Source organism: Hydractinia symbiolongicarpus, chromosome 14 (genome assembly GCF_029227915.1).
Source record: "Hydractinia symbiolongicarpus strain clone_291-10 chromosome 14, HSymV2.1, whole genome shotgun sequence".
Taxonomy (NCBI): Eukaryota; Metazoa; Cnidaria; class Hydrozoa; order Anthoathecata; family Hydractiniidae; genus Hydractinia; species Hydractinia symbiolongicarpus.
Window position 1 is genome coordinate 2,740,780 of NC_079888.1, and position 242,196 is coordinate 2,982,975.

The window sequence follows — 242,196 nt, forward strand, 5'->3', positions numbered from 1 at the left end:
TGGTCAAAGGCATATACTGGTTGGCAAATTGGGCAATGTACGTCTGATATCTGACTAACTGCTGAGCTAAGTGTGGTGAGTACTGGAGCATACAACTAAGATAATAGCTCCAAGCCAAACTCCACGAAGCATAATTCCTAATACGAGACTTAGTTACGTTTTTTCTACACATAGCTAATGTGGGTGTGCCATCCACGGTGCGCACCCTCATCTCGTACTCACCTCCATCGTCCATGGGCAAGGACGACAAGGACGTTGTTGAGGCATTGAGCGATGGAGGCAATAAATAGTCGAAATTTACATACTCAGCGCCCTTAATCTTATCCAAAATTCGCTTAGGAACTGGAGAGAGAGAAATTGATAAAGTTGACCCTACCACCCCCGCAGACAAACCCGAAGTAGCTAAAGTTGAAGCATTAGTAGTGAGGCCAGCAACTGAACGATCTGCGACTGACACGCCATCTTTAAGATTGGCGTGTTCCACAAAACCGGCTGTCGGAGATCGCTGGAAGGAAACACGAAAAGATGGCTGACGTGACTGTGGACGGTAAGTCGGAGCTTCCTGCTGTGACATTTTTTTTTGTTTTCTAAATTTGAAATAAGGAATGCGATATCTTGCAATGTTTTGCCTTCAGTTAAAATTTGAAATGATTTCGCAATCATGGTTAGAGTTTCAAAGCCTAACTCTGACCACTCGCCAACAGTTCTAAGATGAGGCTCAGCCATCATTTCGTCGTATGTTAAAAGAGATTTTACCTTTGCTTTTTGCTTTTTCTTTGCCATTAAGTATTATTTGAATTGAGCATTTTCAGACCAATGTTAAAAAGCAGCCACTTTCTGAATGTGTTCTGCAAAACGTCTGAACTGTTCAAGAGCAAGAGGCTTACTGTGTTCTACTCCATATTTATACCCCCCTGCTTGTGGTATGGATATATGGCCTTAAATAACAAGCTTAAGGCAGTCTATTGTTTTGGTTAAATTAATATAGTGTTGACTATTAGTCATAGGTCACCAACACATTTGTAAAATTAATAATGCAGAATGACAAAACACTAGTGAACCAGGTTAGCCTTATACTAGGAGTCAATGGAGACACACCTTTCCTTCTGTAACCCCAATTAACATGTGCTAAACTTTTAGTTTAGCACCATATAATTGCATATGGTCCTCCCTCACAACAGTTAAATTTTTGCACTAAATTTGCAACACAAAATACAAATTTTAAATAATTCTTATGGTTTTCCTCAAAAGTTTAATCAAAATATAAAAGATGAGAGGTGAACGACAAAATCAAAGTTTGCAGAATTTAATTATTTTGGTATATATATGTCTATTGATATATGCCCTTTATAACAATATTTCAATCCAAAATGTGAAAAAGAAAAACAATTTGCAACAAAATCAGTTATTCTGATGATATTGCATACACTTTTTCTCCACAAAAGTGTAAAAAAAGAATGGTTGTAGGAAATACTTCTGATTCAACAAAAATCAGTATTTGCATCTTGTACTCATTAAATATTAACCAAAATTTCAAAAAACTGTGATTTGGAACGCATCAAATTTATAAATAGAGAGGGATCAGTCATTTCGGTATGTTGTACAGAGTCCTGCCCGGTAAGAATTTATACAAAATATAAAAAAACACAAGTTTTTTCGGAGTTGTACTCCGTCAAAAAAGTTGAAACTTTTCTTAATTGAGACAAAATGCCATAAACAAAAACATTTTAGTCAGAACATCTAGAACAACAAAAATCACTACACTTAAGGTACCAGAATTACTACATGTTAAATAAAAATTGTTTCGTCATATTGCATGTAACCGATGTATATAAGTTTAGTTACACAAAATGTGAAAAATACATTTTTTGCATACACAAATTGTGAAAAATACATTATTTGCTTAAAAACAGTCCTTAAACTCTTCTTAAATATTATGTAATACTTTTTTAAAAGTTGTTGTGGCTTGTTAATTTAAGCTTAAAATGTCAATTAAAATAAGTTACAGTCACATTCTTAGCAAAGACCACTAAGATTAGCTTACATGTAAAAAGCAACATAAAACTGAAGCTAACATAAGGTAGCTACAGCAGCTAATAGCTGGTCACTTAAATATAAACTGGAGACTTAGCTACGTATAAAGAACATGGCTACATATTTATAAATTCCTAGCTACCTAGCTAGTTGTTGTTGGTGTGGTTGATGCTAGCTAACAAACATGTCTCGCATCAATAATATCATCAAAACTTTAAAAAACATAAACAAACCTTACAGAAACCTTTCTATACTTCATTTATATACCATGCCCCTTTTTAAATGCTTTTGTAAAGATTTATTTTGAAGGCAAGAGAAGACAAATGCTTAAAAAGGACAGCCATCTTTTTTGCAAACACAATTTCCGTTACTTTGTGCTAGAACTTCATTTAACAAACCACACAAAACTCGCGGCTTTTCACGACAAAGAAGACATATTTTTCGGCAACATCAAAGATTTTTTCGGTAACATCAAAGCAAAATAAGTATATCAACTTTGCCTGTCACAGAGACACGGAACTGGCGTATTATTATATAGACTAGTCGATAAAGACCCGTGGAGAAATCCACTTAGGCAATAGGACATTGAAAATGTTGGTTTGCTGTCGTCAGCATTGCAAATCCAAAAAAAAAAAAAATTGGCGAAATTAAGTTTATTCGTTGCCTGTAACGTGTAGAGGTTGAAACGCTGATCAAAATAATATAGGATCATAACTTTTCTACGAACAACAAAAGACATAAAAGGGTTTTAAAATTTTGCTGACGTCAGCAATGGCCTGTTAAAACGCAAAAAAAATTTTTCAGAAATTTATATCCCTGTTACCTTCATCGTATAGACCTTGAAACGATGATCAAGAAAATGTATAGGATCATATATCTCTGACAAACGGTTGCAGAAATATTAGGGTTTAAAGATTTTTTGATGACGTCATCAACCCGTCTATTCCAAAACGGATTCGGGGACCCAGGTTTGGGAAACTTACCCAAATTGGTCCAAGGTGGTCCCTAGTTACCCACGCGGTGAAAAATCATTGACGTCACCAACTCGTTTCCAAGTTATTTAGCCTCAAAATTTTAGGTGCACTGTAATGGCTTCATTAATTTAATATAGGATATTGACGTTAAAGTGGTGTTATTGACGTCGCGCCGTAATGTCTGAATATTTACCATATTAGACATGCATTTTTCGGCAATATCAAAGGAAAATGAAGATATCCACTTTGCCTGTCACAGAGACACGGAACTGGCGTATTATTATATAGACTAGTCGATAAAGCCCGTGGAAAAATCCACTTAGGCAGGATAACAGAGAAAAACAACCGTCATTTAAATTTTGATGATGTCAGCAGAGACATGTCAGAACACAAAATTTTTTTTTTCAGAAATGTGTATGCCTGTTGCCTTCATCGTATAGATCTTGAAACGCTGATCAAGAAAATGTATAGGATCGTGTACCTGTGACAAACGGATGCAGAGATATTAGGGTTTAAAAGTTTTTTTATGACGTTATTAACCCGTCCATTCCGAAACGGATTTGGTGACCCAGGTTTGGACAACTTACCCAAATTGGTCCCAGGTAGTCCCTAGTTAACCACGCAGGAGATGACGTCAGTTATTTCCACCCGTTTCCAAGTTATTTAGCCTTAGATTTAAAAGTGCAATGTAATGGCTTCACTAATCTTAATTAACTTTCCTTTGACGTCAATACTATTTTATCGGTAAAGTTTGGTAAATTACAGAACAATTTTATAGGCGATGTTTTATAGAATTTGTTAAAGAAAATTTTGAAGAATGTAATCCACTTTGCAAAAGTGACAGACAGACACACGGAACTGGCGTATTATTATATAGATGTACAAAGATATTTTAATTTTCTATAAAATTCGACGCGTTATCACATGAAAATATTTTTTAGTCGCAATAACGCTCTAAAATGAATATTATTACTGTATGTACAAAGATATTTTAATTTTCTATAAAATTTGACGCGTTATCACATGAAAATATATTTTAGTCGCAATAACGCTCTAAAATGAATATTTTTACTGTATGTACAAATATATTTTAATTTTCTATAAAATTCGACGCGTATCACATCAAATTTCCAACAATGTAGGCGTGTATTAGACGACCAAGGCTTTGTTTTGTTTTTTCTAAAGCATATGACAAAAAATAGTAGTTTTAAACATTTTAATATATATAAATTTGCCATAAACAACTTCATCATTTAAATAAAAATTTGGTCATACAAATTTTATCAAGCACAAACCATTGTCCAGTGAAGTTTAAATCATTAGAAATAGAACTCCAAATTTGTTGCACACATTTGCAATTTACATTTTGCATAATACTTGTGTGTTTGTTTCTTTCAACACTTTTTTCGTTTAATCCTTTTTAATTTTAAAAAAAACAAGAGATCTATCTGTTTGGGACTTGTGGCTTAATAAAAATGACAGGCAGCCAGCTACAACATTGGGAATAATATTTGAAAGATTGTTCGTTTTTCATGTCTTTCGCAAAATAGGCAAACATCCCCAATTGGCGAGTCTACTTTGGCAGAGGTGTAGGTAGAGTAAACACAGTTCAAATGCGCTAGCTGCTTCACCACCCGAAAAGATATTCAGTTATTCGCCCGGTAAAATATTGTTCTATATAGCGGTGCGTCCCTTAATCAAACACTTAACACATAGACTAGTTCATATTGAAGGCTAGCTTTATTTGCAACAAATTAGGCGGTTTGATGATAAATTCCTGCTGTGGTCTCTCGAACTTTTTTCAACGCAAGCCCAAGCTCTCTTCTGCCACAGAAGTACACTGGACAACAATTCTAGATAAGATATTTGGCTACCGACTTCTTCTATTCGCGAAAGTTGATGCCTTGAATTTCTAAATATCTAGCCAACACTGGACCACCCTATTATTGTTGTGAAAATTGAAAGGATTTCAGCTCGGTGTGACTTATTAAAAAAGCGTGTACTCTCTTTCCTGTTCGTACAATCTGTATATTAGTGTCGGTATTATGTCTTATCAAAAGGGTTGCGCGTAGCTTCATTTCGGAATTCCCGCATAACCCGATTTTACCACTTTTGTTGTGGTCTGTAGTGAACTAATCACGAACCGTGATTATTATAATTAGCCAATCAAGACGTTTTTTCGAACTTAGACATGCAGATGAGTGTTGCGTTGAGGTCTTATTCATTGCTATCCTAAGTAGCCAAGTTAGCTGTAACAAGATTTTTAAATAATCTTACTTATGCTAAATGCATTTAGGCAGCTACATCTTTTACTGATATACAAACTTTCACAAAATTCGGAAGTTTATTGATTTAATGAGGCAAGAATCTCAATTAACCTTTCCACAATTAAATTTTTAACGACAGGCTTTAGGATTTGTTTTGTTTAAACAAACATTGAATTTTTCAAATTTCAAGAAAATTTATTACGCAAAATTAAATTGCTGACTGTTGTTTGAGCTGGTCGACAGGCTGTCAGTGTCATGATTAATTTTTAAACATTCACAGAAACTTGCTTCTTAAATTCAAAAATGCTGGTCAAATAATTTTTGATATGTCGAGGTCATTTTTTGAAAAACATCTTACACCCGAAATGCTGTCCCGCTGTGAACGTTTCATTGGATGTGTGACATGCTGTATACCTGTTCTGAAGGTATACAGTATGCCACACATCCGCCTGGATGTGTGGCATGGTTTACCTGCACTTAAGCACACAACGCTCACGCTGGGTCACAGTGTTACTTTTCGCTAACCCAGCGCTTTGGCGTCGGGTTTTCTGGTTAGTTTATGTCACATTGTTCCAAAATTTGCTGCCACAAAGTCATAGCATTCTGGACAGGTGAAAAGATTTGGGCCAATAACTTAGTTACCTTATTTTTATTTCAAACTCATTTTTAAAATAAAACGATGAATATCAACGTTATATATAAATATAATGACTAGAAATGTAATATAATAAATATATGCATAGTATAATAATTATTTGTTTATTTTAAGGTCTTGTCATCCTTTCACACTGCAATCTACTTTTCCGTTCTTGAGACAAAATAATCTCGATGCTTTTCTGGAATAAGCTACCATGTGTCGGTGTCCGAAGTAGTTTTGTCATTTGCTTTTCTGACAGGTAGGTGTGTTCATATACTTTGAAAAATAGCACTGGGAACTTCTTTAGCAAATCTTGCGGAGTTATTGAACCTCGCTGTATAGAGATTTTCACATATCAGTGTCCGAAGTGGTTTTGTCATTTGCTTTTCTGACAGGTAGGTGTGTTCATATACTTTGAAAAATAGCAATGAGAATTTCTTTAGCAAATCTTGCGAAGTTATTGAGCCCAGCTCTGTATAAAAATTTCCATGTATCAGTGTCACAAAGGTGATTTCGCCAATCACTTTAAGAACTTAAGGACTTTTGCTTCACCTAAAGAAACAGTGTTGACAATTAGCAATATAGAACAAAAAATTTTGTGAGGCTACTAATTTTTCAGTGATAGAGCAAATTTCGTTGTTTCTTACTTTATGAAACTCTTTTGTTAACTCCTGGTTAACTCGAACATATTTTCCAATCCCTTACATTTTAGAATTAATGAATAATGATTTTTAGACAATGCATAATGTGCAAGTTTTAAAGTACTCTTCCGTAAAAACGATTACAGTTATTTTTTAAAAAGTCTTATAGTTCTTAGGAAATTGAAATTTAAAGAAGGGGTGAAATACAGAAAGGGTACAGTCGCTAAATAAAAACTCATGATACCAGTGTTGACTTCCAGTTTAAAGCAAATTATTCTGAATTTTCCTTCCGGAACTTCTTTTGATGATCAACCATCAAAAAAGTTAGAGTAAAACCAGCTTTCGTCCTACACGTGGATAGCGGTCCAAAACTTACATCATACGTCTCATATTATTCCTGTGCCTGGCAACGATGTTTAAACATTGGTAGGTCCTGCCAAACATTATCAAATATTTGCTTGTACGTGTAAAGTTTTTAAGTTTTAAAAACTAGTCATTAGCCCGTGGAAAAATCCACGGGTTCGCCCGTCGCAGCTAAGCTACCATTTTGCGTGACAGACAGACGGACGGACGGACAAACGTATACGGGCATTATAATATAGATTTGCCTATGACTTACATTGTAATTTTCAATCATTTTTCTAATCTTGCTCCGATTGTGTTGGTTATGCTTCAATCCAGCAACATCATATGCATTTCTTCTATTTTCATCTTCGATACTCGTTGAAATAAGACAACATCGTAGCAACACATCAACACACTCGACGTGACCATACATTGCAGCATAATGTAACGCTGTTCTACTCCTACCATCTTGTGCGTTAGTACATGTCTCATTGTGTTGACAAAGCGCATATAAGGCATTACTGTTACCTGCCATAGCAGCCATATGGTAACTATTTAAACCGAATGTGTCCATAGCCAAGCTGTTACTTCCATTTCTGATGAGAAGATGAACCATCGGCGGGTTGTTATTGTAGATAGCAGATAACATTAATGGTGTGTTACCGTCTTCATCTGTCATATATACAACTTGCGGATACAATGCAACCAAGGTTTCCATTTCGACTACTCTATTATCTTGAATCACTTCCTCGATATCTAAAAAGAACTGTTTTCTGAGAACTTCTATAACACATAACTTTTAGAAAACAATTTAAATCAGTAAGAACGCTCGCCGATTTTTGTTTTTAACTGGAACATTTCTTGTAATGTATGTTAAAACACTATTATTTTTGACGTAACTACGAAACGCGTAAATAGCAACTGTGATGGTGATGGTGATACGAAAATGCATCTAGAAAATCACTCACATGAATAAATACTCGACGTCTTCATGCTAAAACAAAAAAGGATGCAATGAAAAACTCTTTTCCATAACCTGTTTATATGTTATGCTGTCGGCAAGGAATTGTAAAGTTATCAAAAGTTTCGACCTGCCATAAGGTTTTACACAGATTACTTAGAGTATTTTATTCTTTTTTTTATTAAAATATTTCAAATAACTGACAATCATCACCAGAGGAAGTTAAATGTTTACAAATGAGGTTATATATACAATTTACAAGTTCAAAGTAAGATAAGACCACTGTATATATTTTTGTGAATTAATACTTTTACTTTGAACTTCTAAATTGCATATATAACCTCGAATGTAAACATTTAAGTAACTCTGATGATGATTATCAGTCGAAACATTTTGATAATTAAATAAAAAATGAAACATGTCATTTTTTAAAATAAGTTGCCAAGTGAAGCTACATACTGAATATAATCAATTTCACAATCAGAAGAGTCCACGTTGCTAACAGCGGTGACAGAGAATTTGTACTTGCTGTCATGGATTAAGGATTTGAAAATGCAGTAACATTGACGTGTTCTTCCTACTTCTATCCAGACACCACCATCATCACTCCATTTTCGAACAATGTACACGAAACCTTCAGATTTCCAAGTAAGTAAACATTCTCTCTGCCCCGTACCGACGCATCTCAGATCTGTAACTGGAGATGTATTTTCAAGCCTATTAAAGAATAATTTTTGTCAATTATAGAAGTGGAAATTACTATTCAATAAATGAGTGAAAAAGTATAAAATAAAGTCAGATTCATTAGCTTTCGCTAACACTTAGAGTGCATAATAATATTAATAAATTACCAGTTATCCCTAATGATAAATAAAAGTAATAATTAAAAAAAAATATACAAAAATTTTCGTAAAATATCTGTGCATACTGGCTAATGACCATTCATTGACCGTTTGTAAGTCGACTTACGCATAATAAATAATATAAAAAAAATTACTCACATTTTAAAAGCAGTAGCATCGTGTTCATCACTGCCCGTGTCCTCAAAAATAACATTGCGTTGCTTTAGAGTTTTCATACATTCCTTGTATTTCTTACTGGCTACATTGATTCTAAAGTCGCGGTTGTCTTTAGTCAAACATATGGTTTCATCTTTATGTGAAAACGTAACACAATAATTCATTTGCAGAAGGCCTTTTTGTGCGACTTGGCTCAAGAATATGCCCATTGAACGATGTTTTTGCCATTTTTTCTGTACCCAAATTGGTAAACTTCGTTCAATAGCCGTTGGAGCTTCTTCATAAGATATTCCAATTAAAATTAGATCACAATGGCTTCTGTTCATGCATTCAAGCGTTAAATGTTTCAGTCTACAAGCAGATGGTTCGATACAAACTACAACTTGATCAGCTTCATCCCCACGGGAGCCGGTATAATCTGTCAGCCTTAACATGCAACGTTTTTGCAAAGGAGAGATTACAACATTCTCGTCTGCATCTTTTAATTGCCATCCTGAATATTCAATGTAGTCGATAAAATTAATGTCCATCAACTTGAGGGCGTTCTTCATAACAAAATAATGAAGAGGCGTGTTGCAAATAACTAATTTGCTCATGTTTTCCTTGAAGAAAGATTCACCAATGATGATCGATAATTTTGTTATCATTTCGTGGAAATGTGATGGTGAATGGACAGAGAATGTAAGGCATGTTGGCATATTTCCAATTATATTGTGTCCAACGGAAATTGTTTCGGGGTATGCATATTGCGTGACAGTTTTTGTACTTTTATCAACGGGCATTGATGATACGCTTGCTGAAACTACATCTATATCTTTTGGGATATGAAAATTAAATCTATTGATGTTGCTTGAACTCTTTTTAAGCACATTTTTATGCAAGTTGGTCATACCAGACATTGTATCTGAACCAACAAAATCTAATCTTGCAGGCACAATAACTTCTCTTCTTCCTTGAGTAGCATTTAAAGGAGATTTTGAAGCATTAACAGAATAATCATCATAGTCATTCACTGCAATTTTTGGTTGATAAAACACAGTCTTTTCTTCTCCTATCATTTTTTCAACGGCATTTGTCAGTTGAAATATCCTCTGCGTAGTTCTCATGCATCTTGTAAGTTCAAATATTTCCATACCAGTTGCTTTAAATTGATAATTACCGTGAGGCTTCTCGGTCCTTTTCGAAACATATGTTCGATTCTTACTTAATGAATGCGGCAGTATGGTAATACAGGCCTCCTCCAATTTAGCCATTTTGAGTACACTATTTAGTTTCCTTGCTTCAAAGAGATTAAGCTGCTCTGCATCATATTCATCCACAAAGACATGTATAACCGTTCCAGGATAGTTATGAAGTAATTCCAAGATGAGTTGCGCCAGAGATGGTATCGCTGTCAATTTCAGGTGTTCCGACAAGTCTTTTACGTTAAAAACATAGATCACTGATAATTCATTTTTTGGAAGTGTCTCCACAAACTTTCTCACATCATGAACCATCAAACTATTGGCGTCCCAATACACATAGAAAATGCTTGTTTTCTTTTCAGCAGATTCGTTGAGGTGTTCCATTTGATATAAAGCGATCAAAGATTTCCCACTACCAAACCCTCCCAATATGATCTTCTTTCTTTTATCACTATGCAGCACTTTGAGTTGCTCAACGTTAAGCATAAGTGAGCGTACTTGTTCAGCTGGTTGTGCTTTGAATGCAGGAACGTAGCGTCGAATGGATGTCCTTGTAGCCATAAAACCAAATATGTTTCCCAATACTTTCAGAAATGTCACCTTCTCAGCGTTCCACTTATTTCCATTGTAATTAAGATTTTCTAAAATCATTTTAAACCGTTTGATTAAGCTATTCACATTCCGCAATACTTCTCCATCCAATAGATGACATTTATTACACATTAAAAGTGAAGTAGACTTTTCCAAATTTGGCGCTGCGATAACGTTCACAAAAGCCGTGTTTTCATCTTTAATTATCTTTTTATTAATAAAAATTAAGGATTTGATGTCGTTTTCCCCACGCTCAATCTCGCTGATAACGTCGTCATATTTAGTAGCATCAGTGTATCTAACATTGAAGAAAACAAGTGGCGTCGGGTAAACGATTAATATTCTTTTCTCGTGATTTTCGAGCTTGCCAATGGACTGTCTTAAATTTTCATCACAGTTTAAGAACATCAAGTGTTCCTTAGTATTGTAACCAGTCAAGATTCCAACCTTTTCCAGAAACGCTTTCTTGAATAAAAATGCCAGCTCTGATATTTTGCATCCTCTTCTATATGGGGGAATCTGTATCGTTTCTCTTATATGACTCATGCTCCCTAGACCAAAGTATGTAATTATGTATTTCCAGCAAAGCTGATGCCATTCCTCAAGTGACCGGCTCATAATATGATTTCCGCCATTAACAATATACTTCACCATACATTCTATTTCTTTGAGCTGTTTCAATGTTTCCATAAAATCTATCATGCTGTCATATCCGTGTGTTAAAACTGTTACTTCTCCGCCGCTATCATTTGATGAGGTATGCAAATGAGGAACGTCTAAAATGAAGTACACTGTGATTAAAGTATGCTTCTGAAACACTGCTCTAATTAATCTTGCCAGAGAGATTATTAGTCTTGTTTTCTTTCCTGGAACTAAAATTAGTCGAATTACCCAAACTGAGCCAACCCACCTTTTTCGAAACGAATGGCTTGATAATATTATCAAAATAATTCACACCCTAGTATTTTCTTAGGTGTTTGTCCATAACACACAATCTTATACATATTATTTTAATCAAGTTGACCAAACCTTTGGTAAGGACGAATCATTGATTATGATATGAAAAGTTTTTAAAATTAACGTTTTTTGTCATTTTATTGTAGGTCTAAGTTGGGTTTTCCACTGCGCTTGAGGCTAGTTCGTCAATGATTAACACTAGCCAGGTGACTTGACATCGCACGCTGGATACAAAAAGGGTGCAATTTTGTCTACATATTAAGTTGCTAAAATGTGTATAAGTCAAACACTTAGCGTACTTATCTAAAAGATTGATAAAAAGATCTATTTAGCCACACTGCTAATATAGTCTTGATTGATCGCACCTAATTTGTGAAAACCAAAAGACCAATAACTGGAGTAGAATTACAGTTATCGACTTGCCTGTTATTGCCTGCTTTTACGCCAATGTGAAGGAAGTTAACGCACAAAAAAAATTGGTGTTAGCTATGCTTCCTAAGTTTCATAACTTAAGCATTCCAAAGGCGGTGATAAGACTTGCAAAAGAACATAATAGATTTTGACGAAATAACAAGTAAATAGGTACAATTAACCTAAAGTTAACTTTAATTAAAATGTGCAAATGTGTGTATGCTAAGAATATTTTAGTCCAAATAAGCTTTAATTACCTTTTTAGATCGTCCACAAAACGATATGAATAAAGTTAATGCCCTACATTATAAACAAACCAAACTCAATTCATTGTGTCTATTGTTTTGTAAAAAATATCAGAGCTGAGGAACTTTGTGTGTCCATGGGGATGTCAATAACACAGTAAATAATGCAGACAGCATCAGAAAAGAATATAGCAGTAGGAAACGACATAATGGAGCACGCAACGAATAAAAAAATACCGGAGTAAAATTTCTAAAGTATACGATTTCTAAGCACATTCGAAACGAAACCTGTCTTATCTTCCAAAAGGAGCTGTTGGTAAACTATTCATTGTCGAACTTAACAAACTGTTTAATAAATTTTCAAAATCACTTAATTGGGTTGCCTGTTAACAAGAGTGATGATCCTCCCATCCCTCTTGTTCCAGAAGACATCAAAGAAATGTCTAATATCATCTTTATTTTGGACAGTAGCTATTTTTTTTATTCTCCAAGATAGCGTTTTTGTTTTGAACAATTTCTTCATGTTGTGATTGTATTCTGGCCTTGTTTATTGATACTTGAAAGTGTTTCAAATCTTCCAAACTACCGGAGTTCAATCCTTAACAATATTAATATCATATCCAAGAAATGTAAGTCATCAGAAATGAAAAAAAGATTTATAACAAAGAATTAAATTATAAGAGAAGAGAGACATTGATGCATTGCTTGATGACGCCAAGAATTATAAAAAACCTAAAAATTCAAATAAGGAAACGAACACTGAAGAATTAGCTAGAACGTTTGTTTAAGTAATGCTAGATGGAACAATAAATTCTGCTATCCATTTTTTAATGAGGACGAAAATTAAGGACTGTTCCAATTGTCAGACGCTGTCATAAAAAAATCTGAAACTAAAACACCCCGACGCTAGTTCTGTTAATGATATCTTCATATCTTACGGTTCAAACCGCCATTAACATTGTTTTGAAAGGCATAAGGGCAGAGCTTATCAGAAAATGTGGTTTGAAAAAAGAGCTGCCATGGCCCAATATCTGGAGAAAAATAACAAATAATACAACTATGGAATGCAGCTACGCACACATACTTTAGAAAATCCAGAAATCATGAAAACACTATTTAACTGTCAGCTAATCCCTATAGACAAATGTCATGGTGTACAACCAATTAGCGTAGCCTTCGCAGAATCATCACCAGTTGTTAAGCGAACTCGATTCCAGTTCTCAATTAGCACTTTATGTTCGATGAGCGTTATCACTTCGCGTTACTATGTTGTACTTTGTTTACTTAATGCGATCTATTAAGCAAACTCGATGCCAGTTGTTAACTAGCACTTTATGTTCGATCAGAGTTATTAAGTCGCACTAGGAGTTATTGTTTTGCAATTTATTTGCTTGAGGCGAGTTATTAAAATAACTCGATGCCAGTTGTTAAGTAGCACTTTATTTTCAATGCGCGTTATTATGTCGCACTTCAAGTTATTATGTTGCACTTTGTTTACTTGATGCGAGTTATTAGGCGAACTCATTGTCAGTTGTTAACTAGCACTTCATGTTCGATGTCAGTTATCACTTCGAGTTATTATGTTGCACTTTGTTTACTTGAGGCGAGTTATTAAGTGAACTCATTGTCAGTTGTTAACTAGCACTTTATGTTCGATGTCAGTTATCACTTCGAGTTATTATGTTGCACTTTGTTTACTTGAGGCGAGTTATTAAGTGAACTCATTGTCAGTTGTTAACTAGCACTTCATGTTCGATGTCAGTTATCATTTCGAGTTATTATGTTGCACTTTGTTCACTTGATGTGAGTTATTAAGTGAACTCATTGTCAGTTGTTAACTAGCACTTTATGTTCGATGTCAGTTATCACTTCGAGTTATTATGTTGCACTTTGTTTACTTGAGGCGAGTTATTAAGTGAACTCATTGTCAGTTGTTAACTAGCACTTTATGTTTGATGTGCGTTATCACTTCGAGTTATTATGTTGCACTTTGTTTATTTGATGCGAGTTATTAAGTGAACTCATTGTCAGTTGTTAACTAGCACTTTATGTTTGATGTCAGTTATCACATCGAGTTATTATGTTGCACTTTGTTTATTTGAAGCGAGTTATTAAGTGAACTCATTGTCAGTTGTTAACTAGCACTTTTTGTTCGATGTCAGTTATCACTTCGAGTTATTATGTTGCACTTTGTTTACTTGAGGCGAGTTATTAAGTGAACTCATTGTCAGTTGTTAACTAGCACTTTATGTTTGATGTGCGTTATCACATCGAGTTATTATGTTGCACTTTGTTTACTCGATGTGAGTTATTAAGTGAACTCATTGTCAGTTGTTAACTAGCACTTCATGTTCGATGTCAGTTATCACTTCGAGTTATTATGTTGCACTTTGTTCACTTGATGTGAGTTATTAAGCGAACTCATTGTCAGTTGTTAACTAGCACTTTATGTTTGATGTGTGTTATCACTTCGAGTTTGTTGCACTTTGTTCACTTGATGTGAGTTATTAAGTGAACTCATTGTCAGTTGTTAACTAGCACTTCATGTTCGATGTCAGTTATCACTTCGAGTTATTATGTTGCACTTTGTTTACTTGATGCCAGTTATTAAGTGAACTCATTGTTAGTTGTTAGCTAGCACTTTATGTTTGATGTACGTTATCACTTCGAGTTTGTTGCACTTTGTTCACTTGATGTGAGTTATTAAGTGAACTCATTGTCAGTTGTTAACTAGCACTTCATGTTCGATGTAAGTTATCATTTCAAGTTATTATGTTGCACTTTGTTCACTTGATGTGAGTTATTAAGCGAACTCATTGTTAGTTGTTAATTAGCACTTTATGTTTGATGTGAGTTATCATTTCGAGTTATTATGTTGCACTTTGTTCACTCGATGTGAGTTATTAAGTGAACTCATTGTTAGTTGTTAATTAGCACTTTATGTTTGATGTGCGTTATCACTTCGAGTTATTATGTTGCACTTTGTTTACTTGATGCGAGTTATTAAGTGAACTCATTGTCAGTTGTTAACTAGCACTTCATGTTTGATGTGCGTTATCATTTCGAGTTATTATGTTGCACTTTGTTCACTTGATGCGAGGTATTAAGCGAACTCATTGTTAGTTGTTAACTAGCACTTTATGTTTGATGTGCGTTATCACTTCGAGTTATTATGTTGCACTTTGTTCACTTGATGCGAGGTATTAAGCGAACTCATTGTTAGTTGTTAACTAGCACTTTATGTTTGATGTGCGTTATTACTTCGACGCGTATCACATCAAATTTCCAACAATGTAGGTGTGTATTAGACGATCAAGGCTTTGTTTTGTTTTTTCTAAAGCATATGACAAAAAATAGTAGTTTTAAACATTTTAATATATATAAATTTGTCATAAACAACTTTATCATTTAAATAAAAATTTCGTCATACATATTTTATCAAGCACAAACCATTGTCCAGTGAAGTTTAAATCATTAAAAATAGAACTCCAAATTTGTTGCACACATTTGCAATTTACATTTTGCATAATACTTGTGTGTTTGTTTTTTTCAACACTTTTTTTCGTTTAATCCTTTTTAATTTTGAAAAAAACAAGAGATCTATCTGTTGGGGACTTGTGGCTTAATAAAAATGACAGGCAGCCAGCTACAACATTGGGAATAATATTTGAAAGATTGTTCGTTTTTCAGGTCTTTCTCAAAATAGGCAAACATCCCCAATTGGCGAGTCTACTTTGGCAGAGGTGTAGGTAGAGTAAACACAGCTCAAATGCGCTAGCTGCTCCACCACCCGAAAAGATATTCAGTTATTCGCCCGGTAAAATATTGTTCTATATAGCGGTGCGTCCCTTAATCAAACACTTAACACATAGACTAGTTCATATTGAAGGCTAGCTTTATTTGCAACAAATTAGGCGGTTTGATGATAAATTCGTGCTGTGGTCTCTCGAACTTTTTTCAACGCAAGCCCAAGCTCTCTTCTGCCACAGAAGTACACTGGACAACAATTCTAGATTAGATATTTGGCTACCGACTTCTTCTATTCGCGAAAGTTGATGCCTTGAATTTCTAAATATCTAGCCAACACTGGACCACCCTATTATTGCCGTGAAAATTGAAAGGATTTCAGCTCGGTGTGACTTATTAAAAAAGCGTGTACACTCTTTCCTGTTCGTACAATCTCTATATATAGTGTCGGTATTATGTCTTATCAAAAGGGTTGCGCGTAGCTTCATTTCGGAATTCCCGCATAACCCGATTTTACCACTTTTGTTGTGGTCTGTAGTGAACTAATCACGAACCGTGATTATTATAATTAGCCAATCAAGACGTTTTTTCGAACTTAGACATGCAGATGAGTGTTGCGTTGAGGTCTTATTTATTGCTATCCTAAGTAGCCAAGTTAGCTGTAACAAGATTTTTAAATAATCTTACTTATGCTAAATGCATTTAGGCAGCTACATCTTTTACTGATATACAAACTTTCACAAAATTCGGAAGTTTATTGATTTAATGAGGCAAGAGTCTCGATTAACCTTTCCACAATTAAATTTTTAACGACAGGCTTTAGGATTTGTTTTGTTTAAGCAAACATTGAATTTTTCAAATTTCAAGAAAACTTATTACGCAAAATTAAATTGCTGACTGTTGTTTGAGCTGGTCGACAGGCTGTTTTCTGTGCTTTTACAAACCAGAAGATGCAAGATAGTCATTATTTTGTATAACGGTTATAGATAAAGCGCACTGATGTAACCACTCCACACAGTGAGGTGCGACATGATTCGCTTGTACTAAGCGCTCTCAGTGTCATGATTAATTTTTGAACATTCACGGAAACTTGCTTCTTAAATTCAAAAATGCTGGCCAAATAATTTTTAATATATCGAGGTCATTTTTTGAAAAACATCTTACACCCGAAATGCTGTCCCACTGTGAACGTTTCATTGGATGTGTGACATGCTGTATACCTGTTCTGAAGGTACACAGCATGCCACACATCCACCTGGATGTGTGGCATGGTTTACCCGCACTTAAGCACTCAACGCTCAACGCTGGGTCACAGTGTTACTTTTCGCTAACCCATCGCTTTGGCGTCGGGTTCTCTAATTAGTTTATGTCATATTGTTCCAAGATTTGCCGCCACAAAGTCATAGCATTCTGGACAGGTGAAAAGATTTGGGCCAATAACTTAGTTACCTTATTTTTATTTCAAACTCATTTTTAAAATAAATCGACGAATATTAACGTTACATATAAATATAATGACTAGAAATGAAATATAATAAATATATGCATAGTATAATAATTATTTGTTTATTTTAAGATCTTGTCATCCTTTCACACTGCAATCTACTTTTCCGTTCTTGAGACAAAATAATCTCGATGCTTTTCTGGAATAAGCTACCATGTATCGGTGTCCGAAGTGGTTTTGTCATTCGCCTTCCTGACAGGTAGGTGTGTTCATATACTTTGAAAAATAGCAATGAGAATTTCTTTAGCAAATCTTTCGGAGTTATTGAGCCCAGCTCTGTATAAAGATTTCCATGTATCAGTGTCACAAAGGTGATTTCGCCAATCACTTTAAGAACTTAAGGACTTTTGCTTCACCTAAAGAAACAGTGTTGACAATTAGCAATATAGAAGAAAAAATTATGTGAGGCTACTAATTCTTCAGTGATAGAGCAAATTTCGTTGTTCCTTACTTTATGAAACTCTTTTGTTAACTCCTGGTTAACTCGAACATATTTTCCAATCCCTTACATTTTAGAATTAATGAATAACGATTTTTAAACAATGCATAGTGCGCAAGTTTTAAAGTACTCTTCCGTAAAAACGATTACAGTTATTTTTTAAAAAGGAAGCGTTTTTTTGGTTGAAGTCTTATAGTTCTTAGGAAATTGACACTTTAAAAAAAGGGTAAAATACAAAAAGGGTACAGTCGCTAAATAAAAACTCATGATACCAGTGTTGACTTCCAGTTTAAAGCAAATTATTCTGAATTTTCCTTACGGAACTTTTGTTGATGATCAACCATCAAAAAAGTTAGAGTAAAACCAGCTGTCGTCCTATACGTGGATAGCGGTCCAAAACATACGTCTCATATTATTCCTGCGCCTGGCAACGATGTTTAAACATTGCTAGGTCCTGCCAAACATTATCAAATATTTGCTTGTACGTATAAAGTTTTTAAGTTTTAAAAAATTGCCTATGACTTACATTGTAATTTTCAATCATTTTTCTAATCTTGCTCCGATTGTGTTGATTGTGCTTAAATCCAGCAACATCATATGCATTTCTGCTATTTTCATCTTTGATACTCGTTGAAATAAGCCAACATCGTAGCAACACATCAACACACTCGACATGACCATACATTGCAGCATAATGTAACGCCGTTCTATACCTACCATCTTGTGCGTTAATCCATTCCTTATTGTGTTGACAAAGCGCATATAAGGCATTACTGTTACCTGCCATAGCAGCCATATGGTAACTGTTTAAACCGAATTTGTCCGTAGCCAAGCTGTTACTTCCATTTATGATGAGAAGATGAACCATCGGCGGGTTGTTATTGTAGATAGCAGATAGCATTAATGGTGTGTTACCGTCTTTATCTCTCATATATACAACTTGCGGATACAATGCAACCAAGGTTTCCATTTCGACTACTCTATTATCTTGAATCAGTTCCTCGATATCTAAAAAGAACTGTTTTTTGAGAACTTCTATAACACATAACTTTTAGAAAACAATTTAAATCAGTAAGAACACTCGCAGATTTTTGTTTTTAACTGGAACATTTCTTGTAATGTATGTTAAAACACTATTATTTTTGACGTAACTACGAAACGCGTAAATAGCAACTGTGATGGTGATGGTGATACGAAAATGCATCTAGAAAATCACTCACATGAATAAATACTCGACGTCTTCATGCTAAAACAAAAAAGGATGCAATGAAAAACTCTTTTCCATAACCTGTTTATATGTTATGCTGTCGGCAAGGAATTGTAAAGTTATCAATGTTTCGACCTGCCATAAGGTTTTACACAGATTATTAGAGTATTTTATTCTTTTTTTTATTAAAATATTTCAATTAACTGACAATCATCACCAGAGGAAATTAAATGTTTACAAACGAGGTTATGTATGCAATTTACAAGTTCAAAGTAAGATAAGACCACTCTATTATATTTTTGTGAATTGATACATTTACTTTTAACTTCTAATTGCATATATAACCTCGAATATAAACATTCACTCTGATGATGATTGTCAGTCAATCGAAACATTTTTATAATTAAATAAAAAATGAAACATGTCATTTTTTAAAATAAGTTGCCAAGTGAAGCTACATACTGAATATAATCAATTTCACAATCAGAAGAGTCCACGTTGCTAACAGCGGTGACAGAGAATTTGTACTTGCTGTCATGGATTAAGGATTTGAAAATGCAGTAACATTGACGTGTTCTTCCTACTTCTATCCAGACACCACCATCATCACTCCATTTTCGAACAATGTACACGAAACCTTCAGATTTCCAAGTAAGTAAACATTCTCTCTGCCCCGTACCGACGCATCTCAGATCTGTAACTGGAGATGTATTTTCAAGCCTATTAAAGAATAATTTTTGTCAATTATAGAAGTGGAAATTACTATTCAATAAATGAGTGAAAAAGTATAAAATAAAGTCAGATTCATTAGCTTTCGCTAACACTTAGAAAGCATAATAATATTAATAAATAACCAGTTATCCCTAATGATAAATAAAAGTAATAATTAAAAAAAAATATACAAAAATTTTCGTAAAATATCTGTGCATACTGGCTAATGACCATTCATTGACCGTTTGTAAGTCGACTTACGCATAATAAATAATATAAAAAAAATTACTCACATTTTAAAAGCAGTAGCATCGTGTTCATCACTGCCCGTGTCCTCAAAAATAACATTGCGTTGCTTTAGAGTTTTCATACATTCCTTGTATTTCTTACTGGCTACATTGATTCTAAAGTCGCGGTTGTCTTTAGTCAAACATATGGTTTCATCTTTATGTGAAAACGTAACACAATAATTCATTTGCAGAAGGCCTTTTTGTGCGACTTGGCTCAAGAATATGCCCATTGAACGATGTTTTTGCCATTTTTTCTGTACCCAAATTGGTAAACTTCGTTCAATAGCCGTTGGAGCTTCTTCATAAGATATTCCAATTAAAATTAGATCACAATGGCTTCTGTTCATGCATTCAAGCGTTAAATGTTTCAGTCTACAAGCAGATGGTTCGATACAAACTACAACTTGATCAGCTTCATCCCCACGGGAGCCGGTATAATCTGTCAGCCTTAACATGCAACGTTTTTGCAAAGGAGAGATTACAACATTCTCGTCTGCATCTTTTAATTGCCATCCTGAATATTCAATGTAGTCGATAAAATTAATGTCCATCAACTTGAGGGCGTTCTTCATAACAAAATAATGAAGAGGCGTGTTGCAAATAACTAATTTGCTCATGTTTTCCTTGAAGAAAGATTCACCAATGATGATCGATAATTTTGTTATCATTTCGTGGAAATGTGATGGTGAATGGACAGAGAATGTAAGGCATGTTGGCATATTTCCAATTATATTGTGTCCAACGGAAATTGTTTCGGGGTATGCATATTGCGTGACAGTTTTTGTACTTTTATCAACGGGCATTGATGATACGCTTGCTGAAACTACATCTATATCTTTTGGGATATGAAAATTAAATCTATTGATGTTGCTTGAACTCTTTTTAAGCACATTTTTATGCAAGTTGGTCATACCAGACATTGTATCTGAACCAACAAAATCTAATCTTGCAGGCACAATAACTTCTCTTCTTCCTTTAGTAGCATTTAAAGGAGATTTTGAAGCATTAACAGAATAATCATCATAGTCATTCACTGCAATTTTTGGTTGATAAAACACAGTCTTTTCTTCTCCTATCATTTTTTCAACGGCATTTGTCAGTTGAAATATCCTCTGCGTAGTTCTCATGCATCTTGTAAGTTCAAATATTTCCATACCAGTTGCTTTAAATTGATAATTACCGTGAGGCTTCTCGGTCCTTTTCGAAACATATGTTCGATTCTTACTTAATGAATGCGGCAGTATGGTAATACAGGCCTCCTCCAATTTAGCCATTTTGAGTACACTATTTAGTTTCCTTGCTTCAAAGAGATTAAGCTGCTCTGCATCATATTCATCCACAAAGACATGTATAACCGTTCCAGGATAGTTATGAAGTAATTCCAAGATGAGTTGCGCCAGAGATGGTATCGCTGTCAATTTCAGGTGTTCCGACAAGTCTTTTACGTTAAAAACATAGATCACTGATAATTCATTTTTTGGAAGTGTCTCCACAAACTTTCTCACATCATGAACCATCAAACTATTGGCGTCCCAATACACATAGAAAATGCTTGTTTTCTTTTCAGCAGATTCGTTGAGGTGTTCCATTTGATATAAAGCGATCAAAGATTTCCCACTACCAAACCCTCCCAATATGATCTTCTTTCTTTTATCACTATGCAGCACTTTGAGTTGCTCAACGTTAAGCATAAGTGAGCGTACTTGTTCAGCTGGTTGTGCTTTGAATGCAGGAACGTAGCGTCGAATGGATTTCCTTGTAGCCATAAAACCAAATATGTTTCCCAATACTTTCAGAAATGTCACCTTCTCAGCGTTCCACTTATTTCCATTGTAATTAAGATTTTCTAAAATCATTTTAAACCGTTTGATTAAGCTATTCACATTCCGCAATACTTCTCCATCCAATAGATGACATTTATTACACATTAAAAGTGAAGTAGACTTTTCCAAATTTGGCGCTGCGATAACGTTCACAAAAGCCGTGTTTTCATCTTTAATTATCTTTTTATTAATAAAAATTAAGGATTTGATGTCGTTTTCCCCACGCTCAATCTCGCTGATAACGTCGTCATATTTAGTAGCATCAGTGTATCTAACATTGAAGAAAACAAGTGGCGTCGGGTAAACGATTAATATTCTTTTCTCGTGATTTTCGAGCTTGCCAATGGACTGTCTTAAATTTTCATCACAGTTTAAGAACATCAAGTGTTCCTTAGTATTGTAACCAGTCAAGATTCCAACCTTTTCCAGAAACGCTTTCTTGAATAAATATGCCAGCTCTGATATTTTGCATCCTCTTCTATATGGGGGAAACTGTATCGTTTCTCTTATATGACTCATGCTCCCTAGACCAAAGTATGTAATTATGTATTTCCAGCAAAGCTGATGCCATTCCTCAAGTGACCGGCTCATAATATGATTTCCGCCATTAACAATATACTTCACCATACATTCTATTTCTTTGAGCTGTTTCAATGTTTCCATAAAATCTATCATGCTGTCATATCCGTGTGTTAAAACTGTTACTTCTCCGCCGCTATCATTTGATGAGGTATGCAAATGAGGAACGTCTAAAATGAAGTACACTGTGATTAAAGTATGCTTCTGAAACACTGCTCTAATTAATCTTGCCAGAGAGATTATTAGTCTCGTTTTCTTTCCTGGAACTAAAATTAGTCGAATTACCCAAACTGAGCCAACCCACCTTTTTCGAAACGAATGGCTTGATAATACTATCAAAATAATTCACACCCTAGTATTTTCTTAGGTGTTTGTCCATAACACACAATCTTTTACATATTATTTTAATCAAGTTGACTAAACCTTTGGTAAGGACGAATCATTGATTATGATATGAAAAGTTTTTAAAATTAACGTTTTTTGTCATTTTATTGTAGGTCTAAGTTGGGTTTTTTACTGCACTTGAGGCTAGTTCGTCAATGATTAACACTAGCCAGGTGACTTGACATCGCACGCTGGATACAAAAAGGGTGCAATTTTGTCTACATATTAAGTTGCTAAAATGTGTATAAGTCAAGCACTTAGCGTACATATCTAAAAGATTGATAAAAAGATCTATTTAGCCACACTGCTAATATATTCTTGATTGGTCGCACCTAATTTGTGAAAACCAAAAGACCAATAACTTGAGTAGAATTACAGTTATCGACTTGCCTGCCATTTTTTCTACGCCAATTAAAAAAAGAAAAATCAGAAAAAAAATTGGTGTTAGCTTAAGTTTCATAACTTAAGCATTCTAAAGGCGGTGATAAGACTTGCGAAAGAACATAATAGATTTTGACGAAATAACAAGTAAATAGGTACAATTAACCTAAAGTTAACTTTAATTAAAATGTGCAAATGTGTGTATGCTAAGAATATTTTAGTCCAAATAAGCTTTAATTACCTTTTTAGATCATCCACAAAACGATATGAATAAAGTTAATGCCCTACATTATAAACAAACAAAACTCAATTCATTGGAGGAACTTTGTGTGTCCATGGGGATGTCAATAACACAGTAAATAATGCAGACAGCATCAGAAAAGAATATAGTAGTAGGAAACGACATAATGAAACACGCAACGAATAAAAAAATACCGGAGTAAAATTTCTAAAGTATACGATTTCTAAGCACATTCGAAACGAAACCTGTCTTATCTTCCAAAAGGAGCTGTTGGTAAACCATTCATTGTCGAACTTAACAAACTGTTTAATAAATTTTCAAAATCACTTAATTGGGTTGCCTGTTAACAAGAGTGATGATCCTCCCATCCCTCTTGTTCCAGAAGACATCAAAGAAATGTCTAATATCATCTTTATTTTGGACAGTAGCTATTTTTTTTATTCTCCAAGATAGCGTTTTTGTTTTGAACAATTTCTTCATGTTGTGATTGTATTCTGGCCTTGTTTATTGATACTTGAAAGTGTTTCAAATCTTCCAAACTACCGGAGTTCAATCCTTAACAATATTAATATCATATCCAAGAAATGTAAGTCATCAGAAATGAAAAAAAGATTTATAACAAAGAATTAAATTATAAGAGAAGAGAGACATTGATGCATTGCTTGATGACGCCAAGAATTATAAAAAACCTAAAAACTCAAATAAGCAAACGAACACTGAAGAATTAGCTAGAACGTTTGTTTAAGTAATGCTAGATGGAACAATAAATTCTGCTATCCATTTTTTAATAAGGACGAAAATTAAGGACTGTTCCAATTGTCAGACGATGTCATAATAAAATCTGAAACTAAAACACCCCGACGCTAGTTCTGTTAATGATATCGTCATATCTCACGGTTCAAACCGCCATTAACATTGTTTTGAAAGGCATAAGGGCAGAGCTTATCAGAAAATGTGGTTTGAAAAAAGAGCTGCCATGGCCCAATATCTGGAGAAAAATAACAAATAATGCAACAATGGAATGCAGCTACGCACACATACTTTAGAAAATCCAGAAATCATAAAAACACTATTTAACTGTCAGCTAATCTCTATAGACAAATATCATGGTGTACAACCAATTAGCGTAGCCTTCGCAGAATCATCACCAGTTGTTAAGCGAACTCGATTCCAGTTCTCAATTAGCACTTTATGTTCGAGTTATTAAGTCGCACTACGAGTTATTGTTTTGCAATTTATTTGCTTGAGGCGAGTTATTAAAATAACTCGATGCAGTTTCAACTAGTACTTTGTGTCCGATGCGCGTTGTTGTGTCGCACTTCGAGTTATTATGTTGCACTTTGTTTACTCGATGCGAGTTATTAAGCGAACTCATTGTCAGTTGTTAAATAGCATTTTATGTTCGATACGAGTTATTAAGTCGAACTTTATGTGAATTAATGTGTAAAATTCAACGTGTGTTTCTTTTGAATTGTTGAGTTTTGTTTGTAGATAACACTACTTTCCTTGTTAACACTGCATTTCAATAATGTCACATATGGGCCGCGGTACAGTTTTTAGCGAAAAACTACTTGGTTTCTTTATATGATTTATACATGGCTAAAAAAAGTGATATACAAAAGAATAAAAATACAAATTTACAATAAAAAAAACTTTCAGAAGATAAAGAAAGTTCAACAAAAAAGATGCAAATTTCAACACCGCAACATCCAAAGTGGCTGTTGTAACTCTAGCCGATCGTGTTATCTTCCTTCGTCAACATGTGAGACAGCGAAAATTAGTCTTTCATAAAAATCAAAGTTAGTTATTGGTTAATCGCGAGAAAGATCACAAAAAAGTTGGGAAAATAATATATAGCATTTGTTATTTGTAGCTTCAAGATTTCGTGCGCGGTTAACACGACCCACGCGTGAATAAGATCAAAATTATAATTGCTGGACATTTCCGAAACAATCATTAACGAAAAAGTCATCATTAAACTGTTATTTTATCTTATTACTAATATTCACATACGATCAAAGAAGTTACTTGCTGTTATTGCTATGCATGGGCGGCGCTCTTGGGCGTAGAAAATTGTTGGCGGAAATAAACAGGCGTGTAATTTTGGATATAAGTAATCACATATGAGAGTTTAAAGATGAGCATATACGGAAAATATATCAGAATCTGAAGATGAAAAACTATATTGATGATTGAAGTTTTACGCGATCAAATGCAAACAAAGTTTCCTTTTTAAAATTCCACTCCATTGCACTTTGAATGTTGCTTCGTTGACCTATATGGAGCCATTGACTGCGCAGCGGATAAGAAAATAGGAACAACGCTAACCCCTGTTTTTTTTGCTGCAATATAAAAAATAATCCCGATCAAATGGGAGGAAGATCCGGGCGTTAAGATAAAATCGCTATGTACATAAGAGTTCTTGTTGACTAATGTACTAAAATTGCAGAGATTTAACCAAAATCAGAGCATTTTAAAAAATAATGATAAAGTAGGAAAGTCAGCCTAACAAAAAAATGAACGAGAATAGAATAGTCACCTTCAACTTGTACACAGATATTAAAAGTTGGATCGTGAATTGTTGATATCTCCAACTTATTAATAAATGTATCACCAGCTTTGATTTGAATCAACGTTTTCTCTCCATTGACAATTTCCATGTATTCAGTACCACTGCTTAGCTCCTTGATTTCTTTTTCTGTATGCTTTTTAATCTTTATATTTGACAAACATTTTGGAAGCGTGACAATAATATTTTGATCACAATCTGTATGAACACGGTAGCTAGATTAAGAAATAATCAGAAATGAGAAAAAAAATAAGATTTGGTGCAATAACATTGCCAGGGAATCGGTTTATAAAGTAAAGGATAGTAAAGGCGCATTGAAAAAATTGAAGCATTTTACCCTGTGTACTGTGTTTTTTTCCATAGATCTGCTAAACGACTTAAAATAAACAATTAGGGAAAATACTGTCCCCTGTGTGTCTATCATCCATAGATCTGCCACACGACTCAACATAAACAATTAAGTGAAATACTGTCCCCTGTGTGTCTATAATCCATAGATCTGCTACACGACTCAACATAAACAATTAAGTGAAATACTGTCCCCTGTGTGTCTATCATCCATAGATCTGCTACACGACTCAACATAAACGATTAAGTGAAATACTGTCCCCTGTGTGTCTATCATCCATAGATCTGCTACACGACTCAACATAAACAATTAAGTGAAATACTGTCCCTTGTGTGTCTATCATCCATAGATCTGCCACACGACTCAACATAAACAATTAAGTGAAATACTGTCCCCTGTGTGTCTATCATCCATAGATCTGCTACACGACTCAACATAAACTATTAAGTGAAATACTGTCTGTCAATACTGTCCACTGTGTGTCTATCATCCATAGATCTGCCACACGACTCAACATAAACAATTAAGTAAAATACTGTCCCCTGTGTGGCTATAATCCATAGATGTGCCACACGACTCAACATAAACAATTAAGTGAAATACTGTCAACTGTGTGTCTATCATCCATAGATCTGCTGAACGACTCAACATAAACAATTAAGTGAAATACTGTCCCCTGTGTGTCTATCATCCATAGATCTGCCACACGACTTAACATAAACAATTAAGTGAAATACTGTCCCCTGTGTGTCTATCATCCATAGATGTGCCACACGACTCAACATAAACAATTAAGTGAAATACTGTCCCCTGTGTGTCTATCATCCATAGATGTGCCACACGACTCAACATAAACAATTAAGTGAAATACTGTCCCCTGTGTGTCTATCATCCATAGATCTGCTACACGACTCAACATAAACTATTAAGTGAAATACTGTCTGTCAATACTGTCCACTGTGTGTCTATCATCCATAGATCTGCCACACGACTCAACATAAACAATTAAGTAAAATACTGTCCCCTGTGTGGCTATAATCCATAGATGTGCCACACGACTCAACATAAACAATTAAGTGAAATACTGTCAACTGTGTGTCTATCATCCATAGATCTGCTGAACGACTCAACATAAACAATTAAGTGAAATACTGTCCCCTGTGTGTCTATCATCCATAAATCTGCCACACGACTTAACATAAACAATTAAGTGAAATACTGTCCCCTGTGTGTCTATCATCCATAGATGTGCCACACGACTCAACATAAACAATTAAGTGAAATACTGTCCCCTGTGTGTCTATCATCCATAGATGTGCCACACGACTCAACATAAACAATTAAGTGAAATACTGTCCCCTGTGTGTCTATCATCCATAGATCTGCCACACGACTCAACATAAACGATTAAGTGAAATACTGTCCCCTGTGTGTCTATTACTACAAAACATATGCCTACATTCTGAATTACAAGCATACCGTACTCTCTCTATTTAACGCCCAATCTCTATTTAACGCCCCTCTCCAATAACCGCCCACCCTGAAACGTCGAAAACCGTATTAAAAGCCCCCTCTCTATTTAACGGCCCTTTCCAATTAACGCCCACCCTAAAATCTCGAAAATTAAATAAAACGCCCAGGGCGTCAAATAGAGAGAATACGGTACGCCATATATCATATGTGCTGTTATTTGCCATAAGCATATTTTCAGTTCAAAACAGATTATGCACAATGTTTACAGTGTGATGTGTTTTACTACTCTAAATTTCTTCAGTGAGGGGATATGGATAAGGGGGGAGAGGGTATATAGCGTAATCAAAAAGTACTGAAAGATGTAAGTCTAATATACCTGTGTTCATCGTCATGCGAGGGTTTGTTTTCATTTAAGTCGCTCGCAACTTCTTTAGTCATTGCCAGATTCACTGACGTCCTAAGCACTTCATATTCCAGTTCATTCAATCTAAGCCCATGAGTTTTTAAAACTTCCTCGTTGTTTTTAACACCATTTTGAAGTTTGTTTATTTCATCATCATTGACGTGAATATTCTCTCTATTTTTTCTGATATCATCTTTATTTTGGGCAGTATTTTCTTTATTCTCAAAGATAGCGTCTTTGTTTTGAACAATTTCTTCATCTTGTGATTCTATTCTGGCCTTGTTTATTGATACTTGAAAGTGTTCCAAATCATCCAAACTACCCGACTTCAAATCTGTAACAATATTAATATCATATCCAAGACTTTGAAGACATTTTTCTATGTGGGTCCACCTGGATAGAAATTCAGAATATGCGATATTTGGATTATGTATTATCCCATTTCTTTCATCTCTTATTCCCTCGATATTTTCACGCACATTTTGGGGTAACTTTGCACAGTTCAGAAGAAAATAACTCAACAGAGATACATCAAATGATTTGGAATCTGTTTTTCTGTTTTTTGGTAGAATAAGCGGTCGTTGATGTGACAGAAGATAATTTAATTTGCCTCCGTTATCCAACTTGACCATGACTTTATACAATTGCCCCTCATCGTTTGGAAAATTACCATACTTAGGATGGTGAAACAAATATCGCAAATATTTTTCACCTTCGTTCAAAAATGTGATCAAACGAACTTTATATTCACTGTCAGCAAGAAGAGTTTGGTGAGATGCAGCCATTTTTAATTTTGTCTTCCGGCACTCATTTTCGAGATTTCGTGTATATCAGTCTTGACCTGTCTGCTTTAACAATGTGCTCATCGAGTTTCAAATGCTATTTCCTACACAAAACTCTGGTAACATTTTCATGTTATGTTAATCGTTTACGTGTTCTTATAGTTAGATATGTTTTCTTACCATTATGACCACAAATGTGTTTACTGTGTGGGTAGAAATAATTACTACGGTATGTTGCTACATTGTATCATGTCTAATTAAGGGAGCTGGGGAAATTTTATCGAGAACATCTGGAAATTCCCTTAAAGTGGTAAATTCACAACCTCATTTCCATTCCTCTTCCACCTGTTTATGTTGGTACAGAAAGGCTCTGAAAGTCTTATCACCGGAGGATGGTATAAAATGACAGTGGTCTATTTGATTAGACCTAACCTTTATTATAGATGTTGCTTGCTGAAATTTTGTGACTTTTTCTAAATTGTGAAATTTCGGGAAACTATTTATACATTCCAGGTAGCATTTTTGAATCGAACTGTAAAATGTTGTTGTTTATTTACATATTTATCGTTGGCACAGAAAATATCTCGAACGTGATTGGCTGTTTAAAGATCTGTGTGGCAAAAGATAAAAAAATATTTACCACGCTTTGCTTTAGTAAAACGAATGAGCATAATCTGTCAAGCAATTTTTATTGTTATATCGTCGATGAAGGAACATAAGGTCAAACATTTCTATTACATTAACACGCTTAGTACAAACGAGAAAATATGTCTCTATTGCTCAACAACAAATTAATTACTTTGACATTACGTCATGACGTTGATAAATTAGATTGACGCCAATGTTTTTTAAATAAATTACTGAAGCTATTGCATTGAAGTTTTAAGTTTGAGGCCAAATAACTTAAAACAAGATGTTGGTTATTTTTTACCGCATGGATAACTGGGAACTACCCGGTATCAAGTTGGGTAAGTTTTCTAAACCTGGGTTTCTAAATCCGTTTCGGAATGGACGGGTTGATAAGTCAACCAAAAAAAATTAAATCCCAATATCTCTGCAACCGAAATTACATGATCCTATACATTATCTTGATCAGCGTTTTAAGTTCTATACAAAGAAGGCAACGGATGTACAAATTTCTAAAAAAATAATTTAAGTACTTTGGCGGGTCTTTGCTGACGTCAGCAAAATTTTATAACCCTTATATCTCCTTAAACGTTAATCAAAGAGCGCATGACCGTATACATTTTCTTAATCAGCATTTCAAGGTCTACATATAACAGGCAACGTGTAGAAAAATTTCAACATAAAATGTGTTTGTATATGCACTGCCGACGACAGCAAAACTCCTAAAACAATCTATATTTTTCCATTGTGCATTGCGTGTTGCCTTGTGGTTATGGAGTTCGTGATTCGGTCCACAGCGCGGGCATCTTTAACAAGTATCTTCATTACAGCTAGGTCAACCCATGCCATGTGAGGGACATTGGGTAGGCAATGCTGGTGTATACTTGATGTATACATTTAGAACATAGGACCCACGTTGATAACAGTGTTTCAAACACTGAAGTGACTATGTTCTGTATAAGTATTCGGAATAATAATAATAATAATAAGTGGATTTTTCCACGGAAGTAGTTGATGCCACTAACTGGAACGTTGCCTTGGTGAGCATAAAGAAAGACATGAATGGAAACAACTTGCATAGATCAATGCAGGATAACAAATATGCTGCCCATGTAGAAATCAATTCTTGTCTTGACCCTGTCTTTTCAGACACAGGCCCCAATTTGTTTGTTCTCGTGTTTCCGCGCGCAATTCGATGAGCAATTAATACCAATAAAATGATCATATGGCTGTAACATTCACACAATACCAGTTGGTATAACGGTAGATAGGATCGATCATACGTGACTATTTTTTGCTGGCTAGCGACCATATACAGAACAGCATAGTATCATTGGGTTCCCGCCGTATTGACGTGTGTTATGAGCTGAAACGTCATTCAACCATTGATAGCATTTTATGGCGCTTGAGAACACTATGTAAGACTATACAAGACTTTATAAGACAATACAGAGAATATAAGAATATATTCTAAAAAATATTTAAGACAAAAATTAAAAGTGTGTTGAGAATATGCCTATCTTGAGATGTTGCTTGTATTCTATATGAAATATAAGCAAAAATAATATAAGCGAAAAACAAAGCTTTATTTGAAGTGTTTTGTGTCAGTTAAATTAGCCTGCTTAAACCACAGAACTTTAGGGGAGATCTTTACACCAGTTTGCGTTCTTAGATGTTTGGATGGAAACTATGTTAAGAATATGCTAATTATATAATCAGGATGATATTTGCCTTAACCCTATTCGGTCCGGGGTTTTTCGAACATACTATGACCCCCCCTCAATAACTTTTCATAGGATTGCTCAAATTGAATCAAACTTGGCACACTTATAGTACGTCATAAAAGGAACAAAATGGTGGCAATAAATTTTTGCTTGCGTCAGCACATTTTCTGTGACGTCATCAGAAGCTTGAACATTGTTAAAAATGCCACTATCTGCTTAAAATATAATTACTTTTGTTCTAGAGCGAATTTTTACATTCTGTTTGAAGTTTCTGAAAGCTAAATAAATTTTGTTTAACATATCTTCCGGTTTTTACATGGATCGGATAAAAAATTGCCAAAAATTGCCCGAGAATCCGGTTTTTTTTATTTTCGGGTAAAATCCGACAAAATCGGGAAATCGGATTAGTCACGTGTCAAAATTATTCAAAATGATTCTTCTTGATAAAACAAAGTTGTGTTGCAAGTTTCAAGTTCTAAGGATAATCCTAACAGGAGTTATTATATTTTCCCCATTATAAGGATTTCATAGAGATTTTAGGGGTAGTTTCGAGTAATGGCCAATATCAAAGCTTCTGAAAGGAATGGGACCTACAAATTTAGCGTGCAGGTGTCTAATAGATAAATGTTGAAACTCAGTAAGTATCATAGCCATATAAGAAAGCAATCAGGAGTTATTAAAACAAAACTGTCAGGGGGGCGGAATCCGCCCCCCCCCCGGACCGAATAGGGTTAAACCGAAGAATATTCGTTATGAAAACGAAGAAACAATGTTCTTTAAGAAAAGCATGTAATACAAAATGAAAACAAATGAAATCAAAGAAAAGGCGACACTTCCACTAAAACACCTTTCTAACTTGCTTAGCTAATCAAAAAAGGATGCTTGCATCAACAAAATTTAGCTGGTGCTCATATAAAACTCCTAGAATGACGTCAGGAAATTGAGCAGGGTTTTGAACTCTCAATACTCGTTGTAAAAAAACTTTTTTATGAACTATCACCAAAGCAAAGCAAGCAGAAGTAAAGCACTTGGCAAAAACATCTTCAAGTTGGATTTTCTGACCGAGAGGAGGAAATGAACAAAATCCTCTTCATAGTCGGCTCCAAATCTAACAACATCTATACGTATAAATTTTTCATTACACCGGAAACAGGGGAAATAAATACGACATCATATTTCACTTTCACCAACAGCAGAAAAGCAACACTTTTTTTCTTATCAAATAATGCAAATCCAATAAAACTTCTGCTAACGTAAGAAATACATAATGTTTCATCCCCTCAATAGTATTTGACATTTTTTGGCATAAATTATCATAAATTACCAAAATAGCTGACACCAGTAAAAAATTCACAAAAGTACTAGATGGTTATGAAGGATATAGCTTCTGGTATTCCGTCTTTATTCGACAAAGATCTTGATGGTGATTTCCTTAAAACCAACATTATTGTTCGTATATAACTTATCAATCAGGGCGAGCTCCAGCTTGTCAATCAACCCCTTCAGAAGGAGATATAAAGGGGTTTCAAAATTCCGGGAAAGTGTACTTCCTCAGGTTGCTTCTCTAGTCGGGAATATGATTAGAACCTTGGTTTTCCTTGTCATCAACTGAGGGCAGACAATTCGTAATCAATGTATTTATCGGTTTCGTACACACCATTGCAATCTTCTTCAGTAAAAAGCTTTCCACCAAACAGCTCCCTTAGCTCACGGTCGATGACTACTGTGAAAACCTTTGGTTATTCCAACTCTGCAGATGCCGTCGTCAAGAAAAACACAGGATGACTTTTCTATTTGTTTCCTTGTTGTTGACGTGTGCCTGAATATATCTTGAATCTTATATAACTGTTTGTGAACCCAATGCAGATCACTTTTTTGTTCGAATTGGTCCCTACCTTCTTGAATGTGAAATCATTGTTGCGGAACAGGTTTAACTATTTAGGTCTAATGCTGATCTGCTTTAAGGCGATCTTCAAACACTGAAGGAAGATGGAAGATATCTCGAGCATCTTAGAAATAAGGAATTTGCTAGCACGAAATAGTGTTTAGTATCGCAAAAGGTGTGTTAAGGATTTTCTTTATCAGTGAGATACCAAATTTTACAAATAAGTTTCTAATTGGAAGGAACATCTTCAGCTCGATTTAAATGCGATGATAAATGATTCTGCGTAGCATGTGAAAGGTATTTCTCAAACAGGGTCGTAGACTGCGCTAGCATATACAGCAACGCCCGCAAAAGAGGTACCTGCCTCATATTAAAAGTATGAGGGACACCGACCATTCCATCACATATAGCATGTCTCGCAGCATAGGTTCCCACACACGACACAAGGCAGGTAGAGTAGCACAAATATGACAAAGCTGTATTAATCACTATAGGAGTTGGCATAATCTTCGTTTATCTCTGCTTATCGCCTTTTCCATCTTCGTAAGCGTCTCTTTAATCGCTGTGCCCTGAGTTTGGTTGTACAGTAATGAGCTTTACGTACTGCAATCTCGTGCGAACGCAAGAATGATGTTAATTTGACTTTGAAGTCTTTGGCTTCACTTTCATATAAAACTGACCGAAACCAACACGAAGAGAACGATTGCATCAAACATCGGCAAGAGTGTAATGTGGTATGTAACTATGCATCACTCTGGATAGTAACGAAGTTTAGAGTATCACCTACCACAAATCCCCGCTGTATACAGAAACCTGTGATTTCCCAAGTTTGAGCTAGAGAATAACCTTACTCGGCACGGTGTCAACCCCAAATGGTACAATAGCAGCCCTTCAGGTCAAAGCTAGTGAACATATAGGTACAGACGAGGAAAATGCGATAGCCGAAGCATATGGTAACACTTTTTGTAACTCTCTGGGAAAGATATTTCAGCTTACTAGAGACTATCCGTTCTACGAACTAGGGATAAATGATTGACTAAAGGATGGAACGGTTGCTTTAGATTCTACAGGTGCCACGCCTATTGAATCTATGTATAAGATCCCAACATCTCTCTTGAGTTTAACAAAGTAAGTCACGAAGACCTTGCAAGTGCCATGATGTCAAGATATAAAGTACTGCATAGCATTGTGATGTCTATTAAAAAAGAAAACACTTATAAACTACAAATAGATACTATTGCAATGAATTATAAAATGAATTCTTTTGCTGTTCATAGATCCTACAAAGCGAAAGCATAGAGCGGTGTTCACAAGTAGTTCCAGGACCGTAAGATTAAAAATTGCTATAATCGTGAAGGATGAGGTTAGCAAACCTTTATTCGCACGCAGTTCTCTTGAAGAATCACTTTGAGCAAATAGTATTGTGAAACTCTTATTCCAGGGTCACGATTGGGAACCCATGAGAGAGAATTATTCCTTTTTTGTCGATTATCATGTACAACAACAGCTTTTAATAAAGCGAGAAACCTCTACAGCAACTCAGCGAAGGAGAAACCTCTACAGCAACTCAGCGATCGAGAAACCTCTACAGCAACTCAGCGGTAGTGCCACGGTAGATTCTTAATTAGGGCGCTAGCCTCGCAAAGTAAATGGTAGGAATTGTAAGGTACTTACATAAAGTTATCCTTTCAAGACCCACAAGCTACAGGAAAACTAAGCTTCTCGAAAGTAAGTATGGGCGAAATTTTTACAGCATTATTGCGCTGTGTCCCACGATACGAAGGAATGTCACATATATTCTGATAAGCCCAAAAGATTGCGATAATTTTACCTCTACCTTCGTCAATGCCGCAGCTGAATCTATATGACTTAATTTTATGATTACACCTGTGAGCAGTTAGTAAGCGTTCTTAATAAATCGCCATGGCTATACACGGGGTCCATCCTCCAAGAGCGCGTGTCGTTTTCGTCTAATATGTGCTGGATGCCCTTGATATCTTTCTTTCTTGGTTTTCTTTTCTAGTGAGAACATATGCTTATTATGGTCTATGGGGCTGTTTATTATCATGCATGTCTTCAGCATCATAGTAGTTATTTTGCGCTTCTTGATCTGTGTCGTTGTTCAGTGTCGTCCCAAAGCGAAGTTTTTCCTTTGATCTGTTGTAATAACGTGTAACAGTATCTCGCACATTCTGAAGTTGATCATCAAAAGCGTCACGGGTGGTTAATACTGACGCAGATACACTTTATTATAGTCTAGTCATTGCATTCCTCAACCAACTCAAACTTATTTGTCATAAGTAGGATCCAACTAGAAAAGTCTAGCCCTGTGTGTGGAATTTTCCTTCTTTCTACTTGAGGTGTGCGAAGCCTTTTGCGCATTTTGCTGTAAAAAAGTTACGTGACTTTCTTACGCATGTATGATATTTTTTGCTGATGTCAATTTTGATTATTGATTATTGATGTCATCCCTAGAAAAAGTGGTTTGTTGCATCATCTGCGATTCCACTTCTGTCATGAAATAAAACAGTGGTCAAAAGTTGTTGCAGCTGCTGCGACTTTAATGACAATAAAACATCAAAACCATTCTCCTCCACACAGCTTTTTCAGGTTTAAGCCTATATCTCAAAGAGCTCTGGGCTCGAGAATGCATGAAAACCAAAAAAATGGCACAAAACTTGAGAAACATGCTGAGAAGACGACTCCGGAAACCTCTTTAGACCTCCTTCCTGCTAAAAGCATCTTGTCGTTTTGAAGGTCTTAAATCAAGCAAGATACGCAGTGACAACTGTGCAACTACTGAAGAAGACAACGTTATATTAGTTGTAGTAAATACAGAGGACTGTTTTGGTCAAAGTGATTACGTCATGATCTGATTTCTGAAAACAATCCTATGTTTCTATCAACCTTTTTTTAGATTTCTTTTTTCATTTCGCGGGAAAATTTTTTTGCGAATTAGGTGTTTATAATTTCATCTTATAAGGATAAATTTTGCCCATTTTCCTTGACTTTAACGCACACTTGAAGAAACTCGCCACGAAAACTTTCTCACATTCTTCTTTCTCACATTATTCTCACAAAATTTTATTTATTAATTTAACTTATTAAGCTGCTTTTCGCGCGCGTTTGAAACGATTTAAAAGCCACGATTAAAAAAGTTACAAAATATCAAACCAACCTTGTTCCCAGGTTCTTCTGAAAGAAAAAAGCCTTTGGGGCAAAGTTAAGCTCGCGCATGTTTGATATCAAAAAATAAGTTCTGGAACTTCCTGCCAGCCGAACTGACTTAGACGGGATCAATAAGAAATCTTTTTAAACATTATGTTCACATGAAAAGCGGGTCTGCTCATCAAATGGTCTCTCACTTGACCGGAATCCTACTTATAATCCAATATGTAGAGACATGAAGTTCGCCGCCACAAGTAATCAGATAAGCAAATTCTATATTAAATTCATAATGGTGGCGCGTGGTCTCGTGGTTATGGCGTTCGCTTCGGAATCACAATGTCTGCGGTTCGGTCCACAGCACGTGCATGTTTAGCAAATGTCTTTACCACAGCTGCGGGTCAACCCATGCCATGTGAGGGAAATTGGGTAGGTATTGCCAGTGTATACTTAATGAATACATTCCATACAGGACCCACATTGATAACAGTGTTTCCAACACTGTATAAATATTCGGATTAATAATAATAATAATAATAATAATTTTATCAGTAAATGTTGAGGCACAATGAGGCCTGGCTATTTTTGGGCCAGTCTTTTCAATATTATTATTTGAAATGATACGAATATATTGTTTAAAAAACATTGTTTATCGGATAAAAGAGAAGAAATGTTCTCGAAGCGTCATATTTTCTACGGAAAAGTTTCAATTATGCCGAAAAAAAAACACGCCGCAGAATTTTCCATAGAAATACGTTTTTCATCAAGATTAGTACTGCTATTATTAGTGCATATAGAAGAATAAGTTATTCAACCCGTTGTTCAGTTTTTCCCTTTATAGATAATGTATACATTCAGAACACAGGACCCACATTAATAACAGTGTTTCCAACACTGAATAATATTCGGAATAATAATAATAATTACGATCTTAGGTTATTTGATTAAATCCAAACCATTGCAACACACTTCTTTCCAAATTCTGAAACCTTTAGGCGTGCTTTGGAGTGGATCGCTGATGCGCTGTTTGGGCGTGCTAGAGAACGCGACGCGCGCTGAAGTAGTCAATTTACAGCCTACCTGCTATAGAGTATTGACCATTTGAAGTTTTTGTTTATGTTTCATATTTCATAGAGAGAAAAAACTCCCTTTGTTCCAACAATTCTGTAGAATATCACTATTGCGATTTAAAAGTTTTTTCAAACTCGCCAGTCAGTCTGTTTACACAAAACACGCATGCGTAAAATCATCACGTGATAACATTACAACAAAAGCGCATGCGTAAACTATCACGTTAGGGTATATATATGTATATGAACCCTGGGGTAATTGAATCGAGGTCTGTAACCATAGATTGAATAGTGATTTTTTACTAAAAATCAAAACACATTTTGTGCGATTCTCGGTAGGTTTAACATAAAAATAATATCCATAATACAATATTTACACTTATCTATATATATACACACGTATGTCGAAGTCTATTTTTAAATAAATAAAATATGACGAAAAACGGGCGTTGTAAGGGCGTTAGAGGGCGAAGCTTAGAAGAGACAAGTTAAGAAGAGACAAGTTAAGAAGAGGCAACTCAAATTCCACAACTTCAATGTTACCTTTAATTACGGAAACAAGAATGCAAACCGAGCCTTCCACGTCAACAGAAGAATGTAAACCGAGCCTCCCATGTTAACAAAATAAGGAAGAAAATAAAAAAGAAACAAAATTCAAGCGTTTGTGTAAAAGAAAACAAAATCACAGATACGTCGAACAATATTTTCTATTGCAGATTAACGAATGTCATTCTCAAAACAAATTTATGGTCCCAGGTTCGTTGGTCTTCATTTTAGAAAAGGAACAATATAAAACAGAATAGAATGGAATAGAACAGAACAATAAATTTTAGATTCCCCTGTCCCGTGATACACAAGTGTATCAATAAACTATTCGTGTTGAGAAAAACTAAACTCAGGTTTACTAGTCCTCAGTTTGAACGAAATTAAAGGTTCGTTGGTCCTTAATTTAATCAAAACAGCGCAGGCTCACAAATGTGTTTTACTTAAAAAATAAATTGCCACACATTATTTCTCGTCTTAAAAATAAATCACAGTCGTTTTAAAATACCTATGTTTGCAACAAACCACTTGCATCTGTTTCATCGTGTTTCACATTCTCTCTATCTTTCTTGTCATCAATATTTCTCTCCATATCCATGAGTCCTGTTTTTTGAACGTTATCAAGCCCACTGGCTTTTGTTTTCGCGACATCGCTCTTGTTATCTAGTTCAGTAGATGCGTCATTCGAGTGATCATATGTGTTATTGAGCATGACGCCGAGGACGTTGTTTCTGTTCGAAATTTCCAGTCGCAACTGACGCTCTTGTTCATAGGATTCTTCTAACTTCCACCACTGTGAAGAAGTAGAAATATTTATTTACGTTAACTGCGATTTAAATTTCAAGATGGTAGACAAAGATACGGTGAGAACTCATCACAAAAAATGAAAAAATCTGTAACGACATATAATCGACAATATGCTTTGCATCAACTTAGAAAAGAACAATTTACCTAAATAAATATCTTCACACTGTTTTGTTTGTTATTGTCTTTATTTTGCAATCAAGTCAAGCATTTAACATATATAAAAATGGACAAAAATTCAATCATAGAACCGTAGCAGTCATATCGTCATGAATATCAAAAATGCAATTACTTGAAAATAAAGATGGTTATTGACTTGAAAGTGATGCTTTCAGACCAATGTAAAGGAATGTAGCATGAAAAACAGTTTCGTATTAGCTATACTATTCGAGTTTTAGAATTTAAGCATTTTAAGGGCGAGGAAAGAAAATAATAGATTTTTAACAAATAGCAAAGAAATTATGTATCTAAATGATTTTGTTCAAAGCTTGTGCATATGTTAAAAATTACGACGAGTAACATTCTTATAGTGAACGACACTGTATAAAGAAGGTTAATGCTCAGCATTATAGACCACCATTTAACCGATTGTGACTGAATGACTAATGAACGACAACTGCTGTCGGCTTTCATTGGAATACAAATAGAGGCTGTCATGCTAAACATGTTTCCATTTTCAAAACTTTTCACCGAACCCATAAATTGCAGGCTATGTCAAGTTTACAATACACTCACAAATTTGCATAGCCATATTCCGTAAAAAGCACTAGAATCACACAAAACCAACCGAGAATTCTGTGGCTTGTCTTCAACTAGTTAGCTATACTTTCACCATTTACTACAGATAAAACTAATGTGGTAACACATTATAAAGTTATAATATGTTTTAGCTATGTATTTAACGTTATCGAACTGACGGATAATTCAGGAAAATAAAACGAAAACACCTCTTTGTTCCCTATAGGTAGCTAAAATCCTCAAAAGTAATATATTTAAGATTTGCATGTACCAAAGTGATAAAGGTACGAATTCTCAAAATGTATGAAAATATAAAGAAAATAACCCCCAAAAAAATAAAAATAAAGAAGTATAAGAAAAGCAGAAAGAGCTATGGGGAAACAAAAATTTGTAGCCACTCTCGTTAAAGTTAGCTAATAACTGTTCTTCATTTCTAATGGCCAACTTCAAACTTGCTTTTTCATCAAATATTATTTCTAGATCACAGCACTCGACAATTGGAAAAAGAGACTGAGACAGTAATTACTGTTAATGACGAATTAAGTGCCCCGCGCCCAATAAGCGCCCATCTAATTTTTGTCACATAAAACTAACAAAAACCCATTTTTTAAAAAAAATTAACATCATTATTATCACTTTTAGGACCTTTTTCGAGGAAGAATCAATATTTTAGATCATTTACGAATTTTTAGGTGTGGCCACTCTACACAAAAGCATCTATGATGCCATCACAACCCACCTGGTGAACTCTTTTTAGGTCGATCTCTCCACGTCTCAGTCTTTCCCATGCTACATGTCTGGTACACTTCTTTCTTGGAATACGACAATATTTTGAAGTTTCTTTTAAATGTTCATCCACTAAGGGACAACCGCACACGTCGCTTGGTTCAACCTACGTCAAAAAAAACCAATATTGATATGACAAACCTATCTTGGTACATATTAAACAAGATGTTTCACGTACTTACGTTGGATATAAGAGTTAACATAAACGCGTTAAGAAAAAGTTTAGCGTATTATTCTAATATGAGCGCTTAAATAAAAATTTGTGGAGTGCCGCCTAAGGGATGGCGGCGATGTCGATGATGACGATAATCACAAATATCTAAAATTGGTGCGTATGTTACCCCAAGTATCAATTTTCACGCCACTACTCTCGAGTTAATAAAATCATAACTAAAAGGATAGAGTACCATGGTTAGTCAAATGAGCGCTCGGGTGTTTATCGAGTGTACAAGGCGCTCATTTAAGAAAGGCGCTCTTTCGAGGAATATTTTAAAAAGAAATTAAAGAATTTGCATAAGACAGTTATAAATAAAAATTACAAATGAAAATTCTCTTAAAAAAGCAACTAATGTGGTTGTATTTTTAATTATTCCTACATGACCCCCACTCTTTGGAGACATTATTAAGCGCCTTTTCGGAAAAATTGCTTATTTGCTAAATATTCTCTAAATTAGTTGATACATTAATTTCAGGCTTGCAGTATGACATGACGCAGACTGGCATCTCAAACACAAACACACACAAAAAAAGTAATGTTTGCAGGCCACAATATTGTTGTGCTTCAAAATAAATAATAAAAAAAATTGCATATATAAAAAATAACCAAATATCAAAAAAATTTTAAGGAGATTTGAGAAAACCTAAATTTCAAAAAAAATTGAGGACATTATTAAGGAGAAATGAGGACCCCTTTGGAATTTGAGGAGATTTGAGGAGTTATAAGGAGGCATGGGAAGTCTGTTTCACCGTTCAATATGAAGCTTAGTGAAAGGCGCGAACAAGACACAGAAAGGCATAACCACAGACGCGATAGTTAAATTCATGCAAAAGCTGAATATTAAGCGACAAAGAGCAACAACAAATTGTGAGCCGTATTAGAAAACGTTTCACAAACTTCTTCCCATAAGCTTTTGCGTGAATTGAACACAGGCTATCGATATTATTTACGTGCACCAAGATTCTTACTTTCTTTTCTTTGTAGTGTTCTGGACACATGACCTTTAGTCTCTTGCAGTATGTACCTTGTTGGTTCATGTATGTGTCACAAAATAAGTTTCTAAATGGAAAAGAACATGAAAGTAGAAAAACGGTAGATTCTTATATTACTTGACCATATTATTACAAGGAACAAACAAGTTGGGAAAAAAAAGTGTTGTACCCTGCACTTTTCATCAATGCACCAAATGACATGAGACATTCCAACTGAAAAATAAACACGAATTGAATAAACTAAAAAACAAACGATCTATTAATGAAAAATATAATTAACGAATAAACAAACAATAACAGTGACGATAAAACATGAAAAAAGAAAAAAAAATCTTTTAAATTATTTACAAGCCCTCCGACCAACGCCTTTGCCCTGTTTTCAAAAAACCTTCGCAAATAGCGTAAGCAACATCGTATTTCAGCATATGGCTTTAAACAAAATTCAAGGGTCTGCTTGTATGGAGATACCCCTCTGAAAAGAGAGAGAGAGAAATATTTCATAAGAATGACTTATACCTTTGAAAGTTCGACTTATTTACGCATAATAAATATTCGTGCATACGGTAATTGACTGTTTCAGGTTTAGTTTGCCTTGGTATTCCAAGATTTTACTTAGTTTAACAGCAACCCGTCTTTGCAGGACAAATTCCAAAAATTCAAAGACTTTTCAGATCACAAACATTTAGACTGTCACAACAGAATTACACAAAGTTTCAAACTATACCTTTGACCAGCATTTCTCCATGTGTCTGAACGCAATCCTTGGTGCGAGAGGGACACCACATGAAACACAATATGTTGTCAGATCTAAATCGCTGTCTCTTTCCTCTTCCTCGTTTTCCTGAATTATGAGAAGACGAAGTTTAAAAAAAACACCAAAGCATACCTAATGTCATAAATTGTTCCTAACATTATATTTACTCAGAAAATACTATAGACACTAAAAACTGAAACAAAGACTACAACTTAAGAATAACATTTAGATTTCAGATAACTACATAACCACGTATGAAAATTTTCAGCACAATATGACTTCAGGAAGCAGTATTGTGGTGTATTGTCGGTCAAAACCTTTTCACAGGGTGTCTCCTCCTTCAAAACCCCCTTCCTTCCTATTTTTAGCTGTTTTTCAAGGGTTTTTGCCAAAATATTTATCATGCTTTCAGCAACAAAAGGCACAAGAAAATTTCCTAGCGACAACTAAGTTGAATAGAAAACGACCCAAAAATGATATCTCAAAACAAACATGCGTAAATAAGGAGTTTCTGCCAGGCAAAATGTGAAAATGTGACAGTTATCTCTGCAACTACATTTTGGCAACGAACGGATGAAAAGACTATTGTCCAAGAACAGTACTTTTTATGACATGACTTGCGCAAGACTAAAAAATGGGGAAACAGGACATAATAGACAATATGAATATGAATTCTGGAATAAACACAGCCCAGTTTCGTTTTTTTTTTCGTTTTTCTTTTTAATGCTATAAACATAAAAATTTCGGATGATCCCAAATTCCTTCTGACTGAAAGTTTTATTGCAGCACAACTTTTTGGGATGAATGTATTCATTAATGAATAGATATTGAAGGCTTTCAGTTTTATTTTATTGTTTTCAAGGTCTGACTTCTAATTGGATCAGAAACATCGCTGTAGCAGAAGTTATTTATTTGAAGCTTGAATGTAAAAAGTCTTTTGCAAGAATTTGGGATCTCATATTCACTTGTGTAAAACCATCAAAACAAAAATTCTGCGGCACATCAAAGAAAATCTTCTCAGGAAGAGTCAAAAACAGATTGACGTAAAAATAATGATTGGCCTTACAGTTTTACACACCCTATAACCCCACTCCCCTGAAAAAAATGGGATCAAAATGAGAACTCATCAATTAGGAGTGCACAATTAACATCATGAGGCTTTGAAACCCTATACCTCTTCTTCCAGTGGCGAAAGTGCTTGTGATTCTTCCAACATCTCTTCTAATCTCTTACATTCATTATCAAGTTCCAGTAATGTGTCTTGACATTTCTAAAAATAAAACAAAATATAATAAAAATATAAAAAACAGGGTTCACAGTAAATCTTTTTTTTTTGTTTTCCTGACATTCCTTAAAAAAGTCATCATTTTTCCCTGATTTACATCCAAAAATATACTTTCTAAAGGGTTTTTGAGTAATCCTTATAAAAATAGTCGACTCTAAGGGAGCTTACGGACTTCTAAAGGACTATGAAAACTCTGTATTCAACAGACGTTTTAACTGCCACGAAAACAGAACAGACATAATTACCTTTTGTGTGTCTCTAAGAGTCTTTATTTTATCTTCACAAAGCTTGTTGGCATAGTAACTACTTTCTTTACCAGTCTTTTTTCTTTCAGGGAGAATAACTTGTAATCGCCTACAAAAGATTAAAAATATTTTAAAGATCAACCCATGAATAGCCTCTGAAATGACTTTTAAAATCACAACTGCTCTTGTGTTGCGTAAGGTTCAACTGATAGAACACATCAATAGCGTGATAGAATTTATTGCGCAGCAACAAGTTGATGTTGACATCTGCGAACATGCAAGTTTCACACAAATACTGCAACAAAAGAAAAACATTAAAGTTTCCACATCATTAAAATCGAGCAAGAAAAACAATGTAAAAGAACTAAACTTATACAGAATCATAATAAAAAATACTAAAACGTTTTCAGAAAGCATTGTTCACCTTATTTTTAACGAATCAGTTTCTACCACAATTTCATTTGGTAAAAAGGGTAGAATTACAGGTGAAAATGATAGAAATACACTCCAACACAATGAGAATATCTGCTTTTGAAAACGGTGATTTATGAATAATCCTGGGTAAAAACCCCACAAATATCACTATGGCAGGTCCAATTTAAAATATAAATCACCTTGAAGTTATGGTCGCAAATCATATGTCTTACCTTATTTGTAGTTGGACACCACATTCATTGCTGCAATACTTTGACGCTTGTCGTGCCGCATTAACACATCCTGGGCCCAGACATTGTCGAGGTGGACTTCCCTTTTCTTTTTCTTTTCTAGAAGATCTTGTTGTTCTGTTTGTACTAAACCTTTCTAATGGTTGCAGTTTATTTGTAAAGTTTCTACGGTTCTCTTTTTCTTTTTCCCTTTTCGGAGCAAATGCTGGTTTTGACACAGTGCTAGGATGGTTTTTGCTTTTACTTTTAGGCAAGCTCTAGAAAAAAATTAATTTTGGACTTTGTTTGTGGTATTTCACATATTTTGTGGTATTGTGCTTTGGGTTGGCTGCATTGTCACTTATCCTTTGTATCAACACGCAAACTGTGTCTTTCTGTCTGTGATTATATTTTCTACAATGTTCTTTCAAAGCAGCTACAAAACATCCTCTATTTAAATTTTCGGTAAATGTTTTACGATTTTATTTAGCCAAAACAAATCATGTGATAAAATAACGTTATCTCATTAGCTGGGAATTTATTATTATTATTTAGTTATTAATTAAAGTAGGAAAAAGCCAATAGGAAAAATCAATTAATCAGTGTTATTGTTGTTTTATAGATTTCGTTTAAAACAATTTTTTTTGCAGTCTTTCAAATCAAATTATTAAACCTTTTGTAATAAAGAAGCTTTAAACTTAAAAAAAGAATGAAGTACATTCTTCCATGGGTTTCACATAACAAGTAATCAAATTAATACCCAATATGTTGTCATTCTCTGATAGTTAAAGAAAATGGAGCACAGAGAAGAAGCTGTTCAGAAATAGTTGAATTAAAATTTTTTGAACACTTTACACTTGAGCTTTTCAAATAATATAACATGCATTTTTATTTATTTCACTTGAAAAAAATCATCTTGTTCATTTTCTTTTTCTAAGTAGTATTTTGTTTGATTAGACATGTCATATTTAATTTTTAAATTAATATATATGTATCCCAAATTTGTATCAGACAGAGACCAATGCAAACAAGATGCAGGCGCTGCATAAACTATCTCGCTATTAAAAATGCACAACTATGAAACATCCACAATGCGACCCAATTCTACAATTTCTGCTAACAAAAATACAGCCTATCATCCGTGGTTAAAAGTCGCGCGATTGAAACGTTTATGGTCTTAAACGGCATTTAGGTGACAAAGAATCAAAATTTTGATGTCACCATCATGTTAGCATACTTTTTTTGTTATCTGTGCCAAATTTTGTCGAAAATAAAGTAGTTTTAATTTCGGACCAATTTTGGCCTAAAATGACATTTAGGTGACAAAAATCGAAATTTTAATGTCACCATCATGTTCAGCATACGTTTTTTGTTAACTTTGCCAAATTTTGTCTAAAATAAAGTAGTTTTAATTTTTGGACCAATTTTGGCCTAAAATGACATTTAGGTGACAAAAATCAAAATTATGATGTCACTATTATGTTCAGCATACCTTTTTGCAATTGACCATTTGGGACATTTAGTTAGTTACGAGTTGGAAACCTATCCTCGGGGGCGAGATAGTAAAAAAAAAAAAAAAAAAGTAAAAATAGTTACCAAGATGAGATTTGAACACACGACTACTCCCGTGTTGGTGCTCAGAGAGCCAAAAATTTCCATTTTGGGACGGACAGCTGTATTTGAATACTCCTTGCAGGCGAGATAGTAATAAGATTATTCTTATATCATAAGTTAATGTAATTCGCATTGGTGTGAACCTAGCTGAACCTAGTATGGTCTTGAGAGCAACCACTTTTTAATAATTGTATTCATCTAAATATCCAGGAATCTCATTGTATCCAAAATGTTAAACGTACCCTGCTGCCACTTGCTCTTTTTACTTTTAAAGCCTTCTTTTTCACAACTTCTGTTGTTGAATTATCACTAGACTGACTGTTTGGTAGTTGTGGAGGTGCTCCATACATGGAATAACAATGATCAGACATGTACTGTTGTTGTGTGGCCTACAAAATAACAATATTTATTAGACTATTAAATGTTTGAGTTACTACTGAAGAAAATATTGGCAGAGATAGAAAATATCACAGCCTTAAGATGTGTAATAAAAAATATTAACAAAAAACACTGTATCTCAAACATGGGTTTCACAAAACTGCATCAGAAGACGTTCATAGAGTTATGCAATGTTGCCACCAACAGACGTAAAAACATTTCAAACTGTTGCTCTAAAAGTATACATACCTGCTGAGAATGTGATTCTTCCTCACTGATAGCTTCAAGCAAACTGCTTATGCTTGGTTTGACAGATGTTGTGAATTTGCTTGTTGTATCTTGTGCGTCCTGAAATTTGTATTTTCATTTATTTTTGTGTGTTATTTCAATTACATAAATTATTATATACATGATTTTTACTACATGAGTTATAATAGGTGAGTTACAAGATCTTCTGGATTCTGTGCGTGCATTCTAGTAGGTGAACAAGTAGAACCACATAGAAGGAAATGTGTTTCGTCTTATGTAAAGTTGTCTGTACTTTACACTTATTTAAACAAAAAAATGCTCTTACACCTATTGTTGATCTTGTGTACTGATGCTCTGTTTTGATGGAAGTAACAATATCTTCTTGTGTTCGTTTTACTTTTTCAGGAAAATTTTTCATCATTGCAATCTCAGATTCCTGCAAATATAAAAATTAGCATGCCTATAAACTCATCTTAAAGCTGCTTTGCATTAAAGCGTTCATGGAATCAGCTTCTGGCATCATACATAATATTACAATAAAGATGGCAGCATTTTCTCATTATTTGTTGTTTGTTACAAGAAATTGTCTGTCCATAAACGGATGGAACTTGAATTTAAAAAGCTGCTAAAAACGTCTAATATAAAGTGGCCTTTGAGTTAACAGACTGAATAAAAGATTAAACTACAAAGTTTGCATATCTTAAACTCTTTCTTTTCTAAGCATACGGTTTAATTTTTTGAGCTTCCATATAAGGGAAACTAAAACAGTTCAGATCAGACTGGAAAATTATTTATATACACCAAAAATGGACAAAAATTATGATGACCTGAACTCTTAAAATGTGATAATTGTTCCTGATGTCACAACCTTTTCTTGTGTTTATGTCTACATTTAAATTTTGCAACACATTTGAAACACTATCAATGTTTGCCATTATTGTTGTGTTACTGAAGAAATGACATCATCAAATTGATATTTGCCCCTTCGAAATGCCACTCCTGTTCAAACATTAGGCTTAAATTTAATGAAGCAAGTTTTAGAGATTCTTAAGTCTTGGCATGCAGGGAAAAAATAATACATTATAACAATGAACTCATGGATTCCAACTCAAAGTTTAAAATGATTGTTATATAAGTTGCTTGGAAATATTTTTTATTTTTAGCAAAACTCAGCAATACAAAAATTCATGCAAGATGTGGTAGTTACATGAATATTTTAAGTTTTTTAACTTAATTTTTCTACTTTCTTTCCACTTGTGAAAGTATAAAAGCATGTTTTTGCCTTATTCAGTATTGATTTGATTAGTTCAACCTTTGCAACAACAATAAAATAAAAATCAACCTCTACACTACAAGTCATAATTTTTTTAACAAGAAAGTATCATATGCAAGCAAAACACGAGAAAAATATCACTGGCAAAATCCTAAATGCCCTTGATGATCAATAATCTATATAGATGATCTAACAGGTAACATTTCATGTGCACATCTTTTTAGCATTGAAATCAGGCTGGACAGGCAAGGAAAAGCTATTCACATTACACTAATCTAAAACAGAATCAATAAAAAACTTACTCTTTTTCTCACACGCGATAACAAATGACACTGTCGCTTCCTGCACTTTTGACGTAATTTCCCAGGTCCACCAAACTTTTTCATATCCTTATACACAGAAGTCAAATATTAGATAATGACAGGTAACAACAAAAGGAATACCTTATATAACCGATGAGATACTTGCATACCTTACAGAAATCACATCTACTACAGTCCTCTTTTCGAACACATGCTGGACATTCACCACACTGTCTTGATTTTCTTTTCTGAAAGAAGATTTATATTTGACATTTATTATTTTTATTTGATTTTTTTTGTTGGGCCTACATTATGTATATAATCCTTGAAACATACATCTATCTGAATCAAGTTTTTGCAGTCTTAAAAAGTTGCAAAATGTTTATTTTTCACTTTTTCTAGGTGGCTGGAAAACACATTTACAAAAATTTACATTTACAAAAAATAAACAAACTATTAAGAACCCTTTAACATAAATTGAAATTTATGTTCTATTTTATTTTTTAGCAATGTAAACAATAGAAGTTTGGCTTGAAAAGACATCAGTTTGTGATATGTCAGAAAACTTGAGAGACGAAAGAATGTCAGATCAGATTTTAAAATATATGACTGACCATTGTTCTGTTTTAGTTGAATTATTAAAAAAGATTTCAAAGGCTATGTTAATTGACCCCACTTGAGTGAGTACAACAACCTGAGATGCACAACTTTAGAGGACCTTTTCAATTGGAAATTCTAAATTGAGCCAAGACCCATATCAATTTTTCAGAGAATGGCAGTGAAGCAGGAAGATCTTGACCTTTAAAAAAGGAATGATATGAGAATGGTTAGTTGGATGTGTTATGCCAGTCTGAGGGACAGAAAGAGTTCAGATGAGCTAAGAAGCAGGCTAAGTATCCGTAGAATTAAAGATGTTATCCAGATAAAAAGATTGAATTGGCTGGGGCACTTGGAAAGAATGGAGGAGATTAATTGGGTAAGAAAGTGTAGAGACTTGATAAGTTCCTGGAGAAAAGCCCAGAGGCAGACTGAGAAAGACTTGGCAGGATGTTATAAGGACAGACTTGATACAGAGGAAGTTGAGTTTATATCTAACAGTCTAGATCAGATTGGAAGAGGGTCATTAATATCCCCGTCCAACCCATGCAAACATTGAAAACGGGCGTTAAGCCGAGAATGATGATGATGTGGTATGGGTGAGAAACGTTAAAAATGTGCTAGTCACAGTCTTTGTAATACCTGTTTAGGGTGTTGAACCTAACCAAATAACCTACGATTCTAAGTCTGTTGTGTCAAAAATTTACTGTTACTTAAAGATGACATCATATAAATGATATGATATGATATGACATCATAAAAATTTTAAAAAAAGACTTGTTAAGCTCCATCATTTTATACCTCAGGTTTTCCTTTAATAAGATCAGGTTTTTACATAAAACGAAATATGGCGTGTGGCCTTGTGGTTATGGAGTTCGCTTCGTAATCACAAGGTCCGTGGTTCGGTCCACAGCGCGGGCATGTTTAGCAATTGCCTTTACCACAGCTACGGGTCAACCCATGGCATGTGAGGGAAATTGGGTAGGTATTGCCGGTGTATACTTAATTTATACATTCAGAACACAGGACCCACATTGATAACAGTGTTTCCAACACTGAAGTGGCTATCCTTTATAAATATTCGGAATAATAATAATAATAATAATAATAATAATAAGACATGTTCATTTTTTTACAACATGGAAAAATTAAATTACAGCATAGAAATTTCTTATTATATGGATTTTTTGACATGCTATATAAAAAATCTATAGCACATTAAGAAATGTTTAATTACAGCATAGAATTATTGCTTCAAGCTTCAATAATATACACTAATATGTAGCGTATTTAGGACAATTTTTTATCAGTATCTTAACTCCCAAAACATATCACATTTCTTTCTATTGTGTTATCAAACGTGTTTCTCCAGCCCAACATTTAAAAATACTTACCTGCTGTTGCTTATCCTTGTCTTCATCATCCATGTTTCGTTCTTTCTTTTTCTTGTAAACGATCTGTAAATCACTTTTTTCGTCTAAAAATTATAGAGGATCATAAAAGGCATACATTAGACAAGAATTAGCGTAATTAAAATTAGAAGTCTATATACTGGTTGTAAGTCTGTGGTAGTCCACAACAATCCACCTTTTGAGAAATTCCACAAAATTCACCCGTCACTTACCCGCATCTACCATCTTTGACTCACAGATAAAAAGTTGGGTATCATAATATAGATATATCCAAAAAAAATTTATCAACATAAAACATCTTTGTTTAAACATACCTAAACATCTTTGACAATACCACTCCTTAATTTTTTTTGCAGCTCGTTTGTTTTCAACACCCACACAGTCGCCATGAAACCACTCCATACAGTTATCACATGCACTAAAAGGATGCATAAGATTCTGCTAAGAAGTATATAGCTTTAGTATCCCAAATTATGTCTAAACAATTTTGCAAGAATTTGTTTTTTTCTAATTAAGTGCATAAAAAACAATATAAGGGCATGAAATTTCCTAAACACAAAAATGTAAAAAATTGTGAAAAAAATTCTCCTACATATTTGCAGAAATTAACACAAACACAATATTATTTTTGCTAAATCAGAATTCCTATTCCTAACATTCGAAACAGTATATTTCCTTTTATAGTAACATTATTGTATTTACTTCCAAAGATAACTTCTTAAGATAATTTCTTCCTAAAAACTAGAAATGAAATTTTAAAAAACTTTTTATTGCATCAGGCAAAACTATATTTACTGCACGTTGTTTGAAGTGTTCTTTAAAAATTGTAACAACAAATTTGATAGGACCTGGCCATATTTATTTCAGTGAAAAAAAATTATAATAGAATTTCAATAAATTTTCCATTAATTTACTGATGAAAGAAAATAATTAATTTGGCATACAATGCTTGAAGAGTTTCAAGAAAGGTCAGTTTGCAGAATATAGGTAAATTTTGCACAATAATGTGATTATATGAAATAAATAGGAATTATTGTTTCCACTTACATCATAAACCTATCAATGTCAGGTGTTCTGCATATACAAAAAATTTCTTCCTCGTCCTCGTCCTCATCTTCCTCTTTTTTACAATCATCTTTTTGGTTGTTGTTTCTACTTTCTTCTTTCGGCTGAGCAGAATTATCATTTGCTTTTGCACCAATCAAGATGTCAACTGTATCTCCTTTGGTTTCTAGGCTTGATGTTGTAGTCATGCTAATTTGATCAGACTGTTCTGCTGAGTCATTTCCATCCAAGGAACTTTCATTTGCTGCATGCACACTCTGACCTTTTTCAACAGAATTACTTAGGGATACTTGTCCTCCAGCAATGCCTTCCAAACACTGGCTAAGTTTTTCTTGATGAAAAGATCCATCCATATTTTTATAATCTATTAAACAAATATAGATCTTGATTTACATAGTTTTCCTTGCATAAGATATTTCTACAATAATCTACTGGTATAATACATCTTAGCATTTTAAATGTCAGGCCTACATAATTGGCATCTGGTACACTCACGTGGAGACCATCACATTTATCTGACCTGACCATCAGCTTTTAACGTTTTAAAAATTACATTCAGAATAAATTTATTAATTGTATATAATTAGAAAAAAAAAAGAATATTTACCGAATACATTTTTTCTGTTAAGACAACCCTCACTTAATTAGTTCTACGAACAGACAGACCAACTGAAAACAAAACAAAAAAAAAATAACATCAAGCAAAAAGCTTTAAATAAAAAAATTGAAAAAAACAACACGTTTTTTTCATCCCATCTCGTGAAAATATGAGCATAGAAGATAATCAACGATGTAATTTTTTTCAGTTGAATGTCAATCTACAATTATACTAAACAGGGTGAATAAGTAAAGTTACTTTAGGACCACCATTGGTAAGGCCAATGGAAGTTGATTCTTTGTTCATGGTAATTTGTTTTGATGAAGCTACAATGCGCAATGCGCTAATTTTGTAATTACCAAAAATAACTATAGATGGATAAAGATTAGCTACTTTTGCTACAATATAATACAAGTGAGAAACAAGACAGATTATTGTCGTAACACCCTCCTTCATTATGTTTAACGTAATGTTAAACGTTATGTTTAGTGTAATGTCAATTTTTGAGCATGCAATGTTTTTATTTTTTCATTTTGACAGCTAGTCATTTTAATAATTCAAAACAAGAAAAAAATTTATCTAAACATTTTTTCAGTTAGACAAATTATTATTTTTTTCTTCGCAACAAAAACTATTAACTGCGTGCACGATGTGAAAATAAATAGAAAAATATGCTTGTTGTAACACCCTTCTCCGTTGTTTTTTATTATTTTGTTGTTGTTGTTGTTCCGACCATACATTCTCAATAAAATTATTTTTATTTCCCTGACCAATCGACAGTACCATCGACTTCATCCGTAGAACAACTAATTAAGTTGAAGTGGCCTATAACTTTGCAGCATAGAAGTCTTCTTTTATCATAATTACAAAAATATTTTTCTACTGGGGTGCTTCATTTTATAATGATAAGATCTTATGGTTCCTTTTTGTTACTTAAAGACGTCAGATAATTTTGGAAACAAAAGCTTTTATATATAGTATCACAATTTGATGCTTTTACCTTTTATCTAAATCTTCTAAATCTTTTACTGCACTAATTTGTTACAATCACAGATGTTATTATAATTTCATTATAGCAAAAACCAAAAAATGAATTATCTAAAATTTAAAAATACACTAGAATAAAATAGACATGTGTCACTTTTACTATATGAATTTATACCAAACACAAAAAACCAATTAACATTTGAAAATTTTTGAATTTCTGAGAAGAAATTTTCACAAGTTGAAACTGAAAACCACAATTTGCTGAACAAATTTTTGCAAATCAGGAACTATTGGTAACATTTGCAAAATTAGGGCAAAATTTCAAGTCACAAAAATTTCTTTCCTTCAGGTAGTATGGAAACAATAGTAATTTATTAGGATACAAAAAACTGACAATCTAAATTACGTAATTCAATATATCATAATTTAATTTCTAGATATCATCGGTAAAACAACATTCTTCCAATTTTCATGCCATCTTACATTTTGAAATGTAATCAGATTATTTCGAAAATGCTGTAACTTTTCAGTATGATCTGGGAAACCACACAAAATTTCGACAAGTTGATCGGCTAACTCATTTGATGATTGGAAAGTTAATCCATTGACACCATGCTCTACTAACTCATGAAGGCAGCTAAAATTTACGGCACAAACTGGAAGCCTACATCCAAACATATCAACAACTTTCATTGGTAGGTCCAGACCAGACGAAGATGTATGCAGACAAATGCCAAGATCTCCACTACCAATAATTTTAGGATAATCTTCGGGAGACAGCCATGGCGTTAAAATAGTAATATTAGCAAAATCCATCTGTTGTATGAGTTCTTGGTAAAAGCTTTTCAAAGGACCTTTTCCAGTTATAATGCAAATAAGTTTCGGCAAATTAGGCTGTGTTTTCTTTTTTCTTTCGTAAATTTCAAGTGCATTTAACAGAATCCCAAAATCTTCATCTTCAGTCCAGCTGGTACTACTTATTAAAATAGCAGGCCGATCTTGTTTAAGCCCCGTTCCATTTTTTTCTGTGATAACGGTACATTGGTCACTATCTTGAAATTCCTTGTACCCTTCCGTAACAAGTTTTAAAAAAAGTTTATGTTTTTCTTTGGTACTAGTTTCATTAAAATGTTCAGGAGGTCTGTCATACAAAACTTCTGCACCAATATGCCATTTTAATTTCAAATCAGCTTTCATTGACTTAGTGACGCAAATATTTTTGTCAGCAAGAAATCCAAAGAATCCTTCATACCATTTTGCAAAACGTACCAACATATGTTTTTCTTGCTTTATATTGAGATTCAAAATAGAATAGGCATAATTATGCCAGTCAATAACTAAATCACTGCCTTTTATACAAGTCATTAACCATACAATACTTAATGTTGGAATGGATGGAGGATTTTGTACCAGAAAATGTCCAGGTTTTTCAACAATAAAGAGAAGTGTAAAAAATAATTGGAAACTCTGATACAATGCTTTCAAAACATAGTTAACCACACCTGGCATCCACATAAATTTCTCCCATGGTCTGTTTAGTTGGACAAATGAAACTTTGTCGTTGTCACGAAGAGATTTGATCGGAGTTGATCCGTAAAACCCAAGAATCTTGACCTTAAAATTTTCTTTCAAATAAGACACAGCATGGTACTGCATTCTAGGACTTCTTCCAATATCCCCTAAGACCACTATGCAGACAGTATCTTTCTTCTTATTTATACGGTAAAGCAAACCAACAATAAATAGTAAAGACAAGAAGGTCTGTATTAACGCTATTGCGCTTATTAGTCCAAACAAAAACATCGCCATCTTGACGTTAAGAACTAAATGTACGACTTTAGGTGACTTTTCGTTAAGTACGGAACAAAACGAGATCAAATTAGATATTTTGTACTAAAATTAAGTAAACCTATGACTACTTTGGTTTAAGGCTTTTTTCCATATTCTGAAATACAAACCCTGGGTTTGTAAGGACGTGTCATTTATCGAAGAAAATCTGCAAAGAGCGAAAGGTTACGACTATTTCCCTGATAAAGTTAGACATTGTGTGCTATTATACGCTATGAATATCCTTAAGAAGGACAAGAAAGATGAGGAAGGAGGTAGCTATTCTTTCTTTGTAATAATATTTGTTTCGAAATTCTTGCTGGTGAAAAAAGGCCTTTTTTCCTTGTAGCTATCTAGCTTCCAGCACAGTCAGGGCCAGCAAAAGGCAGCTATTTCCAAATATATTAACTTCCTATTCTATTATCAAACATACTAAACATAAGGTTACTGTTTGCTGTGTTAAGAGACCGATCGGTCGAGCGACGACCAATGTTTCCTGGTCAAAAAGTTCTTTAATGATGGAGAAGTTGCTAAAGCAACAAATGCCTTTTTTTAAGGCAAGTTTGGCAACTTTGCAAATAAAATTCTGGGCTTTCTTCTGATGGCTACTGCACTTTCCTAAGTTTCCTGAATACACCTTTAGGATGATTCAATTGTACATGCGTTCCTGGCTCTCCATTGTTTTACAATATTGGAAGGAGGTAAAAAACATGTTTTTATAAGAGTTTGTTTAAGATGAAAGCATGTTTGCTCCAGTTTTCTAACTTCCTTCGTATCAATTTCTTTCAAATTATCAATAAATGTTAATGATAATAAGATACAACTTATGTGTACTTTTCATTAAAAACAAAATGCGGCAAGAAAAGTTATTACAAAAGAATGTGTTTTCTCCTTAATAAACTCTTACAAAAGTGTGATGTTTACCTCCTCCGATCGCAAAGGCTGTGATGTTTCTATAGTTGACCAATATGCCATGAAAAAAAGGACAAGGGAAAAGTATTTTTTAGGGACCTGTCTGAAATTGGACAATTTGGACTAAAAACTAAAAGATATCTGCAAAATCAATAATTAGATAAATGTCTTCCACAATATCTCCAGCAAGCACGATAGGTTAGGTAAATATCTGGGGTGGAAAAAAATGATTTTGGTTGCTTAAAATTGTTCAAATTGCTTTTTTTAGGCCAAATAAAGCATATATGTTCTGCCCAGATTGCAGATTATCTATGCATGATTATGAACGTTGATATAATGGTTAGCCAGGCAGGCTGTGATTGGCATTTTCTTCAAACTTTTGTGAATGATCTGCAAAATAAAAACCATTGAAAACTAGGCATGGCGAAAGAAAAAGTTGTAATTCTCAGTATAAACTCTCTTGTGAGTATATTTCAAAATAATATACTTTGAAGTAACTAAATTTCACATTGTGTTTTTTCTATAAGTGGGGAAATCATAAAAGTGTTGCACACAGCCAGCCTGCCCAGATTATGTTCATTCTATAACTGAGAAATAATATAAAAGTGTTATACATAAACCAGCTCGCCCTTATTATGTTTGTTTTATAAGTGCCAAATAATATTTTTTAACTGTCGTAACAGCCGGCCAGTCCTGATTATGTATTTTCTGCAAGACGCAGTAAACAATCTGGGCAGCGTTCATAATCAGGGCAGAACATATAAACTTACAATTACAAACATGTACACTTTAGTTAATTAAACTTTTCCACCACTTAGCCTTGTATTTTTACAACTTCATTTCACAATGTCTTGCCTCTCCTACTCAAAGCAACTATGTTTCATAGGTTTCCTATGATTTGTCTTGCTATTTCATACTGAAACAAAACATTAAAAAACTTGCTTCTTTTTGCTGATTTTCGGTTGCATGCGAAGAACTTATTCTAACAAATCGTTTTACCTGGGGTGTGTTTTTTGATCTCTGGAAAAAAGCAAAATGTTATGGTAAAATCACACTTTTTCTGATAGTTGTATATAATGCACAATATGATTAAACTTAAAATATAGTGTTATTTTTGACCTCCTTTTTGTACATCATTTCTTTTTATGATTTTATGTTAAAAAATCTCTTTTTCTTCAATACCGTGTAATTTGCATTATTCTTAGCAATTAGGCTTTGGTAAAATGGGCCTGAAACAAAAATACAAAAAATTGATCTGATAAAAATTTAAGTAACACCCTAGCAGCAGTTAAGGATGGCATGTCATTAGATATGGTGCAAAAAGAATTTGGCATTCCGAAACAGACCTTATCCGACCAAATTCGGGGAAAGTATAAAATGTCTAAGGCAGAAAGGAAAACAGAAATGACACCGGTGGAGGAGACAATGTTAATCTGTTATTTTCAATACATGGCTTCTATTGCCCATCCTTTGAGTATTTTGAAAATGAAAGCCTTTACATGGAACATCATTAGACAAAGCAAGCATACCAGCTCATTTAGCTATGGCAGTGGTCCTGACCATACTTTCTTTACATTTAAAGGATCAATGGGGATCACCATTATTAAAAATGGATTTTGTAAAACATGGATCTGTCCACTCAACCCTGACGGCATCAGGAAATTGCAATTTATATCAGGCAACAGCAATGAGTGGAATAATTCTACAACATCCACAACACCAGCAGTACCAGGTTCTTCAACAGGAGCATCTTTTACTTCATTCCTGGTGGTTCCTTTTTTACACCAGCAGTAGCTTCAGAAAATGCTGCCACTCCATCCCTCTTTTCAATTGCAACAACACTAACCAATATTCTCACTGCAGCAAGCCATTTCCACCTCCACTCCAACAACACCTGTGAATCCTCTCGTTGCGGCAGATATTATCCCAGCGTCTTTGGTTGAAGCCTTTATCCCTGCACCAAAGCCTAATAAACAAAAGAACAGGATTATTACTAAGGCGAGCACAGGATTATTAATAAGGCGAGAGTTATCACAAGTGACAAGCATTTCAAGAGAAGGTGAAGTAAAAAGAGTTGAAGAGAAGGCAAAAGAGGAAAGGAAAAAGGAGAGAGAACAAAAAACAACAAAGTAAAGACGCTTCTTTTGTAGTCCGAAGAAAATAGGAAAAAATGGAAAAACCGTCCTGTGCAACAGAAAATAACAATAATATCGTACAAAAGTGATGACAGTGAGATTGATTATTGCTAAGAGAATGAAGAGACCGAGAGTGAGTATGAGAGTGGCAGTGAGGAAGAATTTAAGCTTGTGACGCACTGTGCTATATGTAAAAGGTCAAACCCACCAATCCCTTGCAATAGAATCATCTGGATTGGTTGCGAGAAGTGGTTATTTTTGGTGAAAGCTAAGGCGGAATTGTTAGTAATTGGTTTGTAACGACTAAAAATATTCTGTTGGGTCAATCTTTCCGTGTAATTACGGACACTCTTAAATTAGACCAAAACTTTTTTGCGAGTCAAAGTTTAAACATTCACTTCCAGTAGGAATAAATACATAATAGCTGCTGCTTACCCTCTAAAATACAAAAAACAGTGTGTCCGTAATTGGACCCAGCCAGTGCTTGGCTAAAAACAGCAATTGTGGTGAGGCAGGTCCAACAAGGTTAGGAAAAATGGTTCCAACGTATAGCCACTAGATAAATCTCCAATTTTAAGCCATGGGTTCATTAGTTTTATAAATTTTGTAGTTGTAATTGTGTTGTAAATGTATGTTTATAAACATCTATTAAAAAGCACTATAACTTAGTTTATTAACTGAGCATAAAACATTCTTTCTTAATCCTTAGTCCAAAAAAACAACATAGTAAAAATACTTATCTGTTTGAAAATTTCTAAAAGCGTTTAAGAGGCACATATGGGTAATTGTAGTTAATAGCATCATAGTGTAGTGGTTATAATTCACACTTTGTGTGGAAAACCAATGTTTGATTTCCCTTGGCGGTGCTTTAAAATAGACAAATGGAATGTTACCTTAGCACCTAGTTAACCCCAACCATGTGAGGAAAATATAAGCCCCCCTATTTCAATCACATGTTTCTGCTGCTGTAGTTATGCATTTTGGATTTTGAAATTTATTTTAGTTAAAATTACTGTCTGCAACTTGGTTTTAATGTAACAATATATATATATATTTAGGTCTTGGTAATCCTTTTCAAGGTTTAGATAAAAGTACTGTCTTGCAAGAGGTATATGGATATTTAATTTTTTTGCTAAATTCTGTCATCACTTTTGTTATCCTACAGGTTTTGACATTTGTAAGCACAAAACCCTTTTTGTGTAAAGGAAAATGAACTATCTAACATTTTTAAATTCTAGTCAAGAAGTTTTAATGACACTCCTATCAACACAAGGAAATGTATTCATATTTTGGCAAAAGTATTGTACTTGATGAACCAGGTTAGATGAATTTGTTTACATTTTATTTAATATTTTAAAAAATTTTTTATCACAATTTTATCTCCCCAAATAGAAATAGAAAATGTGTGATGGATCCGTGGATATTTTCCTTTCTTGGTCAATTACTTTCACTGCTGCAAGTTTTTTCCTATGCAAACAATTGTTGAGTGCCAACATGACATATTTTACAAAAAAATTCTCGTTTTGACCCTTATAAAGGTTGTATTGGCCTTGAAAACTGTTTTTTGACTTGATTGCCTTCTTCTTTGATGTTCAAAAAGAGTAGTATTTTTTTAAAGAAAGTATTTTAATACAAGCAAAATGTGGCATATCACTTGAGGATGAACTTTAAAATATAGATGGCCTTTTGCACCCTTACAAGAGTTTACAACTTTTGTATGTTTTCCTGTTGCATTTGTAGTTATTCAATCTAACTTATTATTTTGGTTATAGGGAACCTATTTTGGCACTACAGAAGCGACAGAAACATTCTTTGCTATGACAAAATTATTTCAATCAAAAGATGTAAGTTGCATATTTATTTCAAAAAAGAATTGGGTTTTAAGAGCAATTAGGATCATACAAGGTGTCTTCCGGATGTTGCACACCTTCAGATCACACAGTATTTGTGCTACATTTAAATTTTTAGCAATTCTGTCTTCTGTTTTTTCACCTTTGATTGTATCTAGGTATTTTTTTACTTCAGAAACATTATCAATCAATAGGAACATAATAAAAACGATGTTTAATCTGATTTTTAGGTGACCCTTCGGCGCATGTGTTATCTTGCCATAAAGGAATTGGCAAACGTAGCAGAGGATGTAATTATTGTCACTAGTAGTTTGACAAAAGATATGACAGGAAAGGAGGACATGTTCCGTGCTAGTGCCATCCGTGCATTGTGCAAAATCACCGACTCCCAGATGTTGGCTGGTATCGAGAGATATTTAAAACAAGCAATTGTTGACAAAAATCCAAATGTGTCAAGTGCTGCTCTCGTATCTTCCTTGGTAGGTGTTTTAACATGCTATGTTTGACCCAACAAAAACAATACTTTAAATGCCTCCAAACATTTGCGAGTTTGTCTTATGGTGTAATATTATTATTGTCTTTTGGACAAATTTTTTTTTTACTTTTGCGAAGACAATTTAATTAGCAGTGAAGATAACCTTTTTTAGTCAGTTGGTTGACAAAATATTAATTAGTGTAAAGAAAATATAGAATTTTTTCTGTGCTATCCTAAAACATTAAAATTTGTTAAACTGAATGGTGCAAGCTGACAAAATTACTTTACTTTGTATTCTGCACAGCGGATCTTTTTTTCATAAGGAACATGCATAGTACAAGTTTAATGTTCAAGTGAGAAAAAAAACGTGTATTATTATTTTATAGTTTTTTAGAGAAATAGTCTGTTGCATTGATGAACTACTAAACCAATTGCCTTTACGTAGCTTCTATAATGACCCAAAATATGATTTACCCGGAATTTTATTTCAAACTTTAATGAAATAGTATTTTGTTAAAATAAAGTTGGGATGCCTGCCCATACTTTAAGAAACCCTAAAAAGCTAAATATATTTTTTTTAGCATCTTCTCAAACCTAACTTCGATGTTGTGAAAAGATGGGTAAATGAGGCACAAGAAGCTGCTAGCAGTGAAAATGTCATGGTGCAGGTACTACAAGCAATTTTTTACATAGCCATTCAGTGCGAGTTTAACAAGTCAATATTTACAAGCTTTTTATACTTAAGCGACCTGGCAGTGGCTACTCTACGCATTATTATTGATCAGTTAGTCGAGCCTAGCACACTATCATCCTGAATTTAGGGGATGTTGTGTATACTTTATCATGTAACTAACAAACTAAGCAGCCTTAGAGATATATAATGCCTTAGGATGGCCTAGGCTTGTCAAGACGTTTACCATTTTTAACAGTTTTAAATTGCATTGTTATCAACATGTGAAATGCCTAACCAAGCAAGGAAATGCCAGATTAAAAAAAAACAGTAGAAATAACAGAAAAATTCTGTACAAACCATAAAGTAGAATCCCCAATTATCAAGTTTAGAATAACTCTTATAATTTTGTTACACAAAAAAACATCTTGTTACTTTGTGCATTTTCTTCTTCTAATACTGAAGATTTATAGAAACTACTCTTTAGTATCACGGTCTTGGTTTATTGTATCATATCAAGCAAAACGATCGACTTGCTGTCTCGAAGCTCATAACAAAACAAGCAAGACAAGCATTAAGATCTCCATATGCTTATTGTTTGTTGGTAAGAATTGCTGCTAAATTCTTAGATGAAGATCCAGAAAGGTGTGTAACAATTATTTTCTTTATGTTTTTGTTTATAGCAGAGAATTTTGTTTAGTAAGTTGGAGGCAGTTTATATGAGGCCTGAGGTGAACTTAACTGGTTAAAGTCCCTTCAGCTCATAAATGTTCTCTTAGGATTGTCTGCACAGGTGGAATGTCAATTTAAATAAAAGTACTATAGTTGACTAAAGTACATTTTCAACCACTGTAGGCATGTTACACTTCACCTTGAAGTGAAATGCAGTTTTCCATCAGTGTGCATGCTTGGGATGTCACAAAAGATTCAACCCTTTATGGACCACCCCCGAAATGAAATTCAACTGTGGCACTCTTCGGTGTGGTGTTAAAGTTCATTTTGCCGGAATTTCACTTCAGTTAAAATGCTGCCTAAACCTAAACATGTTTTATGAAAATAAAAATATTGTTTTTTGTATTTTTATTATAGTCCAGAGAATGCACCATTACAAGAGTTTTTGGAAAGTTGTCTGCGCCACAAAAGTGAATTGGTTATTTATGAAGCTGCACGTGCATTGGTGAACCTGAAGAATGTTAAGACTAAGGATTTGCAACCAGCTGTTTCAGGTACTTTGTTGTTTTTGTTCGTTGTAAGTTTATGCCAACTTTATCATTAAAAATTGCAATTATGGCTGCACACAATTTTTCTTTTACTTTTCATTTAGTGCCAAGTGAAAAAATAAGACGTCTGTTTTACTGTTTTAATGAAAAAAATCTATAAAAAATGCGCAGTGGGTATTTTCCAGCACATAATATAGACTGCTTTGACCATTGTGTTGCACAAAAGAAACTAAAAGGTCTCAGAAACATGTACCTTATTTATTTTTCTAGCTGTTATAATCTATTTGCTTGTGAAAGTGACCATGATGCAGCATATTGTTTTTTAGAATTTAACTCTTCTTTGTTTTCTCTTTTTTTCAATGGCTATTTTTTTTCAGTTCTTCAATTATTTCTGAGTTCACCAAGACCAACGTTAAGATTTGCAGCTGTGCGAACTTTAAATAAAGTTGCGATCATGCAGCCCCAATCAGTCATGACTTGTAATTTGGATTTGGAGAATTTAATTACTGATGTTAACAGAAGTATTGCGACTCTAGCTATTACAACACTTTTAAAGGTAATGTAGTGTCTAGGCTTCAAATATTTTACAATTTTCTTGTGTCTTACTTTATGAAATGTTTCCTATAAACCTCAATTACATCTTTTATATTTGTGTATTATTTCAGACTGGAAGTGAAAATAGTGTTGATCGGTTGATGAAGCAGATTTCAACATTTATGTCTGAAATTTCTGACGAGTTTAAAATTGTTGTTGTTGATGCCATTAGGTGAGTTACTGTGTTGACATGTCACAACATATTGTATGTTACGCTTAAATGTATTGATGTCATGTTATGGATAAAAACATTTAGAATTGTTATTTTTAACTTTTCAGAGCATTATGTTTAAAGTTTCCTCGCAAGCATATGGTTATGATGAACTTCTTGTCGTCCATGTTACGAGAAGAGGTAACGACTTTATCTATTCTCGATGCAGTGCTGTGTTTGGAAATACATCAGTAACAGCTTTTTCTTTCTTCAATTTAAATCATAATAGGGAGGGTTTGACTACAAGAAGGCTATTGTTGAAGCTGTAGTGACGATAATTGAGGAAAACAATGACGCAAAGGAAACCGGTCTCGCTCACCTATGTGAATTCATTGAAGATTGTGAGCATACATCACTGGCAACCAAGATACTTCATCTCCTGGGACAGGAAGGTCCTCGAACTCAGTCACCATCAAAATACATTAGGTTTATCTATAATCGTGTTATTTTGGAAAATGCAGAAGTCAGAGCTGGTATGTATAATTTTTGGAATCGAATTCTGACCATCCCAGATTTCCTCAAACAATGCTAATTTATTAACCAGCAAAGTTTTATTTCATATTTTTTTACTTTGGTATGCTGTGAAGCTGATAAACTTGAAAAACACTGGATGATATAAGTCAAGCAACATAGCCAAGCTTGGCGTTAGATAATGAAAACATAAAAATAAATAAACAAATATATTGCATTTAGAAGTTGTAGGAGAATTATATGCCAAGATCTTGCTTCAGCATTACCATTAGTTCTTCAATGTCTATACTTTACCGGTGCAAACTAACTAACATTGGTCTGTATTTGGTTCTTAAAAACTTTTATATACAGACTTTAAGCTATATTTGAAGCTATATTTATTTGAACCATCTACGTACGTTTTATTTTAGCTGCTGTGACTTCCCTTGCGAAATTTGGTGCTCACTGTGATTCCCTCTTGCCAAGTATCTTAGTGTTGTTATCAAGGTAGGTGTGTTACAGTTCAGTTGTAATAAAAAAATCTAATTAGCCATGCATTTAAAGTCTTGGATAAAAGCCCCACCCATTGTGTAAACTACTACTATGTTTAATCATTTCAAATTGAAAAACCCCTCTAGATTTTACGGCCAACATCGAAATCTGTGGGTTATTAGGGGAATTTAAACCTAGTGCATATTTTTGTGTGGAACTTTACGTACACGAACAAAAAAAAGAAATGTCAATAAAATAAAAAATGTCCAGCCACACACAATCTGGCCGTAAAACTCAACAAACCGTACCAACTTTTGTAAACAGAAAAAGACAAATATAGTAAAGAATGCACACCAACAAGACAGTTGCGTCATTTCTACGTGCCGGTTGTTTTCCTGTATGTAAATACATCAAAAAACTTGTTTCTATTAAACCATTTTTGACCACATCTTTCAATGTTTGGACGTTGCTGTGTCCATGATGCTATTTCGACAGGGTTTTTTTAATTTTACTTGGTTGGTACTGATAGGTCTTGCTTTAAAGCTGCAAAAATACAGTAACGTGTGTAGTATGGATAACCAAGCGCAGCCAATAACCCCTTTATGGAGTCTAGTTTCCACCTTATCACCACAGACCATGAATCTAACCCTTCTTTTTTTGCCTCAGGTGCATGATGGATAGTGATGATGAAGTGCGTGATCGAGCCACATTTTACTATCATGTTTTGAATAAACAAGACAAACAACTTTCATCTGGTTACATTTTAAACAGTAAGGTGACTTTTTTTATCTAGAAAAGCAAAAAATTCAATGACCCATCATTTTTTATGTTTACATTAAGACAATTTGGTACTGGATATGACACTGTGTACATTTCAAATCCTTTCTGGTATAAAATTACTCCTCGTGACTTATACTTTGTTAATCATATTTAGCTCTTAACGTATCTGTTGTTGGTCTGGAGCGAGCTTTGGCTGCATATCTAAAGGAACCTGCTGATGCTCCATTTGACATGAAGACAGTACCTGTTGCCACTGTACCCATCCATGAGCAACAGAAACCTGTTAAGACATGTGAGTATATTTGATATGCTACAAGTATTGCACAGAGTTGCTTCATTTTCTGTTCTATTAAAGCACTGTGTGAATTTTTTCACTCACTCACCTGTTTAAATAACTTTCCAGAGTATGCCTAAAATACTTAAATTTGTCGCTATTTTCTTATTTAGACATGCAAAACATATGCTAAAAAAGCGAATAATAAGTGAACATGTTCATCGAAAGTATAAAAAACTGTCAACCAAATTATGTATAATTCATCCCTTTGGGGGTACAATGCAGTAGTGACAATAACTGCCTCAAGGCCTTTTCTATTTGCACAATTTTAAAGCTGGCGGAGTATTTACTCTTAAAGTATTTAATTGGAAAGCAAAAACATTAACAAGTTGCTTTTACAGGAAAATAATAAGTAGTGACCAGCTAATGCAATTTGTTTGCATGGTTAAAATTTCACAAAAACATTACAAATATTATATAAATTTGTGGTCAAGACTTTGCTGCTACTTCCATGTAAAGTGGTTAAATTTGCTGTTGCTGCTGTTACTCCTGCTGCTGCCAGAGGTTTAAAAAATACTGTAGCAATTATGGCTACGTTATCACTTCTAATTCTAGCACTTAGCTCACTTTTATCGGCCACCATGTTTTGGCATTTATCCGCAAAAAAAAGTTACAGGAGAATAATACGGCCGTCAGTTGTAATACTTTTTTGTTATACTTTTTTTGTTTTTTTAGCTGGTGAAGTTACGAGCAGTAGCCAGAAATCTGCAGCGCCAGCCGCCACAAGACAAGATGTGTATGCAGGTTTGTGAAAAAAACATTTAGTTCGAAGGCGGTTTTAGTTAAAAAGTTCTCTAAAACGTGTCTTCTGTTGCTATTATTCGAATGCTTATTGAATAGAACGCTTTGTCATTCTATTTCTTGTTCGAAAGAAAGAAATACTAATGCAAGTACAAAGGTGGTAAATATTTCTTCTTGTTAGGTAATATATTATTTTGTGTGTTATTTTTGAATGCTTATGTTATTATTCTTATATATTATTATTATTTTTTTTTTTATAGAACAACTGGCTGCAGTACCAGAGTTTGCATCTCTTGGACCGTTATTTAAGTCGTCTTCTAAACCAATTCAACTAACAGAGTCGGAGACTGAATATGTTGTCAACTGTGTGAAACATACCTTTGCGAATCATATGGTGTTTCAGGTGAGTTTAATTGCTAACTTGGATAATTGTTTAACCTTAGTGTGATTGCCCACCCGATTGATGTGGCTTTAACCCTAGATTCCTGCAGAATCGATATATTTTTTTGAATCGAATGTTGTGGATAGATATCATTCCTGAGAGAAATTATTCCGAAATATAATACGTGCAGTCAAACTAGAAGAACTTACTCTAGTAATTTTGTTTTACCCACAGCTTGAGAATCTGTAAAACATACACTGACCGCCATCCAAAAAAACTTCCTCATTTTTTTCAGTTTAATTGTACCAACACGTTGAACGACCAACTGCTTGAGAATGTGGTTGTTCAAATGGAGACTGGTGATGAGGTTGACGTACAGAGCAACGTACCATGTGCAAAACTTGTGTATGGCACTCCAGGAACAACTTACACGTGTGTGGGATTTTCCGAAGATACCACGCAAGGTATGGTTTCCTTCGAAACCTTTGCAAATTCGCCCCTCTTTTACATGGCAGTTACGCTGGTCATTTGCCTTTGGTCAAATATCTGTGGGACAAATATATGTGGGACAAATATCAGTGGGGAAAATTTTTGTGGGACAAATATCTGTAGACAAATATCTGTGGGGCAAATATCCGTAGGACAAATATCTGTGGGACAAATATCTGTGGGGCAAATATCTGTAGGGAAAGTGGGACAAATATCTGTATGTCAAATATGTGTCAAATATGGGCAATCATCTGCGGGATGTGAGGATAACATGCAAGTAGCATAGTGTTTATTTTTATACTTTGACGTCGTATTTAAAAATTTAAATTGATGCCCCTTTTTATCTGGTATCCGACATCTGTTTTACTTAAGGGATAATACCTGTGGAGCAGCAACTGTGGGAGAAATATATCGGGGACATGTTATATAGGAAAATGTATAACTGCATGTTTTGTAATTTTTATTTATAGTGACCGCATCGTTCTCTTGTACGTTGAAGTTTATTGTGAAAGATTGCGACCCTAACACAGGAGAACCCGATGATGATGAAGGTTACGAGGATGAGTATGTGGTAAGTGTGGCCGAGGATTTCTGCAGATTTATAGGAGGAGAATCGGTGCTAGTTAATGTCTTGTGTGATTTTGATTTACCTATTTCACTCTATTGATCTCAGTTCTCATTTTGTGTACAATGTTGTCTCAATTTGCTTGTTCTCTTGCGATCAGCGGCTGATTTGACATGGTGTTTTGTTTAGCTTGAAGATGTTGAAATGGTGGTAGCAGATCACGTGCAGGGTGTGGTTCGAACAAATTTCTTGGCGTCATGGGATGAAGTTGGTGATGAGCATGAAATGGAGGACACGTTTGCGTTAAGTTCAATGGAAAGCTTAGAAGGTTAGCACTTGTGCGAGTCTGCACATATGAATAATGTTTTGATTTAGTCAGTTTATTGCTGCATGTAAATGATGAGCATAGGCAATAATAAAAAATAACGGTACATAAGAATCGCAAACCGATAAAGGTTACTTTGTCCAACACACTGCCTGGTATACTTGCCGCATGTACTGAGACGAACCCAGTACACTACATGCAGAAATAACAAATAACTTTCTCTCAAGGGGAATGGACACACGGGTGTGCCATGATACACGTTTATCTACATCGGAATCTGGTTGTCTAAATTACACAATAACACGTGTATGATCTAACGAAGTATTTTCTTTTAACTTTGTTAACTTTGATTTTGTAGAAGCGGTAACGAAGATCACTCACTTTATGGGATTGCAACCTTGTGAACGTACAGACCGTGTACCTACCGACAAAAGTGCTCATACGTTACTTCTTGCCGGTGTTTATCGTGGCGGCATCGACGTCATGGTGCGAGCGAAGCTTGCTTTAAAAGACGGCGTGACAATGCACTTGACTGTTCGTAGCACAGATCCGATTGTGAGTGAAGTCGTGATGTCAGCTGTCGGCTAATTTTACGCATATTTCCATAATAGACAAATGATTATTTTGTTGTTGATGAAATTACCTAGATTTTCCTTTTAATACCTTTTGAACCTTTTCAAACTGAGCCTTCAATACCTCTTTAACTGAGCTGTCAATATTTTAGTTGAATAACCATATTATAAAGCGTAGCATCAGAATTTTTCTCCCTCTAACTTTTTCGGGATATAAAGATTTAGAATTGTGTACCCTTTTTGAATATATAAAATAAAATTGAATGTTTGTTTTGCTTTATTTTGTGCCTTTTATTTGGGAGTCCTGGTTTATTCTTGGACTTAATGTTTAGTCATACATATATTTAGTTACGTATATCACCATAACATTTTTCTTCTCTGAAAAATGTTATGGTTCTAAGAACATCCTCAAAAAACTCCAAAGTGGAAGGTTGTCTCTAACGAAAAAATATTGTTTTGGGAAAACTAATTATTTCTTGCAAAATTACAAGTCCTTGAATATATTCACTTCTGTATACGCCTGTAGAACCTCTAAAAATGTTGTTTTTCTGGCTACACTTCCAGTTGTTTCATATTTCTAAAGCATTTTATCCTTATGTTACTTTTAAAACATTTTGCGAAAAAGCATCAAGTTACTTCCCCATTGTTCAATTTGGATTTTATTCAAGAATAAAATCCACATATGATTCATTTTTTTGCTACATGAGATTGATAAAGTTTTACGTCAGCAAAATTGATGAGGTGGAGATTATATGGCATTTTAATTTCGCTAATCTGCATCATTTGGAACTAAGCAAATAGTGTGAAAAATGCGATTTTAAACTGGAAACAAATGATGACATTTTTTAATGATTATTACAAGAAGAACTTTTCGAAGAAAAATACAAAGTAGACCTTTTCATTAATAGCCACAACATTTCGTTGAGGTAAGCTTTCATCGGTCTTATTTATTTTTCTTTCTCGCAATAACACTGCCTACATGTTACACTTTTTGTCTAATAAATTTAGAAAATTGGAATCATTAACACAGTATTTACATAAGGTGCGTTTAGAAATTAAATATTAAAGAATTTGTGAGTAAAAGTGGCCTGACTTATAGCCCATTATCTTGCTTCACTCAAGCAGCATTGTGCAGGGTGAGGGCAAGAACTGTCGCGAGACAGTTTTTAATAATAGTAAACGCAACGTCAGAGGAAATGAATCATTTTCCATCCTAGATGTTGTTCTGTCTCCCTCGTCCGCGTGTGAAGGACAAGATTTTTTTTTGAAGGCATTGATATGAATTTTTAAGAAATTGCAAATTTTTTTGTGACGTTAGAAGAAAGTGCTCCGCTTCACCCACACACGCACCGCGCAGAATTCGCATTGCCACTGACGTCATCAAAATACTTATGCATAATGGCACTCCAGTGTTGATCAATATTGACCTTTTCTATTCTGGGCAGCTTTCGTTTATCACTCAGATTTAGTCAATTCTGCATCTACTTTTCAAATTATCTCTGAGTGAGTAAAGGATTCTTCATTACAGCTAGCCCCAGCTAGCTATACATCTCTCTCATTCCATTCAGTAATGGCAGTTTCATTGTGAGTTCCTCATTAAATTTTTTAATAGCAAGCTAGCTCTATAGCTATAGCTAAAGAAATCATTAAAACTGCTATTACTGAAGAGTAGGTTCAGTTCACCGAACCTTCATTGCCCCGTGTTCTTTTCGCATTTAACTACCTATTATTTGCCACTAATGTGATTTTAATTTAATGACAGGAAATGTAGCTAGCTCTAGCTAGTTATAGCCCAACAGAGCTCCAGTTACTTCCCAAATTTTAACATCCTTTTGAAATTGATTTAAATTAAATTTAGGTAATTCGTAGGCCTTCATGAATTAAGTGCACGACAGTGACGACGAGAGCGTGGACATAACATGCTCATGGCACTCTACTTTAACAAACTGTGTCATAAGATGGGACAGGCTTTAACTGTTGACACTTGACACTTATTAGAGACAGCCAAGACATGGGTCAGGCTAAGACTAAAGTTAAACATTATAAGATGAGCCAGACCCAACAACTGACACACACTGTTTTGAATTTGAAAAATTTGAAGACAGGCCAAGCTCAACTGTGGACTAAGGCCACCATCAACAATGTATGTTCGTGTCCTGAAGACCCTTCAAAAACGAGTTGGTCGGTTGTTTGTACTTTTTCCCGAGATTTTCAGATCGGAGCAGGAAAATTTGTTCCCGTGAAAAAAACAGTATACTCGCCACAGGAGTACCCTAAAGGAATTAATTTTCACAGGAATTAATTCAAGTTTTTGTCAATTTTGTGAAAAATTTTGTTTTTTTATGACCTTATATATTGCGTTTAAAACAGAAAAAAAAATTTCTCAGTTTTTCCCGACTTATATATATACCGACTCTGGTTTTTATTTCCAAAAGTGAGTCGGTCCGAGGACGTGAACATAACATAGTTTTGATGGTGGCCAATGCAGTGTCTATAGGAGACGACTAAAGAAGAAAATGTCTAGAGGAGAAGAATCAATTTAAAATAATCATCAATTCTCAAAATAATCTATTACAAATAGAGATAACTAAACTAATGATCAATACAAATAATATTCATGCCATTAATTCTGCTTTCTCGAAAATTGAAAACATGAGCACATAAATTGACAAATTAATGTAATAAATGAGAATTAGTAGCTCAGTTGACAGAGCATTTGTCTCATGTCCAAGTGGCTGTCCTCTAGTTGGGCGAAACCTTTGTGGTCTTCCTTGAAAATAATTAAAAGAATTTTTGATAGAAATTGATGAGACTAATCACATAAAAATTAATTTAAACATAATATTCAAAATATATGTATTACAAAATATTTCAATCATGGCTGTCCCCAAAGACCAGTCAAAGCGATCCTGCGTCTCAAATAGGACAAGTTGCAATAATTCACCAGATTATTTTGAAATGTAAACAAAAATAACTTGAAAAAATAGCACTGAGCTGAATGTTACAATGTATATATAAATGAATGTATATATATAATCTTGACATCTAAGTCCTAATTATTCAGCTAGTCAATATGCACATAACAATCCAGTTAAAAACATCTCCAATCATGTAACAAGCGAATCTCTTCTACTTTGAAAATGCATTTGCCATGTGTCAGCTGTGTTATGAATGAAAATCAATGATCTGGTCCTGCTGCAAGAGTTGCTAAATGTTTTGTTTGATACCCATAACAAACTTAAAATGCATGACTCGATTTATACCCTACTAGCTATATACAAGAATACACCATAGAAAGTTGCATCAGTTCAGTTTTTCCAATTTAATGGAGTTAGTTTGCTTATAATACTCTTGATGTATGCAAATGCATTTTAACACTGTCACAAGTTGATCCTGGCCTGTCAATTTACAATAACAACGATGAGCCAGATGGATTTGTTGAGAAACTTGATTGTAAGTATTTTAACTGTGATGAATTGAAATCTTCTTTTTCTAACTGCAAAAGTATGTCTTTCATTTGAATATTAGTTCTCTATTAAAACATCTTGATAATTTCAGTGCCATGCTAGACTAAAACATCTTGATAATTTCAGTGCCATGCTAGACTCGCTCCACCATAACTTCACAGTTCTTGGAATCTCAGAAACCGGAATTTGTCATTCATCTCTGTCTAGTCATAATGTCAATCTACCAGGATAGTCTTTTGTCCACTCCAACCGAATCATGTGCTGGTGGCATGGCACTATATTTTGCCAATTCCATAAAATCCGTGACGATCTATCCTCCTCCTTATATCTAGCAAACTTTATGAAATCTACTTTTGCTGATTTGGACCCAAGAATCAAACCATTGTTATTGTAGACTGCATATATAAACACCCACCCTATATGCAACACCTTTATTGAACAAAATAAGCAAAGAGGGTAAAAATATTACACTAATGGGTGATTTTAACATCAATCTACTCAATGAAAATACTGATAAATCAATCTCTGAATTTCTGGACCTTATGGGTACTCATTTACTCCTCCCTAGTATCTCTCTTCCCACCAGAGTGACCATAACATCTCAAACATTAATTGATAACATCTTTATATCTCCATCGTACTGTGAAGCCTCTTCAGGAAACCTAATTACTAATTACTATATATAAAACGTTCTTTGACCAGAATATTAATTCAGTATGGAAAGGAATAAGGGAACTCGTCAATATCAAATGTAGAAGTGAATCTCCTAAAGTCTCTTTAAACATTAATAATCAGCTTCAGACTGATTCTAACATATTAAGTAACACATTCAATAATTATTTCACTACCATAGCAGACAAAATAGGACAACATATCCCACGCTCTAATAAAAATTTTTAACATTTTCTTAACAACCATTCTGCTAAATCCTTTTTCTTTTCTCCAATAAAGAAACATGAGGTAATAAAAATTATAAAATCTTTGGATCCAAACAAGGCAACTGGACCAAATAGTAGTCCAAAAAAAATATTGAATATTCTCCTAATAGACATATCTAAAATCTTAATAGATATATTTAATCTCTCTTTGGAAACAGATATTTTTCCTAATGCACTAAAATTAGTTAGAATAGTCCCCATCTTCAAAAACAAAGGTTCCCCTTTTGAAGTCACGAACTACAGGCTGATATCTCTTCTTTCCAACATAGATAAAATTTTTGAGAAATTTGTACATTCTAGATTAACATCCTTCCTAAATAAACATAACATAATTACTAACAAACAGTTCGGATTTCGAAGTAAGCATTTCACCTCTCATGCACTTATCAGTCTCACTGAACAGATTCGCTCAGCCCTAGACATCCCTAGACTCAGCTCTTTATTGATCTGCAAAAGGTGTTTGATACTGTAGACCATGCAATTCTTTTATCCAAATTGAAACTCTTAACAACTTATCTCCTTCGTATATACAAAATTCTCTCACTCTGACTTGTCTGCCAGATTCTCATGTAACTAGAGGATGCTCCTACAAACTTCTCTCTACACCATCTATTAGGACTTTAACATATGGTACAGATTCTATTCACTATCAAGCAATAAAAAACTGGAACTCTCTCCAAAAGCATTTCAATTCTGTTGATCTTACCTCACTTAGTCTTTCTAGACTTAAATTATTTACCTGTACATTTCTCCAAAAAAATCACAACTCTTAAAATTAATTTATTTTTTTTGCTTATTGCACATAAACAAAAATAGTTTTGAAACTATACCTAAGGGTGGCCCCCTTAGATTAGCTTTTGCTAGTGGTCGGTCTCCTGACTGCTATAGCTTGTATTGTATTATTTTTATTTTTTCAACATACAACTTTATATACATTTATACATTTATATATTATATACTGTACAATCTATATATCAGCAAATAAATACTACTAAAAAAACACTTTGAAAAGATTTTCTATGAAACGGTTCCATATTCTAATAAATATTTTTTTGCATTTTTGATTGTTTGATTTTGATTTTAAGCAAGTCATGGGAGTGAAGTAATTTAAAAGTGAGAATACTTTTTGGTTTTTTACTTTTGGGGACATTGTATGCCAATGGTCATGAATTTCACACTACAGGGTTTATTTACTTTGTATAGGCATAGTCGAATTTATAAGTAATTTCGATTGTTGTTTATTTTATTTAAAAAATTCCAATTATTCCTCCTTTTATAATGAAATTATAACCAAACTAGTATTTGCAAGTTGAATGTAACTTAAAATAACTATTAGTGGTTTTTTTACAGGTCTACATCAGTAAATAATAATAAAGCATTCGATATTTATAACCATACTTGATTCAAGTATTTATTTGCCTGGTGGGTGACCTGGAAATAAAATAAAGCAATTATATTACAGTGAACGAAACTTCAGTTGTTATATTGGTAAGTTTACACATAATTATGAAAATATGTGAAAAACAAAGTTGCCCTTTTCTCAGTTAATATTGAAAGTTTGTTTTGTTATCATATAGTACACTCACCAAAATCTTGTTAATGAGAAAATTAAAACTATATACATAAAAACAAAAAAAAGGAACTGATAAAATATTTCTGAACAACAATGTAAAAGTTGCATTAATTAAAGTAAAATTGTCTGGTGTTTTTGAAAGTACTACTTACTTTTATTATTTAAATTTGTTTTAGTTTTTTAGTGATCTTTAAAAAAGTTGTCTTTATTTAAAAATCTGTTGTACTGGTTGAAACTATTGGGTTATGGAATAAATTTTCCTCTTTTTAACACCTTAATTTCTTTCTCTCTGTTTTATCTCCTAGGTTTTTGTTGCAAATGATTTCGAAAAGAAATAAAATTTTGTATTTATTTTATTTTAGCGTAATCACAATAACACTAGCTGTGATGGCTGACAAGGAACCAATTGCTCGCACAATATCTTCTTGCGAGAAAGAATTAGATGTAAGAATTTTAAACTTGATTTATATGTATGAACAAGATGTTTGTGGTGTTCAACAAAATGAATGCATGTGTTTATGAAGAATTTAAGTGTATCTCCATCTAGTGCTATATGATAGTTCTATGTCTGAATGTTTGGAATTTAAAATGTATATTACAGCCAAACCCAGGGTGAAAGAAACAAAAATAACAAGATATAAAACAACGAAAGTACTCCATAATACTTGATAACGAGGAACCAATGGTTTACGGTGGAAACGCATCAGGTAAAAGTTCCTGCACAATCCCCCTCAATTGTGCAGATGGTCTTGTTATTATAGAATTTTCTGTAACAACCAGAGTTCAAATATTGCATCATTGGCTACCTGAAGCCATTAGGAAAAGGATCTACTGAATTCCATTGGGATAGATCAACATTAATATCTAACTTTAGATGTATCAATGTTGGAAATTCAACTTTATAAGTACTGCTAGCATTTAAAGTTGTTTGTGGCTGCATTTTAATAGCATTTATACTAAAAAATGCCTGAGGGGTCAATCGTGATTGCGGTAAAGAGGTGGCTATCTTACAGACGTCGCAGATCAGGCCAGTTTCACTGTATACAACATATTTTGTTATCAAAAATTTCTCTTTTTTCAGGATATTCAAGGTTTATTGGAAGGGTTGTCTACTGATATTAACAACAGGATGTCACAAAAAGGAACAGCAACTCTAAAACGAGGTATATACGTGTGAAATTTTAAAAATGTGTGCTGGCAGGTTATTTTAACATAGCGTTTTATTTTATTAGCTAATTTTTAAACACCTTTTCTCCTAAAATTATATATCGTTAAACAATGCAGTGTTCAAAAAACAACAACATCTGAATGGTAATGTGTCCACCCAACGAAAATGGATTTATATTTAAAAAATAAATTTCACATAAAAAATTAGGTGAATTGACTTATTTCCATATTGCAGTGGAGGATGATAAGCTGATAGTGAAGGTATTGGAAACGGATTATTATGACTACTTAAATATTTACAAAACGATTCAGTCTCGTCAATTGGAAAAATTCTACTCTTAGATTGCATTTTTTTGTTTTACTAAATAAAAAAGAGAATGAATGATGATGATGACGAAGTAAGTTAAAAAAGGTTGAATCACTGAATAAAAGGGTTAAAGTCATTACCAACTATGGGTGCATTATATTAGAATGCAAGGGTAGTTTGTCTAGTTTATTTGACCCATGAATCTTTAATTCAATTAGTGATGCACGTCTATTTTTAATTTTTAATTTTGCTTGACTGACTTGACTTATTTAAAACTGAATACCACTGTAGAAGCTAGTATTGTTATTTTTAAAAGCACCTACATTAAAATCATTTTGTTTCTTATTTCTACAACGTTTGTTGTGCAACATCTCTTGTGTCACCAAATACAAAATGCGTTTCCATTGAAGCGGTAACTGTTGCTCAGGTGCATAATTTTTTTATTTTTCCTCACATCTTATATAATAAATAGCCTGTGGAAATATCTACTTGATTAGGCGTCAAATATTGAAACAAAGAAATTTTCATGATATCACCAAGAACCTGCTCATATCTCATATCATAAATGTTTGCAGCTTTAAATATTGATCAAGAAAATGTATAGCATCATATGTTTCATACAAACTATACAGAAATATTGAGGTTTTTGATGATTTCATCAACCCGTCCGTTCTAAAACAGCTAACCTGCCACTGTAAAATTGACCCAATTTTAGTCTTAAGTGGTCCCTAGTTACCTACGCTGCAAGAGATGTCAGTTATTTTCACTCATTTTTAGGTAATTTAGCTTTTAACATAAGTGCAATGTAATGCCTTTACTAACTTTATTTATTAGACTAATTTTGTTGACTAACAAATGAGGCTTATGCCACTTTTGCCACAAGGAAAATGAACACATCCACATGTCTGTCACGGACAGTCAGGCAGGCAGACTGTGTTATGATCAGTATTAAGTTAGATAAAATAATTAGAATTAATATCATTGTTTGAAAATGTAGGAAAAGTTAGTTGAAGTTTTGTTTTTTTATTTTGAAATATACTTTGCAAGTTGTATTTTTGAGTCATAACCACTATTGCATTTAGAAAAGGAGCAACGGAAGGTCACAAATACAGATTCCTTGCATTTTTTCCTAACATGCAGTAACAAAGATTTTGAGCTGAAGACAAATCGAATGTCTGTAACAGATCTTGACCTGACTCAAATGACGCTACAAGCAGAACTAAAAACATTACAAAGCTATTTGAAACAGTCAAATGGTGTTGATGAGAAAGAGTAAGATGTAACTTCTGTATTTTGTTTTCTGTTTGTTTTTGTTGTTGTTATTTTGTTATTGTGTTGTCATTGTTTTCTTTTATGTTCTTAATAAATAACTTTTTTATGATCTCTCCTTCATTTATTTTTATTATTTTTTTTAAACAAAAACATTTAATTTTTTTTTGGACAATTTGGTCGAAAATAGTTTATAAGGAGACAAAAACAAAGTCGTCATCATCGGTCTGTGAGTCAGATTCAGAAACTATCCAGGGCGCATGAAAGGGAGACATAATTCTGAAAGGCAAAATTATATCACGTGGCTGAAGAAACATAAGATCAGGCTAAGATTTTTTCCTAAACATAATAATAGTTTGATATTTAACAATTTACAGAGATGGTCCTAATTTAAAATATTTTGTTTATACAATTTTTGCTGATGGTGCGTAGATTTATTTCTGTATGATATTGAATTCATATTTCAATATTTTTAGAATTACACTTTTACATAAAAAGATATCTTTTGTCCAAGACCGTGTATATAGATGTATTACAAAGGTATGGATCCCTCCATTTTAGACATTATATATTTTTCACAATTTGCTGTTTAAAAATTCCTAATTTATTTTGAATTTGAATATTTCAGAAATGGAATTTTTTACCAATGTTTATGTTCTCAATTTTGTGCTGATGTATTCAGAAATGACAGTTGCTTTTGTTTTTATTAAAATTTATTAAACTTATGTGATAAGAAATTACTCTTGAGGTGTCTTGGTTTACAACTTAGAGAGGTCAAGTATTGGTAGATCGAAACATAAAAGACTTTGAAAGAAGGCGGTCACAAGAATTCCTAGAAGAGTCTGTTGAAGCTCCGCCCAAGCCAGAAAGATTTATCACGAGACAGAGTGTGCATTCCAAAGAAATTGAAGATTTGTCAGTTAATCAGCTAGAAGTGAGTTTTTGCGTTATCATCAAGAAATGCAATGCAGTAGTAATTCTTTTGCATTTATTTGATTAGTTTTATTATTAGTTAAAATTTACATCTGTAAGACAATCACCCTGGGAAAAGGACGTGTGACAGTCTTATAAAGAATTGGCCATCTTAAAATAGTGTTTTTCCATTCCATAATACAAAAAATGCAGTTGCCTTGAATACTTATTTGTGATCTTGTAATTCTTTTATTCATATTAAGGTCATAAAAGGTTGATTTTAAGTAAAAGTTAATAAATGTAAATAAGTTACCATATTTTCCGGTATATAACACGCAGGTTATAATTTTTACAACTTCCACTGTTGGTGCGGGTTATAATGTGGTGCGAGTGATGTGATAAGTTTTATATTTTCTCTCATTTATTGTGAAAGTTTATACATTAAATGAAGAAAATACTACCAACGGGATAAAATGCGTATATTAATATAACTGCATGCGGGATCCTATATCTACGTAATCTTACTTCAACTACGTGATTTAATTTTTTTTACACAGTGAAATTGCTTTAACTTTCTATTGCTTGCCAGTGGTAATATTACGAGCTCTCTCTGAAACACAATTCTGGAGTTCATTTTTCTTTTCTGTTGAATAATTCTAATCTATTTATAACTTTATAAAATATTGAAAAGTGTTTAAATTAAAGTATAGATAATAATTTTCTTTTTTTATCTTCACTACCTTCGAGCAACAGGTGGCCACTAAAAATATCAAAAATAAATATAAAATACAATTAATAAGACAAGTGCAACTATCTCCTCCTCATTGCCGCCATTCATTTTATCATGCACACTGTGATTGCTGAGATATAAATAGATAAAAAAATTCTATAAACATTAGAAAAGAACGTTCCGTACATCGCTGTTACAGACAATTTTTATGCCAAAAAAACTTTAATATACACAAAAAACAGAGATTTTATTTTAGGTTTATAACCTGATAGAATGTTTTTTTTTGTTTGTTTGTTTAATCGCAGGGAGCAAGAGTTATTAATGGCTGAAACTAATGTCTACAAATAAAAAGAAAACAGCGTTGTCTGATTTAGTACTGTCCGCATTAGCAAAAGATCGACTTGTCAAATTAATTTTAATTCATTATTATTTCGACAATCGGAGACAAGGAAGTTAAGATTGAGAGAGTCACTAGTTCAGACACTCGGTTCTCGTGTTTGGGGTTCACAAGTTTAAATGTCCCCCACTTGTCTCCAGCATGAAAAAACAGAACACATGCACATGTTTATAAAATGATTAGGGTAAGTAAAAATACGCTAAATTTTTTTTCTTAATACGGTGCGGGTTATGCAAAGGTGCGAGTAAGTAAAACACATCAGTTGAAATTTTATGCAGGTTATACGAAGGTGCGGCTATCTGATAGCATCTAGTTTATAACTTACTAAAAAAGCTGAGCTGTGGGTTATACGATGTGCGGGTTGTATACCAGAAAATACGGTACCTATAAAACTAAAGAGAAAAGCATCATGTATAACTAACTTATAGTTTGTTTTACTTCATTTTTTAGCAAACACAAAAAAATGTGCAATTAACTCATTGACTTTGTAAAGTTTTTATAGTTTAAGTTTAAATTTATAATAGGGTGTAAACAATAAAAAATACTTTCATGTAATTATCAAAAGTATAGATAAGATACTGCATCTGGGTCGGTTAATAAAGCAAATGTATCACTGTTGGTAACTCCTTATTATAGAAAGTTTGTCCTTAACAACATTAAAAGTACAACCTGCAAACTGAACAACACTTCTTTGATTAAACATTGAAGAATGTTTTTACAAGTGTGTTAAAATGGCCTTCAAGAAAATATATTTGATATCCTGGAATCTTTCCATAATTTTATTATCCTTTTTATTTGTCCTAAAATTATCATACATCATGGCTCTCCTGTCATTTATAATAGCTTTCGCTTTAGGTACTACTACGTCACAACAGCATTGACTTTCCTGAAAACTCCGACCAAGAAATGTTACTACGATTGGTAACAGAGAAGCTATTACCAGAAGAGTGGGACCCTCCTGATACAGACTCTATAGCTTGGACAAATGCAGTAAGTTCATCAGTTTGTTTTTACGTGTCCTGCTTGTAGAGACAAGGTAACATGAAAGACTATTGGTCACCTATACACTTTTTTAATCACTTGAATATTATTTGTAAAACAACTTATTATCTTTAACTCATAATTTCATAACAGTTGGCTTTTTAATAAATAGAACTTTAAGATTCTCTATATTTTTGTGTTTTGCCATTTGCAATACTCCTTAAAATTTATGTTTACAATATGACGTAAATATGCTGCATATTTAAGCTTAAAGCATTTCTTAATATGCCATACAAATTATGATTTTTATACCTAATTCTCCAATTACACAGTGTGTGCACTATCAGGATTATTGTTTTAAACTGCATTAGTGAACTAACATCCATGCATTTGTGCATCGGTATCAAACCGGTACACATCCTCCATTGTCTCTTGGCCCGTTGATATATCAGAAATTTTTACTGACTATAATTGTTTCTACCCCATATCAATATTTTGTGTATTGATATTTTTCTGAATCAAATAAAATTATTTTTTACATAATAACTTTTGTGAATGCAGTGCATATGTGAAAAAGTTAATTGATCTGTGGACCAATGCCCGGCAAACAACGAGGTTGTGAGTTTAAGTCCCACTCGATCCATCATCTTTGCAGCACTTGGGAAGATAATGTGCGGTGTTACTTACAAAAAAATTAGTTTTTGAATTAGGAAAAATGGAATGTGCGTTCAAACTAAAGTAATTATTATTGAACTACAGTCAATAAATTAATACAACTTAAGGGGGAGGTAACCATTTTGTAGCTGCACCTTAGTGTTTTTGTACATAAATATATATTCTCTTATGGAGCTTAAGATGTATAAAAATGATTTTTTTTTAAACTTTTTCTGTTAGAAGTATGAAATAAAACTAAGAAAAATGAAGTTGTTGACATTTGTTCTATGAAACACCAAAACAATAATTTTTTGATATAACATTTCCTTTAAGGTAAATTAACCCTTTTTAAACGTAAAATATCTGCATTATTCACTCAGTATATATATATTTTAATTTACTTTACTATTTTTTTAAAAATAACTTTTTACTATCTATGATTTTCTTCTATATTGATTTATTCATAGGCTTTTGTTTTTTTAAAAGATTCATGGGTACCATACTCTGCTGCATCTAACTCTGTTAAAACAAAAGTATACAGACTTTTCTGCAACCTTCTGTTAGACATATGTCATAAATCTTGCCCTGCCGGTGGTTATATATGACTACTAAGGGGAGAGGGGGTGGAGAACTAAGGGGATAATGGGCTCAAGATAACAGAAGTTATAGAATGAATATATTCATTATATTATTTCATACATTTTATCATTTACATTTTCATTTTGAGTATTCATACATTTAGTCTAGATGGTCAAAATATATTTACCAAAGTGAAATGCTTTTAAAAATAAAAATAAAACCTAACAATTTTTTCTTAACTAACAGATCTGTTGCTTGGAGATTTTAATCTGTTTGTTTATTGTGCAGTTTCAGTTATCCTTATCTGTTATTTACTAGATATATTAAATAACTTTAAAAAATCTTTCAATAAGTTTTGTTTTTTTATATCAGAGTAATTAAAAGGTTTCCAAAGTATTTTTTTTAACCTGAAAGGCTTTTTATTATGCACAAACTCTGAGACTATTTACTATGAGACTATACCTAAAAGATTTCTTTCAGTTATGATTTTAAGAAGTAATATTAAATTCCAAGCTATGTATTCATTTACAATCAATATAATGACATTCAATTAATTAATATTTGCTTTAAATTTCAAAAAGTACAAGTTGTAATAAGCTCATTGCAAAAGTATCTTAGCTGCTCAAGTGTGATTTTTCAATGTATTTTTATAAACTCTTATAAAAGTAAATTATGTGTTAATTATTTCTTTGAATCATCTTTAAGTACTGTCTAGCTGATCAACTAAGGGGAGACCTAAGACTCTTCAAACAAACATGCCTGAAAATTTTAAAGAAAAACAAAATTTCTATCGAAAGTTTAAGCTCCCATAGTGCAGTCCTATAAAGATTATAATTCTGCGTTAAGTACCATCCATGTTGTTAATGTTTCTCTTTATTAATTACATCATAAGGGCGTTATTATAGAGAGAATATTGACACATATATTTAGTCTGAGAACAACCTTTAACAACTAATATCTGGATTTGTGTGCTGTTGCTTGCTTCTTCTTCCTTTGTGGTTTTGCAACTTTTTCAGTTTAATTTAGCATGAAATTGTACAGAATTGTATGCTTGACATTTCCCTGTTTATAACTTTTAACTTTTTAGACTGACATGGGATGCTCTAAAACTGGCACACTTCCTACTTCGGCCAGCATGGATTACACAGGTTCAACATCGCCTGTAGATGGTGACTTCTTTTTACTGAGTCCAAATGACCTACAAGACTATATGAAGTTTAAAGCTTTAAATGAAAACAAACTGATAGACTGGGATCCAGTAAGTCAATTTCCCTTACTCAAATGACACAATCAATAGTTCTGCTCAGAATTTAGCTAAGTGACCAAAAATGGAATTATTTGTAACATTAATTTTTACCTTTAATGTGATCTGGGTAGTTTCGTAATGAGAATAAAGTGAAATTTTGAATGTCAAAGTATTAGATTTTAATACCACACCATACACATTTACATTTTTGTGTTTTCTTGATAAATAGTTCTATTACTGGCTAATTTTATTTTGAGGCCATATTTTGTTGCAAAACCTTATACAGTGTTGCTTGCCTAACTCCTCAAATTTCCTCTGAAGATAGGTTTTTTGACAACTCTTTCCTTAAATTTCCTCAATTTTCCTTTTCCAACCTGGCATATACGCAGGCAATGCAATATAATTTGTTCTTTACTCATGGCACTCCATACCTACATACATTAGCTATAAAACCTTAAAGTTTCTCAATTTTTTGGAATGTATGAAAATTCCCTCAAATCTCTTCAACTGTTTATTAAAAATTTCAAAAACAGTAAGGAATTCTCATCAAGAATCTTCAAATTCTCTGAAAAAATAGTTTGTTCTGTGCGTTTTAAAGAATGAAACTAGGGAGTGTAGTTAGAATAAATTGGGATTTGAGTTTATAGTGTAACCAATTTTAATTTTTAAAACAAGCAAGTTTTTGTTTGGTTTCTTCATGTGATGTTCGTATTTTATTTAGACTGACTTACTAAGAGAATTATATGGCAAGATAACTGTTGGAGCAAGAAAACTGAGAAAAGCAGCCACTATCAAAGTGGGTAACATTTTTTGCAACAGTTTATGTACCAGGGTTAAACATCTGTAACTCTGGTATCTGGTATTCATTCTGTCAGAAAAAATTAGAGAATGTCAGCAATTTCTTTAATATGTCGGGAATTTTAGGCTAAAATGGAACTATTTTTATTAATCAAAATATTGACAAGGATTGAATTTCAGATGTTTTTAAAGAAGAAGCACAATTTACAGTTTTTTTATTCATATGTTTGTAATTATATTTAAATTTTCAGGGTAATTCAAGGTTCCAAAAAGTTTGAAATTTTTGCCCAAAATAGATTAGAGTTTATTTTAAGTGGGCACCCTGAATTTAAACAAAACAGGTTACCAAAATTATTTTTTTTCAGCATATGTCAATGTAAACTTTTGGGGCATGACGTTTATTAATTTCTCATTTTTATTTAGAACAAGAAGGTGAACTGCATGCAGGGATATTTAGAAAAATTACCCATGAACCAAACCAAGGTAGGCAGTGTGTTTTTGGAATAATTTAGATGGATTATTAGGTACCTGCTGTAAAAATGTTGTCATCTTTATGACAAAAATTATGACAAATATGCTGTATGTAGTACTTTATATGAAAAAAAAATAGATAAAAAAATAAACAAACAAATTGTGTTACTTCCTATGAATGTTTTTTGCACAGAGATTTGAAAATCTGTTAATTAAATTTTTTTGGGATATGGAATTTAGTAAATTTAGTTTTAGCAAACAAAAATTGCTTTTTCCCCACAGAAATTTTTCTCTAAAAATTAGGAATACAAGAAATTGGTTCTGATTAGATACAAGAAATTTCATAATGATAATGGTCAGAAATGGTCCATATTGCCTTTTGTTTATTTGTATTATACAATGCGATGAATGTATTTAATTACTTAAATTTAGTTATGCTGTTTTGTTTTTTTCTATTTTTAGGTTACCCTCTTCAAGGGATATAAAAAACGCTTTTTCCAAGTGTCTCGTGGAAAACTTTTTTATTACGAGGTAATTATTTGTAACTTATTATTCATTATATTTATATTTCACAGCTTTTTAAAGTTCTATTATGATGTAAACTTTGAATTATCAGTCAATGTTGTTATTTATGCTTGCCATCTCTCGAATCAGGTCTCAGTAATAATTCTTGATCAAAAGTTTTTTTAATCTTCTTTAAATCTCTGTAAAACGTTGCTGCTAAAAAGTCCTTTTAAAGCTATAATAATGGTAGCTTACCTAACTTAAACAGGGCTATTTTTCTTTTCTTTTGTAAAATTTTGTTCACACGGTATTTTTTGCATCAATAATGTTGTTGCCTATGAACTATATTTTTGTGTACAGCCATTGTTATATTCGGAGAGTAGGAAGCTTTTCATTAAAACACACTTTTGATTTTGTTTAATATTCTTGCAAAAAAAATTATGTTGTTCAGAAGTGTCATGTGTTTTTTTAAAAATTTCATAGTTCTTAATCAATTTTCCCAAAACGACCTTTAACATAACTTTTAGAACCCATTTTGAATTTTCTGAAGATCGTGTATTTTGAAACATTTTATGTTGTTTATTTTTTGCAAGTAGAGGATTTTCATGAGTTAGTACAATGTTCATAAAAATGTGTTTTCAATTTTTTTGAATATTTTTTTAAAATATTTGAGCTGACTTGGGCAGTATATTTTTCAGAATAGAATTTTTGCAATAACTTGAATATTTTAGGACCATAAATCAGAAGCTCCATTTGGCAGCATTGATATTTTAGGATCAGAGGTTACGTATTTTTGTTTTATATTTTTAATTATTTTACAGACTTACTTTGGAAACCAACTTTAGAAATAAAATGACGCAACATATCACTGTTATAATCATTAACCAAGCTGTCAAAAACACTGCTAAAGTTTCTAGCAATTTTCTTTCCTTTTTTAGATTGAGCCGGGTGAGAATAAGACGATTCTCATTACTGCTAGGGTAAGTATTAACTATGCATATTCATGTTGTTGTTTTTTGTTGATTCTTATTTTTGTTGTTGCTGTCTCTTTATTGTTACTGTTGTTGTTGTTCTTTTTGTTGCTGTCGTTGTTTTTATCTTCTCGTTCTCATTGTTGTTGTGGTTTCTCTTTGTCAGTGACATTGTTCTTATTGTTGTCCTTCTTGTTGCTGTTAATTAAAACAATTCATACTTAAAGGTCTTATTTAAATACAGTCAACATTTACTAACTAAAACTGCCATAGGACTGCAAAACTTCATAAGACAGCATCAAACATAGGTGCTTTTCTATGTTTTTACCAAGGGCACACTCTAGCTACCACTTTATTAGACATGCACCTATCCAACTCTATATGCAGCATTTCTTACCAAATCTTCTAGTTAAGTCATGCTTGACCAACACTTACAACTGCTCAAAACGAAAATTTAATATGACTGTTTTTGTAGAAAAATCCGTATTTTGAAAATAACATTTAGAATTTTCTCATTCAAAAAAGTGTGAGAACAAAAAGCTGTGAAGACTGAAGGAACATAAGAAAAAGATTTAGGTTTGTGAAATTTCAATAGCAGTTGGGGACTGTATTGATAAGGTGCTAATTTGAAGTCTCCAGTATAACTTTAAATGGTGAATGGTTTAATTAATTTGATTTAATTTTCTTTGTTTAAGTGACCTCAAAAACAAAATTCTAGTCAATGATGTGTATATGTTGTTTATTTTGTTATTTTATTGTAACATTTTCTTTTAGTTAAAATTTGGTGCTAATAAAATCGTGAGTACTAACCATTACTAACATCACATTTTATTTTTAATTTTAATTTTCACATATAATTTTTTTTTTTTTTCATTTTCTAATGTACAGTAATATCAGTGTTTCAACTACTTAATAGTGTAGATAGGGATTCGGTATTGTCATTCACAGTGTGGAAGAAGCAGTATAAATTCTCAATTTTGATTTAACATTTAGCATTGCATAAACAAGAAAATCTCTTTGTTTTAAGCATTGGTATAATTGCTGGTTTACATGTTCTCAAAAGCCAAGTTTGCCTTCTAATATACAATCAAAACAGTGAAAAAATGTTTCATACACTTTTATTGTGAAAAATGCTGAGAAGATGAACTTTTTTCTGCATTTATGCTTGTAGTTCTTGCTGTCGTTGGTGACAACCTTTTTTTTAATTTAGGGTTTGTTTAATTATTTGAGTGGTAGATTTTTTTTTAACTTTTTCTTGTCCCAGTTACTATAATCTTTTGCAAGAGAAACTTTTACATATTTCTTGGTCTCTGACCTTTTTCGCGAAGTTTCGTCTTGCGAAACTTTGAAAAAAATCATCTGTAAAATTTTATTCAGTACAAACTTTCTAAATTGTTAATTCACAAAAGTTTATCCATTATTTTTTTATATAAGAAGTCTAATAGATAAATATAAAAGGAACAGCTGTAAATCAATTTTTAGGTTTTATGAATTGACCCTGTAAATATGTTTAAAAAATATTGTTGCTGTGATGTGTAATTGGCATTGACAAGTGAGATAGTTTACGCAGCCCCTGCATCTTGTTAAAATCTTACCAAGCTACTATGCACCAAACTACTGTTATTTTTTTAGTTGCAAGGAAACAAGTTGGTACTGCGTTGCAGTTCAGACTCAGAACTGAGTGATTGGCTTGCTTCTTTGAAAGCAATGTCAGTGATCGAACCTGTTCCAGATACATTTGTACGAGAGGGAAGCTTGAAGAAAAAAGAGGTAGATTATTGTTTACTATCAGTAACTCTTAGTTTCATAAACGTGCAGTATCCAGAATTGGAATAACTTAGAGTTATTGCAATAATGCACTGTGGTGCTCTTAAAGTTATTGCACATCCCAATTTGCAATTTTTACCTTTTCAGAAGTTTCTTGCATTTAAGGCATGTAATTTCACTTGCTAAGGTATGCAAATCTGTATACAACCACAACTTAGCACCGAAATGCTATTAAAAGTACTGTAAATGCCCTAGAAAATGCAGCTCTCACACCAAAGATAATTTTTTTCATATAGGTGAATATTTCTCATAGCACATCCGTATTTCATTCTCAACAGAGAATGCTTCAACCCGATCAGACCTCTGATCATGACGGGCGAGTATAATGCGTGTAAGTCATATTGAAGAAGAACTACTTTGTTCATCACTAACATACTGCCAAGCAGTGAGCGGGATTCGATCCGCGGTCCCCAGAGTAGTGGGTTCGTCTGCGGCTCCCAGTTCTGGGGACCGCGGATCGAATCCCGCTCACTGCTTGGCAGTATGTTAGTGATGAACAAAGTAGTTCTTCAATATGACTTACACGCATTATACTCGCCCGTCATGATCAGAGGTATGATCGGGGTGAAGCATTCTCTGTTGAGAATGAAATACGGATGTGCTATGATAAATATTCACCTATATATATACACACCATCTGGATAAACTATCTGAGTTCATCACTAACATATAGCCGCACGTGGTGTAGTGGGTTCGTCTGCGGCTCCCAGTTCTGGGGACCACGGATCGAATCCCGCTCACTGCTTGGCAGTATGTTAATGATGAACAAAGTAGTTCTTCTTCAATATATATAATGTTTTTCTTTTATCAAAAGTTACAACTGACTGTGTTGCAAAATGGAAGTGAATAGAAGCTTTATACTTTAAACAAAAGTTTTACAAATGATACCATGATAACGTTCACATAATATTCAATTTATATTTTCATTCAAATCTTGTTTAATCGCTAAAATATTAGCGGGAAGAAAATTTGGTGGAAAGTTAATTTGGCAAAATCAGCCGAATTTAATTTTGCGGATGACAGAAAGTATTAAATTTGGCGGAAAAGAAAAAAATTCGTCCTCAAAGAAAAATTAGATTTTTTTTTAATTGAAGAGGGTTAAAAATACTTAATTTTAGCAGGAAGTTATTTTGGTGGAATGTAATAATGTTAATTTTGGTGGGAATTTAATTAAATTCCCACCATAATTTTATTTTTTTATCCACCAAGATTTCTCGTTTTATTGTTATTTGCTTTTGCAATATACAGTGACAGCCTTGATAAACAATCCATATTAAACTTTCCCTACGAACAGATCTTTTAAGTGTGATTAAACCTCTTTATGCTTTTGTTTAGGGTAATAACAGTGTCATTGTTATTGATCTTGGTTCGACTACAATCCGAGCTGGACTTACAACTGATGGTATGATTATTAATGATTTTTTAACTGATAATATTTGAACGTATCTAAATACGTATGATATTTGAGTACCTGTCCAGGTTTTCATGTTTCTCGAAAATTTCCTTTTTATTCCACTTAAAAAAACAATTTCCATTGCTTTTCAAGTACATGAATTTTGCTTACTGTTTACTTACTATTTACTATCTAGAAGTTAGCCTGGTTGCTCAGTTAGCCTAGTGTGCAAAATAATAAACATTTAATCACATTTGTCGTTATTAAAACTTATTTCATGACTTTAAATTCTCAGAAACTAATTTTTCTGTTTGTTAATTTCACATAAACAATACATCGCATTTGTTTTGGGTATCTACAAATGTTTAAAATTAAACAATCTGGAATTCCATACAAATTGAAAATTTTTTTATTCCATGGTAGGAACTAAAAAAACTGCCTTAGGATTTTTTGTTAACATAAGAAAAGAGATGAGATGCAAGCTCATTCTGTATCTTTGACCTCCGGTTTTGTATTTTAAATAAATAGATAGATGAGCATATTTTACGTGGCTAGCGTCACAAATATCAAAAGAAATACCCTGGCCTAGGTTGGGTCATGATTATTAGTGCCCATTTTGAGCTGCTCAGACCCAATTAGGATCTGCACTATACCAGGAAAATCCCTGCAACATTGAACGGCCCACACTGTGTGCCATCTCCCCCATTTACTTCACGTGGCTTGTGTTAACCCATGGCCGCTTTTTTCTACCACCCTTATCTTCTTCTCTTTTCTTCTTTTTTCTTCTCTTTTTCCTTAAATCCTTTTGGAAAACACAAAATTTTGAGATTTTTCCTTTTTTTATAGAAAATATCATATCTCCAATTTTAAAAATAGTTAAATATATATTCAAAGATATGAAAAATGTATAGTAGTAATTTATATTATGCAAGAAAGTTAAGGACTTATTTAAGTGTGAATAAAAATCTTATTGTGAAAAAAAATTACAACTTTAAAATAAACCCTGCCTAAATTCACGTAAATCACCTGTGGTTTCAATTTAAAAATAAAAAGTTTTTTTTTGCAGGATTTGCGTGAAAAATCTTAAGGCTTTGAGTTTAAATCGTTTAAAAATGTGTAGGCAAATGCTAAGAAAATGCTCTGTATAACATTGCTGCATTTGTTTTTCTAGCATTACCAGTTATAGCATTTCCAGCAGCTTTTGCTGTCAAGAAAAGTGAAGTCAGGTGCGTTAAGTTTGTTTTTCAGTGAGTTTTTTGTTGTGCTGTGATAAAATATTGTTAACTTTCCATGTGTAAACGCAATTTGACTTTTGTATACAAATAATACATTTTAGTGAAGGTAGGAGGTTTACTGATGCTGGGCTACCTGACCCACATTCATGTCGTTGTGGTTTCGAGGCGTATTTCCCAGCTAATAGAAAAGATGCAAAGATAGTGTACCCACTGCGAGCTTCAATAAAAGTTGATAAGGTATGGTTTACACTTGAATTTCCGTGACAAGTAAATTTACAACCTCGATTTTTGGGATAAAACCAGTTTATACCAGTTTTTTGATAAGAAATATGGTTGGTTTCAGCATGACTATTCCTAACTTTTGAGCAAACATCATGCAGATATGTTCTTAGCATATTTAAAACAGTTAAGATTGACAGATCTGAGAATGTAAACTGGTGTAAAAATCTCCCCCAAGGTGCTTTTATTTATTCAGCCTAATTAAATTGACAGAAATACAATTAGATTTTGTTGAAAAAACATCTGAATGAAAAGATAGAAGTTTATATTAGTTACCAAAGAATAGAAAAACGAGCAAAGATTCCACATAAGCATATAGGATATTCTAAACTTTTTCACTCATTTCATCTTGATATTTATATAGACTCTATTCGTATGAAAAAGTGTGTATGACTTGTTCTTATTAAAAACAAACAAAAAAACAAAAATATTAAACAAACACTAAAACATAGTCAATTAAATCAAAACTTGAAATATTTCTGATTCAAACTATTTCACCACCATAATCTTTAACTGTGTTTAACTCTTAATTTTATCTTATTCTATTTATAGTATTCGGTTAAAGTTCGGTACATACCCGGTTTACTAGAAAAAGTGTTTCACGAATTGGGGGTCGAAACAACTAACAAAGTGGTATGTATAAATATCTGTCAATATAAAACTGAAACACTGCATTGTCACTCGCATCTGGAGATTTGTAGGGATCCGCCTTTGCCCTGTTCTTAAAAGATCGAGATTGTGGTGCTTTTCAGCAAAGGATTAACGCATTACCCGTAAAGTTAGTAAGAAAATTTGAGTGTAATTTTCAGAAAAAAGTGCAGTAAGGAGCTAAACATTAGATGGGATAGTCTTAAGGATGGTTTCCATTAACATAAAGTATTAAGCAACCGTTGCGCAAAACAATTATCGGAGATTTTTTTCCATCCGTAGAACAGTTATACAGCAACTAAAGGAAAGTGAACTTCAAATATTACAATACCTCAATTTCATGAAGAAACAATTCTCTCTCTTCACGCCACCACTTACTGGAAACTACAGTTGACTGCTATCTTGAACAAAACTCTAATTTCATCAGCATTTACAGCATTTAAAGCCTCGCTAACTAAAATTTTGTTCCGCATTCTCGAACTTCCCTTTCCTACCCTATTTCGTACTAATTTTTACTCCTTAGCGACGAATTACAGTCGTTATCTCAGACTTTTCAGAAAGCCATTTGTAGAAACCAGTCCATCATTTTTGCTTGCATGTTTAAACTTTATCTCAATTTTTTGAATTTTCGTTTTTAATCTTTCGAAAGTAGAGTTGTGTTGTTTTTGCATGCTTTTTTCTGAGTTAATATCGCTACTTGTCAAAAAAAAAAATAAAAATAAAACCCCACTCTCTCGAATTTTCTCCTGATGTAGTCTCGTTATCTCGAAGTTGCATTATCTTGAACAACACGCTATCTCGAACTTTTTTGTCTATTGAGAGTTTAAGTTAGCAGGATTCGGCTGTACTCTTTCCATCATAATTACATTTGAGAACTTTCCAAAAGAATTTTCTACATTAAGAATATATTTTTCATCTCTTACAAAGCTACAAAACCTCAAGGCGGATACTTTTGCATTTTGATTGGAATAAGGAGTGGCAACTTGCCCTATTGCTTAGGCTAGGATTATGTTTTCGTTTCGCCTAACATTCCTATTCTAAGGTTATGCATTTGCTGTGCTTATCAAAAATATATAGACAAAGGAATGTGGTTGACGATTGGTTAAAAAAATTGACTGCTGATAACTTAAGCAACTTTATAATGCTCTTGCATTATAAAGTTGCTTAAAAGCTTCTTCTTTTTCTTCAGGTTGTGTTAAGCTGTCCGAGGTATTTAAGCGACAAAGACAGAGAATATATATTAGACTACATGTTTGGGCAGATGTGTGTTGATGCTGTTTACATGCAAGAACAAGCTTTATTAGCTCTTTATTCTTACAACGTAACCACAGGCGTAATAGGTGAGTTTCTGTTAATCAGTGTTTTTTTAAAAGCTTAGGAAATAAGAGCTGCCTTGTGACGAATATCTGGAAATTTCTAAGATTTGGTCAGACTAAGGTAATTGAGGGAAAAACCAGGATATTTTTGTCTGTCGGGCGCGGGCCATTATCAGGTCAATATAAATGTAGTTACCTACCCGAGACATTATTTTAAAAACATTTTTATGCTGCCATCTCTATATGTGTTTAAAATGGCAAGGAAAGTAAGCACAAGCACAGTTTAGGAGTTGCCAGCTTTAAAAGGTTATGTCTATCTAGACAGCATGATTTTGTTATGGTGTAGCTTGGAAGGTCTGGTAACTTTGTTTTTACTCAGTATTTTTCTCTCCATAATTTAGTTGACATTGGTGATCATTTAGACGTTCTTCCTGTTGTTGAAGGTAACTGATTTTTTTCTAGTCCACTTGCTAACTTTGGACTATTTTTTACAGTATACTTGCCAACTTTTTATTCTTTTTACTAGTGTGTTCACCAACTTTACACTGTCATTTTTTCACCATGCGTGCCAACTTTGTAATGCTTTTCTTTATAATAACTGTAAAGTTGGCAATCGCACTTATATAGAAAACGTGACTGTTTCTTGTTAATGTACCATCTTTAGACTGCTTTTTATAAGCATGCTTGCCAACTGTACGGAGTTACACGTATTTTTGAACAGTTTTTTAAGATTATATTTTTGTAACAATAAAATGCAAAACCTAATTCTCTCAAACCTTGAATTTAAATGTTAAAAAAATTGCATCAACCTTTATATTTCCCTCTCAATCCAAATGTGTATAATAAAGTTGGACTAATTTGAACCAGGTTAACTAATTTTAACTGAATTAACTAATTTTACCTGGGATTAACCTATTCTAACAGGGATTTTTACTGGATTAACTAATTTTAACCAGATTAACTAATCTTAACTGAATTAACTAATTTTAACCGGATGAACTAATTTTAACCGGATGAACTAATTTTACCCTGGATTAACCAATTTTAACCGCAATTAATTAATTTTAACCGGTATTAACTAATTTTAACTAATTTTGCCTGGAATTAACCTATTTTAACAGGGATTTTATCCTGGATTAATTAATTTTAACTTGGATTAATTAATTTTAACTGGGATTAACTAATCTTAACCGGGATTAATTTATTTTAACCAGGATTAACAATTATAACCAGGATTGACTAATTTTAACCAAGATTGACTAACTTTAACCGGGATTAACTAATTTTAACCAAGATTAACTAATTTTAACCAGGATTGACTAATATTAAGCAGGATTGATTAATTTTAACCAGGATTGACTAATTTTACCTGGTTTTGACTAATTTTAACCGGGATTAATTAATTTTAACCGGGATTAACTAATTTTGACTAATTTCAACCATGTATGTTGAAAGTAATGATTGTATGTGTACTTTTTAGGCTCAGTTATAGAGAGGGGTGTGACCAGCCTACCATATGCTGGTCAGCAAATTACTGAATACTTAGGAAAACTACTCACTGAAAATGGTTACAGGTAAGATGTACATGTAAGACTAAATGAATTACGGAAGTATTAGATGGTTTATCGAGGGCCAAAATTATGTGTGCAATCTAGGGTGCAAAATATTCCATACCAATTACGGTGTTTGAGAAATCATTACGTAAAATTGTTGTAAATTCTTGAGTAGTTCCTGAAAATTTTGGAAAACAACACCAGTACTAAGCAATGTCATTATAATTCCTATCAAATAAATTAAAACAAGATAAGAACGCCATTCATTCAATTGCTTTTGGCGTCAAGTAATATAAAATTTAAAATAATAAATATTTTTGATTTGAATTTATTTAAAAATAACATTCATCTTTTTTATACAGATACGAAAACTATTTGTTCAAATACTTGTTTATTTCAAGAGGACTCTAAGATAAGAATAGTTCGGAAATGATGTAATTTAATTTTGTCCGCCATCTTTCTCGCAGTTTATTTAGTGCAATTTGCTAAGCCGATGTTTTTTCAAAAATAATATTATCCATTTTAAAAATGACAAAGAACTCGAATATTTTGCTTACTTATCCAGTACCAGTTTGTTTATTCTGAATGTGGAATAACGTCTACTCATTTTTTAAGTATGGCCTTGGTTTATTGAAAGACACGCCCAATATGCTGTCTTTAGATACGAGAACAAAATGTACATAGAGAGTGATGTTACAAAATAAAGCATGTATATTTTGATTTAGTCATGTTTTTTTTTTTAGATTGTTCTCTGATATTGAAAGTTTTATTGTTCGTTATGTGAAAGAGGAGGTACAATTGTTTTTTTAACTACGTGTATTTGTTTGTTTCTATTGTGTGTTTGTTTTCGTTTGTACTACTTTGCCCCTAAATATGAAATCTTCCTTTTGGAAGGATACTATAATGTTTCAGACACATTATTTGCTTTTATATCCAATAAATAATTTTGTGAAAAAAACTGTTTATAAATTTTGTTTTAAGACTGTTGATAAATACTGAATATACTGAATATGTGTCTCATACATTACAGTAACCTTAACACAATACCATACCTTTCCTCCAACATTAATAACGATAACTGCCCCGGGTAGTTGTCGTTATCATATCAAAATTAGTCTTTGTTAGCAAGCCAGCACAAAACTAACTCTGCATTCATTTTACCGTTTTACTTACTGTCAAGGGAACGTAGGATGAATTGTTGGATTATAAGATTTGCTGGGAATACCGTTATTTTTTATGGCTGATATGAATGTAAAAAGTGTTAAACCTTTATGTTGTAAACAGAATTTTATTTTTCTCTTTGAAATGGTTGCTAGGTAGCAGAGGCGTCTGTCGATTTCCAGGAAGACATGACGTCATCGCCGAATTTAGTGGATATAAACATTGAGAGATTTCACATACCAGATAGTCGAAAGTGAGTGGTTGTTGTTGTTGTTGTTGTTGTTGTTGTTGTTGTTGTTATGTTTGAAAAACAGCTTTTTTTCTTCATTATAGTTTAAACTTTCCAGCAATTACAAATCAAATCAATAAATCAATCAATAAAAAATAAGAAAATTTTACCTGAACCCATCTTTTCAATATTTCAATGCAGGCTCCTTTTTATTAACCCTTTTACCCTTCCTGTGATTCTCGTCGAAATTTACACCGACATTCTGATCCTCGAATCCGTTTATAAGGAACATGTTTATAAGAAACTCAAGGCTAACAACTGGTAAAGTTAAGAAACCACTGATAAGCAATTTTAGCAATGTGGGATTTTTACTGAACTTATCGAAATTAGAATTTTTCATAAGATGGAGCGTTTCAAACTTATATTACGGCTCTCCATCACTTCGAAGGAGGTGAAAACAGGTAAGACGTTTTCTAAAAAAAACGTCTTCCGGTTTTAACTCTGGAAAGAATAGATAGAAAACATAAAAAGGTTCAGTTTCTTAATTTTAACAAGATATCAAACGAAGAGGACAGTATTGTATTTCTTCATGTTTTTCCTGTTTTGGAATAATATCTCGTGTCAGCAATTTCGAAAAAACTTAGTTAGAAATCGGGCTAAACTGCTTGTTCTATATTAGAGAAATTCAAGTTGGAAATATGAAATATCGATGCGTTGAAGGACTGTTCAACCCTGGGTTGTATGGGAAGGACGACGTATCGTTACACCACATCGTGGAGCGTTCAATTAAAGCGTGTGATATCGATCAACGAAGGGAGTTGTGTAGGAACATTTATCTTTCTGGTGGATCGTCTTGTATTAGTGGTAAGAGGAAATTCGTGTTCTTCACGCGCGCTACGTGCTTTTTACGTGTGCGTCACGTGTTCTTTACGTGTGCGTTTCAGAGTCAGTTACAGCTCTAGAATGTAACAAACTCTTGCATGGAATTCCAACCATCAACTGTTAGAAGAGATGCGCTACTGTGCTTTGATTGAACTAACACCAGAATTTGTTCTATCTTTGCTACTAATTCGCAGCGGGAATGTCTTGAATTTATACTTCTTAACCCTTCCGCAGCAGAAAAAATTGTAAATTAAAAAAAAAAAATTCAAACGTTTCGCTCCAAAAATCACAAAAATTTTAAGATATAGCCTTTTCAAAATGATAACCCAAATGGTACGCCCTGTGTGTCACCAGTACTAAATATTTAATGCGCTGCTTATACGTATAGTTTTCTAGGAGCGAATAAAATGACCTTCAACTCTTCACAAAACCTCTTTGTAAGCATGATGCAACAGACACTAGTAGGAAACCTGTCTATAGCTAATGCCATTTCAAGATATATTTACAATAACTTCATAGAATTTACCTCTCTATAGCGAACATGCCGGACAATGGGTCATACAAAACAATTGTACTAACTTTGTGTACATTGTACCTAACAGCTAGTTTTGCATTTTGGTTGGTTTCTGTTCGATCTTCAAGTTTTTGAATCTGTTTTGCTTTTTTCAATAATGTTTATAATATATGTCTTCCAGCACTTTCTCCTAGAATCAACCTATTGGCACCTCTTGGGGTTTATTTTACTATACCCTTGTACCTTGTACCCATAGAGGTATATTGTACCACAGAACAGGTTTTTGAAGCAATATAACCTAATTCGGGAAGAACCTTTAAGTAGAGAACGCTTTTTTGAGGTCCTGATGGTCCCCTCTAAACAGAGGTTTCGTTAAATAAATTTAAGTAACAAAAGTTGTTTCAAGCCACAAGTAGAGACTGAGTTACAGAAAGGGTTGCTCGCAAATGGCTTGTATTTATTCGTTCAGTTGGTATGCAGTTTATTTTTAAAGAAGATCTTTATCCCAAAGTTTCATCATCTCGTTGATATTGTTTTTCTGTGTCCATCTTTTTTTTGTAGGTTTGAAAGAACGCCTACAGCAAGAGTTAAAAGCATGTTTGCCAGAAAATGTAAACATCGAGGTAAATCACGTGATTAACTTTTGTCTCTACGCCTGCAGCTTTACATGAAGGAATCAATAAGCACAAGCGTAAAGTTAACAAAGGGAGAGTTAGACAACATATGCAAAATGTGTATTTGGGCTTTGAGTCTAAATAATTTTTTTAATGAAAAACTGATGCAGTCTAATAAGTAAAACATTAGTCCTGGAGAACGCTTTATATGAAGTACACTAAAACATTAAAATTACAGATTAATGGTTAAATTACAGAAACTGGAGTTGGGAAAATATTCCCAACCCTATAATAATTGATGAGGAGGGGGATGGGGAGGGGGTTGGAGAGGGACAAAATACATGCAGCCTGTTTTCCTTAAGCATAACTTTTGTTGGTGACGTGATTGAGTGCAGATATTTTGTGAATTTTCCTAACTTACAATTGTAAAATATATCATGTCATTGTTTTCCTTACCTCGAACATCTTTAGATGTTCGATATATACTAAGTGACTTGGGCTTCAATATTTCTGCAAAAACAGATCTTTTTATCTGTATCGTTAAAAAACAAACCTTCTGGGAGATATGACGTCATTTTTGATCCCAATGACGTCATTAAAACTCGTTTTTTTTAATGCTAAATCATTTTTTGGTACACAGTCTACATGTTGTAACATCCATGTTGTAACATCAGTAACACGTGAAAAACTAATGTATATTGCAAAATGGAGAATATGGCCTAATTTAGGTATGTGTGACGTCATTTCCGGTCCCTGTGAGGTCATTAAAATAATTTTTACTTGAAGTAAGTTGGTATTAGAACATTACAACTGTACCAAGTTTTATCATTTAAGCGTTAGTAGTTTGGCAGACACTTATAAGTACAAGCATAAATTTTCGTTTCCGGTACATAGAATAAAATAGCAGTTGTGGCCCTTCCCTCAGGGTTACAGAGACCAAAAAAGACTTGATGGTAAAGGAAAAAGTTAAATTTTCTAGATTTTTTGTTGTAATGTTGTTTTCTTCTTGTTGCGCTACCATTATGAAAAATATGTCCCTGCAAGCCCTTTACTAGTGCCCAGACTGCACTGTATCTAAGCCGATAATAGGGCTAAGTGACGTTTTGAAAAGTGTGCGCAGGACACAAAAAAATCGCAAAATCTTCTGAGAATAAAGGTCTTTTACGGATCTGTTGGTCATATCTATTTTTTTTAGGTAACGGCATCAGCGCAGTCTTTAAACGCAGCTTTCAAAGGTGCCACCATTGTGGCTGGATTAGAACATTTTGAAGACATGGTAATTTCACGTAATGAATGGCACATGAGTGATGCCGCTATTTTGTTATCAAAATGGCACCCAAAGTAATGTGGCAGGCATATTTGTTTATCCCGGTGTCATTTTGTCAAGCTGTTATCCTATCGAAATAGCTGCTAGGATATTAACGAGAAAAGATCTTTCGTCTAACTAACCAATGTATAAGAACAATCCATAATGGCATCCTAACTGTGAGAATGCACTAACGTTAGCCAGAAGAATGACTAAAAAATTATTTTAGAAGTGAATATTTTTTTTTCTGTTTTGTAAAGAAATAATTTAATTTTATGTTCGTATTTTTTATATATTAAATACATGCACAAACTTGAAGAAGTAAATAATTTTATAATGATTGTATGTGAATATTAATAATTGTTATCCATTAAAACCTCTACGGTGGAGATTGTTTCAGTTGTTTTTAAAGTTGTTCCAAAAATGTCATTAAAGGCTGTGGTATGGTTGGAATGCGCAATTTTGAATCACGTGACTAGTGAATTACATCATGAAAAGTTGGAGGAGAATAACAACGTTCAAATACTTCCCTAATTTTTTTTTTTAATGTTGAATTAAAAATCAGGAATAAGAAATCGGAAGAACGGATTTGTGTAAATTTTCCTCAATATATTTTCTCCGATTTTTTTTTACCAATTTATTTGACCGAGTCTTTTTTTTTGTTAGCGTTCCCTATGCTGATTATGCTACGTACGTTTACATATAGAATAGAGCATCACAAACCTCAACAAATTCTAATTTTTCATAGTTCTTTATTTAGTTAAAGGAAAATTTTATTGTTGGTTCAATTTTATAACAGGCTTGAATTTTAGTCAAATGAGAGTGATAATGTGACTAAAATTTTCTTGCGGCTGTATTTGACCAATTATACAAACCTTATATGTTTTTCATATACGTAAATTTCCTTACGGCTTTTTAAGGTATATTTTTTTAATTGAATATTTTTGATTTTAAAGCTTATGTTACACTGACATTATGTTTGCACCTTTGTTCAGATTTTATTTTGGAGGACTCTTTCTATAATACTGCTTGGAAAATATCGAGGTAACCAAAATAAATATTCTATTGAGAATACACGAGTTTTAAACTTTTCGCAACCTTGACCCTAGACCTATTTGGCTTTTACTATTCCTTACCGTAAAAAAAGTTAAGCTTGTGTAAGCTACTATTTCTAATTGGAGAAAAATGTTTAATACGTTTTTTACGTAAAAGGTAATTCAATTTTTTAAAAAAACAAGGTAAAGACTAATATTATCCCCTTCCTAGAAAGCACAGGGGTTCTCAGAAATGCTTACACTTCAGAAATTAAAAGATTTTAAGCACTATTGACGGTCTTAAAAACCAACCTCGTGACAATTCCCCTTGAATTTGTCACTATTTAGGCCGAAAATACTCAGCAATTTTTAGTAAATCAATATCTGTTGTGGGGCAACCTGGTTACCGCGGCTGTCGTCTCCTTTTTTGTCCGAGTTAGGATGTATCAGTATCATTTTCGTATTTTTAGCGGATATTAATTTTCGCAGTGGGACCACAAATACATTCATGGGACTTGTTTTCAGGAATTTTCAGAAAATCTGCAATTTTTTCCCCAACTTGACTCTTACGTCAATATAAACATTTTTAATTACTACAACAAAATTTTTACGGCGCCTTTTCCAGCCTTTTTTCTGTAGTTGTTACGCTGTTAATAGCCTTCGTTTCTCACCTGGTGGCCTTGCGGTAGAGCGTGGTAGGTCGTGGGTTGAATACCCGGCCGAGTCATACCAGAGACTATGAAGTATGAATCTATTCTTTCTGCTTATCGTTCAAAAATGGAATTGATATCTCACGCAGTGTCTTGTTGAGCGGTTGCTATTCTTGCACGGCCTCAGTAGTTCAAATGAGAGCTTCTAATACACTTCGTAGGACCCTCATTGTTAACAGTACCAAAAGGAACTGAAGAGGCTGTCCTGAGTAAGTAATAATTATAACCTAGTATTTTGAGTTTGTTAAAAAAACCTGTTTTAACTTTATTTTTCCATTACAAAGGCAGTTCTACCTTCTGGAAATTTTCTCAGGAATGAGCGAAAAAGGAAAAACATTTGACCGGCACGAAGGAAGGAACGTTAAAGCGTGGAGCGTTTCAGTCATTATTTTGCTTTAAAAAACAGCATGTACTTAAAAGAAACATGTAACTTCAAATGCAGGGCCTGTAGCGTTTTTCGATATGAAGATGATCTTCTCATATCAAAAGTCGCTACAGGCCCTGGGTTCAAGGTTCGGAAACATGTTGTAGCAGAGAATTTAGATCGAATTGGACAAACAATAATAGTTACCAATAATAAGTTTTTTGTGTGTAATCTATCTACATTATCAGTATATAATTTAAAATATATCCACATTAGACAAACTTCCACTTGCCTAAAACTTTTTGCCCGCACTTACTAGCGTCAAAGCCCTTTACCGGCTCAAAAGCACATGTTGAAAATAAGCACAGTGGAGAAGAACATGGTTGGTGCTTCGTTAGTCGTAAAAAGTAATATTGACCCTTTTTAAATATTAGCCTCGGGAAATAATCATTTTACTGCTTTCTCTCGGTTTTGTCTTTTTCTGCTTTTCGGCGTGACAAATACACTGGTACCATCGCGGCGATAAATATACTCGCCGCAAGCAACGGGCGATAACGCAACCAACCAACAGCGATAGTTACCAATGCTAGCGATGAAGCCAGTGTAAACGCGATAATGGAGGTCGCCAATCCAACAATCTCGCGAATGATTGGGATAAACGAGACTAGAATAAACCAAAATCAGTTAATGAAGCTTATATGCATGTCTACTGTCACTAGATGAGCCTTATTTTTCAATAATATTGTCTCATCCCCGGGTGTAGGGTGGCCTGGGAACTGCGGTGGACTACGATACCCTCCGTCTTAAACATCTCCCTTTTGTCACTTTCTTTTTTCGGTCCCTTGTGAATTCAAATCCACTGCAAGGTTGCCACTCCTTTTCAGAGTCACATTGGGGACTTTTAATAAGAATTTTCAAGCTTTTTTGACATGACAGTATTTTTATAAAAAGATTCAAGGATATTAAGACATTTTTATATTTTTCCAAAAAAATTGAGAATATTTGAGGAGATTTTAAAGATAATGCCATAAGTTTAGAAATGAGTTTTAAAAAAATATTTTTACACATTTTGAATATAAAAACATGCGACAAAACCATATAACATTATAAAAGGAAAATCGAGAGATTTTTTTCTCTTTTTGATATGACAGTGAAAAAGAATGATATATCAAGAAACGAATCTCCCTGTGTTAAAAAAGAGTGGTGTAAAATGCTCACCAATTTGCCGAAGAATGTCCATCATAATTTGAAATCCGATAAACATCATTAACCAGCCCATAAATCGTAAAACCCACGTCAACGCAGTATTAGCTGAATGTTCAGCGTCGAAAATTTCCTAAAGTAGAAAAAAATTGAATCTCAATACAGGATAAAGATAGACTCGATTATTCAATCTTTTTTTCTAATTTAGGGTTGTTGTTTTGATTCTTCAAAAATACATATATAGAACCACGTCATAAATATATCTAAGCCAAGTTTATGTCCATACTATGTGTGATATTTTTTCCGCCCTTTTACCATTCGCGATCTGTAAAGCAACCTCCGTATGCAATCATCCAAATTAGACACGATCAACTAAAATGCTTGACGTTTGACGGAGGAGTCATTTAAAAATATTTTAGGAAGCCCAGGTTCAATTATCAGGACCAAATTCTTTTGCTTAAAATTATTTTAAGAATCTAAAACATCCCACAATTTTCTTGAAGAGATTTATGGTACAAAAGTAGAAATATAAATAGAAGTTTGGTCCATTTTTAAACAATTTTTTATGAATAGTATACTAGCAAACATTTTTTTATGAGAATACTTATAAAAAGTGTTCAAGATCTAGCCTTCATTTTTAATTTAAGAATCACCGTTTGACTCGCCTTGCCAGATGGATTGCAAAAAAGCGTTGTTGGTTTTGACACGTGCATTAAGTTTTCACTTTGAGAGAGTGCATGGGAAAAGCCATTAAACACTTCACTAAGTAAATTTATTACATGCTAACTTGAAGCCATCAGTAGCCGCACACGTGTGAGAATGAGGTCTAAAAACGTTACAGGTTAAAAATAAACGCAGTTCGTCAAACTCTCTTATCGTTACTTGTGAATGTTTATACTCTCCGGTGACTAATACACGTTCCATAGGATATCAAAAAAGTCTTTCCTCTTTATTCCAACCTCCCCGCTTATTTAGTTTAAGGGAATTTTCCAACCCCCGTCTCCCCTCCTTTTTATTAGGCACGGAAAAGTAACTAGGCTGGATGCCCTCTGCTTCTTTTAGTCCAGCAGTTTTTTCATACCCTAACAAATGTAAAAATACGTGTACAGGCTAGTTCTGTTATCATTTATTTTTAAAATATTTTTTTTCGATGGTGTTAAACAACAAGGGCTTTTGCTAAGAAATTTTTACCTGAAAGTTTGTAAAGAAGGGAGGTAGGGGGTGGGGTCGCAATGAAACACTGCGACATTTTAACACTTGGTGGCCGGAGTCGAAGTATGCTAGCTCTTAGCGGTAATTTAAATCTAGTGGGAAAAAATATATCCGGTAAAAAAATTGGCGTGAAACGAAACCACAATTGAATTTCCAGCTAAATGGCGGATATTATTTTAACGTCCGGGTTAGGATTTAAAAGCCTACTTGATCCGGTGCGACTGACGTCAATCAAGTAATGGGACATTTAAAGTATCTACAAAAAAAACGGTATGTCTTTTTTTACATGTAAAACAAAAGATATTCTACTATGCAGATATAATACCATTACACGTTAATACTCGTTGCAAAAACGATGGTACTCGTTAAAGTACGGTGCGGAAAAAGTAAGAACAAAACAATACCTTTGCAGATTTCACACCGTGATACAAAAGTTCGAGCGCATCGCCTGCTTCTGTTTGATAAGCTGAAAGTTGAGATCCACTCTGACGGGCGATAATACTAACCTAAACATAAATATCATTTGATTACATAGATACAATTTTCGTGGATTGATCTTAAAATACAGTTAGGATAATCGTGAAATAATTCTAGCTAGCTTACTTCGCTTAGGCTCCTTTTATAACGATTATATAACGGTTTTATCGATAAAACTTTAGTTTTAGGTTTCAGGGAAAGGGAAGGAGTAGCTAGCAAAAATTTCCTTCCTGGAATTTTTTTCTCCATAAAACCATTAGGTAGTAATATTAGGTTCGTTAAAAATGAACACGTCAAAAAAATGTCTACGTGCAAAAATGTCTTAAGTGCCATTACTTAAAGCCGATGATACACCTCCAATTTCGCTTCACTTTTAAATGTTACCTGGCATGTTATCCCAGCATAAGAAACCCCTGTGTAAATCGACAATAAATGCATAATATTTAGCATTAGAAAAGGGTTTTGAGTTATGACCTTTTCGAGGCATAATTTTTATTAGAAATCATTAGTAGTCCTTAACAAATTCAATATTTTATCCCACGGTCACAAAAAATACTTTAGTGTAAACTGACCCTAATTAAAACCTACGACACACTTATATTCAGGATAATTACTCGTAATTAGCTGAGCTTAAGCATCCTAATGAGGAGAGAAATTTTTAAATTAGTTTGGTAATTGCTCGCTTACAACCGCTCATCAGTGAACAATAGCAACTCATCACTCGTTAGAACACAATAGGAAGTGATAGAAAACCAATATGTACACCGCTTAACAAAAATTCTTCAAATTACGCTTTGTTTCAACGAAGAACAGTTCACATGAAGGATTGAAGCAGAAGATAGCAGAAACAACAAAGAGCAAATAAACAAACACAGGACACCATCTTGAATTTTTACTGAGCATGTAACATAGCAACAGGTGGTTAGAATAAAGATAAGCGAGAGATGAGTTTACACCTATTTACCAGTTTTATTATTCTGACAGTTGGGTTTTGTCTCGCTGTCCCAATTATAGAGGAAGGACAAGAAGCACTAAAGGAATTAGAACGTTCGATTAAAGAGGAAAACGTTTTCAAACAGTTCACTCTGGATATTCTTGGACATGATGGTAAAAAACATCCCAATAAATTCAATATTGTATCTGGAGCAAGCGAGACAGCTGTCTATTTCATGTACCAGCTATACCACAACGTTGTTACTGGGCAACAAAGCAGTAGAAACAGCACTGACATTGAAGCTCGACTTCTAAGCGATGAACCAGACGCTGACGAGGATGAGGAGGATAGCGACCGTGATAATCGAGTAAAAAGGAACATCGAGACACGTAGAGCAGACACAGCGATAAGTTTTATAACGCAAGGTAGGTAAATTTTTCTACATGCACACGGCTATTTTTTTATTTTGCAAGCGTGCCGTGTAAGTACTGTTCATGCCGATCAAATTATATTCGCACATAAGTAGGCCAGAGATAAAAACAAAACAAAAAAAACTTAAAAAACTGGCTACTTTGGGCCGCGCTTGAGCAGTGAAGCTTTTTTGAATGCTTCACTGCTTTGGCCTTTAAACTAAAATTTCTTGGGTTGGCTTTTAAACTACAACTTGTAAATACGACAGTACTGTTTGTGCAAAAAAGAGAGAAATTTAGCATTGGGTAGGAGCTTCTAAATTGTTCCTATTAAAACGACAATAGATATTGCATGAGGTTGATGACGTAAGCAGGCTGATAATATTTTGGTTTCGTTTTTATGGTAACCCATGACTTAATTTGAAATAGAAATAATTAACAGGCATGATATTTGTGTAATAAATTTTAGAAATAAAATTAACGAAGGAAATATGTGGGTATTATTATCCATTTATTTGAAGAAATTTCACTTGCGGAGAATAGTTAACGATCGTTAGCATAATTACAAAAAAAAGGTTAAAGGTTATATCGAGGGAATTAAGCATGGCAAAAATTCTCATTCGCTGTAATTTTTTCAATCATTAAAAAAATAATGTTCTTCTCTTTCTTAGGTTTGTCAGCGCGTCCGAACGCCACCGACTCTGATAACGCGTTTTACTTCGATTTACGCACCGATTACGACACTTCCATCAGTATGTTCTCAGAACTTCGAATAAATTACGACAAAAACCAAAACAAACATGGTGCTGTAGCTATGTCTCTATATCGCATCAACAAAATCAAAAAAACAGGACAAGAGGTTGAAGATAAAAACGTACAGCTTCTTAACGAGAAAATGTTGGAGGGAAAACAAGACACCGGTTGGATCGTCTTCAACACAACAGAAACGGTAGCCGCTTGGAAATACACACCAGAAGAAAACCACGGCTTCCTCTTGAAAATAAAAACAAAGCACGGTAAGGAATTGACCCTCAAAGAAGTGGGCATAACAGGAAGCACAGGGGATACCAAAAAGCGTCCGTTTTTAGTCAGTTTCTTCCAATCCGCAAATAAATTACTTTCTGACGTCATTGAGGAGCTGAATAGCACAGCAATCCACAAGAAGAGAAGCAGAAGATCTCTTAATTTCAGGAACCTTATAAATTCCGACCAAACGAAAAAGTTTTTAAAAGACAGCAAATTCAACATGCAAACGGAACAATCTTTCTGTGCACGATCAAACCTGTATGTAACCTTCGAAGCATTAAAATGGGATAAATGGGTTATAGCGCCAGAGGGGTTCCCTGCAGGGATGTGCACTGGCACATGCTCCTATCCACTACACAAGCATGCCAACGCCACAAATCACGCGATCATACAAAGTCTGCAGAACGTGATCACGGGAGGGAAGTTTCCGAACCCTTGTTGTGCGCCACACCATATGTCGCCTTTGACCATGTTTTTGTTTGACTCGTATGGTAATCCAGTTTTAAAAAAATACACCAACATGGTTGTTGACTCATGTGGATGTTTTTGAAGAGACGAAATTGTTGTATATACAGACGTCACGTGATTAGAAGCCTTGATGAGACAGGTCTGAACTAATAAACACACGATGAGAAAGGAGCAAAGATGAAGGCTGGGTGAGGAAACGCAGAATAAATTAATAAGACAAAAGACAATATAAAAACCCGATGTCGTTAATGCAAAGTCCTCAAAAGGACTAAATGAAAAAAAAAAGAAAAATAGATTTAATGGAACAAAGAACAAAAGAACTGAATTAAAGGGTTTGTGGGATTGATCTCACTTTAAAAAAAAAACATTGCAGTAATTTCCATGTACATACTATCATCAGAATTGAAATTATTTCCTAAGAAATATTCTTTTTTTTACCTAATCTTCACTATCAATGTTTGTCAATTATGATGATATTGTGTTTATTTAGCATACTTTCCTGAAACAACTAAATTACCCATTTTGTTTTGTTTTTTGTTAAAAACAGAAATCTCTCTTTCGACCTATCACAACATTATCATAACATTTCCTTAAAAATCTTAATATAGGACTATGTCAAACATATTAGAACTTACTTCGTCTGGCTGACCAAATTCCAAATTCTCCCCACTACTTACACCTGCATACGTAAAGGATATACGAATGTCCCCAACCTGCAAAAAAATATTAACAATTGAAATTGGAATGCAACCGTATGCATAAAACACATATTCATGGAAGCTTTCCTACAGAAATAAGGAAAGCTAGTGAGTTGAGCATTGTTTTTCTTTTGTCCCTTTCCCATGCCTGTGATCTTTGTAAAAAGTACATAGAGAGATAGGGAGCTGCAACCGGCGCTTCCCACCACTGCATGTGTACTATTTCACACGTCCAAGTGTTATGTTTTTAGTTGTTCAATGTTTGTACCGGGTTCGTGTTGTTAAGGAGAGTCAAGGATCTTAAAATTTGTAATTTTTACCCTATATTTTATAATCTTGAAGTAGCACCGGTTTTATTTTCGATCAAGTTCTTTTAAATAAAGAACTGATTTGATTTCAAATGATTACAAAACTTTAAATATGCGTATTTAGATTTTTTGTCAGCTTGCCAATAATTGACATTAATGAGCAGTAACCCGACACACGATCCTTTTAATGTAAGAGTAGCTGATAGGTAGGTAAAATATAAGAGAACATCATACCTTAGGACTGTACGGATCATGACTTCGATAAAAATATTTATCCAATATTACCAAGTCACTTCTTCCCGACGGCGTTACTTGGGGTTGCAGGGTCTTGAAATTATCTACTTTCGAGGTTAGTCCTATAAAATGTAGAGTTTAGAAGACAAAGTAATTTCGAGGGTTACAAAACTACTAAATGGAAATTGCATAATATTAGGGCTTTTAGGGAATTTTTCTTTTTGGCCTGTTGTAGTGACGCTTTAACAGTTTGTATACGCCCATTTCTTATGAGCCACATGAGGCTGAAGTTTTTCAAGATACAAAAAGTAACTGGTAAGCAACATCTCAGCTTGAAGTAAGTAACAAAAACAAAGAAAAACGAAAAATGAAAACAACAATCATGAAAACAGCAATAATGCACCAGATAACTCATTAAAAATTAAATAACAAAATTCACTCCCTAGTTAAAGGTTTTCTTTGTAAGAAGGACTTATCAAAATTATCACATTCTACCCTGATTGACGTACCAGCCAATCAGAGCTTTAAAGCTTAAGCAATTATATTGCCAATAAATGACAAGTTAGCATCAGTTCAGGCAAAAGTTTCGTTACACAAATATAACATCGGACAAAATTTTTCGTCAGATAAAATATTCGACACATCATCATCATCATTCTCGGCTTAACGTCCGTTTTCCATATTAGCATGGGTTGGACGGGGTATATTAATGATCCTCTTCCAATCTGATCTAGACTGTGTTAGATCTAAACTCAACTTCCTCTGTATCAAGTCTTTCCTTATAACCTCCTGCCAAGTCTTTCTCGGTGTGCCTCTAGGCTTTGCCCCAGGAACTATCAAGTCTCTACACTTTCTTACCCAATTATCCTCCTCCATTCTTTCCAAGTGCCGCAGCCAATTCAATCTTCTTATCTGCATAACATCTTTAATTCTACGGAGACTTAGCCTGCTTTTTAGCTCATCTGAACTCTTTCTGTCTCTCAGACTGGCGTTACACATCCACCTAACCATTCTCATATAATTCCTTTCTAAACGGTCAAGATCTTCCTGCTTCACTGCCCATGTCTCACTACCGTACAACATAACACTTATTACACAGGCCTCATACAACCTACCTTTTACCTCAATTGACAGGACTCTGCTACTCAACAAAGGAAGTAACTCTCTGAACTTTTTCCAAGCAGAACCTATCCTGCAAGTAACACTTCTTCCAACACCCCCTTCACTGCCCAACATATCACCTAAGTAACAGAAGTTCTCAACTATGGAAATACTTCATTCTCTATAATCTCACCTTTGCAACGCTTGCATACAAACTGAATGTCAGCCCTTAACCTTCCACTAATACTACTGCACTTCTTATGTACCCAATGCTTGCAAGTCTGACAAAAAATTGAGTTACTACCAACCCCTTTCCTGCAAACTCCACAAGGCCACTTCCAGCTACAAGGTCACACTTGGCTGCAATGCTACTAATCATGACTTTAGACTTGCTGTGTTTACCTTTAGCCCTTTCTCTTCTAGTCCTTTTTTCCACTTCTCAAACTTTTCCACTAATTCTTCCATCGACTCTGCTATGAGAACCATATCATCTGCATACAATAACTCCCATGGACAACCTGTTCTGAACTCCATCGACAGCGCTTCTAAGACTAGAACAAACAACAAAGGACTAAGTACAGAACCCTGATGTACACCAACATTTGCACTAAATTCATCACTAAGTGAGTCGTTAATCCTGACAAGACTTCTAGCATTGCTGTACATAGACTGTACCATCGTAACTAGCCACTCATCCACACCTAATTTTCTCATAGCCCACCAAATAACTTTACGTGGTACTCTATCAAAAGCTTTCTCTGAATCTACCAAGGCAAAATAGAGATTCTTTCTCTTTCCTAAATACTTTTCCTGAAGCTGTCTGAGTAAAAATATTGCATCTGTAGTAACACGCCCTGGAACAAAACCAAATTGCATCTTATCCATATCAATTCTTTCTCTAAGTAACTTATCAATCACTCTTTCAATAACTTTCATTACTTGATCAACAAACTTCGAACCTGTATAGTTACCCCTTTCTAATGCATCACCCTTGCCCTTGAAACACTTCACTATTACACTCGACTGCCACTCACTCGGAATAGCACCATCCTTTATAATCTGGTTAGAAAGACTTGTAATAAGCTCAACTCCAATATATCCAGATGCTTTTACCATCTCTGAAACAATACCTGATACTCCTGATACTCCAATATTCAATTTCCTAATAGCCTCCACTACCCATTCTGTCTTGATCTGCATAGCTGGCCCTTCTACAACGTCATCATCAGACAAATTATCCTCGTCCCAATCAAACTCAGTGTTAATCAACCCCTGATAATGATTCTTTCAAGCTACCCTTTTCTCCTCCTCTGTGCTAGCCAAAACACCTTCATCATTACGTATACACTTCTCACCTACAACATCTTGATTAGTCTTCTTCATTTGCTTTGCTATCTTGAATACCTCATTGCGCTGGTCTTCCCTTCTTAACACATCTGCAAATCTGTTTCTCTCTGCTTCTGATTTTGCCTTATACACTGCTGTACAAGCGCGACGCTTAGCTTCTAAGTAAATATTTTTACTACCACCTGACTTCCACTCTTTCAAAAGTTTCCTCTTTTCCTTTATATACTGGTCAACCGCATTATTCCACCACCAGATCTGTCTATGTCTAGCTGGTCCTTTCTTCCACCCACAGGTATCATCAGAAGCTTCTAGAAGACAATTCTTCAAAGTAGTCCAAGTACTTTCAACATTGTCACTATCACATTGACCATTGTGGGCTAACTGCTGCACTTTTGCACTAAATTGTCTTGCTACAATCTCTTTCTTCAGCTTCCAGACTTTTCGACGGGGCCTGTACTTTCCCTTGGCTTCTTTAACACTCTTCAAGATAATATCACAAACCAGCAACCTATGCTGGGAAACACACTCTTCCCACGATATAACTTTCACCACTTTCTTGTCTGACTTTCTAACCAGGAAGTAATCTATCTGTGTTTTACAACCACCTGACTCATATGTTATATCATATGTTAATCGACACCCAAAGAAAATTTTGTCACTTTTGTCTTTTTTAAACTCAAGCTTAGCTTTTGAACATGTTTTGCGTAAGTATTCTAATACATAATTTTACGAAACAGTGTGAAAAAAACCCAGTTGGTAAAGTAGTCTCAGTATAAAAACGGCTATATCCTTTATCATTTTCAAAGAACTAAAGCAGTTAGATTAAATGATAAACGAAACTTTGAAAGCACCAACCTTCACTTAACTGGAACTGTCCAACAAAAACAGGACTTGCAGTTTTTGTAATCGAATTGACCGGAAATGAACTAAAGAATTAAAAAAACATGACTAAGATGTACCCCTACAACATTTGATACGATACAGTACGATACAATACAAAAGAAAAGAAAACAATACAACATAATACAATATAATACTTTTTTTCTTTTATACTTTCTCGCTAGGTGAGGGGGCATACTAACAAAAAGTAACGTTTATAGCTGGCTCATAAAATCCATCTCTAATAAAATCAACAATGGTAAGACATTTTATAACTCGTTCATTTTTTTCGACCATATGATTTACAAAGTCTATTTTATACAAATTCACACATATATATATAATACAAATCATAAATATTTATCATTAAATCTGGGCTTTATCTTTCAACAATGGCGCTAGTAAATTCAAGTTTATATTGAAACTAACCAACTTACTTTGGATTTCTATGTGCAGTAGGATTGCTAAAACTCCCACTGTTGACAACTTCCGACTTCCATTCTGTACCTGAATACATGAAAATAACGAATAGCTACATGTGAAACATAATTATAACAGAGCGAAGCTAATCCAAAAATATTTAGTTATCACCTAGCATAACAACAGAAATTTTCTACCTAATCTTAAAGGAACCCTAACACGAAAAATATATTGAATAATATAAATATCATGTCATGAACAAGTGAGTTTATTCTAGGCTACGTTTCGACAGCTACAGATGTCATCAACGAGCAATGATCGTAATCATCTTTGGAAAAATATATTTATAATGTTACAGTCTTTTTCAAAAAAATTTTTGTTCTTAAGATATTATAATTAATTGAAACATAGGAAGTTGTAATATCATACGATGACTTTGAAATATGCTGACATTAAACTTCTACGGAAAATTAATGATAAAATCATTATTATACTTTCACACTTCATGTCTAGACAACATCAATAGTAATAAACCACACTGCAAAAGAGTGAGTAATAATTACAAAAGTAATAATTTCGAGTAAAGGTTAAACAACAAGTTTTATGCTGGCCAACTTACTGATACAAACAAAAAAAATAAAATTTCCAAAAGATCAATTAAGCAACTTCTTATGCTCTATAGCACATAACAAAAATTTTCGTGTTAGAGTTAACAGAAAAATAGCATTCTTTGTAAACATTTAATTAGCATTTTGGTTTCTAAGAGATTCCTAGATGTTTCTTAGTCATCTTTATTCATCAAACTGTGTATCTTTTCTAACTTACTGTAAGAATATGTAGTTTCCACTCTTGTTCTGTCTCCCTCGTCGTACTCTCTTAAATGATAAATAGTTCCATATTGTCAATTAAGTGTGAAAAAAAGAACACAAAGATTATTATTTAGTTTAGTCAAAGCTGTTAGCCTAAGATCACATTTAAATTCAGAGTACACGTACACCAATTTAGAATTTAAACTTATTTAAAAACATACCTCTTATGTTCATGCTCAATCCATTGGTACATTTCAACATGACGCCGAAGCTTCACAGCACTTACACGTATGCCAAACGCATCATCAGTCACAGGCTAAAAATTATTTTCATTTTAGTTAGTTTTATAAAAAAACATATCAAAAAACAGAGTAGTGTGTAGTAATAGCATTTAGTTTTTGTTTATTTCTAAGATTAGGTGGAGTGAAGCAGGTGCAAAAAATGATACCCATCTTGGTTAGATGTTGAAGAGCTTTTTTGAGTTTTTTCAGGATTTTCTGTTAAAATATTCCTTTTCTAATAAATATGGACCCTTGTGACATGGTGTAATGCAAATTTTCAGTTAGCTTGTTTGTAAGTCATCTAACAATATGTCACCAACATTACTCAGAAAACAAAATGGCGAAAAACTTTGTCAAAAAGAAATAAGTACATGTTAAACACAAAGTGTGAACAGATAAGCAAGAGACAAAATACTTACTAAATTTGTTTTTAATTTACCAGATAAGTGAACCAAACGATTATCATTAGAATCAAAAATGGTTTCATGAGAAATTTTTACAACAGCTCGAAGACCTTCATCCAGAGATTTTGCAGTCTGTACAGCACGACCCTGAAAATTAAAGTTGACCTAACATTAAGTAAAACTTCCAATTCACCAAGACATTTACACATGGCACTTGTTATGGCTCAATTTACCTGTGGAATTTCCGAAAAAAATTTCGATTGTCTACATTTTCAAGTTGCTGGTGGTATTACTAGATGAAACTACAACCCTGTTCTTTAAGTTTTAGCAAATGACTGTTTTAAGGTCAATTCTAAAAATTATCAAACAGCATGCCTGACAAATGTCCTGCAGACAGTTGTCTGCAATAGTTTTGCTTAAGTAGATGTGTATGTAGGTGAAAAACGATGAAAATGCACTAGGTGAAAGCCCATAAAAGTCGGGGGGAAAGAGATAAAAGGCCTAAATTAGTACAGGTTAAGATTGAATATTTTACTAAAAATTTTTTAAAGTTCTAAACTTTAAAAAAAAAAGATTTCAAGTCCTAAGTCCGTTTGCACACATTAATAATTAAATTTTAACAAATCACCTCATTTAAAAACAAAAGCGGGAACGAAGCAAATACAATTAAAATTCCAATAAATATCCCACATGCACTGCTTCCGACTCTTTCGAAATAGCCAGGATTTCTTCTGTAAGTCACATTTGTGTAACCGTCAGACACATTGCCATAACTACTCCCAAAATTATTCATGTTGTTAAAACTAGGTGCAGTAGGATTCTAGTATATAAAATATAAAGGATCAAACATGAAAAAAAAAAAAACACATAATACAATGGTTAGCTAAGAATTTCAAAACATATTTTAAACATAAAATATAAAACACACTCACATTTGCACGATACATTCCTTTAATCTAAAAAAGTAAAGAAGTGAAAAAAATCCATCAAAATGAAATAAAGTTAAGGCAAAATATAACTTTCCCAATTGAAAAATAAACATGAACACGAATCAATAAACAATGATATTAAATTATAAAGTTGAATTGATAATCATAAATTCTTTTGCCAAAATGACACTCATTTGCTCACCCCAGGCCTCCTAATTTTTGCTGACAACCTCCTAACTTGGGATGTGCATGTCAGTTTGCAATCAAATTTTGTAAGTAAACATTATAGGGCCTATACAAGCTTACCCAGAAAATGTTATTGCAAACCAAGTTGCAGATTCCGAGTTATTGGGTCATTGGAAAAAAATTAACAGGCCTGGGACGAGCAAACAAGTGTCACTTTGGCAAATAATTTTATTTGCCAAACTACAATACAATTGATTTTGTTGTCACATGTAACATGCATGCTATTTTGAATATTAAAAAACTTGAATAATTGAAGAACAAAAAAGATTAAAAAAAATTAAACAAAAAAATCATTTTTAAGGCAGAAATCCTTAGAAAATGATGAATGATGATGAAATCCCTTTCAGCAAAATCTCTTCAACTTGATGCTAAGCTATTCAGTACAAAGTTTTTTACTCATTGAGAAATTGTTAGAGCCCCTGCTGGTGTTCTTGTTATATATATATGGTTAAAGTTTTGCAGAAATCTGTAATTTTATTCACTCATGATGTACAAAATTGAAAAAAAATATAATTTGGGTTACTTGAAAGCAATTTTATTTTGGTCAACTGAAAATGGAAAAATTGAGACATTTGACTCATCCAAGAAAAGCTTGAAACCTAGGTTTAGGCAAGTTCAATTAGCGTAAGTCTGGTAGCTACAAATAGTTTGAGGTCTAAGTTTGCACAAAAAGACTTAAAAAGGAACAGGAACTAACTAGTCTAACACCTGCGATAGAGGTAACAAAGTGAAAACGAAACCAGGAAGGTTTTTTTTAAAAAAAAATGCAAGAGGTAACGTGGCAAAATGAAACAGCAAGATAAAAAATTGTACCTGATAGCTTCTAACTTTTGATTTTACTTGTTACAAATGAAAATCAGTTCTATAATAACCAACTGGTTCGCTTTATGTGCAACTAGTTTTCACAGCAAAATCACTTTGTTTAGCTACGTGGAGCAATGTTTTGCTGAGCCGGCACATTTTTGACTTCTCAGAACTTTTGTTTATAAAATAGATAAAAATGCAGACCTACTTTCTAACCCCTTACAATAATTCAACGTCTTTATATCACATTATCCTAATCTTAAAATGCTTTAGACAACCTTTTTAATAAATAGAAAAAGAATTAATAATCAAATATTCTTTATACACTCAATCATTTAAAAAAATATAATGTTACAGGCAGTCATTAGAATTTATTTTTTCCGGCGGGAATAAATCAAAATTTAAAGGGAACTTTTGATATGGAAAGACGGTGAAGTGCGGAAGACAAGACCAGACCGCATGCAACTTTTGAGTCCTGTTGCACATATCAGGTTTATCCTTGCTTACTTGCTGGTTTAACCATCGAACTTAAAAAGAGTTCTGGAGTCAAACTGTTACTAAATTTTAACCCTTTACTACTTCTCATGATGGGTAACTAGCAACCACCTTGGACCAAAATAGGACTAATTTCCTAAAGTTAGGTCATTCCTTTTAGCCTCAATATCTCTGTAACCGTTGTCAAAATTACATGATCATATACATTTTTATGAGAATTTCACGCTCTGCATATTAAAAAGGTATTGACTAAACAATTTTTTTTAAATTAATTTTTTGTTTATGCACTCCTAAACAACCCATATTTTTCCATTGTTCTACATGGATTTTTTCACGCACTTATCGATTAATATATATCTAATTAGTTTTGTTTGTTTTGCTGAAATTTCTTTGAAGCAGGCTTGTAAACTTTTTTGTGCTTTTAGAAAAATCTTTAAATTTTTTATTTTTTTTAGTTAATTCAAAATTGTAATAAAGCTTGAGTTGTAACCGTTGGTGTCAATACTCGATTCATCGATTTCCTTTGCAGGTTGTTCTTTAATAGGATGTTTAATTATCGGAGAGTCGTCTATCAGGCTTCCATCAGTCTTCCATCTATGTGCTGGAATGTTACATCAGATTTAGATAGATATTTTTAATAACAACATAAAGTATTTCCATTTCTGGAATTAATGTTAAATGACCAGAGGAGGTCATGCTTTGATAATTCTTTCCCCTTTGCAACCAGGTTTTGCTATCATGGATGCATACATTATTGCCTGTATATAGATATGACAGTCAAAGTGAGACAATTAGATTTAATACAAATGGGCAATATATTTCTTAAAATACTCAGAATTTTTTTAAAAGGTATGTATTATATATAATCTAATATGGCAGTTGTTAATGTTTTTTGTGATAGTTGTCTAGTAGAGTCATCTAGGGTCTAGTAGAGAGGAATCTGGTTGGTAAGTTGGTAGGTTTTTTCCAGGCTGCTGATAAAAAATATTGGTGGCTGGTGATTACTGGTTGCGAGTGGAGTGGTCTTTAAAGCAAGCAATGTTAGTTGTTACATCCTTTCTTTAGTTTTTTTAACGGTTTCAATAGTGTGCTTCACCAAACCAATACTTTCATGATATTCTGGACTGTTGGTATTGTGTTCAATGTCTCTGAGTCTCAGAATGTCTCAGAATTATTAAATAGTCCTGGTCCTTTTAACCCTTGAGCAAGCCTATTCATAGCCAACCTGACCATCCTAGCTAATCCACCGACTCCTCACTTAGTTGAAAAACTACGTAGACATTAATCTCTTTTGCCTGGCCCCTTCGTCGTTGGTAACCAGCTCTTATACATGAAATTCACTTATGAGGTTCTTCTATAATGCAGAGGTGAATGCTGATGGAGCACGGATGATGCAAGTCTGCAAAACTACACTTACAGTTTGGTGGAACAGACAATTTATCATGGATTTAATTGCAGTTAATTTCTTTATTTGATGAAACAATTGGAAACTATAGCAGGTCCACCTTTAATGGATAATTTTTTTTATGGCGCAACTGTAATTTAAATAATTTTAAAAACGAAACCCACATGGTATAATTTTTTTTTTGTATAAATTTTATTTACCAGACGTGTACCTGAACTTTCCGAATGAATTTTGAAGTTTTATTTAAACCACGCAGATAAAGATTTTTTAATTTAAAAACGAAGCATATTTTTTCTATTTGCTTTTGATGATCTGAAAAATAAACATTAAATTTATGAAAACGACAGTATAGTCATGCATACTATTTTAGACATAAAAGAAAGTTAAGATTGAGAGAGTCGCTATACCAATAGACGCTTGATTATCATGTTTGGGGTTCACGGTTCAAAACGTCCCCCACTTTTCTACTGCAAAATGAATGCGCAAAAAAGATTACCTTAATGCCCATATCGCACGCGTTTTACAAAATGGCGAATGAACTGTTTCATGATAGGTGGAAAATAATTACACCAAATATCTTTTAAGTTTCAGGTTGAGCGTTCGTGCAGGAATTTAACTTAAAGGACCAATCGATTCTTGAGAAAAACGTTTACACTTATCTTAAAATGTTAATATTTACGCGAGCAATAGAATGCTCAGGTAACGAGCATTTACGGGAGCACTACGCAAGCAATTGCTCAAACTCATGGCAAGGCGTGAAAATGATTTGCTTTGGTTTGCCATATTTGGCAAAGATTGCTATGATGTACTTTACAAAAGTGGTTCTTGTAATGTCAGGAATAGTACATTGAAAAAGTGCGTTGAGTAGTTCACAGTGATGAGGCAGCTTTTCTTATGAAAAGGTCAGTGCCAATGTTAATCAAATATCACGGCAGATTCATGGCTCTAGTGGTTGTTTGTTGTTTCTAATGGACAGTAACTTTGTTTTGCTGAATTCAGAGAACAAGAGGATAAGTGTTTGGGTGTTATTCATTACTGTGTTGCTGTTCTAAAACAGCTCCTAGTCCTTCAATAAATGCGATCTAAAAAAACATTTCTATCACCGTTTTTCGTTTTTAAACTTTTAAAATGCAATCTAAAAAAACTTTTCTATTGTCGTTTTTTGTTTTTAAAGTTTTAAAATGCAATCTAAAAAAACATTTCTATTAAAATTAAAGCGCAACCAACAATGCTTTCTTGCTAGTATATTTAGTTTCCACGCAAAACATTTGTTTAATAAAAATATTAAACAATGGCTCTTCGTGTCACATTGATAGAGTTGATAACATTTGCAATTATGCTATTGGGAATAGTTATGTTAACACTATTTAACAATAAGCGCAGTTATAATAAGCTATTTTTTCTTCAATAATCTTTTGTTTATTACGCGCAAGTTAATGACTTACAAGACTCGCAAGATAATTAATAAGGACAAAAGACAAACAACTACCGCCTCCGAGAAAAAGGTGTGAAACTTGAGCGTACGCGTACGCTTACGTCTGGACTGTACTGTAGATACACCAGATGATATTCTGCTTGGCTTGTCAACGCCAAAGTATTTCAATACTGGACTTGTGGTAATTAGATGTTTGAGCTTGGCATCTTGTTGCAGTTTGTCAAAGTCCCACACAATGTCCTTGTCTAAAGTGAACTCTTAGTCAAGCAGTTTTGCCTGACAGGTATGGTATGAACTTTCCAAGACAGGTTTACCATGCCAAAGAAATGTTGGAGTTTTTTTATGGTTGGTAGGATTGGGCATATTTGTGATTGCTTTAATTTTGTGAAGATCCGGTTTTACTTTTTCGAGATAACATGTCCAAAAAAGGTAAGTTCTGCTGTTGACATTGTTACATCGGAGTTTGAGTGCATTCTCTCTAATGGCTTGTAGATATGCTCTGGTTCAATGTTAAAGTTCGCTTTTTGAATTGCCTTGGCAATTCTAACTTCGCATATTTTGCTAGCAAAGTGTATACCAAATGACATTCGTAGAAATCAGTATCTACCATGAGTGTTAAAATAAAAAGCTTTTTTAATCAAGTGGAATTTGCCAGAAGGCATTTAAGGTGTCCAGTTTCATAAATAATTTTGCATGGCCATCTAAGGTATTATTTTTTTAGTTATTAATTTGTGATGGTGTCTCTTTATGGCTTTGTTAAGATTAGATAACATTACTCTCAAGGAACCATGCAGTTTTTCAACAACTACAAGTAAGCTTAGCCTTGCGTTTAATAGTCGATTTTCCATGCATTCTAGTTTTGCTTGTAAGTAGAGAGGAAGTGGAATCAGCACTAAGCAACAAGCATCAATAACTGGTAGTATGTTTGGATTTGTAATGATGTAGTATGACTTCGGAACTAAGTTCTCCGAAATAGTTGTTAAATTCTTTTAAGAATAATGGTGTTCTTTAGATTTTATTGATGCATTTAATCAGGTTGAGTTGAGAACTGGCCCTTCACCATCACAGGAGATGTCTGCAGCACCTTGAGAACCAAATACGCTAAAATCTAAAGTAAAATGCAGATGTCAAAAGTGCAGCGTTTTTGTCTTTGGTTACTCGCCCATCTTTTAAAGCCTACTTGCTGAAGAACATTGGCCAAGTGATACTGTTTACCAATTTTTAGAAAGAGATAAAAAAACCCACAGTTTCCCAACTATTATTTTCATGGTTGTAGCTTTTGAGCAAGTATAAAGGCAAATAATTGATTTCCAATATTTAAGACTATTTTTGGGTTCAAGGGTACTGCATTTCTAGAGTAGTTCCATATAGTTGATAGGCTTTACACAATGTTAATATTAGCTTGCAAGTTATTTTGTAATTAGAATTCATTTATATGTTTTAATTTGTCTGTATTAGTCGATCTGCAAGTGAGTTAAAATTTTGCAACTTTCTTTGCATAACCATTACATTTGTGGTAAAACATGCTCTAAATTAGGCGACCCTAATTTAATTAGTTGTTCTACGGGCCCGACCGACCCTAATTTTCACGAAAACAAAAAAATAATAATATCAAGCAAAAAAATTTTAAAGAAAAAAAAAAGGAAAAAAAAAACAATTTCTTATCCCATCACGTGAAAATATAATGAGCATAGAAGATAATCAATGATGATATTTTTTGTAGGTTGAATGTCACCAAGGTGAATCAATAACGTTACTTTACTTAGGACCACTGTTGTTAAGTGTTCATGGTAATTTGTTGCGATAAAACTATAATGTGCGAGGCGCTAATTTTGTAATCACAAAAATAGTTACGTGGTTAAACAGAAATTTTAAATTTTTATGTGATTTATAACAAAAATTAGCTACCTTCGCTAAAATGTTATAATACAAGCGAAAAACAAGATAGAATCAGTTTTCATAACACCCTTCTCCATTATGAATTTTAAAAAAATGATTTTACCACTGCAAAAGACTTTAAATATTCTTAACTAAACAACCATAGTCCAAAAAAGAATTTGCACTTTAATTTAGATTTCCTATAAAAGTGTGCAAAAAACATTAAAAGAACACTAAAATTGTTTGTTTTGTTATTTTAAGTAGGAGAGGAATAAGTTGCTGTATAAGTTTCGAAACAGCGCAAGTATAACCTGCTGTAAAACTTTCAAAACAATACAAGTATATACATACACCATACATTCTCAATAAAATTATTTTTATTTTGCTGACCATAAGCTATAGTAACTTCGCACGTAGAACAACTAATTAAATTGGAGTGGCCTTATAATAAAAAATTAGACAACTTAAAAATGTTATTTTATGTTGTGTGAAATGGTCTGACACCGGTCTGCATATTTTAAAAATGCCTCTTTGATTTATTAAATGAAATCAGTCCTGGTCATAAGGCTTTCAGTAGGTGGGTGATACCCCACTTGCTGTGATAAACGTATGATAAACGTATGTACATTATGAATAGCATGCAACTTGATTGGCTTTAGAGAGAGTGATTCTTAATTTTCGTAATTTGAGGGGCAAGTGTTAACACATCTCTCATATGTGGTATTTTAATAGGGCTAAAACAACAGATTTGTCGCTGTCTTTGTTGCACATGATTTTATTGTTGTTCCAATAATAAAAGTGCTACGCCAAACAGTCTGTTGTCTCATAAGTGCACAAAATATTTGACAGTTCCCAGTCTTCCTGCTGTTTAATTAGTTCTTGGTGATGCTTGCTTGGTTTTTAAAATGAATTTAAAAAAGTAAAGTTGGCTCGCAAAAATTTCGGCACTTTGTAATGTAGTAAACCACCATCTAGATGTGGCCCGGGAACACCGTAGATCAATTACCATGGGCTTGTTCATTAGTTGCTACTTGTTTTTTAAAGAGAATTTGTATTTTTTTGTGACCTGCAAGCTTCAATTTTTCTTGCATTATTTTTATGTTGGAGACAAGTGGGGGACTAAATCTTTTCTACATTGTTTAGTTGAAAACCAAAGTGAGACAATTAACTTGATGCAATTGGACAATATGTTTTCTCAAAATACTCAAAATGTTTTTAAAAGGTATGTATTATATAATATAATAGAATTGTCATATTTTGCTTGTTTTTATTTCCAATGGTAATTTCACAGCTACTTAAGAAATAAGTTTTACAATAAAAAAGTTTCTTGATTTAGCAAAATTTTGCGATTTTTAATCTAATTTGTGCAAAAAAATTTTTTACAAAATACTATTATAACAACCACTAAATAATTAAATAAACAAATAAACATTCATCATTAATAATAATTGATGGTGGCCATCACTAATTTTGTGGCCAAAATTAGTGATGGCCACCATCACTAATTTTGGCCACATAAAACAGGTTTTTGATGTTAAATGTGAAATGTTTTATGTTGAAATCTAGGGTGATTTGTTTCTTCTCATTGGCAATCTCAGAAAACTGGCATTTTTTCTACCCATATTGTTTTCCTTTTGCCAGCAGACAATTACAAGTGTAAAAGCTTGTAGTGGAAACATAGGTGAGGTCACTCAATTTCAAAAAATAAATATTACCTATGTATTAGGTTCACTCGCCCTTATATAACATGTGTTATCTGATTTTCCCAACTTTGAATTTGTTTGCTGAATCTCAGGTTTAGCAGTGAAATATTTGTACTGTGGGAAACATGCCCACCTTTATTTTAACAATATGGAGATTACAGGGATCCCTGAAGACATTCCTGATGATCTATTAGAGGCGAAAGTCATAGAGATAGGACATGCGATGGATATTACAATTAACGAAACCGATTTTGAGGCATGCCACCGTTTACCTAAAGGTAAACATGCGAAAGCATCTGACCCGCGGAGAACAATAGTAAGGTTTGTAAATAGAAAGGTGGTGGAAAAAATGCACAGAAATAAAAAAATCCTTAGAACTGAGAAACATTGACTGGAAAATATTGGACTCGACCCGCGCAAGATTTATTTAAACAATAACCTGTGTCCCTACTATCGGATGCTATGGGGCGAATGTAATTCCCTCTACAAGGATGGTAAAATTTCCAGTTTCTGGATCTACAACGGAACGGTTCGGATAAAAAAAGGAGAAAACTCAGCCGCAGAAAAAATCTTGCATTATGATGACCTTGAATATTTAAAAGTTGATGTTGATAAATAATTCTATATTATTTTTTTTATACTTTGAAGAATTAGTTTTTTTCCTCGGGGCCGTTTTCGGACCCCGTTACTTTCGCGTTAATTTCTGTGTAACAGGCCAGCCCCAGTTTTTTAAAACAATCTTATTAAAAATGGCTACTCTTAAACAGCGAGCAAATGAAGTGAAATGAAGTATGTTATTTTTCTTATTTATCTACTGCCCTCTGGTTTCTGACAAAAACCGAATAAGCTCCCCGTTTCCCTTGTTACGTGTCATTATATGTTTTGTCTGTTTTTTTTTGTATATCACTATGATTAGTCATCCCTGCAGGATCTGTCTGAAATCTGTTGCTTCAAACCATCGAGCAATTATGTGTGATGTGTGCGGTTTCTGGGTGCATATTAAATGTAATGGGCTTAATGCCACTGATTATGAAATGTTACAAAACTCCAACGATAATTGGTTCTGTCTTAAATGTATAAACGATTCACTTCCTTTTAATGACAAATCTACCCCTCTTGTTTTCAACTCTGCTTTATCTTCCACTGAGAAAAGAAAATTCCTATCCAATCTTAATACTCTTAACAACAGTCCTTCTGAAAATGATAACACCAATTGTAAATACTATGACTCTGTTGAATTTGTCTCTCAAAACTTTAATTCTTCCTACTTTTCCTTGTTCCATCTAAACATATCTTCCTTATCTAAACATTTTAATGATTTAACCTATCTCCTCTCTGACCTTAATTTTAATTTCGGTGCTATTGGTATAACAGAAACGGGTTTTCAAAGTAAATCTCCTTCTCTGAACTGTAATCTAAATGGATATACCTTTATACATACTCCTTCAGAAAGCATTAAAGGTGGCGCTTTGTTATACATTTCTGATAAGCTCTCCTGTTCTAGTCGCCCTGACCTTGATCAACTATGTTATATAAGTCACCAACTTGAATCAGTATTTGTTGAAGTTATTCATCCTAAAGGTAAAAATTATTTCATAGGTTGCATCTACAAACATCCTCATATGGACCTACATGACTTTAATATGAACCATCTTACTCCTATATTAAGCAAAACCACCTCTGAGAACAAAAACATTTTTTTAATGGGAGACTTTAATGCAAATCTATTACTCTCTGATTCCAACCCTGATATTTCTGATTTTTTAGACTCTATATTTTCGTTTTCTTTAGCTCCTTCTATACTTCTTCCAACAAGAATTACAGAAAATACTAGTACTTTAATTGACAATATTTTTCATGACCCTTTTGAACTAAACTGCAAGTCTGGTAACATCATATCGTCAATATCTGACCATTTTCCACAGTTTCTTATAATAAACAAACAACACGTCTTGCCGCCTCCTCCCACAAAAAGATCTCCTATTCCAGACTGGAATAAATTTAACCAAGAATTATTTTCTCAAAAAATATCTGCCATTGACTGGAATGAACTTCTTTGCTTAAATGAACTTGACCCATCTAAATCTTTTGATATTTTTCATACTTTTGTCAATAACTGTATAAATGAATGTGTTCCTCTCAAAAAATCTTTTACTAGAAATAACACAAACTCTCATAAAGAATGGATCACTACTGGCATACTCACCTCTATACGCAAACGTGACGCTTTACATAAACAATTCATTAAAGAAAAAGATCCATTCATAAAATCTCTACTGCACACATCCTTTAAAAAATACAGAAACAAACTTGTCACTCTATGTAGAATAAGTAAAAGTAACTTCTACAAACAATTTTTCATCAAAAATAAAAATAATTCAAAAGCTATCTGGGAAGGTGTTCGTTCCATCATTTCACTCCGGTCTGCCAAATCTCCTACTCCTTCTTGTTTAAACATTAACAATAATCTCACTACAGACCCATTAACCATATCTAATTCATTCAACAGTTACTTCAGCTCAATTGCAGATAATTTAAGGAAATCGATTCCACCAAGCTTTAAACACTTTTCTTCGTATCTAAAAAACCCAACAGCTAATTCAATATTTTTTCGCCCAACTAATGATTTAGAAGTCCTTGATTGTATTTCTCTCTTTGATAAAAAAAAAATCAACAGGTCCTTTCAGCATTCCGTACCAAGTCCTTCTTCCTACTAAAAAACTCCTCGCAGTTCCAATTGCTAAATTAATCAATCTTTCCTTTTCAACTGGTATTTATCCATCTTCTCTTAAAATTGCAAAAGTTATCCCTGTTTACAAAAAAGGCTCAAATGTCGAACTTTGCAACTATCGGCCCATATCTTTACTTTCAAACATTGACAAAATTTTCGACAAGCTTATTTTCAATCGTTTATATAATTTTTTTTCTATGAACAATACTATCTTTCCAGATCAGTTTGGCTTCAGGAAAAAATTTTCTACCTCACACGCCTTACTAAACATTACTCAAAAGATTATGGAAGCTATTGACAATGGTCTTCTTGTTTGTGGTGTCTTCATTGACCTACAAAAAGCTTTCGACACTGTTGACCATGAAATTTTAATTAAAAAACTTTATCACTATGGTATCCGTGGGGTTCCTTTATCTTTGCTGCGCTCTTTCCTAACCAACAGAGAACAATTTGTGTTTATCAATAATTCGTCATCTTCACATAAACCTATTCGTCATGGTGTTCCTCAGGGCTCTGTTCTTGGTCCACTTTTATTTCTACTCTATATTAATGATCTTCATACTGCAATTAAACATTCCATGGTCCACCTCTTTGCAGATGATACCAACCTGCTAAATATTAGTAAGTCCGCTAAACAACTAAATAAACATCTTAACTTGGATCTCAAATTCCTTTGTCAATGGCTCAATGCAAATAAAATCTCATTAAATAAATCTAAAACTGAACTTGTTATTTTTAAAACTCCGTTAAAACCAATTTTATTTAATTTTAAATTTCTAATCAATGGAACTAAAATCGTTCCTAGTGATACTGTCAAATACCTTGGTATAACTCTTGACTCAAACCTCTCCTGGAAATCTCAAATTAACATCACCATCTCCAACCTCAAAAAATCTAATGGAGCACTTGCCAAAGCTCGTCATTTTGTTCCAAAATGTGTTCTTCGTCAAATTTATTTTGCTATTTTCTACTCCCAAATACAATATTGCTCCTTGGTATGGGGCCAAAAATCTTCTCTTACCCGTCGAATAGAAATTTTACAAAACCATGCTATCCGTATCATCTCTTTTAGTACTTTCAATGCTTCTCCTACCCCACTATACGGGAACCTTAACTTAATTAAATTCTCTGACATGATCTGTATACATAATATAATTTTCCTACTGAACCTTTATTATAAAACTCTTCCTATTAGCCTCATCAATACTTTCGCAATCGACTTCGCCCATTCCCACCACACCCGTGCTGCTGACAAAGGCTTTTTGAATCTACCTCTTGTTCATTCAACTGCGTTTGGTAAAAAGTCTGTTAAGTTCTTTGCAATAAACTCATGGAACCGTCTTCAAAATTCCTTACCCTTTAAAATCTTGAGTAAAAATACCTCTGAGCTAAAAATTTTTTTACATAGTCACTTTATTAACACATATAAAATCTAATTACAATTTTATTTTATTTCACCCAGTCCAAATTCCTTTTTCCTGCTTGAAGGTTTGTTTTAAGCAGCTTCCAGACATTTCATGCTATTTTTGACTTTGACTCTGTGATATCCTCGTCTGAATGTTCGTCTTGTCCCTGTGTTGTCCTGTGGCTTCGTCCTACCTGTTGTTCTCCCAGGTAGCTAGCACGTTATTTAAGCACATAAAGTGCTTTGTGCTAGTTATCCTTTTATTAGGTAAATGTTCAATATATTTTTCATATTATATATTTTCATTGTAAACTCCTAATAAAAAAATAAATCTCTCTCTCTCTTTAGAAGCATATCAATCTATTTGTTTAATTTACCCCCTATAGAATTATTTAAAAATTCTTGTATCTATCAGAATATATAATTTGTGGGTATTTTAAAATGTATTTAAAATTTTGGTAAATACGAAAGGTGCAAAGAAAATATGCTGCGCCACTTTCTAATATTCTGTTTAATTTGAAGGAGTTTGTATTACCCTGCAAAACATTACAATAACATTTCAGAAGAACTCAAAACATGCAGATAATCAGTAAACAATCAAAGGTAAAAAAAATGATGAATATGAGAACAATACACCTGTTTTTTACAACTTTATTCAAACAGTGAATATTCTGAAATTTTAGGGTTCTCAAATTATATAGGACCTCTGTAAAATATTTTAGGAGCAGAATTTTAATAGCAGAATAGTTTTAATAATAATAATAAAATAATACTACAAGGGGGTATTATTCTTAACGTTTTCATTCTCATGGTATTATTGACACCACTGTTCCTGATATATGTCACTTCTAAAAGGTAGAGACTTTTGTTAAATATTTTAGAAAGTAAATTATTTATGTTATTATACCTTAATGCAGGTGGATTTTTTATATGTTAACTGATTTTTAAAAAAACTTAGAGAGAACACTTGATGTTTTAACAAACGAGAACCTTTTAAAATAATTAACTACGAGACCTGTAGCAGTGAGCATTGACTGTTAAATGTCTTTTTCTGTATATTAATTATTTGAATTTCTTCACTATCTGTTACTTACATTGCCAATATGTCTTGCAGGTGCTCACCCTCATATAAAATCATACAATCTCATACAAAATGACAAATCTCCTATTAACTCCACATACAAAACTACCTGAAAATATAATTTCTCATACAAACTCCTACTTTTTTAGATTCCAATGTCTTGACTCTTCATGTTTTGTTGTAAATCCGATATTTTAATGTCAGGGAAATTCTTGGGGAAATCAAGGAAATTAGTCTCTAGCACTTAGCAGAAACCCTCATATTTATTTAATGTAATTCGAAATACTTTTCATCCATTCTTTCCTTTTTTCATGAATTATGTATATTATACAAAATTAGCAACTTTTAAAGTGAAATTGAAAAAAGTTTCCTACACTCTTCTACTTTTTTGTTACTTTTTTATAAATTTGACTGCATAATCTCACACAAATGAACGAAAAGTTTACCTACAATTATGGTGGGCACCCTGTCTTGGATAATTTAATTGGACAGGTTAAGTATTTTTCTCTTAAAACTTCCTCTGAACATTTTTGTCTGTTTTTGCACTGTTATTTTAATTCCACAGGTGCTTATGTTATGATTTTAAAAAATTTACAGATGTTATGGATATTTTAGTTTTTTTGCGAGGCAAGCATAAGCAATAATAAACTAATACAAGCAAATCAAAGGTCTGTGTCAAAATTAGAACATCTAAAAAACCTATGGATTGATAATCTTTATAATAATAAGCCAGTTCTGTGTGGAACAGGCATAGTACACGCATGTGCTTGTTGATTTCAGCCAGCGAAGGCGGAATCTTTAAAATTGCCTGAGGAGATAGATAGATGGATAGATAGGGAGATAGATTTTTTTCTGAAAACGAGGCTAAAATGGGTTTTAAGCCAAGAAGAATCCTAACAGTGCAACAAATTGTTTTATTATCCAATGAACAATACTTTATTTTAAAGTTTATATGCTATCAGGAGTTAAAGCCTGTGCAGTGAAGCATGATGGAGATTGTCTCAATGCGCCATCTTTAATGTTATTAACGTTTCCCTTTAATAATTACATCATTTCCTTCTGTATTATTGTTGTTGTTATTTTGTTTAGTGTTCATCAATTTTCAGGTTTATTATTTTTCTTTTAAAATTGTTCTTCGAAAGTTAAGTTAGCTATGATTTACAGTTTCGATAAGAATCAAAAATTGAATTTTAAAATTTTAGAATATTCAATGATTTTTTCCCCCATATTACTTAGTCCTCTTCAAAGTTCAGCACTTTTTTTTGAAATTGCTGAAAAATACTATCTCAAATGTTAATCAACAAATTCAACGTCACAATGCAATAAAATTAACTTCAATAGCTTGATTTAAATTGTAAACCACTTGTAACTAACAGGCCAAATAACTTAGTTGAAATAACTCGTTTCCTTATAGGTAAATGAGGAGCACCTGGGACCAAAATGGAACTAATTTCCTAGATCAACCAACCTATTTTGAAACAGACAGCTTAATGATGTCATCAAAAAACCTTACTGTTTATCAAAACCACATGATCCAATACATTTTCTTGATGAGTGTTTAAGCTCTATACTATAGAGACAATAGATAAAAAAATTGTTTTAACAGGTCATTGCTGACGTCATCAAAATTCAAATAACAGATCTATTTAATTATGCTTCTGCCTAAGGTAATTTTCCCACAGGCTTATCAACAAAAAGTAGTTATTTTTTTATAATTATTTAGAAAACAAACCTCTTCTCATTATGATGAAATACCTGATGCACCATCTCAAATATCGAGTCAATTTTTCTCTCAAAGACCATCATTTATGGGTTACACACAGAACATTGAAGTGTGCAATGATATCTTCTCAGTCCCTAGTTCTGCAATTTCACAGTTGCATCAGGAGCCATTTACATTTGCTGATGATGATACTGGTACAAACAGTTCACCAAAACATTTTAGGTCGTCACAGCAAGATTTGTTTACATCGCCACAACATCAACAACAATTACTGAATAAGCAACATGAACGATACAAAAAGCATTATGAAATAAATCCACAACTACTTGGAATTCCTTCACAGCCTTCATATGAATCTATACAGTTTAGAAACAAGGGAAACAAATCCATGCTGAAAAGTAATATGAAATATGCACCTACTTCTATGATCATGAAGACACCAAAATGCAGTAACCTCTTAAATACTGGTTAGCATTCAGTTTTTCACAGTTTCATTTGTTAAATGTATTAATGGTATAGGCCTTTAAACAACTATCTTCAGTTCAGGCAAGACTAACTGGACTCTTACTATTTAGCTTGGTCTTTAGTTTAATTGAGTCTAAAAGCATTTTCACAGAGAAAACATAATGCTTGCTACAAACTGCAAGTGTGAAACCATATTAAAGAATATGCGCATGCGATTTTTTAATTCACTTTATAGAGCCCCTAAGTGGTGTGACAGTGTTAAATATATTAAACGCATTTCTTTGTCGTATGAAGTAACCTATAGCAAATATATACTGCAGGATTACATTATAACACTGACCGAAGAGAGTGACTGTGTTAGCTTGTGGCAAAAAATTAAACTGCAAATGAGCAATGCCAAAACATTTTTTGCACATGATTATTGTGTAACATTTTTTTTCGAGAAAGGAAAAAAAGGATTTCAAATAATTTTCATGCGAACATTTTTTATGCAGTTAAGAAGTTGAAAATAATATGATTTCTATGAATACATGTTAACAAAAATAATATTAAAATTATACTAAGGAATAATATTGGAAAGTAGTTGTTGCCCGTGGAAAAATCCACAGGTTTGCCCGTTCTTTATATTTACTCGTCGCAACAAAGTGGATAAAAATATATCGCATTTAATACACTTGGTGAAGGGTATCTTTAAGAGACAAGAGAGGAGTTGAACGTCCTCCGCCATACCTTAGTTTAAAGGGGCGATTGTGGAAGTCCCATGAAATGCCACATAGTGATGGTGTCATTTTAAAAAACACCCAGTCCGGTCTGTGAACGGTTGGCGCTAGGAAGGGCATCCAGCTGTAAAACAATGCTAAAACTCTTTATTAATGGCCGCAAGAATAGTTGATCAGACAAACTGCGTAAACGGGGCTGGAACTCTAAGGAGTGAAGGTGTCGCACACGGTAGGACAGAGGTCAGGTGTGAGCATCGTCAGACCGTTATCCAGCTATCACATCACAAGGTACCCAGCTATCACATCACAAGGTAGATAACACTAGGTTGAGGATGGCTAGTGTAAATGTTGGTACTCTGAGAGGTAGAGCAGGTGAAGTAGTTGAAATGTTAGAACGTAGATCTGTTGATATGTGTTGTGTTCAGGAAGTCAGGTGGAGAGGAGCTTCAGTGAGATTTGTGGAAGGTAGGAGGGCAAGGTATAAGCTTTTTTGGATCAGTAATAGTGATGGATATGGAGGAGTTGGTATATTCGTTGCAGAGAAGTGGGTAGAAAAAGTAATAGATGTTATGCGTGTTAATAGTCGTATTATAGTGATAAAGTTTTTGATAGGTAATAGGATTGTCACTTTTCTGTCAGTTTATGCTCCACAGTGCGGACTCAGTGAGGAAGATAAAGATAAGTTTTATGATGAGTTAATAGCAGTCACATCAAAGTTTGGAGACACTGAACTTGTCATGGTGGGCGGCGACTTTAATGGTCACGTTGGGAAGTCATCTGAAGGTTATAGAGGTGTGCATGGAGGCTATGGATTTGGGAGCAGAAATAAGGAAGGGGAGAGATTGCTTGAGTTTGGAATGGCAACAGACATGGTGGTTTGCAACACATCATTCAGTAAGAGACAGAGTAGGCTGATAACATATGAGTCAGGTGGTTGTAAGACACAGATAGATTACTTCCTGATTAGAAAGTCAGACAAGAAAGTGGTGAAGGACGTGAAAGTTATATCGGGGGAAGAGTGTGTTTTCCAGCATAGGTTGCTGGTTTGTGATATTATCTTGAAGAGTGTTAAAGAAGCCAAGGGAAAGTACAGGCCCCGTCGAAACGTCTGGAAGCTGAAGGAAGAGATTGTAGCAAGACAATTTAGTGCAAAAGTTCAGCAGTAAGCCCACAATGGTCAATGTGATAGTGACAATGTTAAAAGTACTTGAACTACTTTGAAAATTGTCTTCTAGAAGCTTCTGATGATACCTGTGGGTGGACGAAAGGACCAGCTAGACATGGACAGACCTGGTGGTGGAATAATGAGGTTGACCAGTGTATAAAGGAAAAGAGGAAACTTTGGAAAGAGTGGAAGTCAGGTGGTAGTAAAAATATTTACTTAGAAGCTAAGCGTCGCGCTTGTACAGCAGTGTATAAGGCAAAATCAGAAGCAGAGAGAAACAGATTTGCAGATGTGTTAAAAAGGGAAGACCAGCGCAATGAGGTATTCAAGATAGCAAAGCAAGAAGACTAATCAAGATGTTGTAGGTGAGAAGTGTATACGTAATGATGAAGGTGTTTTGGCTAGCACAGAGGAGGAGAAAAGGGTAGCTTGGAAGAATTATTATCAGAGGTTGCTTAACACTGAGTTTGATTGGGACAAGGATAATTTGTCTGATGATGATGTTGTAGAAGGGCCAGCTATGCAGTTCAAGTCAGAATGGGTAGTGGAGGCTATTAGGAAATTGAAGATTGACAAGGCTGCAGGAGTATCAGGTATTGTTTCAGAGATGGTAAAAGCATCTGTATATATTGGAGTTGAGCTTATTACAAGTCTTGCTAACCAGATTATAAAGGATGGTGCTATTTCGAGTGAGTGGCAGTCGAGTGTAATAGTGAATTGTTTCAAGGGCAAGGGTGATGCATTAGAAAGGAGTAACTATAGAGGTTTGAAGTTGGTTGATCAAGTAATGAAAGTTATTGAAAGAGTGATTGATAAGTTACTTAGAGAAAGAATTGATATAGATAAGATACAATTTGGTTTTGTTCCAGGCGTGGCACTACAGATGCAATATTTTTACTCAGACAGCTTCAGGAAAAGTATTTAGAAAAGAGAAAGAATCTCTATTTTGCCTTTGTAGATTTAGAGAAAGCTTTTGATAGAGTGCCATGTAAAGTTATTTGGTGGGCTATGAAAAAATTAGGTGTGGATGAGTGGCTAGTTACGATGGTACAGTCTATGTACAGCAATGCTAGAAGTCGTGTCAGGATTAACGATTCACTTAGAGATGAATTTAGTGTAAATGTTGGTGTACATCAGGGTTCTGTACTTAGTCCTTTGTTGTTTATTCTAGTCTTAGAAGCGCTGTCGATGGAGTTCAGAACAGGTTGTCCATGGGAGTTATTGTATGCAGATGATTTGGTTCTCATTTGAGAAGTGGAAGAAAGGACTAGAAGAGAAAGGGCTAAAGGTAAACACAGCAAAGTCTAAAGTCATGATTAGTAGCATCGCAGCCAAGTGTGACCTTGTAGTCGGAAAGTGGCCTTGTGGAGTTTGCAGGAAAGGGGTTGGTAGTAACTCAATTTTTTGTCAGACTTGCAAGCATTGGGTACATAAGAAGTGCAGTAGTATTAGTGGAAGGTTAAGAGCTGACATTCAGTTTGTATGCAAGCGTTGCAAAGGTGAGATTATAGAGAATGAAATATTTCCAGCTTTAATGATGTACAACAGTGGCTCGTTAGAGATAGTTGAGAACTTCTGTTACTTAGGTGATATGTTGGGCAGTGAAGGGGGTGTTGGAAGAAGTGTTACTTGCAGGATAGGTTCTGCTTGGAAAAAGTTCAGAGAGTTACTTCCTTTGTTGACTAGCAGAGCCCTGTAACTTGAGGTAAAAGGTAGGTTGTATGAGGCCTGTGTAAGAAGTGTTATGTTGTACGGTAGTGAGACATGGGCAGTGTAGCAGGAAGATCTTGACCGTTTAGAAAGGAATGATATGAGAATGGTTAGGTGGATGTGTAACGCCAGTCTGAGAGACAGAAAGAGTTCAGATGAGCTAAGAAGCAGGCTAAGTCTCTGTAGAATTAAAGATGTTATCCAGATAAGAAGATTGAATTGGCTGGGGCACTTGGAAAAAATGGAGGAGGATAATGGGGTAAGAAAGTTCAGAGACTTGATAGTTCCTGGGGCAAAGCCCAGAGGCAGACCAAGAAAGACTTGGCAGGAGGTTATAAGGACAGACTTGATACAGAGGAAGTTGAGTTTAGATCTAACACAGTCTAGATCAGATTGGAAGAGGGTCATTAATATACCCAGTCCAACCCATGCTAGCATGGAAAACGGACGTTAAGCCGAGAATGATGATGATATTCGTGTTTCCGTAACATCATTTTCTAACTCAATGGGTGTCCACATAGAGTCCACATTGATGATAATGTTTAAATCATTCAGTAAAGAAGGAGATAAATGTTCTAAAATAGGTTTGCAGGTGAACATCGCAATTTTTAAAGAGCGATGGTTAATTTTTGCGTGTGAGATAGTTTGCACGCCTGGATAGCATTTGCGTGTGTATGGGCGCATGCGTCTCATGGAATTTTTTTATTTCACTAAAAATTTGAGAAAGTGCAGCTAAACGTTGATATCACATTGGTTGACTAATACATTAGAGTTATCTATTGTTATTAAAAGTTTTAGTCTGGTAGATAATCAATGCAAATAATTTTCTGTTCTGTTCTATTCTGATTCCATTCCGCTGATACATTAAATTTAAAATTTTTAGTTTATTTTTTAACATTAAAATTGGGCTTTCGGTCCCAAGACCAATTAAAAAAGCAGTTTTTTGACCATAGCAGCTTATATTTTTAGCAAAAAAGATCAAATTTCAAGTCCATTCCATATAAGGCTTGGAAGTATTTGAAGAGAACATGGGAAAAATTTGTTTAGTAATTTGATTTATTCGTTATTAGAATTGAACAACACTCAACCAATCATTCAGTTAGAAACACCAAGAAATGCTGCTGTAAATGGTATGTCTACGTGTCTCCCTTATTCTAAATTTTAGTAAAAAATTGCAAACGTCTGTTGTGCTCATTTATGTCAAAAAATTTGTTAAGATTGACTTGGCCATGACAGCTGATATGGTGGCTATCTTAATGTCCAATTGCTGAAATGTTTGCCTCTTTTAAATTGTCTAAAAACTTTGTTTATGAAAATAAACAAAAAGATCTTAACATTAACCTAAAACTGTCAAATCAAAGTGGCATTCACATTTCAATGCTATCATGAATTAGAAACGATTTTACATTAACTTATATTACGATTGTGCTGAGAATAAATCTGTGTGTAAATAGTTCAAAGTTTTTTCTACCATGACGCAAAGTGTAAATTATGTAATGTAAATGTATCCTACTAATTTTTCCTTATCAGTTCAAAACAATGATGGCACAACTGGTGAGCTTAAATCAGTGAGAGAAATACGTATCCTTCAATATTCCATGTTTTAAAAAATGTTTATGCTTTTACAATGATATTTATTTCCACCCCTGGTTATTAGATTTATACTTAACAAAAAATATTAGCTGAAAAATTTAGATCCATCTTTCCATTTGCGTACTTCAACACATTGCAATCAAAGGTTTTTGAAGAGGTAAGTTTATTTTCAGGCAATTTAATTTAATACTATCTGTATCATTATTAATTATACTATGATATGTAAAAATATGTAATGATACGTCATTACCCCTATGCTGCTGACGTCGACAAAACACCTAAAACAACTTATTTTTTTATTGTTTTTCTGCTTAAGTGAATTTTTTATGGGACTAAATCGACTATTATATCTATTATTTTTTAGTATAATAAAACTATAGACTGTACCCACTGTACCCAGCATAATTAAAAACAGCAAATGATGGACAGCCAGATGTGATTAAGGGTGCAAAAAGAGTTGTTAAGTCTAATTGTTATCAAACTAATGGTTTACCTGTGTGCAATTTTTCATATGTTATCCACTGTACTGCTGTATTTTTACATTTCGATTGTATTTTTTTAATATATAATCCCAATATATAATCCCAAAATAACAGACATTTCTAAATTCATATATTGTTTTAAGCTTTTATGTGTCAACAATTATTTTCCGTATTCTTTCTTTTAACAATCTAAACCTTTTTAATTTAAACACTACAGCAATTTCAGTCGAACACTTCACGTTTTTATAGATAGTGTAAAATGTGTATAATATATCTAAAAGGAGAAAAGAAAATAAATTGAAATTATCAGTTTCATAAAGAGAAAAACATAACAATTGAAACTTGTGTTGTAGTATATGTAACTTCCCCTTGATTTCAGGTGTTATACTCTGACAATCCCGTTGTAGTTTGTGCTCCAACTGGTTCTGGAAAGACTGTGTTATTTGAGCTGTGTGTTGTACGGCTTCTTTTGCGAGCACCAAACAAGAAGTTTTCCTATAAAATTATTTACAGTAAGTTTAAACTTGTGTTGTTTTAGCTTTTGTTTTTGGAATCGGTGTTAACACAAAATAAGGGATACAAAATGCTGATTTACCCTATTTATATCTCACCTTCACTTCACCATCCTTTTCAATTGCTAGTTACTATGAAAGTAATAATAATATAAACCTAAAATGAAGTGAACTAACTGAACTCAATGTATAGAATAATTCAAACCCAACAAGTTTAAATTGCATCCGGAAATAAATTCTTTGAGACAGCAAAACACAAAGCCTTGCAAAAGCCAACGAAAAATTTGAAAATGTATCAGCCAGCCAATTTATATTTGCATTGAAGTATTCAAAGGTTTAATACATCAAACAATTTACTTGAAGATGCCTCACATTTTTTCATAAAATCCATAAAAGTTAATTTTCTCGATTCACCTATTTGACTAAAATTTTATTTTCTTTAACCATTTGGTTTAAGCAAGCTATGCCTACTCTCAGCCTGATACTTTTGGTAAAATTATTTGTTTTCAATGTTTCAAACAGACATTTTTTATCAGTAAAACAGGTTATTTTAGGTCTTACTGAGAGGAGAAACATTTTCTGCATTGTTGATGTCAACAGATATGCCATATATGTTTCATCAGCTAATGCTATTGTTTCTGAAGCTTGTATAGTTTCTTAGACTGCCACTCATAGGAATAACTTTCTTACCATCTCTTAGGAATATGATAGGTGCTCACTGAGAGGAGCTACATTTGAAACTTGCATTTGCGAAACATATAATATTGGCAATATCTATGTCAAAAACAGTGGAATTTTCAGTGACACTCCTTTTTTTTTACTTCTTAACAGCTGTATTTGCCACTCTTTAAGATGTTGGGTTGTTGGATATTTGCAAGCATTGGCCAAATTACAAAACTTAGTGACATGTCATTCAACTTTGGCCAGTAATCAAGATAGCTGACCAATTATTGACTTCAAATTTGACTTTTTAACAGCATTAAGAGTCATTAAGAATCAGACTGCTTCTTACTATCAACTTTTACAGTATCTAAACTCTGAATATACTGATCTTGATTTATTGTATATATATTCAGACCCAAATATTTAAAACCAGAACTTCCTTCAGAACTGATTTTTAAATTTTTCTACTTTAACTTTTTAACCACTTGGCCATGAAACTGTTTTGTTTCACATAGTAATATATAACTAACTAGTTTTGCGGATACCACATGAACACACTGAATTATTTGTACTCGTTTTAGCAGCTAAATACAGTAAAGTTCTTTTGAGTTTAGTACACCATACCCTTGGAGCATCATTTAGGTCATACAAATATCTCTTCAGTGTCCTTACCACTTTTTTAAAAACAATATCAGCAGGAGGTCTAACAAATATATCTCTTGTCATTATGTTGCCTTGCAAAAATGCTGATGATATGTCTAACTCTTCATCTTAATCGACTATCAATTCTCGTGATGCTTCCGTTTTTTTGGCAGATTTTTTTCCTTTATTACTTTATTACTTATTTGTTCTACTAACATTTTAATTTTGTTCTTTAAAACAATGAATATCTTTATCATCACTTCTATCAATGGCTGAAGTAGGCACATGCCAGATTAACAGACAATGGTACTATTGAATGTGTTACAACAAGACAACAAGATTTGTTCTGTAATAGAAACTATAAAAGATTTTCATAGCATTGTACAATCCAGTCTAAAATAATGCAAATGTGATTTCAACTTGTCACACTTTCTGAATTATTCTGCTAAAACTCACTGTTATAAGTATATTCCTTAGAGACATTCAAAGTCTGATATGTTTTCAAAACAAAAATTGTTTTAAATCTATAAAACCCTGTATTTAACAAGATATTATTTACAAAAAAAAAAGAACGTAAATGTAATCTTTATTCCCACCTATTTGTGCACCAGCACAACATTAAATGGTTATACTTGAAATTATTGCATACACAACATCAGGGCTCAGTGAATGAAGTTTTTTTGCAAACAAAGTTTCGTGCACTCTTCAATTAATGTGAATGTTCGTTTTATGCAAACTTATGCACACAAATTGTGTGTGTAATTTTGTTATGTCATGCAGATCACTCATGCTATTGTCTTAACCCTCTAACAATGTTTTATTACGCAACCCTTATCACAAAATAGTCAAAAGAGAAGAAATGTAATGGCACCATATTTTTGACATTTATTAATGAAATGTCAAAATTTTTGTGATAAAATAGTTTTATCACTTTGTTAACGCTATTAGATTGCTACGCACACAGTCATCACTGTGCCCGTATTTATTGAGTACTCTATTTTTATTTAGTGTTAAAGTATAATAAACTTACAATAGTTTAAAAGAACTTGTGTGTTTTTAGTGGCACCGATTAAAGCCCTTTGCAGTGAGCGTTATCAAGACTGGAATGCTAAATTTTCACCATTTGGTTTGAAATGCACAGAATTGACAGGCGACACAGAATTGGATGATTTTCATGAGTTGCAGTATTCACATATTGTCTTCACCACACCAGTAAGCTACATTTAAATATTGTTGCATATATTAAATATAGTAAAATGCGGGCTGTGACTAGCGAATTACAAATCAACAGAAAAGTAGAGCCCTGTTAAGTGGGGCACAGAGAAAATCACCCCTAGCAGGTATTCGACTGAAACAAACTCAAAATATGTTAGAATTTTGTGAAAACATCCCACTTCTACAAGAACAATATTTTCATTTTTGGTAAAAACGGTTTTAACAAAACATTATCACACAATATAATCCAGTGCGTCCTGTAAATTAGGATCCTTGATCATAGAAATTGTATTTTGAAGTGAGACCTTAAAACAAAAAAACACAACAGTAGATTGGATATGAACAGTAAATGTTAATGTTAACGTATATCCAAGGCCACACTGTGCACAGACAAACAAAAGACAAATTAATTATAGATTTCTATTTTAAAGCAGAAACATGTGGATTTTTTTGCTCTCTGGGATATTTTACTTTATTCAAAACTTTACACAAAAAATTAGAAAACTTGTCAACCACTTTTTTCAGGAAAAATGGGATAGTATGACACGGAAATGGAAAGACAACAAAAGTTTGGTACACTCAGTGCGATTATTTCTTATTGATGAGGTATGTGCCTTCTCTGTCTTGGACAGATTTTTATTTTATAATAGTAAATAGTATAGTATTTGAATAGTGTTTTATTATGATAAGTGTGTATCCTATATAATAATACGCTATGTCTGTAACAGGCTTAGTTGATGTGTTTATTTATATTTTTGTCCAAGGTAGTAGACCTTGGGTTAATGACTTCTATACTTCTGTCCTTTCCTGAAACAATCAATTAGGCAGAAAAACAAAAAATATTAATGATTTTAGTAATGGCTCGTCAATATTCATTTTTTTTTTTAAAAAGAGAAGATTATTAACCTGTTCCAATGCGTAGAGCTTAAAACACTGTTTAATGTGTAGCATCATGTGTTTTCCCCAAAAAGATAGGGAGGTATTAGTTTAAAGAGTTTTTGATGACACCACAAATCCATCCATTGGAATAGATTGGTTGACCAAGGATTACGTAAGTATTTACCCAGGCTGGAGTTGACACTCCACCCCTTTTTGGCCTCAAACTTAAAATAAATAACCCCATTCTAACAAAAACAGTCACACAATATTTTCTGTTGCAGAATAAGCTTTTGTGATAGCTCTGAAATTGAACCGTTTTAATAAAAATGGTTTGTTGCAATCTTAATAGTTAATTAAATAATGTCCACTTGAAATTAAAACAAAAGCTATTGTTAGGCTGTCATATCAAAAACATAAACAAGTTACTAAAACCTACTTATTATATACAGACACATGCTTTTTTCACAAATAAATTATTTTTGTTTTGATATTTTAAATTAAGTTGTTTTTGGCAATACCATCTTTGACCAAAATTACTGATATTTATATCCCGTGTCAACTATTTGTGGATCTAAAGTTTTTAGGAGCTAGATTTTTATTTGTTTGAAAGTGGTTTTAACTAACCAAAATTCGTTTTAAGAAACAAGCTAAATATTTGTTATATTGTTTTTTTTCGTTGCTTGTTTCACAAGTGCAGGCTTTGTTAGCCATTCCTGCCATAACTTCGTAACAATGGTTTTTTTGTTGATCTGCGTGAATTTGTGTACTTCATTCATGTCACAAGATCAATTTTATTTTATGCTGTAAATCAACAGAGTATAATAAAGCAGCTTTATTCTGAAACACTAAACAGTTTTTTCCTAATTTTAACTGTTATTATTTCCACTTTAAAAAATATTTCAAATATCTCCATTTTTTGGCACATACATAGTAGATATGTATTAAACATGTTTTACGTTTTCCCACATCCGAAAGAATTAATCGGTAATTAGTATACACTTAAAAAATCTTTAAATTTTTAGAAAATTGTGTGGGTAAATCTCATCAAAAAACCACAGCAACAAAAATAGTCCCTGAAAGAAACAGGGACAGTGTCTCTGAAACTGTAGGGAGTTAGGAGCTTTGTCTCTGAAACTGTAGCGAGTTAGAAGCTTTGTCTCTGAAACTGTAGGGAGTTAGAAGCTTTGTCTCTGGAACTGTAGGGAGTTAGAAGCTTTGTCTCTGAAACTGTAGGGAGTTAGAATCTTTGTCTCTGAAACTGTAGGGAGTTAGTCGCTTAGGCTGTAAGCTTTTGTGCCATTTAACCTAAATCATATTTTGTTACTCTTTCTTTTCAAGGTGCATTTGCTAAATGATAACACTCGTGGTGCAACCATGGAAGCTGTGGTCAGTCGTATGAAGACTGTTCAAGTTTCTATAAACAATGACACAAAAGAAACTGATACACCTATTATAAGATTTGTGGCGATATCTGCTACAATACCAAATGTTAAAGATGTAAGTGCTTTTTTAAATCCTTGTTAAGAAAACATGAAACACCCATTATAAGATTTGTGGCAATATCAGCTACAATACCCTAAATCCTCATTAAGAAAGCATGAAACACCTAAATCGTTATTTTTGTCAAATTTTAAGTTTCATGTTATTGCAGGGCTTATAAATTCAGAAAATATTAATTAAAAATATCAATTTTTGTTTAAAAAAAGAGGGAAAAATATAAGATTTTTAACAGCTAATTTTGCTCTCTACATCTCTCGTTTAAGGCTAAATATACAAGTATTTTTAAATTAGGAGACAAAACAAAAATTAATGCCCAGGGCATAATAAAGCTTTCAAATGTTGACTGTTTTGTTTTCTTGAAAATAAATTATTAAGATTTTAATCACAGTGTGAAGATAAGATAGTGCAATGGATAAGTAAGAAAATCCACTAAAAATATGGAACTATACTTTAAAAAGTAAAACCAATACACGGTTTTAGTATTTTAGTATTTAAATAGTGTGATTTTTATGCGATAAGCTTGTTCCTTTTAGGCTTGGGAGTCAGCGACTCAAAAGTAGTTTTCGTGTCTTTTTGACAAAATTAATACTACTTAGTCGAAAATTTATCTGGCTTTCAGAAAATATATACTTTTACGTTCTTTTGATTCACTTTTTAGGGAATATAGATAGTGTTTTGTGTATCCTTAACCCTATTATACCTGGGCTTTTTTGGCCCTTGTAACCCTGGGGGGAAAGTGCCTGCGGGGCATAAATCCTGAACCACTTGTGCTTAAGTGATGAGAGTTGGCTCAATTGGAGAATGTGTTAGTACAAACTCAATCCAGGTAAAAAAAAACTAATTTGATGACGTCATAGGGATTAGAAATGACGTCACACATGTGAAAAATGGTCATTTATCCAATTTTTGGTATGTTTTAATTTCTCGTGTGTTACTAATGATATGGCCTTGATTCTTGGTAGATTTGTGTAATGAATACCAAAATATGTGTTTCACATGAAAAAAGTAATTTTAATGACGTCATTGGGATAAAAAATGACGTCATTTTTGCAAAAAAATTCTTATTTTAACGATAAAGATTAAAAGACCTGTTCTACCAGAAATATTGATGCTCGTGTCATTAAACTTGGCGCATATGTAGAACATGACATTTAAAGATAATCGAGGTAAGGAAAACAAATAATGACATCATTGGGATCCGAAATGTCGTCAAATTGCTGGATTGATATTTTCTTCAAATCTGGTCTGCTTTTTGTCCTTAGTAACCTTAGAAGCACCTTGGTTACCACTTAGTACCCAACATACATTTAATAAATAATTATATACCCAATACAACATCTTATAACATTCTTACTTGAATGTCAACGGTTTTCAAAATTTCAAACAATTTACCCCCGTCCAAAAAAAGAAATACCCTGAGCAAAGTACAAATTTTTCCAAAAAAGTTTTTTTTATCAGAAGCAATAATAAAAGTTAGGAAAAGTCACAAAATTTAGCACTTAATCACATGTGTATCTAAAGTTATGCCTAGTCAAATAGGGACACTTTGTGCCCCCCACTCCCCCCCAGGTATAATAGGGTTAAGTCACACAATAATAATTCTTATTGATGTTGTTCTGAAGAAAAAAATTTGATAGTGAATCATAGAAATGATAAAAAAGACTTTTTTCTTTCTAATATATAATAAATACCAAAGAAGAATAAGGGCTGTAAACAACAGCACCTTTTCATGTGAGTATTAAATTGCCAAAAATTGATTGTGTTAAAGGTAAACAAAATTAAAAGTAAGTTGAAGCAAATATTTTCGTACAGCAAAGAAAAAAATGAAACTGAACTGAAACTTAATAAAAATCTTAGCAACACAGCAAATTATCTTTTAAAATCCATTAAAAAGTACAAAATTTTTATTTAACAGCTAAGGGTTATTTATTTATACTTGTTTTTACATCATAGATAGCTGTTTGGTTGGACACTGGTGTGTTGCCTGCTTTATCATTTAGGTAAGATAAAACTCAGTTTTTGTTGATATTTTGAAGTATGTTTTGAAGGATTAAGGTCTGTGGAAAACTCACTTCAGTTATCTAAAAAGCAAGGAGTGATGATATCATCAAACAATGAAATTGGAAACAGCAGTTGTTTTACTCTGCTTTACACTGATTCACACCTGACAAGAGTTTTCTGCTAAGTCTAAATGGATTGAAAGGTTGATCTTATCACTTCACAGTTCTTAAATTGTGCTAAAGGGACTACAAAACTACAGTTGGTTTTTTGAGTTTAGTAGTGGGAACACGAATGTCGAGCTTAAGTTATTTATGTAATATTTCTTATTTATTTAAAATTGACATTTTTAAGTGGGAATGTAATAAAACACATTTAAGATACAATGTATTTAAGATTGTAATGTTTTAAAAATTAATGCAATATAATGATAAACAAAACTAATGACATTTCCACTTTTTTAGTCTGGGAGATGAGTATAGACCAGTAGCATTAAGAAAAATAGTGCTTGGATATCCATACACGGAGAAGCAATCAGACTTCAAGTTTGATCTTGCTTTGAATTACAAACTCAGCAATATTATACAAACATATTCTGAAAATAAACCAACCTTGGTGGTAAGTGTATTTCCATTCTGACTTGGTTACATTATTGCCAGAGAAACATGCAAGTTTATTGCTGAGCTTGTTTTCAGTTAGTTGATGGAGTGGCAACGCTACATAGTAACCATGTCATGCTTCCGTTTCATTTAAAAAAAACCTTAGCACTACTTGCCAGATATACTTTTTACTCACTTTCTTAGAATCATACATAAAACTAGTCATTAGACCAGGCAAAATTCCACTAAGGATCATCTTGCGTACGTATTTTTTGCGTTGCTATATTGTGCATTTTTGACTGCCTGTTATTTGATCGGAGGTTATTCCTATTATTGTAGGTACGATTATAGTGGCGTAATTTATTTATTTTTAGTTTTGTTGTACAAGAAAAGGTGTCACACAAGCTGCCAGTGTGTTAGTGAAAGATGCACGATTTATTTTAAACTATCAGCACAAGCAAAGGTGATCAGAGTCGCAATTTTTGTTATTAAAATTTGTTAAAATCAATTTTTTTAAAAGAAGAATTTTTTTTATTCAATAGTTAACTATACAAAACTTGCCATTATTTTTCTTTTTTTTATCAATATGATATATATAATAAAAAATCTTATTGTTGTTAAGCTTTTGACACCAAAAATTGTTCTGATATATAGTTCAACGAAATCATCTAGAACTTCATATAGAAACTTGTATGGCGAACAAGAACGATCTAAAATGATTGTGATTTTTTACGGGAAAATTTAATTGATAAAACAAAAATAACGAATATAATATTTTTTCCTAGGTTGACACAACATGCCAATATAATACACGATTCAAAATTACAAGGTAATAACAGTTTTTATTGATGCTTATCTTTAAACAGATCTAACAGAATGTTGCAAAACATTTTGAAAAAATCTCATATTGCTAGTATTATTAAAGCCTTTCATTTTAGAATTTGTATTACACGGTGTGGGTTTCCATCATGCTGGTTTGGACATGAGTGATCGGAAACATATTGAAGAAATGTTCACTACTGGTGATTTACCTGTTTTATGTAAGTTCTGTGAAGTTAAAGGGAACCCGAAGTATAAAATAATGTTGGGCTTATATTATAGAGCCTAAAAAGTAAAAAGCAACAATTTAAGAGGCCTAGGACGAGCAAACAAGTGTAATTTTGGCCAAAAAGGTTATGTTAATTTATTCAACTTTATAATGTATCTGTACATTGATAAAGTTTGAATGCACATCCCTTACAGGTCTAAAATTACTGATGACAGAAAATGTCAAAATTTGTTATTGCTTAACTATGACATTTATCCAGCATAATAAAATCTTTCATTTTATAGCTCCGGTTCCCTTTAATGTATTCTAACAAGTGCTTAGAATGCAAAGTAGTATGCTTAAAGAGATGCACGTGGTTGGAAATAGCATTTTCAAAAATGCCGCTAAATGTAACCATTTAGCTAGATGTATCATTCAAGCGTGTTTAATTTGCAACGCCAATCAGATTTTTTTTATAGTTTAAGATTTTTGTAAATTTAAATTTTTTGCAGATGTATTTTTGCAAATTTTAAAAAAGGCAATTAAAAGGGAAAGTGATAAACAAAATAGTGCAAAACAAAGGGTGTGTAATTTCTGTTGTTGTTATATGTCCTTCCTAATTTAAAATTTGTAAATAAATAAATAAATAAAAAGTAATGAACAGGAGCATAACAAAAATCAGTTTTTCTTGTTATGTAATTTTGAAATTTTCTACATTTATTACAATAATAAGTTTGCCAAAAGAAAGCATGAAAATTTTTACCTTTAACGCAACTTCCATTTGTTCAGAATGTCAAATTAGATTTTAATGCATCGAGCTTGCTGTAGAGTAATCAATTATTTTTTGATGCTTCTCTTATGAAACCTTGACAATAAAAATTGAAGTTCAGTGTTTGATAAATTGGGTACGTTAGTATGTACTATGCGGTTGCATTCTCAGTCTTTTATGAACAAAATTAGTGTACCAACATAAATGTCTTTGTAAATCAAATAACATCATGGAGGAAAAGTTACAATGTTTTTACGAAGTTTTGATTATAACCTAAATATAATTGAAAGTATACAAACACACTGGTGGAAAAGTGATAGTTAACCTCTGAGGACCATGCCTAGATCATGTGGTGATTTTCAAATGACTATTTTTTTTTAAAAAATTATATCCACATTTTATATACCCCTGTTGTAGAAGTTTAAAGGTTTAAAACTGGCTAAGATTTTGCTGACATAGGTTTGACAATATTTGATTTTTTATTGTGAAATTAAGATCATAGTGGTTTGATATTATTTATTTATTTGTGTTACAGAAGGATGATATTATTGTAAGGTAGAAATCATACATTATGGTCTAGGCTAAGCAGACGTCAAACTGGTGGAAGGCGAACTCTCTGTTTGTACCATATTTTTATTTTGTTTTAGTTTGTACAAGTACACTGGCCATGGGTGTAAGTTAGTTTCGCTAATTAAAAACAACAACAAGTAACAAAAAGAAGGAACTGTTAATTTATTGTAATACAGCATGACATTATGAAAAGATCTGACCTATAGCTATTTCTGTTGTTTTGTTATCTTTGTCATTGTTGTGATTGTTGTTGTTGTTGTGTTGTTGTTGTTGTTATTGTTGTCATTTTGTCATTGTTGTTTTTGTTGTTGATGTTGTTGTTGTTGTGTTGATGTTGCTGTGTTGTTGTTATTATTGTTGTTGTTGTTATTGTTGTTGTTGTTTTTGTTGTTGTTGTTGTTGTTGTGGTTGTTGTGTTGTTTTTGTGGTTGTGATCATCGTCCAGGCTTTTAACTTGCATCTTATGTAACTGGTGTACTTTATTAACAGGTAAATCTTCCTGCTCATCTTGTTGTTGTCAAAGGCACCATGCATTATGTTATGGGTGGTTATGAAGAGTATAGTGAGGCACAAGTTTTGCAAATGATGGGTAGAGCTGGGAGGCCACAGGTGAGTTTAGTCTTTTTAAACAATAAGTTTCCCTACTACATTTTCTTAACAGGAGATCTGTAGTGTGTTGATAAGTTTAAATGCATTTATGATTGTGGACATATAAATGTCTGCATATATGATAAACATCAATATCTGCTTTTTTGATAAAAAACATTGATCATAAAAAGGAAACAGCAACTGAACTAGATACGAGTTTAATTACAAACTCATATCGAACATTTCTTTTTTAGCAAAGCCTGGTTTTTACACAAGAGAATCTTTTAAAAAATAATCCTGGTTTTCACATATATCAGGCAAACTAGGAAAATACTAACTGTCAAATATTAAAAGCAATTATGAATTATTTTATTTATCTGTGTCATATTTTTCTCGATGAGGGTGTCCACCTTTCAAGCTCAGCCTGTGCTTTTGATGTCGTATCAGTTTATATTGTTTTAGTTGTGTAAATGGTGGTAACCTTTTCTAATTAAAGCAAATGATATAAAACATTGGAATGAGTAACAGTACCAGTAACAATATGTTACTGGTACTGTTATGACGTAGGTATAATGTGACTTTAAGGTTCTAATCTTTTTTTCTGTACCCGAAAACATCAAGGCGTAGTATTTTGATCACTAGATTTGACACATTTTTAGTCTTGACATATTCATCTCATCATCTATAAATATCAACATGTCTAAACGGTTGTTGTTTGATATACTTTTTAGTTTGACACATCAGCCACTGCCGTGATAATGACAAAGCAACAGACAAAGGTATGTATTAAACTGCAACGTGGAATACCTGGAAATTCTCCTTTTTGGAAAAAGTTAGTAAAAATATAGAGAATCTGAAGAAAATGTTTAAAAAAAATCGGTAAGGGAAGAATGTTAAATCAGCAAACTTTTGATTTAGTGGTTTATTTATTTATTGAGTTAAATGTAATTATTAGCGGGCGTATTATATTTAATCATAGACGGCTATTGTGTTGTTTTGTGTGATCTCTTACGCTATTACTTAAAACAAAGTTATCCAAAAGAAATTTGAAATGGTTGAGAATTCAGGTGATTGGGCCTGGAAAAGTCAGAGAATACTTTATTTTTTTCTGGCAACCTTAGAATAGCTTCAAATCATACTTGTACACCGTGTGTACTACAATATAATTTTACGCCTAATAAGAAAACCTTCTGATGTCCACTTGTTAGGGATGAAAATCAAAAAGTTTGTATACCTTTGGCCTGTTAAAGTCATTAATTTTACCCCGTATACAAATGTGTTTATAACATTCAGTATAACTCTGTTAAGGCAGTATGAATGTTTTAGAAACAGTTAAATTAGCCTGGAAATTTTTCTATATTTCCACGCCTTTGAAATAGAGCATTTAGCATAAAAACGCATCAATAAAATTATTAGCTTGATGTTAACAGTCAACGATGTGATTATATAAAATAATTTTTCTACAAGTTTTATTACTTGTCTTATGATTTTTTCTTGTTGCTAGGCAAAATATCAAGCTATGATAACTGGTACGCACAGCATTGAGAGCAGGTAGGATTATCATTGCAGTAATATGTGTAGTAATCTGCAAAATCTGAGCAAAAATGTTGAATATATTATTGTTACTTATTGAGACTAATGTTTTGTTATCCATTCTCTTGCATTCATAGGTGATAGCTTTTTACCCCGTGAATGTTAACCAATAACTATTTTCAACTTCCTCAAAACAATTTACGTTTTTATATGGTTAAATTAAGTTCTTCTTACAACTTTATATAAGTGTGTTGGGGACTGAATAAATACTGTAGATAGTCTGTTATGACCAAAGCAAGCATTCCTAAACTTAGGATTTTGTAACAAAGGTTAGAGTTCATGGCCAGCTTGGGATGTTCAAAATAGGCGCTTTTAAAGTTTGGTTCTCACCTGGCACCAAAGAGCACTAAATAGCACTAACGAGCGATATCTTGTGGTTTTTTCATAAGTGAGAATCCGTTTCAACGCTCCTTAGTGCTCATTGTCGCTCATTAGTGCTGTTTTTCGAGCACTAACGCTTAGTGCTGTTATAAAAAAAAATTGATAACTGTACTAAGATTCTAGTGCTCGTTTCATTGTTTTCTGAGATCAAAGGTGCTGACATTTGTGCAGAAGTATTTTGTACAGAACATGATATCCAAATGACGAATTAGAGTTCTTTTTCTACGTTCCATGCTCAAAAGAGATCTTATATTAAGTATTTTTCTCTTATAGTGTGAATCACTTTAAAACAGACGCTCATTTTCCAGTGCTCTTTAGTGCTCAATTTCTATCGCTCTTTAGTGCTCTTTAGTGCCAGGTGTGAACCAAGCCTAAGAGAGTAAAAACGCTTATTATAAACTTAAGAAGGATGAAAGGAAAAGCGGGCTAATTTATTTACCGATAACGTAACTTTCTCTTTGTGAAGTAATATTTAGGTACTTATTACACAGTAAAACAGCATTGAATCTCTAAATTGGCCATTTAACATTAGGTGTCAGAACCTGTTTTGCATAAGACAAACTAGAAAATATCATCGGCGAAGCTAAAATATAAATTCCTGAAACAAGAAGTTTCAATGTAGCTAATTTATCAATCAATGAAAATCAACGTATAATTAAGAAATTTTCTTTCGTGTTTTGGCTAGAGTCCAGATGTGACGTTTCTTCTCCATGTTAGCAGCCTTCTTTTTTCATTTTTCTGTAAGGCAGGCTAATTTTGTGCAAAATATGTCGAAATATGATGTATTATTGGTTAAAATCTAATCTCTAGATAGGTATGATTTTTTCATTGGCTTATGACTAGCGTGCTTATATTTCTCTGTGTTTAGTCTGCATCACCACTTGACAGAACATATAAATGCTGAGATTGTTCTGGGAACTATAACTGACATTGATGTTGCTCAGGATTGGCTTAAATCGACTTTTCTTTACAAACGGATGCAGGAAAATCCAAAACACTATGGTATGTGTTTTAACTTTGTTGTTTTTTTATTCCTGTTGCTGTAAAGTTTAAAAATGTCTTAATTCTCAAAAAACGGAAAATCTATTCTTTTTACTTTTAAACAGGTGCGCCTGACAGCCTTGATAAGAAGGCTCTTGGACAGAAATTGCAAGGTGAATCAATTTTTGTTTGTTTGCTATTTTTTTATGTCTTTATCCAGTCTTTTTCAGGTGAGGCCTGCGCACACCCTCACCCGCAAAGGGATTAAGGCACGTCATTAGCGCATGCAAAATGTCAAATTTTATGAAGTTGATCAATGTAGCACACCTGAAAGCACACGTAAAACACTTGGCGGGTGCTTTTAGCTGCTTCTGTGACAAAATCTTTTTGAAAAACCTGGCATATCTAGAGAAAAAAATTGCAATTTTATAAATAGCAATACCTAAAAAGATTGTGTTTTATGTCACATCATTACAAAGTTTCAAATAATAACAAGATTTTATTTTTATATGTTTAATAGATATGTGTTTGAGTTCATTGAAGTCTTTACAATCTTACAACCTCTTGGAACTACATAACAATCACGCACTTTCCTCAACAGGTACCTCCTCATTTTATTGCTACTGTTTTGTGCCACTCAAAAAATACTTCAAGTTTAAATTTTGGTCTTTTCACTATTGTCTGAATTGGCTTGTTTTTGGTATTTCTTTTCTATGTATCTTTAAATATTATGAAACATGTCGGTATGGGGTCAATACAAATAACATTATTTATGACTCTTGATATACACAAAAAAAGAAAAAGGAGATCTCCAGTACTTAGTTAGGCCATTATTTGTTTTAAACCTAACCTTTTTAGACTTAGTTAATGTTTACATTGGTTTTATAATCACTTTTATTTTATTTTTACCTGTTTTATGGCATTTCTTTTTTTTCGTGTTTCTTTTTTTTGTATTTTACTATTTTCTCTTAATTTCCAGAAATTGGGAAGTTAATGGCAAGATATTGCATTGCATTTGATACTGTGAAAATATTATCATCTAGCTCCGGTAATGAAAGCTTGGAAGAATTGGTACAAATTATTTTTTGTCTTTTTGATGTCATCATATGCAATATTTGTAGCTAATGCCAACATTTTGAATCAGAATTACAGTGTTGATTTAGAATTGCTGAGTATTTACACAATGAATATAGGATGCTGTGGTAAAAATACGTTCAAAAACCTGTTTTTATGCTTATAACCTCTTCAGTTCCTATTGGCCCTGTTACAAATGAAGATCCTCCTCCAAAGAGCATTCATTTTACGAAACTTGTTAAATACAGCAAAGAGGGCATAGAGCATTTGAGCTGCGGAAGTTGCTAAATCAGCCAACTCAACAACTGCCCAAAACTTCAAGTGCGAATCGAAAGTACAAATCGATGGTAGAAAAATTCGATTCACACTTTCATAGTCTGCATGATTTTGAACCCATAAACTTCATCTAATGTTATAGCAGATATTCTAAAAAGCCAGAAAAGCTAGATTTCTGATTTATAACTAAAATTAGGGAGAACATTTCAGCTTGTAAAATTTTTTTTTAAAAAAATATCACTTGAATAAACTTTAAGGTCTGTTTATAATGCTATAGAAAAGTTGTACTTAGGTTTATTGGAATCAGAGTTTAGTACAGTGAAAGAAAGATCGATAAACAAAAGTGTTGCAGTCTTACGGTTAAAAATATCTTTATAATTTGAATTCTGCCTGGAGAAAGATAAATAGCCTATGTAAGCCAGATGTTGGAACAAAAGATTTTGTTTCATTTTGTTATCGTAAAGGTTATTTACATGAGGCTGAAATCAAATTCAGCCGAACTAATTTTTTATGCTGCAGTGAAAGTGCAGTGCTGTTTATTATGTTGTTTCATTTCAGATTGAATTTAATTGAGGGGGAGGAGGAGGTGTTTGCATTGTGAATTAACAGAATATAATATGTTATTATGGCAATGTTTCACTGTATGTCTTCCACAATGTTTATTGTTGTGAATAACTTACTTAGAATTAACTTTGCAATGTGAATTAACAGAATGTAATATGTTATTCTGACAATGTTTCACTGTATGTCTTCCACAATGTTTCTTCTTGTGAATAACTTACTTAAAATTAACTTTGCATGGTGAATTAACAGAATGTAATATGTTATTCTGACAATGTTTCACTGCATGTCTTCACAATGTTTATTCTTGTGAATAACTTACTTAAAATTAACTTTGCAATGCGAATTAGCAGAATATAATATGTTATTATGACAATGTTTCACTGTATGTCTTCCACAATGTTTATTGTTGTGGCGGCATGTTAAGTGTCAAATCTTTTGTGACTTTTAAGCATTCAAGAGTGTTTACGGCAGTTTAAAATTTCACTTCAGTCAATTTTACGAACTGAAATGCCACCGGAAGTAAGACTCTCCTCAACTGAAGTGATAAAAACTCATGTATTCACCCCTGAGAAATATATCATGGCCCAAAGTGACTCAAACCGATTAGAGTCCTTTAATTTCATCATTTTATTAATATGCTACATTAATTTTATGTATATTACATTGTATAAGTCTCAACAAGGGATATCTCACACAGGTTGGACTGTTATCAAAAGCTAAGGAATTTGATGACATCACCATCAGGCAAAATGAAAAGAAAGTCTTAAATACGTTAAATAAAGACAAAAACAGAATTACTATCAGGTATGTTTTATAAATTTATGCAAAATCACTTGTGTTGGTAGAAAAGCTGGAATAATTAGCAAAGGATATAATTTTTGTATACTAGTCCCTAAGCTGTAAAAATTGCATGTTAGCATGAAATAATAAAATTTACTTGGACAGGGGTTATTACTATGAATAATGGAGCAGTTTTAATAGCATTTTCGACCACAAACCCCTTGTTCTTAATTATACATTTTTTGACAGACAGATAGCTACTATTATAACATAGATAGCAGTGTATGATAAGTTTGCAAATTGATAAATTACTTAAATAATTTTCATGCTACTAAATGCTTCCTAAAAACGCTTGTAACTTCTTTGTTTGGAATTTCAGATTCCCATTGAACTCGAGAATCAAATCAACTGAAATGAAGATTAACTGGTAAGATAGTAAGAGAGATTTAAAAATAGGGTCGATGTTTTTAAAATTCAATAAAAACAATAACAAAGTGAGGATATAGCAAAATTTAAATCATGTTGTGTGCTATATGCTCAGTCTCAGCATTGTATTTTGATTGATGTCTGCTGTAAACTCCCTTAACAGTAATTTATAAATAGACTCCTAATGTGCATAGCCAGTTAGTAAATTTTGGAAACAGCAGTTAAAATGCTTAGATAGAAAACTTTTAGCAATATATTATAATACAATATCTCTTTCATAATAGCCATCGTCTGTCTGTGTGTCCGCGAAAGACGCGCCCTGTTACGGAAAAACGAGGACGGGAGACCCCGTGGATTTTTCCACGAGTTAACGACTAGTACTATATATAAAATATACTATATATAATAGGAGAACTAAAATGGGGTCATATTTTTACCTTTAATTCCTACTGCGCAAGATTGTAATACAATAATTTGGGAACATGGTACAACCACGATTTTTTTAAAATGCGCACGAATATCAATGCGATGTATTTTTATCCACTTTGTTGCGACAGGTAAAATTAAAGGACGAGCGAACGCGACGGGCGACCCCGTGGATTTTTCCACGGGTTAACGACTAGTGATATATAATGCTGAAACATTTTATGTGATTGTGTTTTAGTTTGCTTCAATCTACACTTGGGTGTTTAACTGTGAATGAATTCTCTTTAACACAAGATATAACTGTGAGTACATTACAATGTTCCATCTCATAAAACATTTGCTTAATGTTTTTCAGGTTTGCGTTCATCATTTCCTTTCAAAAATTGCATTGCTTTTTGGAAATTGGAGTTGCATGATTAAATAATTCTCGAAAACCACTTAAGGTAACATCAAAATAAAACACATTTGAAACACTGTGATAATTTCACAGTTGAAAATTATCACAGAATCCAGCTTGTGCAACCTCCCTCTAAAGCGTCATTATTGCAGATGGCAGTAAAATTTTCCCTCTAGCATAAAATGAAACGAAAAATTGTACTTTTTGAAATTTAATTGGTTAATTAGCTTTTCCTTTTTGGTTCCAAAAAACTCTAATAGTCCCATGATGTTTAGGGGAGAGGTTAAAAAAAATATAAAAAATTTCACAGAAGGAATGCATAAAGAATACAAACAAATAGGTTTTACTAAAAAAATAAAATTGACAATTTCACAACAAAGGAAGTACTAGCAGAATAATCGATACAAGTGCTTTGTTCCAATTTGTTTTGAAGTCAAAATAGGGCTTAATGAATGTATTACAGAATGTTGATGGAAGCCTACATTCTTTTATTTTTAAAATTTGTAGAAAATATTACGCATTGGACAAAGAGTTACAAAATGTAAGTACATACCGCAGTCTTTCTATGTTATTCGTTAGCCAGCTTTCTTAACACGTCGACTTTCTTCGTTGGCGCAATTGCAGTGTTCCAATGTGAATTAGAAACATTGTACTTCTCATTTAAGTATTCATATACAATATTCCACCGCATGATTTAAGCATGTAAATTCTTCTGAATAACTTACTTGAAATTAACTTTGCAACGCGAATTAACAGAATGTAATATGTTATTATGGCAATGTTTCACTGTATGCCTTCCACAATGGTTATTCTTGTGAATAACTTACTTAAAATTAACTTTGCATTGTGAATTAACAGAATGTAATATGTTATTATGGCACTGTATTCTGTTTCACTGTATGTTTTATAGTTATGATGGAATTCCTCGTCCAGCAAAGTGGATTTCAAACTGCATTAAATGCTATTTTGCTGTGCAAATGTGTAAAGGCCAGGTTAGGGATAATTTTAAAATGAATTTTAAAATGGTAAATAAATGTAGCGATGTTTTGTTTTGCTACATTTTACCAGTTCCTCCCCTTAAATTTCTAGTTTCATAGCATATATCTTTTGTTAAATTTTATTTTCAGATTATGGGAGAATTCAAAGTTTGTATCAAAACAACTGGAGAGAATAGGTTTTGAAATTGTTTGTGTTTTTATAACCAATTTTTTGTTTTTGCATCAATAAACTTTTGTTCGCCATGTTTTAAAAACATTTATTCAGTAAAAATTCTACGAAGCTTTTTGAAGAACAGTTACATCTTCAGTTACATCTGTAACTTTTAATGCAGACAATTATTACAAAAAGCTTCGTAAAATGAACACAATCCTAGACATTTTCTTCATCAGCGTTTCAAGCTCTATACCATAGAGGCAACATGTGTACAAATTTTCTTTAAAAAATTTGTTAATGCACTGCTGATGTCATTAAAACTTCTAAACAAATCTATATTTTTTCCATTGTTTCTCTGCCTAAATGGATTATTCCACGGGCTTATTGGCTAGTCTATTATATTAATACGGAAGTTACATCCTCAGTAACATCTGTGAGATGTTACAAAAAGCTTCGCTTTAGTGAATCAATGTTTTTTTCAATTAAAAATTTACTTTCAGCTTTAATCATTTATTTCACGATGATGTAAGTAAACTTACAAACAGCTTCGCTTAAATCAATTTTAGAACCTGTGGCAGTTCAAATGAAAACATTTTTTTTGAAAATGTGTAAATAGTTTTATTTGGATTTTCAGTACCTCCCACTCATCTTTTATAGGCCCGTCACTTTCATCAGCTCTTGTCAACGCTGGTATAACAACATTTCAGAAAATGGAGAACACCAATCCTCGAGAGTTGGAAATGGTAATTATTCAATTCCTATCTTAAGAACCATAAATAAAAAAAAAAATATAATACCAAACCCCCAATACTGACCTAGTAACACTAGTCACACTTAATAATTTGTAGTAGTAATTATATGGTGCAGGGGATAGTTTTTTCACGTTGCTGCAGTTTTTCCTTTCGACAAAAATCATCATCATCAGCAGCAGCAGCAGCAGCAGCTTAACGTTTGTTTTCCACAGGTATATTAATGGACCTCTTCCAATGTAATCTAGGCTGTGTTGGATCTAAACTTCAATTCCTTTCCATCAAGGCTGTCCTTATTACCTCCTGCTAAGTCTTTCTTGGTCTACCTCTGGGATTTGCCCCAGGAACTATCAAGTCTCTACACTTTTTTATCTAATTATCCTTTCCAAGTGTCCCAACCAACTTAATCTTCTTATCTGAATAACATCCTTAATTTTACGGGTACATAGCCTGCTTTTTAGCTCATATGAACTCTTTCCGTCTCTCAGACTGGCACTACACATGCGCCTACCCATTCTCATATCATTCTTGTCTAAACAGTAAAGATCTTTATTCACAGCTCATGTCTCACTACCGTGTACCGTAACACTTCTTACACAGGCCTCATACGCCCTATCTTTTACCTCAATTGACAAGAATCTTCTAATCACAAAGGAAGTAACTCTGAACATTTTTTCCAAGCAGAATCTATCCTACAAGTAACACTTCTTTCAACACCCTTCACTACCCAACATATCACCTAACTAACAGAAGTTTTCAACTATTTCTAACGAGCCACTGCTGTACATTAGAAAAGCTAGAAATGCTTCATTGTCTATTATGTCACTTTTGCAACGCTTGCATACAGACTGAATGTCAGCTCTTAACCTTCCTCCAATACCACTACACTTTTCATATACCCAATGCTTACAAGTCTGACAAAAACTTTTAAACTACAAGGTCACACTTGGCTTCAATGCTACCAGTCATATCTTTAGACTTTGCTGCATTCACTCTTAACCATTTCTTTTCTAGTCCTTTCTTCCACTTCTTAACCTTTTAAACTGATTTTTCCATCGACTCCGCTATGAGAACTAAATCATTTGCATACAATACCTTCCATGGAAAACCTGTTCTGAACTCCATTGACACCACTTCCAGGATTTAAACAAGCAACAAAAAGTTAAGTACATAACCCTGATGTACACCAACATTTACACTAAATTCATCAGTAAGTGAATCGTTAATCCTGACACAACTTCTAGCGTTTCTGTACACTGACTGTAGAACAAAAAAAAAAAAAAAAAAGAAGGAGGGAAATTTGAGATTAAAAGTAGTCGAGGTAAAGAGAACTTCGAGATAAAAAGTAGTTTAGAAAGAGAGTAGTCGAGGTAGTGAGGGCATTGTATTTGATTTGGTTTTAAAGCGCACCACCTTGTGAGAATTTCAAACTTTTTTTTTTAGATTATGAACAGACACCCGCCCTTCGGATCACAGGTACACATGATCATGATAAAATGACATAAAAACATGATAGGGTCACCTTGCAATGTATACAATCTCAATCGAGTAGGAACTAAAGCCAGCAATACAAAATATCAAAGTATTTTAAATACCTTAAAAGTATCATGGCTGGTAAGATTGAAGTAAATGCCACACAGTCCAGCGTGATGTACTTTGTTATGGTATATGCCATAAAATGATATACTAAATTATTACGTCACTTTTTTAAAAAAAATTAAGGATCCAAACAATTGAAAACTGAGTAATTTAAAAACTCGTATAACATCCGAACAAAGTTTTTCTTCGTCTGCCAACATGTAGTTCTACTGTGTATCAAAGACTTGTTTAATTTTATAGATCAAAGAAGTGGTTTCCTCATTACCAAAGATGGATGTTATTGTGGAACAGGTTTGTATAATATATATTGTATAAGGTGGGACATTGCAACCTGAAATGTAAAAGGTGCAGGTAGACTAGTATTAAAGCAAAAAAATCATTGATGATCAGGTTTTATGTCTTGTTTGTTCCTTTGTTTGTTTGTGTTTTTGGTTTATTTGTTTACTCTGTACTTGTGCACCAACGTCAGTCTTAATTTCCATTTTTTTGATAAATAATTATATCATGGATCACAGAGATAAAGTGTGGAAATGGTACGTAATACGAAACATTCTTTAAACTTTCGAAAAAATAGTTGGGTAACTAGTTCCAGGCCTTTTTTCAAAATGGACAACATTCAAGAAGGAATTTACGTGAGCTAGTTATAGCTAGATATTATTGTTCAAAACTAACTTAAATTATAAAAATGTAGCAAAAATATGCCATGAGTTTGGCATATAAAGGCTTATAAAAAAAAATATCTGGAATTATAGTTGATACTTCTGTATCACGTTTCTAGCCCCTCGTTTCTTTTAAAAAGGAAAAACCCATTTTATTTGAAGTTAGAAGGAAGGCTATTGCTTAAAACCACCCTAAATTTATAATAGATTTTAAAATTCAGACAAACGATAACTATATTTTAAACAAAGGTTATTTCTCTAGTCTGTAAAAGTTGAGCATCCAAAGGTCCGAAGATAGCTACACTGTTAATTATGTATCTCTTTACTATAGGACAATAATTACCGCACTTCTGTAGCAGAGTTAGTGTTGATAGTGAAGTTACTGAACAGTGAAGTGAGATCAAAGTATTTAAAAGCAAAGAAGACATACACGCAAGGATATTATTTCATTATCGGTGATAGTGAGAATCAGATTGTATTCAAACAAAAGATTTTGTAAGTTTGTCTCGATAAGTAAAGTGTTTTTTGTAAAGCCCTTTACTGCTAATATTTACAGGGCGAGCCTAATTTTCGAGCAGAGAGAAATTTACGTCTTATTGATTTTGGGAAATGTTTTTGTACTAAACCCAACGGATGATGTAGGTGGTAGATTATTTTTATCATTTCACTCAGTAATAGAATCGTCGCTCAGTAATAGAATTGTCACTCAGTAATAGAATTTTCACTCAGTAATAGAATTGTCACTCAGTAATAGAATTGTCACTTAGTAATAGAATCGTCGCTCAGTAATAGAATTGTCATTCAGTAATAGAATTGTCACTCAGTAATAGAATCGTCGCTCAGTAATAGAATTGTCACCTAGTAATAGAATTGTCACTCAGTAATAGAATTGTCACTCAGTAATAGAATTATCACTTAGTAATAGAATTGTCACTCAGTAATAGAATTATCACTCAGTAATAGAATTGTCACTCAGTGATAAAATTGTAATAAATCCAGTAATGTAATATTTTCTGAGAGTTGGGATAGTAGTGTAGAATAAATCGTACAGTTCGAGATAACAAGTGGTGCAGAAATGGCTTGGTCTCTAAGACGCCTAAAATGGTTATGCCATATTAAATTGGAAAATTAGAAATATTTTCTATCAAACAAAGTAATTCCACAAAGCATGACAAGACATTTTGTTTCTGTTTTTGTTTTTCAAGAATATTTTATCATAACGTATTTAAAACCGGTGATTACAATCTCTGTACACTCTACTTATTTAGTGATTCATCTTTATTGCACAGTGGACAATGGTCACGTAGAATTACTATCCAGCGAGCGTCGAAATCCCAAGAACTAAGCATCAAACTTATATGTCTGGATTATGGTAAAAAAAATGATGTTCTTCAAGATATTTTTCTTTTGTTATACTTATTTGAAGTAGCATTTCCTGATGCTCTTTAAAATGTAACTAAACATTAAAAAACAATTGAAAAAGTCCCATGTACTCTTTTTCGAATCCACCAGAAAGGGATTTTTAGAATCCACCAGAAAGGGAGAGGGGGTTCACCAAAGGGGGGATTCAAGAAAATCCGTCATATCTTTGTCATATCTTCGTCATATGTTCGTAGTATGTACGCCATATTCTGTTTATAAGATCCAACTTGAATTGAACCGCAGAAAAAATATATCTCTAAGAACTTTATAAAATTGCCCACACTACGCTTAAATCTTCCTGTAAAATATTCACCCTTTTTTCATTCTTATTTTTACAAAAAGGACAATGGGAAAAATATTTCAAAAACTTTTTTTTACTTTCTTCATAGTTGGCTTAGATGTGCAAAGTTCTTTTACGCCAGTGTATGCAGGACCTCCATCAAGACCTGTCATGGTGAGATTTTTTCTGTATTGTTCATTTTACCAGTCAGAATTATATATTTTATAATTCACGATTTGGTAAAAATCTTCAAACACTACGTTCGTAACCATTGTTGTAATGTAGAGATTTACCAAGGATTCTCTATTTCCTTCAAATTCTCCTAAATAAATCCTGCAGATTTTTTTTTATTTATTTCTCCCCAAAAGCGGTCAAAATAATATTTATAGTTATCTTAAGGTATTTATATTTGGTTGTATATAAGTCAAAATTACAGTCTGGTTAGTGTAGCTCCATTCAAAGCTGTGTTAATATAAGTCGTACACCAATCAAATCATAGGAGTTTTTCATACCTTTTTTTATGTATCAGTCAGGTAATAAGAGTCGATAAATAGTTATGCTATCAAGGAATTTCATCGAATTTATTAGGGAAATCGGAGAAGTATCAGGCATTTTATTTCCAAAGTTTTACAGGGAAAACCAGTGATTTTTTTTTTTTTTTTTTGAAAAGCATAGCAAGATCTGAATACTGTATATACGTTGTCATGTTTTTTGTTATAGACAAACAGATACGATGAAATAGATTATCAAAGAAAACCTTCTATAGGTAACTTGTATTAAGTTTAAAACAGTTCCCAAAGAACAATCTCGCAGTGCATTTACCACAGTAAACTCTTTTCAAATGCCAGGGATTTTGCAAAGAAAGTTGATAAGAAGGAGATATAAAAGGAGATATTTTTCTACTATTAAAAAATAACCCCATCTTCCAACTGCTTCCAACTCTTTCAGCGGAAATACTGGAGAACTAGATAAATATCTAGTTATCCAGTATTTCCGCTGAATAGCAGTGTTAATTAGCATTTTACAACAATTACAGATGCATACGAACTTCGTCTTTTATTACACGGAATAGATTTGTGTTTTTATGCTTTTTTCACATCATACCGACTGTTCGCCTTGTGGTAGAGCGTTCGCTTTAAGCCCCGGTCGAGTCATGCCGGAGACTATGAAAGTGTAAATCTATTTTTTCTGCTTACCGTTCCCGAGAATAGAATTGATATCTTAAGCAGTTGTCCAGTTAAGCGACTGTTTGTTTTTACACGACCTTCGTACCTCAAATGGCTTGGATTTAGCAGAAACCTCGTCGATAGCAGTAAGACCAATAAGAACTGAAAAGGCTTTCCTGGATAAATAATTTTTAATAATAATGATAATAATTCTGTTACTTTTTAAAAAATTAAATTTATTTTGTTAAAAACAATACTAACCCAATTCCAATGGTTTGAATTTCTTCTCTCTATTATTCCATGTTTCAACCCTTTTCTGCATTTTATGTCTTTATATAAATCTGTATTAATATGTTTTTGTTCTTGTATTTCTTCACAGGAAACAAACCTATCGCATGCAGCCACAAATGCATCAACAAGTTATGATATCTTTTCATTGTTATCTTGAACTGTTTTTTCCTTTTTTTTTATTTTTGGATTGCGCATTTTTATGCTGTAACTAGAAAACTGATTTGGTGTTGATACTCAGCCTTGAAGTTAACACTTTGCGTAACCGACCTTTGTCAACTCTTAATAAAAAATCTGACCCAATTTGTTAATAAAATGGTGCTACAGCAGCGTTGCTGCGCCTCCTCAAAACTCCTCAATTCTCCTCAATTTTGAAAAGTCTCTTGATATTTGCTATGCTCCTTAACTTTTTTGTTTCTACGTGCGGTCATCAATGTTGTAAGAGCGGCTTACCAGTCTCCTCATCTTATACTCCTAAGACAAAGAAGAAAAATGTTGAGGTTAGTTGTGAAGGACGCCTTGCTGTAATTTTAAGGAATTATCGTTACTTTTGTTGTGTCAATGATTATTGTCCATGTTCAAATTTCCATGCAGCTATCAGAGGAGGGGTGAGGGTGGGGAATTGTGGACATATCTATAAAGGGAAAAACTGAACAACGGGTTGAATAACTTATTCTTATATATGCACTAATAATAGCAGTACTAATCTTGATGAAAAACGTATTTCTATGGAAAATTCTGCGGCGTGTTTTTTTTTCGCCATAATTAAAACTTTTCCGTAGAAAATATGACGCTTCGAGAACATTTTTTCTCTTTTATTCGATAAACAATGTTTTTTAAACAATATATTCGTATCATTTCAAATAATAATATTGAAAAGACTGGTCCAAAAATAGCCAGGCCTCATTGTGCCTCAACATTTACTGATGAAATTATTATTATTATTATTATTAATCCGAATATTTATACAGGATATAGCCACTTCAGTGTTGGAAACACTGTTATCAATGTGGGTCCTGTGTTCGGAATGTATACATTAAGTATCCACCGGCGATACCTACCCAATTTCCCTCACATGGCATGGGTTGACCCGTAACTGTGGTAAATGCATTTGCTAAACATGCCCGCGCTGTGGACCAAACCACGGACCTTGTGATTACGAAGCGAACTCCATAACCACAAGGCCACGCGCCATCAAAGCACAATAAATCTTAAAGTAACGATATGTTTTTCAAATTTTGATAATATTGCCCTTGAAACAACTGTATGAATTAGTCTAATTTGAATGCATTGATTTTACTAGGTGAAGTCATCCGGGTACAACATGCAAGCAGCAGAAACACCGCCGATGTATAAAGGTTAGAAAAAAATTAAATTGTAAAGGTGCTCTCGATATTCTAACTACTAACTCACAGTGGTGTTACACTCTTCTTAAAGCGCTGCTACATGTGTTTAGTGGCACATGTCTTCCTTAACCAAAATTCAATTGCCTTCAAGAAGCACTGTATTTACATCCCTGGCGTAGTATTGCAGTAAATGATATTCCATTGTAGTAGTAGCCACTAATGTGGACAATAAAACACAACTTATCGTGTGCATAGCTAAACTTGATGCAGACAAAATCATAAGTGTCCGAAGGAAGTTTTCCAGCGTTTTTTGCCTCAGTTTCCAGCGTTTAATATCTGGGGGAAAAATAGTAGTATTTTCTTCTGGCGACAAAGCCTGTATTTTACGCACATTGAAAGTTGAGACGAACCAAAATCCCCGCCTTTACAGACGAGCATCTTCAAATACCAATAAGTATTCCAAAGAAGCTACCCTCTTTAGAGTATCCACTCAGTCAAGATTGTCAAGAAAGAAATTTATTTCATATATAAGGAAGATGTGAGAAATTTTAGTTGATGATCAATCTTCTATTTTCTATTTTTGATTAAGGATGTAAACAAGAATTAAATGACAGATCTGTTTGTGAAGAACTAGTATTAATTGTTAACACCCACTGTATAAATATGTTTTGAATTAAATTTATGTTATAAGCGTTCAAATGAGCATAAAAGTCAAGCCGAAAAAAGTCAACTAAAACAAAGATAATGTCAAGGAGGAATGTATGGAAAATAAGAAGTTAGTATTGCGTACACACTCTGTGAGTGTGATGAAGATTAGCATGCTGATAATACGTCTAATCGTCTGGGATCTGCAGTTATGAACGCTGTAGTGGTAGCTTCAATCTAGACGTTTTGACAAGTGTCATAAGACATTCACTGTTCTTTGACATCAAAATGGTTTTAAAAATCATAAATTATGCGACCATGCTTCTTATCTTCACGATGATGGATTTTGGAATAAAATAAAAATTTGTCGCTATAGCCCAGCATGTGTTGTTGCAAGAAATATAGTTGAAATTCTAATTTGCCAACCTCAAGCATACTTTTTCTTTTGTAATAGTCTTTTTTAACTTTGAAATTTTTGCTTGAAAAAATTTGTCTAATATTTTTGTGGTCATAAACCTGCTGTATTCATTCTCTTAATACTGTTGACAAAATAAACTATGTATACGAGAAGAAGCAGTTTTTAGTTTATAATTAAAATGAAGGAATACTTATTGAGATATGTCGTAGATTTATCCTACTTTAAGCCTTTAAGCCTTTTTATTTCCTACTTCTATTACGTTTTTCTGTGTGCCTGTATTTATTTATTTATTTATTTTTTGGAGGGTTAGAGTAGTATATTCACTATCCTCCCTGGCATTTTTTTGTCTCTTGTCGTGTTTACTTGTAAATGCTAAATTATAATATTCCGTGAATGGTCCAGTACTAATGTTCCTATTAATAATATTTACAGGCTCGTCCATGGTTCGATTCTGTGATGAAATGCAAAGAAGAAAAGTTGTTCTACCGAATGTTCAACCGTTGAAAAAAATTAAGGTCGTGTATAATGCGTGTGCCCTTAGGGCCATTTGATTTTCAATTTAAAAAAAAATTGAAAATCGAAAATTAAAAATCAAAAATCAATTTCCTTCCTACTATTCTTTCGCAATTAAATATGATGCAATATGATGCAGATATGATGCAATTATGATGCAATGAACCAACAGGTTCTTTTTAACCAACCCACTGTACTCCTTCACAGAGTTCTTTTTTTTAGCAGCGTTTCATAAGGAGCTGAGATTGGTGTCCAATAAAAAGTCCTGAGACTGCCAGGCAGATATATTCTTTTTGTTACCAATATCGTGTTAAATGACTTTTGTTTGATATGCGTCTGTCCTATTCTCTTGGATTTCTTTTGTTTAAAAAGATCTGAAAATAAAAGTTTATGCTGATCTTAAAGGTGTTTGAGATCAACTATTTACAGAGCCCCTTAATTTTATAAGAGAAATTTAAGAAATGTAACTACACGAATAGAAGCAAAATTAATATTCATTCAAATCTTCAACATTTGTTGACATTCAGTTTATTTTAGAACACATTAAGTGGCGTTTATTATTGGTATAATATTGTAAATTTCCGATTAACACTCGGCTGTAATAAAAAGTCTGACCTAGAAGGACAGGTTTGATATGAAACTTGCCCTAGGTATTCTTAGTTTCTTTATATTGACTATGTCTCGATATAAGAACATAATACGCCCGGGAGGAGACTGGTTTGGCGTTTAACCCATACGTCTTTGATCTTTCTTGTGTTTTAAATTTTAAATTGAAAATCGAAATCATCCACTAATTTTAATTTTTGACTTTCAGATTGAATTGAAATTCAAAATTCATTAAATAATTGTGATTTTCAATTTGAGTTAAAAATCAAAATTAGCAACTATTTCTGATTTTTAATTTTCAATATTTTTCCTTTAAAATATTTGAATTTTAGTTTATAAATTTTGAATTTCAAAATCAAAAAGTTTTTTAAAAAATAATTGGTACCAAAATTTTGAATTTCAATTAAATTGAAAATCAAAGGGTACACGCATTGTGTATATATAATGCGTGTACCCTTAGGGCCATTTGATTTTCAATTAAATTGAAAATCAAAAATCAAAATTTGTGAATAATTTTGATTTTCAATTCGATTTGAAAATCAAAATTCAAAATTCAGTTTAAAATTTCAAAATTCAAAATTCAAAATTCAAATTACGTGCAAAAGATCAAAAAAACAGAATTCAAATTATAATTTCGCAATTTCAATTTTTGCTGGGTCAACCAATTTTTTTCATCTTCACAAAAAGAAGCTGGCCACCTGTAACCTTTGTCATATTGTGAAATATCATGGACACAAACACCCGGCTATGATGCAGGACCTTTGGAAAGAGGTCACAGAACAATTTATACTTGACCCCCTGTTAGGTTTGCGCAACTGTCCCGGACTTTCAACATCTTTCCTCGGGTGGCCAATCAAACTGAATCTTAAGGGCGAACAATTGATTTCTGTTCTGATTGATGCAATCGTTTACTCAAGGTTTTTACGCGCGCTTAGCCCTCAGATGTCTTAACGCGCCAAAATAATGGATAACATTGACCGAGATTACATTGTAAATGTGGCTAAACAACATAAAAACTTCAAGGAAATTAGCGAGTTTTTGAAAGCGACAAATCCTGGTGTTCGTGGATTTTCTGAACGTTCGGTTAAACGTTACTGTTCGAAACATGACATCCGTCTACGTATAAACCAACAAAAAATAGAGAACATCGTGGCTTCGGCTGTTAAAGAGGTAAGCAAATTCACCTGTGCTTAGCGTATGAGTGCATGATTGAAACTGTACAAGTTATTGCTTATTTAGGTTGGTCCTACATACGGTCGCAAAATGATGACTGGTTACATTAAGCAAAAACACGGTTTCAATGTCAGTCAAAAAAGAATTGGAAAGGCCCTGTCAACTGTTTCGCCAGCATATCACGCAAGACGTCAAACAGATACCGCAAGGTCTGTTAATCCTATCCCTTACAGGGCTGACTATTTTGGTCACAAACTTCATATAGACCAAAACGAAAAATTAGTAATGTACGGTACAACGCATGTCGTAGCATTGGACGGTCACAGTCGCTTTGTTGTTGCTGCTGCTACAATGCCAGTCAAAAGCAACCCCGTGATATATTCGCATATATACAGGTTAGAACATGCGCAATCAATTTCGCTTGATTCTAATTTAGATATAGCTACGCACGTAAAAATGCGCAGCAAATTCCAATTATTTGTTTTTATTTAGAAAGGTATTGACCACATATTGCATGTTTGACCAAGTTCGGGTGGACCACGGGAGAGAATTTTTTCTCATGCTGGGGATGCAGGAGTATCTGGAAAATATTCGTGGTGACCAATTAAGTTTACCTTATCAACAAACAGAATCGAAAAGGGTAAATTACTTTATTATTTCCAATATATTTTAAAAACATTTCGTTCTTTCATCACAAAAAAATACGAAAAATACGACTATCATCTTCTGCACAGGTTAACTTTTCATAAGTTTCATATATTTTCTAGAATCTACCAATTGAAAGATTTTGGGTTGAAGTTAATGGTCGAGTTAATTATCCAATCAAATCAATACTAGTCGACATGGACAATTCATTGATTATAGACATGGATAACAATATTCATAAGTTCTGCGTTTCTTTTGTCACCTGCAAAGTTGCAAACTTTGGGCTGCAAACATTGGTAAGAGCCTGGAACTGTCACCCAATACCTGGTAGGTAGATTATACAAGTCCTGGCATCCTGTTAACAACAACTATTCAGCTTCTTTGCACCTTTAAATTTTGTTTCAGGTGGAGGAGTTCCATTGAATATTAAAGAGATGACAACTCGATATCCTCCAGTGCAGCAGAGTAATGTCCCAGACACCGCAACAGCTATGCAAATATACAACCAAACATATCAAGGACGGATTTCTGAGCCTAACCAATTCAGTGACGATCCTTTAAAAGACCATCCACAGTTTTTAGCTAATCGAAACAGAGAGTTTAATGAAATCTGTAATATTGAACAAATTTATAACGATGTTGTGAACGAAAATGATAGATCGTTTCGACATGCCGTACATTGTTTTATTGATATCACTGAAAGATACAACGCTCTTTTGTAAAATTGTCTTGTTGCTTTCGCGCTCACTTCTGCATTGTTATCAGGAAAAAATTTGAGTGGGAGAAAAAGTTTTAGTCTTCCTAGTAGGGATTAACTTTCCAAAAAAATATTCAAACGAAACATAAGAATTTTTTTGTAAAAAGCATTTGAATTAATTTTTATCTCCTTTGACGTTTGTTACCCTGTTGTTGGTTGGGCGCACAGAAAGATCTTACTTATGTACCCCCGGATTCTGTTGCGCGAACTCGCAAGATCAAGAGTGTTTTTAATCTTCGCTAAAGGTCAAGAGTGTTTTTAATCTTCGCTGAAAAACACTTGCGAAAGACCTGGTTTCTATTAACTTGAAATCAAAATGCTCCTTAACGATGTTTTGGACGTAAATATGAAAACGATTGCAAAAAAACCGTCGTCAGCCTGGAGTGTTTTTTAACATTGGTTAGCCTGAAATTTTCTTTATTTCGTTCTCATGCGTAAAGCATCTTTTTTATGGCAAATATATTCGCTTCCAGACTTTAAAGTTCATGCAAAATGCAAAAGACTGAAAAAAAGGATCTTTTTTCAGAGAATGTGTAATGTACCTAAGTATTGCCGCCACTTTAAAACATAAGTAAAACATATTGTGAAGAATAAAATATATTTTGAAACATAAAAAATACAAGTTTTTACAAAATTAAAAATATTTACACTGTGACAGATAAAAACCGGGTCATAAAAAACAGTGGTAAGAAGATTTTTGCCTTCCTCTCTCCGTTTTAAGTATATAGTACATAAAATAAAATAAAAGCTAAAATAAATAAGAAATAATTTTTTGACATCGAACCGCCTTAAAACTATGTAAAGATAGTTTGAGTGATCGATCATCGTCAAATCAATAATGTAGAAAAAGGTAATTTTTGAGGCTCTATGAAGAAGGGTGCGCAAAGTCAGTAACGCTATCAATGTTAGTTTTGAAAAAGTATTCAGAAAGATTTTCAAAAGAACGATGGTGTTTTATAAAATTTAATTCGGAAAGACAGAACGTATTTCTGCAAGCACTCCATCAAAATTATTAGTTTCAAAAATTGCGTCGAGTTCGTTGGACCTGCAATGTGGGCAATTTTGATTTTCTAAAAACCAGCGATCTACACATTCGCCACAACCAATTATTCTTCTGCAGCAGGAACCCATTTTCACCGGACTCCGGCTCAACCCACGACATATCAAGCACTCGAAGCTTTGTTTTGCCTTCTCACAGATCTTTACAGATGATAATGCTCGTTGTGCTGCCTCTCGTGTATCTTGGTCCACACAAGTTAAAATCACGCCAGATTGGACGAGGCTGGTGAGGTCAGCAAGTTTTTCCTTTATTTCTTCTAAAATAAATTAAAATTAAATATTTTGGAAGGGATGGATGTATTTTTAACGTGGAGAAAAAGTTACCTCTTTGAAAAATGATTAAAACATTAATTTTATTTAACTGTTTAGTAAGATTTTTATTTTTTTACATTTAGAAAAGTTGGCGACATTAAAATTACTCACCAAAATTAATGGACTGTGTGCTTGTTCTTCGTGGCGTAAAATAATCAAATGTTTCGAGATCATTGGCTTTTACTGCATAAACCTTCCGAGCCGCGGCTTTCCAGAAGCTTATTCCTGTAAGAAGAAAGTGTTCTCTTTAAAACTGTGAAGAGGGAAAAGAATTTTCAGTCCATATTCAAATATATATATACACACCTCTTGTGGCTGCGGAGTCCTCGTATCGTAAACCACCTCCTTGCACTAACACCAACGTTCGATCTTCGAATCGTGTTTTTGCCATCTCCGTGATTGCGTCGACGTTTGCTTCTGCTTCCGTTATTGTTATAAACGAAATTCGTTTCTGATTAACTGTAAAAAAGAAGAGTATTTATAATTTATGAATGTGTAAAATTAGAACGTTTAGTATAGAACAATATCAACTTACCGATTTTTTTGTTCTCTATATCCGCCAGAACAACTTTTAAAACATAGTTCTCCGCAGCCGCACCTACACGTTTACGCGACATCGTGGACGAAGATGTATGCAACATTGTTGGCCTTCGAAACGCGCCGATGTCATTGACCGTTGATGTCGGTAGGTTTCTAACCTGAGTCATGCCTTGATGTGGTTCTCCCTCCACTTGGTAATACGTGCCAGAAGGCGACTCCCGAAGGCAATCAAACGTCCCATCCGGATTCGGAAATTCTGAGGAACCGAACTCCTCTGTTATGTACACCGATGTAACGTCAAGCTATAATAAACAAGAATGAAATTATCATAGTTCTTTGAAACTCTGCTAGTCTACAATGGTGTGAATAACGCATACCTTGTAAATCATTGCCAGTCTTTGGACTGATACTTGGCTTCTCCGCAGTGTTCTTTCTGTGCGATCCCCGTCACGGCCATTGTAAAAAATAAATGAAGAATCCATATTTTATATCGCTTTCTATCGTGTGCAAATTAATCCTGCAACTGACTTATCCCCCCTCACTGGAGGGATTATATAGGCATGTACCAGGACACACCAAAAAGGGGGTTAATGCAAGGGCTAGGCCCTTTTGAACCCACACGAAAAACAGTTTATACGACCCCCTAATTATGCCGCAGTTCAGGGGGTCGGCTAAAAAATGCGGGAAACCTAAATCTTATTGCATCATAAATATTGTTACAAAATAGTGGTATGCAAGAATTGAACCACCTGTCAATTGTACCACCTGTCATTTTAAGTTTTGAAATTTTGAATTTTGATTTTTAATTTTTGAATTTTGAATTTTGAATTTTGAATTTTGATTTTTGATTTTTGATTTTTGAATTTTCAAATTTTAAACTGAATTTTGAATTTTGATTTTCAAATCGAATTGAAAATCAAAATTATTCACAAATTTTGATTTTTGATTTTCAATTTAATTGAAAATCAAATGGCCCTAAGGGTACACGCATTATATATATTGTCTGCATATCTTTTTTCTTTTTAATTAATCGTTTATTTTGTAAGCATTCTGTTATTCACGATACAGGTCTGTAGTTGTGTTTGTTTAAGGCCCAAAAGTTGGTGAGAATTTTTTGAGGGGGTGGAACTCGACCTCAAAACGGTCACTAAATTATTTTAGATTGTCAAAAATTTTTTGCATTTATGATTATTAATTGCATTAAATTTTTAAGTCGTTTTATGTAATCTATTTTAATCTACTTCCTGACTTAAAAATTTGTTTTTCTCCAGGTCGAGTTAACTTTAAACCAGAATTACTCGCCAGCGCCACCTTCAAGAACACCAATTTTAACAGATTACAAATATATGCCAAAAAAATTAGAATTTGGCACCAAGGTATTTAACCATTGTAACTTGCTTGTTGTACCTGACTATTCTCTATAACTGTAATTACCGTTTGGTTAACCGAGCCTTGTGCATTTATTGTTAAGCTGGTTGACTGATATCTTGTTGGTTGGTAGCTAATAATATCTGATACACTCTGTATCCATCTAAATAAGCCATTATGAATTGATTTCGATATTGATTTGATTTGATAACAATATGAATATCCCTTACAACAAAAGGACCTAACCCAAGAAAGGTGTACCCCATAACACAAATAGTATCTCTAACCTACCCCTCTTCCCTGGACCATCTAATCAAAGTGTTACTGTTATCTTCAGGAAGCAAGTTTGAATCAAAATGGCGGATTACTTTCTCAAGTGTCAAACTTCCACAACATTCGGAAAGGAAACTGCACAAGTTCTTATGATCCTCAAAGCCCATGGAGAGATGCAGCCTCGTTTTCAGGTTTCAGGTTTCAACTTTTAGATCCCTACTGTTATAGATGATATTGGAAAATATCGGAAAAGAGAATCCAAGAGTATTTGATATTCAAGGGTTACACAAAATTAAATTTGGAGAAACTTTTTTATAACACTTTGTTAGAATCTCCTTTATTTATAGAACTTTTCGCTATCCCGTTGTTGTTACATGGAAGTACTATTTATTGTTTTGTGCTTTCTCGTATTTATTTATTTATCGATTTATTACTACCTTCTCTATAATAATAGCGGTATTCCGTCCGTCTGTCTCTGCGCGGACCCCCGCTGAGTTAGGAAATCATGTTACGGAAACACGAATATCAAATGCGATATATTTTTATCCACTTTGTTGCGACGGTATAAAGGACGGGCGAACCCGTGGATTTTTCCACGGGCAACGACTAGTAAGTTTTATAATAAATAAAACTGGCTTTCTTTAAAAAATTGAACTACGTTCCCTGGTTGGACAAAGTCGTCATTGTCGGAACACATTTTCTTTTTAGAAGATTGCGGGAAATTTCTGCAATTAATTTTCGCGAGTATAAAAAAATTATCCTAGATGGTTAACAAAGTTTGTCAATATTCGGGAAATGGTATATCAGATTTATTTTTGTAGCGATTTATCAGAGTAAAATTCCTTAGTTGACGGCTGTCAAATTTTAAAATTTCGCAGAATTGTAATATGTGGTTAACACAAAAAACCGATATTTCGCGGAAATTTATTTCGCAATTTTTCGTAAAACACGCGAAACCACGAAATTAATTTTCTAACAAAATAATTCCCTGGAAAACTAATAGCATTATTTTTGTGTTGTTTTTAAGGAGGCTTCACTTGTCATGATAACGAAGATGAAATTTATGAATTTGACGACGACTTTTACAAATCTGAAGGTTGTCCTTTACCTCTTCTATCAACGAATGACGATGATTCTCATAAAACCCAACTTTATTCTGCACCACAACCGAACAAAACGCTTAACATGGGTGAGTGTAAAACGTACAGTGCAATGCGTTCTTCGACATTCCATAATGGTGGCGTAGCTGTCAAATCTAATAATCAGTTCATTCGACCGAACCGTTCCTTTCGTATTGATAACAACAGTATTATAACGAAGCATAATTCGAATATCTATTCTCATCAAAATCATTTAAACCGGAGCAGCATTGGCGGAGTCGGTCCGTCAGACGATATAGACGATGAAATTATCGACGTTGGTCCGTCAGATGATATATACGACGATGAAATTGAAGAATATGTTGACGATGACGTGCGTGTTCCCGAGCCACGACGTTACTCTTGTAAAACTTCGCAAAAGAAATTGAGAGAGTTTGCAAGCAAGAAGAACTTTTTGTTTGGTCACTCTATAGATGTTTCTAGTGATGAAGATGACTTACCAAAAGCACCGATATATTCAGAAAGCAACAACGATGGGAAGCATGAAATAACGTATATTACGGGGACGAAATCCCAACATCAACCGGACAATATGCAGGTAAAGAATGACATGTTGCAAAGTAAATACTCACCAACCTGTAAAAATAACCAAGATGAAGATGGCAGGTATCAAACGGAAAACAGTGTGAGAGAAAAACAGAAAGATGTTTTAAGAAATTCTTTCATGGCAAAACATTTGAGGCGTAATTTTGACGAACTGGAACACCGGCCCGATATAACGTCATATAGCAAGAGAACTCCGCTCAAGGAGCTTGCAAATGTTGAACTACGCAATGACGTTGGTAATAATCAACCTAGTGACCAGTACCCGTCAATGTTTACTGTATCACAAAAACGTACTTGGCAGAGCTCTATATTTTCTGATCAAGCTGATATTGAAAGTTATGATTTTTTTAATACTGGAGATGCTGGTGTTAGTATGTGGTGAGTGTTTTGGTTACTTCTCTTTTATCTACAATTATGAGCAGAATAAAATTATCGTGTCTTCTGTAGTTTTGAAAGGAGCTTCTAGGACCGCAGAATTCTCATTTACAGTTCTCAGGGTAAACCTCGTCCCTAGGGCTTCTTTCCTCGCCGTCCGACATTGTCAAAAAGAGAAAAGGAGCCCTGGGGAAGAGGTTGTGCTCAAGGCCTGTGTGTTTGTAAGCGTAATATATGCGTATCATTAAAATTGTCCATATCGAACTCCGGCTGACTGATGTTGGGTTCACTCGTTCCAAGTGTGAATAATTTCGTTGTGGCGTGGGAACGGGATCTTAGCAGGTGTTTTAACTTGTCCACAATCGTAATAGATTGCAGCATCATAAAAAGTTTACTAATAAAACCATCTTAAAAAGTTATTGCATCTTTTTCAGTGTAAACAAAATGGATTTTCCTTAAATCCTGATGCTAGAGAATATTTTCGCATGTTAATAATTTTGACCGTAAACTCGCTCTGTAATCAAAATTAGGACTATCATCTTCATGTTTTGCATATCAACTAATTTTTTTTTTTTTTTTTTTAACAGCCAAAATCTCATAGTGAATTTGTAATTATGTGCGGAAAAACTTTTGCGGTTCACAATTAACCTTACTTTTGATGAGAATAAACTAAACCGCAAAAGTCGCCTTCGTGAACAGTTTCTTCCCTTGAACTAGTCTAAAAATCTGTTAAAAACCTTTTGATGTAAATAACTTATATTTGATAATGATTTCTTTCAGGGACAAGGAATATTGAGAAAATTGACAGCTTGGATTTTCTTGTGATGTCGTTGGCTCATTATGTTTCGACGTGACGTCTTGATAATGTTGGGTTTCAGCCACCGTGAAGAAGTGTGCGTGCTCTTGTATTGGCGCTAATATAAATGTTGACATGTCTTCAGTTTTTCAATATTTATCGTTTGTTGATATAAAAGTTTATTAGAGGGAGGGAGGGAGATTGTTCTACAATTGTCAGGAACCAGGCTACATCGTCTCCAGGATGAGTTTTTCATATGCAGCTGACCAGGCTGGCTTACTTTACGAGAATCTTACAATTGTTAAGAAAGTGCTCTAAAAACAGAATGTGTTCGTCGGGAAACTTTCATCTCGTCTTTAAATTTCATGTCATCTTCAAATTTCATATTATCTTTAAGCAGACTTAGGTGCCAGGTTAGGTGGGTTAAATTCTCACATCAATGGAGTTAATGCAAAAAAATTGTTACGGTAAATGCTATTACCGTAATGATCCGAACAAGCGCCCTGGGCGCTTATTAAATTTTTGAATTTTTGGCATGGGCGCTTAATCAAGGGGGCGTTTAAAGTGCTGGGCGCTTATAAATTTTTCCTAATTTTGTGCAAAACTGAACAAAAGATGTAATAACATGAAGTTTAGTCTTTCTAGGGTTCTATCTCAACATAAAAAAGTAAAATTTTTAAATAACCTCCCAAGGTAGTTTTCGATTAAGCGCTCCTTTTATCAAGTGGGCACTTATTGAATTTTGAGGAAATTACCTGGGCGCTTATTTAAGAGGGGCGCTTAAAAAATGCTGGGCGCTTAATCGGATCATTACGGTATTATTAAACGCAAAATATGTTTACGAAAATCTAAGTTATATACCAATCGTATCGTTTTTAAGTAATTTTATTGTTGTTATGAATTATTTGAACGGATTCGTCAAACTTGTAAAGTTAAAGGATTTTAAACATCGCAAAGAAGAAAAAGTTGTTAATACTGTGTCTGGAGTTTTGTCCTGCTCGTGTCTAAGTGCGAACCTTTTTCGCGAATGAAGCTGTCGTCACGAATCGGTCCGTCCCTGTACTATTGTTAAAGGTGAAGCAACTCGGTGTCTCGAATAGTTTTCTGACCAACTACGAGCCGAACTCGAATTTAATTCAGAAAAATTAACAAGAAGCTTCTGTGTGAAACATACTATGAGAATACGAAAAAGAAGGAATATTTTTTTTACAAAAAAGTATAGTTCAGTAGTTTTTTGTAATCTTGAAATTCTTCAGAAATTTAGCACTTCCCCTTCTGTGATCGAGGTTTAGGAATTATTATATAATTACTATTTTTTAAGAACTGTGAGGCTGCTTAAAAATGGTGTAACCTTGTCTTCAGGGCTTGCTTTTGTATTGGGTGGAGTTCCAAACAAAACCTGACAAGCCCTGGACATGAGGTTGAAGGTGGTGTTCCTTTTAAAAAAACAAGTGTTACTTTTGATTAAAATAATCGGGTCTTTATTTTAGTCTTGGCGGTAACATCAAGTATAAAAAGGCAGTATATATTTACAATTGTTAAGAACAGTCATTTCCAACTTGCTTTGACCTATAATTGCCTTGTATTGGCATAATTTCTAAACGTATTTTAAACACACTGCAGGTGTTGCTTTTTTATATAGTAACGATACAGGCCCTGGGATCGAGGTTGTTGTTGCTCATTCGAATGTTATAGATACAGGTAGCCTAGACGCCCGTTCGAATGAAGATTCGAAACATTGGCAATTTTTTTTCGGAAAGAAATTTTTGTTTTGAAAAGTTTTCTCAGGCAGGACGTACATTTTTCTACGAACATTTTAAAGTCAACCAGCATGTCAGAAACAAGTTCAGAAAACCAATCCAAACCGGAATGCTATGTACCAAAAATGAAGCCAGGAGATGTAGAAATTCCAAATCGAGTCTTCGTGAAAGGTTTTGCCAAAGATGCAACTGTCGATGACTTGTTTACGTTTTTTGAGCAATATGGAAAAGTGCTCGAATGTCGAATAGTTTCAGACAGATATGGTTGCAGTAAAGGTGAGATCATGTGATTTGATTCGTGAAATTTAAATGCTGTGCAGAGGTTATGAATATTTGGAAACACATGGCTGAATTTCTTTATCAGCAGTCGTCTGTGCAGTACTCTTGTTTTTTGTTTGTTTGTGTGAGTTTCATATTGACTAACTAATTTTTTTTCATTAATAGAAAATATTTTTCCGTTCAGTTTTAATTCCTTGTATTCCTTTTTATGTATGGCTAGCTGCTTTAAAGGTATAGCTAGCAGTTCATAAAATCATCACAAATTGGTAGCTAGGTAAAATATTTTTTTTATTTAATCTCTATAACATAACAGGCTTACACTTTTTCACGTTGATTTTTCTGGTATCTGTTTAAAATTCGACACTTCTATTTTATCAACTGTAAACCAAAAAAACTAGAAAAACCCTGACGTTAAGTTTGTAAATTTTTATGCATAAGCATTGTCTTTTGGGAATGTTTTGGAATTCGAATGTGTTTTTAATTACATCGTGTTTCGTGCAAGTTTTTTTAGACAAGTTTCCAAATACGTGAAGAAGGGAGTTTTTGAATAAATAATATTTTGCATGTAACCTTACTTTCTGTGAGCTATAAGATCATTTACAGATTTTCGAAAAAAAATGTATTTGTAGGCTATAAAATATCAGATATTCCTAAATGGATTATCGGATATTTTGTATCAGGCACATTATTCCGCGTAGAAAACGTCGAAGATAACTTAATGTGAAACGGTGTACCCTTTTTTGGGGTGGGCCTTTGTTTTTAGTCGAAATGATTCTTTTTTAGGATAGGTCTATATTTTTAGGCGAAATGATTCTTTGTTAGAACATAAAATCAAGCGATTTTTTTGACATCAAAACATCTTATTTTCCAGAAACCTCAAACAATAAAATACAATCAAATCAAATTAAATGTCTTCTGGTTCCTCTTCATCATTGAATGACTTGAAACTTGGAACTCTCCCTATGCTTTCCCTGCAGACGATATTTTGTACTCTTCCAGCTCCCTAATATTCAGATCTCAATTTTCACTGCACTTTCATCTAATGCAGAGTAATACCACAGTTTTTAAAGCTACGGCTTATTTTTTAACAATACATTCAGGTGTGCTAAGAAACAATATGGATTTTGCATTGTAACCAGTGTGATGGGTCTATATTAGGGTGGTCCAATTTACTTCTGATTGGTTGAGAATTAATTTGCTTCACACAGTTGAAGTCTGATCTAACTTTTTATAAAATTATGTTTTTTGGACTCTAAGTTTCCGTTGACCAACGAATTTAGGATAGCTTTGGCGCAAGGCTAATGTAAATCTTTCTTTAATAAGACGGCTATTTTTGTTTAGACTTTTAAAATGGGAGTCTAAGAAGAAATTGTTTAAAACAACTGTGCACTCTGTCATAGAGGCATTATGCTCGTTTACTTTTCATAGATTATAATCTCTCATCAGTCTTGTTTTTCTTTTACGGCAGGATTTGGGTTCATCACATTCGATAGCCAGAACGTTGCTGAAACTGTCAAATCACTAGAACGGATTCAATACAACGGTGATATTGAACTAGTGATCGGTCCAGCAAGAATCCGCAAGAAAAGGTTCTACTTGCTACCAGCGCAACAGTGGAATAACCAGCCTCAACCATTCTATGCACCAGATGGAAGTATTGTATGGGCTACACCTGTGCCTCCATCACCCATACAACAACAACCACAAATGGTCTCTGCTGTTCAGATGCCTCCGCACCAACAAGCTTATGCTTCGCCTGTAATTCTCTCCGTTGTGAACGAACCACCGCAGTACAAGCAGCAGCAAACATGCATAACTTATCAGCCAGGTGAAAATTTCATTCGACTTTTAAAGGTGAAATCGATACTAAAAATGTACTATTTGCAAAAGCCACATGTACCTTATCAGTAAAAAAATAAGTGACCAAATTTTCGCTTAGTGACTTAATTTATGCCAATCAAATATTTACCGACTGTGCGAAGTTTTTTGCTGGTTATTGTTTTGTTTTTTGTTTTGCATTAGGACCTCCAAATTGCCTTAAAACCGAAGATACAAACGTTGGATATCTTCAACTTTTTTAGTTAAAATAAATTTCATAAACATTCAACTAGTATTTCTAAAACTTTATCCACAAAAAGTGACTCAACCTCGTTCCCAGGGTATTTTGTATCTTTCTGACATCCGGGGCGGCGATACGATGGTTGTATCGCCGTCCCCGTGTCAAAAAGATACAAGATACCTGGGAGTCAAAGTTTAAAGTTACTATGTTCATAAATTTTAGTCCGTAAAAATGACTAAACTTTGTATAGGAAACTAATTCTTTTACCAACTAAAAATTTTTGCTGATTTTGTATCGCTGGCATCGTTGTGGCTAAAAAGTCAAGAAATTTAGTCCGGAAAAAGTGCTACCAATAGAACACCAACTGGGGGCAGGGGCCCAACAAATAGGTCTAACCCAAATGTTTAACCAATTAAAAATATGCATATACTTTTCATATTACAGCTTCACCTCAAGGAGTCATAGAGAAGATTGCTATTCCAACAACTATGTCTTCATCACCTGTCTGCATGGATGATACCCAACAGGTACCATGTATGAGTCCTCTACAAACTGGTTACGTGGACATGCAACAGCCCATAAACGTAAGGAACTGTCGTATGTAACCTACACATTTTAGTTCAAGTATAACCTGAAAAAATCCCTAAAGAAAAGAAAAAATATTTCATTTCCTCTAATTCTTTTGTGAGTGTCTGAGAGGTTTGTCACAATTAGGAGCATGGCATTATTAAGGCCAGTACTTTTGGGTGTTCCTTAAGTCTGGGGAGCCCCCTCACCCTTCGCGCCATCTATCTCCAAAACCGGAAGAGCTTTGATTTTTTGGTCCAATATCACCCTAAAATTTTCTGTTGCTACCCCAGCCTGAATATAAAAATTAACACTTTGATTTTAACATTTTTTTCCAGTTTTGTAGCTGCACTTGTTGCTGAATTCGAAGAAAATACACTATTTAATTCTCCATTAAGTACTTTACCTCGTAATTCATTCTCGAAGTTCTTACTAAGTTCTCAATGTAGGGTTGGGCGCTAAAACAAGAGTTAAAAACAGTGATGACATTACGGTACTAACATTTCTATATTTAATTTTCCAGGTATCCTCGGACACTGTCGTTTATGGCCAGATGGTTCCTTTGATACAAAAGATGCATAACATGCACGTGCAGTAGAATATGCTGAGTCATCATTACACTTGCATTTTTCCAAAAAATATTATCGAATGGCAATTTTTAAATTTAACTCAACAAGTTACAAAATTTCATTTTTTCAGTCAACTATTTTTTATCATTCTATCTGTACTTGCACAATATATTTTTTAATTTGAGACGGGGGTTTGTAATTCACCTTGTGTGCAACCCCTCTGAGTATTACCTCGAAGTGACAACGTGGTAAATACCCCCCCCGCCAAAGAAAAAACAACAGTAAAATTAATTTAAATATATTTATTTGCTTTTTTTAAACATGGAATATTTTTTCACGAATTTTTCATAAATTATCCTGAATAAAATAAATTTTCCAACCTATATTTACTAATTTATTTTACACGGCAAACTCGTTTCCAGGACTCGCACTAGCAAGCAGGGGATTGGAAACGAGCTTACAAATATAACGATATTTAATTTATTAATTTAAGTATACGTACCAAAGCAATTACTTACATAATACTGAAAAAAAGTTTATTTTTCCGAAGAGACTGGAAACAAAGCTGGCGTAATTAATGCTTCTATTGTTTCTTATTTATTTGATTATTTATTTATTTGTGTAAAATGTTTAAAGTAAATTAAATTGAATTTTAACTTGTTTATAATGAATTAATAAAAGAATTATGACATTGCGTACCATTGGCGACAATGACCCAAACCTTCAGGAATCTCGTAGCAACGTTTGATGTGCTAATGCTATAGGGATTAAGATTTAAAGAAAGAATAATCTCACTCCTTTGTAATGTAAACAGAGCTTTATAATTAATTGTGCTACCTCCTTGGGATTTTTTTAGTCCGCATATACCTGTAAATATTTAAATTATTATATTGTTGATATTGTATATAATATATAATTATCGTTTTTTGAAGTTAAAATATATTGTTTAAGTTATGCATGAATATATTATATCTTTTATTTTTCTTTGAAAGACAATAGGAGGGAAAATAATAAATCCAAGACTCACGCTGTTGCCCAACATCCAGACTTCCATGCTGGAGTCTTAGGGCTAAACATGTCAGATATGCACGGTTTTTCTTTTATAAGAATAATTTTTATAAGAATGTCAGACGGGGAATTAAGAAAAAAAGATTAATGACCAGTCCATTTAGAATTTTGATTTTCTTATAAAAAAAAGCGTGTATTCGCCACACCTAAAATCTCCCGAATAAACTAATATTTCGATTTCTCCTAAAGTCTCCTGAAATCATTTGCTGTCATCCATTTTTGCACAGCACAACTACTATGTTCTATTTGAGCACTCATTGATCACTCACCTTGCAACAGGACTGACAAGTTGTATTTACATAATTACTGCAAGTCAGAATAGACAGCGTCTCTGGCATTCAAAAAAGAGGTGTTAGTAACTCTTCATTCCATTCTATAATTCTAACAAAATCTCCAAAAATATGGAATGGTTTTGATACGTTTTTTGTGTCTCCCCAAAACTCTCTTAAAATCTGGAATTTTAAGATTTTAGACCTATGCCGACCTTGCTGGATAGAATTATTTGACTATTTCAATAAGGCGCTTTGCCACAATAAAGTATTTAGTAAAGTCACTAGGATTAACGATATTGACCCACTTGGACTAAATTTAACTTTAAAATCTTGAGTACCCACAGGATAAGAGAACTAGGTACATGTAAAGTCCGCCCACTGCTGTTATCCAGAAAATTCTGGAAATGGAATATGCTTGTAGAAAAAATACTGAAAAGTTACAAGCTAGGAAAAACTCGTTGAATTAATTTATCTTCTGTATCAGTTTTTTTCTTGTTGAAAATTTGTATTTTATCGCATAAAATTACTCCTTGAAAAAAGGTCATAAAACTCCTAGAACCCTCTTGGAAAAGTCTTGCAATTCACTTTTTGATTGGCTGATGATTGTGGCAAACATCTCAAACCTTTCAACAAGTACCAGTGCTTTTGAGGGCAGAAGGTGCCCTCACATGTCCGAAAAAGAAAACAAAGTGACTTTAACAGAGGGAGGCTGAAAGTTTATTGGAGTTAAAAAAGGGAGCAATGAAATTCATCACAGTTATATGTGTCTGGAGTTCGGAAACCGTTCAGATAGCATGAAAATGGCGGGAATTCCACAGGACTAAAGAGGTTATAAATACACGTTGCGGAATATATAAAGTATTTATTTTATCTACACTATTCACAACCCAAATATTACATGGGATACATAATTTACAAATTATAAAAGTTTACGAGAGCCGGGGTAAAAAGTGACCGTTATCATAACGATTATTGAAATCGTAAAACCTTGGAGGGTTCTCCTGGGTAAAACATATAATTTAAAACGGTAAACATAGATTATAAAAAGTCGTAGAGGAAATAAATATATTGTATGAGTATTACATGAAATGAGACAATTGTGGGTGACAGTCACTAACCAACGAACTTTGGTAAAGGGTTTCTCTTGTTAGCTAGCTTTAGTTGGTGGTATCTGCTATTCCATGAAGATAATAACTTAGCTAGTTCAGCTTTGTATTTTTCCTTCTTCTTCTTCAGTTCTCCTAATTTGTCTGTTCCAATTCGTTCTCGTATTAGAGAGTGATTCTTCTGTAAGTAAGTAAGGAATTTTTTTATACCCGGCTTATGCAAAAGTTGCATAGCATGAGAATTTGAAATTGTTGGGTAAGTTAGGCCATGCTTCTTAGCAGCGGACTCACGTTCTGCAAGCTTCGTTAATTTCAATAATTCTCTTATATCTGCCACGCTCAGGACGAATTTGTCTTCGCCTAAATCTCCGGATAATTTATTATCCGTTGACCCAGGAATTTCAGGTTGTTCAGACGGAGTATCGGATATCGGTTTACTTTGGAAACTATCGGATTTTAATTTAGCCATATCTTGCTTTAGCGTTTCTTCAATGTTGTTTTTCTCCTTCATACTAAGGCTGTCAATGTAACCCTCCTTCGCATTGTTCTTTGTGTTCCCTCTTCCCCCTTGGAGTCCCATGATGTCATTATGGTATTCATCTTCATCCTTGGCCTTTTGAAGTATAGCTTTTAGTCTTTCTGTTCTTTCTTTATCGTTGCCGTTTGTTTGGACAACTGCATTCGATTGAGCGAAGTTTTGTTGGTCTTCTTCTTTTTGGAGATATCGGTCCGCGGCTTCGATGTCTTTTCCGGCTGCCGTGTCATCTGGAGCTTTGTTATGAAGGTCGTTATTTAGCTCTTGCTCTAAGTCTGGTTTTGGTGGTATAAGCCGAGATACTAGTAATCTAGAAAGAGGTTTTTTTTTACTTTTAACATTCTTGTAAGGTTTTTTTTAAATTGACAAGAGCGTTTGCTTTCAAGCTGGACTAAAAAAAACTAAATTAATCTTAAAATCAACTTTATAAGTAATATTGGATATAAGCAACACTATATGTATTCAACTAAGGTTTTAAAAATCGCTCTGCCAAATCAAATGCCAACAAAGCTCAGAGATTTCGTTTCTTCTTAGAAAATCGTTTATATACATTCATGTAAAGAAAACTTTTTCCTTTTCTTGCTTCTAAACCAATTAGCTGTTTGCTGCGTGAAAATTATATAAAAATTTGTTGTTTTTGTCACACTACCACTACCAATACCCTCTTTATAACTAACAACGATTTTGTTAAACTGCCAGTTAAAAGCTGTGAAAGTCAACATTTTGTTAATACATTCTTTAAACTTGAATGTAAACAACCAGCATCCCAAAATTTGCTCATAACTAATCATTTTCGCATGCGTATTTCGCCGAACTAAATGGATAGGTTCGATTTTCTTCCAAGCAACTGTTAAGCAATTTAAAGCTTTTTTTAAACAACTCTAAGTGGCATCAGGTCAAATTTCTTCTGTTTGTTTTTCAAATCGTACACTACAGCAGACGATCTGGGGGTGGGGTGGTATTTGTACAGCCCAAAAAATTCAGGGAAAGTCAAATGTTATCACTTGAAACTTGGCACAGTAACTAAGCAAAATAAAAGAAGTCATTTGACATAAGAAATTAATGCTGACATCATTATATTTTGATGACCTTGTGATTTTTCCGATGAATGTATGTTTTAAGTTTTAACATTTTTTTAAATTTAGACTCGCCTAATTATTATAAATCTGCGTATATAAAATAAAAGATTTTTTTTTTCGACCCAGCCCTCACAGAACGAAAAAAATATACTTTTTTGTTTTATATCGAAAACTTTTAAGAAGTGTTTGTATTTTCGAAAAAAACTTCTAAAGTCTATGCCCTATCTAAAACAAATATTTTTGGTAATAAACATCTCTTTTTACAATCCCTTCGCCCCCAAAAAATAAACAAATAAATAAATGGAGTTAAAGAACAATTTCACCTTGTTGTCAATACTGTTTACATTTTAAGAACAGAAAAAAATAAGAACGAATACAAAAACATTTTACTTATGTTTCGTTGTGATGATGTTGTTAGGCTTGGTTAGCAAATACTTATGAAATGAATAAATAAAAGTCTTGTTCATAACGCACGTGATTGTGTGTTTACCAAAGACTACTTCGTTTCCAGACCTCTTTAAAAAAATTATTCCGCCATGCTTAATTTAATCTTTTTTCGCGATAAATTTTTTATCAGAACATCAGCAATAAAATGCATACATTCAGAATTTCGTGTACAACCCACGTGTTTTACACTGCACTAGTATTATTTTAAACAAGGAGCTGAGGTCTAGCGCGTATCAATTCGCACGCCAAGATATATGTTGAACTGAAGTGGCAGAAATTGCGCCTAATTTAGGCTTATTACTTTACTTCATTTCTTAACTAAATGGCAGAAGAAAAGGTAAACTGGATTGGGTTCTCAAACTTTTGTCATAACTTAAATTTTCACGCCCATTAACTTTTCCCCATATGTGTTCTTGCGCGTTATGACTATATACATTTCCAACTTCTCTCCCATGTTAATATGCCTTTTCGATGGATTTGACAACAGGTGCTTTTAGCGTTTAATTGGACGCTCCGTGATAACGGCGCGGGGACAAAGATACCCCGGGAACGAGAATGTATAATTTTCAACATTCTAAGATCTCTATGGAGGTAGCAGTAACTCCTGTAAAACCACCTTAACGTTTGAAAATCTAATCATTTATTTGACGCCACTCAGTCAGAATGAAAAAAAAAAAAAAAACGGGGGACGAGATTGACATATAAAACGTTTTCAAAGCACGAGTCATGCTGAAAGTGAATACAAATGATGCTCACCTGTTATTTGCATTCTCAGCTTGTTGCTTGAAAGCTGCTGGAACATCAACCAGTGTATCAGCAGAAGAGTGTTCATAAAGTTGCGACAACGATTCAATTTCTCGCTTGATGTTTAAATCATTTTCAATCACAGCTTGCAAATCTTCAGCGTCCTCCCGAAACGGATTTGCTGGATTCGGGTTGACTTTGGGCAAATCTTTAATATAATTTGATTTTTCAGGGTCTTTTATATAAGTTTTTATTCTTTCAGCATGGGATAATTTTGGATCGATAAAGGTAACATGATTTTGATTAGTCACTTGAACACTAACTGTGCTCGGATTGGCAGCATATGGATTTGGAGGCGGGAGCAGAATTCCTGCCGGTTCAGCTTTAATCGCTTGTGTCGGTTTGTTTTCTATTGCAGTTTTTGAAGTAGGAAGTTTGGGTAAATCAATAGAAGACTGAGTAACAGGTTGTGTTGTTGACATAATACTTGTGTTATCCTTGATAACGTCATATGAATTTGTCTCGCTTACTCCTTTAGTCGGAAAGTCTATATTCGCTTTAAACAGATCTGAGGATTGTATTTGGTTTACACGTGATGCTGCAGCTTTGGCTGTTTCTCCTGCCACAACTTGATCAATAGATTCACTAGGTGGTGGTGGCGGAGGCGGAGGTGGCGGTGGAGGCGGTAGTGAAGGTGGTGGTGGTGGTGGCGGTGGTGGTGGTGGTGGAGGTGGCGGTGGTGGAGGTGGGTAATGGGCTTGCAAGATGTTCTCAATATTGTTATCCATTTTTGCTGGTGTGGTTTTTTTTTCATATTCACTCAAAGTGTTTGATTGATCACTTTTATACTGCGCATGTACGTACTGCGAAGTTGAAGACTCTGGACTTTGAGTCTGAGGCTGCAACACGGCACCTGTCCAATCGTAGGAAGGATACGTAACCGTCGTTGTCACCGTCGGAAAATTATTGTACGTTGCTGGAGTACTAGTAGGCTTGTTCTCTGTTGTCGTAATAGAAGGTGTAACAAACTGGTCATATGGTATTTGACCTATTGGATTGTAATTTTGACCATCAAATTTGTACTTGATGGTGCCTTCTGCAAGGTTACTCGTTGCAGTTAAACGTTCATATTTTTCTCCATCCCAGTAATAAAGTTTCTCCGGTCGTTTAGTTGTTGGCGGTGAAGGGGTGTTTGCTAATTGTTGACTATTAATCTGAGCTGGCGTGTTCACGGATCCCTGATTTCCCCCTGTTTCTGCGTTACCTGAGTTACCCGAATTATTTGGATTAAAATCCGATTTTTCATTTGCAGGAAGGGAATTTGATTCTGGTATTGAAATCGAATTCTTTGATGCATAACCGTTCCACATATCTAGTATTCCCTGTATCTCCTTATTTGTAATATCATCAGGAAAAACCTTTTTCTTTGCACTATCGGAACCGGAAGGGTCGGAATTTGAATCAGATTCTTCTCTCGGTACAAAAGTAGCTCCATTCCAGCGGTAATTACTTTTTGGTGATAAACCACCGCCACTTTCACTATTTAAGTAAGAGAAGAAGCTCCCTGCTTCAGCTGCCGGTACATATGTAGCTCCATTCCAAACAAACTGACGTGCAAAAGGATTTGATTCTGCTGTTTTTGAACGTGATAACGCTCCGTGTTTTAGTCCGTATAAAAACGGATTAATAGTATCATGAAATTTATATTCTCCATTTTTATTCACTTTCGACATGATTAACCGAGCAATGGGCGAGTCTCTGTTAGCCAAATCTTTACGCGTAGGCATACGAGGTTTTCGAAACGATTTATTATCGATATTGGCAGTTAAACCCAACATTTTGGACCAAAGGCTTGATGAAACATGTCGAAGTTCTGAACGTTTCGAGTTAGACATCCCACCAGACACCATATGACGCAATAAATTTAAATCTCTTTTGGTAAAAACAGGTTTTAAAGTTTTTTTAAGAGCATCTGAAGAGATATTACTTTGTAGCCCGTTACTATCACTACGCTTTGTGCCATTTTCGAGATTGTTTAACATGAAATCAGGTTTTTCTTCATCATTTGATACGTTCTTATGAATTGACTGTATTTTTTCAGTGTCTAGTGATTTATTACGATTGTTGTTCCATATTTTTTGCTTTTCTTCTGCATCCTTTTTATGGTCAGTTTCCCTCTCTCTTTTTTCACTAGAGTCTATACTCTGTGAATCTCGATGAGTCTGTCCATGTTCTCCGTTGTTACTTATATTTTTTCTGTGGTCATACTTCTCATCTTCGCCTGAGATAAGATTAGTGTTATTAGCATTTTTACTTGCTCTGTGGACAGTCTTACCATCTTTGGAAGGTTGAATTAAATGCGCATTTTTCAGCATTAGGTCATTATCGGTAGAAATATTTGCAGGATGCATGGATTCTCTGTTGATGCTGGAGCTATTATGATTATCTTTTGTATTACTTGAAGACGCTTGAGTATTGTTTACCGTTTTATTAAAGGACGTGTGGCCATTATTTTGATTATCTTCTACTGTTCCGAACAATGTGACATTGTCGTGAACAGCAGTGATTGCAGAACTAGTCTTATTAGAAAGAGGCGACATGGTATAATTTCCAGCAGAGACAGTGCTATTTTGTGGCATATTAATTGTCCTTGTAGTACTGTTAGACGTACTTGTGTCAGTATTATTGACAACAGTGTCATTGCGCGTGAAGTTAATACTAGGAAGTGTATTATTAAGTAATGAAATATTCTTGTAAGTTTCAGACATAGTTGGCATTCCACTGAAGTTCGCAGAAATCGTCTTAAAAGTGGTACTATTTTGGTGTTCTGACATGGACGCATTAATGTTGGCGATACTACTCGTAATATTATGTTGAATTTCATTTGTAGTATGATTCGCACCTGGTGTGTTATCTTCTCCAGCTATGACGTCTCTGACAGCTGGCACGATACTTATATGATTTTTGTTATCAGATTTAATAATTAGTGTAGTCCTGGTGACTATCTCAACATTATCCTTCTTTTCTTTTATTCCGCCATTTATCTCCGTATTTGTCATGGTTACAATCGATTTATGCGGTGGTATTCGTTTATGCGTGGTAGATGTTAACCCTCTATGGAAAGGCATTGGCTCAGTCTGATCTTTTTGTTTTGAATTTCCCTTTTTCTTCTTCCTCTTTTTATCTTTTCCTTCTTGTCGAATTTTACTTTGATTTAATTTTTGTTTTACCTCAGTTACATTAACGGACAATGGAACTTGGGCTCTGGTTGCTGTTATCGAAACATTACCAATATCCACCATGTTCTGGTTCACGCCATGACTATACGTCACATTAGTCAAATCCACTTTGTTTATCATTGTTCGGTTATTTTGACGGTGTTCAACAACTTGATACGAAAGGGCTTGCGAGGAGTTTTCAAAAAGTGTGGAGGAAACAGATTTCAAGTCGGAATTCGATGGTGTTGTCTTGTTTTGTTGTTGAACGTTCTCCTTCGTTGAGTTGAATTTATTTTCAGCAAGTTTTTCGCGCTTTGTTGCCAAACCAACCGATAATTTGGTTTCACTAACACCGAAAGGATTATATATCTTTGTTTGCGCAAAGCTGAAGTTCTGTGGAACAAAAGATTTGCCGGCAGTTTTTATATTTCTAAATAAATAAAGAAATGAAATATAATACTTAACATCGCTCACAGCGCCTGTTGTCTCCTTTTTATCTGGACGGCGAGACGACTCTGTCCTGATGTCAAAAAAGATACTAGATGTGCTGGAGACAAGGCTATGAAGTACATCTGCGTTATAAAGAGGCGATTATGTAAATTTAAAACAACGTTCGCTATAGAGTTATCCTAGCCACTAAGCTGGGATAAACGCACGCATGAAAAAAAATAGGTGTAACTTACTAACCTTTGTCCTTTAACTACACAGTCTGGCCATGGCAGTGGGTAAAACTCTGGGTAGGTCATCCACCTTTTTGTTGTGGGATTACAGACGTACGCCCAGGCGGGAAGAGATGCAGGTACATAGCCTTCGTCGCATGAGGGCGTACAGTACTTCCCCAAGAGATGATCACATATCATACGCCCATTCTTTGGCGGTAAGTAATCTGGACAACACTTGACGTAGCCTACAGATAGATGTTGATACTTTTGTCAAGGAATGACTTGCTTAAAGTTTTTATGAGTGTGCCTTTAACATATTTATACCGCATGAGTAAATATGCCTGCCTTACATTACCAATGAAGATAAATTCTTCCATTGAGTGCCCCTTTCTTAAAATTTTTCTCTTAATGGCAACTTTCTGTTCTAATAACCACTGTAAAAGGTAGTCATCATTTCATTTGAAAACAGTCCAAATTATTTTAAAGCGAATAAAGCAGGCCATGCGGAATTTTAACCAGGGAGCCTTAGCTGTCCTACCACTAATCCACTACTGTCTTCCGTCAATCTCATCCCCAGGTGTGTCGTTCTCTCTTTCTCTTCGACAGATTATCAGAAAGAGAAAAAGAAAACGCTGGGGCGAGGCTGGCCTCTCCTGGAACCATAATTATACGAAAACACAAACTTTGCGATGAACTCGCAAGGGTCATGTAAACTAACATTCTTACCATTTTTAAGAAAGAAAATGACTAAGTATGCAACAAAATATGTCAAATTCTTCATGTGTTTCCCTTTTGGATGTTACCTTGACAACCATTTGGTGTGTGTTTATGTCATCATTAACTAAAATCAGAAGGACGTAAAAATAACATGACTGTCCAATCTTTTAAGACATAAATATGCACTAGCAGCTCATTCAGAAGAACTGAGATTTCTCCATTATTTTTATGATGGTTAAATTAAAACTTGAAGTCAAGGACTATCATTTGGTAGGAACAAAATTGAACAACATTATCTTGAAAGAAGTCGAAGATTCGATCTCATCCCCAGGCCTTTTTTAATTTTCAATGCCGCCGCAATTTCTAATAATTCTTGTTTGAATAGCGCTGCAATGAAAGAGATCAAGCTTGCTGAGGAAGGAGAAAAAGCTTAGGTATATTCTCTAACTTCTGTTTTCTTGAGAGAAAAAGAAACTCGAAACAAAAAGAGAAAATGATATTATTATAACATCTTAACCTTGTTCCTAGGGCATCTTTTACGTGTATGTTGTGCTAGCGGGACGACCATTACCTACAGCTCCTAAGAAGGAGCAGGAGGAAGCTGACGTTTGTGTGATAAACAAGGACCTTGCTCAATAATAATAAACTTAAACACACACGCACATAAAAACTTATCCGATAGACAAAGTGAACATAACATTTATGCAGTGCACCAGAGCGACAAAAGAGATATTTTATTTGTATTAAGTTATGTTCAACCTTGTTTCTAGGGTTTCGTGTTTTTCCCGCCGAGGCTGCACTTATTGCCAGATCTGCCCGAGTGAAACACCGGTGTGAGGCAATAAGCCCTGGGAATGAAGTTGGGGTTTAGTTCGACTTTTCTTGTAAACAGGAATTTTAAAACTCTGATTTCAAAAAGACGTTTTTACAAATACGTGTGTTCATCAATAGATTACAAAATACCTACAAACAAACGGTAGAACGTCCTATTTTTTCTTGACACATTCGTTGAACTTATTGACACTTACGAAATTTTGCTATTTGAAAAAAAACATCGTCCTGCATAATGTGTCAAAATAAATGATTAATTCGATAAATCCGCTGACTCGCATTAACAAAATATTCAAATTAAGCAGCCGAAAAGTTCGAATTGGCGAAGTTTGAATTAACCTTATATCGAAATACTGGTTTGTGTGTAGTATGTTTTGTTCTACGGAAAAATGAGGAGGTAAAAGGAAAACATAACCTTATTACAAGTCATTATTTTACATTCCAAATGATTCAACAAAAATAATAAGTTACCCACCTATAACGCAAAAAGCTTACAAGATTCATAAAAATATTCCAGTCAAATACTTTGCAGAAACACTTCAAACGCACTTCACCTCAGGCGTTTAAGACTGTTAGCGAGGTCTTTAACGAGTGCTCAATTGAGAGTTAACGAAGCGTAACAAACAAATATTTTATAGCGTTTATTAAATTCGTGCAAATTCGAAAAATTTAGTGCGATGTTTACATGACTTTAGGTTCGATATTTTTATCGTCTGTATCTCTGACTCAGTCAAAAAGATACAAGGCAAAAATTGTCAACTTTGTCATAAATAAAGGGCCCTGAAAACGAGGTTGTAGTTAAATCTATGAAATTTTTGGAAAAATATTTAGCCCATGCTCGTGTTTGAAGAAAAGGGTTATTTTTCTGGGCAAAATAAGATACCCTTGTTCTTCCCCGTGTATTATTTACAATAGGTACAAATGTGTAGTTTTTATTATAAACCTGTGATTAAAACATCCGCGAGGGAAACCCGTATTTCTCGTGACCCAAATCTTCGCAAAACATACACAATAGCAGTAGTTCGAAGGGATAATGAAAAAAAGGAGTGTATATAATGGAGATAAAAGAATGTAACATGAAGTAATTAATTATCTCCCTTATACCTAGCGTAGGGCACATGATATGGCAGCCATATTCTGTTCGTTTTGCAATAACACAACGAGAAGCAACGTAACATCAGTTTAAATGCTGAAGTAGAGTCGATCCGTTCCAGGTTTCGTTATCTGGATTTATTCATTTAAGTTATAGGTAAGAATTACAACGCGTGACATTTTGGATGTTGGGCGTCAACCTTTCGATTGCTTGGTTGTTACCTTTCGCCAGAACATTAATTTTGTGTGGTCTGTCAAAAAAAGCAAAATGGTTATTATCAACAATTTGTTTATTGAAAGTAAACTATTGGCCTTGCTTAAAAAATATTTGATTAGATGTATTTAATGATTACTAAAGAAACATAAATCTTACAGGCTACTTGCTTAGGAAAGGGAAATGATTAACAGTTTGGTCACATCAAAAATATGTCATATATTCGCATCCTGAAACCTGGATTTTTCAATTGACAAAAAAAATTCTTTTCTCGGACCATATAACAACATAGCAACATACCCAATCCTTTTTTTATCGACCCAATTTTTTTTATAACTAAATTTTTCATAGTGCTCTTGGCTAGCTAGGCTCAAACATATAATAAAATATAATTTAACATAAAATCCATGGTGAGGAAGCACATATGGTAATAAATTTCCTTGCTTCAAAATCTGATGCCTGGATCGGGAATCTGTTTCTTGAATCACTGAACCTGCAGGCATCTAATGCCTACATAATGGGGTCCCTGGATTGTAGAGCCTAACTGATCAAAAGAAATACCTAGCCATATGCATGTCTGTAAAACGCAAAAGTGATTAGCAAACAAATTTAAGGTGTAAAGGAGAGGAAGTCAACTTTGGCTGTTAGGTTATGAACTGTAGCTAGTACCTATACACATATCCTATTAGCCTATTCCTCATTATTCTGTTCTGATTTACTTTTGTAACTTTAGCTACTTACTTAGATCAAAATTTTCGTTGTAAATTGTTGTTTTCTAGTTTTAAATAGTTAACTGCTATATACATCCATATATATTTAAGTAATTTAAACACAGTAAGAGACAGTCAAAAAATATTATGGCAATCTTAACGTAACATTCTTTATAGCTCTTTAAAAGGGTGGATAATTACTATAATGGGCAGAGGGAAGATAAGTTGTAGTAATCAAAGTAGGAATAAAATTGTAATAAATAATTATATAGCTAATAATTACAACATTCATGCATGCATGTCAATATACCCCAATTTAAAAAGATGTATTACCCTGCGCGCAACATATAAATTTTTTTCCCAAAATTTTTTTTTTCATTATAAGCTGTAATAGAAGTTACAAAAAAAGTCACAAAACTAAATTTACTAAGTCTATTAACTATCTAATTAACTAAATCTATTAACTTTTGTTTTACAAAACAAAAGTTATGCAGTGTCAAAGCGCCCACAAGCACCTTTTGCTAACCCCCAGTGCTAATAAGTAGGAATTAATTCATTATTTGGACACATATTTATTTCTCGTCACAATCGTTTCAATCATCGGGCAATAACGTATAGAATATCTGTTGTTGCAGTTTTTAAAAAGCATGAAACAAACACCCCTGTTGAACTTATTACCTAAGCTGTGGTTTTATATATATTATATATATTATTATTATATATATATTATATATTTATATATATATTTATTTCATCGGAGCATTGTAATTTTTATTTTCCTTGCCTATGAAAAAGCTAACGCTTGCTTTTTTCCTGTGTCTAGTCTGTGGGTCAGTTTTTTTCAGGTGCAAAGTACATACAAAATAGAATACAGGGCACCATTGATAAATTTTGGTGCATGCAATACCTGAAAAGATGTTGATTGTGGCCCTTAACTGGTGCATTTAATGAAAAAGCTTGTGCTTATTAAGGATCTTTATCTTGGTAATCTTGCATATGCTGAATATTAGAGAAAGAACACTCACACTGCAGCTAAGAAACATTTCCTCAATGAAATGAAATTAAACCAGTGTTAATTTTACACCCTCACATTTAATACTCAATATGATTACTCTTGAGGTCTGACATAAATACTATTGTCACTGCCTTCTTTTAACTAAAACCTCAGCCCTTAGCAACTCAGTTCCAAATGTGTAACAAAAACTGCACATATGAATAATTAAAACACAAGTAGCTATTACAAATACAAATGAAAAGTTATATTTCCATTGTAAACAAAGCAAGTAAGGTTAAACGAAAAGCTTAAAAAAGTTGAAGATTTTTATGCGGTCAAATTTCAACTTGTAGACAGCATGTCACGTTTTTTAGCATGTCAAGCAGAAATATTTTGCAATAACAAAATAACACACAGACATTTTGCAAACGCAAGGCAGTGATTATCAAAGTGTGATTATAGAAGGCTTGATTACCATCACAACTATAAGAGCAGGCTTTACATATTTATTTGTTATACATATTGCAGTTTTTGTTCTTGCGTTATTGGTAAAATAGTTGTTAGCCCGTGTAAAATTCCATAGTGAACGCCCATAATACATTTTTTGTGCATGCTTTCCCGCCTGTTAACATAAAGTTATGAATTTTACTTAGACAGGGATTATTAATTATGTGCGATTATAATGGGATTTTTTATTACACCCCCCCCCCCCCCACCCTGGTTTTTAAATTAGCAGATTTTTTTAGACAGAACCAAGTATTATAATATAAATGATCTTTTATAGTCACCTAATATTAACAAAAATGTCTTCACGGAAAAAGGTGCTGTTAAAAGTCATTATTCTTGGAGATAGTGGGTAAGCCTTTTTTGGTAAATTTAGCAGATTAAACAGCCTAGTCATTTCTCTATGTCATTTCAGTTCAGAACAAAGTTATTGCTGGTTAAACTTAATATCATATTAAACATATGATACTTTCTGAAAATATTTTCATATTTTTTGGCTTCTAGAGTTGGTAAAACATCACTTATGAACCAATATGTGAACAAAAAATTCAGTAATCAATATAAAGCAACCATAGGTGCTGATTTTTTAACGAAAGAAGTTATGGTAGATGATAGACTTGTAACCATGCAGGTAAGAAGATATTAGTAGTCTTCACACCTATTGAAGAGCTGGCTTCTTAAAGAAGATGATAAGAAGTCTCCGTGTAAAATTTGATGTATTCTTTGTTTTATTTATTAAAGTCAACAAGGTCTGTCAAAATGTTTTGCTACTTTATTAATGTACCTTAAGGAAATAAATTTTTGCTAGAAATAAATTTAGCGTATTTTCAGGTTTTTCGCAAAATGCTTTGTTTATTGTTGCATTCACAAAAATTTGTTTTTGCAAATTTTTTGACCCTGCATGCACCATGTTTATATATTTTGATAACAAAAATTTTTTATGATAAAAGCATGTTGGTGACAATCTTTCATCAAAGTGAAACCATGGATTCCAGTAAAATTGACTATTTTGCAAATGATTTTTATACTACATTTGTTGGAAAATACAGTAATTAAAAAAAAATGATATCTTACTTCTGCTGCATTGTTTCTGGTTGGAAGGTTGATTTTAGATTGATTGTAGATTTGGGTGTTTTCTTGTTTCTATATTTTTATGTTTGACACAAGTTTTCTTTGATTTAAAGTCAATTTTTTAATGGACGTCTTTCTATTTCCTCTTCTACATTCAAGCAACTCCAGCAATTAAGCGTATAAATCGTTCGAATACAAGTCAGACATTCTAAAAATTCTTGGTGTAACTTTTTTAAAGTATTTTGACCATTTTTACAAAGTGTTTCCATTACCCTTCTTATCAATGCACTTCTTCAAATCGTAGTAATTGACAATTTGCAAAAAATATTCTTGTAAAATTTATTAAAACTATCCCTTCGTGAAATATATATTCTTAAAAAATCTAAAAAAAATGAAAAATTTTGAAGAAAGTTTTTTTGAGTGTTAGTGCCATTCTTAAACTCTATTAATAGAAATATGGATTGTGTAATTACACGTTCCATATTTGTTCTTTAGAACTTTAAAGTAGTCTCTTTAATATTGGCGTTTATTTAACATAATAGGGTTGCCATCTCTTCTCACTCTACCCCCCTCCCCCAAAGGTAGTTTTTTTAATAACTTTCTTTCGGAATGTATGGAAATGCTACATGAATACAGCACTAATTTGTTCTTCACTTGTGGCGTCTTATTCCGAATCTCCTCAAATATTCTTGACTCTATAAAAAAAGTGATATTTTTGATTGACACCTTTTTTTTAAGTTAAGGATGTCAGTCAATGCCTCAGAACAAAACATTGTTCTTCAATTTTTTTTTGTTACTGGAAATGTCCTGACAAAAACAATACCTTTTTATTGCTCTGGAATTGTACTTGAGTTCACAATTTTTGACATGGGACTTTGTATGTTACTCAAGCATAGCTGAGAAACACACGAAAACGAACTTTGATATTTCCCAGTCTTCCTGTTTTTTTGACCATTTCTTGCAAAAAAATGAAAATATTCCTGACTATAAGAAAAATGCTGTTAACCACTGTCCAAAGACTTTTCCCTTACTCATACTCATTTTTATATAATTGTGCACTTTTATTTCAGATTTGGGACACAGCCGGCCAAGAGCGTTTCCAGAGTTTAGGTGTAGCATTTTACCGAGGAGCGGACTGTTGTGTTTTAGTATTTGACGTCACTGCTCCAAACTCATTCAAAACATTGGATAGTTGGAGGGATGAATTTCTAATCCAGGCCAGCCCACGTGATCCGGAAAATTTTCCCTTTGTCGTTCTCGGAAATAAAGTCGATTTAGAAAATAGGGCGGTGAGTGTACTCTGGAAGTTGTTTAGCTAAAATGTGTAGTCTTTTAAAGTTGACACAAAGCCAAATAGTTTGTTTTAAACACAAAAATACAAGTAGGTATGATTCTATGCAATGAATTGAATTAATAATTTGATATGGTGTACTTTTTATAAGAACAGTGTTTTATTTTTTATTTTAAGCGTTATAGTCAGCGTTTTTTTGTTTCGCAACTGCAGTATCATTTTATTTTGTTTGCAGGTATCAGCGAAACGAGCACAGCAATGGTGTCATAGCAAAAACGAGATTCCGTATTTTGAAACGAGCGCAAAGGAGGGTATCAACGTTGAGCACGCGTTTCAAACAATTGCCCGAAAAGCTCTGGCACAGGAAACCGAAGTCGAACTTTATAACGATTTTCCAGACCAAATTAAGCTGTCCAATGACAGCAAACCGAGATCAAGCGATTGTGGCTGTTAAAGCGGAAAACATTTTTTTTACAATTCGACAATATAAAAACTGGCATTCATATCGATTATTCAGTTGCTTTTAGTTTAGACCAGGTTAACTATTTTTACAACAAAAAAATCACCATCTTTGTTACAATTTACTATTAGCAGCTGATTTGCTTACCTCGGGGAAATTTTTGATAGTTTTCTTTGTCGACACTGAGTATGAGCAAGAAAATCTTGTGATTTTTATGTACTCGCATATTAACTGTTGTTCTTTGTTAGTTTTTTATACACGTTTCAATCTAAAGCACACTTTGTCAACATATTTTTTTGTTTATAATTTGTTTAATTAATAAATGAATGAAAATTTACCGGAAAAAAGTGGAAATATACGAATATATATGGAAAATGTCTTGACAAACATTTTTTATGTTCACCAGAAGTTTTAACATGACTCGTCTAACCAGACATGCCTCGTCCATCCGACAAGATATAGCCCGTCAACCTTGACCCCAGGGCTTTTTTTTGTCTTTTTGATTCCGAGAAGGCGGTACAGAAAATAATACAAAATTATTTTTGTTCTTATGTAGAACTACTTCAAAGCGAAAGCCAACTCTTTATATATCAGTTTTTTATTAGTAAAATCCCTTGTTATGTCGTGAGTGCCATTGCCATATATATTAAATAGCTGAGCAATTTTTATCCAATCAAATAGTGCCGCATAACACGTTGTTAATTTGACCCACAAGTTTAAGAAATATATATATATATCTGCTTTTCTGACAGCATTTGTACTTTTTCGCACTTTTCAAAATTTTTATTACTGAATCAGACAAATTTAATTCCTTTTTTGCAGATTTACAAAGTATCTGTTTTTTTTTTGTGCGCTTTAGAGTGGACAAATTTGTTTAAAATGAAAACTTACAAGTGTAGGAGCATAAATTATGCGTAAACCCCGTAAATATTTGAGAAACAAGGGTTATAATTGGGTAATGCTTAGTTTATTCCAAGGGTTAGGGCGTCTATTTGAGGGAAAATTTATTTAAAATAATCAAAAAATGGGACGTGTTTATTCAAAGGAGGCGTTTAGGAATCCGGTATAACTTGGAGAATCTCCCAGTTCTTTTGTTAAAAACGTGCGCCCAATATTTCTGCTAAGATTAATTTGCTGGCGCAATTAAATTCGTATGTTTTATTTAAAAGTTTTTTAAGTAGCAAAAAATGAAAGAGAAAGAAATAAATATGCATTTTGAACATTGCTTGCGGGATAAATTTTTTAAACTGGAGTTTTCTGAAGTATATAATGAGAATATGTGCGCGGTTTTTCTTTGTGGGGGAAACGCTGGGGCAAGCGCAGTTAACCTGGGGGTGTCCGTGCGACCCCCGCGCACTATCATTACTTTGCGCATGCCTTGTTTTATCAAAACATAGCATTTAATCAGGGGGTCATGAACTTGTCGAAAAGTTGATCATAAGAAATTAAAGTTAAAAAAATGTAAAAAAAACTTTAAGATTGTGTAATTTTTTTTGTTGTTTTCTGATATAAGCACGGCTATGATGTACATTTTGTTTCTACAAGAGTAGAAAAATGTATTATTATCTTCACATTTCCCCCCTGTGTTAACAATTACTGAGAAAATAGTTTGATTGACAGGGCAGCTGATATTATGCACTCGGTTGGCCATCGTGATAAAAATATGCACGGCGCGAAAATAATTTGTTCACGCATTCCAACAATCCTTTGTTGGTAATATAGTGTGAGGGCTAAGATTGAACGAACTCGTAAGGCGCTAGTGACTTGTAATAGAAGATGGAAGACATTCATAGCCAGGGAGATTCTGCAATATATACCTTTGAAATAACTATTATATGCAGCTTTCTTGGTCGTACATTGCTGTATTACATCTTTTTAAAGATATAGACACAATCAATAACTTGAACAACAACAGTTGTGTTAATGGAGTAGTGTTTTAAGTGTAATGCGAGAGAGCTTTTTAAAATCATATCTGGTTCAAATTAATAAAGTTGAAGCTAACTAGCTAGTCATAGCTAGCCAGCTAAATTTGTATATATATGTTTATACTCCTATGATACTCAAAAGTGAATGTTATTTTAATGCTAGTAGCAGAAATTTAAGTGTTTGTTAACCCTTTCGATTCAAGTAAATTTGTTTTATAGAAGAGATTAGAGAGGAAGCTATTTTTGAGAGCCTTAGTTGTAACAAAGTGTATAAACGTTTTTGACTGGGCTAAATAGATAGATGCACATATTCACAAAACTAGCCCCACAAATATTGAGGGATATACCCTGTCTATTATTTCCAGGAGGGGCCATGGCTTCGATTGGGAATCATAGAGTATTTAATATTCATTTTGAGCTACGCAGACCCAATTAGGGTCCGTGCTCTATCAGACAACTTCCTGCAACATCCAACGGCCCACACATTGTGCTGTCTCTCCAATACTACTACTGGCGCAATATCTTTTTTGACTGGGCTAAATAGATAGATGCACATATTCACAAAACTAGCCCCACAAATACTGAGGGATATACCCTGTCTATTATTTCCAGGAGGGGCCATGGCTTCGATTGGGAATTTCCCTCACATGGCTTGGGTTAACCCGGGGCTATTGTAACATTCATTCGCCTATATTGAATCGCCATAAAGGGGAATTCAACCCTGCACTCCTGCACAAAGTAGGAGAGTTTAACCACCAAGCTACGTTGCCATTAAAAATCAGATTGCTTTACGCAAATATATGTGACACAGAAGTCCTTACCGTGGGACTTCTGTGTCGCATATATTTGCGTAAAGTAGCTAACAACTAGGAACAAGTGATCATCTGCAGTTTGTCCTACAAATTGCAATTGGCTTCCATTGCAGATTACTATGTTCAGGCACACTTGTAGCTCTAAATAAAAAACACATTTTTAAAAGCCCATTTTTAGCCCCTATAGTTTGGTGACTGACAGTTTTTATTTTTGGTGAATGGATAAATATGTTGAAGTATATTTTAAACTATATAAGTGATATTTTCTATTTGAATTAGATTATACAGAGAAGCAAAGTATAAATGTTTGATTTAGGCAGCAAAATTTCATTGCCTATCATTCCTGATTACTTGTGATGATTGGCCAAACGCACAATATTTAAGATAATTTAAGGAAATGTGACCATGACAAGGCAGGTAATCAAGGCACAAATGTTAAAAATAGCAGTGTGTTAGCGTAACTATAACCAAAGCATTTTTTTTAAAAAGTACAAAGAATAACATGTATTTTATCGTAACCTATGCAAAAAACAGGCACTTCAAATTGTTTTTAATTTTGTTTATGAAACTATTTGTAGTTCAGTTACATGAAAGAATAGGAAAAGTAAAATATTCAAACGACTAACGAAAGTTCAAAGTTTTAAGTATGTAATGTTTTTTTATGAATATCAAAAAATTATTCTTGTAATTAGTTTTAAATTTTTTTTTTTGCTCATCACATTGAGGAGCTCTATTCCTATTGAATTTTAATAGTGTGTTAAGCAAGTTATAAAAACAGTATGACTGTTGCGCATCAATAAATTTCTTCCCTATATCTCTTTAACAGATTGCAGCCAGTCTCATTTTTATTATTTTACTTAATGGAAATATAGCAGAAAGTCTTAAAGATCAGTCATTATCTTTATTCCACTGTAACCGGCTTAAATGAGGAAAACTTTAAGCAAGTGTCCCTTTTTGACATTCCCTATGTTTATTGGAGATGGGTACTTATTGGAGAGATGTATTTAATATTGACCAAGTGTTTGTCACAACATGTAAAGAATCTCTATTATGCTTTCAAGCAGGTGTTAAGTCCCGAAACGTTTTAAAAAAGATGTACAATAGATTTCTTAAAGTCAAAAAAAAGAAAGGGTAATAAGCATGGAAAATTTTAAACTAAACGTGTACAATGAGGAAGGGTCACATTTTATGACTCCAAGCCATTCAACAAGAAAACAACACCCGACCAATAAATTGCTCACCTAAGGTTACAATAATTTAGAATGGGCGAGCAACCTGAATAATTAGAATAAGTTTATAAATGCATATTTTATTACAAATTCTTTTTATCTATTTTATCTTATCTTTTGTTATCTTTTGGTTATTTTTTACTGCAAATAATAGAAAGATAACATGGGTTTCCATGTGAAATGAATTAATATTGCTCAGGCAGACAATTTTTTTGTGGAATTGGGGAAACAATTATTGACTAACGAATTAGCATTTCTAATTTATCATTTCTCAGAATTGGATTAGTCTTTGCGTGAGCAAGAGTAATTTATAAAGTTTCTATTTCGTAGAAATTTTACAGTACATTGTAACTTTTTTGGATATTTACGTTGACTTTAATGCAGGGCATTTAATTAACGCAAATTCATGAAATTTACAAATTTTATGCATCAAGATATTCTCTTTTTTGAACAACTTAGGGTTGTACAGGGTTTGAACTAGAAATATAAGTTATTCGTGCCTTGTTCGTAGTAACTTTAGTGTGACAGTCATTATAAGAAAAAGGTGATTAAATGATTGATGCAAAAATAAAATTAGGAATTTTACTATTTTTTTCCTGCAATGACTTGTGAAGATGGCATTTTAAATCACAAAGATAGCATTTTTAATTGCAAATTGTCACCTGTATGTTTAAAAATGGAATATTAATTTTGACTATTTTTTAGAACTTAGAGTTTTTGTAACCGTTCATGCATTTGAGGGTCAACAAACTATTACAGCCTAAACTGAATTACCTTCTAAATTTGTTATTTTTAATTTTAGATATGACAAATATTTAGCTTCGTGATGATTATAAGAAGAAGAAAAAATCGTTTTATTGAAACCAGTAACTCCAATGCCGATCTCAAATTACAAGTATCGAAATATGAGAATGAATGTTTCTTCACAACAACTTCTACATGAATTAGCATTGAAAGCAAATTGTAATTATAACCCTGAAAAGGAGTAAGTGTGTATTTTGTTTCTTCTTTTTATCGTTGTGCTATTGTTGTTTTGTCAGGTAAGTCTCGAAATGGTTTGAATTGCGTGTTCTGTGTGTATCTTTGTTTTACAAGAAATGTACTTTGTGCGTACTTTTCATTATCTGCAAAGGCTAATTTCTAAAAATTTCTGAAGCCTGGCCCCTGTTTTATACTCTTTGAACGATTTTCCCTGTCAATTTAGAAATTTTCTTCTTCATGTATATTTCATATTTCTTAAAATCTTAGACTGTAAATAAACAATGAAATTTAATGAGATTATAGAGAATGAAGTATTTCCAGCTAAGTGTGAAAGATAAGTTTTTTATGATTCTAGCTGATTACATACTGCAACCAGGTAAAGGAAGGTGTTATTACTAATCTTCAGCCACACATAATTTTCCTTTAAAGCATGCCTTTGAAAGTACAATCTACATCATTATCATCATTCTCGGCTTAACATCCGTTTTCCATGCCAGCATGGGTTGAACGGAGTATATTAATGACCCTCTTCCAATCTGATCTAGACTGTGTTTGATCTAAACTCAACTTCCTTTGTATCAAGTTTGTTCTTATAACCTCCTGCCAAGTCTTTCTCGGTCTGCCTCTGGGCTTTGCCCCATGAACTATCAAATCTCTACACTTTCTTACCCAATTACACCCTCCATTCTTTCCAAGTGCCCCAGCCAATTCAATCTTCTTATGTGGATAACATCTTTAATTCTACAGATACTTAGCCTGCTTCTTAGCTCATCTGAACTCTCTTTGTCTCTCAGACAGGCGTTACACATCCACCTAACCATTCTCATACAATTCCTTTCTAAATGGTCAAGATCTTCCTGCTTCACTGCCCATGTCTTACTACCGAACAACATAACACTTCTTACACAGGCCTCATACAACCTACCTTTTAACTCAATTGACAAGACTCTGCTAGTCCTCAAAGGAAGTAACTCTCTGAACTTTTTCCAAGCAGAACCTATCCTGCCAGTAACACTTCTTCCAACACCCCCTTTACTGCCCAACATATCACCTAAGTAACAGAAGTTCTCAACTATCTCTAACGAGCCACTGTTGTACATCTTCCATTGACTTTGCTATGAGAACCAAATCATCTGCATACAATAACTCCCATGGGCAACCTGTTCTGAACTCCGTTGACAGCGCTTCTAAGACTAGAACAAACAACAAAGCACTATGGTATATTTATCACTAAGTGAATTGTAACATCACTAAGTAACTTTACTTATAATTGAAATAATGTATAATCTAGAAATGCAAGATGTTATCATGAAAAGAGGTACTTCTACAGTTTTCCTGAATTACTTTGCACTGTTGTGTAAAAATTTGAATTAAAAAAGCTTCTCTGTGTAAAAGGAGTTGAAAGGAAATGCTCAACTAAAACGACATCTTTCAGATCAATTTTAATTATGCCTGACCATGGTTTCTTTATGATTAAGTTTAAAATAAATTTGTAAAAGGTCATTTTAAGATCATTACTGTGGCCATGGCAACGATTACTTCCTTTAGATATTAGATAATCCCCATTTCTAGCTAGGTTTGTAAAAAAAATAAATGCACATTTTTTTCCATTAAACTGACTGTTTGTTGTTAATATTCTTGTTTTCTTTTACTTTTTTTAAACTTTGTTTGCTTTATATCAATATTTATTCTGGTACCCGCCTGGTTGTTATAATCTTGTTATAATTTTGTTAATATTAAAAAGAAGACAAGCTCCATGATATTGTTTATTTTTTTCCTTCTGTTTTACTATAAGTCTTTACCATATTGTTGTTATGCATTCTAATTACATAAACTTTTTTGTGTCTTTAGAGAAATCAAAGAATTATCTACTGAGAATAGTATGCAATGTCTGAAACACAATGTAACGGAGAAAGACTTAGAAAAGACTGTCATTAATGGTCAAGCTCCTCTTGAGCAACAAGTTTTAAATAAAATTGTATCTTCCCCAAAAGTCAGACGAAATTTTATACCCTACCCAGTAAGTTATTTTGCACAACAGTGCCATTTATTTTAGTTCAGTTAGGAATAGAATTCCTAAGTTATTTTTTCTAACTGTTTAAAATAAACACAGTGATAATATTATTTTATAGGATCATAACTACGGCCAGCAACCGCCTTTAACCCCTCCTGCTGAAGATGGGAAGGTTATTTCAATAAAAACTGAGTCTATAGTAGATAAAAATTACAAGAATGCAACTTCTACAGAAGAGGAACAGGAAGGAGTAACTAAATGCATATGGTAAGACAATCTATGGAGAACAATCTGTAATATGAATGTTTACTGTTACCCAACAGATTCTCAAAAAGAGATTTTTTTAACCTCATAAATAAAAATTACTTTAACAATAGCAAATAAATTCATAGAGGTTTCTAAAAAGTCTTCAGACAGTTATGAAACACAAAAAGGGACATATTTAACACAAATTCTTTCAATAAACGTCTCTCTTATGGTGAATGCATTATACGCATAAATAATCTGTCAACAGACCACTGACTTTTAATTGACCTTTTCACATTCTGTCGATCAACATATTATGATAAGTTTTTTTTTCTTGATCATCTCTGTTGGGTTAATTAAAAAGCTATCATAGTTTAATAACTTTAAAAAGTTTTGTGGTTTGTTTCATATGGATCGATTTAAAAGCAGTTAAGTTCCTCATTAGTTTTTGTGACAAAGAAAGAAAGAAATCCTGTCAACGGAAAGAAATTGTTTTCTATTAATATGGTAACAGAGATTACTGTGCTTTCAATCAAAATGTTATATAAAACTATAGCGATATTGTTGTAATCGATTTTTATTTTTCTGTCACTAACAAATTATAATTGTACCTAAAATTTGAGAATATTTTTTCGGCATGTGATTGGATATGGTGGTAAAACTACGTGCGCTTATTATTAAAAGGTTTGTTTATTGTGATCAAGTCAAAAGTTTACACCATTTGTAAAGCTACCTGCTAATATAGTATGATATTTTTCTGAATTTATTCCACTATTGTTGTTCATTTTCAATGTGGATAAATATCTTTGTTTATATGAATATATGATATACTTGAATTAAATAATATTAATGTACACACCAGCCTCACACAATGAATCGTTGTAGATATAATATGGTTTTTTCTTTTACTTTAGTGAGTTTGAGCACGATGATGGATTTATGATTTGTTGTGATGACTGCAGGTACATTAAGCTTTCACAAAAATGAATTATTATTATTATTATTATTAAAAGAATATTTATACAGGCAAAAAAACTTTAGCTACGCATAAAATATATACACACAACTGTTATCAATGTTTCTCCTATACAAAAAATCTCTATAATAATAGCCATATTTCTGCCAGCTATGTACAAAATCTTTAAACTATGCCACAGGCAGATTCACATGGTTTTGCCTATATATCTTTACAATTCTGTGACAATTTATTTTTTTCAGTACTTGGCAACATGTTGAATGCATGGGTTTTAAATCCAGTAAAGTTCCTGAAAAATATTCCTGCCATAAATGCAACCCACGGTGAGTTTGTAAATTTTTCATTAATTTCACCTTTTTTTTTACTAATTCTAAATTTGAGAATAATGTTTTACCCCTTTTCCTTGAAGAATGTTTTATTATTACTGGAAGGTGTTAATATTTTTAAGAAATTTTTAAATGCGACGTTTGTTGATGAATTAATTTTAGATAACCTAAATATTCCTAGGACTAGAATATCTAAAATTGGTTAAAAAATTCTGTTGATATTTTATGCATTAACCCATATAAATAAAAAACAAAACAAACAGTTTTCTTCCGTTTATAAGATTTTTTGATTGTTTTTATCTTTATGTTTAATTTGTGTTGGATGCAATTATATTCTTTTTGATTAGAAAAGCATAAATTACTAATGTCAAGTCATTTGCAGAATTAACGGAAATATTCATTTCAGAAATATGTCTTCTTTGATATTTTAGGATTTTATTATTTAATGTATCAGAAGTTTGTTGATATTTTGACATAAGAGTCTAATATCACTGTCATTACTACCATTTCTTTTATTATTATTATTATTATTATTATTATTATTATTATTATTATTATTATTATTATTATTATTATTATTATTATTATTATTATTATTATTATTATTATTATTATTATTATTATTATTATTATTATTATTATTATTATTATTATTATTATTATTATTATTATTATTATTATTATTATTATTATTATTATCTTCCATTTTCAATATATCTTGCAGGGAATTGGATATTGAAAGAGCAAGAGCTATCCAAACGAAAAAAAGAGAGACCATGTCAGGTAATAAAATGTGTGAGGATTTTCAGGAAAAAGTGATATCAGCAGAAGATTGTGCAAATTTTATTTACTTGTGAGAGAGAGCAGGTTTTGTTGAGAAAGATGTGTGTGCACGCATACACACGCTGACACATCAGAAGTGTTGAAATCTGTTGTTGATGACACTGCGTTGTCACATTCATAACAATATAGCAAGTTTGCAAGCCTAAACTGAATATATAGAATGTAGAATGGTCTTGCACCGGTAAACCATTCTGCATAAAACTATTTGAGCAGGCAATTCTAACATAAATTTAATAATGTTTCGTAAAATAGGGACCAAAGTTTCTGTGGCTGAGGAATTGTCTAGTATTTGTTGTGTGAATATCTGATATTATGTAAAACCAAAAAGTAGTTTATAGAACAAAAAATAATTTTTTGGTTTAAAAATAAACTTTCATTGCACAATGTTGTGATGTTGAGGTTGTCAAGAGTTTTTAAATTTAATATCACTATCATTTTCAGTCCCCCGCTTACTTTTTTTTCTTACACCATAAAAATCCATCTATTTTTTTATCTTCTATATAAATTTATTATATACAGTTTGTAATTGCTTGTTTTTTTATTATAATTTTTATTTCCGTTTTTGTTGTGTTTCTCTTAAAATTATGCACAAACTGAATATTGTTTTCTTTTGATTATGAATTCCATATGAATAAAAATTTTTTCTTAAAACAGAAGGTGATGATGAAGGTGAAGAAGATGACACAGGATCTGAAGATGAAGCAGGTAAAACTATGTACACTGCAATCTCAAATACACCAACTAGAATAACACTGCTTTCCAATGGCAATAATCCTGCCGTACCAGCTGGTGTTGTGAAAGGTAGAAGTAAGAAAGGAACTCGTGTGCAAAAGAGAAAGGTGAGAAAAGTAAACGATTTTTTTTAAAAAAAATATTTTTTATAAAAAACTTCTAGCTTGTACTGGGACAAGGGTTATAATAGAGATAATGTCAGAGTGGTTATTGATATGATTCATAAGTTCTCATAACGTCTGTAATCTAAGATTTTTACCAGTATTTTGCAAAATATATAATGTTGGATGATTGGACAATGTTTCGACTCCTGCTGGATGTTCATCTTTTGTATTACTATTAATTTACATAATGTTAATCTACGGGGTAATTATAATCTTTTTTAAAAAGCCATATGATTTAATAATATCTATACTATTGTGTGTAAAGAAAAGATTGGATATGGTAAATATAAAGTAAATGTAATAACACTAAAGCTGGATTAGTACTCTTTGTTGATTAGCTTATATTTCTAGTTGGCATGCAACTTCAGTGTTTTTCACTTGCTTTTGATCATCAAGTTTGATTAATTATTAACACATGCACTGAAAACTCATTTCATGTTTCTCTATACACTCATGTGACTTGCTATGAAAAGAAGAACAAGTGCTTCATCAATAATTAATAAATATTGAATACTTAATTTCATCTCCATAGAGAAAAAGAATTTGTCTTTTTTATATTGGTGTAGAGTGTTACTACAGAAAGAACAACTGCCTGACAAGTCTTAACAAAAATTGTGACAACTCTTTATATATTTAATGTTTGTCTGTGGTTTGGGAGAATTGCCTTAACAATTATTAAAAGTGTGCATTGGAACCCTCAGTTTTATTTTGTAGTAAATATTTGAACATTTACCAGTTAAGAAAAAATTTAAAAAATCCTTTGGCTATGTATAGGTAAAAATGTTTTACTAAGATTATGAAGAAAGACTTTAAATTCTCCAGAAAAGAAAGCTATTTATGTCATGTTCTTATTGAAGAGGTTTGTCACTTTCGTGTTAAATTTTACATGATGTCAACATGTTTGAATCTGAAGCTGATGTTTTGTGAACTATTTAGGGAGCAGAATGTCAGCAAGGACATGCTCTGTAGTGAAGTGACTTCACTGGTTTCATATTTTATTTTGAGTTTGTGACATTAGTTTTTCTTCTATAGCTTTCAGATCAGCGTAATACGCGAAGGAAAACAAGACGACGAGAGAAAAACGATGGTGATGCAAATGGTAAAAAATACTAGACTTAGTAGACTAGTAGACTTACTAGACTATACTAGACTCTTTGTTACATATTGTTAAATATATATTAAACTTTGTTGATTGTTGTCAATAAGTTTGACCACTTTCCTTTAAATGGATATCTGCCTGGTATGGTGTGGTCAACGAAATTGAGAGCATAGAATAAAGTAAATGAAAAATCAGATTTTAGATTAAAATCTATGTATATAGCATGTTCAACATCATCTTTTTATATTGTTTATTCTTTAGTAGAGGAGCCGTTTTCAGACAGTAACTCACTGAATAACTTTTTTGGGTAAGCATGCTATTAGTGTATTGTGTTAAGCAGGGCAATATTTAATATGGTGCCACAAATCAAATATATATATATATATATATATATATATTGTATATACGTCAGGCCACTTTTTAAAAAGACCACTTCTGCTTTTAGTGCTCACAAACTCTATGAGGAGATCGAGGAAAACAAGTATGACACAGAATTTCAAAACATGCATTTCAAGCTGTTTGAGGTAGTTTGATTTTTTAGTGGTGTCAAAAACAAAACTTCCTTACACTGCCTAAACGGATTTGAAGGGTTGAGAAACACTGTTTTAACCAATTTTGTACCTGAAATTTCTTTTTTTGGAGTTTTTAGGCCATTGTTCAAACTTTTTATAAACAGGGGTACAATAAATAAGATATTTGATTAAGTAAACTCAAACCCAAGACATCTCAAACTTTGTAGCAGTGCTTATTTTATAAACTAACTTTTTAAGTAAAAAAAACGTTTCTTCAAATATGTCTTTTGTTATCTTTCATTGTCTTTTTTGTATAAAAAGGGCATGCAAAGCTTATTGTGTGTATAGCCACTCAATGTGTGTAATGTGTGTATCTTCCTCTGATTGTGTTTTTCAGTGTCTTTAAAACTCTCAAAACTCTTACAAAGTCGAATTAGAGAGAATCAACAGTAATAAATTTTCAGTAAAAACTGAAATCAAAACAACTTTAAAAAACAACGACTTGGGTTCATTTGCGCACGCCATTAAATTATTGTTTGTATTTTAGAATAAACATGCGAAAAATAGGAACAGCTTGGTCTAAGGGCAAAAGTCTTATTCGAACTGATCTGTTGGGAGAGTGTTATTTCTCAAAGGATAGGCATGATTAACAGTGGTATTATGCTGCACGTCAAATCAATGTGTTTCTTCTTTCAGGCAATACCATCTATTGACTTCAAAAACGTTGTGAAATGTTGCACCGTGTCCGATGTGACATCAAATCGAAAAGGGTTAATCGCCTATTGCGATATTTCAGCAGGAAATTTTATTCTCGAATACAAAGGAACTCTTATGTCTCGCCAAAGATTTGAAGAACTTCATCCAATGTTTAAAGAGAGTTGTCCGTACGTTGTGATGTACAGCAAAATAAAAACTCTACAGTTGGTCATTGACGCAAGGACTTATGGAAACGATGCTCGTTTTGTTCGTCGGTCTTGTACACCGAATGCTGAGGTATGTGGATGTTTTAATTATTTTGAGGCAAAAAAGGAATCCAGTAGCCTTGCTCACAGAATTCAGGCTTTCTTCCCAAAACCTTCTAATTATAATTTTTTCTCTTATTGAAAAGGTGTGGTCTTTTTTACACTCAATTCCTGAATTACATCTGGTATACCTTCTTAAATATCACGGTATCCACTTTGTCAGAAAATTCAAGAATTCTTAAAACTTTTTAAAAAGTTAAGAAAAAGTTAAATTCTGAAAATATTTTCACAATGTCAGTAAAATTTTGGAATTCTAAGAAATTCTAAAGAATTCAGAATTATTAGTAATTTTTTTATATGTGTCAGATATATCAGGAATTTTAGGCGCAAATGGTTAATTTTTTTTTAAAAAAGATATTGTTACGGATTAACAAATTCGCTTTAATTTATCACAATCTTTTACTATCAATAATGTGGGTCATTAAACTTACATTGCAATAACTTAGTAGATATTGAGTGAAAAAACTAAAGTTGTGTTTTTTCCTCTTTAGCTTCAACATCTAACAGCCAACGGCGCATTACATGTGATGATAATAAGTCAAGGCGACATCAAAAAAGACAGTGAAATCACAATCCCATTTGACTTTTCTCTTGACTCTTACAGAGGTTTTCTAGAATGTGCTTGCAATAAAGAATTGTGTAGTGTTCGGTTGCACAACATTGAGTGGAAAAAGACTAACAGTATCGACCGCAATGAATCGATACAACAACAGACAGTAGTAACCAACACGCTTGTTAAAAATGAACTGCAAGAACTTCAAATTGAAAGTGAAAGTGATTCTAATTTGATAGGTGATGAATCGAAGCACGAGAAGTTGTCAAGGGAGGAGCGCAAATTACAAGCTCTTGTAAGACAGTTTGAGAAATTAGAGAAAAAACAGGACACCACAAAAAAACCGAAGACACCTATATTGAAGTAAGTGTGAAAAATGGTCGCTTTAGTGAAAAATCCTTGAAATTGTACTTTATTTTTATTGAACAATACTTTGTAATGTTTTATTATTTTTTTCTTTCTTTTGGTGAGACCAAAAACTTTTATTTCATCATTTCACCTATCTAAACCTCCACACCTCGCGTCACAGCCTTTGTTATAACTGAACTTTTTTTCCAGTTTTTTTTTTTTTTTTTTTTTTTTTGGTAGGACCAATAACGTTTATTAACGTGTTTTTTTTGTATTTTTCTTTTCCTTTTTTTCTTGTCATATTAAAGCTTGCAACAATTCCAAAAGCCTTGTCGTGTTTTCTAAAATCATTCTTTATGATCAATTTATATATGTCACGTAGGACTTCCAGTGTGGACGAGAACACGATACCTGTAATGGGTATGAAGAATAGTGTCGTGGTAAAGTAAGTCGCGTTTGTTTTACTGTAACTAAAAGCTATCATTTGTGTCACCAATTTTGTGCTTTGTGATGTTGACGTGAATAAAAATGTTTCCTTAGAAAGTCAAACAAGAGAAAGATGAGCATGAGTGGAAGAAGGTAAGAAAAGTATTCTGCTTACATTACTTGGATATATTTGATACCTTGTTCAGGCGTAACCCTAAAAAGAATCTCTGACAAGCATGCCATCCACCTTAAACTAGCACTCACAGGGGTAACTTGAATACTTGTTTTTTCTAATGAAAACACAAGATGTTTATTTTTTTTCTATTTTGGGTTTGTTACGCTCTCAAGTCCTGGGTATATTAAAGGATCGTGAAAATATAACAGACCTCGCATTGCGGAGAGGGACCGTCGCGTTGGATACATGTTAGATACCCTTGTAATCTTCCCTTTTTTAGGCGCACTCGACAATCAAGCTGTTCTTCAGAACCGGTGTCGCCAGCCGAAAACGAAGGAGGAAGTGCCATGTCTACACCAACCACGCCTTTAAGCAACTCTCATCCGCAGACGTTATTCGAAAACGCCCAACTGTTGCGCCAAAAAGGGCGGAAGGAGAAGGTAAGATGTTCTATTTGGTGGTTAATTTATGTTGCTGATGCGTTAAATGAAAATCTGTTCAAGAGGCTTTATTCGCACAATAACATCGCGCAAATTTACTTTAGCGTGACCCTTTAGCTAGCGTTAGCGTTTAAGCGTGATGCAGAAGCATTTTTATGTGTTATGAGCAATTGCGACATTATTTTTTTTTATAGGAACCACTTACTCTAACCTTACCCATTCAACGCAAATTTAAACAAGATTGTGGAACAGTTAGTCCTACACCACCTTGTACGCCCATCGGACTTCTTAGTCCTGCTCGTTCTATAGGAGAACCTTCAGCTTTCTCGTTGTCGCTGGACACGCATGCTCTTACACAGCTAGAGTCGACACCTTTGAAAGCTGGCTTAACTAACGGCCTACTACAGATTGCGAACGTCCCCACCACTCCGTTTTCAACATCTTTCTCATCTACGCTGGGGAATGTGACAGCCGAAGAGCGTATGGGAGATTTAACACTGAGGCTAGGCGATTCCCAACCCTCATCACCGGCGTCAAGGTTTCCCTTTTACACCAACGGACCGTCACAACGAAAATATTACGGAAGCTTGAAGAAACATTGGCTACGTAAACATTGCCAAGCAACGACACCAATGTCGGCTGGTAATTTACGGAATGGCATATTCGTTAACGGCGAAAAACAAATTTCGTTAGCAGCTTTGGTTGCCTCGATTAGTCAAGAACAACATGTTAAGAATATGATATCCGTTTTAAATCCGACACCGGTCTTCAAACGACCACAAAGTAAGTGAATAAATATTAGTCTGGTTTTAAATCCTTTACTATATTTAGAATGATTTGCCTCTACTTCATGGGGAAGTTAAGCAAGTTTTGTTCTTATACCTTACACTTTATTTCAGGCTGTGTCCCACTAAAGAAGCGGCATTTACTCAGAGCTGCACAACGCAAGGCGTGTAGCAAATCAACCAATCACACGTTACCGACTGACATCACAGAAGACAATAAGCTTCATACAACGAATCGAAATCATGTCATGGTGAACGGTAATGACGCCGATGTTAAAACAGAGTGTAAAAATAACTTACTGGCGATACAAAATGAAGCAAAGAGTCAGAGTAATTCTTTAGAATTAGTGACAGAAACTATTAGTACAAAAACCCATTCTTGTCCAGCGGAAGACGAAGAAAAACCTACGGTGCCGGAAAGTACTACACATGACGAAAATGTTTTCCCGGTTACCGAAAATATAAATAGTGTAAATAAACTCAGCGAAGAGGAAAAAAACAATGACGTAACGATGATAGAAAGTGACGTAACTTTTAAAACTCCTTCGTTAAGTTCTTCTGAAACTTTGGTTAAGAATGATGCTGGGGAAAGTAAAAAGCGAACTTTAGAAACGGAGGAGAGCGAGTCAACAGCAATGGACGAGCCTTCTAATAAAAAGGCTTTCTTGGACGACTCATTTGATGATGGTTCGGATATCGGTTTAAAAATTGTGGTTACGGAAGCATGTGTAGAAAATAGCGCTGAAACGAACTCTTCATCGACTTCTGTGTCGATCTCTACTTCTTGTACGGATGTTAAAAACACCGAACCTTTACCTCACACAGCACTATCGACACTCCAAAATAGGGCTGAACAGCCTTCACCGCGGAGTAGCATAGATAGTAATCCTGATGTAGATTCTATCAGCAATGTCCCTGGTGGAGAGCATGGAAGTGGTAGTGGAAAGAAAAAGGTAAGGTTATTTGCGCATCTTTGTCTGATCTGCTTACATCGGCCCTGCTTGCATCGGCCCTTATTGACTTTCTTATGTCCACGGCCAAACCGTCATAGATAAACATCACGTGTTTATTTCTAATCTACTTCATAAGCATAAACGTTATGCTTATGAAGTAGATTTACAGTTTTGATTGATTTACTGATCTTTTTAAACCATCACTAATCTTTTTTGTCTACTTTCAGCTTTCGTTCAAAGAATATCGCAACCGTATACGTTCACAGAAGATTTCAAATAACGCTTCCTCATCCCAACCCCCTTTACCTACTGAAGAAGTAAAACCACAACCTCCTCCGGACGCGCCTGTTTCGCCCGCACAAAGAATGAACAAAGCAGCTGACCTGCTTCTCATTCCGCGCACAGTTTCATTACTCGGTACAGATGCCAGCAATGTAACAACATCGAAGTCTCAGTCAAATGATTCTTCTGTGAGCATTTCCTCCAAGCTGACTGTGCCGTCCGGAGAATTGGCCACTAGTAAAGCAGGGAAGCTAATCGACTCTGCGAAAAGACAGTCATACGAAAGAACGCAATCCACGAGTAGCAGTAATAGCGTCTTTGAGCCTGTTAGTCCTGGGAACGAGTTTGACGCCACAAGCCCACGTGAAGACACGGGTAAGAATTTTTTTGTGTGGAAATTACCTCTATTAAGCGAGAAATAGCCTCAGCCTCGTGTTTCACGCTAAGCGTCGTTTCCGATATAAAGGGAATTGTCCCAGTCGTTGCAGCGCGTATTGTGTCCATATAAACACAAATAACTTTTGAAATTGTTTCGCGCGAATTTTATGTTCAATCAGTCTAAATATTATTGCGCGAACTGTTTTGCACGGATTTTGCTGACGTTGCAAACAGGATCAGCGAAATTATTACTTGTCTTTGTCCCGTGCGAATATCCTGAGGTACCCGTTCGTAACTGGATCACTATTTCCCGCATTTTTATTGCTTTCGGCACGAATTGATTGAATTACGGGGGTCCAAAATGTACCTGCAGCACCACCATTTTAAACAGACAGGCAGTAATTTCTTCTTTTCCATAGCGTTTGGTCATACCATTCACACAGAGATTACGAAGAATCCTTTCACTATACACAACGACATAACCAAACACCCGTTCGGAAAGAAGCAAAACCAAGCTCCGGGTAAGTAGCTCATCTGTTGTGTAGCTCTTTTGTTGTGTCTGCACGTAGAACGACACGAGATAAAGAAAAACAAGGTTTATCTATCAATGAGAATATATTTTCGATGTTTTATGTTCATATTTCAGGTCTCCTACAGTATCTGTCTGCGCAGAAATACCCTCACTTAGCTACGTTAAATAGTAACAGCGGTGGAGCGCAAGCCTCGTCTGGAAGTCATTATCGCGGAAAACAATCGTCTGACTGTAAGTAGCAAATTTGATGTATTTGCTAAAATGTCATCGAAAACGGGGATCTTATTTAAACTCGAAATATTTTTTAACATGTGCGTAGTACACATAAGGAAGATTTTATATATGTGTTTACTATAGAGACTTTAGTACTTCTATGGTTTATAGGTTTTCGTCTTTTCATGTTTTTAATTAACCTCATTAGCAAGAAGCGTGCCCTCGCTTAAATACAGTCGCTTACGTAATGTCTAACTATTATTAGATCATTCTTCTGACGTAGTTGAAAACGACGACGACGCCTCGAGCACACATTCGAACATGTCATCGACATCATACGGCAGTTCGTCGGACGTTTTACACGATCGCGTGTATTCTAATCGCCCTCCATACTCAAGAGAACACAACAATCGGGATTACGGCAGCCGAGAATCTAGAGAGTATTATTCAAATCCACCGGTAGGTTTATCTCAAGCATTCATATTATCACACTCTGAAAACATTTTAAACGAGTGGCGTAAAGACTTCAAACTGTATTTAGTGTTCCAGTCTTCTTGCGCATCAAGGGGAAATTTAACGTCCAGGTGGCGTAAAGACGCCACCTACCATCTTATCTTCCATTTATGCGCAGGGTGTTCACACTGTCAGAAATTGTTAAGAATTTTAGAAATATTGTCAACTTGATCGGAATATCAAAAATTTCTTGAAAATGTCAGGAAAATTTTAGGTTTATTGACCATTCAATCAGAAGTTTTTTCCTCCTTTAAACCATTGAATTAAGTTTCAGATATTTTCTTTTCAAATTAACATTTTTAAATAATTCAAATTTCAATAAGTTTGAAATTTCGATTCAGAATTAGCTGAAAATGGTGGGAAAATGTTTAAGATTCCAGTCAAAATTTAATAAAAATGTCAGCAATGTGAGGAAAGGAGTTTAATATTAAGCGGACATCCTATTACGTGCTGTTACGTCTTTATTTGTTTGTATGTATTGTTATAGTTTCCTCTCTTTATTTGTAGCCTCACTCGCCTTATACAGCGCCTTTATATTACCAGAACTACAACCAGCACATGAATTCATCAATGCCTCGACCAACTAATTCACAACGTAATAGTGGATTTAATAACTATCACCCTCCACCAAGTCATGCATCACGGCCGCGTCCTCATCGTCGTTATCTTCCATTTCAATAATATTATTTTAGAACGAAATTGTGGATGTGCGGCAGTAAGAATAGATGTTTTGGTGGCAGTTGTGTCCAATGTCCACCCATGGCGAAAATAACAGATATTCTTTTATTCCGAATTTGCCTTACCCAAAGTCGTTCCTTTGCTTGAATTTACCATTCCTCAATTTTGTCTTGCTTGCCCAGTTTTGTCTATAATACCCAATTTTTGTGTGTGGTTTCTTGAGAAGTTTGTTATTTTTAGACATTTCAGCTCGTTTCTAATTCTCGTTCAACGACGACTACTTTTTTTAAGAATTCTAACTGTTCTGGTAACGTTGAAATTTTATATTGCTAGCAACCTTGGTTCCACGAAATTTTTATTTTAACATAAAAATAAGTATAAAAGGGGTTGAGACCAAGGTTGTTATGATATCGTTCAAGATGGTAGAATAATTTTTGTATATATGCTTTTACCTTGTTGAATGTTTAATGTCGAACTTGTTAGGTTCGCAATATATATGGGGAATACACTGTATATAAAGCTCTGTTTACATTAATCTTGTACTAAATTCAATTCAAACCTCTGGAAAAAACCGAAATGACGAAAATGGTTAGTACATTTTGTACACATTCTTTTTATCGCCGCAGAGAAATATTAGTTTGGTCCAAAAATGCAAGCGGATATATCTGCACAAAAAACAGAAATTAACGGGAACACGAGGCCTAAGATGCCAACCTCGTCTCCAGGGGTCAGTCAGTCAGTCAGTCAAGTCAGTCAGAATTAGAAACCATCTAGAGCACATATTACTAGAAAAAGGTTTTCATGCAATCAAGACGTCCAAAAATCAAAAAAAAGGTTGTTATTTGGACAGGACAGGCAAATGCAGAAATAAAGCAATAAGAAGCAGCTCACCCCCAGGGCTTTTTGCATAGTGCGTGGTGACCACGGGTTGTCCTAGAAATTCCTTTTAGAGGTCTTGTAAATGTCCTAGAAAGCAATCATGTTAAATCTTTGCAACGTTTTGACATTTTTGTCCTAAAATTGTCATGACATGTTAAACAATTTTGTCGTGGAAAACCTTGCAATGTCTGGATTTTAGAAATTATTTTTCTATAGTCACTGTATAGCAGGAATAAAACTGTTTATTTGCTGCGTGATCACAAAGAATGTTCCAGAGAAATAATCACTAGCGAAAATGTTATCAAAGAAACGTAACACTTTAAAAATTTATCTATCCTTTAAATTATGATTTTTACTGCTAACTTTTCCAATTTTGTGCAAAGTAGTTTATGGATTACTCATCAACAGTAAAGTAATGATACTTTATTTGTTGACTTTAAATCCTAAATATATTCCTTTCTGTTATTTAACCCTCGTAGTCCGGTCCGTTTGTCAACAAGCCCAATTTCATAGTTCGTCCTACAAGCAGTTATAAACACTGTTTCTACAAAAGACAAAGGCGTTACGATCTTGTCAAAGTTCACTTGTCAATGATCGCAAACGGACTTAGGAGTTTGGTTAGTTTCAAATTTTAACTCAAACTAACTTTTGCTGACGTCAGCACACCCCGTTTCCACGAATTTTAACATCTTAGAGGGCCGTCGTTTGCATTGTTCCGAAATGCGGACATGGCGGAAACTGCCAGTAGCGCAAAGGGCAGTGTTTTGGTCTTACTATCAGATCTGAGCAAAACCAGTTTGTTGAAATTGCTTGTGACGCTGTAAAACGCCCGTGGCTATGCCGTATATATACGGGATCCGCACCACAAGTGTTAAGGCATCAGTTGTTCATAAATTATGCTGGGAAAAAATCGCCTTTATTTTTGGACACGAATTTCTTGCAACAATCCCCCCTTAAAAATGTACCGTAATTGATAAGAAGACTTAATGCAACCAAATTTCATTGTGGTCTTTGGGTCCCAAATACGGATTTAAAAAATCGTGCGTTTTTTTAGACAAGCTAGGTGGCCTTCTACTATTTTGCGCACCAGAATATTTTGAATCCACTTTGTGTATTCTTAGAATTAAATTTTTTAAAAAATTATATATGTTCTACTGGAATGCAATGGAGTTGTCATTAAATGAAGCCCTATACGTCGGATAAAAATTTTGGGATTTCAACTTCCTCTATTTTTGGAAGGGTGGGATGGGGCGGGAGAGGGGAGTGCTATCTAAGTTACTACGGTCCTGAGATGTATGGGGACGGAGATGTTTTAAAATTTTGACTAAAGTTGAAAGTTTCTTCTCAAGTGATAAAAAGTCATGTGAACAGCCCTGAGAAATAAACTGTGAACTGAAGTGACTCAAACGGGTGTAAATTCCGTTCAGTAATCTTCTAAATGGTCCCTAAATGTTTTTGGAGTTTATCGTGTGCGGAGTTTGTTACTTGACGAATAATGAATTTATTTTGTCGTCGTTATTGAATTTCCGCGCCCGAAGGCGTAGGAAATTCTTTAAAACCGTCGTTTTTTTCTTTCGGAGCATTTTTTGAGAAGAAATCGACCCTGGGATTTCACGTTCCTCTGAGAGGAGGATAGATAACTGACTAACTAACTAACCCTGTCCCAAATGGTCAGTTGCAACGTCACAGATTTAAACTTCGTACCCAAGCTCCCGAAGTACTGGGAAGTCATCTAAATGACGTTTCAGGCCAAAATTGGTATTTGTTTGTGACAAAATTTGGCACAGTTAACAAAAAAAGTATGCTGAATATAATGGTGACATCATAATTTTGGTTTATGTCACCTAAATGTCATTTTAGGCCGAAATTGGTCCAAAAATTAAAACTACTTTATTTTCAACAAAATTTGACACAGTTAACGTATGCTGAACATGATGGTGACAACAAAATTTTGATTCCTTGTTACCTAAATGTCATTTTAGGCCAAAATTGGTCCACAAATTAAAACTACTTTATTTTTGACAAAATTTGGCACACTTAACAAAAAAAGTATGCTGAACATGGTGGTGAGATCAAAATTTTGATTTTTTGCCACCTTAAATGTCATTTTAGGCCAAAATTGGTCCAAAAATTAAAACTACTTCATTTTTAACAAAAATTGGCAAAGTTAACAAAAAAGGTATGCTGAACATAATGGTGACATCAAAATTTTGATTTTTGTCACCTAAATGCCATTATAGGCCAAAATTGGTCCAAAAATTTAAACCACTTTATTTTTGACCAAATTTGGCACAGTTAACAAATAAAGTATGCTGAAAGTGATGATTATAGAAAAATGTGATTTATTGTCACCTAAATGTCATTTCAGGCCAAAATTTGTCCAAAAATTAAAACTACTTTATTTTGGACAAAATTGGCACAGTTAATAAAAAAGTATGCTGAAAATGATGGTCACATCAAAATTTTGATTTTTTGTCAACTAAATGCCGTTTTCAACCATAAATGATAGGCTGTATTTTTTTGTTAGCAATTTCTTTTAAAATGTGAGTTTATTATGATATGTTTCGTTTTGTTTGCGTTTGTTGTAAGATATAATGTCACTTGCGTGCTTTATCTTCAGAGCTTCATGCACCAAACCTCTTCGAATGTCATGATTTGGCATGACACAACAAATTAGCAGGTTGTCATCAAATATTTTGGTAGCGCGCGGAAATTCTTAGAGCCCCTAGGGCTTCTTGTTTAATTTAAAAAAGTAGAGCTCTTGGGACCAAAATGAGAATAGGTGTCTGACATTCCATAAAAGCCTTAAGAGATCAAAGAAGCTTTCTTCTAATAAAATCACGTGTAAAAAACAAAGGAAAGTATTTTGACGAGAGTCCTTAAGCAGTTGGACACTATGATACGTAACCACATGAGGATGAGGGTCCTTAGTCATGTAATTTGCAAGATCGTAATTAGACATGTTGATGTAACTTATGAATGGTCCCATGGCCACCGATTTCGCCGCCCTGTTAAACCAAAAGACACGTCAGCACTCAACCTTGTGCCCAGGACTCTTCTACGCCTATAACATTCTTACTGAGATAGCTCTGCAATAGCCCAGGCCTATGCTGATGATAAACGGATTTTGATTGAATGTGCCTTTTGAAAAAGGTGTAAAGTTTACATGTTGATGTAAACATACTGCTTTAACCTCGTCCCCAGGGCCTTAAGGCCCCTGAACCGTTATTATGGAGTGGCTATCAACTTCATCAACAAGGAAAATTGTCCTGGGAATGAGGTTGATACTATTTATCAATATCGTAAAAAGTGTACATAAATTTCAACATTTTAAATAGCTTTTTTAATGTATCAAGTAAACTATATTTTACGGCCATTGAAGAAACATTTTCTTTGTTTGACACATTGTTTCTGTCTTTACTAGATTTCTCTCTAATCAAATAACATAGAGATTTATTTGTAACTAAATAAACTCTAAAACAATAGTATTAATTATTTTGGTATATCACGTACATACCTGCCCTTTATTAAATCTAAAATTAGTCTTTCCGTATTGCCCATGGTCCTCCCTCAAAAAACTTCAACCTAGACTGTTTTCGCAAAATTTTGTCTTGCGAAACTTTCAAGAACGATCATTAATAACAGTTTACTAGAAAGATTAAGTTGCACAATCTAAAGCTATGAGTTCTTTCGGTTACTGTAAATGACTGGATATGTCCCTAGGGGGAGTATTCCTATTATTACTGGCATAATTAATGTCCAACTCCCCTGAACTGGGTAAAGCATCCCCCCAGACCTAAAACACGTTTTAATTAGATCTTTCTTACTTGCTTACTTACTTCAAGCATGTAGCGGCACATGTAACTTTGTTAAAATTGATATACTGTCAAAAATGATTTTTCAGCGTTAAGAATTCTAGAACTACGAAAACAGGTGAGTTTGTTTTTGGCTCTATTTCATTATTCCAGTCTAAAAACGTACCATACCAAGCTTTAAGTCATTATTTCGATATCTACCAGAGGTGGAAGACTTTTAATTTGAACAAAAAATATGTTTTTGACGCCGTTTGGAATTATTTTCGAAAAAAAATTATAAAGTTTTCCGCCCTGAAGTGGAGGATTATTTTAGAATGGAAGCTTATTTATTTAAGTCGTGTTATATGTATTGATATAGGGCTCATCTGAAAAAAGGGTCTTAATTTGACATTTATATATGTTTTGGGGATCGGTAGCTCAATCGAAAGGATGTTCGAGTCATGCCCAATTGATTGTGGGTTCGATTCTCATATTAGGCCGTCTTCTAATTATGTAAAAATGGCGAAGGCTTTTGTAGCTTAAATGAGAGGTTTAAGCACTCAAGAACCACCTTTGTGTTTTCTTCTTAAATGAACTGACAAATTTTATCCCTCGAATTTAGTGAGAGCAGTCACATAAATATAAATCCATCGCACCAGTTTCACAAATTTTCAAAAATATCTTCTTTCTGCAAGCTATATATTAGATATAGCAAGTGTCCTTAACTTTTCCTTTAGATTTTGCGGCTAGCTACATTTCCATAATTTATGACCAGAAGTCTTACAGAACTCAAACTCAATCAATTATAAGACATGGAGGTAGAAATTATTTTCTATTTCTACCTCCATGTTCCTTACAAACACTAATGAAAAAATCTTATTTTATAGGCATGAGTCATATAATAGCACTAGCTATAATATACCACAGGTAAACTAATACTTAGCCAGCATTAAGAGAAAGTGGCTTTGGGTAAAAAAATAACAACCTTGTAGGCTGTTAAGTATTAAAACTTTACACACACTTGTTATAAGACAAGCTACGACAATGAGTATAAATATGCATAAAGAACAAAAATACAAAACTTCTCCAAAACCCTTTCCTCTATTCTCCATCTACCTAGCCAACAAATATTATTTTTAGTTTTTGCTCGAAACTTCACGTTTAAAAATTTACCCAAAGTAGGTGTAGATTATCAGCCTAAGTCAGAATATTATAGGTGTGGAAAAATCCTGGAAACAAGGTTGGTTATTACTCGCTTGCAGGCTGCTGTAACGACTGTGCTTCGTCTTTCAAACATGCAAAAGGGTGTTTGTCTTCAAAAATGTCTGAAGAAACATATAATAATTAGTATGAATAAGTTTCGTTTATTCTACACGCGCGCTTCACAGATTGGAATCCACCTCCACCGCAGAGTACGCTGTGCTTAACGCTGTGCAGTCGTGCGTGCAAGAGGTCATAGTGGGTAAAATAGTATATTCATTCACTTTTTCAGGAAACATTAATTTTAAGCGAAAAGTTCCTTTTTAAATATATTTTATTTGGCTGATGTGGTTTGTTGTTACATTTTCGACCTTCAGGGAGGAGTGCGCATGTTCTCAATTTAAAATAAAAACACTATGTTGCACGGGAAATGATCTATGATACTCAACCTCGTCCCCAGGCCCATTTTTCTCTTTTTGACGATCTCGGACGGATATCAAAAAAGCGAAAAATTGCCCTGGGAACGAGGTTGCCATGATACTGTAAAGCTCTCAGTTCTTATTTTAACATTAGAAAATTTTGTCTTCCAGAACTAACAACACATCAAAAATCGCTTTCTCGGCGTTGCGCAATGCTAACCACTTTATAATTTGGGGCTAAAAATAATTTTTTTTTTGGAAATTTGATCCTTTTTATATATTTTAACGCGTAAAAACAACTTTTGTTGCGAAATTTTGGGTTTGTAGAAAACACAAAGAGCTGTAGTTGACATGAATGTGGCAAGAAGCACAACAAAAAATAATCTTAAAACACTTCTCGCAAGCTTTTACTACCAGCGAGTTCTTCCTTGCGTTGCAATGCGGCACATTCGAGTATCATGGGTTCACAGAAACATCAAAGATGTAAAAGTTATTGATAATCATATCACTCGGGTGACTTGGGATGATAACGAAACCTGTGATTATCCACATATATTCCTCAGAGATAACTGCCAATGTTCCACTTGTTTTCATCCTTATTCAAAACAAAGATTACTCGATACCGTAAAAAACATCAACGACAACGAATCCACTGGAGATGTTTCCGTCACATGGCCTGATAAACACGTCAGCTTGTTTTCAAGTAAGTGGTTAAAGGAAAGAAAATTCCCGAAGGAAGGGGACAAGATATCTTCCACCGTATTCAAAAACATTCGTACGATAAAATGGACATCACAGTATATGAAAGAAAATATGCCTTACATAAGTTATCAAGATCTGATGAAAGACGACAAAACATTGGTTCAACATGTTGAAAATTTGTTGACAACAGGGCTCAGCATCGTTAAAGCTGCGCCGGCCGAATCTGGTGTTTTGCATAAAATAACAGAAAGAATGACGTATGGCTACATCCAGAAAACTCATTATGGGTGAGTATATAGTGTAATGTTTATCGTGGAATCATTATTATCATTATTATTTTCCCAGTATAAAAGCCTCTTCAGTTCCCATTGGTACTGTTATGAAGGAGGGTGCTAGAAAAAAGGGGTTCCTAGCGTATATAAAGATCCCAATTGAGCTACCAAGAACTAGGTAACCGCCTAAGATATCAATCCTATTCAGATTCTGAATGTTAAGAAGAAGGGATATATTTGCACTTTTATAGTCTCTGACATGGCTCGGCTGGGGTTTGAACCCAAGACCTTCAGCACTAGAGGCAAGCACTCTACCACAACGCCATCAGCCGGTTTGCTTAAGTGAGTTATAGCTATAATCTTAGAAAGAAACAAGACGTATGATATACGCAAACAACCTCGCGAATAAAGTTTACAAAAAGCTGTCTATCAAATTGGGATTTTTGTTACGAAGTTAGACACGACATATTTTACGATTCAGATACGCAATAATATTTGTTACACACTTATTTTTCAAAATTTATTTGTGAGACCTTCCTGAACGGAAAATTCCTCGAACTTTTAATTTTCGATGGGTCCGTCTTGGGTGAACCGACTGACAGGAAGAAGAAAGACCACAAACCCACAAACCCCAAAATTTGCGAAATTCATTTATTCAGTTAATTCTGCCTACATTCACTTTTAAAAAGTTTGGTGGAAACACCTTTATTTACTAGTTAGGTAAACAAGTGTTTTGAACACTTGTCTTATCTTTTTAAAAAAGTAAAAAGAAAAAAAAAGTAAAAATAGATACCAAGATGAGATTCGAACACACGACGACTCCCGTGTCGGTGCTCAGAGAGGCAAAAATTTCCATTCTTGTAGGACACATTTGCGTTTTAATACAAGCTCACGAGCTTGTAATAATGAAGAAAGTCTATTTACTTTTCCCCGAATGGAACGGCTAAATCCACGTTGCCGCTTGTGAAGGTCTTTTAATTATAACCTTGCTGTGAATATTCCCAAAAAATCTGTTAAAATTGGAAAATTGAAGTGACGCTTTAACAAGTTTAAAATGCACTCGCTAAAAGTACGTTCTTCATTACTTTGCGAAGTTGGATGTAATAATTTCCTCCCCTGTTCACAATTATTTTGTCTAAGTTATTAGTTCAATTCACACTTGGTAAATGCTTAATTGTAATGGCCGGATGAGGAGAGGAGGAGGGTGGAGTGCAACAAAATATTAAAAAGCAAAGTTTGAAACATCAAACCAACTCAATTTTGTCTTTAGTCAAATTAAAAAAACTATCTCGGAATATGTATTAAAAAGAATTCAAAAATGATGTTTGCACTGTAGTGACGCCATTCAGCTAAAATACTCATTCATAAATTCTTGTCCTTTAAAAATCCATGCCATCCAATTATTTCAGCATCTCTCCAGTTTATCCCCTCCCTGGTACTCCATAGTAAATAACTTTTGTGTACGTTTTAGCGAAGTTATGACAATCAAAAGCAAACCTTCACCAAGCAATGTGGCATTCACCGCAGGCTACCTTCAGTTACACACTGATTATTTGGAATATCAGCCAGGGGTAGGGTTTTCTACTTTTTCAGGTTCCAAAAATTTCCTGTGGCAGACTTTCATTAATATCGCAGTGAAATATTACCTTTTTATAAAAACCGACTTTTTACATTAGTTATTTCATGGTCAGGAATTCATCCGCAAAAAAACAAATCTACGTAAGCTCCCCCTTTTTTTCGCAGCTACCATCTTTGATCCACCAAAAGACCGGATATTTAATTATTTATTTGTTTTTTAAGCTTCAACTTCTTCATTGTATCGAACAATGCGATGGGGAAGACTCTGGTGTTAATCACTTTACTGATGGTGTTATGGCAGCAGAAAAATTAAATGAACGACATTCTAACTACTTTGACCTCTTATCTAAAGTTAAGTTTAAATTTAACGATGAAGGCTCAGATCTGTATGGCAAATTTAATGTTCAGACTGAAAGACCTGTGATAGGGTTTGTGATTATCTCTTTAATAACAGCCGTATTTTGTCTGTGTGTCCGCGAGAGCCGCGTCCCGTAACGAAATCAAGAAATTTTTATAATTCACACCTACCAAATGCGATAAATTTTTGTCCACTTTGTTGCGACTGGACGGTCGAAACCGTGGATTTTTCCACGGGCTAACGACTATCTCTTTAATAATAGCCGTCGTCTGTCTGTGTGTCCGCGAAAGCGGCGTCCCGTAACGGAAAACGAAATTTTTAAAATGCGCACGAATATCAAATGCGATATATTTTTATCCACTTTGTTGCCACGGGTAAATTTAAAGGACAAACGAACGCGACGGGCGACCCCGTGGGTTTTTCCACGGGTTAACGAATAGTCTCTATAATAATAGCTGTCGTCTGCCTGTTTGTGCGTCTGTTTGTCTTTTTGTTACGGAAACACGAAATGCGATATAAAAAGGACGAGCGACCCTGTGGATTTTTCCGCGGTTTAAGGACTAATCTTTTTTATAATTCCCGTATACGTCTATCTGTCGTCACAAAAAATGGTACCGCAAGTAGCAAGACGCATGCAAGCGGTATACAAAGGTCGGCAGACCTGTAGATTTTTCCACGGGCTACCGACTAGTGTTATTATGTTTTATTGAATCTTTACGAAAAAATACAAACTCTTCTTTTCAGTGTGTTATATAGAGCTTGTATCGATAGAGACATCATTTTAAAATTCGCGCTATTGCAATGCATTTTGGTGTCAACCTAGTCCCCGGGGCTTGTTAGGTTTTTTTTATATTTGGACAGTCTGAACAAGGCCGTGTTCCTGGCTGGTTACTTGACGAATTTAAATTTGACTTCCCTCAACATTCTTCAAGTTGTTTTTGGGCTGGCTCTGCATGGGTTACTGACAAGCCAATGAACAACATTGGCCTGTCATTTTGAGTCTACACAGTCCGATGTCTAATTCACAGTCATTACGAAATGCAGACGGACAGAAGAAAAAAAGCACAAAAAATGCACAAAGTTGAGCTTAGAGAGTGGACTTTCTATATTCCAGATATATCTTAACATATAAATGACCCCTTCCCCTTAGGCCTGAAGGGCGTTAACTGTACAGTAGTCTCTCTCAACAACATGGACCTTTAAACCTGTCTAATTAACGGACATTGCAAAACGAAGAGTCTAATTAACGAAAAAAAGCACTGCTAACTAGAGGGTATATACAAAATTCTAGCAGTATGCCTCTTCTTATGACATCATGAATATGATATAACACTAAAAACTACTTTTAGATTGGATGCTTTTGGTGAAGTGCAAAGTATCGCTCATAATAATCATGTACGCAGCTCATTTGTCAATGCTTCATCAAACACTGTCTACGAATCATATAAAGCACATTACGAGTTTACGCGCATTTTGTATTCGGACATATTTGAATACAAAATGGAGCCAGGAGATATCATGATTTTCAATAACAAACGTATTCTGCACGGACGGACATCGTTTGACCCCACTACATGTTATTTTAACTGGGATGAAGTAGCGTCGATATATCGGGTAGCAAAAGCAAGAATAGATGAAAACGAGTGATTTATATTGCAATTGTTTTTTGAATATATCCTAAAATTATCCTGAAATGTTGCTTCTTTTTTTTCAGCCCCTAAAAGAGCACCTGTGTCAAAAATTAGACAACCTGCCGCAATTACTGATGTGCTAAGAAGGCGAGAGCGTTCCAAAAACCAAACCTACACCGATTTTATATTTCCATGGTTTGTGAAATTTTTAATGTTTTGGATACGTTTTCATCATTGTATCATCAACATCATCGTGTTTTCCTGGTTTGAACTGTTTAAATGATTTTGGATAAATTTTACTATATAAGACAAGTTGGACGTGTTTTTCTGGTGCGGGCGGTTTAGATGATTATGGGTAAATTTTGCTACATAAAACAGGTTGGACGTGTTTTTCTGGTGCGGGCGGTTTAGATGATTATGGGTAAATTTTACTATATAAGACAAGTTGGACGTGTTTTCCTGGCTTGGGCAGTTTAGATGATTTTGGATAAATTTTGCTAATTGGAGAGATAGGGAAACGTATGTTCTAGCACAGTCGCGCACGCGCACGCACAGACGTCACAGCAAGTCCCTGATAATCCAGTACCATGCCATGCCTAGTGGGGTTATTCCCTAATAGTCAATGCTTATCCATGCATAACAGTGACGTCATCAAAATCATACAAAAATGAGTTGAAATTTTCTAGCGCAAATTTCCTAAAGGTCTACGCGTACATCAAAGTATACAGCAAATGAGTATGGGGAATTCCCTAATGATAATCAACGCACGTGCAGTAAGGACTAAACTGTGTTAGTTTTTTTGACCGTTATGAAATCCTCTGGCAAAGTAAAATTCCTACAATAAAGAAATGAATACATACACCGTGAAACAATTACGTGATATTGCGAAAACCCGTGGTTTAAACGGGTATTACAAGCTACGCAAGGCCGAATTGATTTCTTTTTTGGATGAAGTACCACACTACGCTTGGAGGCCACCCAAGAGACAACCGGCTAAACCTATAAAATCGGGGAATATGGATCTTTTCGAGAGACAGGAGATGGCGAAGGCCCGCCCAACTATCGGAGGTAAAATCAGGGAATGGCACAACTGGGTATTGTCCCCATCCGAGATGGACCTATTCGAGAAACAGGAACTGTCAAAAAATCGTTCGGTTGTAGGGGATAAGATGAAAGGCTGGTATAATTGGCTGGTGGACGCTGTTCCAAAGCCTATAAAAGAAGTGGTTAAGAGGACTTATTCGGTCTTTAAACGTAGGGTAATGGATCTCTATAATAGGACAGCCAACACGAAACCTACGCTTCATGACGAGGTAGAAAAAGAGGTCAAGGAAGACTACCTCGAAGATATCCAAAATCTATATAATCAGCTGGGGCAAGACTATACACCCCAAGAACATAAGCATGCTCTCCGCAGGACCTTTCGAAGTTTCCGCATTCCGGGTATAGGGGGAGCCGACGTCGACGGGTATATGGGGATGGTGAGACCCAACGTCAAAACATTGGTTGAAGAGCAGGTAGAAGATATGGAATCGGTGAAGTTACAGGTGTCCCTATGCATCATGTGGAAGAAGAAAGCAAACCCGGAGGGGGCCAACGATGAGTATATCGAGGCGAAGAAGTTCTTCAATAGTAACATGACCTCAGTGTTCCAGGGTAGCGACGTGGACGATGTACTTGACAGGATGTTTGCTCAAATCAAAACGCATGTGGAACATCCGGAACTACTTCAAAGCGGATTTACAATTAGCCGAATCCGATGCCTTGACGTAGGCTTTCAAAAATTGAGGCTAACAAGGGGTTCATCGTATATACAAGCACCTAGGTGGATAGCTTTGAAAAGGCAATTATTAACCCTGAAAACGAGGATGAGGAGTGTTTCAAGTGGAGCATCATCGCTAGCGTACATCATACGGAGATTGAAAGAGATCCACAAAGAATCAGCAAGCTGAGACCCTACGTAGACCTCTACAATTGGCAGGGTATAGGGTTCCCTACAAGCATCAAGAGTATAGACAAGTTTGAGGACAATAACAAGTGCATTACAGTAAACGTCCTGTATGTGACAGGAAAGAAGATCAATATCACGAGGCGATCGCATCACATCGGACGTAGCAAGCAGGTGAACCTACTGCTAATTACAGATGACAAAAAGACACAGCCGTCAAAAGTCTATCCCAGCTCCTAGGTATTGAGACCTCGAAAAATACGGCCGTATTGCACAGGCCTTTCCCACAGTTGAATCGAGGGACAAGCAACATAGCTACTGCAAGGACCCCGAGGGAGTTAAAATCACGATGCCATCAGATGCCAAAAAATGGCTATACTATAGGGGTGGCCAACAACAATTAAAAGTACCCTTTGCCATTTATGCAGACTTCAAGAATCTACTCATCCCGGTAGAGGAAGCAAGAGGCAAAAATACGAAAAAGCTGAAAGGGATGAAAAGGGATCATGAAGAGGCCACACACTGCCATATATGTTTGAAACCCTTTGACGAGTGCGAGAATAACCGTAAAGTCAGGGACCATTGTCACTATACGGGGTTGTATAGGGGCGCAGCGCATAACAGCTGTAACCTCAAAGACAAGATACCTAGCCACATAGCTGTGATATTTCATAATCTCTCCGGGTACGATGCAAACCTGTTTATCCAAGAATTAGGGGAAAAATACGACACCCTGGACATGGGGTGCATAGCATAGAAAAATATATCAGTTTCAACGTTAAAATCAGTAACCATGAGTGACTATCACGACGTGTACCTCAGCACAGACGTCCTGCTATTAGCCGACGTGTTTGAAACATTTCGAGACGTGTGTTTGGCGAATTACAAGCTTAGTCCTGCGCACTTTTGCAGTGCACCAGGCTTGGCCTGGAAAGCAGCACTCAAATATACCAGGATCAAGTTAGAGCTTCTCACGACCCTGACATGCTCCTGGTGTTCGAAAAAGGTATCTGGGGAGGTATAACCCAAGCCGTACATCGTTATGCCAAAGCTAACAATAAGTACATGGGAGACCAGTACGATCCAGAGGTTGAATCCTCCTACCTCCAGTACCTCGATGCCAACAACCTATACGGCCATGCCATGCGTCAAGATCTGCCACCAGATGGCTTCAAATGGGTATCGAACGTAGAGGTTTTTACAGAACGGCGGATCGAGAAGCTCGTTAGGGACAATGGGCGCGGGTACTTGCTCGAGGTTGATATCGACTACTCGGAGAGGTTGCATGACAGGCATAACGAATTGCCGTTCTTGTCCGAACGCATGCATATCAACAGGGTCGAGAAATTGGTACCGAACTTAGGGAATAAACGTAGATATGTGGTACAAATCAGAGCCCTTTACAAAGATATAAAACATGGGCTTGAATTGAAGAGAGTGCGCAGGGTCATCCAGTTTAACTAAAAGCCCTGGCTTAAGGGCTATATAGATCACAACATTAGGCTGAGAACGGCTGCCAAAAACGAGTTTGAGAAAGCCTTCTACAAGCTGATGGATTTGAGCGTGTCTGGTAAGGCGATGGAGAATATTAGGAATCACCGCAACATTCAGCTTGTCACCAACGAGGACAAGTATATGAAGCTTGTTATGAAGCCGAATTTCAATGGTGGGAGTTGATTCAGTAAACACCTACTAGGTGTAGAGATGGGCAAAACAGAGGTCAAAATGAACAAATCGGTGTATATAGGTCAGGCCATCCTGGAGATGTCAAAGATGGTCATGTAGAAATTCCACTACGGCTATATGCAGCCCAAATATGGATCTAAAATACAGCTATGCTACATGGACACAGACAGCTTTGTCTACCATATACAAACAGAAGACTTTTACAGGGATATCGCGCAGGATGTTGAAACACGCTTTGACACAAGTGCCCATAACCCAGATGATAACAGGTTCCTGCCTATCGGCAAGAACAAGAAGATCATAAGCCTCATGAAGGAAGAATTAGGTAGGAAAATTATGACTGAATTTATCACTATGAGGGCAAAACTCTATGCCAACAAGAGCTTTACAAAAGAGGGCGGCGATCGCAAAGCGAAGGACGTAAAGAGGTGTGTTACGAAAAAACCTATCACTTTTGATGACTATCGGCGATGTCTGGAAGAGGGCGTTGATATCTACAGGAGTCAGGTGTTTATTCAAAACAAGGGCAATCAGGTATATACGCAAGAGGTGAATAAGTTAGCACTCAACAGGGCGGATGACAAAAGGATCTTACAGCCCGATCAAATTACGACGCTAGCCCGTGGCCATTGCTGCCTGGTGTCTGCAAGAGAATACAATGGAGGTGAAAGTTTTGTGAAGGTAGTATCTTTACAAAACGAAACAATTTGGAGGGGACCAGGAGATGCACAAAATGTAAGCAGGCTTTACCACTATACAACTTCAAGATGATCCAACGTAACGGACAGCGAACAAGACTATGCATCATATGCTTGGATTATAAAAAGACACTAAGAAAGTGTACCAAATGCCCACATGGAAAACGAAGACACCAATGCCCAATATGCGATCGCCCTGGGTATCTCCGTAAAAAAATTCTAGTTAGGATTCGTAATGCCCTACATTATGATACAGAGATCCCAAGAATATCTGGGATGTGATATTATAACATTCATGAAGCACATCCAGGCCCAATTTAAAGGTGGGATGAAGCGGGGGAATAGAGGGCAGTAGGAGTTTGATCACAAGATACCAATAAAATATAGGGAGAACAGGATATACCCAAGCGAAGAAGTGCAAATTGCAAGACTGCGCTACACCAAAATGCAGCCCATGTGGGTTTCAGATAACTAAACGAAAGGTAATCGATATATCTCCGTGTAGAATATAGCCTAACGGTTTACAAACACACTTGCTATAAATAGAGGCGTGCCTACTAATCGCTATACTTCTACCCTGTATCCTGATTGCTCATGTTCTTTTTCGTTATAAACGACTACTAATAAAGATGTCTGATATTGCACGAGCATTTGATGATCCCTCCGCAGAATATGAATAAGTAGAGAAACCCATCGATAGACGCCAGGCTTTGAAGGAAGCCCTACGCAAAGGCAAAGGACACCTTCTACCCAAAAAATGCACAGAAGGGTTTGTCGACAAGGCTCCCAATGAGGCCATCGACAAAGTACATACCGAGTACCTTCAACGAGAATTGCAAGAGAAAGGGGAAAAAATGCAAAAGGGTTGACTACTCACGTGATTAGCCTTTATGCTAGCATGATTGGGAACTTCGTCGACATCGACAATGTAGATGAATTACGTCGAGATATCGAAGAAGACCCTATTATCCGAGATAGCATGACAGATCTCGGGATCCTTGTGTACTGCACCATTGGTAGATGTCTGGCTCCCCTCTTGGTAGCAGTGCATACCGCCAGACACATGGGTAAAAAAAAACAAGAGGAGGTGGAGACGGTGCTATAATAAAATGAGTGAAGAAGAACAGAAGCAAGAAGAGAGAGTCATTACAAAGCCACTAAAGCATCCAGGAAGGGTTGCGCAGGAACACAACTTGGCGGCACTGATGAAGAAGAGGAAGGAAAAAATGAAGCAACAAGAAGCTACTGTAGAGCCTGGAGTCAAAGCCTCTTCTGGTACCAGTTCCGTACAGTCGACGGACAATGTATACCTTTATGGGGTAGGTACTTTAGCCGTGCTTGCCATAGGTGTCAGCGTTTGCTATAAATTTTGGCAGGGGTGGGAATGAATCTAACAAGCCGGCGGCCCATCCAGAGCCTTGGCAACAGGGTAAAACCCAGCCAAATATCGATATTTGCAAAATGCGGTAATAATAAATGGAAACAAGCAAGCATATGGATAGCAACATTAGTCCGAAGGAAACCATGGTTATTGACTCCCTATGGGAGTCCGTCAGGCTGGTATCTTACACAATCCTGATAGCCATGGGAGCAAAGAAGGCTCTGGGATTTTCTAGAACCGGGGCCAAGATGGACCTGGAGGACAGCCTGAAGCTGGACGGCTATATGAAGGCAGCGATTCTGTTTGACGAATACGCGATCAAACAGGGGTGGTATAAGAAGTCATTGATCCCCCGAAATAGACCGCATGGTAAAGTTTCTATATCTCCCGGAGATATAGAAATCAATATGGAGGAGGCTAAAAAGTGTTCAAAATGCTCAAGATTTCTCCCCTTGAACCAGTTCACGATGAAGCGCAACGGTCAACTAACGACGACATGCATTCCTTGCCTCGATAAAAAGAAACTGTCAAAGGAGCACAAGCGCCGCCCCGGCACGTACCTTCTACACAAGGTTATAGCTATCTTTAGTGCTCATATTGAAGCCCAGTTTTCCGAGGGTTATACCTGGGAGCTCTATGAATTCATTCACATACACCGTAAGATACCGTTTAAATACCAGGAAACAGGGAGGTCTCCAACGCTTGTTGATGTTGCCAAAGCATTATATAGGGCGCATGCTGCAATAGTAAATGGAGAGCAAACGTTGTAGAGGATGCAAGCATATTTTAACCCCTGACAGGTTTAAGATTAGGGGGAATACTAGAACGAAGAGCTGTATAGCTTGCCTGGCTAAAGAGAAGGCGAGGCAGCCCACCAAATACAAGGACATCAAAGACGTTGACTACGAAGTAGATCCTGTCAATATTGACAAGGAGATTAGAGGGCTTAAACAGGATCAGAATTATCTATATCGTATACTCTATTCACATACAACATTATACCCCAGTACGCTAAACTCATCGGTTCTCCCGCAGCGGGGGAACCGGAAAAGGCACTGCTCGTCAAGAGATATTTTAAGGCATTGCGGTGTCTACAAGGAAAATTAACATATACTCCACTAACCCTCGAATACCAGACTCAAAATACCAAGCCATGCCCTGCCTGCCGGGGGTCTTTGGTAAATAATCACAGCGGTGTTTTAATATGTTCTTCATGTGCCGCGCTGTACCTTAAAATTTAAAAGATCCCCACACGGCAATTTTCACAGGCCCTACTTCTTGTGTCAAGAAGCAACGTGCTTTGGATCTGCTTGAAAATGAATACAGGCACCACCATCACAATATCATCATCTTGTGCCCTACCTTGCGGTGGAATACCACCTATTTAGAGAGGCATCACTTTGGAAGGACCCTTGCGTGTTCCTGATAAACCCCAGAAATGAGGCTAATTGATGAAGAGATTGGGATGATATCAAGGCTGGGTTGAAAAAATCAAAGCATACTTGCCTGTACGTAAGGCTTGAACAACCTAGAACTTGGAGGATTCTCGAGTAACCACGTTGAAATCCTCCCGCTAAGCATTGGTATATAGAAAATGTCGTCGCAGCTTTCACTATTCAACACCATGCCCGCAGGAGCTATCGAGATTTTATTTGATGAACAAAACCGGCCTCTGTTCAAACATGCCGATCTCGAAAGATTTCTATGTATTCCAAATGCTAGGCAGTATGGTCTTGATCGCTATATGACAATATCAAGGGGAGAAATAGAGGGTATGCTGGGTGTAGCGTGCGACTACACTCGGTCAGGCATTTTAGGCTTGGTAAACACTATACTCATGAACGTCTTTTAGAGCTTGCGGAATAGGTGGTCCCCAAGGGTGGACAAATCTGGCCACCCTGTACTACTCTTGCGGGTAGTGAAAATTATAGGTAAAAGTGAGGCACCTCTTGAGCCCCCTTGTTAAAGTTCAAGAACTATTACCAATCCTTCATATATTGCAGAGGTACCTGAACGTCCTCTGGTACCTGCATGAGTTCTTATGAAACGAAGCTTCTTTCGGGACCGTCCTTTAGGTAGTACAAAGCGTGGCTACCCGCTACTATACGGTCCAACCTGTAAGTATGCATCGGTTGCACGTCTTTTCGACTCCCCATGTTCTTCTCCGGGTTGTAGCAGATACAAGTACAACCCATCCCCAGGTAAGGGTCTCTCTTCGGGATATTGCTGACTTTTTGTAAGCAGTACATCATCCAGTTTAATTGCCCTACTAGGTTTTAGGTCAATCATGGCAGTCTTTGCATTGTTGAGACTTTTGACGATAGTGTACAGGTGCTTGACCCAGGTGCTTGACGTCTCGTTAGAAGCCAACTCTTGCGCATCCTGAGACTTAAAGAGTCTTTCAGCGAGTACCTTGTTGTACGACTCTACAAAGGCCGTGAATGTGTGGAGGTATTTGGTGGTGGCCCGTTTGATCTCCACGCCCTTATCATCCAGCAGCTTGGTTACATCTGACTTGAACTCAGAACCATTGTCGCACTAGAAGGTTCTTAGGTAGTGTAAAGGTCCTGCCTTGTATATGTCTTTGATCATGTCCGCGACCTCGCTAGCTTTTTTGGTACGTAGGGGCCTCAGTACCTTGTATCTCGAAGCTACATCAATGCCTGTCAGGATGTACTTGTAGGTGCTACCATATACCCGATCATGGGGCATGTAGAGTAGATCAAACTGATGCATCTCATTGGGTGTTGTAAAGGTAAAATGGGGGAAGTCAATACGTTTCGGACCATTGATATGCCTGAGAAATAAGAGTTGCCTGAATAGCCAGTGGGTAGCCTTCTTTTTGGATAGGTCAGCTTCGGCAGCGAGCAATTTGGTAGCCTTGTGCCGGGTCCACACATGTTCTGGCATGTAGTAAATTTGGCTTAGCTTTTCAGCCTCCTCCTCGGTAACGATATGTGGTGATTTTTCTGACATGTCTTTATTATATGTCAGAGAACGTTCTTACAAATACTTATAGGCAATGAAGCCTAGTAGGGATAAGGAGCCAACAACGAAGGTCAATTTCCCATCTTGTTGTTTTATGGAGGGTACGTAAAAATCTTGGCGAACCAATCGAGCTTATCTTGCCTTTTCCTGATCCACTCTGCCTGAGCTGCATTAAGCTTTTCAACGGCCTCATCATGCCGTTTCCTCTCCGCCTCACCGTGCCTTTAGAGCTTGCTAAATAGAAAATTTGTACCGAAGAATGCAAGGGCGTTTATGGCCTCCCCGGATACGATTACAGCGATAGTGTCCATCTTTTTTTCAGTACTTGCCATGAAACCTACCATCTAAGATATTCAGCTGGGTATCCTGCAAGAGATACACACAACATATGAAATCCCCGGTTCCGTCGGTTTTTTTGTCATATGGAGAGTAATGCCATCACTAAGGCGTTGTAGGGGTCTTCCACTATCATGTGGGGTATCATCAGGAGAGGCACTGAAGTCTACAAACAGCGCATATCTCTCATTGAAAAACTGGACAAAGTTACTATCGTGGGCGCCGAAAATTTTGTCTTTGGAAAGCATCGCGTGCGAGTATGACTCGTTGGGTTCCCCCTCCACGGTAACAATAATTTTATCAATCTTAAGATTGTAAAAGACTTCATTGACACTGGCATAGGCCTTCACTTTTCCAGGGTCTATGAACAATAGCAACACGCCTTTCAAACTCCTGGCAGGGGTATCGATCTAGAGGTTGTAACTGACATCAGACTTTTTCATAGTGACGACATTGCTACGGAGTATGCGTTTGTAGAACAGTGCTAATCTTGCATACCTTGACATCATGGCACTCGCGAGGCCTTCATGAGTGATCTTGTCAAACTCCAACTTTATATTGCTAATTTTATAGGCAGCATCTGCTGCTTTGGCCGCCGTGCTTCCCGAGGCTGCCATACCTCCATCTTTGATGACGTCACCGTAAGCCGCGAAATGTATCACAAACTGCAACCTGTCATGGAGTCCCGCCCGATAAAACGAGAGATCCCTCGTTACCTCAAACATCCTGCCTATGGGAATACAAAATGTGTTACCATAGGCAGCAGTGATGGCCTTCTTCTCGTCAATACCTACATGGTCAGTGGCCTTGACCTGCAGAGCCCTGATCGTTCCGTAATTTGGGTTGATGCCGTCTAAAATGAGGTTGTTGTCCCGATCGAACTTGGGTAGCCAGAGATCCCGGTACACTGCCAGGATCCCATAATCAGATATATTCTGTACCTCGTTGCCATTCAACGTAATACGTAGATTCTTCACTAGACTTTTGCTTATATTGCTGACAATGGTGCGCTTCGTGCTGGTCCCTGTCAACGTCAGATCAAATAGGAGCTCCCCGGAAAAATGACATCATTCTGGGGCATGTTGGGGATACCCACATAAAGGTCTTCATTCTGATTGGTAGTGCTTGGTATGTGGCTAATCTGTACTCGTTGTTTTCGTCCCTTGATACCGAAAAGCTGCTTAGTCTCTGCATAGGGTTCTAGGGTCGTTCCGAATGTACTCATGTTTATTATATAGGAATTCTTCTAATAAAAGATGCCGGTTAATCCAGTATATAAGGATGATATTGGTAGGGATGACAGGGGTGGTAGGGATTATAAACCCCATAATACTACACAGAAACTTCCATCAACGCCAGGACAACAGTCGGGTACACGTAGGCGGGTGGGGACTGGCACAGAGTCGGGTACGGAGTCGGCCTACTCCGAGCTTCTTGAATCGAAGGTTGATAGTCCTTACTCCTATCTTATGGATAAGCTGGATATGGGTCTAACGCAATACATTACGACAGGTTTTGAATGGGGAGAAGAAATCAACTTATTGTCAAAGAAATTGTGACAGGTCAAGAAATCTTACCGGAAAAAGTACTCACGTTGCAGGATGGTACCTTTCCAACTATTAAACAGCTACAGAAGTTGTTGGGTACTAAGCGTATAAAGGCCATTGGTTTTGATGAATGTCAAACACCCAACAAAGGTAGCAGGGCAACAGCCCAGAACCTCGTAAATGAGGTTAATTTTCTTGTATGGAATAGGGGTGAATAGAAAGCTTCGGAAAAAGAGGAGGAGGTGAGATGATCCACATGGAAACAATAGAGGGTATTCAAAATTTTGCATATGATGTGGAGGGTTTTATAGATACTTCGCTTGCTGACATCGACGACGTCGAGGACATTGATATAGGAGGAATAAAGCTCGAAATTGAAACCTTACAGAACAATATCAACGAATTGAAGGGTAAGATTATTTCATATGGTAGTGATATCAAAACAAAAGAGGATAAGGTGAAAGAGCTCAAAAAGCAGAAAGCTGGGAAGCAAAGTGATAAGGAAATTTCCAAACTTGAGAAGGATATTGAAATCTTGAAAAACAATAGGAAGGTTGCACTGGGAAGACATGGTCTACTCTCAGGGAAGATTTTTAAGCATCTGAAAAAATATCAAGGCCGAGCTGATGAAAATCGCCGGGGATGATATGCCCCTGCTGGAGAAGCCTAAAATCCTCTTCAGGGAGCAAGGTATAACTATAGCTAGTATCGTGTCCGCCATTGGCCTATTGGTTTCAACCATTGTACTATCCGTTACGGGAGGATGTGCAGCGGCAGGTTCTGCAGGGGGAGGTGCCGCGGGAGGTGGTGGAAAAGGCTTTGTAGAAAAGCAGCTTGAAATGCTCGGAAAGTTCCTTAAATATTTGGCAGGTAAGGGAGGTGCTGCATTACCCGGGATCATCGGTACCGTAGTCTCCTTCTTCCTGAGGGTAGCGTCAACTATCGTGGGATACGCGGCCAAGCATCTGTACATGGCCATCGCGGGTGCTGCCGGTTTTGTAGTGCTATATGTTGGAAGGAAATAGGTTACTTGAGCCAGATGTAGGCTATTATGAGGCCTACCCCTGTCTGATCAGCACGTCTTGGTATCCTAATGCTGGTTTTGTGGGGGTTGTTCAGGCGATTTGGTATGATCAGCAGGCGTGGGCGGATGCTTGGCGTGTATATGGTATAGCCTGTATGGTATGTTTTGTAGTATGCTTGGGGGGTATGGGAGGTGTAGTATGCTCTGGAGGTATAGGAGGTGTAGTATGTCCGGGAGGTGTGGTATGTGTAGGTATTTTGATAGTATGCTTTGGGGTGGTATTATAGCCCTCTCTGTATGAATAGGCTTGTCATTCACATCGATCTGTACACCCACGTTTATGTGGTGGTAGGTGCTATCAAAATATTGTTGTTATACCCTACAATCTTGGCTATGCACAGGTTCATGTCTGAGGGCAGCATATACACGCTGGACGTTACCGCAAATTTTACCGGGGTTCGGGCATATTGAAGCACCTTCTGGAATTCCGTGATATCATGCCCTACATTTTCCTGGCGTTGTACCATGGCTTCAAATTTTTGCAATAAGATTTGCCTAGGATCCGACTAGGTATGCCTTGGCCCCTACTTGTGATCCTAGCAATAAGACCACATAAACCCTGATACTCTCACTTAGCTTGGTTAGACCTTCCGATGTCAGGCCCTGACTTGTAGGTATGATAAGCTTCGTCCAATCCCCATCAACTTGCGGCCACCATCTGCCGTTCGTTAAGGACGACATGACAGCCTTGAATTTGCACAAGGCATTAGCATCTGCACCAAATTCACGGTACGCTTGTGCATACTCTGATGTGGAATGGGGATTTTTATACTGAGAAAACCCATCATCATACGGCATGGGGACCTTTATTCTTGCCAGAATACGACGCAAGTGGTAATAGACATGTAATTTAAAGATCGAGTTTACAAGGGGTATGGAGCCCATCAGATGCTTGGCAGATATGCCTAGTGCGGTCGTTGCGCAATTGGTGGCAAAATTCACCTGCACGTTCCAGTAGTCCAATGTCTGCCCTGTGCAGCCCACACTAACGGGGTCGTACAGGGGGGGGGACGGAATCCGCCCCCCCCCCTCACTAACTTTTCATAGGGTTGTTCAAATTGAATCAAACTTTGCACACTTATAGTACGTCACAAAGGGAACAAAATGGCAGCAATAAATTTTTGCTTGCGTCAGCACATTTTCTGTGACGTCATTAGAAGCTTGAAATTTGTTAAAAATGCCACTATCTGCTTAAAATTTAATCACTTTTGTTCCAGAGCGAATTTTTGCATTCTGTTTGAAGTTTCTGAAAGTTAAATAAAAGTTATTTAACATATTTTCCGGTTTTTACGTAGATCGCATAAAAAATTGCCAAAAATTGCTCGAAAATCCGTTTTTTCCGATTTTCGGGTAAAATCCGACAAAATCGAGAAATCGGGTTAATCATGTGTCCAAATTATGCAAAATGATTCTTCTTAATAAAACAAAGTTGTGTTGCAAGTTTCAGGTTCTAAGGATCCTAACAGAAGTTATTAAATTTTCCCCATTATAAGGATTTCATAGAGATATTTAGGGGTAGTTTCGAGTAATGGCCAACATCAAAGCCTCTGGAAGGTATGTGACCTAAAAATGTGGCATGCAGGTGTCTAATAGATAAATATTGAAACTCAGTAAGTTTCATAGCTATATAACATAGCAATAAGGAGTTATTAAAAGAAAACCGTCAGGGGGGTGGAATCCGCCCCCCCCCGGATAGAATAGGGTTAAATGCTCCTCAAAAAACACGATATCTTTTGAATTTATTTGTAACTAAAGCTGGCTATAAACAAAAATTCAGAATAACCAGTTTGCTTAATTTCGTCTAATCTGAAAGTTTAATAACAAAAATACAGTGATAACTATAAAATTATCAAGGTTGCATTAAAATACGGTTGATAGAAGTAGTTCTTGTTGTTAGTTTTGTATATTTCTTTGTTTGTTCGAGGAATTTTATATTTTGTTGTTTCTCTTTTTGTTTGTTTGTTTGTATTGTTTCATGTAAAATTGTATTGGCTCATTCGTTAGTCCGTATTTTTGTTTAAATTTTAGCAAAGTCATACATAGTGTTTATCAATTTTTTAAAAATTTTTAAAGCTTTTGAAAACAAAAAACACAGTGAAAATACACACGCTCCCGCAGCAACCAACTACAATCAAAAATGCACTCAAGCGTGGTTCTTTCTTTAAAAAATTACAAACTATGCTAATTTTATGAAGTAATTATAAACAACGTTTCTGTTTGTTTCTTTTGGTAACGGACTAGAATTTATTAGCTAGAAGACAAAAAGATTTGTTTCGTCTTTATTTTCCAGCACAAGAATGAATCAATATGATAGGATAATTTGTTTTTTAGAAAGTGACAAAAGTCTTTTATTAAAAAAGTGCCGTATATTTTCCAATATTTACTTAAAAACGACGACATTTCTTCAGAACATGTATATGTATACAACATGTATATGTATACACCAAAATACGTATATTATTAATATACGTATTTTGGTATACGTATTTTAATAATAGCTCTATTCTGTTCATAAAGTTTTACTTTGAACCCCTGGAGATGGGGGGAATCTATCCCTCATCGATCTTTTAAGGGCTATCAAACAGGATGATATGCTAATGCCTCGTGGAAATAGTAGAAAATATTTTCCCACAGTGATACCACTTGTGAATCTACTGACGCTAAAATTCGACTCGTATCGTTACAGATTGGAAATAGTTAGTTCATATTGCATACAATCAAGTGCGTAATTAATTGGTTGGTTAGTTTTCTTTTGATGTGGGAATTGGAAACGAAGTGCGCCAAATTGTTTGCTGTGTAGCTATTTATGACAGGAGTGGAATGGGGAAAAGGTTATTGAAAAATCATCCTTGCTCAATTATGCATAATTGAAAACAAAAACAAACTGAAAGCATTTCTAACACAGTAGCGTAAAAACGGGAAGAAAATTTCATTTAACTTTTTTTCTATTTTACAAAAGTTATGTCTGTCTCATAGTTAACTATTTTTATGGGGATATGTCTTGGAAGTCTGGTCACTGCTCGTCTTAGCGATAACATCACTACTGAATGTCGTCGAAGACCTGATTTTGAGAAAAAAACATTACAAGCGTTGGCTGCAGTTGGAACTGCAGTAAATAAACCAATGAATGATGGAAGGCAAAGTACCTACAATAAAGCTCATGTACTTCCCTGGACCTTTATTGGAACAAAAGTCTGCGATGAGTTTAACGATCATGTTGATGAGCGGACTAAAAGAGAAAAGGATTTGAAAGAATGGAAAGAAATTGTAAAGCAATTTAATGAGGCGCTTCACAGGATTGACACAGAGTGGCTGGATTATAAAAAAATGAAAAGGAAAGAGATAGGAGCATATGAAGAAGCTAACAAGAAGAACCAACAAGACTGCACACGGTTAATAAATCGAGTGAAGTTACGGAGAACAGGAAACAGAGCTATTGTGGCTAACGTTGTGGCTGTTGCAAAATGCATAAATAGTTTCCCAGCCAATCTTCGACCAGGTTTTGCCACCACAAATCATGCAATTGACGATAATCTTGATCCTATGTTAAGGCAAGCAGTGGCAAAAGGCGTGGCTATCAGAGAATCAGATCTCACTACTATGTCCCGAGGGCTTCATGAAAAGTATAATTTGCCTCACCAAACCTATGGGAACGGTGGTATCATGAGTTCGGATCAAAAAGAATAATACAGAAAAAAACATTTTCGAACGTTTGTTTTTTTCTTTATTTATGTAATATCAAGATATTTGTTTAAAAAATATAACGTCCATTAAATACACCTTTCTCGAATTAGTTTTCTTTGTAGATGTAGCTATTCAAAAAATTGATACAACGAACTTCCAATCGAACGTTTCTGTTATAATTCGTTTTACTATTTCAGGAAAACATCAGTAAAGTTGTTTTAATGGATGACGTAATTTTTGTTGACATATAAATATGGCCGTCGCCACGTTTTTGTATGGTTTATAAGCTTTATTTTAAATTATTTTTGTTGGTTAGTTGTATTCAATGACATCGACGAGGATAATATATGTATGGTTTATAATGAAAAACTACAGAGTTGTTACATGCTGCGCAATTTGTCTCGCTGTAGGCTTTCATGGTAAAATCGAACGTTTCCAATTATTTTAGATTCTTGATTTCCGTTAACGCTTTGTGGAACAGAATCTTTAACATCACCTGACTTTTATGAGGCAAATTAGAAATAAATATGAAAAACATCAGGTTTATGAATTTTTTTAAAACGCAGGATATGGATAACATTAGCTACCATCTTTTGGAAATAATTAGAATCGCGTACAAAGATCTATTTTTCCCGTTGTTGGTATTAATAAGTTCCGCTATGCGAATATATTTTAACATTGAAAACAAACATCTGTTTTCATTAGCATGAAATGCCATTTCTGTAAAAATCTTCTTTTTACCAACATTTCAGAGACATATTCTCAAAATACATAGTGCTTCGTTGAAATATTTTCCATGTGATTCACCCAATGTAAGACGCGGTGAGTTTTGAAAGGGAACAGATTTTCGTGTGAACAATGCGCTGCAGATGTTTGGAGAAAGTTAACTTTTATCAATTATTATTAAAAAAAGACTAGTGCGCTACAAAAATTTCCCTTACAAAAAATGCGCCAGTCCTTCTCTTTTTCCACCTTGCAATGTATAATCGAATTGACGCTTTACCAAATTGAATTTTTACTGTAACTGTTAATGCATTTGTTCTTACTGGTTTACTGTAAGGTCAGATGTTTTGGAGCTGGATTTTGTTAATAGCTCAATACTTTTTTAGCGAAAAATTATAATGAAATAACGCACTTTTCCCTATCCCCTTGCAATCCATAGGTCGAGGTTCTCCAGACTCTGTAAAGATGCACAAATCCTAAGAAGTTACAAGTACAAGCTTGAATTTCATGTTTTTTGTTTAAACTTGCAGAAAATCTCACTCAAGCGCGTCATCCTTATTAATAAGTACAATTTGTTGATCATGAAAGGAATGTGAATCATAACACATTTGGGTGTTCGTTTTGTTTGATAGAAATGGGTAAGGGAACATGATGGCAAATCCATTTCGTTTTTCTTGTTTTAAACAAACCTTTTTTAGTTCTAAAATCAGTAGTTTTTTATATGTTCACTCAAGTATACTAAGCGATATATGTCTTAAGGTTACTGTAAAGGAAAAAACTCACTTGATGAGTAGTCTCAGAAAAACCCTTATAATTTATCAATACTTTTAAGTTTTTTTTTAATTTTTTTTGTTTCTGAATGTTTGATGAAAGACTTTTTTGATGGTGTTATTTTCGTGAGATGTTAATTTTCCAAAAAGAAAATATAATGAATTAAACACACACCATTTTTTTTTTCACCGTACGTTTTAAAATGACTTCTTTTTCCGAACGCGTGGTCGCAGACGTCTCGTTTTTGAACTATTACATCCAGCATAAATTAAATTCAAAAAGGTTCCCGGGTTTTTTTTTTGTAACAACGTCGTTATGAAATTATTTGTAATTATATATAATCATTCAAAAAAAATGCATATTTTTTTCTTTCTGTCGTCATAATTCGCTAATCAGTAATTTATACAAAAAAATCCGGGAACCTTTTGTGCATAATTTATTCAGCTTTCCATTACCGAAAATTTCAATAAGCCAATAGGAAGTTTTCGGAAAAAGAGACCACAAAGGCATGTATGCGAAAATTTACTAACGAGATATTTGTTTTTAAAGATTTTCGTAGGTGTTTTGAAAATGTATGAACTGAGTATGCAGAAAGATGATAGAAGTGTGAACTTTTTCTTTATGCTGAATATGCGTGCACGCTTTCAGAATTATTAACAGACAGAAGTCAGGGTTACTAGAGAAAGCTTATATGCATACTCCTTAACTTTGATTTTTTTAATGATTTTTTATATGACAACATTTATATATATATCGATGGTGAAAGTAAACTATCTAAAAAATAATATTATGCATATATTTATACAGTAGTTTCATATCATGCATAATGTTTACAAAAAATATGCGTAACTCATTTTGCACATATTTTCTCGAAGGTGTGAAGGATATAACACCTCTGAAAAGGCTCTTTCCAGAAAAAAAGGATGTTCCAAATATTTTCATGGAATATAAAAATGTCATTCGAAAGAGAATTTTTTTTTATATGTCATGAATTTTGTTTCCTTTACAGTAACCTTAAATAATAGTAGTACGTTTGGTTGTGAAAGGTCATTTTAAAACTAAAATGTAC

At 34.2% G+C, this 242,196-nt stretch overlaps 16 protein-coding genes across 19 annotated transcripts; 9 read left to right on the forward strand and 7 right to left on the reverse strand.

Moving 5' to 3' along the window:
- Positions 1 to 2,163: 2,163 nt before the first annotated feature.
- LOC130625060 (uncharacterized) lies at positions 2,164 to 11,702 on the reverse strand. The gene is made up of 6 exons (XM_057440142.1): positions 11,683 to 11,702; positions 8,861 to 11,563; positions 8,319 to 8,576; positions 7,867 to 7,892; positions 7,173 to 7,654; positions 2,164 to 6,464 (listed from the first exon to the last, which is right to left on the reverse strand). The coding sequence occupies exons 1-6, from the start codon at positions 11,700 to 11,702 to the stop codon at positions 6,438 to 6,440; spliced, it is 3,516 nt and encodes a 1,171-aa protein (XP_057296125.1). The 3' UTR covers positions 2,164 to 6,437.
- Positions 11,703 to 17,510: 5,808 nt separating this feature from the next.
- LOC130625760 (uncharacterized) lies at positions 17,511 to 26,503 on the reverse strand. Its single transcript, XM_057440861.1, has 6 exons — positions 26,112 to 26,503; positions 20,168 to 22,736; positions 19,626 to 19,883; positions 19,177 to 19,202; positions 18,483 to 18,964; positions 17,511 to 17,873 (listed from the first exon to the last, which is right to left on the reverse strand). Exons 1-6 carry the CDS (start codon positions 26,230 to 26,232, stop codon positions 17,847 to 17,849), a joined length of 3,483 nt encoding a protein of 1,160 aa, XP_057296844.1. The 5' UTR covers positions 26,233 to 26,503; the 3' UTR covers positions 17,511 to 17,846.
- Positions 26,504 to 37,938: 11,435 nt separating this feature from the next.
- Positions 37,939 to 51,998, reverse strand: LOC130626036 (CXXC-type zinc finger protein 1-like). The gene is made up of 16 exons (XM_057441147.1): positions 51,500 to 51,998; positions 50,767 to 50,870; positions 50,435 to 50,517; positions 48,614 to 48,691; positions 48,444 to 48,530; positions 47,194 to 47,304; positions 46,869 to 46,967; positions 46,484 to 46,630; positions 44,631 to 44,905; positions 43,984 to 44,092; positions 43,628 to 43,723; positions 42,424 to 42,540; positions 41,869 to 41,912; positions 41,676 to 41,766; positions 40,444 to 40,596; positions 37,939 to 38,955 (listed from the first exon to the last, which is right to left on the reverse strand). The coding sequence occupies exons 1-16, from the start codon at positions 51,868 to 51,870 to the stop codon at positions 38,671 to 38,673; spliced, it is 2,250 nt and encodes a 749-aa protein (XP_057297130.1). The 5' UTR covers positions 51,871 to 51,998; the 3' UTR covers positions 37,939 to 38,670.
- A 121-nt stretch (positions 51,999 to 52,119) lies between these two features.
- LOC130626038 (chitobiosyldiphosphodolichol beta-mannosyltransferase-like) lies at positions 52,120 to 54,942 on the reverse strand. Its single transcript, XM_057441149.1, has one exon. It carries the CDS (start codon positions 54,909 to 54,911, stop codon positions 53,529 to 53,531), a length of 1,383 nt encoding a protein of 460 aa, XP_057297132.1. The 5' UTR covers positions 54,912 to 54,942; the 3' UTR covers positions 52,120 to 53,528.
- Positions 54,943 to 55,050: 108 nt separating this feature from the next.
- Positions 55,051 to 68,406, forward strand: LOC130626034 (coatomer subunit gamma-2-like). Its single transcript, XM_057441145.1, has 21 exons — positions 55,051 to 55,204; positions 59,035 to 59,084; positions 59,215 to 59,295; positions 59,749 to 59,820; positions 60,057 to 60,305; positions 60,883 to 60,969; positions 61,459 to 61,616; positions 62,061 to 62,197; positions 62,569 to 62,747; positions 62,857 to 62,957; positions 63,065 to 63,137; positions 63,226 to 63,469; positions 63,878 to 63,953; positions 64,605 to 64,708; positions 64,873 to 65,010; positions 65,728 to 65,796; positions 66,054 to 66,196; positions 66,471 to 66,639; positions 67,135 to 67,235; positions 67,419 to 67,557; positions 67,913 to 68,406. The coding sequence occupies exons 1-21, from the start codon at positions 55,165 to 55,167 to the stop codon at positions 68,140 to 68,142; spliced, it is 2,640 nt and encodes an 879-aa protein (XP_057297128.1). The 5' UTR covers positions 55,051 to 55,164; the 3' UTR covers positions 68,143 to 68,406.
- A 625-nt stretch (positions 68,407 to 69,031) lies between these two features.
- On the forward strand, positions 69,032 to 99,119 carry LOC130626035 (uncharacterized). The gene is made up of 27 exons (XM_057441146.1): positions 69,032 to 69,052; positions 74,467 to 74,548; positions 75,186 to 75,267; positions 76,661 to 76,850; positions 77,324 to 77,387; positions 77,617 to 77,781; positions 79,742 to 79,876; positions 82,188 to 82,358; positions 83,068 to 83,142; positions 83,568 to 83,627; positions 84,078 to 84,146; positions 84,851 to 84,901; positions 85,058 to 85,099; positions 85,865 to 85,888; positions 86,723 to 86,860; positions 88,253 to 88,319; positions 89,482 to 89,536; positions 89,647 to 89,782; positions 90,377 to 90,457; positions 91,662 to 91,812; positions 92,190 to 92,231; positions 93,269 to 93,362; positions 94,085 to 94,133; positions 94,658 to 94,755; positions 95,411 to 95,595; positions 96,689 to 96,750; positions 97,937 to 99,119. The coding sequence occupies exons 2-27, from the start codon at positions 74,492 to 74,494 to the stop codon at positions 98,084 to 98,086; spliced, it is 2,493 nt and encodes an 830-aa protein (XP_057297129.1). The 5' UTR covers positions 69,032 to 69,052; positions 74,467 to 74,491; the 3' UTR covers positions 98,087 to 99,119.
- Positions 99,120 to 100,368: 1,249 nt separating this feature from the next.
- LOC130626040 (transmembrane protein 43-like) lies at positions 100,369 to 114,496 on the reverse strand. The gene is made up of 13 exons (XM_057441150.1): positions 114,355 to 114,496; positions 113,299 to 113,322; positions 112,995 to 113,186; positions 112,382 to 112,513; positions 111,903 to 111,997; positions 111,698 to 111,747; positions 110,890 to 110,959; positions 110,429 to 110,499; positions 107,126 to 107,247; positions 106,521 to 106,598; positions 102,975 to 103,076; positions 101,374 to 101,491; positions 100,369 to 100,819 (listed from the first exon to the last, which is right to left on the reverse strand). The coding sequence occupies exons 2-13, from the start codon at positions 113,311 to 113,313 to the stop codon at positions 100,608 to 100,610; spliced, it is 1,257 nt and encodes a 418-aa protein (XP_057297133.1). The 5' UTR covers positions 113,314 to 113,322; positions 114,355 to 114,496; the 3' UTR covers positions 100,369 to 100,607.
- A 267-nt stretch (positions 114,497 to 114,763) lies between these two features.
- On the forward strand, positions 114,764 to 158,851 carry LOC130626033 (probable ATP-dependent DNA helicase HFM1). Of its 2 annotated transcripts, XM_057441144.1 has the most exons (37): positions 114,764 to 114,836; positions 115,001 to 115,082; positions 120,702 to 120,780; positions 128,202 to 128,668; positions 133,331 to 133,390; positions 133,791 to 133,841; positions 133,943 to 134,010; positions 134,715 to 134,847; positions 137,213 to 137,364; positions 137,893 to 137,973; positions 139,585 to 139,743; positions 141,700 to 141,746; positions 142,209 to 142,362; positions 142,718 to 142,806; positions 143,129 to 143,172; positions 143,282 to 143,383; positions 144,787 to 144,812; positions 145,199 to 145,318; positions 146,029 to 146,076; positions 146,802 to 146,848; positions 148,140 to 148,273; positions 148,378 to 148,425; positions 148,773 to 148,853; positions 149,232 to 149,323; positions 150,864 to 150,970; positions 151,326 to 151,373; positions 152,037 to 152,100; positions 152,703 to 152,736; positions 153,106 to 153,187; positions 153,323 to 153,369; positions 154,005 to 154,090; positions 155,540 to 155,572; positions 155,936 to 155,986; positions 156,686 to 156,849; positions 157,623 to 157,726; positions 158,166 to 158,230; positions 158,777 to 158,851. In XM_057441144.1, exons 3-37 carry the CDS (start codon positions 120,731 to 120,733, stop codon positions 158,834 to 158,836), a joined length of 3,198 nt encoding a protein of 1,065 aa, XP_057297127.1. In that variant the 5' UTR covers positions 114,764 to 114,836; positions 115,001 to 115,082; positions 120,702 to 120,730; the 3' UTR covers positions 158,837 to 158,851. The 2 variants fall into 2 exon arrangements, 1 of the variants encoding a protein (XP_057297127.1); XR_008981798.1 differs by lacking the exons at positions 156,686 to 156,849; positions 158,777 to 158,851 and having other exon boundaries at positions 158,166 to 158,201.
- Positions 158,852 to 159,513: 662 nt separating this feature from the next.
- LOC130626037 (uncharacterized) lies at positions 159,514 to 173,586 on the forward strand. Its single transcript, XM_057441148.1, has 7 exons — positions 159,514 to 160,010; positions 160,814 to 160,868; positions 162,352 to 162,434; positions 168,796 to 168,900; positions 169,230 to 169,356; positions 170,193 to 171,249; positions 172,027 to 173,586. Exons 1-7 carry the CDS (start codon positions 159,906 to 159,908, stop codon positions 172,040 to 172,042), a joined length of 1,548 nt encoding a protein of 515 aa, XP_057297131.1. The 5' UTR covers positions 159,514 to 159,905; the 3' UTR covers positions 172,043 to 173,586.
- Positions 164,302 to 167,522, forward strand: LOC130626043 (uncharacterized). Its single transcript, XM_057441153.1, has 4 exons — positions 164,302 to 164,606; positions 164,704 to 164,851; positions 164,979 to 166,903; positions 167,068 to 167,522. The coding sequence occupies exons 1-3, from the start codon at positions 164,302 to 164,304 to the stop codon at positions 165,189 to 165,191; spliced, it is 666 nt and encodes a 221-aa protein (XP_057297136.1). The 3' UTR covers positions 165,192 to 166,903; positions 167,068 to 167,522.
- On the reverse strand, positions 166,195 to 168,316 carry LOC130626041 (uncharacterized). Its single transcript, XM_057441151.1, has 5 exons — positions 167,902 to 168,316; positions 167,520 to 167,826; positions 167,291 to 167,443; positions 167,096 to 167,209; positions 166,195 to 166,929 (listed from the first exon to the last, which is right to left on the reverse strand). Exons 1-5 carry the CDS (start codon positions 168,004 to 168,006, stop codon positions 166,577 to 166,579), a joined length of 1,032 nt encoding a protein of 343 aa, XP_057297134.1. The 5' UTR covers positions 168,007 to 168,316; the 3' UTR covers positions 166,195 to 166,576.
- Positions 173,587 to 173,734: 148 nt separating the features above from the next.
- On the forward strand, positions 173,735 to 177,432 carry LOC130626042 (protein boule-like). Its single transcript, XM_057441152.1, has 4 exons — positions 173,735 to 174,078; positions 175,550 to 175,909; positions 176,585 to 176,724; positions 177,231 to 177,432. The coding sequence occupies exons 1-4, from the start codon at positions 173,874 to 173,876 to the stop codon at positions 177,303 to 177,305; spliced, it is 780 nt and encodes a 259-aa protein (XP_057297135.1). The 5' UTR covers positions 173,735 to 173,873; the 3' UTR covers positions 177,306 to 177,432.
- A 2,031-nt stretch (positions 177,433 to 179,463) lies between these two features.
- Positions 179,464 to 188,544, reverse strand: LOC130626030 (uncharacterized). The gene is made up of 5 exons (XM_057441140.1): positions 188,431 to 188,544; positions 187,134 to 187,248; positions 186,433 to 186,652; positions 182,540 to 186,175; positions 179,464 to 180,567 (listed from the first exon to the last, which is right to left on the reverse strand). Exons 2-5 carry the CDS (start codon positions 187,186 to 187,188, stop codon positions 179,730 to 179,732), a joined length of 4,749 nt encoding a protein of 1,582 aa, XP_057297123.1. The 5' UTR covers positions 187,189 to 187,248; positions 188,431 to 188,544; the 3' UTR covers positions 179,464 to 179,729.
- Positions 188,545 to 189,061: 517 nt separating this feature from the next.
- On the forward strand, positions 189,062 to 194,693 carry LOC130626044 (ras-related protein rab7). Its single transcript, XM_057441154.1, has 5 exons — positions 189,062 to 189,204; positions 191,750 to 191,821; positions 191,974 to 192,100; positions 193,611 to 193,829; positions 194,067 to 194,693. Exons 2-5 carry the CDS (start codon positions 191,769 to 191,771, stop codon positions 194,283 to 194,285), a joined length of 618 nt encoding a protein of 205 aa, XP_057297137.1. The 5' UTR covers positions 189,062 to 189,204; positions 191,750 to 191,768; the 3' UTR covers positions 194,286 to 194,693.
- Positions 194,694 to 198,626: 3,933 nt separating this feature from the next.
- LOC130626031 (uncharacterized) lies at positions 198,627 to 213,979 on the forward strand. 3 transcript variants are annotated; one of them, XM_057441142.1, is made up of 22 exons: positions 198,627 to 199,242; positions 201,090 to 201,258; positions 201,371 to 201,519; positions 202,413 to 202,460; positions 202,717 to 202,797; positions 203,525 to 203,583; positions 204,298 to 204,482; positions 205,572 to 205,638; positions 205,900 to 205,945; positions 206,084 to 206,162; positions 206,847 to 207,143; positions 207,664 to 208,088; positions 208,456 to 208,518; positions 208,614 to 208,652; positions 208,955 to 209,114; positions 209,309 to 209,897; positions 210,014 to 210,852; positions 211,080 to 211,509; positions 211,932 to 212,033; positions 212,159 to 212,275; positions 212,541 to 212,716; positions 213,278 to 213,979. In XM_057441142.1, exons 1-22 carry the CDS (start codon positions 199,133 to 199,135, stop codon positions 213,449 to 213,451), a joined length of 4,404 nt encoding a protein of 1,467 aa, XP_057297125.1. In that variant the 5' UTR covers positions 198,627 to 199,132; the 3' UTR covers positions 213,452 to 213,979. The 3 variants fall into 3 exon arrangements, with proteins under 3 accessions (XP_057297125.1, XP_057297124.1, XP_057297126.1); XM_057441141.1 differs by having other exon boundaries at positions 198,638 to 199,242; positions 212,523 to 212,716; XM_057441143.1 differs by lacking the exons at positions 198,627 to 199,242; positions 201,090 to 201,258; positions 201,371 to 201,519; ... (2 more) ...; positions 203,525 to 203,583; positions 204,298 to 204,482 and adding an exon at positions 205,097 to 205,398 and having other exon boundaries at positions 212,523 to 212,716.
- Positions 213,980 to 219,940: 5,961 nt separating this feature from the next.
- LOC130626045 (gamma-butyrobetaine dioxygenase-like) lies at positions 219,941 to 224,499 on the forward strand. The gene is made up of 4 exons (XM_057441155.1): positions 219,941 to 220,729; positions 222,186 to 222,285; positions 222,515 to 222,720; positions 224,000 to 224,499. The coding sequence occupies exons 1-4, from the start codon at positions 220,092 to 220,094 to the stop codon at positions 224,295 to 224,297; spliced, it is 1,242 nt and encodes a 413-aa protein (XP_057297138.1). The 5' UTR covers positions 219,941 to 220,091; the 3' UTR covers positions 224,298 to 224,499.
- The last annotated feature ends 17,697 nt before the right edge of the window (positions 224,500 to 242,196 follow it).

Excerpts from the sequence above, each read along its gene's own strand:
- LOC130625060 (XM_057440142.1), bottom strand. The coding sequence starts at position 11,702 with ATGATTCGTCCTTACCAAAG. Across the intron at positions 7,655-7,866 it reads GACGTCGAGTATTTATTCAT|ATATCGAGGAAGTGATTCAA; the intron begins GTGAGTGATTTT and ends AGTTCTTTTTAG. Across the intron at positions 6,465-7,172 it reads AAATGATTGAAAATTACAAT|GTGAAGCAAAAGTCCTTAAG; the intron begins GTAAGTCATAGG and ends CTGTTTCTTTAG.
- LOC130625760 (XM_057440861.1), bottom strand. The coding sequence starts at position 26,232 with ATGGAAATTGTCAATGGAGAGAAAACGTTGATTCAAATCAAAGCTGGT. Across the intron at positions 18,965-19,176 it reads GACGTCGAGTATTTATTCAT|ATATCGAGGAACTGATTCAA; the intron begins GTGAGTGATTTT and ends AGTTCTTTTTAG. Across the intron at positions 17,874-18,482 it reads AAATGATTGAAAATTACAAT|GTGAAGCAAAAGTCCTTAAG; the intron begins GTAAGTCATAGG and ends CTGTTTCTTTAG.
- LOC130626036 (XM_057441147.1), bottom strand. The coding sequence starts at position 51,870 with ATGGATGGATCTTTTCATCAAGAAAAACTTAGCCAGTGTTTGGAAGGC. Across the intron at positions 50,518-50,766 it reads GTATTGTCAAAGATGTTTAG|ACGAAAAAAGTGATTTACAG; the intron begins GTATGTTTAAAC and ends TATAATTTTTAG. Across the intron at positions 47,305-48,443 it reads TATCGCGTGTGAGAAAAAGA|GAATCTGAGATTGCAATGAT; the intron begins GTAAGTTTTTTA and ends TTATATTTGCAG.
- LOC130626038 (XM_057441149.1), bottom strand. The coding sequence starts at position 54,911 with ATGGCGATGTTTTTGTTTGGACTAATAAGCGCAATAGCGTTAATACAG.
- LOC130626034 (XM_057441145.1), top strand. The coding sequence starts at position 55,165 with ATGAATATCCTTAAGAAGGACAAGAAAGATGAGGAAGGAG. Across the intron at positions 62,958-63,064 it reads GTTGTTGTTGATGCCATTAG|AGCATTATGTTTAAAGTTTC; the intron begins GTGAGTTACTGT and ends TTAACTTTTCAG. Across the intron at positions 65,011-65,727 it reads ACAGAAACCTGTTAAGACAT|CTGGTGAAGTTACGAGCAGT; the intron begins GTGAGTATATTT and ends TTGTTTTTTTAG.
- LOC130626035 (XM_057441146.1), top strand. The coding sequence starts at position 74,492 with ATGGCTGACAAGGAACCAATTGCTCGCACAATATCTTCTTGCGAGAAA. Across the intron at positions 77,782-79,741 it reads TGTCAGTTAATCAGCTAGAA|GTACTACTACGTCACAACAG; the intron begins GTGAGTTTTTGC and ends CTTTCGCTTTAG. Across the intron at positions 84,147-84,850 it reads GAAAACTTTTTTATTACGAG|GACCATAAATCAGAAGCTCC; the intron begins GTAATTATTTGT and ends TGAATATTTTAG.
- LOC130626040 (XM_057441150.1), bottom strand. Across the intron at positions 111,998-112,381 it reads GTAAATTAAAAACAAATTTA|CCTGTGACTGATGATGCGTT; the intron begins GTAAGTATTTTG and ends AATAATTTTTAG. Across the intron at positions 110,500-110,889 it reads ACTGCACATAGAAATCCAAA|TTCATTTCCGGTCAATTCGA; the intron begins GTAAGTTGGTTA and ends TTAATTCTTTAG.
- LOC130626033 (XM_057441144.1), top strand. The coding sequence starts at position 120,731 with ATGCAATTGGACAATATGTTTTCTCAAAATACTCAAAATGTTTTTAAA. Across the intron at positions 137,974-139,584 it reads GATTATTTCTTATTGATGAG|GTGCATTTGCTAAATGATAA; the intron begins GTATGTGCCTTC and ends TTTCTTTTCAAG. Across the intron at positions 142,807-143,128 it reads AACTATCAGCACAAGCAAAG|GTTGACACAACATGCCAATA; the intron begins GTGATCAGAGTC and ends ATTTTTTCCTAG.
- LOC130626037 (XM_057441148.1), top strand. The coding sequence starts at position 159,906 with ATGCTCCTTAACTTTTTTGTTTCTACGTGCGGTCATCAATGTTGTAAG. Across the intron at positions 162,435-168,795 it reads AACCGTTGAAAAAAATTAAG|GTCGAGTTAACTTTAAACCA; the intron begins GTCGTGTATAAT and ends GTTTTTCTCCAG. Across the intron at positions 168,901-169,229 it reads AATTAGAATTTGGCACCAAG|GAAGCAAGTTTGAATCAAAA; the intron begins GTATTTAACCAT and ends TGTTATCTTCAG.
- LOC130626043 (XM_057441153.1), top strand. The coding sequence starts at position 164,302 with ATGATGACTGGTTACATTAAGCAAAAACACGGTTTCAATGTCAGTCAA. Across the intron at positions 164,607-164,703 it reads ATATATTCGCATATATACAG|AAAGGTATTGACCACATATT; the intron begins GTTAGAACATGC and ends GTTTTTATTTAG. Across the intron at positions 164,852-164,978 it reads AACAAACAGAATCGAAAAGG|AATCTACCAATTGAAAGATT; the intron begins GTAAATTACTTT and ends TATATTTTCTAG.
- LOC130626041 (XM_057441151.1), bottom strand. The coding sequence starts at position 168,006 with ATGGATTCTTCATTTATTTTTTACAATGGCCGTGACGGGGATCGCACA. Across the intron at positions 167,827-167,901 it reads GACTGGCAATGATTTACAAG|CTTGACGTTACATCGGTGTA; the intron begins GTATGCGTTATT and ends TGTTTATTATAG. Across the intron at positions 167,210-167,290 it reads GGACTCCGCAGCCACAAGAG|GAATAAGCTTCTGGAAAGCC; the intron begins GTGTGTATATAT and ends TTCTTCTTACAG.
- LOC130626042 (XM_057441152.1), top strand. The coding sequence starts at position 173,874 with ATGTCAGAAACAAGTTCAGAAAACCAATCCAAACCGGAATGCTATGTA. Across the intron at positions 174,079-175,549 it reads CAGATATGGTTGCAGTAAAG|GATTTGGGTTCATCACATTC; the intron begins GTGAGATCATGT and ends CTTTTACGGCAG. Across the intron at positions 175,910-176,584 it reads ATGCATAACTTATCAGCCAG|CTTCACCTCAAGGAGTCATA; the intron begins GTGAAAATTTCA and ends TTCATATTACAG.
- LOC130626030 (XM_057441140.1), bottom strand. The coding sequence starts at position 187,188 with ATGAAGAATTTGACATATTTTGTTGCATACTTAGTCATTTTCTTTCTT. Across the intron at positions 186,176-186,432 it reads TGTGTAGTTAAAGGACAAAG|AAATATAAAAACTGCCGGCA; the intron begins GTTAGTAAGTTA and ends TTATTTATTTAG. Across the intron at positions 180,568-182,539 it reads GCTGAGAATGCAAATAACAG|ATTACTAGTATCTCGGCTTA; the intron begins GTGAGCATCATT and ends ACCTCTTTCTAG.
- LOC130626044 (XM_057441154.1), top strand. The coding sequence starts at position 191,769 with ATGTCTTCACGGAAAAAGGTGCTGTTAAAAGTCATTATTCTTGGAGAT. Across the intron at positions 191,822-191,973 it reads ATTATTCTTGGAGATAGTGG|AGTTGGTAAAACATCACTTA; the intron begins GTAAGCCTTTTT and ends TTTGGCTTCTAG. Across the intron at positions 192,101-193,610 it reads ATAGACTTGTAACCATGCAG|ATTTGGGACACAGCCGGCCA; the intron begins GTAAGAAGATAT and ends CTTTTATTTCAG.
- LOC130626031 (XM_057441141.1), top strand. The coding sequence starts at position 199,133 with ATGCCGATCTCAAATTACAAGTATCGAAATATGAGAATGAATGTTTCT. Across the intron at positions 203,584-204,297 it reads AAAAAGAGAGACCATGTCAG|AAGGTGATGATGAAGGTGAA; the intron begins GTAATAAAATGT and ends TTCTTAAAACAG. Across the intron at positions 208,519-208,613 it reads AAGAATAGTGTCGTGGTAAA|AAAGTCAAACAAGAGAAAGA; the intron begins GTAAGTCGCGTT and ends ATGTTTCCTTAG.
- LOC130626045 (XM_057441155.1), top strand. The coding sequence starts at position 220,092 with ATGAATGTGGCAAGAAGCACAACAAAAAATAATCTTAAAACACTTCTC. Across the intron at positions 220,730-222,185 it reads ATCCAGAAAACTCATTATGG|CGAAGTTATGACAATCAAAA; the intron begins GTGAGTATATAG and ends TGTACGTTTTAG. Across the intron at positions 222,721-223,999 it reads ACTGAAAGACCTGTGATAGG|ATTGGATGCTTTTGGTGAAG; the intron begins GTTTGTGATTAT and ends AACTACTTTTAG.